This window comes from Homalodisca vitripennis, chromosome 3, assembly GCF_021130785.1.
Source record: "Homalodisca vitripennis isolate AUS2020 chromosome 3, UT_GWSS_2.1, whole genome shotgun sequence".
NCBI lineage: Eukaryota > Metazoa > Arthropoda > Insecta > Hemiptera > Cicadellidae > Homalodisca > Homalodisca vitripennis.
The window spans coordinates 171,477,562-171,732,271 of NC_060209.1; the positions used below are offsets into that span (position 1 = coordinate 171,477,562).

The window sequence follows — 254,710 nt, forward strand, 5'->3', positions numbered from 1 at the left end:
ATTATTCAGTATTAGGCTATATATTCTATATTATTATATGGCGAACGGCAGAAGGGTGCGCGGCCTGTGCGAGTATTTGGTATTGCCGTTACACGAAGTGACGTATAACCTACATTGTTACTCTTCGCTAATCGCTACTGTGAGTTATTTATTTTCTTCAGTTTGTTAAGTGATAAGTGTTACCATTTTTACAAATTTTGAAGAGGCTAAAAATTATAAATTTTTTTAGTAGTAAAACTGTGAAAGTTCTAATGATATTGTGCAAAGTAGTAATAACTTTAGGCGTAACGACCCCGATCCAGCCTCGACATCAACGATTGAAAGAATGGAAGTTAGGTAACAAGCGATTTCAAACTTTAGGTTTTAAATACTCGATAAAGGTAATCAGTGGAGTAAATCGATTATCTAAACCGGAATGGTACAAAAAGAGGCCGTTTATTCTTGCATGCTGATTCTGAAACATTTAAATGCTCTGTTGCCTAAAATATAAAACTCTTAATCTAAAGGTTCTGTCCAAATAAAAAGTAGATCAAACATTTATTATTATTGGATTTTAAAAACTTCTGAGAAATTTTTTGCCTATTTCTTTATAAAAGCAGTGAATTCCATAAAGCCATCTGTTACAGCTTTATTACGGCTCAGTTATCTAGCCAAGCAAATTGTCAATTCCTGAGTGCACAATAAGCTCTTATCAACATTGTATCTTCGATTAAGTATTTAGCCACTCGCACGCTTGCACTGAGAGGCCACTCTGATAGTGAAGAAAACTTCAGGCAAATTGTATTTTCTTACTATCTCCATCCTGTCCTTTCAAGTTCGAGAACAAAACTTGTATGAAGTTTCACAGTCTTTGAACTAGAGGAGTTGCTACTAAGAAAAGGTCGTGGCTTTCCCAAATAGAGCCAAAATTCAATACTGGAGATCCCCACTTTTTTTAGATGAGGCGAAAAGTAAGGATTGAAATAAAACATAATGAATATTTTGTCTTAATAGTGGACAAGACAACAGACGGTTCGACAAAAGGACTAAAGGAAGTCCAAGCCTTACAGATGTTAATGAAGATTTTGATCGAGAACTGTTGTAGCCAGTGTTAGGGTGGGAGACTAGTAGTATGAGAGGGCATATGAGGAACTCAGGTCCGAATAAATGAACTGGAACTACGTGCAACTGTCATACACTGCTCTTTTAATCATTGGTTGAATTTAGTTGTTATTGATGTTACTGAGGCTGTACCTGAATCCCAACAATGTGAATGAAAAACTTATGCATGAATTTGCCCAGCATTTCGAAAACTCGGCCAAAAGAACTTATGCTTTATTATAAACCAGATGAGATGACTCACTAAAATCTTTATGCAACACAAGATAACTTGTGCCTCAAACACTTACGGGCCCTTGAAGATCCTAAAGTGAGTCTTGCTATATTTGTTTTATCTAGCATACTGTTTCACTTAGAACTCGCAGTATTGGTTTTTGAAGTCACTTACGAGCTTGCTAAAAAGCTGGTGATAAGTAACCATATTATATGCCCTGGCTCAAGTTAATCAAATGAAATATCGCATAACAGCCTTGAAGACAGATAAGCAATTTCACGAACTTTGGAGCAAAGTGAAATAAACGAACAGTGGATTTGGATTTACTTGTTTGAATAATGGATTACATAAATAAATAATTTAGATTTAAAATGTGTAGATCCCTACATGTTCTTCATTTACAACATTTTAGGTTGTGGTAAATTTTTATACTTGTAGGAAGAGTAAAGTAATTTCATAACATTAAAGTTTTTTGATTGTATTTTAATTGAACTAACGTTTATTCATTAAAAATTAATTAATTACAACTTGATAAAGTTAATATCGAGCATTTATAAACTATACCTTCAATTGTTATCAAATTATAATAGCTGACTGATGATAAGGATCTTTTTGTTTTTCGTATCTTTTTTAGGAAGGGCGCCAAAGTAAGTTCTTGCTCCGGGTGAAAAATAACATAGTTATGTCCCTGTTTATACAACAAAAAAGCTTTGAACTTTTTAAATCTCTTAACCTCATTCCTACACATAACGTAGCTATTGTGAAAGAGTTTATTCATTTCTTCAGACTGATGGGGACTCTAGGAATCAAATCTGTGGCAATGTCGGGTTTCAGACAACAACTCCACACACTTGGTGTGTTTCGTGGTCGAAAAAATAAAAACCTCAAATAGTGGGTAGCCAGCGGATTTTATTGCTTCAGGAAAGAACTCGGCACCATCTGACGATAAGCTTATAGGTCTATGCATGAGCGGAAGATACCTTTTTCGCTCTATGGAAGAGAACCTCCCAATTGAGATCTATTGAAGCGTAAAATGAATATAAAAGTGGCCATACTCTAAAAAGTAAAGATTGGTTTGCACAATCACAGTGGTACAAATGTGCAATAAAATGCTTTTCCTTGTATAAAAAATGTAGGTACTGAAAAGCTCGGTTTATAATATTTAGTATTACGCCACACACTACTACTGTATACCCATTCTTTAGAGTGTTATTACAGTATACTAAAAAATATTCTAATGTTAAGATGGCATTGCTGTGTGTATACATAGATACAGTTTCAACGGTTTGTCTACCAATTAGCTCACTATTTTCAACATTGAACGTTATATTATTTATTACACTGCAATGGGAGCGAGCCTTTATTTCTGTCTGTTGGGTCTAGATTGTTTTCAAAACGTTAAGCATAACTAAATACCGGTACTCTTAATGTGTTATTACAACAAATACATTTTTGCTTTGGTAAATGTTTTCAAGTCCCGCCTCATACGTTTCGTTTATTTTCCGAGTAAAAGTTCTTTTAAACTCGGTAGGATAACATTGTTAGCTAAAGAAAAATTAGGGAAGACGTAAAAACTAAAAGGGACTTTGTAATTCATCAACTATAGATCTAAAATACAAATTATATATTTCAACCAACAATTCATTAAACATGCCTAATCATCAACAGTCAAAATAACTGTTTTGTTAAAAACCAAAGAAATCTCCTACTCGAGGACCTATCATCTAATCTGAGGACATTAATCACTACCGCAGGGATATTTTCTCCATTTTGGCGATTTTATCTTATTTTTTACGTCTTTCCTCACTTTATATAATTAATATTATTGGTATTTTATTAAATTTTAAGTACTTTTCACTCGAAAGTTGAATTAAACACGTTAAATGAGACTTGTAGATAATAATCTTTGTTTTGGCGGATACAAACAGTATTTTCGTCCTCTAAACATGGAAAAATTTACCGACCAAACTCGGGAACAATGTCAAATCAAATTCGGGACGAGTGCCTCTACAATATATACCGTATGAATTACAATTCTTGAAGTCTTAACCATTTAATTATCGATCTGATGACGAACGACAAACATTCCTCGAGATAATACATATAATATATTAAAATTACAGAGGATTTAAACTCGAATGCGTCCAGTATTCGTACAAACTTCTGCACACCTTCATAAACTGACGGAAAACAACCGTCTACATAATATATTAGTAATACGTATATAAAACTTAAATAAACGTGCTTATGATAAAGGAAAAGGTTCCTCAATAATGGTATCAGGTTAATACTGTATATAAAGATTCTAGATGGCAAAATCGTTATGCTTAATACTTTGGGAATAAGAATGGTAACTATTGCAATTTTAAAGAAAACATTTAATTCTTGTTCTTTCCGTTTTCGACGGTAATTCCCCATATACTTGGAATAGGAGCCTTCTAATTGTTTGATGAAAAAACACTAAAAATACGCCTTTGCCGAAAACCAAAAATATTTATCCCTCAAATTTGTTGCAAAGTCCAATCGTAAGAATGTTCTGGTGGTAGACTAAATAATGTAATAACTAATATATTGAGAAAATGTTTGTTGATTCATAATTGATGATTACTAATTTATTTATCCATTTCACTTCCAAATAAAAGTTAATCTATTAATATATCTTGTAATAACTGATACATGATATGAACTAATACTATTTGTTACAAACAAGTCTCTAAATATCAATCACCAAGAGTATTATATATAGTATGTGTTATGGCCACATAAAATTGTACAGTGCTTGTTTCCGGTTTCATGTTGTTTATAGATGGCTTTAGTTCGGTGTTCGCCTGTGAGATGGTTTCCGTTTAACCTTCTTTTAGTCAATTGTGTGAGGTGAAAAATATTGCAAAAATGACGACGACAATGTCAAAGAAACGTAAAGTAAGCATTTATTTAATATTATTGTGTTAATATATACTATTTATATACAGCGATAACTTTTGCATCTTCTCATAGTGTTAGGAAACAAAAACATCTAAGCCGAGGCATGATTATAATGGATAACAATCAGTCCACATCATTTAGCTCTTTACCCAATATTTTCACTTAGTTATGAATTTTTAACTAAAAATAGCAAATAATGTTATTTTATTCCTTTTTATGAATTATTCATATAGGCCTAAGCACTTATTTTAGCCTAACATCAAACTTCCACAATGGGAGGTTATGTGTCTATAGATGGGCTATGGCCATTGTATTTTGTATCTGCATTACATTATTGTAGTAAATTGGAATTGGGTTGTGTTTCAATATCTGTACCCAAGAAAATTCTAAAGCCTATGGTCTATAACCTGTTCCTTGAAAACAAACTCAAGGGAGAAATTTGACTCCCCAATTTCTGTAATGGGCCTATTGCAACATAGCCTACCTTAATCAGTGGAATAAATAAGACGAGAAAGGTGATTAATTCTCCCTAGAGGTTTAAAATGTTATTTATATAACACTTGGTACTTATGGAAAAATCCGTATTAGTTGCAGCTGGTCGTGTATAAAATTAGGCTACTTCGTGAAAATTAATATAGTCCTGATAAGAAGTGGAAACCATGAAAAACATAGACATATGTTTAATGCTATTTCATGTAGTTTTATAGAGTTCTATTTAGATGGTCACTTCTAAAACCAATTATATTAATAATCTGAAATTTTGTTTTCCCATATCCAATTATTATTGATGATTTAATACAGGCTACAGTACGATTAGCACCCAAGACTCGAATTAAATCAAATACCGATTAGAGCGATTTAAATTAAAGAAATTGTAAGTACTGTGCTTTTCAAACTACTGTAAATAAAGTTTTATTATTTTATATAATCTAAAATACGTAGGCCTATATTTCTTTTACATAGTGAAACTAATCAAATATTTAAATTCAATAATGTAATTCAGTTCGACATTATTGTTCAGGTATCTATAAGGTTAAAGGCCGACCTGGCAAATCAAAGGTTTCACGTTATTAAAGTTTTCTGCTCATGCTCCTAAACAAACAAACAAAACATGGTTTTAGAGTGGAAATCACAAATGACTTTTGTTTTTTAATAATTGAATTATAAATTTAAATTTGTGTACTGTGCCTCTATGATTTGTGTGTTATCTATGATTTTCAAAGTTATCTGCTCCCGGTAACTTATTAGAATGTTCTGTGGTCAGAACAGTTCAGTTATACACTCATCTACCAGTCTGTTCAGTCTATATGACAATGCCTTCTACTCGTATTACTCAATCGCTGCTTGTGAACTTTAATATAACTAATTAGTTTTGAAAGCTTTTAACCCTTTCAGGGCCAGGACCAAATATGAGATGTTGCAACATTTTTTCACATCTCATATCCCCTTGTGACTAGTCAAAAGTGTCAGGCTAAAATTGGTGATTTTGCACTCTCTTAGATTAAAATTAGAATTTTTCATAAAAATTAGAGAATTACCTAAAAGTTGCACCAAATTACTCGTATAGATATATATACTATCAACAAAAAAATATATAGATGTAGTTTTTAATAATTTAAAATTTAAAAAATAATGTTTTAATGGATTACATAAAATTTTTTTTAAATTTTGTTTGCAAAAAACTAAAAAAGGAAAAATAATAAAATGAAATATGTCGTCCGTTTAATTTACAATTACCTTGCTCTAAATTAATTCAAACAAAGTTTAGTTATGTGTATGGTATTTTTGTAATATCAAGGGGTTGTTCTTTTTCACCAGAAGTGAGGGGTGGGCACCGAAGGTATGGTGTATGTTATGTAGGCTATGTGCTCATTGCTTGCACGATCTCGCTTCGGCGGTTACTGTTACTGGTTAACAAGTAACCTAATACCAATCATTATGAGAACGCTAAATCATTCAGCCCAACTGTTACTGAAATAAAAGTATCACAGTAATAGGTTAACACTGATTAACCTGTTAAAGACACTAATACTACCATCTATAATGGCCACAATTACAATGGTGATGTAGATGTTTTATTTGTGTCACAAGGTATCAGACAAATTTTTCCTTTAAAATAGTAAAAGGAAGTCAGGATTACGCTTTGTTGTATATTGTATACAACACAAAAATACATAGGCTAGACCTATTTATTTTAAGTAACTTGAAATACCTATAACGTAATTTGGTTTAAGTAGTTGTTATATTGAGGACTTATTACTCATGAACATTGATATTCAATAATCATCAGTATCGATGATTCAAGTGTTGGACGCTTATTATACAGCAGCGGTTTTAATTTATTCAAAAAAATTAACCACTATCGTTATATTGGTGAATGTAATTATACTTTTCTGTATCGTTTGTTTATATCTGTATAAAAAAACATATATTAATGGCAGAGTACTAAAAAGACCCTTGTTTCTTAAGTAGCAGATAGTATTATCATACTGTTTTTGAATTATATGGTTTAACTTATTAAGGAATTGAATTAATCATCATGGTATATACAAGGTGTAGTGAAATAAAAACTGGGCTAAGGCTGAAAAAGGATACTTTGGTATTATTCGGAGGCCACGCTGTCCCTATCTACTTGTTATTATTCAATATAAGTAGGTCTAGATTGTGTTATCATAAATATGTTACTAGTAGTACCAAATTAAAGTTATCCCTTGTGAGCGCTTACATAATCTGAGTACCATCTTGAGGAGTGTTTTTTATCCAGATTGTCCAACGCTCTGACATCAGAAAAGTTGGACGATTTCGGACATGATCCGAAGTCGGGAAAGCTAGCCATCAGTGCAAGCTTTAGTGGTGTTATCAGCACCACCCTGCACTTCTGGCGAAAAAAAATCCCTTGAAATAGTACATACATTCATGCTTGTATGTGTGTATTTACCTACTTATATAGAACCTTATAACAAATAGATAGGGACAGAGTGGGCTCCAGATAACACCTAAGTACAAAAACATTACAAATATTTAAAACTTGATATAATACTTTCAATGTACTCCCTTCTTCAAAGGTCTCAAATCTCATTTGTTTAAAATTTGACAACTTACGAAATTAAAATAAAATCACTGGACTATGTCAGGTGAACAGCCCTGGACAGGAATTTTGTGTGTTTGCTGGGTTAATGTTCCTGGTGGAGGATCCCTGAGTTGTGTTTCCACAAATCATCCTAGTTTTACTGTACATGCTCAAGTAATGTAGTAAGAACACTAATTATGTAGTAATGCTGGTTCTCCGTTTGGCCTGCTGGTACCCAATTAATGTGTGTAATCCCTTTGATGTAAAGAAATCATTATTTCCTTGAATGTTATTATTGTCACTCATGTTTTTTGCCATGGAGAACAAGGTGATTTTCCAATGCATCAACTGATGTTTAATTTTGGGATCATAATTTAAAACCCATGTTTCATCTAAAGTAGTAACATTTTGTAAGAAAGTAGGATCATTTTATAGCATGTCAGAACATATCATTCTTCAACATTACTTCTGTGTAGGTGGAGTCACTTTGGGACTTTTTCAACTCACTTTTTTCATACTGAAACTGTCATGAATAGTCTATTTGTTTATTGTGCTCAGCATGTCAGCTACCAAATTTAAAAATATTGTCATTTTACAAAATTTTATGATCTTCTTTGAGAGACCATTATTCAAACTACTTTTTGCCTGTGTTTTAAAACAATGGTGTTTTTAGTTTGTAGGAGACGGCGTTTTCAAAGCCGAGCTCAACGAATTCCTCACCAGAGAATTAGCAGAAGATGGTTACTCTGGGGTGGAGGTACGAGTCACCCCCACCAAGACGGAAATCATCATCATGGCTACCAGGACACAGAACGTCTTGGGAGAGAAAGGAAGGCGCATCAGGGAATTGACGTCTGTTGTACAAAAAAGATTCAACTTTGCTAATGATTCAGTAGAACTGTACGCAGAGAAAGTAGCCACAAGAGGTTTATGCGCCATTGCACAAGCTGAATCTTTACGGTACAAGTTAATTGGAGGGTTAGCAGTCCGAAGGTAATATTGTGATTCTAAACTAAATTTTTTAACATAAACTTTAGTTTCTAACTTTGCAATCAAACTATGATTTTTGTAGTTAAAGTTGTTTAGTTTCTGCATTAGTTTGGTAAAAACATGAAATAGAAAATTATAAATACAAAAGTAGATTTTACTTCAACAAACCTAAGCAATTTTTTTTTCTAAAGTTTTCAGTTTTTTAAATTACAAAACATTTTAAGTTAAAATTATGACCCTTATTTCTTTTTAGTTTAGCTTATAAATCCAGGAAAATTATGAAAATAAGAGTTCTTATTCTTAGGATCTATGCTATAAGTATAATTTTAAATCATATGTTCACATGGAGTCTACTATTACTAACATTGAGTATTTAACCCTTGTTTTGATTTTATGAGTTATGATTTTAAGCAGCTATTTGAATAAAGAGTAAGTAGCCGTGTGCATACTGCTGGGACGTATTTATGTGGTGTATGTTTCGTAGTTTAAAAACCCCCCAAATTTTCAACTTTCTGTTTGAGTGGTCAACTCATTCCAGATCACGGAAAACTTATCTCATCACACAGTAACTGGGCTTAGTTGGGGTTACAAGCTCAGGTTGTAAAAGTGAGATTTTAATTTTACGTCTAACAGTTTTAATAATGTATGTCCCCAATGGGTTGATCTAAACTGATGAGTTCATACATCGTAACAAATTTACCTGCAGTTAATTTTGTATTACGTTTGGAAGGAATTATCTTCTAAGTTCTAAGTTGCTACCTATTAATCTTTCTACATGTAACAAATTTGAATTGTTTATTTAAAAGCATTAATTAGGAATGAAAAATTAGCCTGTTCATTGGACCCTGTACTGAAAATTGTTCACGATTTAAAATCAACATGTAAACTTTGGATAAAACTTGAGGTATAATATTTTATGAAAAATTCATATTGCTATAATTAATTTTTGTTGAATAAAGTTGTGTTCTTTTCAATAAGATATGCATGTATTTTCATTATTTAGACTTCTTTCATAGCCCTTTAGTAGTAAGGGTTGTGATCACTTTCACTATCACTACTGTCATTATTATAACATTAGACATTTCATAACTACCTGTTATTGTGTCTTCTAATTCGCTTTCACTTTGTTCACTACCATCATCCTCCACAACATTTTTAATAAATCCCATAAAATCATTTGTATTAATACGATACAGCCAGGGAAGCCTTCTTGACTACTATGTTAACAAATCAACAGCTGTTTTGTCATTTTTTAAATTTATATTTTGTTTTTTTATTCCCTTTTACGCCTTCTCTTAGGCTTCTTTTGGCTCTCATGTGGCTATTATTCGTATCATGATTGGACCTATCCGGGATTTGAACCGTGATCTCTCAGTTAGAGCCATGACTGTATCGACTAGTCTACGAAGGAGAACTGTCAATATGTTTAAAAGTAATTATAAGGGTTTTGCAGCAACAAAAAGGAATAAAAATATTAAATAGAGCATACAGAACACAAAATGCAAATAGCAGTCCTATCAGAAAAATTCAGTTATTTCAGGATTATCTTTTTAAAAATTGAACAAATCAGTCTTAAGCCTTTTCGTGATATAAACTGTAGAATGGCCATACCTTTTGTTAGCCTCAAATACGTTAATAAGAAACTATAATTTGGTAAAGAAGATATACTAGTATAAGAGCTAGCAACGAGAGAGAATTTTAGGTCGGCTGATTATTTGATATATCGTAGAGCTCGGTCTGTTAAGAGTTTGAGCCATCTGGCTGTCAGTAGCGGTTGTGTTTATTAGTGCGCATCTTATCTTACCTGTACAGATAATAATCCTAATTTTTTTAAACATTTCAAGAAGCCTGATTTTTTTATTTTTTGGCTTTAGATATATTTAACATACATACATTTTTTATTGCCAGACATTTTTATCACTGCTAACTGTGCCAGATGTGATCCTTATTTAATAAAACATTTAAAGTATTTTAGTATGTCTGTAATTATTATATGTTATTGAAGCATAAATAAGCCTAAAATTATTTTGCCAGACTCTAATTCGATTGTGTAACTCAATAACTGTGTCACAGAAAAAAGAGGCATCTTAATAATCATCATCACTCTCATTTTCAATATTATTTATATCATCATCTTGGGAATTGTCATGACTTGTCTTATCTTCATGAACGATATATTGAAAAAATCAGCTGATCTAAAATTCTTTTTTTCAAAATGTTGCTAGCATTTCATGGTTATCTTTTTAACATCGAACAAAACCAGTCTTAAGTCCTTTCATGATATAAACTGTAGGATGGCCATATCTTTCGTTAGCCTCAAATACGTTAATAAGACACTATAATTTGGTAAAGAATATATACACAGACAGTAATTTACACAATTTTGAATAACTATTATTTTCATTTTTAATATTATTGCTTAATTAACCCTTTTACTGCCGGCCATTTTTTTATTGTACCAGTCAAAATTGCCAAGGAGGAAAATCGCTGTTGTGCATTCATTTACAAAAAATGCTGTATCTTTTTTATTTTTCATTAGATTTGCATGAATTTTTATTTTATTTACTCGTATTTAAATGCTGTTTTTTAAATAATAAAAAGACATTTTAATTTGAAACAAACACATTATTTAATTTTAAAAATGATGTAAATAAAAAAAAAAAATTGTGTTTGGCATCTGATAATTTATTTTTAAAATTATACTAAAATTATGAGCATGATATCATTATAAACTAGAGCAATTGCTTAGAACATATACCAAATTTGAAGGTGCTACCTTGAAACATAGCTGCACTATGAGGATTTTCCCAAAACTGGTAGGCCTCCTCTAGGCCTACCAGTGGAAATTGAAGGTAAACTTATCTGTGCAACATCCCCCTCACTATCTAATAACTCCTCATTATCTGATGGTAAGATACAGTCAGGATCATCATCTGTGTCATCCACATCACTTTGATTGTCATCAATAGCCCTAACAATAATATCAGATTCGTTCTCTGCATCTGAATCTGACAAATTCTGAAGGAAATCGTCACTCAGTTCGTCTTGCACTTAATTATTGTTCCCTCACTCACAGGAGAGTTAGATGTAACTCTTTTACTCATTTTATCCTTGATCAACAAAAGTAACACTTCAAAAAACTTTCGATAACATTGTAAACAACAACAATGAACGAAGATTTCAGTAACATAACCCGATCAACTGGTTTTGACAGCTGTCTAGGTAGTTCGTCAATTCTAGTCAAAGACGACGAAAATAGAAATCCAAAGTTCTTCAAATGGCTTCTTTCATTATCCTTTGCTCCTAAACAACCAAAATACCGAATATTTTGGCATTTGAACATAACAGTAGCCAGTAATGATAAAAAAAACAGACGTCCGACATATCGGACGTCGGCAGTAAAAGGGTTAATGTAGCACCGTTTTCTTTTCTCCCTCATATTGTTTCCTTTTGTCCACTAATAATTACCTCCATCACTGCAAGTATTATTAGTAGTAAAGTGCTGGTTGCATTATATACTGGATATTAAATTGTGTAGGTTTAATTTTGTTTGCAGACAGTAAATAAATACCCTGCAGTAACAGTAATTTGGTAGTTATAAATTTTTCATTTTTTGTTATTTACTGTATATAGTAAAAATTTATTTAGTCATGTTTTACAATGTTTTTAAACTCCATCATCATGAGTTAAATATACATCTTTTGCAGGGCTTGCTACGGTGTTCTACGATTTATTATGGAGAGTGGAGCCAAGGGCTGTGAAGTGGTGGTTTCAGGAAAACTACGAGGTCAACGAGCAAAATCAATGAAGTTCGTTGATGGTTTAATGATTCACAGTGGTGAACCTTGCATAGACTATGTAGACACAGCCACAAGGCACGTGCTCTTGAGGCAAGGTACGTCTAATCTTCATTTACTTTACTTGTAATATCTACTGCGACGTTAACTATTACAAATATGTGCCAGCAAAGATGTCAAGGGGTTTAAACATCCACTTGGCAAACCATCTTCACACTTCTTACAGACTTAATGTCTTATTCTGTAAAATTAATTATTGAGCATAAACAAAGCTTTATACTCAAGTTTACTTGTGAAACTAATCTGTATAGTATGTACATATTTAAAAACTTGCCTTAATTGGAGAATGGCAAGTTTTTGTAATCAATAAGACATTATTGTTTAAAAAACTGTTTTGTTTGTTACTGGAAGAGATTACCAATATTTTATTGGAAAATCTCAAATATACTAAGTATTCAGAATTGTTTGTGCTGAAGACGGTAACCCTCTTTGTTTTGTAAATACCAATATATTAACCTAATTAAAATTAATTCCTTTCTATTCGATGCTTAACCCTTAGAACGCCGATTTAAATTTAGTATTTTTTTAGATTACACTCATTAAACATTAAGGTGAACAAATTAAAATGAAAATTCCTTAAAGCTAAATTTTTTAATCATTCCTAATGACTAATAACACACAAAAAAGTAAATTTTACAATAATGTAATACTTTCATTAAAATAACCACATTTTTGTAATAATAATGGAGTATTTCAATAAAAAAATCAAAATTTCAGGTTACAGAGTAATCAAATACATGTGATGAAAACTAGGCTATGTACAAGAATAAAAAACAAATAAAGTGTAATATGCTGAACTTGATTAGTTTATAAGTTCTGATGATATATTTAGTCAGTTGTATGGTAAACTTCGAAACACAAATCGGGATGAAGCCATGGGGTTCTCGGGACCATGACTTGCAGAAGTACATTGTCTCTTTTCGTAATCCATTTCTTGTAAAAAACAACCCACACCTCCTGGATCCTTGAGCTCTTTTCCCCATAAAATGTTGCTTGCTTTTTTTTGTTTTTTATGTAGATGTACTCTATCTGTTACCAAGTCGTTAACCAAACTTTTCCTAAAATCTTTATGGGTAAGTGGTTTTTTCCAGCTGCTTCTTGAACATTTTTTGTATAACAAGTAAGAGTTGACAGTGACCACTTCTAAAAGCAAAAAAAAAAACCTTATGGTACCATTTCTTCGTACGCCTCATGAAACTGATAAGACGCGATAAAATGGTCGCTTCTATCAACTGCTCCCATTCTTTTGGTATAGTCTGTTACTACATCTGGTTTAGGAGTTGGAGGATTATTTGGCCACTTACTTTGTACAAGGCTCATATTACGTCTGCTACCTTTGTCCTTTGTACTCAACATGTGCACGACCCTTTTATCCTTCAGGACACGACCAATAAATCTCCTTTTTCTTTTGAAGAGAACATCTCCTTTCTTGAGCTTTTTACTTATCAGCTTTCAAATTAGGAGGCTTACCAACTCGGTTCGGCATAACAGTACCAGTTAAAACAACACCCTAAATCAAGGACTTCTTTAGCAACTTCAGGGCTTGTGTGTAGTAACAGTCTGTATAAACTTGTAATCCTACATAAGGGTTTTTAGGATCTTTCTGCAAGATTAACTCACAAACCACTTTTACGATTTGTGTAGTCTTGAGAAGGGGTAGAATTAGGAATTAGGGTTTGCTTCCATAATAAGGTATAAAATTGTATAATATACCCATTTGTACTGTCTGAAATTACAAATATTTTTTATTCCAAATTTAAGTGGGTTTCTGTGGATTGTAGACTCTGAAAGATATTACTTTTCCCTTGAAAGAAATAGTACTTTCATTCCACAGCTACATATTTACTAGTATTATAAAATAGAGCACACTTTTCCCGTATGTGATCTACAAATGGCTGAATCAGGTATCCTTTGGGTTTTGCATCACCCTGACCTACTTCATGATAGAAATGAATGTTCCAAAATAGGTTCAAAAATTCATTTTTCAAAAAACCACTGAAAAATGGGATTCTACTAATCCCCATTTTGTAGAAAAATATGCCTCAATTGAAAGTCAGTGGCATCAAAACCATGTTTATTATAATGCCAATAAAAGCTTTGAAATCACAAGGATTTATATCTACCCATTTGTTTACTCGTGCATGAGGAGAGTGAGTGTTATCTTTTCGTTTGTTGGCATAAATATTGATTTCATTCACAAATAAATTGTACTATGTCATCATTCATAAATAATTCAAAATATTCTATGGGTTTGGTGTTGCTGTCAAAATGAGATGGTAAAACTGTGACCGTGGATTCACATTATAAATTGGTATACTTTTAGATGGCCCAGGATCATCATTTGTAACATTGATCCATGCAGATGTAGGCGTACAGGTTGAGCATTATTGTGCAAGGTAAGGACTTCTTACCTGTTGCTGAACATAGGTCTAGGCCTAATATTTGTGGTTGTTGAACATTCACATTATCATTATCGTCACTGTCAGTATAATTGTTTAAAAGAGTATCACTAATATCATCTTCATCCACATCATTATAAGCACTAGAAAAACGAAGCATTCAAAACGTTAGTAACAAAATCGTCATAATCAGAATCGTCAGGGTGATGAGCCATAATTACACAACAGACAAAATAATAAAAAACTGATTTTTAACACCTAAAACAGGGTAACAATAACTTTTTATAACTGTTTGTATAAGGAATAACAAAGAAGAACACTTTCCCAACGGCAAAATGCGTGCTCCACTGATAGTCGGTTAATGGCGGATAGTATCGTCATCAGCGTACAGACGGGAGAGGGAGGAGAACAGCTGCCAGCAACAAAAAAATGTATTATTTAGAAACAGCTGACAGCTGCAACTGGATTATTTGGTCAAGCCAGTACATTACTTAGTATTGTGGCTTATATATTGAGCTTATAAACTTCAAAAACAGTATAAAATATATTTATATCGATCAGCGGATTATTTCGTCTACGGCGTGCTAAGGGTTAAATTGATTATAACATAACCTCAAAAAACTACATTATTAAAAAGAACAGACTTTATTTGACTTGCTGTGAAAATTACATGTCATTATGACAATCGGTTCTTGTTTTCTGCCTCCCGAAAGGAAGCGGATGTCAGGAAGGAGGCCACTATATCCCTATCTACTATTTGTTATTAGGCTGTATAAGTAGGTAAATACACAAGTATATATTATAAAATACAAAAAAATTAACGAGAGCTCACATGATCTGAGCTTGAATTTGGATATTATCTAAAGGAATGATTTTTTGTTCTTTTTGCCAGAAGTGTGGGGTGGTGTCAGAGACGCTACCAAAACCCATACTGATGGCCAGAGGCATTTCTGATTGGTACTTTCACGACCTCAGATCACATTTGCCGAGAAAAATGTGATCTGATATTTGGAAAAAAAAACATATACTTTTTGCTTTTAGTTGTTCTTTTTCACTTTCGTCACAATTTTGCAAGAGCTTTTCTAAACAGCATCGCATTTTCTTAGGTCATTTCACAAAATAATCCATATGCGATTGTAGCTTAAACCCTGCAATTTGGACTGTTTGCATGTTAGTATTATTTGATTAAAATATTGAGATAAACAAGAATGTAACTATGGTGGTATGTGCTGGATTAATGGGAAATGTAGCCTAACTCAATATTCACAATAAACATGTACCTTTTCTTCTTTAAGAATATAATAATTTTTCTTTATATAATTGATTATATTGTAGCTAGATCTTTATATTTCCATTAACATTAGGTATACCTTCTTTGTTTAACATTTGTTATTGGTCTGAAATTTTTTTATCCAATTAATCTGCAACACGGTTGTTTAACCCCCGTAAAATCAGGATTTAACTGTACTATAAGTACTTATTTCCACTAAATCACACTTACATTAGTTTAGTACATTTTTAATATTTTCCTATAAACAGGCTTTGGTTATGTGTTCATTTTGCTTATAAGCTTAAATTTTACAGGAGTACTTGGAATCAAAGTCAAGATCATGTTACCCCATGATCCCAACGGCAAGATCGGCCCCAAGAAACCTCTGCCTGACAAGGTGTCAGTCAATGAACCCAAGGAGGAAGTGCTGCCAACAGGTCCTTCTAGTGACATTAAAGCTACAAAACCAGATGCAGCACCTGTATCTCTACAATAACACCAATAATAAATCCTGGTTTTGTTCTTACGCTGACAATTTATTTGAACCTTTGTCATAGTTATTTTTGAAGTTATATAAAACATTTCAATATTGGCATGTATTTTTTATTATTCAAGAATAATAAACAGCAAAATATTTAGAATAACTATAAATTGGACTTTAATTTTCGTACAAGCAGAGATGACATTTGACTTTGTTGTTGGCACAATTAAACAATGTAATGAGTAGTACACATTATTGAATACAATTTCCCTTTTAAACTTTTTTTGTTGCATCCTATTAATAAAATGTTAATCTAATTTTTAATTGTATTATAATATCTCTACCTTTTTTGAATCTTTGAGATCCATCATCCATTCCTTATAACCAGTTGATAATCTTGACAATCATTTCCAAAAGTCTACAGATCTTTTCAACAATTATTTCTGTAACTTAAAAAAGTATATTATTATAATAAATCTACATAAAAACTCACTCAAATCACATATATCTCAAATTATCTCTTTTGAGGATGAAATGTACTTTCCATCTTGCTGGGGTATAAAGGCAAAAAGGAGTTGCCTTGCTGGTCACGTATACCATTGTTGGACAAGTTTGCTATACATATAAAACTAGTTTATAAAATTGAGTATACCATTGTACTGTATACAATTCATACTTAGGACTTGCTTCTAATTATTTTTTTTTAATAATAGTAAGCAAAATAAATATCTTTCTTATTATAAAAGACCAATTTCCGGAAACCAGAGTTGATTGGTATTTTAGACTCTACATAAACATTTAATATAGCAATAACTTAAGTTATTATTAAATAGTAAAAAATTTGGCAGCTTTAAAATACCGGTGTACTTGACTCCACCATGGCATTTTCTGTACTAGTAGTGTGAAATGTGCACGATACCATCGTAGCAGCACTGGATTGAACGTGTCAAGAACATTTCTAAAACCCATTTCATGGAAAAGCTCACATGGTTAGTAGCAATATTACCAGGTAAATCATTTACATAAGTAATAAAAAATACTGGATCCAGGATTGAACTCTGTGGACACCAGTTCTTATTATAAAAGAAGAACTGGTGTCCACAGAGTTCAATCCTGGACCCAGTATTTTTTGTTACTTATGTAAATGATTTACCTGGTAATATTGCTACTAACCATGTGAGCTTTTCCATGTGTACAGATGACCTGGCTGTTTAAGTTATGTAATATTTTCTTTGCTAATGATGTTCTTTGTAATATTAGTGACATTATCTAGGACTGGTCAGTTGCCAATTCCCTCTATATTGATAAAGATAGAATCCAGACTAGAAATTCGTTCAGTCTAGCCAACAGATTGTTTGCTATGTTAAATTCTTAAGATGCAACATCAAATGGGATAAGCAGATGGAATGTTATGCAATTAAGTTTCTAAGGGTATTTTTATATTAATTAGGCTAAGATATATTGTAACTACAGACATCCTCATTACCATCTACTATGCCTACCTTCATAGTTTCTTATCTTGAGGAATTATTGTTTGGGACAATGATTGTAACACAAAAAATTATTAATTTTACAAAAACATGCAATCAAGATTATATAGCTAATGTAAACATAAGGACTCGCTGTAAACCTTTATTTAAAGAGTATGGTATTCTTACAGAACCTGCACAGTATATTTCAGATTGCCTCTTGTATACACAAAAGATATTTACATGCCATATCTACAAATTGATCTGTTCATAACCACATGACTAGAAACTCAAATTCTATTAGAATATCTCTATATAATGTAGTCTTAAAACCACTTTAAATTGTTTTACTGAAACAGGCATTAAACTCTACAACTCTCTTCCTTCTCATCTTAAATCTCTTGAAATTAATTGTTTCAAGAAAAGTGTAAAAAGGCTATTGATTAATACCAGCCCATATGACATCAGTGACCATTTTGCTATAATTGGATAGACACTTTTTATTAGGCCTAGGCAATGAATATCCCAGATAATTGTTTATGCTGAATTTGTTTCCGACATTGCTATACTAAATACACTACATGTCACTGTCTTATATTTACATCTACAGTTATTTTATCTAAATGGGTTTTAGAAATGTTCTTGACACGTTCAATCCCAGTGCTGCTACGATGGTATCGTGCACATTTCACACTACTAGTACAGAAAATGCCATGGTGGAGTTAAGTACACCAGTATTTTAAAGCTGCCAAATTTTTTACTATTTAATAATAACAAATTATTGCTATATTAAATGTTTGTGTAGAGTCTAAAATACCAATCAACTCTGGTTTCCGGAAATTGGTCTTCAGAGTGTTGATTATTTTGTTAATGTTACATTAACAACTTGAATCTCAGTGGTTTTGATTAGTTGACTAGATTGTTTCTACACTAGATTTACCAGCCTCTCACTTCTTTCTATTACTATTAGCTCCATCAGATTCCCACTATTTTCTCATAAGTTTCACTATTATTACTTTAGAGATGAGCAAGTTTGAGGTTAAATTATTTTTGTTAATATTTTTGTATCATTAACGAAGGTTACGTTTTCTGTAAACATGACCCTCACGGCGGCATGTATGATCTAAATGGAAAATCATTTTTGATACATTGCATTGTCATCAACTTTCTCGACGATTAGTTTTGTACTTCAACAACAGTTCCGGCTGAAGACAGTGGATCTGATTCTTCAAGGTCACACATGCTTTGACAAAGAAACACGTCAGTATTTAAATATTCTAAATTTGGCATTTTTTTACATTAAATTCAAAATATTAACCCTTTGAGGACTAAGGGCCCAATACATTGTCCTTAGTGTCATTTTTTTAAGTGCTGAGCCAATCGACCTAAATTGTTTTTTGTGACAAAGGCCACAGGCTGATCTGTCAGCCCATTGTAGTGTCGGTAATGTGGGCCTACAATTCATACAAATTTAACGAAACTCCAAAACTACCTAAGGTTGCGGATCATGTAATTTTGCAGAATGCAATAACTCCCGAAGAATGCAGATTATGTAATTTTTTTGGAATTGATATTGACATTTTAGCATATTATGCAATCACTAATTTATATTATAATCGTGTAATTTGACCTTTATTGTACTTTTAGTAACATTATTCTCCATTATAATGTATTACTTCAGCTCATTTATAGAGCAACATTTGTGTCACTCAAGATGCCAGGTTCAATTTTCTTCTATTTTAGCAATGTGTGAAAACATTGTTATCACAATAATTTTTTATTTTAGAACGTAACTTAATACAAATTTATAGTTTTGTCCAGAATAAAATTGATAAATTTTCCACATTTAGAATTTAAATTATTTTTTAATTTCCGTCATTAATGGTCAACTTTTATTTATTTTTTTATGTAAACGATATATTTAAATTTATTATTACCATTTATTCCCTATAAAGTATGTTTATTTCTATACATTTAAGTGAAAAAAAAACAAAGATACCACAAATATTACCAAAGTTATGATTTTTCATACGGTCTGGAAAAAGGCTATTTTAACAGCAGTCTTTTTCACACATCCTTTTATATGAAACAATAAATATTTTTGGTACTGTTCAAAAAAATAACTAAAATTTTAGACCTCAAAGGGTTAATGAAAACAAACAAAAAAGTTACTGTGTTATTTCATTTTCACATTGTACATCCTGGAGACAATAACCCCCATCCACTTTAAGGAAGTGGAAACAGCTAGAAGTGGATTGCAAATTTACCATTACAACACCAGTTACACAAACAACTACTGGCTTCCTGGGCATCAGGATAGAAATTAGCAGCTCTTTACCAAAGAATTGGCTACAAGATCAATCCTTTTATAACATAAATGTATTCTTTGATTTGTAAAACTTGGCTGCTTAACAATTAGTGTGAGAATACACTATAATTATCTTGATATATTAATTTCTTTTTTCTCCAACTGTTTAAACCGCTAGGAACCCGAAAGTTTCAGAAATACTCATTAAAGAGACATGTTGTACCACTTGAACAAAAATTGAACTCTTATGTTGTCCAATAAATTGTGGTCATCACAAGTAATTATTTTAAACAGCAATTTAAGAATTTTTGTATGCAATAAAGTATTTGTGAAATTGCAACAGCTTTCTATAACATTTTATTGAAAAATATTGCATTCTGACTTAAATTTGTTTGCAAATGGTAAAATGTGCCTTTTTAATTAATGTTGACGTAAGTTTTTGAAACTTTCAGTGCTCCTTGCAGCCAAATATACAGGTTATAAAAATAGCCCTGTATGGGCTTGAGAATTCCTGAAAGATTACAGGTAAAGCAATAAAACTTGGTACATCATTACTGCACCTATAAAGCTACTTTTTGAAGTAACTTAACATTTTTTGGTCATGTCAGGAGGATGGCCCGCAAGGAGTCATATGGAAATCCTAAATGAGAGCATAGGTCGAGTAGTACATAAAATTAAAGGTCTTTATTAGTAGAATTACACTGGTTTCAAGTTAGCTATGCTTACGTAAAATTTGTTTAAACTCCTTGTAGACCATCCTCCATTGTATTTGAAAAGACCTTAAAACTATTTAAGTCCAGTATTCATTTACTAAGATTAACTTGAGCCAAGACAAGAATTTTACATCATCTAGAATAGGACATACATTGTAAATATTTCAAATTTGTAACCAGCTTAATATTTAATGAGTGCACCTTTTCAAATCAGATTTGTGGCACTGTACTGTAATAATAGAGAACTTTAATTTTATGTACTATTCGACTTGTGCTCTAATTTAAGATTTCATTCTGATTCCTTGTGGGCCAACCCCCATGACATGACAAAAACAATTGTAGTTACTTCAAAAAGTAGATTTATAGGTGCAGCAATGATGTAACAAGTTTCATTGCTTTACCTGTAATTGTTTGGGAATTATATTTTACACCCTGTATAAAAATATCACCAATAATAAAAAGGTCTTAGAATTGCATGTCAAACACAAATCCGCAGTAAAAATCTAATTGTAAATTGAAATTGTGTCAGTAAGGAAATTTCAAAGTTGACAGTCATATTGGAAAATGATGACATAATTTTAAAATTGCAACTACGTTTTTAATAAGCATAAAAAATAAGATAAAGTTTGTAAAATTAATACTTCCTGAGATCTCAATGGTAGCCATTTATTTCCTCTACTCTACTGAAATTAGTTTTCTTTCTTCACTTAACTTGTGCTTAATTTTAACAGAAAACAAAAAAATTATTCAGCCTCCTTTTTTTTACAATGTTAATTCAATATTTCAGCTTATTTAGCTCAAAACAGGTGATGATTTAAAAACGAGGTAGCTCGGGCATGTCAGTTGTGCACAATACTGGTAATGCACGATATATCTCCAGTGTGGCAGTTAAATGGGTTAAATGGGGTTTAATTATACCAAAGAAGTGAGACATACAAAAGAAAGATACTTTTTATTTAAGCTACAATAGCAGCAGGCACCACAGTATCAGGTTTTGCTGATGCTTTGTGATCACTTGTGGGAATGGTAGGCAGTGTTTCTTCTTTAGGCTCAACCACAAAGATGTTATCAGGAAGGGGCTTCTTTGGACCAATCTTGCCATCAGGGTCAAAAGGCAACATAATCTTCACCTTGATACCCAATACCCCTGGAAACAAAATACATCACATATTTAAATATATTATTTTAATTATAAATTAAATCTGAAACATTTCGATGTAAGAGGGCTATTCTAAAACAAACCACCATTCATTTACAGTACTGGTAGTAATGGTGGCAGCATGCCCTCTTACAAACTGGTGCATGAGGCAGACCCATCCGCATCTAGCCATAGCAGTTAAAGGGTTGTACGAGCATTCATTAATTTTTTATGTATGTGCAGAATGTGTGCTGTGATTGAGTTTCCCGCTAAATGTGAAGTGTGTGCTGTAATTAGATTTTACATAGCAAAACAACATTCAGCGGCAATTATTCATAGGAAACTTTGTGCTGTTTATGGGTGAAGTGAGTGGGTTTGTTGATGAACAAACATTTACGAAGAAAGGAGTGACACAGTGATGAACTCAGTGGTGAGTGATGAACTTGTTGACAAGATCAACGAAGTTAGGGAATATCGATGTTTTACAATCTCTAAGCATCGAAATAAAAAAAATCCAGAACTAGTTTGTTTATGGTAACCATAGAAATGTTAGGTAATCATAAGTACTATGTACCTAAAGGTCTTTCTGAAGGTCACAAAGCACAGCGAATGGCATCTGATTTGTAGATGTTATGATAATGAGAGTAAGCTATTCGTTCACAAGATTATGATTATAAATGAGCCACTTTGAAAGCGACCTCCATGAAGGTTTCTTGCGTAAAGGGGGAAGGAGGAGCAGGAGCTTGACCACGCCTGCCGCCACCCCCCCTTTCACTGCTCGATCTATTTCCTTTACAAGACACAAGTGGGAACCGAGTGATTTGCTTCCCTGTATTGGTGTTATTGGAGAATCACATTATGTTTTGTTATTCTCGTTGTTAAGGAATAACGAATATTATTTATGTTAAGAATAGTGCATTGCATCTATTTTATATGTTAGTATAATAAATTAAGAAGTATTTTAACAAATGTTTATTGTTAACAGCTGTTATTATTATTGGGTTTGTAAACCAGCTGTTATGTAACTCTTTGTTCAGTACACGGTTTGAATAAAGTCAATGATTTTCTGTAGTACAAGCACTTGTGTCCATGTTATGTTTCCCGTTTTCCAAATATAGTGTCAATTTCAACAATTTTTAGTGTTTTATTTATCATATTGTGGTATTTATTTATCGATGCCTTTTTAACACAAATTATTACATTACAATGCTGATTTGGCTTTAATTCGACAAACTATGGCAACACCAAAAAAGTGCAGTTGTACTTCTGGCAGGCCTCTGAAGGGACAGGCTCGGGAAATAGTGTACAACTGACTGAATATTTAAAAGAAATGTCGGTTGAAAATAACTTAGAGTATACCCTGGCTGATGAAGCCAACAGGACCACTGGAGTTGGTCCAATGCTCATCAAACAGATTATAAGATAAGGAAAACAGACACTTGAAACTCGTGATGGGCTTTCCTTTTCAACTCCTATGGGAAAAATAGGAGAAAAAGAAAAAAATTGATGACTTTACAAGAACTTGTAAACATGGAAAAATTTACTACATGTATACAGTAAAAAAAGTGTTTCCTACATTGGCAAAAATAAAGAAAGAATTATAGGAGGCTGAAATTTTAAAATGCGGAAAAACACTTTTAAGAAAAACTATGTACAATCTTGGATTTTGTTGGAAAAAATGTCAAACCAATCGCAAAATACTGATCGAGAGGTCTGAAATTGTTGCCTGGCGTATTAAATACCTGAGACAAATTTAAAAGTACAGAGAAGAAGGCAAATGTATTGTTTATAACGATGAACTTACATTAATGGTAATCATGCTGGAACAGCCCACAGGAGATTGGAATAGCAGTGCCTGTAGGTAAGGGGGATAGGATTGTCATTGTTCATGGCACCACGAGGCACGTTTGGTACTGGTAAAAAGTTGGTACCAAACCTAACAGCCAACAGCATTGTAGTGATGGACAATGCAAAGTATCAGTGTGTTAAAGAGAACAGGAAAACAAGCAGCAGCACTTTAAAGAAAGAGATTCAGAATTGGTTGTTATGGAATAATATTGCATTTGGAGTCAACGACCAAAGCTGAATATCGTAAATGCATTGCTATTACTGATTGCCTTTAGGTAGATTAGTCTGTAAAGTGGTTCCATCTATCGGCAACATACTTAACTTCCATGTTTGTGCTCGCATTCACTTGTAATCTGATTTTACCACCAGATCGCAGTTGACACCCGGTAGAAGCCACCGACTCAAGGTCGCATCGCTTTGCTGTCAGAATATGCCACCACATTAGTGATGGGAGAATCGAATACAGAATCGAATAGTATTCGAATACAGCCAGAGTATTCACATATTCGAATACATCAAAATGGATTCGAATACTTTTGAAATGAATACAATTTCTTTGGAAGAATTGAATTCAAACCTGGAGTATTCGTTTATTCTGACAAATAGTATTCAAATAAAATATCCAAGAGCTGTATTCGTATTCATATGAGGTTTAAAATGAATACATATGTGGAGACTTTGAAATGAATAATTTAGGGGAGATTTATAATTTTAAAAAATAATTACAAATTTTAATACTAAAAAAAAAGTATAATTAATTGTATAATTATTAAATTTAAAAATAAATATTATATCATATATATATATATATATATATAATAACTGAGTTACAGTTCTAAGCAATAAAAACAAATATGAATATTTATTTTATATAGTTGTGTAAAAACAAAATATTATTGAGGTTTTCTTTCTTCAGTCTATTTCTACGGTAATTAGTGACAGGACCTGCTGTGGAAAATAGTCTTTCAGACGGAACTGAAGTAGCAGGTAAACAAAGATATTTCTTCTGAAGTTCGTATATCATGGCTATGACTTGTTTATACGAAGCACCAAAAGCCAAAGTATTCGAATACAGTGATGAATTCGTGACAAACAAGTAAGACAGGTCTAGACCTGTCTGTTAGAAACGCTCAGCTGAGCAAAAGTATTCGAATACAGGGGTGAATTCGAATTCACTGTATTCGATTCTTTAAAGTATTCGATTCTCCCATCACTACACCACATTATACTAGCCATTCCTTGTATACTACATACTGTGGCCATATTTATCTTGTGAGAGTGACATATTTGTTAAACAACCATCTAGTTTGTTACTGTTGTCCAAATAGCAGACAATACTGATGAGACTGCCATAGTGAGGAAATAGGACATTTGATTTTGAAAAAGTACTGAAATATTGACTTGTAGAACACATAGTCCTTTTTTATTAAGCTCTCAAATGTAAATAAACATTTTTTAAGAGATTTAAAAGATTTTAATTATTTACTCCTTTTGGTTTTTTTTTTTTTATTTCATCCATTAGGCTACTCATCTTAGACTATCAAAGGAAGACGTCATATGACGTCCATACTCCTTAAAGGGTTAAAATACCACTTTATGGTTAAAATAATAAAATGTGTCATACAAACCTTGTCTGAGCAGTACATGTCTAGTGGCAGTATCCACGTACTCTCTACAAGGCTCTCCACTGTGGATCATCAGGCCATCCACGAACTTCATAGACTTGGCCCTCTGACCTCTCAGCTTGCCAGACACCACGACCTCGCAGCCCTTGGCTCTGCTCTCCATGATGAACCGCAGAACACCATAGCAAGCCCTGGCAAACATTTATAATATTATATATATATATACACACAAACTTCATAGACTTGGCCCTCTGGCCTCTCAGCTTGCCAGACACCACGATCGCGCAGCCCTTGGCTCTGCTCTACATGATGAACCGCAGGACGCCATATCAAGCCCTGGCAAACATTGTAATATTATACATTCACACCCAAAATACATTCTGTAATATACACAAAATGATTGTTGTAATGTGTTACATGAGCCAAAAGTAACATTATTAATATTACAATTTAACCACTTACTCAACTCAAGTGACAATAATGCTCACTAAGCAGACCAAACTCCTTACCATTGAGCCCAATTATTTTTCTCCCCGTGGCATTGATAAAAATGTTATACATAAAGTCTGAAAAACAATTTTCCTATTGGAGTTTAAGGCAGACATCTTCAACAATCACAATAATGAGTTCATCAGTGTCACGTGAGAGTGCTGACATCCAACAGGAAAGCATTCATACCTGGACGATGACACTGATGTCAGTTCTGCTTAGCAAATTTTGACATCCTTAACCCATTGCGGATCGTATTGATTTGGTGCGCGGGCACGAATTAATTTATGGTCAGCGGCCTATCTACTACTTGTTATTACACAATATAAATAGATCATCATAAATATGTTACTAATAATACCAAAGTTCACCTTTACGAGTGCTCATAACTTATAACTTGCACTTCAATATCACAAATCACAGATCGTCTTATTAAAAGTTTTTTATAAGTAGTAATCACTGATTACTGTAGTCCCTATAATTAAAAACATTTAAGAGCCCTGTATGTTATGTCCGCTAGAAAAACATTTTTTCATTGGACAGACATCATTTAACACTTTCACTGCCGCCTCCTAATTTTTGACAACTTTCTTACACTGCCGCCCATTTTTAACGATTTTTAAATATATATAATTTTTTAACTAATTATAAGAAAACCATAGGACTTACATTTTTTTAAAGCTAAGTTCTTCCTCTTTCTACACAGATGCTTCATGCATAAATATTTTTCAAACAGAAAGTCTTGGTTGAAAACTTAAAACATAACGTTTTTGTAAAAAATAAAAAGTTGACCAAAAAACATCACCATGTACTAGTCTGTAGCATAATATATTTTTTATTATTTTTTTCTGTATTTAGAATTGTCATTACTAACACTATAGCTACAACATGTTTACAATTAAAATTTACTTATGCTGAATATTATTTTTTTTAGTGTGGAAAGTCTTGAAACATGGTTCTTTGCACATGGCAATTTTGCACTCGCTACACTGATATGAAGTGTCTCTTCTTGCAGCCTTGCCTGATTGTTTTTTAGTTATCAAAGAGCATACCTTGCACCTTTTTTGAGCTCTTTTCTTTCCTTCAGGCACTGGAATCTTTTCTAAGAAATGCTTCCCAGTTTGTAGTCTGCTTAGATGCCTACCGTTAGTATTTGGTGGAACATCTTCTTGAACAACCATCTCCCCACATAATTTTTTCATGAATTGTGTCATGGTAATTTTTTTTCTATTTACTTTATTGTAAATAATGTTACAATTAACTAGGCACATGAGTATTACATGAAAGAAAAGCTTTCTCCACCATTTTTATTGATTTATGATCAAAAGCTCCGTATGACATGCGCTGGTCAGACAAGTCGACACCATACTTGTTCTTGTTGTAGCCTACAACACAGGCTGTGGCTTGGTCATTTCTTTGCCTGTTTTGTTTGTGTAGGTTACCATTTCAGCTCTGTGTCTGGTGCTGAGCATATGGACATCTTTTTTTGTCCCTCCAACATATGGCTACAGAGGTTTCCATCCCTACGGACACACAACTGAGCACCTTTCTCTAATCGGGGTTTTTTTTCAGTTCTTGTGGCAGCCCAATTCTGTTTGGCATTACAGTTCCTACAATACCTGTATTTTAGCTGTTCTAATGCTGTAGCTAAAGTTGGACTTGTGTAATACCTATCTGTATAGAGTGTACGCCCTTCGCCAGCAAGATTACCCAGTAAGTTTATTACAATCTGTGTAACAACATTGCTTTGCCCACAATAAAAACCTGAAAATTCCAAATATATGCCAGAGGTACTCTCAGACACCATATATAATTTTATTCCATACTTGCTAGGCTTTTGGGGGCATGTACTGTTTGAAAACAAAGTCTTCTCCTCTGAACTTGCACATCCCCTCATCAATTGTTACATTTTCCCCTGGGCGGTAAGTTTCCTTGAAACGTTCAGCAACGTGATCAATCAGTGGGCCTAACTTTGTATAAGGGGTCATAACCGGGTTCTCCTTTTTTAGGCTGGACTGAGCTGTCACTCAAATGAAGGTTAGAGAGAATCAAAAGAAATCTGTTCCTTCCATAATATTAGGGCAATAATTGCACCGAGACAACAGGATCAGTGCTCCAGTGATCTTGGATCTGTGGTCTGCTGCTGAAGCTCATATGTATAATTATTGCTAGAAAACTTCTTTACTTCTAGTAGACTAACACTCTTCCACTCCAGACATCCTACAAGAAGGTGAAAGTGCCTGTTTTGCCCTCAATTGTCTTATTTTTTGAGAGGCGTATAGATTTGTTTGATGTTTCAATAGGGTTATTATATCATTGTCATGAAATGAGAAAATGTGTCACTTACTGAACATCCTTCTTCCAGAACTGTACCTGTCTGCAGTTTACCTTGCCCAACAAACACAGGAATGTTTGGAGTCACATCATTGTCAGTCCAGTTATATGTATTTGTAGGTCTAGCCTGAGTTCTTCGAACAGTTGGCCTAGCTGTACTGTGCCCCAATGGCCCTTCCACGGATGGCTCTAGGCCTAGGGCTTTCTTCCATGGCTTCATCTTCAGAGCCTACAATAAACAAACTAAATTACTCTACAATAGGCCCAGGACTATTATAAAGGATTGCAAAATAAACTTTATTGACAAAGGAAAACAAAATAGCCTACACTATCAAACAAATTTGTTGCAGTAGGCTATATTAGCCTAAAAGATTGTCTGCACTGCCTAACAAAACCATATCTACTTACTAGATTCATGATGAAGTATATTTTCATGACTACTAGTTTCAATTGTACTTGGTCTATTGGGAGTGTCTGATAGGCCTAGCCCACTTGTTCCAGGAACATCATCAAAATCTTCATCAGAAGCTGAAAATAAACAATAAACTGTAAAATTCTGTAATAAACCAATTATTTACAAAACACAAGAATAAATGTTTTTATTACTAATTTGCTTATATTTGTTATTTGAGTAAAAATTACAATGTCAACAAACTTACTTGCATCTCCAAGAAGTCCATCAGTAGTAAAATCGGGATCATTATCTGTGTCATCTTGGAATAAATCATCACTTTCACTGTCACTTGAACATCTGAGTAAACTCTTCTAGAACTTGATTGTCTTCAATACTGTTACGATTCATTGTATTTACTCACAAAAACAATCATAAACAAACGTAAATAGCAAGCAAAACAATAACGACGCAGACGACGAACTACGGTAGCAGAACGACAACAAATAGCCGACGCCCCCGACGCGAAGCGGTAATCAAACCAAACCACTTTTTTTCCGATGTTACAGATGACTGCCAACAACATTTCATAGATTATAATACATAGAGTAAGAAACAAAAACATCGAATTAGCGAATGACTATCAATGCCGAATTTCATAGTCGTTTAAATGAGTTTTTATTACTGTAAAAGTCGGCGCCGTCAAATGACGTTGTCGGCAGTCTATAGAACTCCTTGCGCGACGTCAAATTACGTTGTCGGCAGTGAAAGTGTTAATAGAAAACCATCAATACCTAAGTTAATTAATTAAACATTATTATAAGATATTATTATAAGATTTCCTCCATTTACAACAAAAAACCGTAACCATGTACTCACTTGTAACCATATGATCTGAGCTTGATTAATTTGTGTAATATCTGAAGGGTGGTTTTTCTTTTTACACCATTAATGCAGGGTTATTGAAGCCCGCCATTTATTCATGGCCAGGGGCATTTCTGATCGGTAATGCCCTTAGCCGTGCGGGCTTCGGTAGCACCTTCAGCATGAACAAAGAAGAAAAACCTTCAACAGTACCTAAACTGAATCTCAGATCACGTGAAGCACTCATAAAGGTTAACTTTAGCTTTATCTATTTGTAATACATAGGTTAACTTTAGCTTTGTCTATTTCTAATACATATGTATAAATTTATCTACTTATATCGCATAACAAATAGTAGATAGGAGCAGTGTGGTCTCCGTATAGTACCAAATTACCCAGAAGTGTAAATAGATGGTAACTATATGTCAACAAATATAGGATGCAACAGTTACAAACTGTTAAGGTCAGTCACTTCATTGAGAGACATAAAATTCATCTTGTTAAATTTAGAAGTTTTATGTAGGTAATGACCAGCAACCACTTGAAATTGGTAGTTGCTGTTGTACGTCTGAGACCTTAAAATTTGTTTATTTAAATTACAAATATCTGAAGACACCATCTTTGTATCAGGTTTTTGAATCGAAAAATGAGTGGAATGTATCAGTTTGTTGCAAATGGAGTATTTAAGGCGGAACTCACAAAATAATGACAAAAGTAGCGTCAACTATATTTACTTCGTGACTTCCAACAAGTTAACCTGTTTTTTTGCATGAATTATTTAAAATTATTTTAAAGTACAGTTCAAGTCATATCTAATGAGAATTACAATACAACACAATATTTCTTTATTTTTGAAGTTGCACACACTGTAGTGAAAGGTACAATGTCACAAACACAATGTAGTCCACTGTATATGAGCTTACATTAATATGTAGATAATTTCTACTGACAAACTTCTTTGTTTCCTGACACATAAATGGACTAAAACTTAATATAAGAGGCTACTTAAACAAATGGAGTTGTAAGGCTGAGAAATGTTGGCATCACAGACTTAGACAAGAAGGCGTATTAACATAACATTTAAAACTGGCATTAACATTATTATTGTCATTAACACTTACCTTCGGACTGCAAGTCCACCAATCAACTTGTAACGCAAAGATTCAGCCTGAGCTATGGCACAGAGTCCTCTAGTCGCCACTTTCTCAGCATATAGTTCAACAGAATCAGGGGGGAAGCCAAATCTCTTTTGGACAACAGACGTCAACTCCCTGATACGTCTCCCTTTCTCACCCAACACATTCTGTGTTCGGGTGGCCATGATGATGATCTCAGTTTTGGTGGGAGTGACTCGCACCTCCACCCCGGAGTAACCATCTTCGGCAAGTTCTCGAGTTAGAAACTCGTTGAGTTCCGCTTTAAATACTCCATCTGCAACAAACTGATACATTCCACTCATTTTTCAATTCAAAAACCTGATACAAAGATGGTGGCTTCATATTTTTGTAGTTTAAATAAACAATTTTAAGTTCTCAAAAGTACAACTTCAAAGTTTAAAAACTGAATTTTATTTTTATGTCTCTCAATGCAGTGACTGACCTTAAAAGTTTGTAACTGTTGACTCCTATATTTATTGACATATACTTGCCATCTATTTACACTTCAGCGTATTTTGGTACTATACACTGCCACTCTGTCCATATCTACTACTTATCACACAATAAAAGTAGGTTAGATTAGGTTATTATAATTAATAGCAGATAGGAACAGAGTAGTTTCCAGATAATACCAAATTACCTTATTATTGTATTTGAGTATTTCTTGTTTAATTTTTATTCGATAAACTATCACAATAAAAATGTTTACTTTCACAACAGCGGTATCAACATTTAACTCTCCCAGAATGTGATCGCGGACTGTGTTAGAGGATGTGATCGTGACATTGAGATATGAATCTGGGGTATCAGTAGTCACAATCATGATGGGTAGACATTGTTTACATTGACATCATTAGAACTACACAAGATGAATTGTCTAAGACAAAAAGTACAAAGAGAAGGATAAGTGTATAGCAAAATCATTAGTGAGCTATCTGCATATACACCAAGTCAGGATAGCTGTGTGATCTAAGGCACTACTCTCATACGCAGGTTTTGGTCTTGGTATCACAGGTTTGATTCCCGAACCTGATGTTAAGGATTCTTGCAGGCTGGTGTACCTTTGAGAGTCACTAGTCTGGGGTAAAGCTTGTGGGAGGGCTCACTTTAAATTAACCGTGGTTGACTTGGTTGGAAGTTGATGAGATTGATCAGTGTATTCCAGTATAACAGACCCAAAACATCTGTTATGCATCTTTTGTCCTTAGTGTTAAAAAGAAAAAACACTCGATTAATTTATGTTATTTTATGTTTTGCAAGGCATTTATTATTAAATTATGACCATAATGATAACTTTTAATAGTTAAAATATATCATAATAATATCAAAGAATGAAAAGGATTGTGCTAAAACTACCACAACAAACGGTAGTATTATAAAATGAAGTGATTGTCAATTATAATATGAATAAGTGTGTATATTTCCTTCAAGTTCACTAAATGGTATACAAAATGGTTATTTGAGACAAGAGTTATTGGGCGTTTTGGAGAGGAAATGTAAAGTTTTAAAAAAGAACAAATCTGCAACAGTTATTACATTTTCAAGAAGCAAACAATACACAATTAATACAAGTAAGACAAATAAATTATTTTTAATGTGATACCTTTATTTATTTTAAAGTAAAAATGGTAAATCTTAAGCTCAGCGACTACCGCTCCAATCGCCGTAATTTTTTGCATACTAACACAGGTTAACGTAATTTCACTGAAAAAAAAAAAAAATAGTCCCGATTATCGCTAACATATAAAAACCAGTTTTTCGGCAGTAAAATGTTGGCAATACAAAACACATAAATAACGAGATTTTCGACTATCAAACTAAAAACAATGGCCGACCATGGTAGTTTTGATGAGTTTACAATAGTCACGTGACAAACAGGAAAGTTTCCGATTGGCCGGGCGGGTCACGTGACCTATAGGACAGCTTCGATTGACCGCCAGACGTAAACAAACAAACCCACATGGACAAGGAATAATTAGTGAAGTTATTGACATGGCGTGCGATGGTTCTTGTCACACGCTAAAAAGACCCTAGCTTGCGTATTCAAAACTCAGATCACGTGATGCTTGCCCGCTGCGCAGCGCTGCTTGCTCTTTTAGAAAAAAAATTAACTCGAGCTTGCAAAGTCAAGCCCAGATCACGCCATGACTGCTTACACACACAAAACTCAGACAGAACTAACGCAGGTTTCATTACAAGCAAAAGGTAACCGGCACGCGTTTATCACTGATAAGATAAGACGAGTTTATACTAGAAGTAGTACCTGGACTACTGCCCTACGAACTAATAATACCAAAAAAACGAATAAATGCGATGTCAGTCAGGTTTTTTTAATTATATTTTTTCCGACATTTTTTTGGGGGGGGGGAGTAAACGGCTACGGCGATAATCGGGATTATTTTTTTCTGTGAAATTACGTTAACCTGTGTTAGTATGCAAAAAATCACGGCGATTGGAGCGGTAGTCGCTGAGCTTAAGATTTACCGTAAAAATATATAATATTAAGATGGTTTAATTAGTAAACATGAAAGCTATAATCTTAATTCAGGAACTGGTGACGACTGCTGCAGTGACGGTCTATCATTCTCAACAACTGGCGACAGTCGCCGCAGTGACGGTCAAACATCGCAGTGAAAAAGCCACTTTATAAAGTATCTATAATGTTTTTTGACGAAAGTAATGGTAGCATTCGATAGCAGATAAATAAATGTATCGATTAGTAAGAAGATCGGTACTTTTCGATCTTTGATACAAGTCGGAAAGACGAAGAATATCATATTTAGTTATCATTCTTGTTATATCTTTGCTGTTGTTATGTATTGGTTAGTTTTTTATTTACGTTTCTTGTTGCAAATATGTAATATTATTTAATCAAGTGGTATAAATGCTTTGAAATATATTTTCCTTGCACGGGAGTGATGTAGTAAAACAATTAGTGTTTTGTTTTCAAATAACTAAGTTACATAATCTATGTAGGCCTAGGTTAGTTGTGTCAAGTTTGTATTTTAGCAAGTTTTATTAATTTATATGTTGAATTTTACCAACATTATTTGCATTTGAAATGGATAGGAACTATTTAGATCAATCTAGTGATATGCGAGTTGTTAGAAAGTGAACCAGTAAATAAATAAATTTTATTTTCTCAAATGAAATATTTATAAATCCAGTTAAAAAGTGATAAACCATATTTGAACCACTAACCAAGTACTGATTTTAATCCATGTTCATCCATTCATTTCCCGAACTATTCCTGTAAATACAATACACAAATTAAAAATAAGGACTTAATAAATCAAATAAACCATTATAACATAGTAAATAAGCTCAAATTACCTTTCTTTTCTTTGAAATAGCTGTAGTCATTTTTACTAACTTACAACATAAACAGTTTCGTTGGATGTAAAGGATAACAGGAAAGAGAGGTTAGGCTAGGCGGTCAACCAAACAGGTGGACAAGAAGTCGGAAATGACCACCGACGAACAAAATAAATGGTGGGAAGTTATTCCTTTTTTTAAGCTAAACAGCACTGCGTATTACTGTTAGTACTTGCAACAAATATCATAAAAACAATACCACGGATTAGTTCGAATATGTACCCTAAAATCGAAAGAGTTAATAGTCTATGGAAACCACTTAACCATATAGAGCATAAAGGAGAACATACAGTAATAATTATTGCAACAATAATAAACCAATACGCAATAACCAGCGCAAATATTGAAAGCTATATTATTCAAGCAAACTGTAAAATATTTAATCGAAGCTCGTTAATTGCAGTTGCAGAAAAAATTAAATAGTTTAATCGTTTACACAATTTATATGCTAAGGAATAAATGGATTAATTATTTATGAGATACATCATTTGATATATATGTGATAATTATATTTGATAATTAATTTTATTGTTAAATATTTAAGAATCTGAATAGGAATTAGCCTACTTATTTGTGGCTAAAGAAACAGGCGAGACTAATTTTGTTCTCTTGTAAGAATCGGCTTTAGCTATACGTCTTTAGAATTTAACTGACTTGTTTTCGTAATTAGTATGACATCATGGATTGAATATAAGATTTTAGGTTTGATAGTTGTGACTTCATTCAGGGGTTCAACAGAGGAGGCCTATACAAATGCAAGTTAAAATGTAGTAATATAATATGAATACACGAAAGCGCTTGTATCAGATCTGCTCAATTATAATCTTTACTTAAGTTTAGTTTAAGAACTGTTTTACAATTTATCATAATTCCATTTCAGCCGTACAAAATATTCTCGCAGCATTTCTTGCAGTAACAGTACATGACTTTAAGAATTATACTGCCGGAAAGCAGTTATAAAAATGTTGTTATAATCTTCATAATGACTGGCAAGCTATAAAAAGATGGAAAAGATCCCAAATGGAATCTCGGTACTTTGGGATTATACCGACCACACCCAGACATGAATCGTTATTTCACATTTCGTTTCTACTGATTACTAGATTAGCGTAGAACAATATTTCGTCAATATAAAACAGGAATTGTCTTATCGCAAACACCTCCCCATCCTCAGACAGAGGTCAAAGTCGAGCGTCTAGTAGATAACGTGATTGCAGAGTCTCGCCGCCCGTTCAGCTGGTGCATCGCTTTGTTGTACTTCCGTGTTTTACCTCTACATTTCTCCAAACACAAAAATTCAACAAAAACAAACATTTACCAAACTAAACTTTTTATTAAAAAAACACTCAAAACTTGTTTTTATTCTTGATCACATTCCGCCACCCAAAATGCGAGTGCCTCCGGCCATCAGCGCGGGCTTCGGCAGCACCGAAGGTGCTGCCGAAGCCCGCGCTGATGTCGACGAAAGAAAAACATCCCTCGAGATAGTACCTATCAGTAAAATATCAAATTCTAGAGGGGCTAATCAGAAATATAAATTGAATTGTAATGGAAAGGCAATGATGTACCGTGCAAATCACGTGATGCCGCGCGGCCTGCCGTAATCAGGATTCTCGAGAAAGATAAGATAACAGCGACAACAATACCGATCACTATACCTGGAAATGCTTGTAAGTTTGTAATTTTGTAATTGAAGAGTTGTTTTTTCGTTCTATCATGTTTGTTTCTATAAATTTCTATTTTTGTGTTCTTCATACTGGTGTGGTCGGTATAATCCCAAAGTACCGGAATCTCGATCGGTTCAAAAGATTATGATGTTACTTATAGGTAATAAGTGATTACTTATTTGTATTCATGAATTTATCCTATATCAGCAACCGATGTTGATGAGGCTATATTGTCAAGTATTTGAGCACCAAGGAAGGGTCTGTTACAAATCCCAAAGTCATCAACTGGAATATAATATCTTCAAATTAAGATTTCAAAATTTTCACAGAACGATAAAACGCCGTTAAGGTAGTCCTGAGGAAATTTATCATCTTTGTCCGAAGTGCAAAGATAAAATGTAAAACGATCTATCACCAAAACAGCGTGTTGTAGTTTAATTTATCCCATTGCATAAATACAAAAGCATTAACTCTAAATATGCATATTCTGTGACTAGATTGGATGATCTGGCACGTAATTTAAGATTGGGAAAGTACCGATTAAAATACCCCTGGCCATCGGTGCGGGCTTCGGTAGGCTACACTTCTGAGGAATAAAGAGATAGTATCCAAATTACAGCTCAGATCACATGAACGCTCGTAAACGTCAGATATCTATCTATCTAGCAAATAGTAGGTAGGGACAGATCGCTAGATACCTCCTACCCACCAAGATCGCTTCCTTTTTGGATGCAGAAAACAAGAACCGATCGTCATAATGATTTGTAATTTTTACTGTAAGTCAAATATAGTCTGTTATTTCTAATAGTATAGTTTTTGTAGATTCCCAGTAAGAAAACTCATCTAAAATAGTGGCCTCCAGATGATAAAAAAATACCCAATTCCGTATAATAAGTTAGAATAAAACTCCTTATAGCTATTTCTATACAATCATTGTGCAATATTAACTTAGCTTTCTTAATATATATATATATATATATATATATATATATATATATGAGGCAGAAGAAACATTTGGCAAAGAATTGGTGCCATATTCTTTAAAACTATATAAATCATTCTGAGAACGATGAATTTTATGATAAGTTATAGCTTTTCAGATTCTATAGTTTACAATGGTGATAAACCTCTTATTGAATTCGTCACTGGCCATTTATCCTGACCTCCATTTGGCATGAAAATCACTCACAGCAGAGTACTGACCACCTTGTTGTGCTCGCCAGAAGGATTGAATGGGCGATCGGGTTATGTAGCCTTTATAACTCACTTCTGGGATTGGTTTGCTCTGTAAAAGAGTTCACTCGCCTTCTTTTCGCGACGATCAGTGCAAGGACGACCAGGAGCTGCCCCAGTGTGGAGTTCCATCTCATCTCATGTAGAATATAGTACAGATCATCTAATCAGGTACAAAATACCTGATTAGATGATCTGTTAAAATCAGTAATGGGGGCTGATTTTAAAAGTAGTAATGTCTTTACAGAAGATTATTCATGTAACATTGTAATTATTGTGAGTGGTAATTTTAACATCAAGATCACGAAATTAATAAATGGGCCTTTGAACATAGTGGAAACCGAATAGACTTAACGTGTACTAACTCGTTGCCACTATTATCTATTAACAGGTGTCTGTGGGTAAACATTGGTTGATTGGTTACATTTTGATTATGATTATGGAGATGGGTGTCAAGACTAAAGTGAGTCGTGAGGTGTCCGGGGATTATTCTGGGGAGAGAGCTCAACTGGAGAGCAAGTTAGGACAGGGTTTGCTAAAGATAAAGATAAGATCTTTGCCATAATACTTGTGATATGCATGACACGGAGTCTACAGCAAAACCCTGTTTAACTCAAATATGAGTTATAATCGTTTTCACTCAAACCAAGTTTACATGTAATTAACCATTATATATGTAATACATTCCTTTACATGTCTTTGTAGTTGCCTACTACAGTGATGAGAAAAAAGGATGTACAGACAGTATGGGGAGAGGATGTTTCATTTGGATTTTCGTAACCTATGTTGTTTGTGAGAAATTGAGGTTAATTTGCTAATTCTTTTATTTTTGTATGAAGTTTTAAACGGTGAATAATGTAAATCTACAACAGGCGTATATTAAATTATCCAAATAAGATTCGAATTCATCTAAAAGTGGTTTCAGTCGTGACCACAATGGTCAAAGAACAGTATAGAGAAACAGATTTAACTAGAAAAATGTAAGTAAACTCAACTCTAACACAATTTCACTAGGTAATGCAACAATGAATGAACAGTATCTATGTCTTAGATTACTAGTTTAAGATGTTACTTTTAGATGTTTAGTGTAAGTGGCATAGAAATGGATGCTATGAATTTAACTACAAAAGTAAAGGGGTAGGGTATGATAAGAGGACCTAGTTTTTTTATAAATCGAAGAATATAATCATCGATACCTAGTATTCGCATCTCGAATCTTAGACTAACAATAAATATAAAAATATCTATAGTCCTACATAACAATATTATGTGTTTTAAATAAAATAAGAGTTTAAAGGAATATAGGAAAACTCGTAAATAATTAAGAAATGACATAAATAATAAATTAAGCCGAACAAGATCGATCAAACAGGAAAACTCATAAATAATTATGAATCACAATTCGTATGGTTTATGTCGTAATAATTATTGAATTGGTTAATAATTATACACACGTAATTATATATTACGTGTGTGTATAATAATTATTATTATTGTTATATATACACAGTCGTATATATAGTAATAATAATAATACGATTATGCGTATTATTTGAAAATGTTTATAGCTGTTGATATAGATTAAGTAAATTGTTCAAAATAATTAATCAGTATCGATTGGTGATATCGATAGTTATGATTAAATAATATCGTTTGCCAATTTCGATATAAAAACCGGGTCCGCTTATCATACCCTAGACCCAAGTAAAGATCAGGATTTAATAGCTTTAGTCTGAGATCAAATCTGAATTATAAAATGATTGAATAGTTAATTTGGACATTAAAGTTATCAGGCAAATGTGAAACTAACGGATGGATCTGGCAAAAGATGAGTTTTGAGTTATTAAACTATTTGTATTATTTTCATAAACAAAAAAAAGGGGGAGACTTTAGTAAGTCGCCTACACCGTTATTCGGTGGTTTTTATCGAACAATTCGACATATTATCCAACTTTGATATGTAAAATCGTACACAATAAGAGTAACATTAAATAGAGTAATGAGTATAATAAATTACGTAACAAGAAGAATCTCATACATTACAGTTTAAAAGCGTAAATTTAACACTAACATTACAAAACCAACTATGGCCTAGACTTAGGCACCAATGAAACCTTACATTTATATATATACCTTATATTTATTACTTGTACAGCTTGATATCAACGAGTAACGCTTTGTAAAATGGAGGAAAGAATTCTCCCCATAGGTTACCAGGAGCCAAACCCACATGTTGAAGCCACTTAAACAAATCTCGTCACGTGAGAAATATCTCACATATTTTCCTCATATTCATCTCCATTTTAAAAGTCTCAAAATATCAGTTACTTCTTGCTGTTTATTGTTTACATTAAATTGAATATATCTAATGAGTTGAAATCATATGCTAAGTTAAAACAAATAGTAATATCGAATCATTCCTTTGGATAGAAACAACCGAATAACGAGTGTAGGCCGCTTATCAAAGTCTACGCAAAAAAAAGGTTTCATGGGGAAATAATTACGAACAATGAAGTAATAGAACATTAAAAATGAAACTATTTTTCTCGCGCAGAGTAATATTTCATCTTTCTACGTCTCTGCTAGACGTCACATGGTGTTGTGACCGTGAGTCTACCTTTTATTGGTTGCTGCTGATGTTAGCCGTTGCACCATCTTTGGATACATTAAATAACAACAATTTTATTTCCAACGGCAATGCCAATATACATGTAACAAGTAGTTGCCAACAGTGGATGACTATATACAGGACCAAACTAATAATTTGACATATAACACTAACAAGTAATAAATAATAACATTAGTATACAATCATTAATACAGAGACAGCTAATTTTAATAAACAGAGAAAACAGGCATGCAACATAGGGGCTGTGTGGGCAACAAACAAGATTGTTTTATAGGGAGGCAAGCCATGACCGTCATCTTAAATATTTGGTAATTCTAAGCAATATATGGGTCAACCTCGATTTTTCTCATATTACAATATAATGTTCCAATAGTCAATTAGAAAAGGAAATGACTAGAATTTCTTGCCGGAAAGCAGTTATAAGGGAGCAGGCAACTCATATTGCAATATAATGTTCCAATAGTCAATTAGAAAAGGAAATGACTAGAATTTCTTGCTGGAAAGCAGTTATAGGGAGCAGGCAACCGCGAGAATTACCTATTAGTGATCAGGGGCACTGACGTGATCTGGGCTTCAAATTTGGAACTACTCGAGTTAATTTTTTTTTCTAAAAGAGCAAGCAGCGCGAAGCGCTGCGCAGCGGGCAAGCATCGTGCGTGATCTTCGTCTATACTGAATTGATTCAGGCCAAAGGAATGACACAGATTCCTTTACCAAATTTTTACGGAGATTTTGTATTGGGCGGATTATATTGGTTTACTTTGCTTTCCAGCATGTAATTATGTGTTTAAAATTGTTTTACATACATTACCTACATTATATTGTAATATGTAATAACAATTTATCAGAAATTTTTAATAAAAAAAGGATCACGCACGATGCCTGCCCGCTGCGCAGCGCTTCGCGCTGCTTGCTCTTTTACAAAAAAAAAATTAACTCGAGTAGTTCCAAATTTGAAGCCCAGATCACGTCAGTGCCCCTGATCACTAATAGGTAACTCTAAGCAATATATGACCGTCTGGCGGTTGCCTGCTCTCTATAACTGCTTTCCGGCAAGAAATTCTAGTCATTTCCTCTTCTAATTGACTATTGGAACATTATATTGTAATATGAGAAAAATCGAGGATGACCCATATATTGCTTAGAATTACCAAATATTTTGAATTTATCCTGGAAGAAGTCCGCTTCACTCAAATCTAAGCCTATGTAATCTATTGATAGTTCCAGCCTTCAGGTTATTTGTCCTGTGGTAGTTGTGAGCAAATAGTTCAGTGGATCTGGTGAACCCTGGAATCCTGGGTACCTATGCTCTATACGGAACCCACCTATTTTTTACAAATTGGGCACAGTTAGGAGGTAAAAAACATGTGTAACATGAATATGAACATATTTACAACAATGAACACAGATTGGTTACTGTGTATTGGCGTCATCCCAGAAGGCCACGATGCCCGCTAACAACGCATCAAACCTATCGCCTCCATTCTCCGCTACTGTCGACCGCCACATGTATTCCGCCAAGTAGGTATATAGATGATGCCGAGAGTTCTCCTTTGGACCTTATTGCGCCACTTCGCACTACCCCAGATTCTTTGTACACCTGCATGTTGGCCCCATTTTTGGGATCTACGAAGTTGTAGCTGTGGTTGACTGAAAAATGTTCAAATCCAGCACTTTTCAGCAGTCAGACATAATCGCACTACCTGGTTCAATATGCTCCAGAATAGCAGCCATAAGTGTAGCTGCACAACGGTTCGGTACCTTAACCAAAAATCTAGCATTAATTTTCCTGCAGAGTCCGCCTAACACCCATTGTTCAGGCAGAATAGGACCAACATTGTTCTTACGTCTGGTAAACCAGCTCTCGTCTATTTTATTGGTTCCACCAATTTTCCCAACATTCTTTTTTATAACAGATTCAACACATACCTCTCTCATGTAATTGTTCCAGTCCACTGTTTGTGAATAGACATTCCAAACTGTCGCCCACACCACTTAACTGAATTTAGTTCCTCGTACCAACAATACATAAAACGCAATGTTGTCACAAAAGGTAACCTACTGTGTTCAAACCACATACCGACACGAAACCCCACTTTCCTCTTCCAGGGTCTCACATTGCATTTTCAAAAAGGGTATTGTTCACCGGAATACAACTTCATAGCATGTCCTCCTCCGCATAATTTCGTCACGGGCAGCAGACCTCGCCATTGAACAAAAACCTACGGCTTTTTATGTAGCTCTCAAATCAGCATAGAGACGCCCATGGACTGACTGTACTGTCGCTGCGCGGTAGACGCCGGACAGTGGCTCTTATGTCCGCTTAGCATGTCCACTACTTAATCTCCTGACCTAGGTTAGGTTATGATAGTAATATAACATAAAATAACCTTACTCTACCCGATTTGTAAAAAATAGGTGGGGTCCGTATAGTGCATTAGTACCGAATCCTGAAGTAAATTCTGTCTATGAATCCGTTGAAAAATCGATGCAGAAAATGCAATCAGCCAGATCAAACCGATTTTATTTAAATGATACCAACTATTTTGGAATTTTTATAACATTTCCAACGATACTTTTTTCATTGAAATCCATCAATGGATAAGCCGGGAGTGCCAAACATGTCACAGTTGAGAGTTATCAGTTGTTTGTTGCTCCTGACTTCTACAAGAGTATCTTTAAAATCGCAATAAAATTCTCTAAACAGTCGGTGTCTGGTAAATTTTTTATAACTTTACTGGCTTTTTTGTTATTTGACTTTAAACATTTTTAACAAATGCCTTTTGTTAATATTAAATTAAATAACACATTTTTTTTAAATTTTCTCTTACCTAGTCAAACCTGTGCCAAATTTGGTTTCTGTAGCTGTACTAGTTTTAGAGATAACAATTTATATAAATTGTTATCTGTTAAATTTAAAATAAATGCCAACAAAGTACATATTATTTTTGTAATTAAAATTTTTTATGTTTATATAAAATTTGTTTCTCAATACTCTGCAAGTTATATATAGTATAAAATGCTAGCCAGCTGCCAGCTTAATGCTGTTAATGCTCAGCTTTTAACATGGTGCTATAGTTTAAAACTGTATTATGAATCTCAATTCATCTGAAATCTAAAAATAAAAGCTTAGATTTTAGTATCAATGCTATTAAATTGTTACAAATAATGTAATCTGTTAATACTAATTGTTTATTATTTTTATTCAGTATAGGGTTTCCCATAAGGAACTCTATAGAATTTAAGCTATTTCGTGAAGACAATATGATTTCAGACATTTGTCATCATTTAAAAATAATCCATCATCAATAATGTTTTATTTTTTGTAAACTTTTAATGAAAATAAAATTTGTCTGAGGTTGTACTTATCTGTAATAAATTGCAATATCAGAATCAAATGTTGTTTAAAGCATTTAAGGCATTTAAAGAATTGCTTAAGGTTTAGAAAATCTTTATAAACCACAATCAGTTGGCATAAAATACTCTGTCACTGTTGTTGTAAGAGTATATACTAACCAGCTTGAATGTTGGTTAGTATATACCAAAAATTAATATACCAATAAATAATACCAAAAATTATTTTTCAGATGCAAAGTCAGTTTTGGAGTCGATGGCCCCCATCAGATGCAACAGCAAGCTCATTTGCACGTTGTAGCTAAAAACTTGTACGCTCAAGATGCCACAAGAACTCCTGTTCCTTTTGGGGTTCTGGACAGAAGAATGGTAAGTCCAGACAGTTAACTTACAAATTGACCTTTAAATGAAGTTATGATCAGGCCTACTCTCCATAACCAACAATTGAAGAAAATAATCAAGTAAGCGGTTTTGGACTGTTCTCTGTCCGAGAGAAAATAAATTATAGTGATTTGGTTCTGACCCAATTCTACAAATTTAACACCATCCTATGTGAAAGGAAAGTTTTTATGGGAGAAAATTCAATGTTATTTTTACAGAAGTCTTCTTGATCTTAGAGACACATGATCAGAACACTAGTAATAATACAAATTTAAAATTTTGATTTTTAAAAGTGTTAGAATGCCTAAACAAAATAATTGTAATAGATAATGGTATGTAATAAGTGATTAAGAAAATTTTAGAATCCTCCAGAATGAGAATGGCTTATTTTACTTATATAAATATAAACTGACATGTAAGGTAACACAATACTTGTGACGCAGAAGACGTGTTCTCTGTAACATGAGAGCTCTACACCCCATCTCCTACTCCAGAATTGGCTGTACCATCACGTTTTTGGAGTATTAAGTGTTATAGTTATTTTAAACATACAGCTCAGAAACATTGGAAACCTAGATAACTTTATACATTGTAATATTGTTAACGGTCTTCAGAAACTAGTGTTTGAATTTATATAGGTTTGTTGCTGATTTTACTATTTGTCTGCTGTTATTTTTAAAATATATTAAGCATTGTTCAGAAAGTAAGTTACTTCAATACATAAAACATTCCATGCAATTTTACAGCATTTTTATTGTATACATTTGAAAGAACAACTATTTTTCAACATAGTTAACATATACATTTAAGCACTATTACCTAGTATTATATATTTTTAGTATCTTGTACAAACTTTTCAATACCTATTGAATAAAATTCTTCCACCTATGCATGTAACAGCGATTTTAGCCGCAATGAGCTGTGACTCAGCTCCATTGATTGTCATTTTTTTGATGTTTACATAAGAAACACATGTTTCATCACCAGTAATTATGTGGTTTAGACATTGTCACCTCTTTATGGTACAGAGTCAGAAACTTTAGAGCTGTTCCCATTCTCTTTGGTTTGTGTTCATCAGTCAAGAGCTTTGGTACCTATTGGACACACAATTTATGGTGTAGAAGTTTTACAGGCACAGTTTCAGTCAATATAGTTCTTGATATTTTTGTGAAAAGTGCTTTGAAAGATCTGTGATTGTTAACCTACAATTTTCTCTAACCATATGATTGGTTTGTTTTACGAGGTTATCGGTAGCCACAGACAGTTGGCCACTTTAGTTTATAATATTCACAATATCTTCCCCACATACAAAACACCATCACAGTGAATTTCCATTGGTTGGATGTTTTTACCAAAAGAAATGTAATAAAAATATTTACTTTATATAGTATGTGGGAGAGTTGACTGTGGTAGCCATTTGGGACACTAATTTAATGCGCTAAGAACAGCCTAGTCACCTTCACTGTGATACTGCCAGGTGCAAACTGAACCTAGCTACACACCGGCCACTCAGATCGCACCACTATCCCTATGTTCAAAAATTATATGCCTCAACAATTTATTTTCCAAGCAACCCTAGTAGTTTAGAATTTTTTATGGTATATTGGTATTTGAGACAACTGTTTCTGTGACATTAATCAGTATCTTACTGTATGAATATCAAACTGTTATAGGGAACAAATCAGAAGGATGCCAACTGCCAATCCTGTAACAAGGGTCTGAATGATTGCGTGGGACATTACGGCTATATAGATCTTGAATTGCCAGTCTTTCATATTGGTTATTTTCGTTCTGTCATCAACATACTACAGACAATATGCAAGGTAATATCATTAGGCTATATTTTTATTCTGTTAAAAGATACAGTTTTAATTGTTTAACTCAAGTTATTGTGGATTTAGATTTGGTGTTTTTACAAAAGAGCTCACATTATGAATGTTTTACAGAATCCTCTGTGTGCTCATGTGTTACTTAACGACAAGGAGAGGATGTCATATTATGCTAAAGTGCGGAATCCCAACTTGACTTATTTAGCGAGAAAAGCTATCCGCAAACAGATTCAAGACCGAGCGAAGAAAGTGAGCATCTGCCCTCATTGTGGTGATATCAATGGTACAATAAAAAAGTGCGGTCTTCTTAAAATAAGCCACGAGAAGTTTAGGACACGTCGACCAGAGACTGTCATGGCTGCTAAATTAGGTACAGTGTAGTAGATTTATATATTATATTAAATTTAAATTCTGCTTTCATACTAATCACATATATTACAATGTCTCATATATCTGACATAAATGAGAAGTTGTGTTATTGAGTGAGTGTCAAATAATAAGGGATATATCAGTTAAACATGAGAAAAAATATCTGTAAAGAAATAATAAAATATCCTTGGAAATGTAGAAATCTTTGTTTTTAAATCTACATCTTATCTGCAGAGTGAACAGTCCTGGCAATATTTCCAAGAGATATACATGGACATCTAGGTTACTGATACAACTGCATCTCTAATACCAGTACTTTGCTGAGCCTATAATTTCTATGAATATCAATGTCCTACATTGTCTCCTGGACTCGAAGATCAACTGAAACTTAGTATGCAGGGCACTGGTTAAAGCAAACTTCAGAACAGTCATAGCTGTTGATGGAGGAAACCATGGACAGACCACACATAGATGACAGTGTTGGAGTTGCAGCCCAAACGAGTTGTGCACTTTTTAATAGATATGCAGATACTTCACTGGTTTATCGTGCACTGAGAGGCAGTTCATCAGTTTGGGTCAGGAGCGAGGAGGTGGCGAGGGGTAGGGAGGGGTTTGACAATGTAAACATCTTTGTTTGTAATTGTACATGGTTTATTCACATAAATAAACTGATCACAAACATTATAAAAACTTTTGAGATGAAATGTTGACTAGCTTACTTTGAAATTTAAGTTAACTTACAGCTTAGTTTTTTGTTATGTATGTTGATTGGGTGCATTTTGCTGTTGGAAGCTAATTTACATTTAATGATTTAGATTTTATAAGCTTAACAAGTTTAGTTTTTTTTTTTCCTTCCTGAGGGAAAGGACAGTTTGTCCCCGCGCTTAGTTCTAAAAGGACCTTTGCGCCTCCCTTACTTTAATTTTGTGCCCTCAAAGTCCGAGGCTTTTGCAAAAACCAATCCTGTTCTCTAATGTCCTTGGGGCTGAGGAGATATGCTCCCAGGTATCTTTCCCGAGTTTCTACGATGGCAGGACAATCTAATCAAATGTGATCCGCTTACTCCTCCTCCTCTCCACAGAGTCTACATTCGTTACTCTGGCTAAGGCCTACCTTCATAAGGTGCTTCCTTAGAGGGCCATGTCCTGTCAACATTCCTAATATCAGTCTTATATCCTCCTTATTCTGGTCTAGGAGAGCTGTCCACCCTTTAACGTAAGGAGAGATAAACAATTTGGATAGTCTTAATCCTGAGGCTCTACTACAATTATTGTGTCTTGTCCTCTTTTCCCAATCTTTGACCAGAGCTTTGATGTTGGAGAAGGCTATCCCACAACCTGGCTCAGGCCCCACCAACAAGTTTAGTTACCCAACAGTGAAATATGTCTGTGATTTTATCACCAAAGCTGTGATACCTGTTAGTTGTTTGTTTTTAATAAATTGTAAACTAAAAAATGTCTGTTGGAATCAGACAATGATTTGTGTCTTGTGTCTGTCAGCAGGCTGTTAGCTAGGTCAGAATCGCGGCCATTCCAAGCGGATGAACCTGCTTGTTCCTTTGTTAAATCATGTTCGTCAGTGGGGCCTGGCCATCTCACCTACCCTCCTGCCCCCTCCTCGCACCTTTCTTTAACCAGTTCCCTGCATACTGATTTCCAACAGTTCCTGGTCTTCGAGGCCAGGAGACCATGTAGAAGAATGATAGGGATAGTATTCACAGAAATTATAGCCTCAGCAAAGTACTTATATGGTAGCTGCAGTTGTATCAGTGACCTAGGTGTCTATGTATATCTTTTGGAAATTCACTCATATGTATTTACTCAATACATACACACTCTTATACATATACCCACACAAAGTGAGAGCTGGTGTTCTCACAGTCTAAGATATCAAACTTTGGATATAAGTTAGAGATAGCACTCGAATCCTGTCTGTAATTGTTGTACTTTTTATCGGTACTCTCCACCTTGTACTGTACCATCTTTCTTCCTTATTCTGTTTGATAAGATCAAGCAACTGGCCCAATAGGATGGGTAGAATAATACTAAAAAGGGAGATCAGTCTCTCCTTAAAAAAATAAACATATCCTTCTTCACTTATGCAACTTATGCACTTATGATTTTATATATTTACATAGAAAAATGAAGTACACTGTTAAATATATATTGTACAGTAAATTCCAAGTAGAGTATAAATACACATTCTCTAATTGATGAATTATTTTTCTCTTTAAAATCAGTTTAAGAGACTCAATGTTTTCATCTTTAAAAGCCAGATAAAATGGAGTTCTGAATACTTTAAGACTACAGTATTGTGACTGTACTATAATCTGAAATATAATGATTTTCCCTCTCTTAACCCTTTTAACCCCGACGTCCGTACTATACGGACGTCGTAAAAATGGCGTCAACTCCCGACGTCCGTATAGTGCGGACGTGTACTTTTTATTACTTTACTGGCCACCTATTTCACCAAATGCTTTGAAATTTCACAGACTTGTGCACAAAGATATTTTGCATCGAAATATATTAGTTTGTAATGGTTTGACTTCGTATTTTGTCAGTCTGTGACTGAGCAATTGCAGTTCGTCTCGACTGACTGCTCACGCTTGTTGCAGACAGCTGTATATCACGTATATCAGCTGTTCTTCACAGTTTTAGGTTAAAGCAGTATAAAGTACGGCAGTTAAAGTTTAGTTTATTATTTGTTTGATTTCAAAATGAGTAAAAGACATCGTTCAAAGTCTCCTGTAAGTGAAAATACACTAATTAGTAACCTAGTTGCAAATGGTGTGGATGTGATTAGTGACGACGATTTGAATGATTTATATCTTGAAAATTTACATTTTGTAGTGATGTAAATATTGTTTTAAAACTTTTTTTAAATTTATATTATGAACAGTTTTAGTTATTTTGTCAGAAATAACTTTGGTTTTATGTTTGTTTTAAGTAAAGTGAATTTTAAATGTCTTGTTACGTTGCCTTGCCCAAAAATGGCAAAAAGAAAAATTTACACGGCTTTACAAAAATTGATGTTACTCCACTTGTAAATCAGGTAGGCATATAATTTTTGTTTCCTTTTATTAAGGATTAAATATATCATAAAGTAAATGGGTATTTTTGTGTCAAATACTTTTTTATCTATATGGTTTCCATGATCAAACTTGAAATTTTTTCATTTTTATTTATTTTTTATATATTCATATGTATTTAAAAAAAATTACTTTCAAAATAATAATTTTATTTGTATATTTCTGTAAGCTAAATGTATAAAGAAGTAAAACAAAAAAAGAATTACCTAAATATCTTAAAAAATAAATGAGTTATGAATTTTTTACAAAACCCTTACATTTTGTCTGAAAATGGCTTGGGATTTCTGGCACATCACTTGATTTAATGGCCGGGGTTAAAAGGGTTAAATATAAATTGTTTATTGCTTTTCCTGCAGCTGAGTATGATGAAGTAGTGGCATACAATGCAGAGTTGGAGTCAGCACGTAAACATGGACTGACACAAATCCTGAATCCCCAAGAGGTCCTGCGCCTCCTGGAAGCCATTCCGGAGCAGGACCTGTTTCTTCTGTTGATGAACCCCAATGTATCTTGCCCTGCTCACCTTATACTAACCAGGATCCCAGTTCCACCTATTTGTATCCGGCCGTCCGTCATATCTGACCTGAAGTCTGGCACGTGAGTACTACTTTGATCTTAAGTAATTTATTTCATTATAATGTGTATTTGTAATATAATATAATCTTTAGATCATATTGTTAAAAAGATAAAGATAAATATTTTTGGTACTTCTTTAAGTGTTTTAGGAACGGAAAAGGTGTTTTACTAAAATCGCAATGTATTTCACCATATAAAAACGTTAAAAGAAAAAATCTTTATCGTTCAATTGTGTTAAGTTTGGAAGTTTTAACAAAATTAAAGCCTAATAAAACAAGTAATACATTTAGTTAATTCAGATTAAAAGTTTAAGTACAACACTAACAGACATTTTAAACGATGCAGACATTTTAAATTATTATTAGTACCTAGGCCAAACACCTTTTGTTGTTCCGACTGGTTTAACTACCTAAATACAAAACTCCTGTATTTTCAAATTTAACTTGAAAAAAAAATCTAACATTCATTTACAACATGGTGGTTTTTTATGAAATCAAAAAAATAGTTACTCAATTTTTTAATAACAAATTTCACCAAATTGAAATTGTGCACTATGTTAATTGATATGGCGGCATGGTCATTCGGTAGCGAATAAGATAATTGTTGTTTGTTGACGTGAATTATTATTTAATAGAATTAAACTTAATAACACAAAGTGACAAAGACATGTATTGTGGTCATGTGGTACAGCAACGAGGATGACCTGACGATGAAACTGTCAGAGATAGTGTTTATAAACGATGTGATCGCCAAACACCGACTGTCCGGGGCCAAGGCTCAGATGATCAACGAGGACTGGGAGTTCCTGCAGCTTCACTGCGCCCTCTACATCAATAGCGAAACATCAGGCATCCCCATCAACATGCAGGTACGTACCTGTCTCTTTGTAAAATACTGGTAATTTTTAAACAAACGTTTTGGTATTTTTCTGTTGGATATAATTATTTTAATTTACATGATTCATTTTTATTTCAGCCAAAAAAATCAAGCAGAGGATTAGTGCAGAGGTTGAAAGGCAAGCAAGGTCGATTCCGTGGGAATCTTTCCGGAAAACGTGTGGACTTTTCCAGCCGGACTGTTATCTCTCCGGACCCAAACTTGAGAATAGAAGAGGTAAAAAAATTAAATTGATTCGGGGTTGAATGTTAAAACGTTAAGCTAAGATTTACAAAATTGATATCAAACTTAAATATGAAAATAAAATCAAGATTAACCAAGAATCAAGAATCAAGAAATTATTGCAACATAACATCCACAGTTATACAACTATACATGTTGTGTGAACAGGTTGCTTGTCAATAATACATACTATATGGTAAAAACAGTTTGTACAACATTTCATACATTAACAATGTATTTGTCAAATTCACTAAAACTACACAAGCTGCAGATTGTCCTGCAAGAATTCAGAAATATTATAATAGGCCTTATTAATTAGTAAGCTTTTCTATGATTTTTTAAAACTGAACACTGTTAGCTGCTTTACATGTAGAGGTAATTTGTTGTAAAATTTAATTCCCATATAATTTGGAGAGCTTTCAAATAATGTTAATTTGTGAAGAGGAAATTGCAGATTGTCTTTAAAACTGGTGCCATACTGATGTTCATGATGAATTATATTTTCTGAATTAGGCGATTATGAATAAATATTAAACAGCTATAGATATACAATGATGGAATGGTCAATATTTTCATATCTCTAAAAATATCTTTACATGAAGCTCTCTGATTCAAAAATAGCATGGTTCTAATATATCTCTTTTGAGCTTTAAAAACAGAGAAAATACTTGAACTACATCCCCACACTTGGATCCCATATTGTGCCAATGAACAAAAGCAAGCATAATAAACTATGAGCCTAGTCTTAATATCAACCAGCTCTCTCAATGTGTACATTTGGTAGCAAGCTGAGCTCAGTTTTTTATTTAGCAGTTCTATGTGTGGTCTCCAAGAAAGATTTTTATCAATAACTAGCCCCAAAAACTTAGTATTATTTACTGTAACAATCACTGAGTTCTTAAAATCTATATTAAAATTGGACATAGCCTTATTTTGTACAGTCTGAAATTTTACAATTTGTGTCTTATCACTGTTTAATGCGAGCCCATTACAAGTAAACCATTTTTCTAAGTCTATTAGGGAATTAATTATTTCTAATTTTAAATCTTGCTCCCTGTTACATCTTACCAGAGATGTTGTGTCATCAGCATACAAAATCAGGTCATTTCTAATATTATGTGGCATGTCATTTAAGATTCAAGATTCAAGGTTTTTATTGTCGTTAGGCAATCCATAGAAATGCAATTGACAAAGTCATAGCTAATTATCTACAATGATCATAGCATATAAACCTTAAAAAATACATATTAGGCACATATTTATCATGTAGGTCAATTGAATAAATATGACAGTCAATAAATAAACTAAACTAAGTACATAAATTATTTACTAAAGTTAATGTAGGGTTTAAAAGTTGAATCTACACACAGTTAAAAATACCATAAATAAATGAATAAATAATTTAAAATCTTAGGCTACTAATATCACAGTTCAAAAAATCATTCACTGAATAAAAAACATTTTGTTTAAACCACCTTTCTGTTATTTTTTTAAAACTTTGCAGGGGTACAGTCCATGCCTTTTCAGGTAATTTGTTAAAACATTTAAGTTTTATTTTAATGTGACTTCTATTGGTTTTCTCTAATTTTATTTGAGGCAATTCTAAAAAATAATTTGATCTAGTTGGATATCTATGTACTTCCTGCCGTACTTTAAACAACTCAAGACTCTCTTTAACACCAATTAAACAGCAATATATATATAAATTATAAAGGGTCATTACTTCTAGTTCTTTAAAAATTTCTACACACGACGCCCTAGGTTCAACATTTTTTATTATCCTAAGGGCTTTTTTTTGCCATACAAAAACTTTTTCGGAATTACAAGAGTTACCCCATAGGGTTATGCCATAACGCAAATGAGATTGAAAAAATGCATAGTAGGCCATAATTAGCATATTTCTTGATACACAGTTTTTTAACCTTCTCAAAAGATAGGTTACCCTTGCCAGTTTTTTACACAGTTCTTCAATGTGATAATCCCAGCTTAACCTACTATCTAGATACATTCCCAAAAGCTTTACAGGCTTAATGTCTTTATATATTGTGTGATTCAAAGAGAAAATTATGTTTTCAGTTTTGCTGTTGTTTACCATAAGTTTATTAGCCTCAAACCAATCTAATGCCCTTTTAACTGCCTGGTTTTCTAACTTAACAAGTTCATCAAGACTTTGATCAAAATTTAAGAGAGTGGTATCGTCAGCGTACAATATTGTTGTACACGGTGTATTAAAAGCTAAGTCATTGATGGCAATAACGAAGAGTAAAGGTCCTAACACTGAACCTTGCGGGACACCCACTTTTATTTCTCTAAAATTAGATTTGTCTTGCCCTTGTACAACCATTTGCTCTCTATAACTAAGGAATGATTTGAAAAGATTTAGTTCATTATTCTTAATACCATAACAAAACAATTTTCTCACTATTAATTCATGAGAAATACAGTCAAAGGCCTTTGACAAATCTATCAGTGTTGCAGACGTCAGAAACTTCCTTTCAAAATTTAAAAGAATTTTTTCCACTACTCTTTCTACAGCTTTTACAGTACTACGTCCAGAGATGAATCCAAATTGTTGATCGCAGAACAAATTATTTTGTACAAAGAAAAGATTTAGTTGCATTTTTATACACCCTTCTAAAATTTTACTAAATATTGGTATCAAGGAAATTGGGCGATAACTTGATGGATTAAGTTTATCTCCTTTTTTATAAATGGGTGTAACTTTACTTATCTTAAAAGCTTTTGGATATTTACCTTGTTCCAGAATCATATTAAAAATAAAGGTGAGAGGTCTTAAAATTATGTCTATGATGTCCTTTACCACTTTGTTAGATATCCCGTAATAGTCCTCGCTCCTTGATGAGCTCAGGTTTGATACCAATTTTAAAATGTCACTATCTACAATTTCTTTCCAACTAAAGATCTCTATTGCCCTATTAGAATTCAAGACATAATTATTTGTAAGTTCTATTGCATTGTTTTCCAATACACCAGTGTTTAAACCACTACCTATGTCTAGATTACTTACTAAATTAACAAAATAGTCATTAAATGTATCACATTGAATGCCTGCTGCCTGATCATATTTATTGTTATTGCCAGGGTTAGTTTCTGCTTTTATTACATTCCAGGCTGCTTTACATTTATTTGTGGCATTTTGTATATAGTTTTCATTTGACTTTATTTTTTCTTGCTTAATTTTGGACCTGTACTCTTTTAAAGCTCCTAAATATTCCTTCTTATGGTAATTTTCATTAAGTGTACCCTTGCTACTTTTGAACCTATCATAAAGGCCAACCACAAACTCTCTAAATTTTCTTAACTCTGATGTAAACCATTTATGGTGTGGGATTTTCAAAGCGTTAGTTTTAATCTGCTTCACTTTACAAAACTCATTGAGAGAGTTTGTCACATTAGCAATAAAGTAATCACAGGCTTGATCAACCTCTGAAAAATTGCCAATATGTGACCAGTCTACAGCTTTTAAATTTTCCCTAAGATTTAAAGTGGCATTATATGAAAGGTTTCTAACATATTTTACTTCCTTATTACCATTTAATTTTGGGTTAAAACAACCAAACTTTGCCAAAATCCCTGCGTGATCCGATAAGTGAGGTTCTACAACTATACAGTCAACATGTTCTCTAGATACATTTGTGGCAATATTGTCTATACATGCTTTACCTCTAGTTGCTTCTTGATTCAGACAGTACAGGTTACGAGATCTTAAAACATTTAAAAATGTATTTGTTTCATATGATTCCTTTACAATATTTATGTTAAAATCTGCTGTTAAAACAATTTTTGAATTTTTATATTTTTTGTACAGAAAAGTTAAAAGTGTGTCCAAAGAATTAAGAAAAATGTCTATATTAGAATCTGGTGGTCTGTAAGCTGTAACTATGGCAAGGTTTTCCCTAGACAGAATCACTGCTGTTGCTTCAAAGGTTCTTTCGATACAAAAACTATTCACATCAATAGTCTTGAAATCAACATCCTGCTTGACAAATATAACACTTCCTCCTCCTAGTGACATTTTCCTACAACTAATATTTCCTATCTTAAAACCATATGGAACATACATGGAGGCTTCCTCAGTATAAAGCCAGTGCTCACTTAGTGTTACAATATGACAATTCAAACTACTTAAAAATAAATCTAACAAATCTAACTTATTTCTAATGGATCGAATGTTTAAATGAAAAATATTTAAGGATTTATTGTCGCTGTAGTCCGACCTGGATGCTTGCCCAGCTGCAAGGGTTGGCAGTTTTCCGACGCAGTACTTCCTGAATAGGAAAGATCTTCTTCTACTTGCTGTCTTGACTGCTGAGTTGCTGGAACTGTCTCTGCCTCACTTGTTGTGATTTGTTGAATTTTTTCAGCTATCAGCTTTGCTAACCACTGTTTCCCTCGGGTGTTGAGATGTTGGCCGTGACGAGTATGGTAGTGTCTCTCTGCTTTACTCACATCAACCACTGTAGCGTGTGAGTATTTCTGGCCTAACTCCTTCAAGCGCAGATTAGTCCTTGATACAGCTCGATTCACACAAGACCAGTTTACCAAGTCGTATCGCGTCGGCAGATCAACTAGAACGACATTAGTGTTTTTTGTGTTGTCCAATGTGTCAGATATGTTTGACAGAGCCTCTTCAGCCTCATTTCCAGCAATGTCATTTGACCCACACATGAGTACCAAAATGTCTTTTTTGTTTAAATTTTCCCCTTCAATATTCTTTTTCTTCAAAATTTGCTTTGATCTCCCCCCGGGATTTATAAAACCCACCGCTTCATATTCCGTTAGGGAGTGTATGTTGTTCATATGCCAGGCTAAATTTCGACCATGACTATCAGCGCAGAGGAGAATCTTATTTTTGCCAGGTCTCTCATCATCAGAAGTGTTTTCTTTTAGTTCACCTTCTTTTTCATCCTCTTCTTGAGATAAAAGAACTTCAAAACGGTTTTGCGTTACTATATTAAAATTTGAATTTTGTGATTTATATAGCTCTTTTTCATATAATTTTGTACATTTCTTAGTGTCTGCAACTGATGGAGGAGCAACATTTTGGTTTTATAAAGATAATGAACAACAAAGGGCCCAGAATGGACCCCTGTGGTACACCAGTACATATATTCACCCATGATGATATACTTTTTATGCCATTATTGTTGATTAGCGTTCTTTGCTTTCTACCATGAAGAAAAGATTGAAACCATGCTAAAGAGTTGCCCAAAATCCCATAAAATTTTAGTTTACTAACAAGTAAGGAATGATTTACACAGCCAAAGGCCCTGGAGAGGTCACAGAATACACCAGCATTACTCTGTGACCCATCCAAAACCCCCAGGATCTGCTCAACCATATTAGAGGCAGCCTCAACTGTACTATGGCCAGAGCGAAAACCATACTGACTTTTACACAGAAAACTATTACTCTCTAGGTAGTTACATAACTGTTTGTGTGCTATTTTTTCAAAGACTTTGGAGATACTGGATAGGATGGAGACTGGTCTGTAATTGCTTGGATCCTGTTTTTCACCTTTTTTAAAAACTGGTTTTACATCTGCATATTTCAGTTGGATAGAAATTCACCAGACATGAATGATTGGTTAATAATCAAAGCCAGAGGATGTGAGATGTACATTGCAGTAGCTTTGAGCACTCCCACTGGGATCTCATCCCATGCTACAGACTTCGTGTCTCTCAGACTCATTATGACACTATGAACCTCTTGAGCACTAACACACTTAAATACAAATGAGGCTTGTTTATTACAAGAAACGTTACTTAGTAGCTGAACAGCTGAATTGATCTGTGGTTTGGCACCAATATTCTTAGTTATATTTACAAACATTGTATTGAAATAATGTGCAATATGCTTAGCATCTGTATACATTTCATCTTGTACCTTGAGATTCATGCAGTCAGATTTTTTAATTGTATGCATACCTAATTCAGTTTTTATCACATTCCACACAGCTTTGCTTTTATTTTCAGAATCTTTGATATATTTACAATTATACATTCTTTTAGCAGCAGCACAAACTTTAAAAAAAATATGTTTATAATCTTTTACATATTTCTTAAAATTTACATCATTGCTATATTTTGCCATTTTGTGAAGAGCCCTTTTTTTCTTACTTGACACAATTATCCCATTCGTAACCCATTTCTTATTTTTAAATGCACTTTGGGACCACATTTAAATTTGACAGATGTATAAGGAAAAGAAACTTCAAAACATGTTTTAAAACTATCGAGAAACCTATTAAAATTCTCTGGTGCTGTGCTAAACTCACAAAATTTCCATGAACTCTTACTAACAGAGTCTACCATATAAGCCATATTCTGAGTTGAAAAAATTCTTTTTCTTGTTGAAAAGTGTTGTGCTGACAAGTCATTTCTGTATTCAATAGACATCAACAAAGCCCTATGATCAGACAATCCTAGTTCAATATTTAACAACTTACTTTCATTAACTCTCTTATTAGTGGTAATGTTATCTATACAAGATCTAAATTCTTTCGTCACTCTGGTTGGCATTTTAAAATTATTTACAAAACCATATGCAGACAATAAATTAATAAACCTATTTCTTATATTGTAATTTCTACAGGACTCCAAAGTGTCAATATTAAAGTCTGACATAATATAGATCTTCTTCCTTTTAGATTCCTTTTTAAGTACCTTAAATAGCTTTTCAAGTTTTAAGAGAAACTGATCTACATTGGAAATATTTGTATTGTGGTAAATGGAAACAATTATTAAATTCTCATGACAGGATCCAGAAACTTCAATGCAACAGCTCTCAAAAACAAAATCTTCTTTTAGAGAGATTAACAGATCATCCCTAGCAGTGAAGTGCATACCTTTTCTAACTAAAATACAAGAACCTCCTCTGATACCATTCTCTCTAACATAATGAGAAGCCAATTCAAAACATTCCAAAGAATTTAATTTTGATATTTGAGTTTTGTTAAGCCAATATTTGTTGAGACTAATTATTCTTAGAGGTAATTTATTTACAAATATTTGTAATTCTGTTATTTTAGCCAAAAAAATAAGACCCTGTACATTATAATGCATTATCCAATTAGTTTTGTTCACAAAAGTATTTTCTAAAATTTCTAAATTATCAATATAGTTTTCGTAACCATCAGCATTGTAAATTTTGTCTACAGCATCCACTGATAATGTACAACATTCCGTTAATTTTTCCTTGTATACATAGTTACATCCTCCACTTATGTCATAACCATTGTTATTTGTCACTTTTGTATTAAAGGAGGCCAAACACTTGAGTTTAAAGTGTAGGTTTCTTGGTTATTGCTGACACTAGAGAATCTTCCTAAAGATGCCTCTTCCTCCTCTTCTTCCGCAACTAGTAGCTCTGAGCTTGATGTAAGGTCCGTGACACCAGCAGCAATGGTAGAGTTGATGGTCTCATTGTGCAGCCTACTGTGATCTTTGTTGCTGTGATCTTCTACTCGTGCTGAAGGTGGCAGTAATCCTGTCATCTGGTCATTGTCTGCTCTGGGACAAGGGCAGTTCCGGTTCAGTTATTTTGATCAGTGCCTATGGACGTTGACATGAAATAAGCCAAATAACATGTTGACTATGGATATCCACCCATACAAGTATTCTTAAATTTATTTATCAATGAATTGTTAATTATGTTTATAACTTTTTTTAAAATTAGGATTAGTATATTTTAAACTATATTGACGAGTCACCTGTTCATTGTAGATCTTATGTACTACAATTATGTAACGTTACGTGACAATAAATTTCTGATTTCTTAGAGCACTCAGGAGCAATTTCACAATATTATTTCTTTGGATTCATTGATTTGTAATAAATTACAAAGTAGTTTCTAAGATAAAGATAAGACTAAGAAACAATAACACTATAAAATATGGTAGTTATTATAAATGATCAAGGTTGTAAGGATATTACAGGTTTAGATCTCTCTGATAGTTTGAAACATGCATTTGATAATTTGAGATAAAGTCAGTAATGAACTGATGTGTACAGGTGGGTGTCCCGGTACATGTGGCCAAGATACTGACATTCCCTGAGCGAGTGCAGCCTGCCAATAAGGCTCTGATGAAACAGCTGGTGATCAACGGACCAGATGTCCACCCAGGAGCCAATTTTGTCGAGCATAAGGATTCTAAATACAAGAAGTTCCTTCGATACGGCAACAGATACAAGATCGCACAAGAGCTCAAGGCAAGCTCAATTAATCTGTCTACATTGCTTATTTTAAAACATTATTACTATCAAAGTACAATATTTAAAAATATACATTTTAATTTATTGAGAATTTTACTCTCTATCCCTGAATATTATTTCAATTGATTAATTCCGTGTTTTTTATTTTATTTTTTTATTCTGACCTAAACTTGGTATTACTATGTACATAATTTAATATATAAACAAATAAAAATAACATTTTGAAATTTGGTTGTTATGGTTTATTTATTGCGTTATTATGGTTAACATTTAATAAAAATTGTAGGCTATTCTTTTAGGTAAATTCCAGATTCTTATATGTATATATACATATGTGTGAACAGTTTTGTAAAATTATTACAAACCCTATTGTTTCTTTTTATGTGCATTTGAATAGATGTCAGTCTTCTCAGTATTTGGATTTATTTTGTTTTACATTTCAACTAATTTAGAGTAATAGGCTATTATTTTAGGTAAATTCCAGATTCTTAAATGTATATATTATTGGGATATCACAGTTATAATATATAAACACACAAAAAGCTTGTATATAAATAACCATAAAACTATCTGTGTGACTTAGTAAAAATTGGTGGCTGAAAGATATTAATGGCAATACACAGACAATACAATTTTCTGTTTACATTAACCTCAAAATTAACCTTTTTGTTTCTCCCATTTTTTGAATGTGAATATATGAGATGGTAAAATAATATGTGTGTTAAAGTTTAGCTCTCTATGAATGAGTATCTTCCGAGAATATTTCTCTCGATGGCTGATGAACTACACAAGAATTGATTGCTAGATATCAACTTTACTTGAGGTATTCTGATATCCATATTCTTTCAATGTTTCAGCAGTTACTTCAAGAATCATATTTAACAACTATGCCAAATTGAAAAATCTTTACAAATTGTTAATTATTAAGCTGACGCTTAGTAATTTTTTAGTTTAAAAAATATATTTTTTATTACAAAAAATGGTATTGTTTACAGGAAGGAGACATAGTAGAACGACATCTGCGAGATGGTGACATTGTGCTGTTTAACAGACAGCCGAGCTTGCATAAACTGAGTATCATGTGTCATCGTGCTAAAGTGTTACAACATCGCACATTTAGGTTCGTCACCTTTGTCATACACACTGTCATATAACAGTTATTTTATAACCTCAAGAACTTTAGACATCATTCAATGGGAATGATTTTTAGTTTATAATCATGTTTTTGTGAGCAATAATAATGTGAATGAAAATGCAGCAATAACTTTTGAAGAAGCAATTCATGTTAAAATTATTATTTCAGATTCAACGAGTGTGCCTGTACACCTTACAATGCTGATTTTGATGGTGATGAAATGAATCTCCATTTGCCCCAAACAGAGGAGGCACGTGCTGAGGCGCTTGTTTTGATGGGGGTGAGTAATATCAGTATTATAAATAATATCACTGTTTTAAGTTTTCTCTATTGGGATAATACTTTTTTGTTTAAATGTTTCATTGTATACCTATATGTGGTGTTGTAGAACAAGTCTAACTTAGTGACGCCTCGTAACGGGGAGCTTCTGATCGCTGCGACTCAAGACTTTATCACCGGAGCTTACTTATTGACTCAGAGGGACAACTTCCTGACAAAGGCTGAGGTTTGTCAGCTGGCGGCTACCCTGCTCGCAGGTAGTGACACGCACATGGATATAGATCTACCCCCACCTGCAATACGAAAGGTATGAACAACAATTCAACTTTCTAAGAGATAATTCTGACAATATATAACGAAAGCTGTTAACAAATCATTCAAATTTTGATTGCCCTCTTCCATTTCCTGCACACTATGCTGAAGATTTGAAAACAGCTTTTACTATACAAATCAAAATAGATTTTTCTTTATAGCGTAATAAGCATTAATGATACTACTGTGTTAAATTTTTCTCTTTTCTTATCTCATTACTTAGATGAATTTTTGGAAACGTGCAAGTTATAGACTTATGCTTTACTTTGTATAATCTTTATTCTATATTTGCATTAATTTAATCCATTATTAGGATTAATGTATGATTTGTGATGTAACATGAATGTATGAATGTAAGTAACAACACTATTACCAAATAAATAGTGGACTTTGGGTTTGTTAAAGTATTGTTTATGGCTTATATAAACCAGATGTGTTTAATAACATCCCGCTGGAAAGGAAACTCTAACTGTTTCATAATGCAAACATTTCTCAGACATTTAAATTGTATTATCAATACATTTTTATCGAATAATTTACCAAAATGTTGAGTTTTTGAAATTTTTAATTGTTTTATTCTAGGGAGGATGGGTACAGAAGGACCAATGGGTTGAAGATAACAAAGCACAGTAGAGGGTAAAAATCTGAACTAATTGGGACTGGGGAGGGAGGATTCAGATTTCTAATTTCTTCTGAAATAACTAGTTCTCCTACTGATCTCACAGCTAATATTGTTGGATTGTTATATCCTAAATAAGTTAAAAAAAATAATAAAAAAAACATTGTTCTACTTTAACTATCCTGCTACAAGTAAATCTTAAAATATTCAGTACTCTGATATCTTTTTATTTTTTATAAGTAAATACATTTTAAAGTAAATAATTCTTAGAGAATCTGAAAACCTGATTGTATTCTGTTTGAGTTTATAATGGATACATCTAGGATAAATGACTGTGGAGTATGTGGCAAAAATGCCAGGAGTGCAGCCATTTTTTGTACTGGTTTATGTAAGAAATGGATCCATTTTAAATGTGCTGGTTTGGCGTACTCAAATGTAAAAAATATGTCAGACAAAGAAATTCAAGTCTGGATTTGTCCGACTTGCAATGAAAAGTTAGATACGAGTTCGTTAAACTCTACTTCTGGTAATGAAGACAATGTCTGTAACCAGTCACTGGCGACAGAACTAGGCAGTGCCATTCTGCGAGAAAATGAAACCTTAAAGCAGGAGTTGTATGATATGAAAAACCAAAAGTCTGTACTTGAGCTAGAATTGGAGGACACAATTCAACAACAAAAAGAAGAGATGGAAATTATGGCCAGGACGCATAGCAACAAGGAAAGCCAACTTAATTCAATAATAACATCTCTTGAGAAAAAACTAAAAACTGAAAAACAACTAACAGACAAAATAGTAGCTCAAGTGGAACTAGAAAGTAACACTGACCTTGGGAATAATATGGACTGTGAGCAACAAATGATTTTTAACTCTAAACACAACACGAAAGTGCAAGACACCCTTAAGGCAGCCCCACATAGAGACTTTCAAACAACCATTATCCTTCAGGAGTTGAAGTCTTGTAAAGAAGAAATAAAGAACTTGAACACTGTCATAACAGTACTGGAACAAGATAAAGAAACTTTACAATACAAAGTAGCTGATTTACAAGCTCAAAGTTCCAGATGCTTAAACTGTTATCCAGTCTTAAAGAATACTACAGGTAAAAAATGGCAGCAGAAAGTGCATAAAACCCAACATTATAAGTCAAGCAACATACAAATATTAAACAAGGTAATAAGAGAGCCTGACTTCATCTCCGAGAATCGTTACAAGCTGTTGCAAAATGACTGTGCATCTGACGACTCTGAAATTGAGGATTTTACTGATAAACCTAGTACTCCACTTAACTCTAAATTGAGACAAGCTTCCAACTTAGAGAAGCAAGAAACTAAAGAATTCTCTGAAATAAAGGAAAAAACTCTCCATAGTCATAAAAGGACAGAAACTAAAAAAAAGCCTAAAATGCTCATATGTGCTGACAGTCATGGTCGTGACTTAGCTTTTCATTTGAACAAATGTCAAGATTCATTTGAAGCGGTTGGTTTTGTGAGGCCTGGAGGTTTGGCTGGGCAAGTATTAAACTACAAAAACATTGACGGAGAGGACCTGAGTTCTGAGGATGTTCTTGTTATTGCATGTGGGTCTAACGACATAGCTCATAATGAAGCTGAGAAATCAATAACTTTGATCAATGAATCTTTAAATAAATATAAAAAAAACAGAATAGTCTTAGTTGATTTTCCTGTTAGATATGACTTGAAAGATTGGTCCTGCATAAACCAAGAAATTAAATCATCTAACGAATCACTGGAGGCTTTGAGTAAAAAATATTCTAGTGTGTCTTTGGTGAAAATTAGTACAGCTAACAGACAATTACACACTCAGCACGGTTTACATTTAAATTACAGGGGGAAACAATGGCTAGCTAGAAGTATCTACAAAGTACTACATGAAAGCACTGAGCCTCAAGTCCCGTTGACCAGAAGTGCATGCAACACTCCGGTGACAGAGTTGAAATCACCTTCAACACAAAATGAAAGTAAAGGTTATGTAGAGCACCCACTGCTGCACGATGTATCTGACTCCATCGAGATGACCTGTGTCACTGTCCTTACTCCAAGCTCAGAGTCACTGGAAGGTGTAGTAATGAAACAGAAATCACAGAGTGAGTTTTCCAGTGTACTTATTGATGGTGAATCCAGTTCTTTAAACCGGGAGGTTTTGACCCCTTTAATACAGAAATGACTCAACGGCTTAGTTTTGTAGATGTTGATAACGTAGCTTCAGCCAGTGCAAACAAGTTCCGAAGTAAAATTCAACACAATCTACCGAGGTTACCTAGTAACGTTATAAATTACAGGCCTAATTTTAAACTATTATTTTGGAATGTTTGCAGTATTTCCAACAAGCTTCCTTTTATTGACATTCTAAATAACCAATACATGACTGATGTACTTTGTATTGCGGAACACTGGTTATCCTCATCGGACATGAAGAGCTTGGTGATACCTGGATATGAAGTTGCTGATTTCTTTGCAAGAGAGAAACATTCTCACGGTGGGATTTTTATTTGTGTTAAAAGTGGTACTGAAGTCATCAAATTTGACAAATTATCTTGTTTCTCGGAAGAACTTACCTGTGAGTTAGCAGCGATTGTATTGCCTACTTTCAACACAGTAGTGGTAGCTTTTTATAGATCTCCAGCAAGTAGCTTTTGTCTATTTTATGATAAACTCCATGATATTTTTTCCCTACTGAATGGCAAAAAAATGAACCTAATTATTGCTGGTGATTTTAATGTAAACTTTCTCAGTAACCATGTGGAAACAAAAGAACTCCTCAACTTGATCAATAGCTTTGGACTTAATATCACTGTCTCAGAAATAACTAGACCAGGGCTTGGTGATAGTGAAACCTTGGGTAGCTGTATTGACAATCTACTGACTACTGTTCACCCAGACAGAGTACACTCGTCAGTAATTCACACGGCTGCTTCCGATCATCTGGCCATCCTCTTCGAGGCGTTCTTGGAGTATAAAATGCCACAGACTGTTTCAGAAAAGTCAATAATTAGACCCATTTGTGCCATTGGTACCTCATTTTTGTTATCATATCTTAAGCTTATAAATTGGAATGATGTATACCGTTTGGAATCTGATATAAATTCTAAGTTCAAGCTCTTTCTAGATCTGTTTATGTGGGCACTAAACTGTTCTATGCCTCTTAAGACTAAAAAACTTAAAAGTAAGAATATTAATGTTTCCTGGTACCATGATAGCCTAGTTAAAATAAAATCTGAATTAGATAAGCTACATTATATAATTAATAACACCAACTCAGAGAGTAACATTGAATTCAAAACTAGGTACAAGAAACTTAAAACAGTGTATAAGAATGAAATCCGAAAGGCCAAACTTAATTATAATAATGGTGTAATTGACAAAGCTGTAAATAAGAGTAGAGCTGCTTGGGGTTTAATAAATCAAACAGCCAGACCTAATAGTAAATCAGTGAGTTCTTCTGTGACACTGGAACCCAATAGTTTTAATAATTATTTTGTTTGTTCAGTTGAAGATACATGTAATAATATCCCCACTAGTGATAATACATTTTCTTTTTATCTTAACAGGTATTCCAACTTGACCCTTCCATATGTTGATTTTAATTTTATTGAATTTAAAGTTGAAGATGTCTATGCAGCTATAATTAGTTTAAATAACAGTACATGCTTAGACTGTTTTGGTGTAAATGCTCCAATCTTGAAATTATGTGCTGCCTATATTTGTGAAGTATTAACTTACCTATTTAATGAATGTATTAAGTCTGGCATTTTTCCTGATGTATTGAAAGTTAATAAAGTTATTCCTGTACATAAGAAGGGGCCTAAAGATCAAATCTGTAACTATAGACCGATTTCGATAATTCCAGTTGTGTCAAAGGTTTTGGAACGCCTACTTCACAAGCAGGTAGTTTATTATCTGGAAACTAATGGGTTAATTAGTAACTGTCAGTTTGGGTTTCGGGCTAAACGGAGCACTACTGATGCAGTTCAGTCTTTTGTAAATGACTGTTTTGAGGGTTTGGAACTGAAAAATGCTGTTAATTTTAGATCTTATGACCTTTCCAAGGCCTTTGACACGGTCGACCATAGGATCCTAATAAGTAAGTTGAGCTACTATGGTTTCAGTCAACTTGCTGTAAATTTTTTCAAGTCATATCTCTCCAATAGGAGTCAATATGTTTACTTAAATGGTTCTATTTCTGAAACTCGCCCTGTTAATTATGGAGTTCCACAAGGCTCCATTTTAGGTCCAACTCTATTTATTGCATATATAAATGACTTGCCTTCTAATCTGGGCGAGAGCGGTGTAAGCACTTATTTATTTGCTGATGACCTGGGGCTTACAGTCAGCTCTAAATCAGACGTTGAATGTAAAAGTATCGTTGGTTCTAAGACTTCGATTATAAACGATTGGTGTGCAGCTAACAAGTTATGTGTTAATAACAAAAAAATCCAGGATTTACAAATAACACTAGCTCATAGGCCCAATGAAAATGATTTCAGTCTCAAGTTTCTTGGAGTACACATCCAGTCTAATCTTATATGGCAAACTCACATTGATTATGCTGCTTCAAAGATTGCTCGGGGCATTTTCTTAATTAGATCTCTAAAGGGTGTTATTTCCTCAGACCTTCAGCTGCAGATATACTATGCTTATGTCCACAGTTGTCTAACCTATGGGATTGTTTTGTGGGGTTACTCACAAGCTGCAAGCAAGCTATTTATTCTACAAAAAAGAGCTGTAAGGCTGCTATGTAATGTAGGAAACCGCGAACACTGTAAACCTCTTTTTATAAAACTTAATATTTTAACACTGCCTTCTATTTATATATTATATGTGCTCCTGTATGTAAAAGATAATTTTAACTACCTCTCTAACCATAGTAATATCCATAGTTACTATACACGTAATAGAAATAACCTAGTATTAACAAAATGTAATTTTTCAAGCACCCAATCCAGTTTTAAGTATCAAGGAATTAAGCTGTACAATGCATTGCCTTTAGTTATAAAAGACTTAAGTAGAACTAATTTTAAGAACTGTGTAAAAAAATTGTTACTCAAATCTTGCCTGTACAGTGTCAATGATTTTTATACTGTATTAAGAGAAAATTTAGAATAGACTATTTTAGCCTAATATTTGACGTTGTTATATGTATGTACATTACATCTTGACAATAAATGATTTGATTTGATTTGATTTTCAAACATAACCTAGAAATTCCTAGTTAGACAAAAAATGGTAGGACGAATAAAAGTAAACATTTTATGTATTATTTAATGAATGTTACTGAAAAATATTATGCACTTCAAACCGCAACTTCGACTATACTACTGAACAAGTGAAGAAACTGACTGGTAACAGTGACACAACGATGCTGATAGGGTTAAAAATAGACTCACCTGCTGTGGAGAGGGGGAATGGATGGTTCAAAACAAACAATCCCAAGGTCATTCTCCTCTCACAGCACCTTACAAAATACAGTTGACATGTTTAAAGCGGGCTTTTGGATTATTTACATTTGGATTATTGATGTTCCACTGTACTTGCTTTCCAGAACTCAATCTCAGTGGAGAATGGAGCATGAGTGAGAGTTGCTGAATTGATATATCAGTACAAAAATGTCTTTAAAATTATTATGTTGTGAAAATGTGTGCTAGTAATCGTCCTTGTATATCAGTTGGAACTATTGTGTGATTACAGCCTCACATGCTATGGACTGGCAAGCAGGTGTTTGGATTGCTGTTGAAACCTAACAAAGCTTGTCCAGTGAAGGCCAACCTCCGCACTAAGGGTAGAGCTTACACGTCCGATGAGGATCTGTGTGTGCGCGACTCCTGTAAGTCAGATGTTGCATTTATAGACTTGTGACAATTTTAAGTTAAACATTAGATACTTAATAAATTTAGCTTTGTTAATACAAGCAAAGGATTGTTGTGATTTCTGTACATGTTGAGCTTCTAATATTTATATAGAACACAAGTTTATTTAATAATAGGAAGAGACAATAAGTAGAACCCTTTTGTTTGAAAAAAGTGAAAATAAAGTTAAGATTGAGAAAATATTTGCTTGACTATTGAAGTGCAAGTCTATTAGGTAAATATAAAGTGTATAAATATGGTTTTGTTTTTGTTTTGTACAGTCATCAGAACAATAGAAAAACCTAAAATAAAGGTTTTGTATAAAGTGGATTAATTTATTTATAAACTTAAACATTTATAGCTATGGTATATTTTTGAATTAAAGAAATTAAACAAATATTTATTTTATTATATTTAGATTACATTTCAAATTAAATATTAGATTAAATTATATAAGTAAGTATTGAAGTATATACCTAATTTCATGTTGTCCATGATGTAGTTAACCTAATACATTCTTATGGATTCTTCTGTTTGAAATTCTAATTCTTTTTAACACTATAGCCAAACGTTTAACATCCATATTCATGAGGGAAGAGGTAGTGAAAACTTTGACATAGTAACTGCAGTTGTAAATTTTCTTTGTTTCCTTGTCATTGCTGTTTGGATCTTGAATGTAGATTTTGACTCTAAAAGCAATTAAAATTGGTAAAAATGTGTACTCAGCAGTGCTGCTATTTATTTTCTACACTTAAATTAATATGCAGTTAAATAGCACAATACTTGTGTTAATAAGACTTAGGGATTCTGGGTAGGATCCAATTATAAGCGAGACAATAAATGTGTGTACAATATAAAGCATGTTGTCTGCGCAGTTGTGGTGATCCGTAACTCTGAACTGTTGGCCGGGTCAATGGACAAGTCCACCTTGGGCTCTGGTGGCAAGAACAACATTTTCTACGTGTTGTTGCGAGACTGGGGCGAAGGTGTGGCTACCACAGCCATGTGGCGACTGGCTCGGCTCACTTCCAAATACCTGATGGATCGAGGATTCAGTATCGGCATCGGTGACGTCACTCCCGGAACAGGTCTGCTGAGGGCCAAACAGCGTCTGCTCAACGCCGGGTAGGTAGACTTACCCATGTGTTAGATCATGGTAAAGTTACACATTTCTGATTTTAGAGTTTTGAAATTTCGTTGATAAGCGACATTTTGTTTATACAGGAATTTTAACAGTTAACTGAGTTAGAGTCTCATTTCATGGCCTAAATAAGCATAAAAGATATCTAGTACTAGTAATATTTTTTTTTCATTTGTAAGTCAAATAAATATACACACACACATATATATTTCATATATAAAACAAGCAGAGAATAATAACACGTGACCATCTGTTCATTGATATTGGTTGAAAGTACACTTTATTTTCACAGTAAAACATAATTAAATGATTTACAGGTTATGTACACTATTGTTTTCAGTACTTAATTTAATATGGAAAATCTCAACAAAATTTTCAAGTGCATTCTTGGACTGGTATTTTCGCACTCCTTTTCTCCTGAGAAGCACACTTTACACTTCCTGGGTGGTCTTGCTTTTTGGTTAGAGGGATTTTTTCAACAAATGTCTCCAATATTTTGATTGAAGGCACAGAAATGACTGTTCAGACGTGAATGGCCTTCCAATTAATTGATCTTGATGGAAGCTGTATAGTGTCCAAGGTTTGTTCTGCCACGCACCCTAAATTCTGACAATGTTTGTTTCTTATTATGAATAACGTGTATGTTGAAACAACCTTTGGTCCTGCTTATCAACTTCACACATTGGTTTGTCTTAAGGGTTGTTCCATTTTAACCCTTTGAATGCCACAGGGACAAAAACTGGGTAAAAAAGAAATTTAAATGACGTGTATGAAAAATGCCAAACAATAATTAGCATTATTACAGGATTTTTAGAAAAAGATTACAATTTTTTTATGGGATTTTAATGAAAAAGGTGTCAGAATGTTTGTATTGATATGTATAACAAGAAAATAACATAAAACCATTAACTACAGAAAATATATGTGCTTGTGGCATGTAAACATTAAAAAAATGTATATTTCCATTCTTCTTTTACTACTTTTTGAACAAATTAAAAACAAAGAATTATATTAAGGGAACAACTTTTTTCATATTCGTTATAAAGCTGTAAATATGGATTATTATAAAAAAAACTATTGCAGAGTAGTCTTTCTTTCAAATTTTGAGCCCTACATTTTCTTTTTGGTTAGCTTTGTCCCATCCACCCCAAGCTCTGGCATGTTACTGACGAACATTGCTATCACAGGTATACCAAGTGTGACGAGTACATAGCACGCATGCGTGATGGCCAACTGCAGTGTCAGCCTGGTTGTTCGGCCGAAGAGACCCTGGAAGCTGTCATACTCAAGGAGTTATCTGTCATCCGAGACCATGCGGGCAAAGCCTGCCTCAAGGAGTTGCACCCCACCAACAGTCCATTGGTGATGGCTCTCAGTGGATCTAAAGGTAGTACCAGTTTTAACATTGTTTATAATTTTGTCTTTAATTAGTATTGTTCAGTTTGAATTAACATTATAAGATGTTATCTACTACAGTTGTATTACACTATATAGAATTTTCTGTGTAACAGGATCGTTCATCAATATCTCCCAGATGATCGCGTGTGTGGGCCAACAAGCCATCAGTGGCAAGCGAGCTCCAGACGGCTTCGAGGACAGAGCCCTTCCTCACTTTGAACGACACTGTAAGTTAGTCTGTATTGTTCAACAATAAGAGCACCCACACTAGTGGCTTTTGTCTGAGTATTTGGTACAGGAGGTTCTGAACCTAAGTCCTTTGCAAGCTCTTTGAAAATTATGTAACCGAACTTTAACGCTTCTAGCGTAGACATTACAGAATAATAGAATGTTGGGAGATTGAGTAAAATTGATGCTGTATAAGTGTTTTATACAGTTTAAAAGAATGTTAGAGAAACTATTTTTAAAGGAAGCTTTATCTCATAATATCAATACTCTACACCAGTATGATATCACTAACTAAGCAACACTCTAGCACAAATTTGAAAGAATAACTGGATTGTTATGAACGTACAAGATTTCTAAGTGCTTCAAAAATATTTGACTTTATTGTTCAAGTATTCAACATACGTAGTACACTATTATTGGCTGGGCGTTAGCAAAGCCTCTCATTCGGAGTGGTTAGAAAAACATCATTTCTATCTGTTAGCACTATATCTAGTTACGTAGTGTCTTGTATACTTAAAACTTTTCATGATACAATAATTTTTCTACTATAAGCAGCATTGAATTTGATAATAGTGAATGTCACTTCATGGGATTTGGCTGAGCATTAGCGAACATATTTTCATTGATCTTATTGGTGGGTAACCATGATAGCAATGATAAAATTGGAGAATAAATAAATTTGTAAATAAACTGAGTACAATCACACATGATTGCCCCAACATTGTCATAACGTGTTAACATGTGACATAATAACACATGTAGTCTAACTATCAGAATAAAATAAGCTGTAGGCTTAATATTTTGCATGTAACCTCAGCGAATCCCGTTATGTGACATGTGGTGAAATGTACCTCCTACCTTGTTCCTTGATAGATATTTGTGGATCGTTTTAATTTGTGTTATTGATGTTGCCAGCTAAGATTCCAGCAGCGAAGGGATTCGTAGAGAATAGTTTCTACTCCGGACTGACACCCACTGAGTTCTTCTTCCACACGATGGGAGGACGAGAAGGGTTGGTGGACACTGCTGTCAAAACTGCAGAGACTGGCTACATGCAGCGGCGACTTGTCAAGGTACACAGCGCAATCTCTAGTGCAGAAGAGTTCATCAACCTTTAAAGAGTTAAATGACCTTTTACAAAATTTGTTTTGAGTCTGTGTAATTTTTTATGTTAGAGCTGAGTTTGTGTTGAGTTCAACTGTAAAAAGGGATGGGCAAGGTTTTTTTTATGAAGTTAGAACGGGATTGGCAGTAATTTCTTTTTCTTAAAAATTTGGGAATAAAAGCAGGCGTGATTGGAACTTTTGTTTCCTCAATTAAATGGGGGTGATGGTAGAAAATTATAAATGAGTAAAATATGTAAATTTTTTGTTAGAAAATATATATATATATATATATATATAAACATTTCGCATTAATTTAATAGAAGACAGTATTTTGTTACAAAAAATATAAAACATAAAAAATGCACTTTTTTATGTTTTAATTATTATTTCTGGATAAACCATTTGATTTTAAAATGAAATAAAGTAATGCTCTTTTAATGATTTCAAAGTGTAATACTATTGGAAAGATTTTTTTTACCAAAACTTAGCCTTTTTTTATCAGTGATCTAAGCCTACTACTCAACTATTTTATTGTAATCTTTACTATGTCCCAAGGTGCATCAGCCATTACGGCTTTTCGTACTACCTATTAAAAAATGTTTAGACCACATAGTCTAGCAAGTTGGGTTGGCTTTCTAGAGCTCTCTTCTTTCTTCTTTCCACCTTTTGAAGCAGAAGAAGTGGTAAGTTTTGTTAGTGGTAATCCTTGTAAGGGAAATCAAAGTTTTTGAACATGTTCATTTTTTTATTTATAAGCTTTAAAATTGGTCAGTAAGGACCAAAGGTAAAATGACCTCCCCTCCCCCCATACTATTGCTCTATCCGCTCTCTTATGCCAATAGACAATAGACAATGTACTTTATTTGCAACAATCATAGAGAATGGCATTAGCGTCAAAAATATAACATCACATTATAAGAACAAATATTAGTTGTGTCAATATTATTACATGTTTATGTCAAAAGTTCTCCAAGATAAAAATTCATTTATGGAATAGAATGGGTGTTTCAACAGCCAGGTCTTTAATGTTTTCTTTATGTTTTCTTGGGACTTGATGTCAGCAGGCAGGCAGTTGAACAACTTCGCTCCCATATAGGATGGCTTTTCTTCAAATTGAGCAGAATGGTGTTGGGGAAGAGCGAAGTCTGCAGCATAGCGAGTGTTGTGTTGGTGTACGTCACGGCCACGGGTGAAGTTATTCTCATGGGCATAAATAATCCAATAATCCAATAAATAATGCCTCCAATAATCTGGCTGTCCACTGTTCAGTTGCATTTTACTTTTGCTTTTTTCCTCATAAAGCCACTTGCTCTGTAAAGTAAGCATATTGTTGGGGTAAGCTCTTTTAATCATGAGAACAGATGGCTCAAATACTGTCTGGTAAGGTTGTTTGAAGAATCTATCTCACACTTGTACCAAAGAATGGAGTGCACAAGTTAAGGGTTTAACATTCCCTTGAGAATTTAAATTGCCTTCAGTCAAGCTGTTGTCATATTCAACAGCAATTGGGCAGGACATGCTTGTACCACCTTAATTTTTTATAGTTACTTGGGTCAAATACTTTTAGTATAAGGTGAAATCATAAACTAAAATTTTTGAATGTTGAATAAATTCAGTTAAAATCACTAAATATTTTTTATAAATAAGGATATTTTATTTTGTTCATTTATTCTAGCTCTAAGTTGTTGATATGAATCTATGTGGTATCTAAGCTACTATTCTAAGTTATAGGTGAGGTTAAGTGGTAGAGAGGACTTTATAGTCCTAACTTCGCCTCTAATAAAGTAATTTTTCATTTCATTTCATTCTTGCTGCTTTGGAATTATATTTCTATATTTTTCATGAATTTATTATTGAACATTTAACCATTATAATGCAATGTAAGTGGTTTATTAGATGCATAAAAGATTTATAAAAAACATTTTGTTGTAGTCTCTAGAAGATCTGTGTCTGCATTACGATTTGACTGTCCGTAACTCATCTGGAGATATTATACAGTTCTTGTTTGGAGGAGATGGTCTAGACCCAACATATATGGAAGGTAATCAATGTCTTATTTTTTTATGATTAGTTTAATTCGATGACTCTATCAGTATTAATTTAACATTCAAGAAGATATTTATCTGTGTTATTTAGAAACAAGTATATAAAAATATAATTTAGTATATAGTCAAAATAGTGTTTGATTGAGGTGAAATACAACGTGTTAATGTGTGTAATTGGTGTGATGTCAGGTAACGGATGCCCGGTGGAGCTAGGACGAGTACTAGACCATGTGCGAGCTGTCTTCCCCAGTAGGGGAGAGGATGCACTCACTGCTACCCAGATCATACAAGCTACTGATGAGCTCATAAAGTCCCCTGATGATCTAGAAGGCTGTAGTGATGAGTTCAAAGCCGAACTCAGGTAACAGAAAACTTCAATTTTGTGTCATTGATATTTTTCTGTTTTAATACATTTAAAGTGTTGCATCATTACTTTAATGTCTGATGACAAATCAGGGCACATTAACAAATAGTAAGTTACATTAAGTATGTTTCTTTTAGGTTCAATTCTTTGAAAACTACCTACAGTTCTAATATAGTTCTTTGTGATATTTTTACTGCTCCCAAACTCGAAAACTCCTTAAAAGGAACAAGGTTTTTGTACTTGGAAAAGTAAAAGAAATTGTAGGAAATAACAAGTTAGCTATTTTGTAGGATGACTTCAAAGAATGATTGCAGAAGTGAAAACAGCTTTGAAAGATGGTGAAGATATTGTTTAAGTAAAATCTTATACAGTTGTAGGATTTTACATTTAGGTAAAAATCTGAACTGTGTAACGTACCTTGAGCTCAGTCTAATGATAATGTATTCAATTCAGTTAAGATAATACCCAAGTTCTGTTCAAACTTGTTATAATATGTTCAGTTCATAACTTATTAATTCTAGGTTAAGCTGTAAAAAAGAATTCCTTTAAATTCTTGTTTTGAAACTCTAAGATGAAAGAAAAAACAGTTTAATCTGTAGTAAAGAATATAGAGCTGTAGTGAAGATGCTAAAAAAAGAGTTGTTTTCTGGACTTGTACTCATACATACATATATATATATATATATATATATATATGTATGTATGTGAGGTCTTTTTCTTTTATATATATATATATATATATATATATATATATATATTCAGTCTTCTATTGTGAAGGATTATGTAGGATTTGGAGCAATTCACAATCAGATAACTTATAAAAAAATATTACCTAACATTTTGATGTCTCTTAGAAACTTTATTAATTTGTGGATTGCATGACATATTGCTAATGTGGACAGACAGGAGGGATATGAAAATGGAGGATGGATTAGAGGAAAATATAGTCTCTCAGGTCATATAAAGTGTTATGTGTTTCAGAGACTTCATGTACGGAGTGGCACGCCGCATGGCTCAACAGAGACAAGATAGAGAGGATATAAAAGTAGTGCAGGAATTAGAGCGCATCACAGTCTCGCAACTCATCCAATTCTTCCACACTTGTCAGACCAAATACATGAACGCTAAGATAGAGCCAGGTAATTCATAACATTTTGCTAACCATAACTTCCAACAACATAAAAGTGCCATTTTTTGTGTTAAAAATTATTTTCCCGAATTCTTTGGGATTGAAAATATGGGAGTGGATTTAAATTTCGTTAATAACTTTAAATAAAAATATGTATTATGAGCAACACAAGTAAAAAAGCGTGTATTCTGAAAGTTTTATATTGTATCATATTACTTCATCTTAACGTATAACCCATTCCAGCTGGATCAGAATTAGTATCATCATACTGCTGGTGAGAAGACTATCTCTGGCTAGAGTCAGGTTATACTCATCCCTATAGGTTAGAACTCCTCATGATATGGATGAGCAATATTTGTTTTAGCTTTAACTGTGCAAGTAATTACTTGATGGAAAATCAATAAGGTAGAACATGGTCCTAATTTTTGAGCTAAACTCGGGGAGTCAGTTGGTCTCGTGTAGGAAGCTAAGGTTAAGGTAAGTTGTCATGTCTTCTGGGTCATAACAAACGCAGGAAATATCTTAGTGTAATGAGGCTTGAGAGCGCGACTCAGTAAACACGAGATGTTGCACACATCTTTTTCACACTACAGACTGTGTTAATGTGATTTTGTAGTATTGCATCAGAAAAAAGTGCTTTAAGATATCCCCATCTGAAATGGTATCTCATATTTATTATGAGAGATGAAATTGTGGTTATGTATATCCTCGGAAACATGAGACACCGAATTTAGATACAGTGAGACAGTGCTGTTGGGACCACTGTAAGAATTAGCAACAATAATATAATAAGGTGCGTAAACAATGAGTATTACTCATTTTAACTATAAAAACACCTGTTTACTAAACGCAATGCCATTGTAAGCTGACAGATATTTAAAAATAAACAAGAGAAAACAATCATTTAAATTTTTTATATTTCTTTAGGAATGAAACCTTGGTTCATGTTGTTCTGGAACAATCTAGAGGTAGAAGCACTTGTATAAGATCAACACTAATGGACAACAAGGAACTAAACCTCTGAATACAATCACAGTGCAGTGAAGCGGCCAGTACAGGGTTAACTGGCATCAGACCTTGTTTGCCAATGTTGTGTATCAATGCTTCCCTGCAGCTTGAGTATAAACATTAAATGTTCTCTTTATCTCTTCCTTACTAACACTTCGCACGCCACTAATAAATCCATTAACTTTCCTATAACGCCAAGACAAGTAAACAAATTTTGTTTCTTTAAGTTCAAAGCTAATTTTTATTATTACTAAATTATAAAAGGTAATAGCAAAAAAAGTATAAAACAGAGCATTTTACTTAATTAATTACATTTTACTATAAAACAAGATAAATACTTCAAACTAATCACAACACTACTACACGATGAAGAATAATAACGAGATACATAGTAGACGCGCACTTGTGATAACCGAGAAAGCAGTAATACACGCCACGGATATGTTTCGTTATGACTCTGTAGGAGATGCAGAACTGATGGGGAGGTGGTCGAAGTTAGACAAAGGGTGCTCCCCTCCCACAGACGCAGAGTGAAGGTTGTTTATAAATACTTCCTTGGCAAACACGATAAGCACAGAGTGTGCACCAGGCATTTCGAAGGCCTTCTGTGAACTAAAAAACTCTCTAAAAGACATTATCTATAATATCGGATATAACTGTATTTTGCGTTTTGGTCAAAGTCTACCATTCAAATATATCCGTCTACGGCGTGAGAAGGGTTAATGGCCTGACAGATCCTTCTGAAAATCATGTTACATAGGTTTAAGAAAGAATTCTATTGATATTGGGATCAAAAGGTCAAAGAACTGCAAACTTAAAAAGGGAGAAATAGTCAGCCAGTTCAAGACTCATTACGTTCCGCCAGGTCCTTAGTATGTATTGTTAATGTGTTTGTTTCTATTAGTGTAAAAAATGAGCATAATGGATGGGTAAATGTAGCTAAATGAGGCTAAAGTCCATTTTTGATTAATAATAATCATTAATTGAATTATATCTTAAACACGTAATGTGAAGTATCCTTCTATCCCAGACTCTGCCCATAGGTACAGCAGTGGGAGCTCTGGCAGCTCAGAGTATTGGAGAGCCCGGAACTCAAATGACCTTGAAGACTTTTCACTTTGCTGGAGTGGCAAGCATGAACATTACTCAGGGTGTTCCTCGGTTCGTATACTGCTATATATCTTAAGTATAAACATTATTTAAAATTGTTTTATTCCATAATTTTTTTAACATATATTTTTCCTTAGACTTTGATCAGAAGTAATAATAATAGATTTTCATTATTGTGTCAATTTACAGTATTAGCAATTAAGCAAGGCAATCAAGTAGAGAATCGTACAACCAAAAAAGTACAATATCTAAAATATGTTCTTAAACAAATATTTTTATCAACTGCAAGTATGTTGCCTTGATGATATGTATTAATCTGTATGCTTTTTGGACAGTATAAAAGAAATCATCAATGCCAGCAAGAACATCAGTACTCCGATCATCACAGCCCACCTGGAGAACGACACTGATCCAGAGTTCGCTCGTAGAGTTAAAGGTCGAATTGAGAAGACAGTTTTGGGAGAGGTAATGTCTATAATTTTATGTTCATCAATTTGCCAATTGATAAGTTATAACTTGTTACCATATTTGTTTACTTTTGGTCATTATTTTTATTTAGTCAAACAATATTAATTTGCTAAGTTTAGTTATATAAGAGAAATAAGATGCATTGAGACTGACGACTAGGTGGGATTGTTGGTAATGCCAGGGAAGACACACTGAGCTAGTAGAATTGGGTTGCTGGGAAAGCCGATATTTAAAATACCATATTATGTTCAGTGTGAGTTATCTGGGAAACTAGTGTTATTTCAATGCTGCTATCAAACTGATAAACTGGAATGCCAATGTTGCTGAGATGCAATTCCAATTCCGCCTTGATGAGGATTACAAGAGAATGAGGATAGATTAATGATTTTAAGAGAGAGTCAATGAAGAAAATTAATGTAAATGTAATTTTGTTTTGCTTTTTATTTCATTTATATTAAAAATCTAAGAAACATATTTATTTTACTATGTTGTATATTATTCTTTTCTTTGGAAAATGTAGTTAAAGAGGATATACTGATACATTTTATTAGTGTTTAATTTTAATAATACTATGTAAGCCTTTCAAAGACTTGTACATGAATAAATCAGAATCAGAATCAGAATTTTTATTGCCGTTACAAATGTGGTATGCATGGCATCGTCATCTCATACAAAACAAATTGTATTATAAAAGTAAAATATTCATAACTAGACTATGTTAGCTTCAATATGATCTATAACTTCATCTAAACTGTATGCTGCTAGATTTACTAAGATATTTTTTAAGCATTTCTTAAACCTAATAAAATCTAGACATTTAATATGATTTGGTAACATGTTATAAATTTTAATACCTATCTCTACAAAACTATTTTTGGTACACTGGTAGGTACAGTAGTTTACTCTAAGATTAGAACAATTTCTAGTAAAGTAATTATGTATAGAGCTATTTACTGTTATTGTCTGCAAGTTATTTTTAACATACAGTAATACATCCAGAACAAATATAGAAGGCACAGTCAACACCTCTAATTGTCTAAACAAAGGTTTGCAATGGGTTCTATTGTTTACATTACACATTATCCTAATAGCTCTCTTCTGCAATATCAAAAGTCTTTTGGTGTTAGGATCATTGCCCCATACAATAACTCCATAGGACAAATGACTCTGGATGTGTGCATAGTATACTGCAGTTAATGTTTCAATATTTACAATTAATCTCAATCTTAACAACATAAAAATGCCTTTTGCTAATTTTTTACATAAAACTTCTATATGCCTGTTCCATTTCAGATTCTCTTGGAGGTGAACACCTAGAAACTTTACATTATCATGGTTAGGTTTATGTTGCAAACTAAAATTAATCTCCTGAGTTTTCTCATGGTTTACACAGAGGACGTTCGCCGCACACCAATCATTCACAATTGAGTTAGCGACTAATAGAGAATCATTTACTACATTAAGATTTTTACCATTCAGTAAGATTGCTAGGTCGTCTGCAAACATGTATGATCTTGTCACATTGTTATTTATGGAGGCTGGCAGGTCATTTACATAAATTATAAATAATACAGGTCCCAAAATGGATCCTTGTGGAACCCCTGCTGTAACTGCATTGTATTGAGAAGAGCTTCCATTAAAAGCAACCATTTGATATCTCTCTTTGAGATATGATTTAAAAAATTGTAAAGACAGATCATCAAAACCATAATACTTAAGTTTATCTAACAAAATTTCATGATTTACCGTGTCGAAGGCTTTAGACATGTCGAAGAACTTGCCTATGACCACTTTTTTATCATCTACACCATGAATACAGTTCTTCATAAATTTTACAATAGCATTTAGTGTTCCTCTCTTAGGCCTAAAACCAAACTGACTATCTGATAACAATAGGTTACTTTCAAAATACTGAATTACTTGCCTATTTATTATTACCTCAAACACTTTTGAAACAATTGGAATTATCGAGACAGGTCTAAAACTCTTATGTTCTTTCCGTGAACCTTTTTTATACAGTGGTATAACCTTTGCCAGCTTAAGGCACCTTGGAAATGTACCATTATTAATACAAAGATTCAAGAGATAGGCTAGAGCTTCGGCAATAAAAGGTGCAGCAAGTTTCAACAGCTCAGAATTAAAACCATACACATCCAGACATGAACTATTACTTAACAAATTAATAGCATCATACATCTGTTCAACCTTTACTTCAGTAATACTAAATTCACAGTTAGACACATTACAACTTAACTTACTTAAGGGGGGTCTGTTCGCCTATCTCCGTAATGTTAATTATATGTAATTTTTATAGAGTTGTGTTGAACCTACACTGAAATGTTTTATTTTATTTTATTAATCATGTAATACTCTAGTCACTGACACAAGGATTTTTGTTTATTTTGTATTTTAATTTTTCTACAAATTTTTTAAAAACTTGTGTTAAATTTCAAGTTTTTAATTCAGAAATTTAATTTTTATAAGCCCAAAAATTAAAATTTTACAAAATCCTTGTGTTAGTGACTATTAAATACTAAAACAAACACACAGTGAAAATTTCATAAAGATATCTTTAACAGGTCCTGAGAAAACTTACATCAAAGTTAGAAAATACAAATTTTGGGAAAACGCGATTGAAAAAATCGTTGTACTAACCTACAGTGAACTTGGTAACATCAGTAGCTGCCAGTGCTGTAGGCTGGTTTGTCTGCTTCATCCTGCTCAAATTGGTCCTCTAACTTTCTTTTCTTCAATGCCTTAGCCTTCCTGATTTTCTTCTCAAGCTCATTTGCAGCTAATTCGGCTTTCTTGAGTCGCTTATTCTCAAGGCTTTTCATTGCAGCAACCAAATTTTTACCAGGAGAAAGTTTAAGCTCATCCATTATTTGTACTCTACTTATCAGGCCATTATTAAATGTGCTTATAGCTAAATAAGTCCCATATTTTAGCACTGGTAGGCTAACAAAAACCCTTTTTGGTATTACAGACCAAATCACATTGTTCAATGATTCGTTTGGGTTTTGTGTTTTGCCCTTCACACATTTTTGCAAAAGCTCAGGATCAGCCAAATCCCTAAATATTGGCTTGATAGCAAGCATAACAGCTTTTGGCAAATGAAAGTGTTTGTTATGATCATACTCAGTATTATCAAGTAAGCTCTGGTTGAACTTACACCACGTTCCGTCTCCTTTTGGGCAAAGCTCGTGTTGGGGTTGTTCGTTAGTCGATAAGACGTGGAAAAATTCAGCCCAAACTGCTTGCTTCATTTCCCTTACACTTGATGTGTTCCGACGTATAGCCAGTCCATAATAACTTTGCAGTTGATGAACAGCAGCAGTAAAGTCGACCTTTTCCGGACATAGATTTGTTATCTTCAAGGAGGGTTTTACCCGACGTACTTTTTATTTTGAGTAAACGTGTTCCCATTCTCTTTTGCACGTGGCCTATGCATTCAAGTTTGTTTATTTTTATTTCTTCTCCATAAACTTGAGCTTCATTCACTGATGCATAGGCCTTTGAGTCTCCATCTCCCAAGTAGTTGAGGTAGCGAACATTATATTCCGGCTCTGACCTCCGAAAAACCTCTAAAGCGCCAGCGACCTCCATTCCTCCGCTGCTACCCTGATAGTTTGCTTTACATGAACATTTTCACACTTATTTGGGCATTTACAAAACTTTGAAAGGATAGATACATCTAGTACTTTCCCTGTATCTACTGATGTTAGAGAAAGAATGCCATTTTGAGAGACATGGCCTCTCTTTTGCCATGAACCGTCTAGTGCAACGCATAAGTTATGTCGGTCCCCATCATTACTGCTCACTGCTTCTTCTACGGCGTTTCTCATACTTTTTTTACACATATTTTCTGCTAATGTGCCTAAAACTTGTTCATGTTTTCTATAATGAACTGGAGGAGGAGGAAGATTTAGAGTGCCACACAAGATTTGGGCTGCTGTGTGGCCTTTGCCAATGCTGCGCATACTGTGCACAAGACGTAGGTTCAAGTCGTAAAGAGTTACAGATTTTCCATTGATATTTTCAGTGATTTTATTACAATTGTCAATAGACCTTTTTTTGTCTGTACAGTTTGGACAATACACTGAGAAATTTACTGCAAGTCTTTCAACAGACCGCCTTTCAAAAATCAATTTGTGCTTGCAACGACTGCATCCTGCGATTTCATTTATGGCTTCGGCAAGCGAATTCAAATCAAATATGTCATATGCTAAAACCTCATTCTTCTGATTATAGTATTCAAAATTACCTTGAACTTTCATTTTTCTAACAGAAGAACTAGGGGTGGTAGGATTATCAGAAGTGTCAGTGCTGGTGGTAGGCCTGGGCAAAGTTTCAGTATTGAGGTTATACATAGCCTCAGAAGATCTATCAAGGCTAGATTTAGTCTTTCCAACATGCTTTCTCTTGGAATAACACTTGAAACGATTCCCGATTTTCTGTTTATTTCCCATGTTAACTTTAAACAACACAAATTGAGAAACACTCTCACTGACATCACATAAACAAAGATCACATGACAAATAGTACACCTGACAGAGACAAAAATATACATCAAAAGCAGGGTAGCCAACATAACATAACAATAAGGAAACAAGAATAGTAGTAGTATGTATGACTATGATTAAAGCGGTGGGCCACCAGCGGGGCTGCCTCTTTCACCATAAATTGGTTGCAATGCTTTCGAAAAACTTTCTTTTCAATAACTTCTAATAAAGATAGAAAGAAAATAAGCACATCTTTGAAAAGGTGAGGTTCTGAAGAATATAAAACTAAAAAAAACCAAAAAACTCAAAAAAATGAAATTTTTGGTACGGACCCCCCTTAAATAGTATGACATAGACTGACTAGAAAAAGGCACATTAGCAATGATTCAAAGATTCAAAATTTCTTTATTTACATAATCGTTAAGATTAGTAATGGCGTCAAATACAAAGTTACTAACTATTACAGTGTAGAACATTAATTAACATATTATAAAACATGTAATGTTACATGATCAGTGATTATTACTTGACACAAATGTTAAAACTGTTAAACATTAAAAATAAAGCAGTGTTAAATGAATACAATCTGGCTGCATATGAAACTTCTACAGAGAAAAATGTACATATGAAATAGAATGAAAAAATCTAAAGTTAACATTGATGATACAAAACGAAACAAGTTGGAGTTAAAAATGGACATGTCAAAGTTTGTGTTAAAATGCTCTATCAAAGTGGTAAAATAATTTCAAGTTAGTGCTAGTTGAAATGTTGTTTCCAGTTATAGAACTCTGCTAGGCTGTAGAAGGGTCGGTCCTGAAGCCAACTCTTCAGGCGGCGTGGAAACTTTTGTACTTCTGTCTTCTTAAGGTCTTCTGGTAGAGAGTTCCACATTTTGGCGCCAGTGTAGCTGGGTTTCTTCTCAGTCCTACTAAGATGATGCACAGGAAGGCAGTAGTTGGTTGCGTGCCTGGTGTTATGGTGGTGGATCTGTGCTCCATTTCTTGCCGCGTCTGGCGCCTTGATGTGTATATAAGTCACAACTTCTAGAATGTAGATGCTTATGACTGTGAGGATCTTCAGGCTCTTGAAAGTGTCTCTGCATGTTTCTCTTGGTTGAAGGTTCCCTAGAATTCTGATTGCTCTTTTTTGTTTTAGGAAGACACGTTGTAGGTTAGTGTTAGTTGTTCCTCCCCATACAGCTATTCCATAGCGTATGTGTGACTCAAAGAGTGCATAGTATGCAGTCTTGGTAGTTGTGGTGTCACTTATACTTCTCACTCTTCTCAGCACATACAGTCCTGTGCTAAGTTTCTTGCAGAGTAAGTTGATGTGTTGTGTCCACGATAAGTCTTCGTCAATTGTAACTCCAAGGTATTTGGTGGAGCTAACTTCATCAAGTTCTGGTATTCGTGTGACAACTTCTCTGTTTCTTCCTAGTACTAGTTGTTTTGTTTTCTTTTCATTGAGGACAAGGTCATTATTGTGGCAGTATTGGATTGCCATATTTATGGCTGTGAAGGAATCAATTTCTAGTTGTTCTGTGTTTTCTCTGCCAAGTAATAACACTGTATCATCTGCGTACATTAAACAGTTGCAATAGAGCTCAAGGAGTTTAGGAAAGTCGTTTGTAAAGAGTATGTACAGAACAGGGCCTAGAACCGATCCTTGAGGGACTCCTCTTGTGATCTTCTTCGGATGTGATCTTACTAATTCTAGTTTTCCATTGTTATAGTGTTTTATCTCCAACAGTTGTTTTCGGTCTGTTAAATAGCTTTTAAACCACTCTTTTGTTGTTCCCCGAATTCCTAGTGATGACAGCTTTTTAAGGAGATGTTTGTGGTCAAGACAATCAAAAGCTTTACTATAGTCAAGCAGAATAGCAGTAGTTGTATTTCCTTCTTCCTGTTGGTCAATGATGAATTCCACCAGACTAATCAAAGCAGTGGTTGTGGATTTTCCAGGCATAAAACCATGTTGGTATTTTGTCAGAAGTTGATTGTTTGTTAGGTGTTTTAAAAGACGAGATAGAACTATTTTTTCAAAAACTTTTGATATGGTTGGAATTAAGGATATCGGTCTATAATTAGATGGTTGTGCTGTACATCCTTGTTTGTGTTTTGGATATACTTTTGAAAGTTTCAAAGCTAATGGAAAGGTTCCAGTAGAGAATGATTTGTTAGCAATATGAACTAAAGGCTCTATAAGGTCGTCTTTACACAATTTTAATAGCCTAGAGGAGACTTCATCATAACCTGAGGAAGTTTTTGGTTTAAGTTCATTGATAATTTTGGAAATTTCCTCTGGATCAGTTGGGCTTAGGATTAAGTTGGGAATATTTCCCTGTGGGATTGGTTCTGTTAAGTGGTTAGTATTTGAGATCATTTACACTATTCACAAAAAAGTTATTGAAATCACAAGCTGTTAGACTACTTCCAACTTCTGTACTTTTAGACCTATCACTATTACTTATATTTTCATTAATAATAGACCACATAATTTTAGGTTTATTTTTAGCAGATGACACCCTCTCACAATTAAAACGTAGCTTACAACTTCTAACATCGCTTTTATATTTCTTCTTTAATTTCATATAACATTCTTTAAAGTAGGTTATGCCTGTAGACTTATACTGAGCATACATATATAAACAACTTTCCTTAAGTTCTTTGAGGTCTGTATTATACCAAGAGGGAAGTTTACAATAATCCCTAACAGCTGGTACATACTTAATAGGAAAAGCAATATTCATAATGTTCATAAATTTATTTAAAAAATAGTCAAATTTATCATCTATGCTATTTAACTCATACAGAAGCAACCAGTTAATTTTACTAATTAGAGTAACAAAATACAATGAATTGATATAATCAATTGTTCTGACAATTTTAAAATCTTTTTGCTTAGAACTATTTACATTGGTTAGCCTACTATTTACATGACTGGTAACGTTATCTTTCCTTGGTAACAATTTGCATTTTAGAACAATTATGTAACAAATTATGTAACAGTAAACATGGCATATTTTTATGATACAAATGTAAAAATTAAAATTTTTACATTTCACATTGTCCCCATTGTTTCACATTGACATTTCTTCACATGTTCGATTATCCAAATGTTAGTACCAAAAGGGTTTAAAAAGCGGACCATGTTTAAAAAACACTTCTAATTGAAAATTTGTCAAACATGGAAATAGCCAACATTTGCAACTATACAAGCAAAACGACAAAACAGCTATATATTTTCACACAAGCGCTAATGATTATTATGCATTCATTGTTTTCATAATAATCAACTAGAATGAGATCGTATAGTGAAAGTGAAATGTAAACAAAGCCAAAACAGATGTGCAAAGGGCGCTACTATAAAATTAAACAAATGTCAGATCATAACATTGATTTTTGGAAAATTAATTGATTGTTTAAGTAATAGGCTTTTAATGTGATTTTTCAATAGTGATGTGTAAAATGTTACTGACAAACAATATTTTATAACACACAAAAACACCCCAATGCGTATAATGAATAAACATTGATTTTGATATTGGTTTTTTTAATATTTGTCACTTTATTAGCATACTTATAGAAAACTGTATAACAAATTGAAATAGTGCCAATTTTTTGTAATAGGGTCTAGATTTCTATCTAACAGTAGAAGCGGAGAGTGAACACATCTTTTGTTTAATCTGGAGCTTTAAAATCTGTTTACCAATGTTACGGTTAAAGAATATGAGAGGAACAGTTGCAGTTATTGGTACCCGTTTATTTAACTATTTGAAAATATTGTATATTTCATTAAATTGGCTACTTTTACTAGGTTACTACATTTATGTGTTATTTATTTGATGTCATATTTAATTAATCACATATCCTGATTTTTGTATTAAATTGTTAAGTAAGAATGAATATGTATCATTGAGTAATGCTGAATCATGTTGTAGGTTTGTGAGTACATGGAAGAAGTTTACTTGCCATACGACAGTTTTCTGTTAGTGAAACTGGACTTGGAGCGGATCCGCCTGCTAAAGCTGGAAGTGGACGCAGACTCCATAAGATACAGGTCTCACATCATCTATCTATACAAATACATGAAAAACATTTCAGATATTAATTGATAAGGTTTCTATATACTTTCTTACAATACAAATCTAAAACACACAATTTAACAGAAAAATATAGTAATTCTTTTATTTCCTCATCAGAGAATGTCATCTTGCATGTTTTTTTAAGTATCCACACATGTAAAGTCAAGATGTGCTAATTTTTTAATATCAGTATTATTATGCTCAACATTTAGGAAAACTCTTAGTACTTACACATTTATATTTCTAGAGTTACAGTAACCTTACTTTTATTCAGCAATCTCAGGACTGGAGGCCCGACTGGATAACGGGTGTGCTGGACAAACTGGTGTGCTCTAAAACTTATTAAATGGCTATTAAATAACGTGACTGACGCTACTGCAGATCAAGGAGTCATGCATCAACCTCCATTAATCAACAGCAGTTTAGTGTTAATCTTTCTCTTTAGTATGCAGCTATTCTCGGTTCGGTAAACAACACCACTTAATCCGAGCCTACATTCGCATTTTTTTTGGGCGGATAAAATGGTTAGTAGAGCAACGAATTATTGTGAAATTTCACTTTAAACTTGGCACTAAAAACTGTTACTGAAACTAATAATTTACTAAAGGAAGTGTAGGAGGGTAAATGTTTATAGTGGGCACGTGTTTTTGAATGGTTTAAAGCGTTTTTAAAGAAGGCAGAGAAGATGTTGAAGAAGATTTTGCGACCAGGTCACACTTTAAAGTAAAAAACGGATGACAATGTTGAAAAAGTTGGTAATTTGATTCGGTCTAACTGTTGGTTAAGTTTTCACGTAATTGATGAAACTGTAGCTAATGTATACAGCAAGACAATTTTAACATGTGAAAAGTGAGTGCTAAAATGGTGCCTAAAATTCTAACACATTTGAACCACAAGAAACTCGCAAAAATGTTTGTACTGACACTTTGTACATGAATTAAAATGGTAAACATTTTTGGAAATGATAATGAAATTTGGTTTTTTTTCTTATGATCCGGAAACAAAGAGCTAATCCAGCACTGGAAGAGCCCAACTTCACTGAGAGCCAAAAAAGCTCAAATGAGAAAGTTGCAATTTAAAGCAATGGTGATGATTTCTTTTTATATCCATGGAATTGTGTGCCTTCAATGGTTTCCTGAAGGTCAAACAAATAATCAATATTACTAACTTGAGTTTAAAACTACATCAAAGAGTAAGGAAAAGACGCTGAAATGTGGAAGAACAAATCATGGGTTCTCTATCAAGACAATGCGCCAGCTCATTTCCGGTTATCTGTCAAGAGGTTCCTAGCCAAGTACCAGAACATCCCTGTGTTAGAACATCACCTTATTCACTAGATCTTGCACCATGTGACTTCTACCTGTTCCCTAAGGTGAAATCTTCATAAAAGAGACAAATTTTGAATCTGGAAGCTATGTAAAAGTGAAAGTGGCACGTGTGCTGAAGGAGCTGACAGAAGATGACTTCCAGCACTGTTTCCAACAATGGAAAGTTCACATGGAGCATTGTAGGGATAGAGAATGAGTGTATATTGAAGATGACAAAAATATTTTTGTCAAAAAAATTCAGTCTCGTTATTTAATAGCCACACTCTGTATTACAATTTCCTGAACAGTAAATGTATAAGCTAATAATTAAAAAATACATTGATTCATTTTTTTGATGTACCATAGGTGTTTTATAAATAACAATATGAATGTCCTTAACAATAAGTTCCATGGTAAGAAATACATATCACGATATATGTATAGAGAAAACTGAACTAATAATATTTACATGTTGAAAAACTTGCATAACTTCCAATTGTATCGTAAAAACGGTGAATGTAAAGATATAATAAAATTCCTAGTCGAACCAGAAAAAGAAATTTAAAACATTAGTACAGGAATAGAGAAAAAGCATTCACATTGTAACAGGTCCCTATGACTCAGAATTTAGTTATTCATAATTTTAATAAGGGGTGTGGCTATTAAATAACGAGACTGAATTTTTTGGCAAAATTATTTTTGTCATCTTCAATATACACTATTTTTGACCAATAAAAACAATGTCATTAAAAAGTGGCCGTTTGAAAGGATATCATTTGTTGAAAACATGGACTGGTTATAGCATTGTTGGCAGTTAAGAGGCTACTGTTCTGAACTAAGAATTAGGTCATCCTCTCCTCGATTCATGGAAAATATTATGGTCTAAGCTACACCTGTGTTTGTGTATCTCTGTCTTGACCCCATGCTGTGTTACTTGAAGTTAAATCACAGTCTATACTAGACCTGACTGTGTTTGTTTGCAGCATCTGTACGTCCAGGTTACGTATCAAGCCACAGCAGGTACAAGTACAAGGACCATCCATCTTGACCGTGCAGGCCACATCTCAGAAGTCTCTTAGTCTCGATGCCATGCTGTGTTACTTGAAGTTAGATCACAGTCTATACTAGACCTCACAGTGTTGTTTGTTTGCAGCATCTGTACGTCCAGGTTACGTGTGAAGCCACAGCAGGTACAAGTACAAGGACCATCCATCTTGACCGTGCAGGCCACATCTCAGAAGTCTCTTAGTCTCGATGCCATGCTGTGTTACTTGAAGTTAGATCACAGTCTATACTAGACCTCACAGTGTTGTTTTGTTTGCAGCATCTGTACGTCCAGGTTACGTGTGAAGCCACAGCAGGTACAAGTACAAGGACCATCCATCTTGACCGTGCAAGCCACATCTCAGAAGTCTCTCAGTCTCGATGCCATGCTGTGTTACTTGAAGTTAGATCACAGTCTATACTAGACCTCACAGTGTTGTTTTGTTTGCAGCATCTGTACGTCCAGGTTACGTGTGAAGCCACAGCAGGTACAAGTACAAGGACCATCCATCTTGACCGTGCAGGCCACATCTCAGAAGTCTCTCAGTCTCGATGCCATGCTGTGTTACTTGAAGGAAAACATTCCAAAAGTTGTTATCAAGGTAAGAATGTAAAATGTGTAGCTTTAGCAAAGAAAATTGTACTTTATTGCCCATTTATCATGTTTAGTATGGTTTCCTTGCATGTTAACCCTTTGCACACTGCTAATGATTTCCATAATTTTTCTTTTACGCCAAAATATCTATAAAATACATTCCTCCCCCTGCTGCAGAATGTAAGTCGTCTAAAAATACTTCCTAGTCAACCATGATAAACACAGAGTGCCTGCCATCCGAGGCTTTTTGTGGAATGAAAAACTTTCCAAGAGGCACAATGTATAATTTTGTATATAATCGCGTTTGGCATTTAGGTCGTCTATCATTGAAATATTATCCGTCTACGGCGTGAATTATCAGCTACTTATTCATAGTTTTGTTTATAGTTTACTTGTCAAGAGAGTATTCTTCGTTGATATGTATGGTTTTCATAATTTTTGGCCTTTACTTCTTCAAGTTTTGTCAAGCTCAACACCCGGACTGCTTAACTTGGTGGTTACAAATTATTGTTTGTAGCTTAATATCTTGTCTCTATAAACAAGTTTCTCAATGCTATTCATGGTTAAAATTGTTTACACAACCATGTATCATTTAAAATTAACTTCTACATTATGAGACATACCACTCAATAATTGTGAAGTTGTATTTATTTTACGAGTACAAATAAATAATCCCACTCCAAATAGATCCTTATTTATGGTGTAGGGTGTGCCGTCTGTGAACCGAGCTGTGATACACGAAGATGACTCGGGCGGCCAGACTCGCTACAAGCTGCTGGTAGAGGGGGACAACCTGCGGGATGTCATGGCCACCCGAGGTGTCAAAGGCACACAGTGCTGGTCCAACAACACCTACCAGGTCTACCAGACTCTCGGCATCGAGGCAGCCAGGTAATCGCAGTGATTTGTAGTAATACAGAATCTAACACATGTTTAGCTGCAGACACCTAGATCAGATTATTGAGAAAAATTGTTAAACCATCTTAACAGCTTTATAAAAATAAAGATGTTTCTTAATTTTTTGTAAAACCTTTCAGAATAGTTTTCTCAAGGTTTTTTCCTATGAATTTTGATCTATAAATTGCTCCTCTTTTAGCTCTAAGCGTCTGAAGATAGTCCCAAAAATTATGACATCACCACAGCAACTGAATAAAATAAAATGCAAAAACATTGCAAACTTACATTCTACCCATAAATAAAATGTGATTCCCTCAAATTGGTTTTAGGAGCTGTAGTTATCCTAAAAAGGGGATTTCTATTATAATGAAAATGTCTATTTTGTATTAAAGAACTCATAAGTATATAAACTAAATGAATTATTTTGTACAAAGAACCGTTTTTAAGAGAACATACAGGTAGTTCGATGATGAAAGCTCCATTTCAGTAGACGGAGCATTAAGACAATGTTTGTGCACTAATTTTGGAATTCTAAAAGGATACATTTTGAAACCTTGTGAAAGAAACATATCTTACTTACCTCTAGATGTTTTATATGGGATAGAAATACTGTTTCATAATATTGCATAAGTTCACTGACTTATACTATCTGTAAGCACTTAATTTTTCACGTATACTAATATAGAAAACAGTGAATTGTGAGACTTCTTAAGATGAGTAGGGACATTGACTGTTTTACTGATTTGTTTCTATGTGTGTGTGAAAGAGAGAAATAAATATGTCATTACTGTAGGTTCAACTTGACTGAAAAGATTGTCAAAATATTTGTAGCACAAAAATTGAAAGAATGTCATTTTATTGTTTAAAAGGTGTTTGAGAAACTAATTTATAATACTATTTAATATTTGTAGTATCACATACTGAAAGTAGTATCTGTATTACTTTGTAGTATCACTTGGTACTGTATTCTTCACCCAGTTGAAAGGAGACTAATTGTGAGGTAAATGACAGGTCTACCATAATGTCGGAGATCAAGCTGGTGATGGAAAACCACGGGATGAGCATTGACCCAAGACATCCCATGCTTGTGGCTGATCTTATGACCTCCAGGGGGGAGGTGCTGGGCATCACTCGTCATGGGCTGGCCAAGATGAAAGAGTCCATTCTAAATCTAGCTTCTGTAAGTAGAACGCTTTTATTTTACTCATACAATGAATGTTACATAGTCTTTGTTTTAGTGTACTACTAACTACTCTTGACTTAGATTAAGTAAAAGACTGCAGCTCCAACCAGAGTCACTAGTTCAATTCTTAAGAATACCAATACAAATTTGAGAATAAGTTCTGTAAGTTCTGACTGTTTCCCATAAAAATGTTTAGTCTAATCATAATCAATTGATATGAAAAAATCCATTAAAAAATTTAAAAGTCGTAAATTAATATTTATTAATATTAAGATCTATTTCTTTTCACTTAGAATGGCTTCTTTAAACTAACTGATACATCTTAAAAATTTCCTTTCTTGAATTGTAAGAATAAAAATAAAGTTTATTACATTTGATATTTCATTCTACCATGTATTTTTTTCAGTCTTTATCTTTATGTTCAGTATTTGATTTTTAACTACAGCAAAATCCAGCTTCTTTACTCTGGAACTGTCCTATACCTGACAGTGGAATACCTATTTTAACATACAAAAAATAAATTTGCATAAAATGAAAAAAGTAATGTATTGTGTTGACATTGTAACAGCTGAATATTCTGCTTACAGTTTGAGAAGACAGCAGACCACTTGTTCGACGCAGCGTACTACGGTCAGACTGATGTAATTTCTGGAGTCTCAGAGTCCATAATTATGGGCATCCCCATGGCTGTTGGCACTGGCCTCTTCAAACTATGCCAAAAATATCCTTTTATAGCTTTAAACTTTAAACAATATGATTCTACTTTTAATTCTAAAATTTTCTTTTGCACCTCAACCTTTGCCCGAATGCCCTTACTTACGAGGGCTGTCCGGAAAGGATCCAAATTTGACGATTACTCGTTATCACCTACTGGTATCAAATTCAGCATCCACCATATCTGTACCCTCCTGCTTGCACCGAGAATAGGTCTCTTTCATACATGAAGTCAGCTGTTATTCAGTGATCAACGTGTGTGTTTCTCAAGGCTTAATTGAGTTTCTCTCCTAAAAAATGACAGAACATGAAGATCAGTAAATTTGCATCATGTGTTGTTTCAAACTCAGGAAACGTGTGCGGAGATATGTCTCAAATAATCCAGCAGAGGGATAGGCCATTTAGAGAGAAGCCATGTACCTGACTCATGAATTTATGGTTGTACCATTTTAAAAATGGCTGTGTTTAAAAGTGATCTGCGTACCGGTCGGCCTTTATCAATGCAAACTCCTGTAAACATAGATCATGTGAGTTAGCCATGATCAAATTGGATAGTCGCTTAACAAGCAAGTTAGAGTAAGATTTGGACATACCATAAACCATTGCTCTCAAAATTCTGATTTGGATCTGAAAAAAATAATTGTGAAGTTTGTCCCAAAATTGCTAAGTGATAAACAAAAGGAGCAGGGTTTTAAAGTTGTGCAAACTTGTATGAAATCATGACCACCAATCCCAACTTCTGACTGTTCCCGAAATTGAAATCCCCGCTCAAAAGGACCAGATTAAAAAAAATTGAAAATGTCAAACTGAATGCGTCGGCGGAGATAATGGTGATGCTGAAGGCTTACTGCCACTTGTTTTTTAAAATAGTTGGATTGTTTGGACAAGTGCATCTTGTCTAATGGAGAGTACTTCGAATGATATTAAAATTTCTTTGCAATCATTCAGGTAGTTTTTCAGTAAACATTATTTCTTTGCAGTAACCAGTCTCTAAACTAAGACTAGCAGCTTCAATTATTTCCATGTCTCTTGGCTAAAATTTATGGTGGAAAAATCTAATCCAAAGATTTAGCTGGGTGAATGTTTCTGTTTAGAGGTATACAAATTTGGGTTTACCTACATGATGCCAACTTTACTATAGAGCGTTTGTTGTCATTCTTAAGATTAATAATTATTTGAAATTTAATGTTTTGACTCAACCAATTTGCTAGCAAAACAGACATCAAAGTAAAACCAAGTTTTAAATGACAACTTGGCAATTTTTTATGAATTATGAAAAAGAACCAGAATAATGATTAAATACTATGCAGATTTACAAGAGTTTAACATTTGATAAAAACAACCAAAAATACAAATTAACAATAATAAAACCAACAAAAATGTTGGTGACTGAACTAATTATACTTATTTATTATTTAAATGCTGTTTGTTAATTGTATCCATTTAAAGTAACTTTTTTAATATGGCATGATTTACGAGTAACTTTATATTACAATTAAATATGATCAAGTAATAATTTAAATCTATATTGGCAATATTATCAGTCTTCTGATTATGTATTTATTCGGTTAGAGGAAGTTATTATAAAATTATGATGAGGAAATTAATTGGCAATCTGGAGTAAGATAGGTGTACGTGTCATAATTTATTCCAATTAACCCCTCTGATGAAATGAGTCAACCAATTATTTATTATAAAGAATCCTAGAATAGCTTAGCATGTAGATAAGAGTTGCTAGAAATCATTGTAAATGAAGCTGCAAGGTGCAGCAAGTTCAATATTGTGTTAAAGTAATTTTTTAGACTTTTCAAGAGATGTGTAGGGAACCAGTATATGGTATTCATAAGTATAATTTATTGTATTTATGTTTACTTTATTTGTGACTGAAAGAATCACAAATTGATGCATCATCTGTTTGGATGGGTTTCGATGGTTTCTATTCAATTCGTCTCTACCTCTTTCAAAGAAATTCTCACCTTTTTTTATTAAAATGGCAAAAAAATATGAAAGAATACTGTTTAGTTGCTAATCCTCTTGCCTATATACTTCACCAATATTGTTTTCTTAATCTGTAAGCTGTTCATTCGTTTTAAAACATAACATATGGTGTACTTGACTGTTTTTGTGTACACAATGTATCTGCAATTACTAAATATTTGTAGTAACTAACTGACACACTAAATCAGAGGAGTTTGATGTCATATAAACTATTTCAAAACTAATTAAGCAATTTTGTATAGCTGTGTATGGCATAAAACTGACTTTCCCTTAACCCGTTGTACGACTGACCGAGAGGATGTGCTGACTCAGAGGCCACTTTTGTTTGATAATCCAATCTACCATTCCGGCCCCGACAACGTCAGATGACATCAGTACCTATCAGATATGTATACTTGTCTGTGATCAAATATAAACTGTTTGTTTTCAATTCTGTGTTTTTATACCTTGTTTCATAGAATTTTACTACTCTCAGAAAATGTTGTATAACATTAACCCTTCCCTATCCATTTATTTCTATATAAAATTCTAGAGCGCTCTGAATAAAATTAGGTAAGAGATAAGATATTAGTATACAATTACGTACATAGTAATTTTTTGTAGTTCCAGTTACTTTTATATTGTAACTATTTTAAAAAATAAAACAAAAAATTGTTACCTGGGATTTTTTTAGGTATCTATGGTAGTTTTTTAATAAAGTGTAGGCTGTCGACCAAGTTTTCCCTTTGTTTCTGACTGAATTCCATACACAACCAAGTCTGATACGCAATTTGTGGAAAAAAATAACATGGTACCCCTGCCTCAAGCACCCTATTATTTGACCTAAAATTCACAATAATGTTGGGCAAACCCAAATTTTTCAAATCTGATTCCGAATCTTAAAAAATTGTTCCCGAATTTTAAATTGCAGTAGCTTAATTAGCCTAGGTATGATAAAAAGAAAACTATTGCAAATCCGGTTTTACCATTCAACCCAGTTTATAAAAAATAAATGAACACTCTGTGCGAGTACTCATTACGTCCTGTGTCCATAATATGGCCACACTAGACTGTTGTGGATTAAACCTTGAAAACTGTCCTAAAATATAAAAAATAATTTAAGAATACCACTCTATTTTTAAAGGATTTGTAGAGCACAAAATACAGATTGCAAGCAAAATATTATTTACAAAAGCAATATAATTTATTAATTAGGTTATCTATCTACAGTTTTTTATCAACAGAGAACAATAAAATCAAGTTTGCCATAGTTATATGTTACAAAATGTATACAGTCCTGCATGCAACATTTTATTTGTAAAATTACAAAGTACAACAAAAACATATTTTAGCGATGGGTAATTTGCACAATGCTGATCAGTTATTGTCCAAGAAAAAATGAAGCAAATTGCAGTGCTGTGGGAACGTAAATGTAGAAAATGCTAACTTCAATTAAAATATTATTTAAAGGCATATTTGTCAAGTAGGTTACATTTTTACAAACACAATAAAAGGTACAACCCTATTTAACTATCAGTAATTTGTGTACTGCTTATAAACAGTGATGTGGCAGATATCCCTAGATTCGACTGTCGATCAGAATCTTTGTCTAAGATTAGGTGGATTCAAGATTTGATTTCGACACATCATTAAATCCCATCTCCATGTGACTCTCATCTCTATGTATGAAGAGGGGTCTGATAGGATTCAAATTTAACAACATTGATGGTGTTAAGAAAAAAAAATACGGAAGGAGATGTCTTGACATTATTGAAGATAAATAAGAAAATATTTTGAACACAGATTTACTGTACAAAACATGTTTTATGTCCATTGATGTAGCAAGTGTAATGTAGAGTTTTATTTCATAAGAAAATGATAAGGGATGCTCAATAAATAAATAACCACAGTGTTCAACAATTTATATATTTTGCAGCATACTAATTACAACAAAGAATAATTAAAATAATAGTAATGTAATGAACATACATAGTGGAATTACTTTTTAATTTTATGTAACATTTTAAAATGATCATATTCATACATGCTTTATACAAAGTAGACATGAAAACTATTATATTTCTATAAAATGACATGAAAACTGCTGCTTTTAATGAATTGGCTAAGAATACATTAATTGGAATGGCAATAGCTAGAAATAAACCCCTCTAATTCATTTTTATAGAACAAACAAACATTTCATGTTTGCTAAACTAAATTTTGAGCTTTTGATCATTATTTATTTATTAGTTCCACAACATTTATTCATGTACAACACAACAAAAAATTGGGTTAAAACATTAACCCATTGGCCAAGTTGATTTTTACAATGGTGTGTGAACCATAACTAGGAATTAATTTAGCTGTTATAAATTAACTTTAAAAAAATAATAGTGAAATCTTTATTTCAGTAAATAAAAAATATATAAGTGTTAGTACAACAAACCAAGATTAATTATTACCCATTCTGTATGGGACACAGATTTTGTAGCATTCACACACAATTTTGGTAAAAACAAAAAAAAACTAAATATTTCACCTTTGAAACAATTTTTATAATGTAAAAAGGGAGTATACATACAAAGAATAAATACTTATTTCACAAAGTCATAAATCTATTTCGTTTGTCATTTTACAGACTAGCCTTTAGCCTTACAACAGAATAAAATAGCATGACAGTCAGAAAAACGTAATAAAATGGAAGTTTCGAAATTTGTAGTAATATTTGTAACTTCCATAGGCTGTAATTTTAGGTGTAACAAAAAAGCAAGTAACAAAAGAAAAACACTGATATAATCAATTACAACTACTTAATATAATATTCTTTAAAGTTGTACCAACTGTAAGCACAACAAATCTGTCTGACTCAAAAGTCAAATTAGAAAGCGTATTGAAACACAATTTTCCAATAAAACTCACAACTCTTTGCCAAATAGTACTCCAAATCTATACAAACCGAATACGGTCATGAATCTAGCTAGATCTGGTTCGCATTACAACTGCAATCCTGAATCTAGACCACGGGTGATACAAGATAACCAGTAGTAAACAATAGCTTGTTTTCAATAAAACAATGTATTTTATCTCAACCAAAATTACTTGTTTCAAAATCATTTATACAATTTGTTATTCACAATAACTGTATAATGTATATGTATAATTGTTTACTATTTTAAACTTGTTCTGTAACAGATAATTATGCCTATTTCAACCCTTTTATTTAATTTCCTAGCATATTGATATTGGTGTGCATTTGATTACATAAACCTGAATTCATAGCGTAAGATTTAGTTAATTTTATATTATCTAACATTAATTTGCCTCCAGAAATAATTCAAGCTTATTTTGTGAACTTCGGTAACTTCTTATTGCTACTGAACCTGATTTACAGTAGCCGCAGTACTTTATCCAGTCTCAATGTGACTTTGTTCCTATATTATTAGTTTTACAGTTAGGTTAGATTAAATTAGAATAATAATTAACTAACTATATGTATTATTTTATAATAGTAATTTACACATACACATATTTCCTAAAATAAATTAACGCTTTCAAAGCCATTTACCAAAATGTTGGATGTTGGTAAAACAAACAATTAAAAATATAGAAATACAAAAACAATAATTATTTACAAAGGTCACCATGAAAGTTTTGAGATACTTGCAGAATGTGGAATAATCTTATCATTCTTATCCAACTGTCTGAGTGCCAATCAGTACCTGAGAGCAATTTGGGTTCATTAGTGTATCTGAGTCAGCTGTTCAGACAGATCAATTTTGAGAACTCATGGACTTATAGAAAGAGCATTTTCCGGCTTTGATTTTGTATCATTTTATTGGTTTGTCTCAACAGGAGTGTTTTGAACATCTTAAAATTGCCTTTGGTGATGAATACTGTTCTAGAATTTTTAAAGAGCCAATAATTCAATTCACGACGACTAAAATTTGAGAAGACCGCATTACCGCGTTTTTAAGTGATGAAAATTGTTTCTGTGTGGATATCTCACAATGAGCAAAAAGTTCACCATGTGAGAATTAACCAACAGACCCTCCAACTGATTGATTAATTATGGTGATCATCAGATTATTTCCAATATTGTCACCGTTGATGAGACAATACATGTTATGCCTCAAGGAGAGAGTCGTATATGGATGTTTGAAGACAAGCCATCCCCCACAATTGTCAAAAACAAAAATTTGTGATGAACGTAATGTACACAGTGTTCTACGGTACGGTATGGGTGAAGGTTATTAATAAGCTGGAGAGAAAAAGGACTGTCACAGCAAGTTAATACACTGAACAATGCTTGCCAGAAGTTCTTCAGGAATTAAGAGTTTAATTTTGCACCACAACAATGCCTCTTCTCACATTACTGCAAAAACTGGAGTTTCTGGTCGAAAATGGCAACAGAAGAGCACTATCCTTATTTTGTACACCACCCATCTAGCTAAGTACGATTCCTGGTTACTCTTCAATCTGAGGAAACATGTGTGGTCATTGTCATTGTTTTACTTCAGAAGCCAAAATTGATAAGATTAGTAAATATTTTAATCCATTCAAAAAATTTAGTGGCTGTGTGCGTTCAACAAGTGTAAAATCAGACTTTCTAAAGTGCATTGACACTGTAAGGAATGAAAGAACAAACCTAATCTTTTGCACAAAAACTCTTCATAATATACCTCAAACTTTCAGTGACTGTCAAATGAGCATTGTGTTCAGAATAAAGTACAGTATGGTACAACAGAGTAAAGTACAACATTTATAGAGAAATATTTCTTAAAAGATAGTTTTATATTAATTAGTTGGTGCTTGAGTTGGGTTTGTATTAAATTCTGTGTTTGTTAATACATCATAAAATGTATACATTTTTTCATGATAACGACATGAGATTTTTTAATTTCTTCAAAGTACTATTGTGCATTACAACATAAACTCTTGTGTAAATAAGAGTTAAGGTAATATACTGTGTGACTAGCACCAATATCAGCTGCTGACTAATTAATTATATTTTTAATTAGCAAGTTAACCAAGGGAAAATCTGTTTAGTGAGGAATTACTTATTTATTGCATGGTTTTGAAATAAGTTTTGTATATCAATATAAACTCTTAGAATACATTAAAAAGCATATTAATAATTATACAAATCTTAAAAGTACATACATTATGTCAAATATGTACAACATATATTTATATTGTTAAATTCTTTTTAAAATAATAATTTTTATATTTCTGTGACCATAAATATCAAAGTTATGAATTGTAATGTAAAACACAGCAAAAGTCAAAAATGGGTTCTGAACACATGCCCAAGCTAAATGAACTGACAATGTCCATGAATGTGGTCTGCTGTAAAGTTAAGTCTGGCAGTGAAAGGGTTAACAAACTGATTTTTTAGATTATAAAAAAAACAAAAACTCATAAATTGGACAAAATGTCTTTTTTAGATTTTAAGTTACAACTATTTGCACATGAATATAACAATTACTGCACACATAATTTTACAAAATTACAATAAACAACGACAAAAAAAGCAAAATGGAATTATTCTTCTGCAAATTTTATAGCTCTCAAAATAACTGAAGCAGAGTTTGAGAGTAACTCCAAATTACTCCCCATGTACAACTGATTTATAATTTTCATGTCTGCCAATCTGATCAAACGCATTTTAAAATAGTGTTGCTGATTAAAACGTAAATATTTTCATAACTGCAACTCTTTCCCAATTCCATATTTATTTTTTAACAGATTACATATCATACAACTATCATTAAGTTCATTTTATAATTTTATGTATTTTGCCATTTTCAATTCGTACAGCAACATAATTCTAGAAAGAAGTAACTTTATCTTGCAATAAACATAATTTTAATTTGTCTGCACACAACCAAAACAAGATAAAGTGGAAATATTCAAAGTATTTACTTGCATAAGATGTAAAAATTCAATGACATTTAAGACAATTCAAAGTTTACATCATAAAAATTTAAGGGGATTTTAAAGCTTGAAGAAACGTATAAAATTTGAAATGTAAAATAATAAATATTACAATAGCAGATCGTCAATTATGACGCAAAGTACCTTTTGATTACCATACAATTGCAAAGAGCCTTGTGTAGAATGAAAACTGTATGCCAGTTAGAAAAATTGGGGGCACACACATCTTGTGGTGTCATTATTAAAGTCCAGCAAGCCCCATCTATTTGATCAAAAATTATCTTCAACTATTATGTTATGTATTGTATTTTTGCAGTGACAAAATAATGCATTTTTGGAAATTAGTTGAAAATAGAACTTGTTTAGTGAATATGTTTTATACTTACTGTGCATAGAACAAATGTCAAAAATAGTTATTAAAATAGTGTTTAATGACCAGTTCATTAAATAATGATGTTTTACATTTTAAAATAATATGTAGTATTTGAAAAATAATAAACATTTACTATTAAAATTGTTTACTGGTGGAAATTTTTTTACAAACATTCAAGATTTAAAGGTTTTATTACTTATGCAACATTTAAGATTTGTCTTCTTATCAGTCTGGATATGACTTGTTATAAAGTACATAATATATAATACAGTTTAGGATTACAATATATTCCTTATTATTTATATCACATTAACAACGTATTTAGTTTAGTTAGTGTGTCTTTCAATAATTTGGCTTGGAATGGCTGATTATTTAGTGTTTTCCCAAATAATAAAATTTCTTTTATATTATATTAAAATAAAGCATTTTAGAATAAGCTATGTATAAATTAAGATGGAGAGTGTGGTGAATATAACATTTTTATATAAAAAGAGCACTAATGCTTATGTATTATTTATATGTTACATTTATTTAAAAAAAAAACCTTGAGTTGACAACAAATGAGATGCAAGCACATAGTGAAGTGGTTGTCATTCCAATATATTTACTGAAATAAAGACAAGCAATAAACCTTAAAACTAGAAGAGTTCAATATACGTTCAAACTGAAACTCGTTATCACATTATACAAGACAAAAGTTGTCAAGTCAATTCAGAGTTTTGTAAACTTAAATTATTTAATTTAAACACTGTTATTTTTTACATAGAATGATAGGAGCACAGACATATATCATTTAATGCATCCTGTTAGTTCTTCATGGATATTATTGCAATGGAATGTTCAAAATAAAATTTAATGGCAAAATTTGAAAGTAGTGGAAAGCACATCAAGGTTAGGAAGTCACTACGAGTTTGTTATGGGATTATTACATGAAGGATAGTTTTTATTATTGAATAAGTTGTATATCTACAATAATAAAGGTAATTTTCAAATCTGTGAGCAAAAAAGAGATAATTTGAACACCAAACACATTCATACAAATTTGTAAAAATACTTCTAGAAGTTCAAATGGTAACATTCCATAATGTAGCTGCAAGTAGAAAAATCAGAATTATTGTATGTTCTTGTCTGAAAATAAACTGTACAACATAGGGGAAAATTAAAAGCAACGAATAAAAAAGTATAAAACAAACGATCTTTACAATAAGGTGGGATTTCCCACGTATCACAATTAACTATCTAGTGCAGGATGTGTCTGAGGCGGAGTGACCGCACACTGAAGGAGAAGCGCCTGCGCATACGCCGAGGGGAGGGAGGAGGAGGGGCCACGCGAGCCACAACAGGCCGCCATCGCCGCACTAGCTAAGGACTCTCGGCCGCCTCTGAAGGGTTTGTGACTCTCCGATAGCAGGGGGTGCAGACTGGTACTGCTCGCTGTGACAAGTGTCCAGGTAGCGCCACATGCATCTCTGTACAACGTTGGCAGAACAACTCCCCGCACTTCCAGCAGTGGTACTGCAACATCAACATGCATCTCTGTACAACATTGGCAGAACAACTCCCCGCACTTCCAGCAGTGGTACTGCAACATCAACATGCATCTCTGTACAACATTGGCAGAACAACTTCCCACACTTCCAGCAGTGGTACTGCAACATCAACATGCATCTCTGTACAACATTGGCAGAACAACTCCCCACACTTCCAGCAGTGGTACTGCAACATCAACATGCATCTCTGTACAAATTTTGCAGAATAATGCCCCGCACTTCCAGTAGTGGTACTGCAACATCATACACACCCGGTGATTGTGATGCATTCTACATTCATAGTTTTATCATGTGTGAAATTTTATGGTATTCAAAAGTACAAAACATGCCATGCACAACTTTCCAGAAATTCACAAGAAAACTAATTTTTAAATTTTTATTTAAGGTGCAAGTCTTGGATATACATACATTTTACACACATTAGTTTGTATTGAAATAAGTATGGGTATCAGTTTAAAGGAAGATTATCTTAAGATAAATGCAGCAGATAGTGTAAATGGAAACACTTGTTGGGCGAGGTGAAGGGTGGAAGGAATGTACATGGTGACCACAAACACTGACTCGGCAACTCCCATTCATTTGCAGTAAGTATGTCCGATCTGTTGAGTAGTGTGAGGACCCATTTCTAAAATTATTTAAAACATTTAAAGCTAAGATTGAGTGTTCAAATTTTGTGTTATTACATTCATTTATATCAAACTTTTATGTGGAAAGTTATATATTACAACAAAGCTGTAAGAACTCTTCTTTCATGACATCAAAAAGTAACTCACAGATATTTTATTTTAAAATTTGTTTGTTCAAGAACATTTTGAAAGTAAAAAAATAAGATGATAAACCAAAACAATTTTTAAATCTAAGTATTTTTTCTAGACAGTTTAGTTTTCAGGACGAGTTCTTGAAACACCCAAGACCATATCTGTACTGTTCTACTACAAGTTATTGACTTTATTCTATAAAGTATTTATTTCTTAAATTTAGACTGAACTTTTTAATTGCTAGTGAAGGGCTCTAAATGCTTCAAACAACTACTAGACCAATGTGTTGATTTTTAAGCATTACGTGGTTGAAAAGGCTTATCCAAATGTTAGTACAGTTTCTTTATCACTCCATTAGGTGCCTCCATTAATGTTGACTACTGTACTTATCTTCAACGGGATGTGGTAAGGAACATTGTAGCAAGGCCATTGTGGTTGGGGGAGATGCTCTTTGAACATGATCTCATGAATATTCTTGTTACATGTGCCAACTAGAGAGGCTTGGTTTTGCAGGTAAAAGATATAAAGACAGTTCATAACTCCCAGCTGATACAAATCAAATTTGTTTCTTGAGCTACAACCAGTGCTCTCCGGTTGGGTCCAAGCTGTATTAACTCAATTCGTATTTTAACACTCCAATGGTTAGCTTTAATTGAAGTTGCGTCGGCAGCAATCATGCTAATGAATAGACTTACTGTTGACGCATCGGCAATTTGAAATTGTTGTAGACATCAAGCTCTAGCTTTGAACAAATGCATTATACTAGGTAACAGTGAAAACGTTTCTCTTAATTCAATAACCAAATTATAATAAAAGACAACAATAGCAACAAAATATAACTGTTCAAAATACATCTCAGCTGATCGCCCACCATGTTTATTTATTTTTCTTCATGCAAATATTGTTTGTTGCCATATATTTATATACTATATTTATAAAATAGATCCTTTATGGTCAAGAGACTGTGACTGAGGCACGAACTGTCACGTATGCAAACTAGTAGTATTATTGTTTGGTATTTACTGTTCCTTATTTTTTTTGGGAACAGTAAATACCATGGGAAGAGGTAGTAGAGATGATGAAGAGAAGAAGAATAAACATAATGGGAATCAGTGAAACAAAGTGGAAAGGTGGTAGTGGAAGTAGAGAAGTGGGACAGGGATACAGGATTTGGTGGTCTGGAGGAGAAATTGGAAGAAGAAATGGAGTAGCTATAGTCATGGACAAAAAGATGACAAGCAGAGTGATGAAAGTGGATGTGGTAAGTGAAAGAATTTTAAGGTTACGGTCAGAATGGAGGGGGAGATAATGGACATAATACAGGTATACGCACCACAAACAGGATGCACGGACGATGAGAAGAGAGAGTTTGAAGAGGATCTGGAAAGACAAGTAAAAGAAGAGAGAACAATTAATAATTGGGGATTTTAACGCACAAGTGGGTAAGTTTTAGACAAAGGATATGAAGAGGTAATGGATGTTATGGAGTAGGAACAAGGAATTTAGAAGGAGAAAAATTTACTGGATTTTTGTTTAAGGAATGATATAGTGATAGGGAACACCTGGAACAAGAAAAGGGATAGCCACAAATACACAAGATACAATTGGAATGGTGAACAGCCAAGTTTAATAGATTATATATTAGTGAGGAAATGCCTGCAGCCATACATGGCAGATGTAAAAGTTATACCCAGTGAAAGTATGGGAGGAGATCACAGGCTGGTGGTAGCTGATTTTCAAAGAATGAGGTTTGGAAAGGATACATGCAAAAGACTAACAAGAATCAAGACATGGAAGTTAAAAAAGATACGAAAGTTAGAGAGGAGTTTGTAAATAACATTAGAGGAACGATACCCAAGGGGGAGGTCCAAAAAAACAGGAGAGGAGGAATGGACAAATTTCAAGAATGCTATAGTCAAAGCTGCAGAAGAAACATGTGGACGAACTTCAGGTAAAAGAAGGGATAAAGAGGACCCCTTGGTGGGAATGAAAGAATTGCTGAAGCAGTTAAAAACAAAATAGAGCTTGGCGAGAATGGTTTAAGGATAGGTCAAACGAAAAGAGGGATAAATGGAAGAGACTTGCAAGGGCATCAGCAAAGATGATGAAGGAGGCAAAGGAGAGGACATGGAAGGATTTTGAAGAAAAGCTGAAATCAAACTTCAAAGGAAATAAGAAGATTTTTTATGGGGTGATAAGGAACAAGACGAAACCTAAAGAAATGTTGGACTAAGGTGGTGGATGTTTCAGGGGAAATCAAATGGGAGGAGAAAGAGGTTTTGAAGACGTGGAAAGAGTATTTTAAGGAACTACTGGAAGGAACAGAAAATGAAGAGGAAAGAAGAGATATGACAGAGGAAACAGAAGATGAAGAGGATATTTTAGTATGTGCGAATTGGAAAAAAGCGGTTAAAGAGATGAAAGAGGGGAAATCTGCGGGAATAGACGAGCTGACGGCTGAGATGATAAAGGCGGCGGGCCCATTGGGAATTCAATGGTTGTACAGAGTGATGAGAGTGATTTGGAAGGAAAAGAAGATACCAGAAGACTGGAAAAATGGGAATAATAGTGCCGATTTTTAAGAAAGGCAATAAGCAAAAATGCGAGAATTACAGGGGAATAACTTTGTTGTGCCATACACAAAAAATTTTATGAAAAAAATACTGTTGCAGAAAATTAGACCAGTACTGGAAGAAACAGGAAGAGAGGAGCAATTGTGGTTTTAGGAAAGGGTAGGTCAACGGTGGATGCTATTTTTGTGATGAGACAAGTGTTAGAAAAGAGGTTGGGAATACGGAAAAAGATACAATGGTAGCGTTTATAGACCTACAGAAGGCATATGATAAGGTACTGAGAGAAAGGATATGGGGAGAGTATGAGAAAGAGAGGATTGCGTGAGGGAATAGTAGAAAGAATAAAGAACCTGTACGGCATATGTAAAAACAGGGTAAGAATTGAAAGAAAAATATACAGATACTTTTAAAACAGAGAGAGAGGAGTAAGGCAGGGAAGCATATTGTCACCTTTCCTTTTCAATATTATAATGGATGAAATTATTCTAGAAGTACAAGGAAACAGAGGAGCAGAAGAACTTAAGACAATAGCATATGCGGATGACATAATGATATGGGAAAATAGGGAAGAAGAGTTAGAACGAGAGTTAAACAAATGGGCAAAAGTGTGGCGAAGAAATATGGTTTAGAGATGGAACATAACAAAAATGTAAAGTAATGAAAGTAGAGAGAAGGGATGGAAATAACAAAGACGTGTTAGTTGAAGGAAAAAAGACTTGAAAAGGTGAAGGAATTCTGTTATTTAGGAAGTATCATAACAGATAGGGGCACAATAAGAGAAGAGATAGGAAACAGAATATGGAAGAGTGGAAAGTTTTTCTAAATATGGTAAAGAAGATTGTGTGGAGTTGGAACATTGGGGAAAGAATCAAAAGTATTGATGTATAAATCTTATTTCCAACCAATTTTATTATATGGAGCAGAGACGTGGACGTGGACTAAAAATGATTTAAGCAGATTGCAAGCTGCAGAAATGAGATTTTTAAGAGGGATAGAGAAGACTACAAGAAGAGATAGAATAAGGAACGAAATAACCAGAGAAAGATTGAAGGTAGTTTCACTGCAAGAGACAATGGAAGGAAGAAGAATACAGTGGATGGGGCATGTGAAGAGGATGGGAGATAATAGAATGCCTAGAATAAGCACTGGAGAAAGGAGGAAGGAGGAAGAAGACCAAGAGGAAGACCGAGAGGAAGATGGGGAGGACCAAGTGTGGAAAAGACATAGAGAGAAGGGGGGACTACAGAAAAATACAGGTGGATGAAGAGGAGACATGGAACGATAGACTAAAGTGGAGGAGGCTGTGTACGACGACCCGTGAGAACGGAAAACGTTCTAACGATGATGATGATGATGATGATGATGATGATTTACTGTTCCAATGTCTTAAGGTATGGAGACTTGCAGAAACAGACTTTTAATATGCAATGTTAACTATGATTCAATGATAATTCCATTATGAAAGACCTTATGAATATTATTAACTCCAAAAAAATACAATCATGTATATTACTAAAGACGAGCATGCTACCTTGGGCATGAAGTGGTCAAAATGTGTAGAACACTGGCACTCCTCCACATTGCGAAGTGGCTTCCAGTCCAGAGCCACAGATTCCAGCTCCAGCCTCAGGCTGTCTCCAGATACCCCCTTCAGCAGGTCATCTCCAGCAACCCCCACTGTAACATACACCAGTTACAAAGAAGTGTGTAGAGCAATATACACCAGTTATGATGTAATTTGGTTGACCATATAGACGGACTAGAAGAATTAAGATTAGCAAGGAGCAATTTATGTTATTATAAAGTGTTTGTCTGGAAACAGTATTAAGAATTATCATTATTCATCCATAGGTGATTCGAAGAACAATAAATATTTACGATACCGGTACAGATTTTTTAACAGGATAAAATGAGCTACTAAATGTATTGTTTTGTCAAAGAGATTTAATAAGAAGTATTAAAACAATCTAAATTGAAATAAATGATTAATTACATAATATTTGATATAAACTAGAATAATTAGATCATCCCAAAACGTTCATGATCTAAAATCGTATTATATATATATTATACTTTTAGCCCACGGCAGTGCAATACATTTATTATTGGTAATATTAGATACCATCAGAAATATCATTAGAAATATTCTCAATTTTTAAATAATACAAATATACTGTTAATATATTATTATAACATCAGCTGCACTGAAAATTAGCCAAGTTACATTGGTGCCAAAATATGGAACTGCCAGAGAAACTGAAAAATGTGGATCAACAACAATTCACACATCACTTTCTTCTCAATTCACCCTTCTACAGCATCGAAGAATTCATGAACTGGAGAACTCAACAGGGCTCTTGACAACTTACTGTATTTGTAATTGTATTTTTATGACGCTACACTACAAAGATATCTTTGTCTTTGAAAAAAAAAACAACAACAAATATTATTGTCAGTGAAGATGCATCAGCTGTTTTGACATGTTTGTTGCTCCTGGTTTGTGTAAGCATAACTTTATAATAGTCATGCTCACTTATGCGTTGACAGATTTCATTGAAAATTATACTGTTGGAATTGTAATAACAATTTCTAAATAGTAAATCTTTCAAATTGTTTATAACTATAATGGCTTTTTTATTGCTCCTTAAACATTTTCAATAGGAACCATTTTGTTAATATTAAGACAGATCACACAATTATATTTTTTAAGTTTTTCTATTATAAGTCACAGCCTATGTGCAAAGTTTGATATCTGTAGCTTTACTAGTACTAAATATAATAGTTTTAATACAAAATTAAAGGGGGTTGTGACACCTTTTTCTGAACACCCTGTATAAATATCACTAATATTATAGTGAGTAGTATGCACACGACACACAAGTACCACTACTGCACAGTAATAACTTACTTGGAAGAGGCAGCTCTTTATCACAGGAAAGCTTCATCTCGGTTGCACCAAGAGGATCTTCAAATCCGTTATTTGAGATCTTTGCTATTTCTTCTACCTGAAAATATGCACAATGTATGAGAGCTCTTAATTGAAAACAAATCCATATTTTTCCCTATATGTGTTTATTTCAGCCATGATTCTGTGATGTTCTCACTTCAGATGAGACCAACAAATTAATGTACTTACACAATTAATTTTTTCGATATAACTACTAATATTGTTTATGTCTTAAAAGAAAGTAGCCTTTATTCTACCAATAAACTGAATATCTTAAAGATTTAAATAAGTAATTATTTAAGATCTTGCTAGTTAACATTAAATTTAAATACTTGATAATGGGTGTTAACATTTTAGACATTACACTCTCCACATAATTTAATGAGGGAGAATATAATCCCTATTCTGATACGAAATGAAATTGATTTTTAAATATCATACAAACAATTTTTAACTATAGAGTTTTAGAAAACTGTCATTTAAATCCATGTTTAAATGAATGTTTCTTGAGTACTGTGTCTTAACTGTACTGATTTTATTAAATCATTTATTATGAAAAAACAAATTTTTTTATCTTCACTTTATACATTGTGATATATAAATTTGGTCTTCACCTAATTATTTAGCTTACAAAGTCCTTTAAAATGATCAACGCAATACATGTTTAAACATTCAAGAATTGGATCCCAGAAATTCTGATTTATATACATAATGTACTTTAAAATTCATTAAACAATTCAACACTATTTAAGCGTAACTATTCTAAAATAAATCAGTTTTTTCACAATTGATTTGAGACATCTTATAAATAAACACCCTATATAACAAATTTGGTGGTTTTTAAAGTTAAAATTTATTTATATTTCTTCTTAGATTTTACTAACTGTTACTACTTTTCTGGTGCACTTGAATATTATTACCAAATTTAATTCGAGGATCTGGCTTATGAAAGTGTTAAAATAAGAAATGTATAAGTATTCAATAATATGTAAATAACCAGAATCAATAGTGATGAATTTCCACTGCTACCTTTAGTGTAAAATAAACAAAAGTAAAAAATAAAATGTTGATACTGCGATTTAATATTTTGTGATTGTCAGATGTTATGCCTTTTAAAAAACATTAATTTAAGATAAATTACAATTTGTTTACCACACTACCAATCTCAACCTTAGCAATTACCTTTTATCAATATCGTTGTATTGGGTACAGGAGAAATTGTGTACTTCTTTTACAAATTATTCTTTCTTTATTAAAAAAATTAAAACTCTACAATTAAACCAATTTTAATGAGATATAAATACAATTAGGTTATGGTTTTAAAGACGAATACTATAGTTAGTTAAATGGTTTTCAAAAAGTACATTATACATACCTTATCATAGAGAAGTTTATTGTCTATTGTCTGTGGACTTTCTTTGGTAATTTCAGACTTAACTTTGTCACCCACACTGGCCAGCTTCAGTTTGATGGCTGTTACTCGCTGTGAACACGACACAAAGTTGTAAATCAAAGTATAACAAAAGCTCTATAGATTTTCAATACACCTAGAAACAACAAAGCAATTTGAAAAGCATGAAAATCTTTCATTTACAATTTAAAGATCACATTTGAATAAATTTACAGATTTTATAACTAGCTTATTGCTTATTAATGTTGTCATACATCTTTAAAAAACTGCACATCAGATTTTAACACTACCACTGCAAATTTTTTTACATTTTCTCACACTCATTTTTGGATTGTTCAAGAATGCAAAATGATTATTGTACAGCTAAAATTATATTGTTGATAGAGATATTTCGGTCTTAAATAAATAAATAGGAAATGTGTGCAATCATTCCACTGACTTGCTGAAAAGAGGACAGATTTCTTTTTAACAAATTACGTGTCAGAGTATCTCTGACCTTCTGCAGCAGGCGGATGTGGTCCTCCAATGAACTACTATGGTCGCAGCAGACCAGCAGCAACTCTTCTACGTTCTCTCTGGGGTGTATACCATTCTCAAACCTGCAGTACATCCCCCTCCAGAACCTGTGCATTTATACAAGATGTTTGTTTGGTTTCAAAAATTCTTTGCATAAAAAATGTTATTATGCCCTATATTGTATTCTATTACTCTTTTTGTATGTGTAGTTGAAAAACAGTATATTTGTAACTATTTTGAACAAACAATTTAGTATTGATCAGATTACAAGTTTCTGAGTTATGAATTTTCGAAGTTGTAGTTTGATTGAAAAGCGCTAAAAACCAGTACCTGTTTTTCAACATAAAAACTGAAAATATTTTTGTAAATTCTTAAGTTTAAACGCATAAACAAACAAAACTTTAATGTAACTCTTGTTATTATTGTAGCTCTACTGATTAGTTTGTGGTTAACTCTCAAACTTAGGTACCTAAACTTTTTGATCTGAGAGTAACTGGCCGAGGGCCAACTAGATCCGACTTTTCGAATACTTATATTCTGGTACAATGTTGACATATGGCATTGTAATTAGTCTCATTTTATACATAATAAATCAAATAAGAATATATTTGATATGTTACAGCTGGTAAAAGCTACTAGCCAAATATTAGAGACAAATTATATATGAGTGCAGCAGATTTTCAACATTTTGCACTAATATATCAGGAAAATCAAAACTCAAAAATACACACACTTACTTTTTTTAAACTTTTTAAATTATACTTGTTCCTATTTATATAGGAAACAGCACAAAATGTGCATACAACTGTGTTAAGATCATTAAATTAAATTTTTTTTCGTCAAAATGTTACAAAATTTACAACATAGTATTTTGTTTTAATTTCAACAGATTTTATCATTTAAATAAATATTATAAGTTATAGTCTATATATAGCTTATATAGTTTTGCCCCTTAATACTAAAACAAAAATCATCCCATTACGTTTATTATTTTTTTTAAGTTGTGAATTATTTTGTGGAACACTGCACAAATGCACACAAAAAATCAAACTCAACTATACAGATACTTACTTTTTTAACTTGGTATGTTTGTTCCTATTTACGTTATGAATAACAAAAAGATGCACAAAAATAATTTAAGATCATAAAACTGCATTTTTGTTATTTAAAAATTGTAAAAGGTTTCATTATTGAAATAAAAATCATATGTTATAGCCTACTTTTCATTCTACATAATAAAATAAAAATCATTTCATTACGTTTATACGTTTAGTTTAAAATAGTTATGAATTGTTTGGTGGAACCACCATACAGACACCAAAAGAGTGTTTGAGAAAGTGATTTATCATAAAGCTCTGGCAAAAGCACTTGCACTCAAAGGGTTAAACATAATTGGACTCAACAGTTAGCGCTGTTTATCCTTTGTAGTTTTTGTTTAATTCAAACATGCATGTGCCTATTTCAAGGTAATAAATAATATGTTTCTAATAAATGTTTGAAAAAGTGCTATAATTTCATAAAAAAAACCTGCTCACAAGCACTTTTATCTTTGCCTCTTGAAAAATAATGGGCATAAAATAACATATAGGCTTCCATCTCACACAAACAACAGCTCTTCTCAACTGCTACGTTGTGAAGCTAAGAATGGCTTATTTCAATGTTTACTGGCAGTGAAACAAGGATGTCATCCATCATCATCCATTGATCTACATTGATTTTCCTGAATAGTGAGTGTCCACATTATCATCATGAGTGTTTTCCTTCCTTCAATAAACATAGCTCACTAACATAACAATGAACCTACTTGTCCAATCATTCAAACCACAAAGACTAGATATCTCACAACAACACATTTTAACTGTTTCAACCCTATGCACTCAAATGCAGTATTTATAATTAGTCCTTGGAGTTTGTATGGCCAGCTCTATTGGCTACCGCCATTTTGTAGGAAGCACAGATTAATTTTGCCGTAATGTTGTCTCGGCTTGTACGTCCAGCTGTACTAGCTAAGATATAATACATCCATAACTCATAAGGCCAGCACCACTGGCCACTAAACATTGCAGTTATTTTCTAATATTCTCTTTGTATTATAATTAATGGTGAATGCTAAAACCTACAGAGTAGCCTTGTTTTAAAGCAATTTTAAGTCAAGCAATAAATTTTAAATTAGCCTATAATTCTTGTCTAAACATTGGCTGTGCAAATAAGATGAATAACGCATAGTGGGCCTATACACTGAAGTGATAGAAGGAAAGAAAACCTAACAAATTGTACTAGAAGTATTCTAACTATTCTTGATTACACATGTGTATTTTTTAAAGTTTTATTCCGTAAAAAATTTTAAAGACTGAGTAAAATGTGAAATGGTTCATGTCTGAGTATAACATAACTATAAAGGCCTACTTTTTAACATTTTATTTAAATATCTTTGTTAAAAATATACGTATAATGGTTAAATTTGCCAAATATATGTTTATCGTTGTATTAGAAAGATTCATTAAAAATAAATTTTTAATTAATTTTCATATCTTTTTTTTCAAAATTTTAAATTACTATGCAAATAACAACAGAGGAAATAGAAAAATAATTCCGATCTGGGGAGGCAAACAACAAATATGGCCGCCGAGCTGTCAATGAAAATAGCGTGGCCATCTGTACTGGCCATACGAGTTGTGAGGACAAACTACAGCAAAACTAACGCGAGCTGTCTGGAACCTTGGTGTCGCCAGTGCTGCTAACCTTTTGAGCACAAAGGGTTAATGTTTTTACAGTCAAGAAATAATGAGAATCTCACAAGTGGTGGCGACACAAAGTGGAGTATTTGGTTTGTTGCACAAAACAAGTGATTACTATTGACACTAGCAAGCCCATACTAAAATACTGCACCCTCTTAGGACAGACATTTCTGTTGCTTTAAATAAATGAGGAGGAAAATCATGAAAATCTACTTTTTCGACAATCCCCATAAATGAATAATAATTTGCAATGAATTTCACCTTATGTTTTGTGGTGCCAGATTTGGCCGCATCATGTCTGGCAGGGAAGCTGCAGTGTAAAGAGGGTTCAGGTACTCATGCATGTGGTTAGCCATGAAACCCCAGAGGGAATATGTACGTTCATGCAACCTGAAAAAACATTCAGAGTGAGTTATATCAATTAATAAACTAAGCAATGATTTATATTAAGGTTAAGAAAGCAGTTCCTTCACTGAATACACCTTGATCGTAATAGAACTGACAGTCAAATGTTTACTCTTACAAAAATACAACTTTAAAAACATCCTTAACCTTTTGTGTAATGAAATACATGTCAGTGGTAATGTTGATAAGCCCATGCATACTTTAGATAAGACTTTCCATAGATAATATATTATTATGTAATAAGTGACACAATTTATATCTATTTGAAATCTTATAGATGTGTCAATCTTATACAGGATGTCAAATAAGGTAGATTCAATATTATCCGACTGGTAGCACTGATTTTAAAATCCAGAGAACGTAAAACAATTGCTGGTAGCAGCCAGTTCTTACATATGTTGCACGGAATTTTTAATAAATTTTAACACGATTTAATTTATTTTAGATTAATTTTAACTTTTTTCTACATCTTTTTAAACAAATTATTACCTGGCTTCTCTAAATGTTACTTTTAAAATTGTAAAGTGTTTTCAAACATTATACATAACACTTTTTAATATAAAACACATGGCATTGAAAATGAAAGTTGATTTCAACAAATTACTTAATAGCATATTCAGCTTCTATCACAATAACACAAATTAGAGTTCATATTTGCTTCAGCTAGGACATCCTGGAGAGGGTATTCTTGCCAAGGGTCAGATACATATTAGTCTACAGATTCTACTGGCATCAATACAGGAATCTGTTATAAAAATGACTTAGATCTATGAATACTACCTTAATACCACCATCTACTAACTATCCCATACATGGTAGACCAGAACCAGGTCTTCTAATTGATGTCTTTTACAAGATCAACTCAGTATTTTTGTAAATATACATTTATTTGAAATAAGATATCAATTGTTTCTTATTATCAAATATTATATTCTTATAGAAAACCAAATAGTCTGGTTTTTACTACGTAGAAGGTAAAAATCTACTTTCTTTCAATTACGTAAAAAAATGAGTCGTTGCATTTCAAAAAGTTGACGAGATTTTTCATAGTAATATTTAAAAACTATAAGAAACATCATGCAGATTTCATGTCAAAAACGTTCCAATATGGGTACTAATAAGAGAGCTGTTACAGTTTGAAAATTTTGACTAACACCAGTTTTTTTAGTGCAGCGAGTGAATGACTCAACCAATAATTAACATAATCACGTTGATTTGTTGGTCTTGTTATAACGCAAAACTTTGTCCATTTAATCTTTACTGTATCTCTTATTGTTTGCAAGATCTCTTCATGTGCATACTATTTGAACCACTGTATGGATCTTATACACTAATACAGAATCTTATTTGACAAATACCAATGGATTGTGTGACTAATTCATACATTTTGACCATACTGAGTCAACCCTCACCTCAAGTCTAAGCGGTCCTTCTCGCAGTTGCCGATGAAAGTGCCGTACTGGCAGGAGGTAACATGGTCATGCAGCGCCAACAAAAACCTCTCATTGAACTGGAACGCAGCCGGGAACTGTGTATACAGCTGCCATGTGCAGTCGATGAACTGTGTGAACACCGGTGATATCTCCTTGGGGTCTCCCGCAATGTGTCCACACCTATCTGTGAACTTGTGGCCGAACGCCAGCCACTCCTTCTCTATCAATGCCTGCAGTAACAATAAACATGATTTAATTCATGAGCCAAAATAAGGTAGGACTAAAAAGCCCTCTCTCCTGCCTGTTTGATTACACAAACATTTTTTTTAAGATATAGTATTTATTTCTTCGTTTGCAGAAATTGCTCTATCCATTACACAAACAATTAAATCGTGTGTTTATACAATGCTAATTGCATCTTGCTTCTGAACTATTAATGAAAGGTTTTTTACAATAATAAATTACAGTTTGTATTTAATTTAACATACTGTTTAATTTTGTTTAAGAGGGAACAACAACTTACTGATATTGAAAAATTAAATTCAACAGAAATTTAAATCATGCCTGGAATATTTTGGAAAAATGAAATAATTTAGTGAAGTACAATAAGCTTAATATCTCAACACTGACGACAGTCCCTTAGAAGATACTCCTTGAGTTCAGTCCCAGAGAGATCTCAGTTCTCATCTAGTAGGTGCAGAATAGCAAAATATTAATTCAATAAGTTCTTTTTTATAATATTTTATACAAAATAATAAGGTGTTCCTTTTCAAAACTAAATCAAGTTGTCTACATACCTAAGCAAACAATTTTATGAAAAAATAATATAATTCAAAAAATACATAGGGACAGAATAATTTATAGCTTATAGCATAACTCACTATCAGGACTGAATCATGGATCATGAGACCCAAGCTTGTGACTGCCCCGATAAACAGAAGTAAAAGCTTTGCTGAGGCCATCAGTCAAGTAATTCCACATCAGTTACTGTTTATCTAATACAGTCACTGGGCAATGAAAAATGGTGTAGACATTCGTTAAACATTCCATGTCATTGAAATAGTTGCAATTTCAATCTTAGTCCATCATTCCATATAATAGTATGAAGAAATGAATTTCTTGCAGTATTTTTTAGATTTGTAGTTTCTTAGTTGCTATTAAATCAGTAAATATTTTCTACAATGTCAAGGGAATGATTCTCTGATCCTCAGGTATGTAACAAAATAATTAATGGATTTTAAAGAATACAATTTACAAAGGAAACAGTATCTTACTAAATAGTCAATAGTCAATAGTCAAATATTCTTTATTCAAAAACATATAGTACATTTCTTACATTAGAATAGTGTCAAGTTTCAATAATATAAAATAAAGACTACATCCAAAACTAAATCTAAAAATCAATTGTTATTATTAAAAAAATACCCTTTTCAAATTCCTCTATAGAGTACAAAGCTAAACCTGTCAAAAATGCTTTTAACTTTTTCTTAAATATATTACAATTGTCCTCTTTTTTTAATTTCTTCTGGTAACTTTTCCAAGAATTTATTTCCTGCAAATGTTGTTTTTTTTTTTTTGTAGAACTCCAGACGGTAACTTGGAAAATTAGACTCATTTTTGTGTCGTTGTATTGTACGAGTGAATAAAATAATGTTGATCCCTTAGTGGGTTGTATCTTAGGAACATTATGCACTCATAAATAAATAGCCCATAAACGGTCAATATTTTTTAGTTCTTTGGAACTTTTCTTTGACAGAATCATTAAAATTCAGATGTAACATGACTCTGACTGTCTCTTTTTTGGACTTTCAATATTTCCGTGAGGTTTTCCATTTTTGTTGTTCCATATACACAAATGCCATAGGCTATGTGAGACTGGATATGAGAATAATAAATCAATTTTAAAGTTTCGAAAAACTACACAAATTTAACATCTTTCGAATTGCAAATAGTCCTGAATTTATTTTGTTTAAAACCAATTTAGTATGTTCATCCCATGACAAATTACTATCAACCAATAATCCTAGAAATTTTTATCTGATCAACCCTTTCAATTACACTGTCATTTAATTTCAATATTTAAATCTAAAATTTGATTGGATTGTTTTGGTTTTTAAAATTTACAAGCTTGGTTTTATCAGAATTTAGAGTTAAATTGTGGTTTTGAAAAAATTGTTCAATACAGGCCAATTCGATTGAGGTCAGTAACTTTATCTCTTCTACTGTCTTCCCTGAAACTTTCAAGTTAGAGTCGTCAGCATAGAGACAAAGTCCTGAATAAGGCTCAAAATTTAAACATTTTGCTATGTTATTTAAATAACACAAAAAAAGGAGAGGTCCTAAAATGGAGCCTTGCGGTACCCCTACATTTATTGATTCAAGGTTGGATTGAAATTTAACTACATAATTTTTTTCAGTAATGTGGTTAATTTGAACAAATTGTTTTCTATTAGAAAGATATGATTCAAACCAACTTAATGCATTGTTTTTTTATACCCAACTCTTGCAGCTTCAGCAATAGCAGTGAATGATTCACACTGTCAAATGCTTTAGACAGGTCCATAAAAATTCCTATTACTTTTTCTCCTCTGTCTATTGCCTCTATAATTGATTCAATAAAAGCTTACCACTGCTGTGATTGTTGATTTTTGTTTTTTCTGAAGCCATGTTGAATAGTCTCCAGAATATCATTATTCTCTAAAAAATTGCATAAGTCTGCTATAAACTACTTTTTCATAAATTTTTGATAGTGATGGCAACAGTGATACTGGTCGATAATTTTTAATATCCAAGGGGTCATTTTTTTTGTAGATTGGGATAACTTTTGCAATTTTGAGTTGATCAGGGAAAAATACCACAAATAAATGATGAATTTATTAAATGTACTAATACTTTGCTCAGTTGTTTATTCACAGTTTTTATGATGTCATTGGGATGTCATCATGGCCACTTGAAAATTTGTTTTGAAAAGAGTTTATTATCTTTTGGATTTCCATCTCATCTGTTTGTGTTAAATAAAATATTTTTTTCAAAATTAGAACCAAATAAATTTTGCCCACTAATGACCGATAGATTATTGTTTATGCAGGTGCCATTGTCCGTATTTACATTGGCAGATATCATTCCTGTAAAGAATTCATTGAAAATTTTACTTATTTTCAGTGGATTCACAATTACTCGGTTATTATTTTTAATTTTGATGTTGTTTAAAGCTCTTTAAACTTGTCACCAATTTCTGAATTTATTATATTCCAAGTAGTTTTATTTTTATTTTTTGACTTTTTAATTTTTTGATCAAAGAAATCTTTTTTAGCTGTCAGTAAATTTGTTTTGTAGATTTTATTTTTGTGCTTACATAGTTTAGATAGATTTCAAATCATTTGTTACTCGAGCTTTCTTATTTAGTTGAATTATATTTTGTTTTTCCTCCTTTAACTCTTGGTTTATCCATTTATTCAGAACTTTTTTTGTTTTAAAACATTTCTTTGGAAAAGATATATTAAAAGTAGTTGATGAATGTACTGTAAAATATACCAAATTTTTCATGCACAGGTGAAAGAAAAACCGTCTGCCACGTTTCCCTCTCTAATAGTTCTTTGAACATTACCATATTTTCTTCTGAAAAAATCCCTCTTGATATTTATTAAACAATTATTTCTTACATTATTTCTACATGTATTCACTATTTCTAATACTTGACCATCATGGTCAGATAGCATAGTTATTACTCCAGTTACTAATATTTGATATTTTTTTAAACTAGTTAAGAAATTATCTATTGCTGATACAGACCCTTGGAATACTCTTGTTGGGAAAATTTACTGCATAATTCATATCAAAGCTTTTCAAGATATTTTTTAAGTTTTACATGTTCGCTACTATTTTTTAAAACATTTATATTTAAGTCCCCTGCTAAAATAATATATGGATACTTTTTAATAACTAAATCTATAAGACAACTTAATTTATCCAAAAATACATTAACATTTGAGCTGGGGGACCTGTAAAGACCAATTAAAACAAACTTAAAATTTTTTAAAGAATATGGAACTTAAAATGTGTTCAAAAATCAATCAGAAGATAAATTTCATTCAACACAAAATTACACACAAATCTTGGAAATATCAGAGAAACTTGGAACACCTAAGTTTGGATTTCAAGCCTAGTCAGAAATTACTTGTTTAAATACTATTATCTATTGAATTTGGGCATCACCGCACAACTGTCTTATATTACACAATGAGTTTTACCCTTCCCATTTGTCACAAATGGACTTGACAACTGACAGACCTGGAAACCCTGCACGGTCCGGTAGTAACTGTCGAGCAGCAGGGATGCCACTGCGCACACCTGGGCTGTCCGATCCCAGCCATCAGAACAGTGTACCACCACACTGACTCCTGCGTCTATCGCATTGGCGATGAAGAGAGACGTGTCCAGTATACTCTTGATGTGTCTCAGCCACCCACTGGACTCCAGCCCGTTGATGAAGCTGTTGGTGGTCGGTGACTTGAGCTCACACGCTGTCAGTAACATCATATCACTGGTTATAAACACAATTTGTTATAAACATAATCACTGAGTGTGTGTTGTCCAAAAAGTATCAGAATGGCAAATTTTTCGACTCATTACAGACTAAGCAATAAAACCTTACTCATCAATAATACACCTGGAGCAACAATCAGTGGTTTATCACATTATGGGGACAGCTCATAGGAAGTCAGAAGACAATTGTAAATGAGAACACAGGTGGCTTTTATCATATCTAAGGTCTCTAATAGGAAAAAACAATAACCTGAAAAGTTCCATCCCAAACAAAATGGCACAGGTTCAAAGTTAAAATTTTATAGTTTATTTGTTGAAAACTGTTTTGAGTTCCTTTTTAAAAGTTACAACAGTACAATCTCAATAATCAACATTGGAACTAATCAAAATTGGTACTTTCTGATTAGATGGAGCCATCCATTCAAAGCATGCTTCTGCGTTTATGGTTAAGCGAATTTAATGTAAACTTGTAGAATGTTTATTTTCTTTACTTTAGGATAGTTATCAATGTCGGAGAAGTTATGTTTGGCAGGGAACATGCCTTCAAGGTCAAGGTCACTCACCTGCATGCAGGGTACCAACCTGTCCGTGTGGCTTGTTAGTACTCGCTCTTACCTTGTATATTATCTTGTGATATTTGTAGCTCTCTCTCAAGTATTCATGATCACATCCTATAGAATTTGTATATTTTATTCTTGGGTAGTATCTCAAGCAATGTTTCTTTTTGTTATCATCACTGCGGAAAGCACTGTTGCCATAGCCTGTGCTTGCACTGATGGCTGGAGGTATTACTGTCAGGTCGTTCAACTACTGGTCCCTTTTACAAGTTTTTTAAATTGTTCGGGCTTTCCTAGTTAAAGGAACTAGTAGTTGAATGGGCTGTAATTACTGCCTATCAATCATCAATCTGTTTACTTTAAACAGCCAGAGAAATATAAGCTACTAACAGTTACCAGCACCTTTACACTCAATTTCATTTTAAAAAACAGGGACACCATAAGTATAATCTTTTTAAATGGCATTCCAAACAATCACAATCTCGAGATAAGTGATAATCTCTGAAAAATATTCCAATCCATTGATCCATTTTAGATTTATATTTAGAGATGGGGCTCTGAACACTGAGAGTGAAACTGTTTTTTATAAGTACCTCTGACATTTCTCGAGTTTCTCTACAATATTTCTTAATATTTTATTTTAATACCTCCAATGATTTCAGTAAAAATTGAACTATTTTAGTCTAGTGAGGACAAATCTTACGTCTAAAAGGAGACTTTGGTCGAAATCCTTAGCTTTTCAGTTACTTATGATGTAATAAATTATGGAATTTTACTATAGTTGATTAAAATCCCAATAAAAACAAACTCAGGCAAAGAAAAACTTCTGCACGCAACACGATATTTTTATAGTGTAACTGACTTTGACAGATTAATAACAACATACATATACTATCATCAGTATAAATTATTATACTTATTATCCTTTACAGGTTATTAAAACACACTTGCTATATGCTGATCGAGCCATAATTCCATTAAGTCCATAAATAAATTGTAATAATGGAGTGTTAAGAGAGTTTAAGCACGGAGGAATCTTTGAAATAGGAATAAGCCTGATTGTCGTCTGCTTGGAGGCTGGTTTGACATCCTGTGTGGTTGCTTGGTTTTTAGAGTTGTAATATAAATTAAATACAATTTCTTAACATATCAACTGTAATTTAAGTAAAAGTTAAAAGTGACTAGTTGTTAAATAAAAAATAGGTTTTGTTTAATTCAGTGTTTTGTTAACAAAAATTTAAACATCCTGGTGAGTCTTTATTTTGAACCTAACATGAATAAAGTAACTGAAAGTTACTAACTGAAAGACTTAGTGAAACCTTATTTTGTAAACAGTAAGTTAAAACAGACCATTTAGACTATCATAAAAGACATAAAATTCCAGTTTCATTTTCAAATAACTAAACTACAACAGGAATATAATATAAAACCTATACTTTGAGAAATACATTACTTTCATTATCCTAATAATATTTTTATTTAATCAGCAATAATCTAAAACAGTTAAATGTGTTTTACCTGTGTTTTAAAGTTTAATATATATATTACTTAAATTGAAATTGATAATTTGTCATCTTGGAAATAACAGTGACTGCATGTCTAAAACAGACACGTTTTAATAGTGACAGACAGGAACAGAACTACAGCTAGTGGGCCACTCTTATCTCAGAACTGATTAGCTCAGTGGTAAAGTCTGGCTTTAGTGAGTGAGTGGATCCGAGGTCAATTCCCAGCTAGACTCTTAACTTTTTGCAGCCAACATATTTATTCATTAAAGAATTACTTTTATTTTTAATAGAAAAAATTTTTTTTATTAATTTTTTATTATTTATTAATTTATTAATTTTTAACTAAGAACATTAAATTACATTAGATTACTCAGTGTCAGCACTACTACACCAGCCAGCTTATCTACTGTGTACTGCAGCTGTTTGACATATATCACAAACCCTACGATGTCTAAGTACCCCTGTGGCATCTGTAACATTGGAGTGAAATACCAAGCTATCCGCTGCTCTGGACTCTGCAATTTGTGGTATCACTCACGATGTCTAAATTGGCCGGATAAAAAACTAAAAAACCTGACCCCTGAAGAAACCATATCTTGGATATGTGAAAAGTGTAAACATAGCTCAGAATCTCCTAATATTAACATAGAAGAGCTTGAAACCAAAATTCAAGACCTCTCTGAAACTAATAATCTGGACCATGAAACGTCTCTATCTATTGCTGCAGAAGTTGGAAATGCCCTGTTATATGAAAATAAAATACTTAAAGAAAAACTTCATCAAGAAAAACTGAGAAAATCTGAGTATCAACTAGAACTGGAAGACAAACTAATAGCAGCAGAAGAAGTAACCCACGACCTCTCCGCTGAAAATATCAAATTACAAGAAGAAATAGATTTTCTGAAAAATAAGCTATACGCTGAACAAAATCATAAACAAGAACTGATTGAGCAAACTGAAATAGAAAAAACACAGTTCTGTGATCAAATAAATAACCTATCCTCACAGAACTTGAATCTCATTACTCAAAATAGCCAACTTGAAGAGCAAGTAAAACAAGAAAAATCTAACTTTATCTTACTAAAGGAACAAATATACGACCTTACAAATAACATGACAAACCTCAAAAAAGAACTTGAATTAAAATCCAATTTGTTAAACAACATGTCAGAAAACTGTGAAGAACTTGCAGAAAAACTTTCTGAACAAGCCAGAACGGCCCATGAACATCTAGAGTTTCCTAAAGGCTTCTAAGACAGCTCTTAATAGTACCAGACTTTATGCTACTAATAATGACATTCCAGATAAAACCCTACTTTTACACAGTCTGACGCCCAGTGTGACAGGGAGAACCAGTCAAACTCCGACACAAAAACTGACCCACGAACTGACCGAGAGAGACAGCCAAACTCTGACACAAAAACTGGGTTACGAAATGACCTGGAGAAACAGACAAACTCCAACCAAAAAACTGAGCCATGAATTGACTGAGAGAGACAGTCAAACTTTGACACACAAACTGAGTCATAGTATGACTGGATCCGTAGACAAGATGCCATTTAATAAAAGGAAACAGCCTTCTAAAAGAAGTGATAAGAGGAATTGTTTCAGCGTCTCCCTTCAGGTCGCAAAAAGTGCACGGATAACCAGCAAGAAACACTGCACTCTAACTGGCAAATCCAGCACAGATCAATCAGAAAACCCAAAATTTGAACTCAGTAAAACACCACCCCTACATGCAAAAATAAAACCTATAAATCAAAGTACTGAAGAATTTTTTGCACAAAATATTAACTTCTACTGCCAGGTTATGGGTAAAAATAATGACCTTGAACCAGTTATCAGCAGGACAAACACTCCAACTACATCACCTAATTCCTCAACACTTCAACTGCAGCCTTTTTTAGTAATAAATCCCACTATCGAACAAACAACCTAAATAAAAAATCTCTCTCTATACTCCATCAAAACACAGACCGGATTGCAAACAAAATTGACAGGATAAACGCTCTCCTATACACGCATAAGGCTGACGTAGTAATTCTAACTGAACATGGTCAAAAAAAAGAAACAATGCTCAACACAAGAATAATTGGTTACTCCTTGCTAACAGAATATAGCAGAGAAAATCACCTAAAGGGAGGAGTTGCAATCTTCATTAAAGATCACCTAAAAAACAATAGCACAGCTCTTAACATCCAGCACTTCTCGATTGAACTTACATGCGAAATGACTGCCATAAATCTTAAAATAGGTAAAAGTCTATTTATGATCATAGGGGTTTACAGGACAAAAAGTAATCTTGAGACCGGTCTTGAAGCAATATCTGATGCTTTGGAAACCATACAGACACACAGACATCAAGTCATCTTAATGGGGGACATAAATATTGACTCTCTTAACAGAAATCATGACTCTACTTTATTGACTGAAACCTTAACCAGCTACAACTTATATAGGCTAGACCTCCCACCTACCAGAATTACTCCAACATCAAGGACGTCAATTGACTGTGTATGCAGCAACATCCCAGAAGACAACCTAAAGGTAGAAGTAATTGAAACAGGAATTTCAGACCACACAGGGCAAATATGCACTATAAATCATACCTCACCCTCCCCTATGAACCACACTATAGCAGAAAGAAGAAATATGAGTGAAGAAAATCTGATGTCTCTAAAAGAACTCTTAAACCAGCAAAACTGGACAGAGGTCTATAATACCGACGAAGCTGATGAAGCCTACGCTAAATTTAGTAGCACCCTTCTTACCGCCCTTAACGAAGCATGTCCAAAAATAAAATCAAGACAAGGAAGAAGGAAAAAGAATTATGCTCTGTCTGACCCCACAGCATACCAGTTGAAAAAGGACTTCCTCAAAGCACAAAACATCTATAATACTACAGGTAGGGAGGAACATAGGCAAACTGCCATATTATTAAAGAAGGAATACGATCTCCAACTACGTCTCTTGAGGAAACAAAACACAATATCAACAATTGCAACGGCTGAAAACAAAACAAAATCAATATGGAATTTTATTAATCTAGAAAGAAAAGCAAAATCAGACAACAGTGCCTTAACACATCTCAACATAAATGGAAACATACTATCTGAACCATTGGAAATGGTAGACCACTTAAACACCTACTTTATTAATGCAGCCGATCAAACAATAGCAAGTAAAAACCCAAATACTAACCACTTAACAGAACCAATCCCACAGGGAAATATTCCCAACTTAATCCTAAGCCCAACTGATCCAGAGGAAATTTCCAAAATTATCAATGAACTTAAACCAAAAACTTCCTCAGGTTATGATGAAGTCTCCTCTAGGCTATTAAAATTGTGTAAAGACGACCTTATAGAGCCTTTAGTTCATATTGCTAACAAATCATTCTCTACTGGAACCTTTCCATCAGCTTTGAAACTTTCAAAAGTATATCCAAAACACAAACAAGGATGTACAGCACAACCATCTAATTATAGACCGATATCCTTAATTCCAACCATATCAAAAGTTTTTGAAAAAATAGTTCTATCTCGTCTTTTAAAACACCTAACAAACAATCAACTTCTGACAAAATACCAACATGGTTTTATGCCTGGAAAATCCACAACCACTGCTTTGATTAGTCTGGTGGAATTCACATTGACCAACAGGAAGAAGGAAATACAACTACTGCTATTCTGCTTGACTATAGTAAAGCTTTTGATTGTCTTGACCACAAACATCTCCTTAAAAAGCTGTCATCACTAGGAATTCGGGGAACAACAAAAGAGTGGTTTAAAAGCTATTTAACAGACCGAAAACAACTGGTGGAGATAAAACACTATAACAATGGAAAACTAGAATTAGTAAGATCACATCCGAAGAAGATCACAAGAGGAGTCCCTCAAGGATCGGTTCTAGGCCCTGTTCTGTACATACTCTTTACAAACGACTTTCCTAAACTCCTTGAGCTCTATTGCAACTGTTTAATGTACGCAGATGATACAGTGTTATTACTTGGCAGAGAAAACACAGAACAACTAGAAATTGATTCCTTCACAGCCATAAATATGGCAATCCAATACTGCCACAATAATGACCTTGTCCTCAATGAAAAGAAAACAAAACAACTAGTACTAGGAAGAAACAGAGAAGTTGTCACACGAATACCAGAACTTGATGAAGTTAGCTCCACCAAATACCTTGGAGTTACAATTGACGAAGACTTATCGTGGACACAACACATCAACTTACTCTGCAAGAAACTTAGCACAGGACTGTATGTGCTGAGAAGAGTGAGAAGTATAAGTGACACCACAACTACCAAGACTGCATACTATGCACTCTTTGAGTCACACATACGCTATGGAATAGCTGTATGGGGAGGAACAACTAACACTAACCTACAACGTGTCTTCCTAAAACAAAAAAGAGCAATCAGAATTCTAGGGAACCTTCAACCAAGAGAAACATGCAGAGACACTTTCAAGAGCCTGAAGATCCTCACAGTCATAAGCATCTACATTCTAGAAGTTGTGACTTATATACACATCAAGGCGCCAGACGCGGCAAGAAATGGAGCACAGATCCACCACCATAACACCAGGCACGCAACCAACTACTGCCTTCCTGTGCATCATCTTAGTAGGACTGAGAAGAAACCCAGCTACACTGGCGCCAAAATGTGGAACTCTCTACCAGAAGACCTTAAGAAGACAGAAGTACAAAAGTTTCCACGCCGCCTGAAGAGTTGGCTTCAGGACCGACCCTTCTACAGCCTAGCAGAGTTCTATAACTGGAAACAACATTTCAACTAGCACTAACTTGAAATTATTTTACCACTTTGATAGAGCATTTTAACACAATCTTTGACATGTCCATTTTTAACTCCAACTTGTTTCATTTTGTATCATCAATGTTAACTTTAGATTTTTTCATTCTATTTCATATGTACATTTTTCTCTGTAGAAGTTTCATATGCAGCCAGATTGTATTCATTTAACACTGCTTTATTTTTAATGTTTAACAGTTTTAACATTTGTGTCAAGTAATAATCACTGATCATGTAACATTACATGTTTTATAATACAGTAGAGTCCCGCCAATCCGAACTAATTGGGACCGAACCTTGTTCGGATTGACGGGAAATTCGGACTAGGCGGATTTTTGTTAAATAGTACCATTTATCAACTTTCAAGTGCAATTTACGTGGTTTTAAAACAATTAAAATGCATACAATAATCAAATGCAATAAACAATAGTAAGTACGTATTAAACGTAATAATAATATTACAGCTTCCTGTCTTTGTACGGTAAACATCGCGTGGTCGAAACTGAGTGCCATTGTTTGTGCGTAATGAATCTAGTAGAAGCCACCTGTCTGTGGTGGGCGGGGCGAGTTGGTCGGTGACCTTGAAACAGTGTGGCGCGCAAAACTATTGGACTGCCACTACCTCACCCCCTATCCCTCCACCACCCACCCCGGTGACGAGTGGCGAGACGACAGTTTAGTGCAATCTTCCATACGCGCAGCATGTGCTCTTACTGTGTATTCTGTAGTTTTTGGTTTGCAGTTTTGTTTGTTCTTTGCTCTGCTCTGTGCGTGTATCCGATATCATTATGGCTAGTAAACGTAAACACAACTCCGTGTTACGTTAAAAGAAAAACTCGAAGTTCTCAAAAGACTAGACAATGGTGAAAGTGCTACTCAACTTTCAATTGAATTTGGTGTCGGTAAAGCGGAACGATCAGTGACTGGAAAAAGAAGCGGGCAAAAATCGAACAATTTTGCTCTGTTACAAGTGAAAAACACTCTAGAAAAAACGTTAAACTACTTACTGTGTCATCGTATGACAAACTCGATGAAGCACTTTACTTGTGGTTTTCTCAAGAGAGACAAAAAGGCATTCCCATTACCGGCCCTCTTATTAAAGAAAAGGCGCTTCTACTAAACATCCTTATGGGAGGCGATCCGTCATTTTCGGCTAGTTGCGGTTTTTTTAGATCGGTGGAAAAAAAGGCACGGGTATCAGGCAACTGACTGTAACTGGCGAAAAGATGTCTGCAGACAGCAACGCAGCCGCAGAGTATCTTCAGGAGTTCAAAAGAAATTAAATCCTCCTACTCACCCCAGCAAGTGTACAACGCTGATGAAACGGGGCTAAATTTCAAAGCGTTGCCAACAAAGAGCCTAGCTTCAAGAGAAGAAAAGTCCGCTCCAGGATTTAAAATGGAATAAGCAACGACTAACCGTATTAGCATGCAGCAACGCTTCCGCCACCAATAAGATACCTTTGATGGTTATCGGTAAATCAAAAAACCTCGATGTTTTAAAAACATGAATATGAACGCTCTGCCGGTTTACTATAAAAACCAAAAGAAAGCTTGGATGGATCGTGCTTTGTTTCAAGAATGGTTTGAGAAACAATTTGTGCCCAACGTGAGAGCCTACAATGAAGAAAATGGACTGCCTGATAGAGCGTTACTCATAGATAACGCTCCGTCCCATCCGGATGACTTAGAGCTGGTTATTGGTGATATAAAAGCCATTTTTTCTACCACGAACGTTACTTCGATCATACAAACCAATGGACCAAGGAGTTCTACAAGCGTTGAAGCAAAATTATCGGAAAAAGCTGCTCCGAAGCCTGCTTGAGGAAAATGAAGACCTCACAATTCTCCAAAAAGCTTAAGAAAATCACGATCAAAGATGTAATTTTCTGGGTGGCAGAGGCTTGGGAGAAACAACAAGCGTAGGAGCTCTGCAGAAATCTTGGAAAAATCTTTGGCCTGATCTGCAGTTTGTTGAAGAGGTTGTTTCCACCGGTAAATGAATGCGAACTTCTTCCTCTTGTAAAAAAAAATACCGGGATGCGAAAATGTAGAGAAGGAGTGTGTTGATGGTGGACGGCTGTAGATGACAAAGGCTTCGAGGAGTACACAGACGAAGACATCGTGGCACAGGTGCAAGGAGTCCCAGCTGATGACTCATGTAGCAGTGAGGATGAGGGAGACGCCCAAAACTACCGATATTGTTCCACACAGCGCAGCTGCAAGTGCCTTTGGACCTCGCTCTACGCTACGTCGAGCAACATGCCGCTGCTAGTCCCAATGACGTAATGTTCATTCGGCGTTGGCGAAACATTGCATCGTCCAGTCGTTTTAGTGTGTTGCGTCAAAAGAAGATCACTGACTTTAGGTCTTAAGAAAGTGTTGGGTTTTGCAGTGTTTTGTTTTACGTTTTTATCCCTTATTGTGTCCAAGTTAAAGTACAAATTATTTGCTAAGCCTTGCGTAGGGGTTTGTACATTATAAATACAGTACAGTACAGTACTATGTTTAATTTATTAACATTATAAATTCCGTACAATGTATGAATCATCTAACGTTTTCAAATGTAATTTCAGTTTCTATATGTCAGTAAGTAAATGCTTTGAGAAATAAAACTTACGTTTTTACTATAATAACTGGTTTTAATTTATTTTCCTGCCTTTTTAGCAATTTTATATTTTCTCCTAGCCGTGTTCGGATTAGGCGGATTTTCGGATTGGCGGGGTTCGGATCGGCGGGACTCTACTGTATGTTAATTAATGTTCTACACTGTAATAGTTAGTAACTTTGTATTTGACGCCATTACTAATCTTAACGATTATGTAAATAAAGAAATTTTGAATCTTTTGAATCTTTTGTTAACCAGACCAACTAAGAATTTCCAAGCAAAATTTCAGTACAATCGGTCCAGAAGTTATTAAGTGATTGAATAACAAACACACAGACAGACACTATTATTAGATTATTATATAATAGTATAGAATCATTAATATACAATCTATTTTGGAAAAAACTAACTTACTCTCAATCAGCTTGGCTAGACTGTTCCTCATCACGTGGATGTTTTCAATGCCGAGAAAGTGGAACTTGATGTTCTCGTAGAAGTTCTCACTCTCGTAACCTTTACCGGCTGCTCTATTAGCCATGGCATTTATCTGGTTATCATGACAAAAATTGTTATTTATTCACTGAAAGTAAAACTTAACAATATTTACATATAAGTCAAGTAATAAGTAAGCAAAAACCAATTTTTAGTACATTTATGTTTTTTTAAAGGCCTTACTTCACAAGATAAAACACAAAATAAAAGTAACTAAAAATATCCCTTCTGGCTTGGTCAGAAGGAAGGAAGACTTCATACAAGTGAAGGTGAAGATAGTGGAGTGTCTGAGTTTAAGAATGATTAGACTGGTTCTACAGTCACCTTCCCGTAGAATAACAATTGATCTGCTCAGGTTGTGGGTCTAATCATGGGACATGAGCATATGAGAAAACATCTTCATGCAGTGTGCATTTTTAGGGAGGATCTGTAGATTTTGTAATGAGGAAGATGAAACTGCTGAACATCTGATTTTTGACAGCCCTGCTATAGTAAGAGAATGTTCTGCCATCTTTGGCATTCTGTACATGGGCGATGAACTTCCACAGGAAAATTTGAGCGTTGTTTTCTGTAATTCATGGGACTCTTGAAACTGTAAGCTGTTAGTCTTCACAGTTAACTCCAGATGCACAAAAAGCCCTTGAGGCTCCAGTATAGGCACCTGGCCACCTCTTAGAAGAAGAAAAACTTTAAAAAGATATAAGAGTGCAACAGTAAAAATGTTAAAACATTAATATGTTTACAAAACATGTTATTTTGGGTCTTGCTAGAAAACCGTTGAGTTAGTAATTTTGCACAAATGAGAATGGCTACTTAGTTGTAGCTTTTTATCAGTTGATACTGAATTAGGAAAATTAACTGAGGTATAGACTTGAAATTTGCATGAACATTCACTTCTCCATAAGCAAAACCAAGTTCAATTATAGTGCATATCCCTTCATGGGATTTGGATGAGTGTTAGCAAAGCCTATTATAGGGGATATATTGAGAACAGATGAAACTATGGGCTTAAAGTTTGGATGAAACTTCATTTCTACGTATGCAAATCTGTCTCTTCAGTGGATGTTCCTCATCTGACAAGGATGATTAATCAAGGATATGTCTATTGTTTTGAAATGACGAGGGCAGAGTATGGAAGGAGAGCAGTCTTCCTAGCATGATTACAGGAAACTACTTTTTGGCAATAGGCACTTCAATCAAAGCTTGACTATAATACAGGCAGAGTTTGTAATGTTAAAATATTACAGAGTGATTTATTTTTAAAAAATAACAAGGTGATTTACATTACAAACCTTTGGTCTGGTGTCCACAACATACATGTACTTGGCGTTGGGGTTGGTCTGACGGATACAGTCCAACATTTGTTCATCCTCAAGACAGCGGGCACTGAATCCTGACAAAGGCTGACTGCATCGACATATAGCTGCCTGAAAGTATATACTCTACTTATTATGGTAAACCCAGGGCTGACAAATATAATAAACATAATTCTCACAATTTCCCATCTTTTGTAATCATGAAGGTTGTAAAGCACAATAATGATTCAGTTCAAATTATTATCTGACAAATTTACAACTAATCTATTTAGAGTAGATGTGCTAGATGTGCAGTAGTATGGCAGGCAATAAAACAACTCACAGAAGTGAGAAAACATAGTGCTGAAATATGTTAACAAAGATACCTGAAATTTAATCCCTTTATTGCTGCTCTACTGAATGACGATAAGTATTTTCATAAGACAACGAGTGCACTGGGGTGTCTGCCACAGTTAATGTGTTAAAGATAAAATTTTAATGTGCACATCAAGTATACTGCCAGTGAAAGTGTGAATAATATTATGCATTTTAGATTAATGTATCATTATTTTTTATTTCCTGAACTAAATCCTAATATGGTATCCTGGTACAATTTGAACACAAGAGTAATAGAAATAATCGTGTTTCTTATTTAAGATTTTAGATATTTTTTCCAATAATCTTGATGATTTGACACTTTTTAACTTACATGGAAAGAAGTAATTTAGCATTATGAAAATAAATTATTAAAAGTTGTAATGATAAATTTTTTCTACCCACAGAACAAATGCAAACCCACTCACTATTATATGAAGAAACTGTCAGTGAATGAAAACAGCTACTATGCACGCAACGATCAGCACTTCAGTTGTGCCATTACAAATGGAAAACCAAACTCGCATTAAAGTAGGGAAACACTTGAAGCAATTATTGAAAACATAGCTTGAGAACTATCCCATGGAACATCATGGGGACGGATAATCCCATACCTACCTTGTTGGTGTGGAGGTACGTGAGGACGGGCAGTCGACCTTTGCTGCGAAACTGACTGGAGCTGACCAGAATGTTAGAGGACGCAGACGACGGAACGTACAGGACTCGTGGATACGTATCACAAATCTGCAACATCACTAGTTAGAGAATCTGACATGGCATGGAGGGGGTAATTGTTTAATTGTGTATGATTTTATTACATTTAATTTGATCGCACAAGCAGACAACGGCAATTACAATGTTCTAAGATTGGTTGATCACATGGAATTATAAAAGAATTAAGATAAAAAAGTACAATTTATGTTACTAAAAAAGTATTTTCCATGAAATGGGGTTTAAAATTATTATTTATTTTTTAGCTGCTTATAAACAAGATCATTTTATAACAAAGAAAGTTTTAGAAGTTCAAACAAGCATCTAAATTAGATAAAATTGTTAATCAATCAACATTTTCAACACAATAAAGTAATTCAGATCATTACAACATATTCATAGTTTAAAATTACAAAATTTAGTTGTGCCTCCGGCAGTGATATCTATTAAAAAAGCTTTATTCTTTTGTAGTCGGTCAGTTGAAATTGAACCAACCAGAAAAATCTTGGACAAGACCACTTCACACACAACTCCCTTTCTTTCTTTTAATTACGCCTAAATGCTAATTTTCTAATCGTATACATTTTATATACAAACAACAACAACCTTTAACCCTTTTAGTGCTAGGCATGAAAAATTGTATATGCTGAGAAGTGTCACATTATTTTTGAAGTTAGTATGTGAGAAGTGCCAGAGGTTTTCAGCCAAAAATGCAAGGTTTTGGGAGAAAATGTATAAGAATATTATTTATGAAAATATCTGAAAACTTTTTGTCTTGTTTTAAACATTAATAAATTATGCATTCAAAAATATATTGAATCTAATAAAAAAAAAATTTTTAATTAAGGAAAGCAATGTACATTTAGTTTGAACTGGATTAACTATTTTAAAAAGTAGACAATGTAAGTTTTTAATGTTTTCATGCTATAAAGCATTAAAAGGCAATCCAAAGCCATATAAAAAATGTTTTTTTATTATAAAGTAAATACAAAATATTTGTTAAATTCTCTACGTGGCGTAGGATTTTGTAGTAAAATCATAAAGTGTTGTTAGTAAATATTTATGGTATTTTTGCTGATCAAAATAAATAGTCATTGTTTTATTGTGATGTATTCAAGATTGTGCACATGCATTTATATAAGGAAGTAGGAAACCATTCAAATTTACTATATGATAAAATCAAAACTGAAGTTTCAACAGAATAACTATGATAAAATGTAGTTTACTTTAATTTGTAATGCTTTCTTATCGCAGAGCAGAACATAACATTCAAAATGTATATACTAAACATGATATTTCCAAATTTTATAGCCTTAACAAATCTTAAAAATATAATGTTAGAAACATTTTGAGAAAGAAAAATTTAGTTCATTAAGTATAAACTTTATTTCAGAACCGTGCATGTATACTGACAATAGTAATTAAACTTGGCATCAGGTAGTAGTACTTATTATATTCAAAATTCTCTATATTGATTTATTATAAAAAAATAATATAAACATTTGTGTAAGTTACTGAAATTTTCATAGTTTTAGTAAACTTGTGCATTTTTCACTGTGCCCATACCACATACCAAATCGACCTGGAACTAACTGCTCTTTGGTGATCAATTATAAAACAATCTTTTGTAACGCAAGAACAAGTCAAAACACCTACACCACAACACACATTTTTATTACGCTGCACAACAAAAGCAACAGTGACCGCAGCAGGTCAATTGTACCAGTAGGAATTTAAAACATTGCATCATTAGACAGAAATGATCACAAGGCTTACATCGTAGAATTTGTTTAGAGGCATCAGGTTCCATTGGTCATTTGGAACACCCATTCGCTGGAACTCAGACTGAAGATCGAAGTAGCTCCAGCCGGCGGTTTTGGGGATGTCATCTCCGGGCGAAGTGTAGTAGAAACAGTACAGGTCTTCTATTTGAACTGTTAAACAATGATTCATATACAATTTTCTATTAATGTACATTGTAAGGAATAAAATATATTTAAACAAGCAGGCTTTGAGAAAATATATTTACTCCATTACATGATCAAAAAGTCTATTTTATTATACTTTAAAAATAGGGTTTACAAAAATATTTTACATTTTAAAGATTTGCAATTTTCCACCATTAAGAATTTGAATTGGATAATACATAATTTAATTTTAAATGCATTTACTATTTATTGACCTAGAATTAAATACAACTTAGGAAATCATGGTAACTAATCAAGGAAAACTTGTTTAAAAAAACAAATCCAGACTAAAATCCATAAACACCACTTACAAAGGTCTCGGTTCGGATAAATAATATTTTCTTAACTTCATTATCAGTATGAAATTTATGAAACATAGTCTATCTTCCTAACACCTACGATTAAAATAGACCACAAAAATTCTAAAAACTGCATGGATCTATTAAACATATACTAAAACCTATTATAATAAAATATTAAACTGATTTTAAAACTTTTAAAATACTATGCTCAACTGCAAATCAAAGCAGACTTGAATCTGTCTAAGGATGGAAATGGGTACTAACTGCCTAACTTGTATTAAAACAATATATTTTATTAAAAGTTCAATATTATACATTAAAACAATTCACTTAACTTCTTCTAGTGACTTATGTACACAAGTTACATTGCCCACTATTCTTGTTATGTAAAGGAATCATCTAAGAGAGGTGTGACAGGGGAGGGCTGGATACATTGAACCACTGTTGTAGTTTAAATTCACTCAAGTTCTAGTACAAATGCTTTTAAAAAAGGTACGAAATAGACCACACCACACCATTAAGCGTAACAGATTTCGCAGAGATTACATGAAAAATTTCAAGTCCATAGCTCGTTTCATTCTCAAGATGCCCTACGGACAGATGGACAGACATCATACAGATAAGAAATTTTTAGATCCCTATGAAGACAAAAGAGAAATTGTTTAAACTTTACTAAGTGATAGACTTCAATGATGTTCAAATTACATGATTAGACATGCACCATCATAGAACTCTTTCTTGCCAATTTAGAAATGTAGTTTAAAGCAAAATTAAAAGTTTACAGATGAAATCTTTCTTAGAGATCTCTTACCACATTAAATATTCAAATTTGTCTTCATTAAATTGTATTTCATAGCAGTCTTTAAATAATATAAGTTCTGGTGTTCTAGGAAGGGTACTACAACCCAAGAGTGCACTGAAATTAAATCTTGTCACGAACTTTTGACAGTGACTTTCCTTTCTATTTTGTTTTCTTCTTTTTGCGGTACGAATAAGCCATATGTGTTAATATGTTATGATCTTATATGATTGTACTCAGCTTGTTTAGAAATTTATTTATTCAGTTGCCATCCAGGTTACCCAAAAGACTACTGTAAAAATATTTGCTAACACTCAGTCAAATTCCACATAGTGACATGCACCATCATCAAAGTAAGTAATTCTTATATAGAAACAAAGTTTCGTACAAAATTTCAACCTTATAGGTCTGTTTTAAGATATTGTGCGGACAGACAGACAGAAATGAAATTTTTCTAGTCTTTCAAGTTTCTAAGCTTCACTAATTCTTAGCCAATTATTGTGTAATGATAATAAGTTTATATATGTTTTGGTTAGTAATACTTGAAAATATGTATTTATAAATAATTAAAATTCCATGTAAATCAAACATAAAAAATAAATTTCCAAACAATTTATTTTAAGTTTGTCGATACTGCAAGTAACTAGTCCATCTATATGTTAATTCCAGCCTGATTTAAGTTGACAGTTTAATTAAGTTTTCAAATTGAAAATGGCAAAAATATTAAAAGCCTTATTTCTAAACACCAGTACATAGACATCACAAAAGACCATAGGAGTGGAACATACCAGGCTGTGACAATTGCTGCAGTTTAGTGTAGATCTCGTGACAATCACGTTCCCGAGGTATAACAAAGGTGACTGAGAGGAACATCTTACAACGGATGTGGAGGGGGGAGCCAGTAGTCGTCAGAGGCAGCTTGTCCACACTGGCAATGTGCATGAAGAGCACCTGTCCGACAAAATTTAGTTTCATCACTAGTTTCTTTTATTTTAATATAAAGAGTCCTCATATAATTTCACCAGAAAAGATATGGTAACCAGCAGGAAATGGGAAGAATATACATAAAACATTATGAATTGAATCATACTTTTCTAAGGTCTGAAGTAAGAAACATGACATGTCAAAATCGAAAGGATCAGAGCAACAAAAGAACTCAAGAGGTTAAACCCAGCTTAATAAAAGCTACTACACTGGAAAGTACAGTAACGAACGTCTCAAGCGAGATTACATGTTTTACTGCCTTGGCAAATACTGTGTCTCCAGTGGAAATCCCAATGTGTATTTCAACTCTTGCAACTGAATTTTTACCTAACAACTTCTGACTCATATAAATACAAAACGTAAACATTAGAAACTGAGACATGAACACAAAACATTACCATCAAATGTACTTTTAACTAAACAATTTCAGAACAATTTAATATTTGAAACTGCCCATATTTGAATGTCAAATACACCATACAACACTTTTTTATACTTTTTCAAATCCTTCTAATGGGTCCATCTGGATGTTTTGCAAGCCACACTTAACACGTCAAAATTGAGATGAACAAAAGATATGGAAATGGCTTATAACTTATAAAAGTGAAACTTGCACACTGACTTATGACCTAAACTCCAACTATATCTTGCAGGTTATTTTTCATCTTTTCTGAGATATGGCTTGAGGAGTTTTTGAAAATTTAAATCTAAGCATGGATAGATATATAATTTGAAAAACAAGATATGTAATACAAGAAAAAAAATCACTATGAACCACAAAATACATTTTTATTGTTTGTTTAATGTTTTGCCTTACCAAAATACCGACTAAACATTACTTTAGAACAGAGTAAAAAATGAGAACTTACATTTGAGATTTCTCAAAAATAGTTTTAATCCTCACAACTTTAAACTATATTTACTGCTAAAGTATGAAACTTCTATTTTAGGAAAATAATTTGTGGTACTTTATGTTTATTCCGTCAGTAAATAAAATGGTGAGTGATTCCAATATGGATCAGTATTGGGTAAATTTTTTTCTATTAAACCTTCTTTTACTGGACTATTCTAACAAATTATCTATAAAGGGGGAGAATAGAAATACTGATGACAATTATGGTGGTATTTTAGGTATGATTTATTTACTGAGATGTAAGTACATTTTCATCCTAGCATCTGGAAATTTAAATCAATATATAGATGATATGACTCTGCTTTAGTGAAAATCGTTGAATGATTTATAACTGAACACTTTTATTTGCTTATACTCATGTGTACAATTTTTCTTCAACATTGATTTAAAAACTAACACCAACATATAATTTTATAAAACTTTCTAGTGGCTGTGTTCCTATTGGGAACACTAATATTAATGTTATGATTGATGAAATCATTCATGTATTTTACAAACAATATTGCATTCAAAATTTAAATTTTGTGATTACCACAATCACAACACACAATATAATAAAATACCTAGACCTCAGCACCACAGACTAAAAGAAACCTTCCGTCTCAATCAGGAATCAGATTTTATAACTATCAGAATATATTAAATTAGCAACCAATCACAAATCATTCAAAAGTAACCTGAAACTAACTTTGTTGTTTAGTGCATTCTACACAATGGACCAATTTAAGGAACATAACACTGTATAAATAACTAAATTCAAAATTTCAAACATTTTATAAATTTTTAAACTTTATATATGTAATTATTTGGATTCTCCAAGGTTATACTCATTTAATTTTAATTAATAGTAAGATTTAGTAGTAAACATGTTTAGTTAAATATATTGGAATTCAATTGACATTATTAACACAACTTATTATTGATAAATATCAATAAAATGTCTGTTATTGTTATTTCATTTGCGTCTTCAATCATATATTACATATAAATGTTATGATAAATATTATTACTTTTTGCAAATTTAATTATATAAACATTATTTTATGTAATATTATAAAATGACATACCCATATTTCCTTCTTGTTAACATGATCTGTAAAGATAAAGTGGGTGGGAGTGACATAGAGAATTCCTTGTGAAGGCTTCTTCTGGTTATACCTGTCAAGCATCCGTACATTTTCCACCTGAGAACAAAACAATAATGGAATAAACAATAAGGAAAAATAATGTTAGGTTTACAATAAAAATATATTTTTGTACTAAAACATGATGAAAATATAACTTAATAAATGTTGCTTAGCACTAAAAATGAATACGTTTTACTTTTTCTAGTGTGTTTCAACTTGAGTAAGATTTCAGAAAATTTTATTTGTAAAGATCAAGGCCAAAAAATGTACTATATTAACAATAGAAATACAGTATAACAACAAAATACATTATAACAACAATTCTTGTTGTGTGAGTGATTCAGGATGACATCAGGGCCAGATTGGAATACAGGAGGTGGCAATAACCAATGTGTAAGGCAAATACCTACTATTTATTCTTATATCTTAGGAGAATGTGTATGTACATTGATGTAAATCAACCCTTTTAAATGTTTTTAAATAATTCTTCCCCTGAAGAATTTTTCAAAACAATTCTTTAGTGTTGATTTAGTGGAAAATTTTATATGTGAGTAAGCCATTTGACCACTAGATATTTGAGAAAAGTGGTCTAAAACACCCTGTTTAAATTAAATGATAATACAATTGATCTGAAAAGTAATAATATACTAAACATATACTAATGCCTTAACATTTTCTAATTGAATGCATGTATAGAATTTGTTTATTATCATGGATATACAATGTATGCTTGCAGTGTAAAGTAGTGTAGAGAGCAACTGTATTGTTTATATACATAAAACGAGAATTGAAGTCTTCCAGTACTATTTAGGGATTTGCCTAAGTAAATTAAGCATATTACACAAAACATATCATTTGAACATGTTATATTTTCATAAGTAGGTGGTCTATACAAAAACATAAATATGTTTATGGAAAAATTACATTGCAAAGCTCACTTTTACTTCTCTTTTACAGCTGGATCATTCGCATTTCTTGTAGTGGTGTGATTTTGTAAAATTTGTTACACATTGAAATGGCCAATGATTTTATATTCTTTATTTAAAGTTTGTTATTGTGATGGATGGTTTGAAAGTATAAAAGAATTTTGGATTTGGCATAATTAAGTTAAATATTCTTTAGTAGCATCTCACTACCTTACATTATAGGTTTTAAGTACATATTTATGTATTAAGTTTTTTACACCTGAGAAGTTGGTAGATTTCAATGCTCAAAACTTCATATTATACATTGTACATACAAATGTCTAAAATCCTATCATCTTTTCATTTTATATTACTATATAATTCTTTTTATTTGTTATACCCGTTAAGGTTTTTAAATATAGAAATTTAAAAGTTGTAAATTTTGAGATTTAAACTGCTTAAAATAACGTTTACAATAACATGCAGACATGGAAAATTTAGCATTTAAAGATATTTTTATATAAAGCCTTTAATTTATTTCATTTTAAATCACTATCTCCTGACACTTTAAAATTGTTACCCAGTAGTAAAATAAAATTGTATTTCTTAATTAATTCCCTGGTACTTTCAGATTGGTAACTATAATTTAATGCTGTAATGATAATACTGAGTAGCATTCTGACCTGTACTGAAAGAGATAAGAATATAAGGAGAAAAACGTAATATGAGAGGAAAGCAAACACTGCTGGCAATAAGAAGGGTAGGATCACTTAAGTGGCTAGGGGGCGGGGTGGGGGGATGCAGGGATAAGTGGGGTAACAGCTCAAGGCAAATTGGACCCATTCCCTGTCCAAGACTGTGGACTACCACTTTCACCTCAACGTATTGTTGGTACCACAGAGCTACCATATTTGTACCACATATTCAACAAATAGATTCTAGCAGACAATTATGACTCTATTATATTGATTCTGTTACAAATTACCAATTATTAAAGTAAACACTTGAAGTTAAGTACCATTTTTCATCTGAGATCGCACAATACTATTAACTATCATTCCGTTTTTAATTTAACTGATATTTATTCACAACTAACCACTACTTATTCTACAAAGAAGATATTAAAAAAAATAATTGGGGGTAATGACAAAGCTGGGTAAAACTGTAATCATCTTTGAGTAATTTTATATTTTAGTAAAATACATTTTGATGTTTTAATTTTCTGTAATTAAGTTTTAATCTATTATATATTTTTATATTTAGAAGAGGTTCACTTTAGATTTGGAATACTTACATGGATCTTTGTTTAGGATTTTTATAGTGTTTTTACTATTTAATTATGAGTATTAACAATGAAAAGACATGTTGTTTTTAATAAACACCAGAAAATCTATTTTCATGTGTTCCAAATAAATAGAAGAGGCATGGTGCTCAAATGTCTTATATCTTTTTGTTTAAATTCCATTATACTTTTTAACTGGTATTACAAATATTATGTTTAAAACTTTATAATATTTTTTTGTTACATTTTTCTGTTATTCTCTAATGAAATGCAAATCATTTATTTTTGTCTTACATTACACGTGTTCATTCTAAATTTCCCACTATTAAATATATCTCACAACTCCAACTTTCATAGAAAAATAAATGTGAGTTGCTTTTTTTAAATATGTAATTTTTCATTTATCTGCCGGGGGATGAAAAATGTCTTTTCTGCATGACTGAGTGTCTGTATGTCTACAAAACATGTCGAAAATTAAATGAGGTATACAATTGAAATGTTACACGCAACCTCAACGAAGCCTGTTACGCAACACATGGTGTCACATACCATATCTTTATTGTTACAGGTGATTTCACTGTTTAATACATTAAAAAAATGTTGAAAAAGAAATTTACTCATACTCAAAGTTTAGTCCATTACAATTTTTTTATGGCTACAATACGAGTGATTAGTTTCTTCAAAATGTCAGAGAGGGCCATGGAGATTTCCCCTGAATCCACCACAGCTTATCCAAGGCATTTAGAAAGGAAAAATTGTGACAACTCTTAAGAATACATATTAAAAATATCTTCCACAGAGACATTGCACAGAAATCTTTATATGTGTACAATATCAATAAAGATTGGTTCATAAAAAGTACTTGTTCTACAGGGATGTAAACACAAATCTCTCTCTCACCACTTATACAACTACTTTAACTCCAACTGAAATTCACAAATAACATAAAACCTGAAAAGATATAAACATTTTTTTGTACAAATTGACGTCCATAATTGATTAAAGTGTGTCAGTTGGTGAATAAACACCGTCCATAAAACTAATTTAAACATATTCTCAAACATCCAGTCAAATTGATACTCATGAATGAATCTCCATGTAAAACTTCAAGTCTATAGGTCAGTTCATTTCCAATAAATACCGTTTGGATACACAGACAGACAGATTTGATACTCATGAATGAATCTCCATGTAAAACTTCAAGTCTATAAGTCAGTTCATTTCCAATAAATACCGTTTGGATACACAGACAGACAGATTTGATACTCATGAATGAATCTCCATGTAAAACTTCAAGTCTATAAGTCAGTTCATTTCCAATAAATACCGTTTGGATACACAGACAGACAGATTTGATACTCATGAATGAATCTCCATGTAAAACTTCAAGTCTATAAGTCAGTTCATTTCCAATAAATACCGTTTGGATACACAGACAGACAGATTTGATACTCATGAATGAATCTCCATGTAAAACTTCAAGTCTATAGGTCAGTTCATTTCCAATAAATACCGTTTGGATACACAGACAGACAGATTTGATACTCATGAATGAATCTCCATGTAAAACTTCAAGTCTATAAGTCAGTTCATTTCCAATAAATACCGTTTGGATACACAGACAGACAGATTTGATACTCATGAATGAATCTCCATGTAAAACTTCAAGTCTATAAGTCAGTTCATTTCCAATAAATACCGTTTGGATACACAGACAGACAGATTTGATACTCATGAATGAATCTCCATGTAAAACTTCAAGTCTATAAGTCAGTTCATTTCCAATAAATACCGTTTGGATACACAGACAGACAGATTTGATACTCATGAATGAATCTCCATGTAAAACTTCAAGTCTATAGGTCAGTTCATTTCCAATAAATACCGTTTGGATACACAGACAGACAGATTTGATACTCATGAATGAATCTCCATGTAAAACTTCAAGTCTATAAGTCAGTTCATTTCCAATAAATACCGTTTGGATACACAGACAGACAGATTTGAGATTTTCCAGCCCCTTAAGCTATAGGCTTTGCTATCGCTCAGCTAATAAAATACTTAAAATGATTTTAAAAATAAAATTATTTGTCTTAAGAATGTTAAATGTCTGGAGAGATTAATAACTGAAGGAAATTGGAAATGTTTTGCCGAACATCTACTAAGCTGTTAGTAGTCAAGTACATCAATACATCACAACAGAAGCTCAACTCATTATAACTTTGTGCAGCTCTTGTCTAGGTCAAGTTGTGCTTTGCTTGTTACAACCTAAATTTATAAATTTATTAACACAAACAGTGACACTTAGGTGAAAATAATTAGTTTGTTTAAGAATTAAAAGCTAGCCAATTAAAAATAAGGGAAGAAAAGACTGCTCCCTATTGTCCGACAAAATTAAAGTATTTCAACAAATTGCCTCAACAGAGACAATTAACTGCTGTATGGCAGTTCTTTATTATTCTTTTTTGTATTTTAAATCCAGCTTTTTCTTTATAATCCATTGCTTTGTTGTTTATGACCTATTATAACTGGTATATACCATATTTAAATTCAGTTATGAGATTGTAACATTCAGTAGTTTGTTGTTTTCATTCATACGTGATACAAACCAGTAGGCTACCAATATAGTTAAAATAGGTCAGAAATGTGACACACATTGGAGCAAAGCTAATTTCAGCTTGCTATTGGGAATCAATAACAGAACTATTGTTCAGAGAGCTGTCGCACACAGTGAGGTCTTGTGCTGTACTGTTGGATCCACTCACAATCACTGGAACCATTGTTCATCTTTACAATAGGCTTATTATTGATGACAATGGATTGATTGAAATAATAAAAATATACTCGCTGACATTTGTCATTTTCATATTACGTAGTATACAACTTTAAAACATTATTTTCTACAAATGTACATAAATTGTACACCAGTAGTAATATATGATACAGAGTAAAATCAATAATACAATATATAATAGGAATACAGGAAAGTAAGTAAAATAATACTGTACAAGGTAAAGTCTAAGGGTAACAAAATAAATGTTTTAGATTAAACATATCAACCACTTTCAAATAACAAGATAATATCAAAATAAAATGCACTAGTAATGCCACTACTGCAATAAGTAGCATATCACAAATGTGTGTGTGTGTGCGCACGCGCTTACATGTATGTGACCAGACTTTGCTGAGATTGGATACAAAATTTCAAATCTATATCTCATGTCATTCACGAGATGTCCTTTGGACAGATAGACAGACGACGACATATAAAAAAGAAATTGACACAAAAAATTACTAGAAATGAAATTTCATGCAAAATTTAAAGTCTACATGTGAAATCTTTCTTGACACAACTTGCCACTTGATACATTCAAATTGTTTTCATTTAAATGAGCTTCATATCAGTGTTTTAATAATAAAAATATACACCCTAAGTCACTATAAAATTATATAGATGTGCGATATATAACATGTTTGAAACTCTTGTGCATGTATTGAGTTTGTTTACAAATTTATCTACTCTGCTATTTTCTCATTACCCAAAGACCAATGTAAAAATATTTGCTAACGCTCAGCTAAATCCCATGGATTAACATTCACCATCATCGAACTCACAGTTCCTCTAAAGAAATGAAGTTTCATGCACAATTTCAAGTCTATAGGTTAGTTCACTTTCGAGATATCTTGTGAAAGACAGACAGACAGAAATTAAATTTTTCCAGCTCCACAAGTGATAGGCTTCCGTTAAAGCTCACCCAATTACATATAATACTAAGCAATAATTTTATCCAGTGTTATAGTAATATTATATTAAAATATAGTAGTGCAAGTCCTTTATTAGAATAATAAAACAAATACTTGTTCTCAAAATTATGTATGTACATTTTTTTAAATATCTAAATAGTTTTTATGTATTTTTAACAATAACAGTTTTTAAAGTATCAAACACTATCACAATTACCTGTGAAAAGGAGAGAAACAATGTCTTAAAATGGATGAAACTGACCAGTATATTGTTATTGATTAATGACCAGGCCGGCTCACTTTAGTAGATAGGCATTTATTAGGAATTTTAGTGGTTCAAAATTACATAAATATATTTTAGTTATTATTATTATACAAAATTATAAATGTAAATATAAATAAGCCATTCAATAAAACTAAAACAGTAGCATTAGGTTTTACATTGGAATGTGTAAATATGCATATGTAATCAATTCAATTTCATTAGATGTAAGAAATAACAGACTGCAGTCAGAACTTATAAATTGAATAACGACCACAAAGTAATGTTATTTACCTTTTTTCTGAGATTACTCCTCCTCATTGTGACCTAACCAAATGCCAGTTGTGTTTAATTGTTAAATTGAACTTTCACCTTTACTTATCACAGTATACACAGTGCAAGTCCATATTTTCAAATTTTGTAGCTGATTACTTTAGTTTATTTACAATTTGTACATGTGTCATACTCTAAAACGTTGTGTTATGTCTTTCAACTTCAAATTTCTGTATTTTGATTGAGAATTTACTGCCTGTAACTACAAAGGTTGTACTGCTCACATCATTTTGCTATTATATTAAGAACCAAGCATTGTATTGTTGCAAGACCAATAACACACCTGGCTGTTGCACTTGTACAGTGCTGGGTAGATGAAATCGGTAGGAAAGCAGACAGGAGAGAGGTGGAGTAGGAAGCTGACCACGCTTGGAGCAATATTTATTTTACTGAAGGGTGACCTTAGTCGAAAAAAAGGAGAGATATTCTTGGATATGGCTTTGTAATGATTGGTGTAACTATACGATCTTAGGGCCTACTGGTTTATTATTTGGACCTTTCAACAAGTTAATATGCTATGGTAGTGGTTAATGTGTCGGAAGTTAAGTAACTATTTTAACTATTACATTAAACGTAGGTGTTAGATTATTACTAACTAGTCTATAAGAGGTTAGAGCTAGAGTAATGATGGGATAATCCAATCCTGAAGGTAATATTAATATATAATTCAATTCCTTATGTCCATAACTTAACGTGTTCACACCAACAAGAATTTGCACCGACCATAGCAAAGTGGTAACAGCTGTTTACTAACTAGTCTATCAAAGCTGAGAGCTAGAGTAATGCAGGGATAATGCAATTCTGTAGGTAATATGGGTTCATCATGTCCTCCATTACTTGCTATGTTCACACCAACAAGAATTTGTACCGACCATAGCAAAGTTGTCACAGATGTTTACTAACTAGTCTATCAAAGCTGAGAGCTAGAGTAATGCAGGGATAATGCAATTCTGTAGGTAATATGGGTTCATCATGTCCTCCATTACTTGCTATGTTCACACCAACAAGAATTTGTACCGACCATAGCAAAGTGGTAACAGCTGTTTACTAACTAGTCTATCAAAGCTGAGAGCTAGAGTAATGCAGGGATAATGCAATTCTGTAGGTAATATGGGTTCATCATGTCCTCCATTACTTGCTATGTTCACACCAACAAGAATTTGTACCGACCATAGCAAAGTGGTAACAGCTGTTTACTAACTAGTCTATCAAAGCTGAGAGCTAGAGTAATGCAGGGATAATGCAATTCTGTAGGTAATATGGGTTCATCATGTCCTCCATTACTTGCTATGTTCACACCAACAAGAATTTGTACCGACCATAGCAAAGTTGTCACAGATGTTTACTAACTAGTCTATCAAAGCTGAGAGCTAGAGTAATGCAGGGATAATGCAATTCTGTAGGTAATATGGGTTCATCATGTCCTCCATTACTTGCTATGTTCACACCAACAAGAATTTGTACCGACCATAGCAAAGTGGTAACAGCTGTTTACTAACTAGTCTATCAAAGCTGAGAGCTAGAGTAATGCAGGGATAATGCAATTCTGTAGGTAATATGGGTTCATCATGTCCTCCATTACTTGCTATGTTCACACCAACAAGAATTTGTACCGACCATAGCAAAGTTGTCACAGATGTTTACTAACTAGTCTATCAAAGCTGAGAGCTAGAGTAATGCAGGGATAATGCAATTCTGTAGGTAATATGGGTTCATCATGTCCTCCATTACTTGCTATGTTCACACCAACTGGTATAAAAATTGCAAAAAATTAAAAAAAAAAATAATTTTTGGATTACACTAAGTTTTAAAAATCTTCCAAAAACCTAAGACAATACTGTAGATATTCATATATTATCGTCTATTAAATGATATTTTAAAGAATTTATTCTTTCAAATTGAGATGAAAAAGTAGTAATATGCGAGTTAAATAATCAACCAAATAAACGATCTGGTTGGACCTTCAGAAGATGTTTCCAAACAATGTTAAGAATAATAAAACATGATTCTTTAAATGCTGGATCATTTATAGAATGACCACAAGAGATTAAAGTTAAAGTCTGTATTAATGTTAAAAATAAAGATGACTTTTGTTTTATTTATGCTGTTTGATGTGTTATTGAAAGAATTGTGAAAATACATTTTAAATTATGGCGGGAATGCTTTTGTATTAAAAGACATTTATAGAATTACCACAAGAGATTAAAGTTAAAAAGTCTGTATTAATGTTAAAAATAAAGATGACTTTTGTTTTATTTATGCTGTTTGATGTGTTATTGAAAGAATTGTGAAAATACATTTTAAATTATGGCGGGATTGCTTTTTTATTAAAAGATATGTAAAGGATAAATAATAAATATTTAAAGTATTTTGATTAAACAAAACCAGAAAATGTCTTATTATATGTTGACACAAATAATCTTTATGGATGGGGTTTATCACAACATTTACTGTTTAGTGACAAAATGGATGAATCCTAAAACGTAAAATTTAGCAAACCAATTTATATAGGATTTTCAGTTTTAGACCTTTCAAAATTACTTATGTATGAGTTTTTGTTATGATAAATAAAAGAACTTTGATCCAGATTTGAATCTTTCTTGTATGGATGAAGATAGTTATTTTGTAGAAATAAAGAAAGATCCATATAAAACTATTAAAGAAAATTGAATGTATTTGATACTAAAGAGTATTCAAAATATCATTATGGTTTCAGTAGTAAATATAGAGAAATTAAAAGATGAATTTAATAGAAACATTTTAGAAGAATTTTGTGGATTTAAACAAAAATGTATTTAACATAAAAATCAAGTTAGATGTAAAGGAATTAAGAGAAGTGTTTTAACGAAAACAATATATATATATATATATATATATATATATATATATGTGTGTGTGTGTGTATAATTTTAAGAGTTGTTTATTCGAAAATAACAAATTTCCTGAGATGACATATCCAAAATTATAAACACAAATAATATACTAACATTATAAAAAAACTAACAAATTGGAATTGTGTCTAAAGACAAAAAAGGAATTGTCTTAGAAATTAAAGTAGGACAGTTCTATATTGCTATAAAAATAAAGTAAAATCTGATATTTTAGAAGATTTAAATCAAATGTGAATCTTTGAAAATTTTATACATATTTAGAAAATATTTTAAAGAATTTATGTAAATATTAAGGAAAAAATATTTCTGAATAAAAATGGATGATTTAATACACTGGCATAAATGTAAAAAGAAAACTAAAAATAGAAATTCTAAAATTGTTGAATGCTCAGATTATATAAATACATAAATTCTCACGTATAAACATGAAGTAGACTTCTTTGATTAATGTCCAACAAGTCACAAACACTAATGGACATGTTGGGGGGGGGGGGTTATTTCATCATTTCCCGTAATCAAAAAGGATTTACAAAAGATAATGGTACAACAACTTAAATTAAGAAAAATAATACAAATGAACAAAAATTTAAGAACGCAAGCTAAAAGAAATAACTATTCATGAACAGAGAAAGAATTTTAAAGTAGAGTTCAAGTAGATAAATATAATTTAGAAACAAAATTAATGCAATTCATCTTTTGTCCAGACTAAAGGGTACTTTGAATTTAATACTAACTGATGTGCCTATTATATATTTTGTTCGCATCCTCGGGTACGTTGCAAATATCTTCCAGTGAATAACATTGTTCAAAATTTTGATGATGGCCTAAAGTGTGTTGGGAAAGTTTTTGTTCTGTTTTTTTAGAAAAACAATGATTACTCATTCTTATGTGCAATGGGTTTGTTGTCAATCCAACATTATAATTCGTTGCAAAATTTGTTACATGTTAATTGATAAGCTACATTTTTAGTTTTACAGTGAATTTCTCCTATAGGTAGGTAAATATAATTTAGAAACAAAAATGAATAAAATGTATCTTTTGTGCAGACTAAAGTGTACTTTAGTAACGATTAAATCAATAAATAAAAATGTATTTATTTATTTACTCACACACATGGATATCATGTTATATCATGGTCATTTATGGCAAAAATTAAATTGCCTTAACTGAGAATTTCTCATTATTATTTTTTGTCTTGTTACAATATTGTTAAAAATAGCAAAATTTAAAATTCCAATAACTAACCTCTAAACTACCAGTAATTTTTTCAATATATTGGTTTGGAATGAATTACAAAGTTTGTATATATATACAATTTTTTCAGTTGGAATAAAAATATATTTCTAACATTTTTACATTGGGGTTTTTTATAGGTAAACCATGATAAAAATGAGAAAAACACAGAATTAACAAATTTTAACAAACTGAGTACATTGTGAAATTAATCATGTAACACTTTTTTTCAATTAGTTACCATATGACAGAAATACTTTATTGGATTGGTTTGATTTAATAAAAGGACGGAATATTTTAATGTTATTTGCAATATTATCTTCATATCGAGCTAAAAGGCTAAAGGTGCTTTATTACTGTGGATTATTATTCGCTGGGATACTTGGAGCACGATTCCATTTACGTAGATCTAAAGCAAAAGTTTTTTAATTCCCTTTCTTGTCTGTCTTTAAGAAACAACTTTTTATACTTCAGGTTTTGCAGAACCAAGTGAACTCGGTTTTGAAGTTTGTGTCTTTTTGTGTGTACGTGGAAATAATACAATAAATTTATTGAGTTCTAGAATTGCACCTTTACAACATAAAATGCAACTAGGTTCAATTTATTATGCCATTGAGTCTATTAATTTATTTTAATATTGGAGTAAATAACAATTTTATACAACTAATTTTATAGTATAAAATGTGTTTTTAAATGGACTAAAAGAGTACAATAACTACTCCTATATTAAAAAAATATGAATAATTTCATTCAGACTATGTAAAAAAATATTGTAATACTGATTTTAATATAGATAAATATGAAGATACTTTTAAAATTGAAAACATAACTTCCTATTTCATACGTCCATCCCTTTTCACTAACACACATTTAGTATCATCTAAATGGAATTATAAATTTAAAATCTTTAACGATTACTAAATTTAGTATAATGTCAAAGAAAATATTTTACTCTTTTCAGTCTGCTACTTATTAATTTAATTATTATATTGACTTTACTAATGTGTTAAACTATTGTTCAGATTGAGTACTATGTAAGCCTTCATGTGATCACTGTTAAACTATTGTTCAGATTGAGTACTATGCAAGCCTTCATGTGATCACTGTTAAACTATTGTTCAGATTGAGTACTATGTAAGCCTTCATGTGATCACAAGGTAGTAATAAAATATAATGGGGCTGCAGGCTGGCATCTTTCTCTTTCTCGTCAGCCACAAAGAGGCATTTGGTATACATCCCAGTGAAATCAACGTAAATTAACTTTATATTTAGTGTAAACTGTATTTCTGAACAACTACTGCACATGTAATTACTGCAATTTTTGGAGCAAAACTGCTATTCATGCAATGTGGCAATTTATTAAGTACAGTTTCAAAACCGTACAGTTTTTAAACCCAGGGAATCGTAATTAACGGAAAAACACGCCGTTTAGATTTAGGTTACTGCTTGTGAAGTGCACTCAGCGTACACTAATGTTCATAGCCTAGCGTGATGTGGGAGCGGGTCTCTCTGTTAGTAAGCTCGTTAGCTCGACTTAGACCGGCCTTTGATTTCACCCTACGTTCTATACTTAGAGCTCATGTTTTAATTATGGTTTTTTTTGCTGCTAATTACTGCAGTAATAAGATAAACATACAAAAATTTGAATTACTTCTCTTATTAAAGTAATTGCATCGCTATGTCGCTTGTAGTACTTTTAATTTTGATAAAACTGTTATGGATGAACACATACATTACTAATTCTAACATACAAAATATTCTTAAATTCACACAGTATGAACACAGCCATATTTTAGTGGTAAAATGAATGTATACCAGTATAATATCCATAAAGAGTATTTGGCTACCAATGTTTTGTAAAATTTTTCAACGCTCAAAATTTCTACTATTTCTTTAAGTAAACTTTTCTTTTATTAGGTAGACTTAATAAAGGACCTTAACTCATGAGAACCCATGAGCAGAATCCTTTCTTCTATTTCACAAAAGCGGGTGCTGATATCTGGGCAAGCTATAAATATTGTAAGGTATCTCTGATATGTAGACAATAGACAAATTTCTTTACTTACATATTCTTCAAGAATAGTAATCATAAATGTTTAAATTAATTGTTTCATTAATTTAAAAGAAATAAAGTGAAACAGTAAAAACCTTACACAGCCCAAACCCCTAAATCCCTCCAATTAACCCCTAAGCCCCCCTAATTAAATCCTAAGGACACCCTAATTAACTCCTAAGGACAACCCAATTAACCTTTAAGACTCCCTCTAATTAATCCCTAAGGCCCCCTTATTAACCCCTAAGAATTTTAAATGTACCTTACAATTTTGAGATTTAAATATAGGATTACACATTTTTTGTATAAGCATTTTGCAATAACAAACCAAAATCTAATTAAAAAATAGGCTTTCAGCTGGAAATATTCAAATTTACAAAATCCAGAAACCTGGAACATTCTAGTCACTATTTGTGTTTGGTTGTGAACGTATACGCATCAACCCATAGCTCATATTCATTGGTTCAAAATTAATATCCTGAAACTGCCAACATTTTTATTTTATAACATTTACAAAAGGATGTTATACGCTGAATATAATGTTAAACATTTAAGTAATGTAATGATATATTTGTGAATGCAAGAGTGTCAAATTTTGTCCTCCATCCTCAGTTACAAATTTTTGGATAAATCTTAGTTACAACTGTCAAACACCATTTTAAACATTGAACTAAAACCTTCTTCAGGCTAGCTAATTAAAAATAGTTTGCTGATTCAAATATTTGGATATGTCTACACTCCGTATATTTGTTTGGTGAAATGTTTATTAAAATAATAATATTTTAAACAGCATGCATGTGTAGGTTTTTATACCTCAGTAACTCTACAAACTAAATTTCAATTTTAACTACCAAAACGTCTGCAAAAATGTTACGGTAAATTTATTTACATTCTTATAAAGCCTATAGAGCACATCGTGTTACTGTGCAATAATTGTGGTTATGATACTCTACTGAAGCTGAACTATATTGTCTTTTTTATAAGGAATAAAATTACAAGTGTGAATTTGAAAATTTACACGTCAATAGTTATAATAAAAATGATACTACCTAAAATAGTTGCAAATATAAACAGACTGAAATCTGACAAGAAACTCAACAATTATTTTCCAACTATATGAACAGAGAATATCAAACGCAAAGGGCCAGTGTTGTGAGAGGTATGGTCACAGCTGCACAGCGATATATGTTCTACACAATGGCACAGCCACAGGGCTGTTAATACTGGATATATATTGCCCTCATGTGTGGAGATGTGTTTTGTACATTCCTCCAACTATTTTCACTGGAAACAATTTTAAAGAATAATAAATTTGAATTTATCTCTGCTCGAATGTTGTTACTCTCTTACTGTGTACTTGTAAATGTCCTGTAATACATAATGTTTGTACACACAATCATTAAATATCACTGAAATTGGAAATTCTTGTAGGATATTTGGAAACCTAGATCGACTAATTATGCAAAACATTTTTCTTTTACAATGTAATAAATTGTTACCAATTTTAAACTGCCTGAAGGTCATTCGTCTTTTGATGCAGGAAACTGAATTTTAACGAGTAACAGGTTAATGATATAGGCAAAAGGAGTTTTGAACACAATTATTGCAACAGAATGTAACAATTGCAAGAATTTTGAACAAGTTTGAAGTTCACAGAACAGTGCAAAATATGAACGAGAAAGTACTATGAATGAAGAAAAATGTCTATAGTTAATTAAACATTTCATTTTCAAAAATTGCTTTGGTGATACAGATGGCTTTCACATGATACCTTAAGAAATCTCTCAGACAATAATTTTGTGTGATAAGTATTAAAAATGGGAAATGTTCATGGAATTTTAAAAGCACTAAATTATTGAGTTTAGAACATACTTTTGTTACATCACACTGAAAAAGTATACTGTTTCTATAAAACAAACACCAAACATAGTTTAATTTCTTGCTCATACATTGTGCAGAAGTAAAATCTCATTATTCACATATATAAATTATAACTAATATAATCAAAGGTCGAATACTGTAATGGTTTTAAATTTTTATTTTCAGCAGAATATTTACTTTGAAACCTACTCCCACAAGACATAAAAATGATTTTTGAGAATGTCTATACATGTATGCTGTGTAATGAAACGACCTTTGAGTTTTTCCCCATCAGAACAGTATTAAACTTAATGCATTTTTACTCCCTATTTTTGATTGTAGCGTTATGGAGATATCTCATTTTGAAAACCTCATTAATAAATCTCCAAAACCTTTTTAGTTTTTCTTTAAAGTTTATACTTTTTTAATATTGAAATGATAAAGTACACAACAGTTTGACATTTTTTCAGAATTAATAATACATTTTGTGTGTGTCTGGATACATGTTAATTGTACCTTTAAAATGAGACATTTTCCACAGTTCTATAATTGCATGAGGTCTAACATTATACTTATAACGCTAAAATCAAGAGGCCACCACAACAGCCAGGTCTTAAGCTTCAACTGTGACCAAACGAATGAATAAACCTTTAAAAATTTGGAATGTGGGTGTAAGTAGTAAATACTAAATGGTCCATCTGTTTTCAACTTGCATTTCTTTAACATTTTCAACCTTGAAAACTAATTTTATTCCAAAACAGCTCAAAGATTTTAATTCGATTTTTATTACTTGAAGCTCATTTGAAACTTAGAAGTACTTTATAACAAATAATTTGAAATTTTTAACAATATGTGTAACTACTATCTGATATTAAACACTAGATAATCTTAAATTGTTCAAAATTATTCAACCATTGTTATAACTCAGTTCTGCAAGATTAAAATATACACGCCTTCTACCTTTTTCCCTTCATCTACTGACTCTATAATTGAATTAATTAAATCTATTACTTCTGTGATAAGTTGATTTTCTACGTTGTAAGCCATGTTGTTTATGGTCTATTAAATTGTTCTATTCTGAATATTCTCTCAACTTATTATAAACTACTCTTACCAAATTTGTTTTAACTGGAACAATTGTCGAGACAGGTCTATAATAAGAATGATTCCTTTTATTCCCCCTTTTTTAATTAGTATTACTTCAGCTATTTTTAAAATATCTGGAAAAATTTAATAATTAATGAGGAGTTTATAACATGAGTAAGTGGTTTTAATATAGTAACCAATGCTTTATTTATTATTATTATTATTGATATATTATCATGACCTACTGAGAATTTATATTTAAAACACAATATATTTTTTTAAGATCTTTTTCTGTTATAGTTTGTAGTCTAAAATTTTCCTGAGTTGTCATTTTTCTACCACAGAACATAAGTAATTACTAAAAATGTTACTCTAATAGGATCTGTAACTAATACACCTTGTTCTTTTATTTAAAAATCCACTTATGGATGTTGCACATGCTTATTTATGTTTTCAGAAAAAAAATGCTTTTTCTTACTTTGAATGAAATAATTTAATTCCTTATACAGCTGCTTTATTTCAACCTTCAACTTATTATTTTTAGACAATCTACACATTTCTTCTATATTATGTTAATTCATGTTTTCTATTTTTTATTTCCTCAGTTATCCAAGGGTTTTGATTGGTTTCACTAACTATTGTTGTGATTTTAGGGAAAAAAAATGTGAAAAAAAAGAGAAAATTATATTGTATTTGTATTCAAATGGTGTAAAAAAGACCTCCAACCAAGTTGATTCATGGGACATCTGTCTTAAAAATGAATTTATATTATTTTCTGTAAATGTTCTTTATGACAAGTTTATAAGCTTAGTCTACCATTAACTCTCAACCATCCAATCACTTCAAATCATCCTCATCTGCTATCATCACTTAATGCTTTGTGCTGCCATCATATGCCAGGTTTGTGAACTTCTAGTGAAATAAACTATTTACATTAATATTGTCCTTGTTTACTGAATGAGCTGTGTTGCTACCTAATAGTAATATAAGAAGTTTAATTACATTAAAACATAAAACCAATATGTAATACTTTTATTTTTTTGTGAGGCCCTTCAAAAATTTTGTGATGTGTTTGAAGAAGATAGCCTTGCTATCGAAAGGCCTCACAAACAATAAAAGTATTAAATATTGGTTTTATGTTTTAATGTAATTAAGTTAACAGTAACCAATATAAGCTCCATCTACAGCAATATAAGAAGTGTTTATTACATCACTTCATTGATAATGTGACACGCCTTTTGACAAATCCAATTATCTTTTTGGAATACCAATAGATAAAAGGAATAGAGATCTCACAATAACATTAAATTTAAGTCATTTTTATTTAATTCATACTACAATAATGTAAATATGTACTGACATAAAACATTTTATTTTTGTATAACATTAAAATCATTATTAAGTTTAATTTCTTAAGCTTAATAAGTTTAATGATACTTCCACTTTATAGAGAATTTAATAACCTTTACAACAATGTATAAAATATAAGTTTCTTCAAACAAAATTATTAAAATTACAATGCAGATATTTGTTCCCCCGAGGTAGAGTGTCCAAATTAATTCAGTCCAGTAGCGTCAAAAGCACATTGCATTAATTTGACTGGGAGGGGTTACACGAAAAATCAAATATTACAGTTAAAGCCTAAAAGATTTAGGAAATAAAAAGTTTACAGGACTTGCCACATTTTAATGGAAAATAATTACTTTAGAGTAAATAATGATGATTATTTATAGATAAAGATCTCTAACAGTAACTGTCGTTGAGATTGTACAATATTTCAAATAACACTTTAAAGGAAATTCTTGTGAGTCAATTAATTTTTGTTTCAAGTTTTATTAAAAGTACCTTTTTAAATCTATAGAAATTATTAAGAATTCATCCAATTTACAAAAAGGGGCCAACTTACCTTCCAGATAGCTATTGCTATAATATAAATTATTTAGAAAGTATTGAGATTGTAATAATATATGGCCAACTTTGTATTTATTCGAAAATAAAAATAAATATTAACTTAACTAATCTCAATTTGGATTTAGAAAGGCAGATCTGCAGGATTCCAAGGACATGTAATTAAAATTAGCCAAAGAACCTTCGTCATTTGAGAACACATACTATGCCCAGGTTACATTATACAATATTGGCCATTTGTGGCTAGACTTCTGACTATGTAAGTCGTCAAATTTAGCACTCATTATCTAGGAATCATGCTGGGTTGGTACAATGAGTCGCAAGGCTGCGTGCCTCAGTCTGAGAGCTACCCAAATTTTCAACAGTGTCATTATATACTCTTTAAACTAAAATACAAGAAATCAGTGGAATTACTGTTATGTTTCTCTGTTACATATCATCACACAAGAGGCCGGAAAACAGTTGGGTGTTCCACAAGGCCCTGTCATTTACCCTTTTTTGTTTTTAATTTGTACTAATATTCTTATAATCAGTAATGGTAATATCCTTTTTATATGCTGACAATACAACTTTTGTAAATATTAATCACAGTTTTAATTAGCAATAATTTGAACTGTAATTAAAATTTATAAAAGAATCTGAATACATATTTGATGTCATGATTGAAAATATAGTGGTTTAATTTACTACACTACAATACTGAGTGGTTCATCAAGAACACAAGGTTAATTGCGTTTTCCAGTTGAGTTTACAAACTACAATGTTAAATGACTGTTGTACCCATTTTCTCATAATAATTTTTACATTTTATTAGTTATGAACAAAACTGTTTAAGATGGATTTTATCATTTGTTGTTTAAGTTCTTAAAATAAAATAATATTTAACTTTGTAACAAAATTATTCTACTACCAATAACCAACCTCTATACCCAAGGTACATGGTGTGACCACCAAGCACCACAAATCATTTGCAAAGTAATTTATTAAAACTAAAGAATAAAAAATCAAAAGTGTTTTTTACTATAAAACACACATGTACAAATGTTCCCTAACATATTATTAATAAAATGTGATGGTTCTTTGAACACACAATTATACAAAAAAATTAAATATAATTCATAAATGTGATCTTTGGTACAACAACAACCCCTAAAACAACTACTTTCTTCCACCAGGAGTTTAGTAACTGATTCTCTAAGAGAGCGTCCAACCAAACATATTGATAGCACCTACGTCCTAATATCTGGAGAGGAGCTGGTGAACCAACAAATGAACACAAACAAAAGCTTGTGATTCCACAAGAGAGAATCCAGACAAAGGCTGAATGTTGATCGAATTTGCCATCACAAAGCCACCAGACCATTCACTCATCCTCTCTCTGACATGCTTTACTTAGCTGCATATTTATATATAATACATACCTATTCCAAATTATCTCTACATAAACCATAGCAGTCTTTACCTGCAACAAAAACAAATGATTAGTTAAAATAAATTTATTTTTCAATTTCTACTAAGAGTATGCAAACTATCTGTGCGCATATCACTATGATGCAAAAAAATTGCTCAAATTGAACCACTTTTTATTACTCGATTGAGCTAAAATTTTGCATATAAACTCAAATCCCATGACATATTTTTTTATTTAGAAGGATTACACCAGCTGTTATCTATTATTAGATGGACTGTTAATAGAAAACCTTAAATGTGAGAAGCTCACTGGAAAAGTTCCTTGCAATAATAAAGCGTTACAAGAAATCAATAGAATGAGAAATTACAGATCACCATCAGCTTCATAAATTCGAAAAAAGTTAAATGATAGTATCAGAGAGAAAAGTCATGATATGTATATATTTTTTTTTTATTTATTTTTTTTATTTAATATCTTTATTTATATTTTGCACATGAGTACAATAAATAGCGTCACTAAAAATAAGTTACTATAATAGTTATGAGTAAAATCATAATATTGTATAAAATTCTTCAAATGAATAAAATGCCTTTTGAATTAAATACTTTTTTAACATTGATTTGAACTTCTTTATGTCTCGAACACTTGATATTATTTTTGGAATTGATTTTAAAAATTTTATTCCAGCATAAGAAGTTTTTTTTTTATAATACTCCAAATTATGCTTAGGTAATACTAATTCCTTCTTATTTCTAGTGTTATATGTATGATTTTCACAGTGACTCTTGAAACTGGACTGATGAGTCCTTAACATACATCACACATTCTAAAATGTAAAGGCTATGCACTGTTAAAATATTTAGTTCAGTGAAATGATTTTTAACTGATTCTTCCTTATCAATTTTTAACATTATTCGCAGCGCTTTTTTTTGCAAGATAAGAATTTTATTAAAATTTTGATTTGTGGTTCCTCCATACACACCTATTCCATATGCAATATGGGATTGAATGTGGGCATGAAAGACCATCTTTAAAGCTGATAAGCTGCATAAATAAGACAGTCTTTTAATAGCATATATTCCAGAATTGATACGATTTATCACCTGTTCCATATGCAAATCCCAGCTAAGGTTGTTGTCTATGATTAGTCCTAGAAAGTTTGTATTGCGAACTTGACCCAAACAGGAATCATTTAATAAGATATTGGGACTTGAGTGTTTTCTACTTTGTTTGGTACTGAAAGAAATAAAGTTAGTTTTCTCCGTATTTAGAACTAATTTGTTGTCAATGAAAAATGTTTGTAATTTTGAAAGTTCCAAATACACAGTTATTTCTAATTCAGCTTCTGTTTTGGCAGAAACGATTAAGTTTGAGTCATCTGCAAATAAACAGAGCTGGTTTTTGTTATTTTCAAGAATACTAAGGCACTTTGGCATTTCCCTTATGTAACAAATAAATAATATAAGAATAACTATATTTGTTACAGAATTATAACTAAATAATATTTTTACTTTACTATATTATTTAAACACAAAGCAGTAATTGATTTTTTATATTAGTAATGGAAAAAAATAATAGTAACAAATTTGTTTTTTATTGGTTTTTTAAATAAAAATAAAAACTAAAAACACATAACTACATACAGTATATTAAGCATATATATATGGCCAGGTTTATGTAACATTGTATTTTTTTATTTACATGATTCCTATACATTTCCCTAGACTTCATAAATACCCTGTATTTGATTTTAATAGCACCAACGATTTCACACACTAATTTAGGCGTAACATTAACTAATTTAGGCCGGGTGTGGTGGAATCCCATAGTTAAGAGACTGTAGCTTTCTTAACCAAAGCACCTATGATGTAATGTGATGAAGCACTATGAAAATTTTAAAATGAAGTGTTCATGCAAAATTTCAACAGCATCATGACACCAGATTTCATGACAGAACCACAGACATCCATATATATATATATATATATATATATATATATATATATATATATATATATGGATGTCTGTGGTTCTGTCATGAAATCTGGTGTCATGATGTCTTAAAAAAAAAACACACATTTTGCTTCCACTCTATTTAAAAGATCCATTTAATGAAAAAAAAATCATTAATAATGCTCACCTACGACATTCAATCACAGATAACAAAAACAATGCAGCTGCAAAACAGTCTTTAGCAAAATGTATGCAAATATGAGCTAAATCCCACTCTTTGTGTAAAAAGAGTATAGGAGAGGAGATATTGCAAAGAACAAAAGAAAAATATTCAACATTGTCTCTATAGAAACTTTAATCCAGCATTAATTACCCTCAATTTTAAACATTGTTTGATTCACATGAGAGGACGGGTTTGTGGAAATCTGTGGAAAAACCAACAAGAAATACTTTTAACACGTATAACATAAATAACTTTAATAACAAAGAAATCTACAGTAAAGTTGACATATTTTTTATCATGAAGATAATATGAGATGTTTTGTATACCTTGTAATACTGTACAAAAGTTTTAGATTTAAGTTCTAATTACTTTTTTTAATGTAAGATTTATACAATGGCCAGTTATATTATACTATTATAGTATTATATCACAATAGCGTAATATAAATTATACTATAATAGTATAATGTAAATTATATTATTGTTATATAATTTTTTGTTTATTTTATAGTATTAAACAACCAAATTCCCTCCAGATACTTTTAACACTTTTTTATTGAATCAATTGAAAAGGATATAACATCATAAAAAAATATGATGCTTCAAATGATATTTATAGACTTAGTAAAACTTTAAATAGTCATATTGTCAAGTCAGTTAAAATCTACAATACAGTATTAACCTTAATAGCTCAATATCAATACTGTTAAAACTAAATTTACAACTGGCTTCTAGGTATGCCTTTATATTCATTGGATGAGTTTTTCAATGTATCTAACATAAAGTTTTAGCAACTTTAACCCATATTCTGTTTACATTTTAAAATTGTAAACGCATCACCCTTTAATTTATTTTACAATAGTATCTCGTATTTATGTGATGTACTAAAAGTAGGAATCATATTTTGGAAATAATTATATGAATCAACCACAATCTTTACATACATTTTCTAAAGGATAAGTAATGATGTCAATAATGTTTATTTAACACTACCAAAATATGTAAAAGCCTATTTTAAATGTTATATCTTAAAGTCTGTTTATTTTATTTAATGAATCTTGTATAGTCCCAAGAACTTTTTTGACTTAGTCTCAACCGGCTGTATTATCGACTTTCATAATAACTCGTAAGAGTCCATATAACAAATAAAGATTATTTATTATATTATAATAGTATAATATAAATTATACTGTAATAATAAAGTATATTATTATGTGTTTTCAAAACAATTATAGCATTATTTTAAAGATTGTATAGTTCAAGCAAAATTACATTTTTATTCTATTTTACATTATTTATTTTGTTACATAATTATATTTTGGTTTATAATATGTATATAATAATGTAGATTTGAAATTGGTATGCAAATGTTAACATTTTCCATTTTTGAATATTACAGAAAACTAAATATTTAACTTTGGTATTTTACTTTTCTATATGCTTAATTTCGAATCTTCAGTTTGACCATCTGAAGAAAAGAAATATATACCTTCTTGAACGTTGTATTTAGTTACTTTACAATGTTAACAAATGTCTATAGAACTCACACAATACTTTAATAACTGATTGGTTACAGTACTTTGTCTTTATGTTATCTAACATTTGCCGTAGAAGTTTTCTTCCAGTTTAATAATATAAAATATAATCTTCACATGTTTATACCCTGAAAAATCATAACTGACAATGTTGAAAAGACTGGCAACAAAGAGTACAATTTCTAGAACAATACACAAGATTTGAAAATAATAGACCAGGAGGACGTGATGTGGATTTACCATGACAGTAAATGATCAACAGCAGGGTGAGGAATCAATACCTGCCAGAGACTAACTGCCACCACTCACAATACATTTTGCTTACTCTTCACTCAAGAATCTTTATTGTGTGAGACAGTAAGTGATCAACAGCAGGGTGAGGAATCAATACCTACCGGAGTCTGTCACCACTTAAAATACATTTTACATACTCTTCACTCAAGAATCTGTATTGTGCGTGACAGTAAGTGATCAACAGCAGGGTGAGGAATCAATACCTGCCAGAGACTAACTGCCACCACTCACAATACATTTTGCTTACTCTTCACTCAAGAATCTTTATTGTGTGAGACAGTAAGTGATCAACAGAAGGGTGAGGAATCAATACCTACCGAAGTCTGTCACCACTTAAAATACATTTTACATACTCTTCACTCAAGAATCTGTATTGTGCGTGACAGTAAGTGATCAACAGCAGGGTGAGGAATCAATACCTGCCAGAGACTAACTGCCACCACTCACAATACATTTTGCTTACTCTTCACTCAAGAATCTTTATTGTGTGAGACAGTAAGTGATCAACAGCAGGGTGAGGAATCAATACCTACCGAAGTCTGTCACCACTTAAAATACATTTTACATACCGTACTCTTCACTCAAAAAACTGTATTGTGTGAGACAGTAAGTGATCAACAGCAGGCTGAGGAATCAATACCTATCAGAGACTGTCACCACTCACAATATATTTTGCTTACCCTTCACTCAAAAAACTGTATTGTGAGAGACATTAAGTGATCAACAGCAGGCGGAGGAATCAATACCTACCGGAGTCTAACTGCCACCACTTAAAATACATTTTGCTTACTCTTCGCCCACCAAACTATAGTGTGTGAGACAGTAGAGGGGACGGGTATCTAAAGTATATTGTTTTATTATATATTTTATAATCACTGAGTTTAATGAGTTGACTTGGTGAAACACAGTAATGAACCTACAAACTACATTGTGTATCATAAAATTTTATTTTAATTACACTTTTTTTAATTTTATTTAGTAGATTTTGTATACATAATCTACCTATTGGAATTGTCCTCAAAGTAGCAACTTCCAAAATTTTTGCTTAACTTCACCAATATGATTTTTAAATATTGGTCACATGTAAATTCAATGAGATTAAATTAATATTTCTGTTGTCACAAAATCTTCCTGCTTCTTCTAACTGAGCCAGAAGGAGTATTTTTTATTACGTAACAATGTGAGGGAAAGACTGTAATTTTTAGTGGCTACATGTGTTACTATGTCGCATGTTAAAATGTCATGGTTGTTCTCAGTGTTTTTACAAATTTACTTGCTGATTTATTCAGTGTAAATATATTCACTAACTTCAGCCAAATTCCGTTGAGTGCCATGAGCCAATATTGAGCTCAATGTTGCCTATACAGAAATGAAGCTTCATGAATAATTTCAAGTTTATATGTCAGTTCATTCTCGAGAAGACAGAGACAGAAATTAAATTTGTCCAATCCCTCGAGTGATAGGCTTCGCTAATGCTCAGCCATTTAAAATTTTAGTAACACTAACTACCAATAGAGTTATATTAACCTGAAGATCCCTTCTTGTACCACAAATTAAAATATTTAAAAAATAATCTAATTTAAAACTATTTTTGTTGTTTGACAAATTGCAGTTTAGAATATTTGAATAAAGTTTTTAATTTTTACAGTTAAATGTGGGTTTGCTAGAAAATTAAGTTCTGACTCTGATTTTGCTTTGCCAAGTGGATGATAGCATATAGACTTATACATGAACGATAGTTGTAGTTTAGGTTGAATACAGTGAAACTATCTTTCAAATAAATACTGGTATTTTCTTATTCTAAATTGAGATCACTTACAAAAAAGCTCTCATATTTCAAAATTAATATGATAATTGAGGTTTTTTTTACTAACACTTTATTATTTTATAGAAACATAATATAAAGTACAATTAAGCAATAACCATGTTTAATATGGTATGGATTCGTGAAACTTTACCTGTCCCAACAGAATGTATCCAACAATAAAATTATCAATTTGATTAGAGTACCATAATCTGTCGTGGTTATGGTTAGTTTAACACTCTGGTATAGAGATAAAGTCCAGCAACTCAGAGGTCAAGTGTTGGGAGATATGAGTTGCAGCAATGTGATAATATTAACATGTCCGTTAGAAGTATTTTTCCCTTTCGTGGTTGAATTAGTCTAGGAATATTTGGTGTGTCTGGGTTGCCTAAAGAGTTATTCAGGCCTCAGAGAGTGAAAATTGAGATTTGTCCGTATCAATCCCAATGCAATCAGATCAATAGTTATGTGGTTCAGAATCTACATTAAACTGCAACTACCTCGGTTTACCTTGTCAGTGTGATAATTAATGATATTATCCAAATACTTGATGACCTCAGATAACTCATTCATTCTACAGTGTTAACACATACAAAGACAGTGAAGCATTCACTTCCAAAATGTGTATATCTGCTGCTGGTCCTATAACAGATGTATATAATATAACAGGCTTTATCATAACCAAAAGAGCCACCTCCACACCAGTGGTTTTAATTATTCAAGCTGGAGTACCTCTTTGGTTTGGGTTTGTAATTTGTTACAGTGAATATTCATGAACTAATTTTATCAGTGAATGAATTAAGCTGAGTTTCCTTCAGTTTTAATTAGTTTTTTTGTTTTACTTATGTAACTTTAGAATGACATACGGTTAAGCGTTCATAAATAAATTCATGTAATTAAGAGCATATAATTAACTATCAATACACAAAGAACAATATTAATAGTGTTTATTTTACTACTACGAGTACTAACTTATAAAAATACAATAGTAAAAAAAACTCAATTAAATTTCTTATTTAAATTTATAATACTTATCATCTGAGGCTGACAACAGTGTACCGTATTTCTGATGCTTGGTTACAGTAAACTAAGATAAAAATAAACCAACACATCAAGAAAGTTAACTCTTAAGTTTCAAGTCTTAACTTGAATTACTTTTGTCACCTCCAAACTACCCAATTAGAAATGCTTAATTTCAACTTCATAACGTCATATCTTGTTAATTTACTTTTCTTTTACTTCATACTGCTCTTACCAAGGTATTTTATAATGAGCTTCTCCTATAAGTCTACAATTAAGTTTTAACGCTAATCATAGTATTTTACTTTATTGTATAACACACATTTCACTATGGCTAATTACTAGTAAAGCTATATTCTTTCGTGGAAAATTACATGTGACTCGTGAAAACGACTACAGTTTAAAGATAAGAAGAAATTCTAACAAACATTTAAATAAAACAAAGCCAGAGATTTGTAGTTAAATAATATATGACTCAGTCTCCAATCCAGTGATTCTGTCATAGCAGAAATGCTATGAAGTGGTTCTTTATACATATGTGGTTTTGTATATAATCTATAACAACTAATTGTTGAGTTATTTATATAAAAAGTGAGTTTTTAACAGTGCCACGATAGTACCATAGGTTTAATATTAATAGCAAATTAGTAGAAAACTTAATCTCATTTTTGGAACAGTTTAAAATACATAGTTGAAATTTTGATTTAAATTAAACACTGCATAGATATTCAAAAATACAAGGAGCTCTTTATTATTTGGGCTATACTTCAATACCAAACCAAATATTAGAGGTTAAAACACGAATATTAAAAATCAAGCAAATAAACATAATTATTAAGTGGGAGAAAAATAGGAACAGAATGATTTTGATTAAATTTGTTCTTATGTTACACGCGAACACATGTGCATATGAATTCTCATATACAAAAATTAATGTATACACACACAGTTCAGCTGTATTAGCAGTGACATAATCTATGATATCACACAGTATGATATTTTCAAGAACCTGTGAACCATTTATTTTGAAGAAACTACCAAACTGAATCCATTTGAATGTTAGAGTTCTTTTGAATTTATGAGACAACACTGTTATCTTAAAAACATATTATCTTATAATACCTATTCAGTAGAAAAATTTAATATGTCACTTTCTTTGTCATCATTGTCAATTTAATAATAATAATAAACACATATTAAAAAAATGTGTTTTATATACTCATTAGTTATTTATCAGTGGCTAGCAGTTACCCACAGCTTCATATGTAATTTCATTTTGAAAATCAGGGACACCATTAGCACTCCAAAAAATCCTAAGATAAGTGACCATTACTGAAAGGTATTCCAATCTCTTGATTCATTTTAGCTTTAAGTTTTAAGATGAGGCCTTGAAGTCTGATATTGAAACTCTTTTTTATAACTATATCTAAAATGTATTGAATTTATCTCCAATATTTCATGATAAATACCTTCATGATGAATTGAATACTTCCAACAATTTCATTAATTATTTAACTGTTTTAAACCAGTGTAGAAAAATCCTAAATCCAAAGGGAGACTAAAGTAGAAGTTCTTAAGTTTTCGGTTAACTCACTTATGGTGTAATAAATTATGGCATTTTACTTTAGTTGATTAAAATTCCAATAAAAACAATACCAGACAAAGAAAAATGTCTGCACGTCACATTACATTTGTAAAGTGTAACTGACTTTGACAGATGAATAACAACTAACATTTACTATCAACTGTTTAAATGTGTACAAATTATTATACTTATCATTCTTGACTCTGACAGGTGATTAAAAACACATTTACTATCTACTGGCCAAGTCCATAAATATGTCTTGTATAACGAACTGTATAATGGAATGACAAGAGAGTTTTCAAGACCAGTGGGGCTTAGCCCTGAGGAATTTTGGAATTAAGAATATGCTTATATGATTACCAAGGATACTAAGAATGTTCATGTAAAATTTCAGTACAGTCGGTCAGGTCGTCTTTACATGAGTTACGAATGAGTAACACAGACATACACACAGACAGACACCATTAGATTTTTATTTAATAGTATAGATAAAAAATCTCATTTAGCATAAGCCTGTTAGACATGACTTGTCAATACCAAACAGCAAAACCCACTACTACAATACCAAGTTGGTCAATTTTACAGGTATTTTCCAGTGTTGCTGTAATAATGAGGAACCATTTGCAATGTACAGCATAATTTTTGAAACAGAACGAATGAGTTTATCAATGCATAAAAGCTGACTCAAAGTACAATGTATCTGTGTGAGCACTTCAAGATGAGTAACAGTAATTGTGTTATCTTTAGAGTATAAGAGTGGAGCAAATTACAATTCAATGTGTTTCATCCGAAGATAGAAAATAGAGCTTTCAACATTAAAACCCCCAATTTAGAGACCAGGCAAGCACACTTAAAAGATCAAAGCTTTCTACTTTCTTGAATGGAAATTAATTGTATGTACAAGGCTTTCAAAGCTTTCAAACCTTCCATGATTATGTTTCTTGATGTTTTCATGGTAAATAAAGAACAAGCGTGCTCTCCGCTTTTGTATTAAACTTTCAATGCAATATATTTTGTAAAGATTCCTTTGACTTTTATTTATTTTGGTTTATTCTACACTATAACGATTCGGATACGTTGCTTGAAATTACAATTTAATATCTATTTCTCAATTTAATAATGAATAATTTTAAAACATTACGTTTTAATTATTTCTTAAGAAATCGTGGTGTAGTTTTGATAATTTAATTATTTATGAATTGGAGTGAATTACATAAATTTAATACAACCCATACGAATGAATTGGATAGTAAAAGAGAAGCAGCTGTGGAATGTTCACTCAAGTTCCAAGAATGTGGGTCAAACATTCACTTTAGGACCTCTGCTAACAGAGGGAAATGAATTTGGAAGCAAAGGATTTTACTTCTACAAATGTCAATGATCTATTCTGGTTTACTCTATTATAAATAAAAACAATAATATTTAAATATTCTATAAAAATCCAATTATTAATAATTTTGAAAAATTAATTATCTTCAAAATTTGCAAAAAAAAATAAAATTTTTGTTACACACTAAAAATATTATAATAACAATTTTGCTAGGCCTCTTTGGAAAATATATTTCCTTGTATGCTTTAAATATTTTATTATGTTATGTACAAATAAAAATCAAATTTAATGAATTTATTTTAACAAACCCAACCAATAGATATTTGAGTGAATCATTATTACCAAAGCAATGGTAAAAATTGATTAGATGAATGTAGTTCTAGTCAACAGCAATAAAAATTTATTTCATAAAATTTTCAAAAAATATAAACAAAAACTGGGAAATGATCTACGGACGAATGGCCACAACCTAACCAATAACCTCAGTTGATAACCCTGGGGTCAGAGGTGAGAGTGGGCGTTGGCAGTAAATAAATGTCAATACATTGCACCTCTGTTTCTCTCCTATATCACAATGCTTTACTTCAAGCTCACTGTAACAAAGTGAGATGAGTCACTATGGCTCCTGTTAGTATTACAATCCCTTAGTAGTATTATACTTAGTAGATATTTTGTGTTATTAAACAATTAGCTTGTGTCAAGAACAGCTTGATTAAATCTGTTTTTAAGTACTTTACAGTACAACATTTATGTAAATTATATCAGATTTGGTTATATTTTAATCTATTAATAGATGCATATTTAGAAAATATGTAGTTTTAATATACTTCTTGATCATTTAAAATTATTACATTTTATACTAATGGGTAATTAAAAATTTTTTTGCAAGAAAGAAAAGGAAATAATATTAGGATTGATTATATTATAAAAAAATGTGTACAAACACGAACTGTTGTCACCTTCACGCTTCTATTGGTTGATATTGGTAACGAACTTATCCAAATTTCTGCTTTGTTGAAGTCACCAGGTTTTAATATAAAAGACATTTTTATTTCTTTAACAATTTAATTTATTATTAAAAGCACTTATGCCGGTTAAAGCATCACAGAACTGATGATGATGCCTTAACCAGCGAAAGCGCTTTTAATCATAAATGAAATTGTGGAAAAAATGTCTTTTATATTAGAACTTATCCAAGCCAAGTTTAGTTTGAATCAGCTAGGAATTACAGCACTTATGTGTTTATTTAATTTCCTAATTTTTTGCAAATTTTCAGTTGTATTTTCAAGATATAAAAGATATGCATTGTTTTAAATCACCTGAGAATTCTAAAAACACTGTTTTGTTTTGCTCTATACGTAATTGCTGATTCAAAAAACTGATTTGTTTAGAAACTTTTGTTTTGGCTGTTCATATAATTTTTCAATGTTTTTCACAGTTTTTCAATGCATTGTAATATGTTATATTGAATAAAGGATGTTTTGATTTGATTTGATAGTACAAATGAAATAACAGCAGAGAAAAATGCAACCGTCCACCCAATTACAAGTTAAAGACAAGTAAAATACCACTAAATGTAAACTAACAGGCTTTCATTTGATATATTTAAAGGTCCTATGACTGGTAATAATGATGATATATTGCTTCTAACTGGTAAATACCAATCAACAATAAAATGGCAAATTGCACTTAAAGTGATTGGATTGACTGAAAAACGGTTGGTCAATAATCCTAGGGTTAAATCACCGAAAAGACCAAAAGTGACAGATTTTAAAAAATATCAAGCAATTTCAAAACTCAGTTCGTTTAGGGTTTCAGTTAGCCTTTCAAAGTTTAGAAAAAGAATGGTTATAGCTTAGTTATTAGGAATCATATAGAAAAAAATTAACAGTAAAATAATATTTAAAATACTTATGAATCTCAGAACTGATTGATGTATTTTATTTAGACAAAGAGTATTTGAAATTACAAACTGTGTTTATTTATATGTACTACTATTGTTCTTAAATGTTGAAAGTTACTTTGGATGTCTTATTTTATCACAAATAATTAAATCAACAATATTGAGAAAATATTTGGAATTTACTATAACTTATTTATAATGTATCTGTTATTTTATCTTAGAATAATTTTCTTTTTTTTCTGTTGCATAAATGCAATAAAAATCATCTTTAACATAATTATGTGTGATTTCAATGTTTTTGGTTAGAACAATAAACTGTTATAAGTTAAGAAACAAATTAATTAAATACTATGTTGTAATTTGGTCTAAAGTAAAACTCAATACACTGGTCAAAGAAAAAGCAGTCCAAGTAGAACGAATTAATAAGAAAAACATCACAGTTACAAGATTTACCAAGGGAGGAGATAACAGCCCTAAAGGGGTCTTCTAGGTAACTTCCTTAATATGATTTACAGAGTGCCTCCCCACCCACCCACACTATCAGAACCTTACTGAACTTCACTTTACTGCCAGAATTCACTATCGCTTTACCATCAATACACACATCTTGATGCTGCCAACTCTATAGATCTTAATAAAAGTAAAAAGTATTTTAAACCATTAGCCACATAATGTTCCTTCATCTAAGCTCCTTGTACAATCCAATTAAATATGCAAAAAATGCAAGGTTTCGTAAAACTCTACCAAAAATTCAATTTTATTGCTATATGGTTGAATTTGGTTTTATGAAACGAGCTATGTGTTTTTTGTGGATGGTTTTACTTAATTCATCTAGCTTTGTTTTTCAATTTCATGTAGATTTTTGTAAAACGTAACATTTGTATTCTTACACAAATACAAGCACAGATACAAAAAGCACAAGGGTTTATTTGATCCATAAAAACTTCAGTTATATTGTGATTTGGTTGACTGAGCTACTGTGTTTTAGCTAATGAAACAGGCTAAAATATAATCTCATTTTTGAGAAAACGTGATCAAACCCATTAGAAGGCTCTGCCATTTTCACAAACTTCAAACTACACCACCATAATAACAACAAAACAGAAATGATAACAACCAGTACAGTATTTGTTTACTCAAACCTGAAGAATGTTTACTCAATACTGAAGAAACAACGTGTGTCAGAGACATCCAAAAATAAAATACAGAGTTTTACGAAATAAGACACTGATCCATCATTTTACCGAAATACAACATTACCAATAATTCAATCACGTAACTGGTTAGAAAAAGTCCCAAAATATAGTACTATAGATTGATTCATGTTGTTTTTGAGGGGTTAATACATATTTATATGTATAGTACATGTTTTTTGTTTAATTTTAATACATAAACTTTATTATTTGAGCCCCTAATAATGTTTAAAACTATATTTTAATGTGTGTCATCATCACAGTAACGTCTCGTGATGGGTGTTTTCGTACAGTGCCATCACAAGATAAGTGGTTAATTTGTTAAAAATATAAAAATCTACTGTAGTGGAAGTTTATGAAAATCATTGTACTTTTATCAGTTACGGAAAACTACTGAAAGTAATAGGTTTATTACTTTAATAATTAATACTTTATTGTAGTATTGATATACTACAATTATTACAAATTTAATTTAAAACAATATTTATTACAAGGTAGAAATATGCACCACCACACGTCGTGTAACAGGTTTCCCTGAGGTTGTATACAAAATTTCAAGTCTGTAGCTCGTATCATTCTTGAGTTGTCCTGCGAATAGACAGACAGACAATCGTACAGAAAAGAAAGTTTTACATCTCCCCGGCTGACAAAAGGAAATTGTTTTCACTGAGTGATACGACTCAATGATGGGCACACACCACAATTCCATGGCTGGGCACACACCATTAGAGAAATTCACACCATTCTTGTCTATGTAGAAATGAAGTGTCATGTAAAATTTAATGCCTACAGATGAAATTTTCTTGAGATATCTTGAAACATGATACATTAACAGTTTTATTCATTAACTTTGGGTTTCATACCAATGTAAATGATAAAAGTCAGCACACTTTTCTTTTCACTCTATGCTACATACCAAGTCACCAAAAGATTATGTTGTAGTTTTTTGGGTAATTAGGCAGTATAATTGTCATAATACATCACATTTTAAAATCTCATATGATTATATAACATTTTTGTACAAAGTTACCCCCATGACACCAATGCAAAAATTTTCACTAACCCTCAGCCAAATCCCATTGAGAAACACACACTATCATCGAACTCAGTATTGCCTATATAGAAATGAAACTTTGTGCAAAATTTTCAAGTATTCAGATCAGTTTATTTTCTGGATATTGTGTAAACAGACAGACAGACAGAAATGAAACTTTCCCAGTCCCTCAAGCAATAGGCTTTGCAAACACTCAACCAATAAACAGATTTTTTAAATTGACTAAAAGTTGAGTACAGTCAAACACATAGCTTTCTTATATTAAAAAAATAAACTAAAAGACAAGAAATTAAAACATGATTTTAGAGTTTCTTTAATTTTTAAGATACATGCATTAAAGTTTTTTTGTATATTTTAATTGTACTTACAGTAATAGTTTACAAAAATAAGTATTGAAGTAAAATAAAAACAAATTCCTAACTAGAATATTTGTTTTATTTATTAACTTTTTAGTAACATAACGAGCAGTTTCATTACTGAATTGATTGTTGTTTTGGAAATTAAATTAAAAGAAAAGTAACAAGATCCTTTGTATTTTATAAAAATAAAAAAAATGTAAATAACATTACTCAATTATAAACTAGTTATACACATTTTATCTTAAAAGACAGTATTTTTGTCATGTATATTTATGATAATTTTTTTGTTTATTTTATAAAAAATAGTAGGTTGAATACTTCTTTTATTTTAGGAGAGAAATACCATGACAAAGTCAGAGCCAAGTTCAGAAGCTGATAGTCAAACAGGGATGAGTTTTTAGAACAGGCTGTACTATTATTACACTGAAAAAATTGTCACTTTACATACCTTCTGTTAATTTTTAAAATAAATACAAGCAACCAGTAAATATTACAACACAAAACAATTGTTAATTGTTAAGTTTACTTAATCATTGTAACTAATTAAGACAAACTAATGTCAATTTGTAATTTTTATCCCGGAAAACAGTAAGATTTGAAATCTGTTTAATTTATATGGATGTTTTATTAGTATTGTTGAATGTAACTAGCAGTTACCTGCAGCTTCACATGCAATTTTCGTGTAGAATTACAAGAACATTATAGGCATTCCGAACCTAATTAAATGGCATACAAAACATTCATAAGTAAAGTAAAGATGCTGTCTTATTTTACCAGGAGAAGTTAGGGCTAAGAAGCCCTCTCTAACACTTAACCTATCTTAAATAACTCTAGCTGCGCTTTCTTGTTTCCTGAAATTGTAGTCACGGAGCGAATGGTTCATACAGTCATGTTAGCACTCGATCTCTGCAGTTTTATTCCTTCAGCTATTCTACATTTGCTGTTCAAAAATGTCAAAGGAAGCCAAGACAGATTACTTTACGTGCACACATTCATAGTTTTTTTTTATGAAATTAAACTTTGTAACAACAATTAATTAAACTATCAGAAGAACACTGTTACAAAATAAAAAGACAATCACACAAAATTCTCACCGAATAACCTAAGTTTTTATGTTAGCTTATGCAATGTGCCTATACTTCATACTTCCTCTAAAAATTTTGTTATAACTAATCAGCTGGTATTAAGGTAATTAGTGGATGTTATAAACAATGAACAGATAGTATTTTTTAAGCCTCAGCATAGCTATTCTGGCTTCGAAGCACACTGTTTTATTTATTTGCAAAGTACACTGTTTATTCGTGTCTATTCATGATTGGCCTTTCCCGGGATTTGAACCTATGATCTCTCAGTTAGAGAGCCGAGACTATATTCATTAGTCTACAGAGGAGGATAACTGATAGTATAAAGTTTGTTCGTGGATTGACAATGACTGAGCAACAGATTTTGTTTTAGTTGTCACAGTATTTAATGTAAAAAAATACTCTTATATTAACATTGTAACTTTAAATTTGTAGGGCAGAGCCCTATCATTGGGTGTATTTAAAATTCACAAAAGGCACATCCAGAGAGTAAGAGCTTTCGATTAATACCAAATATGACTATAAAATATTAATTAAGTTATTAGTAAATTAAAATTGTACAAAAATTAAGAAACTTGTAATAATATAGATAATGATTAAATACTTTCACTTCTTTTGATATGTTTTTGTTGTTCTGCTCTCCAATGTCACTGATAAAAAAAAGATGTAAAAAATATGTTTAGGCCTAAACAGATTATTTGAATAAAACGTTAGTTTTATGTGGATGATATATGCTGGTCCAAGACATGCCAATGGACGTCCACTTTGTACTCTATTGCTGAATAGACTAAGTGAATCAAGTAAAGGTGATACTGAGCACATACAAAATGGCCTTTATTAACTCAACAACATCACGACAAATGACCAATGGCACACTATCAAAAACTACACTCAAAATTCTGTATTGCAATGATAAAGTACTGACCATTGGGAAGTTCACTGAGGTCTAGTTGCATATAAAAGTTAACGATGCCAAAATATACACGATAGTAAAGATGGGGGCCACCACGGAAAATCTCACAAAATTCAAAATCTTGGTAATAAGTCGTATATCCTACCCACAAGATGACAATTCTCATCTGGAATCCAGAAGCTGCCAAGCCAAATCTGACTGTACAATTCTTGTTATGGAAGATAATGAGTGAGTATAAAATAACACAGACTGTCCGGCTCTCCAGATATGGAAAAAGAAAACACATTGATGCTTAATCTTTGTGAACAATACACAACGCAGTAACCCCTTAAAGATACCTGGGATTGACATTATATGCTTTGCGATGACTGTAAGCTGTACATCTACATCAGTGTGACTCCCAAGCTACGATTGATAGCCTTCACACCGTTGGTCTAACTGATTCCCGTGATGTGCTCGAGGGTATACAACAGATAGAGCAGTTTCTTGGAGGTAAATGTAATACAGAAATTAAGTGGATGCCATCACATGTGGGAATCTGAGGTAATGAGCAAACTTATGCTCTTGCCAGTGGGTTCCCAGATAGACATGTCAAACACTTCAGTTTCCTAGCAGCAAAAAGCTTGATAAAAACCTTAATTGATAAAAAAATGGAAGAACAGAAAAATTCAGCAGAAGGGATACAATGGATTACAATTGTCAACCTTGAACGTGTTCCGCAGAACCTCTCACACCACAAATCAGTAGCTGCTTTTAGACCAATGACCGAGTACAACTACTTGAAATCAAATTTTCATGGGTTAAGATTAAACTCAGAGATGGCCTCACTGGACTGCAGTATGAACTCAGAAATGACACACAGACATCTTTTTGACTGTTCTTTGCGGTCAATTCCAGAACATTAAAACATTTGCTGTTTTGCAACAATATTTTGTCGTTGCATATTTATTTTTCTATAACATTCTTTTGTTAAACTAGCATATTTATATCAATCGTTTAAATTCCCTTCATAATAAAAACAACATTTCTGTACTGTTCTTTGCGTTTCCATAAAGAATTAAGTGTAAGGTCAAAGTCATTTGGATGGCACACACTCAGTTGCTATGGCAGTGGAGTAACTTTATTGTTTCTCCAAATTATTTCACATTTTCAGAATCTTTTAATAATTATATTTACTTTTTAGATTTTCAACTATCACCATTTAAAATAAATAATAAGAATTTGATATAACTACAAAAATACTATGAATATAAATAAATATAGGCTATATAGAAAATTTATACCTTTTATATGTTTGAAAATTTTTTCTGAAAGATTTATACTAGCTGAAAAATGAAACGAATTTCAAGCAAATATTATGTATAAAAAACACAAATTTTTAAGTAAAACACTACTTTAAAAAATCATTTGAACTGAACAGTTTTTTGTATTACATATGTTAAAAACGTTCAAAAACATTTTTGGGGAAAAGATTTTGTGAACAACCAAAAGGTTAATATTTAATACTGACAAGACTAAATTTGCCAAATTTTATTGTGTTGCAAAGAATTATAGTGGAAGAAGCTAACAATTCGTCCTAGAGAAAAAGTTTTAGTGCGTTTACTTTAGTAGATTTGATATATTAGTAATTTAAATTATATCTATTTAACATTGTTTTTGTGGCCCAATATGAAAACTACAGACATTTTTTTCTTTTTTTTCAATAAAACCTATGAATATTTTTACTTTTATAGCTTTTGAAAAATCTGTGGTGATAGAGCTTTTCAATTATATGCCAATTAATAAACTGTTTCGAGTAGAAATTGAGATTTAGTTATCTAAAGATACCTAAAACTACATTATTAAATACTAATAAAAACTAGATCCACACTTCAGGTTTCATTTAGTATAAATAGTAAAGAGTATTGTATTATAAAAATGTATCTGTATAGATACAGTATTGGTAACCTAATTTGTTTATTTGTAAGTATATATTTTGTGATCTATTTTTAGAAAGATATATAAGTTAAACATAATGTTGTTTAACTTAATCTTAAGAAAGATATTCAGGCAATTATCGATAGCTTTAGGACTAAAATTATCTTTTAAGAATTAGCCGAGAGAAAATACCATTTTATGAATATACTTGTGCAAATATAAACAGCCTGCTTGAGTGAGTCATTGACAACTGCAACATATTTCTAATGGCAACCTACCTTTTTTAAAATTTTTGCACCTCCACAATACTCCGAGTCATCTGATGAGGCGATTTCTTCATCTAACAACCAGTTCTTTAGTTTCCCATAAACTGAAGGAGGTCCTGTTAGTGCCGCTGCTTGATAGAGTCTAGTGGCGGAATTAATTAATGAACTACTAATAATTTCCTCAATATCACCTTCCATACAGCTCATTTTTATTTAAATTTAATTTAACAATGTAAAGAAATTTACTTCAATAAACTATTTTTTTAATTTAAATATAATACTTGTTAAACTTTAAAATGTTTAAACAAAAACGGCTAAAAATTTTACATCTGTCTGCTTTTTAAAATGTTATCTCAGTAGCAACTACCCAATGTTAGAAACCTGTATAGTTACAGTTTATTCAAAACTAATTTCACTGTTACAAGCAACTAATCTGAACCATCTGAGCAGTGGAGGGTAACTGGTACTATGACCTTGACATCGTACAGCTAAAATGGGGTGGTGAGGAGTAACACTACCCTACCCCACAGTTTTATGAGCCTTCCTACGCATGCCCAATAATCACTTGCAGAATAAGTTTTTTATCCTATACAATTCAATTTATTCGACATATTTATATTATGAATCTACTATTAAAACAAATCTATCCCAAACAATCCATTGATATCTGTGTTATCGTCTGCTATCCGATCGGAGACATCAATCAGTTGCTGGACATTTCAACTCACAGTTCTACAAATATTTTCAAACATTCAATATAAAACTTTATTATTCAATCTAAACTAGTTCACGAATACCAAATTATATATGCCTATGACTTAAAATCATATTTATTGAATCTTAGTTTACCTTATGTCTTGTACTACATCTTTAACCTTAAAAAGCCAATCAGGTTTCTACTTGCCTTTTTCGTGGCGGAATCCTCCTTACTGTCTACTTTTTGCTGAGCCATTTTTGTTAATAAATTATATTAAAAATCAACACCGAAACTCTAGAAAATTAACATAAATGCACGAATCAAAACAAAACCAATACGGGTAAAATGACATTTGCCAGTTGCCATCTGTTGTTACTTTTGTAATCATACGTATGGTTGTTACCAGTGCAGCCAACAACTCAAAATCGTTTTCCCTAATCATATCTGAAAACTAACCTTATAAATTACGTATTAATCTTTAACTACATCATACATACAAAAGTATGCCAAACAATATATAACGAATGAACGTTATCGCTTTAAACTTATTGTATGCACTAAAATAAATACAATGGAGTTAAATAGTACATATAAAAATTAATCAGTCAGAACCAGATTCTAACTTTGCTATTTCATATTCCTGCGCCAGTACCATGCGAAAACCAGCTCCACTATATGGGAAGTTTGAAACGATGAGTTTTGATGGCGCCATTCTATTGTTGACAAAACGTCCTCATGTCGTTATAACAATCAACTAGAATATGTTATGCGTTTTAGTTGTATAGGGAGCGAGTTGTCTCGGAAATTACGTCAGTATTATCAGACAAATAAAACAACTAAATTAATACCTAACTACTACTTTAAATTATAAATTTTTTGGATATTAGTTGAGGGCCCTCTTTAAGAGTATCTCAATAGCGAATGTTTCTTCGACTGTCCCCACAGTATCATTGTAAAGAACACTTCAAGAGCCGAGAATCCCTATAGTTGCCAAACCTTACGTTCTTAAAATCTCGTGTTACATAGAGATAAACCACATTTAACTCATAAATTAAACTCATATCTATAACATCATAAACAAACACCTTTTTTGGAGCAGCTTAAATTGAAAGTTTTTGAATCAAAGCCCAAATATCCAAAACTAAAATTGTATAAAAAACTGGCTCTTGTTATTAGGAGTATACGTTCTGTGAACAAACTCGAAGCATTACCGGATAACTGAATGACTTTACTCATGAACAGAATTCTACCTTTCATCTAACATAAATAAATACCTTACCTTCTTTCCCTTGAAGGTACATTGACTACTTCAACGCCCTTATAAACCATCTGGACGCTACAAGAACAAAGTAAGTATTATTGACTTAGTGTTAGCCTAGAACAGAGGGGTTTTCTCGAGAACTAATTGAGCTGTAAACTTGAAAATTTGTATATTTTATTTAACTATCACTAAGGGGTTTGCAAACTTTGTCTTCTGTCTATCTGCCTGTGTGTCTGTTTTCAAATGGATATCTCAAGAACGAATTGAGCTATGAACTTGAAATTTTGCATCTAATACGATTTCTACATATAGCCGTGTTAAATAATGAACATGTGGCTGAGCGTTTACATTGCCTAAATATCCGCTAAATGTTAAGATAAATATTTTCTCTATAGACTATAAATTGTGCATAAAGCTTCATTTTTATGTAGACAAGAATGAGTTTGGTGACAGTTGATGTCTATTCACGGGATTTGACTGAGCGATATTGAAGTTTCGCTCAGTAGGCCGGCAGATTTTTTCTTTTGTTAACCGGGGGGGCTGAGCAAATTTCTTTTCTATCTAAATGACTGTCTTTCTATCGGCCTGCAGGACATTTGAGAATGAATTGAGCTACAGATATGAACGAAGTCTGTTAAAGACGAAACGACGTGGAATATACTCCCCTTACCTTTTCAAGGCTACATAGAGCATCCACACCCATTCTAGGAGAGATTTTCTTATAAATGAAATTATTTAAAATACCACTAACATTGGTATGGAAAACAAAAATTGTTGTCCGCAAATAATGGCTGTTACGTTTTAGAAATATAAACATGCCAGTATACGGATCTATTAATATCAAACATGAAATAAATTCCTTAAGGTGATATAACGTAAAAAAGAGAATAATCTATTTATACCTTTTGATAATTTAGATTTAAAGTTGCTGTTTCCGGGAGTGGAGCACAAGTATATCGATACAAAAGAGTTATCTCGTGAAGTTGCTGAAAGGCATCGTTTGTTTCAGCGTTCAGTCTAGGCAATGTAGCACAGGGACAAAGAATGAAAAATAAAGTGAGAAGTATAAGTACATGTTAAACGTTGGATCATGTCCTTATCGGCAAAGATCCAAAATTCCGTTACCTATACATTCTGTTATATTTTCTGTTAAGGCTCCATTTTCAAATTGATAAATATTATATTGATTCTGCCAAAACAAATAATCCTGCTAACTAATAATATTTCATTCCTATTGGTGTTTTAGTTGAGTTCCTTTGATTTTCAAAATATAAATCGTGTAATTAGATAAAGGTTTGAAGCAGTAATTTGTTGCTCTAAATACTATAGCAGTATTTATAATATATGGTATTGTATTACTGTGCAGACTTTAGTATTACATTATGATTACGTCATGATTGTATGTACATGGCAGTGTCATCAGTCCTTTGCTGTTCCCTTTCTATACATTATATAGACATTTAATTTGCAGGTCACCTCTTTAAATTATGCTGATGACATACTCCTGTATGATATTACGAATAATATATATATATATATATATATATATATATATATATATATATATATATATATATATATATATATATATATATATATATATATGAAGGGGAGGGGGATTAGGTACACTTGTAGTGTAGCCACTGCTCAGTACATTTTTTAGTTTGTGTTTGAATCTTAAAAATGTAACCACAGTTTTTAAAGAAAATAAAATTTTAAATAATTTTGTTTCATTATACAAAGTTAAAACTTTATCTTGTTTGTACATAAACATTGTGAATAAAACATAACTTAGTATTGTGTTCAAAATCAAACACAATTTAATTTTTGTGTAAACAAAGTTTGTTTTTGCTATATATAATAGAGAAGATTTAGATAATATTAAATTAACAAGATAGATTAGATTAGATTTCTTTAATTAATTTGACACAAATAATACACATCCTAAGTAATTTTTATATTTTTTTCAAGACTAACCAACCCAACATTGGAATGTGTCCTTTTTATCTACAACATTACCATTACTGGTACTAATTTTTACAATAAAATAAGTTAACTACGAGTCCTGAAAACAAACAGAATTTTACAAGTTCAGAACCATGACATTATTGCATTTTTAAGTAAGAAGAGTGTAATCATCTGAAACAGTGGCTTTAAAGATTGTATCTGTTACTACTCTATCTTTCTGACATTGCTTGAACTCAGTATGCTAGTCATCTCTGCACTTTCTGCAGCAGCATTCTTTTTCCATAAGACGATGGAACCTAAATACACAGGTCTAAATCTTCTTCACAGTTCTTCAGTCTCAGTCCATACTGGTTCATATATATCAAATCAATTTGGTCACAATATGGAACACCATATTGTTTAGTTTCTTGCAAAAAGCTTATGTGAAATTGCAGTGGGATCACGCACATCTTCTAAAACGTAAGTTATGGGTCTGGGATTAATAATTGGTTCACTTTCACATATTACAATGTTTAATTCCTTTTGAATCAAATAATTATTTCCTAGTATCTTCCGAAGAATCTTCTTTAAGATTCTTATGAGCCTCTAGCAAAAACCACCGTACCAAGCTCAGTTGGGAAAATTAAAGCACCATTCTATATATTCAGCAGTAACATTTTTCTTGATTTTGTTCTAATTTATTTTCATGAGTGTATTGTACATTCTCTTACAACTTTTGCCATTATCAATGTACATTATGAAAGGTCTTTCTCTGCGAGTCTCACATTTTCCGAGAGCCATTGCAAAATCCTTATCAAAAAGTGAGGAAACAAAATCCAAATGTGCTGCCCTATAAACGACACAAGTGAGATGCAAACCCACACTTTTGCTCTTCCTTCAACATAAAGAGGGCAATAAAAATCTGTTCCATACACTTCAAATACTGTATAATTGAGAAAATGGTTTTCAAGTAAGAGAGGGTTTTCTACCTCAAAAGAATAATTTGCTATAAACCTTCTACATAGATCACAGGAACCAATGACTCGTCTAACAGTTTAATGGCTCTTGATAATCCAATAGGTTTTTCTCAAAACGTTCAAAAGACCTTGGTTCATTACGTGAATTGACTTTAGATGTTTCTCAGAAATGAATCTTTCCACCAATGAATGTTTAAATGGTAAAACAACTGTAAATTTAGCCTGTTCAGTGTTAATTTTTATTCAATATTGTGGTTTTCAATCACACAAGACCATTAGATCCATATATAGGTTTAAGTTTAATCTATCTCTTATTTTCCATACCTTCAAATGATTATTCTTGTACAAGTTTTAGTAGATTTATTTCTGCTTGATTTACATCATTGACACTCAGATTGCCAAATATCCAATCCATTTTACTTTTAAAATTGTTGTTAAAAATGTTTAATTGAACCTACAATTTTAATCTTTACATCTTTGGCATATCAATGACTTTTCTATCCTCAGTGACCAATGCGGTTGTAATAATCGTCATCTTCAGTTCCCTTTCTATTTCATCTTTATCAGACCCAACTTCCATTGTCAGCCATTCATTAACTGGTTATTTCAACAACTTAGAACTCTCCCACCATTTGGACTTAAATTGTTAACAGAACATCCTACACTAACTAAATCTGCAGGGTTTTGAAATACTAGGGAAATGATGCCACTAGTCATTATTAGTGGGCTGTTTTGTTTCTTGAACTCTGTTCCAAACAAAAACTCTGAATGGCTCTTCTCATTTTATCCAGGATAAAACAGTCCAGGAACCAAACCAAAAGTATACATCCTCTAAATGTAAGTTAATCACACATACAATGGAGTTAGCCATCCAATCTCCAATCGTACCTGCTAAAAGTTTGTCTGGAAATGGTAATTTGTTTTATACAAACGACATGACACTAAGCCTCAATGAAGCGATCAGTTACATTACAAAAGGGCTGCACCCTTAAAAAACAAACAGCTGCATAAGCCAATTGACTGGTGTTACAAAATGTATGTAGTAAAATTTTAGAGTTCTACAGAGTGTATTGAACACTTCTAGGAATTTAAATTTTCTTTCAAATATTATCTTCTTTAATCCAAGAAAAAACTAAACTATCCTTTTCATTTATTTCAGAATCCCATTATTTGACTTCCATGTTTGTTGAATGAGAATCTTGAGTACAATTGTAGTACAACACAATACTTATATTATATTAAACATTTTCTGAGTAGCAGAAAGATTTCTCTTAGTCGACTTGTTTCTGGTGGCTGGTCCTCAGTGTCACATTGCTTTTGGCGACTGGTCTTCACTGTTGCACTGGTTCAATTCAGTGTGGACAGGACGTTGTCTCTAAATTTCAAAATTGAATCAGACAAAGACTTTATTAATTGATATAACTTACAAGCATTTTATGTAACATAACTTCTGAACATTTTAGCTAGTTTCAAGTTTATTACACAAATTTCAAAGACTCATTTGATTTTTTCCTACAGTTACATGTACTAGAACTAAATTTAGAAATTCCCTCACATACGTATAGCTCGATCAGTATTTCATCCCTGCCAAACCATCTGTTAAGTTGCTCCAAAGTCTTACTATAATGTTTAGCTAAAGGAGGAAAACTCTCAACTTACCGACTGTTCTAATGATGACTGAATTAAATATTGAATTTTATTTCATCATCTATATTTATTATCTTATCAAATAGTGCCTGAAAGAAGTCCAGGTTTTAATAAAACCACTACATTTGTTATATTTTAATTTAGGTAGCGCGTAGTGTCTTAAGTGTTGGTTAGTAGATAACCCTTTACTTTCTAAAGAATAAATACTACCTTATTGGCTTTTTTGATTTAGTCAGTCTAACTTTAAAGCAACTGTTCAAATATCCATGTAACTTTCTATTGAGTTCAAAAAAACCTCTCATCAATCTTAAAACTGTCCACATGCTTTATCTTCCGCTTAAATATTCTTCTTTTATTTCACTAGAGGTATGTTTTCTTGAAATAGTTGTTCCCACTTGTTGAGGTTTTTCAGTTGATCTGCTTCTTAATTGTCATTTCAAACTTTAGTTTTCTTAAATGCAACACACTCATGATGAATTCTCAATTTCTCTCAAGGGGAAGCCATAAAATTTGAAATACGAGGATGGAATTACAAAATAAGTGACTAGACTTTCTAAACAAAAACTGATACTAATTATTACAGACTCGACTTTATTATACGCCAAACTACTACAATAAAAAGTTACAATGAATAATATAAAAATCATTATTTTTAATAAACATATGTGCAATAAGCTGACAGCTGTAACATGGCTTTAAATTAACTTTATATCATCTGTCATTGTGACAGCACTGGTTGTAAAACCAAGCTTTAAGAATATCATTAGGGGCATTTAAGACCACCCCAATCATTGCTCTACAAACTGAAGCTAACATACTACCATTAAATATCAGAAGATCAATACTTACAGATAAGTTAGTTTATAAAATATTATCAGAACAATGTCATCCTGCATACAGAAGTCTCATGTTTTCTCAACATGCTAACTGAATGTAGACCATATTGGAGAAGGAAGACTAAACCATTGTATTTACACTCCCTTACAAAAATCAATTCTTTTGACCCAAACTTATCACTTAAAGAAAGCTGTAAAACCTTCTGGGACTTTAAACAACCTATATTAACAATGGACAATGAAATAAAATTTGTCTTCACACTCGAATATCCAAAAAAGGTAAGCAACAACACTATTGTAAAACAACGTTTTCTTGAAGTAACCTCAGAGAAAATATACAAACAATCGCTAAAAATATATACAGATGGATCAAAAACCGAGAATGGTGCTGGTGCAGCGTTCTACATTCCAGAATTGGATATCAGAGGTAAATTCTCCCTGCAAGAAGGAATATCCAGCTACTCAGCTGAGCTTATAGCCATATTGCAAGCAACCTTCACACTCGCCACCATCAGACAAAAAGACATCATAATATTCTCCGATTCACAAGCAGCTATAACAGCACTGAGTAACGTATACAACTACTCCAAAGGGGAAGGTATTCCGGTGAGTATCATCCATAATGTAATAGACAGTGGCAAGAACGTCACTTTTCACTGGGTTCCAGCACACGTAGGTATTTATCATAACGAATATATAGATAACCTAGCAAAACAAGCCATAGCAGACGGCACAAAATTGTTCAATATTTACATCCCAACATCTGACTTCAAAGCCTATCAACAAAGGCAGTATGCAGTAGCATATAAGCAGGTATGCCAACGTACACCAAAAGCGGCATGGTACAAAGAAATAGAAAGTACGACAGGCCATAGCCCTTGGTTCATCATGACAAACTTCAAAAGGTGGGAGATAGTCAATGTAATTAGAATGAGATGAAAAAAAAAAAAAAAAAAAAACAATCAGCTGTTTTAATTTTAGATGCTCTAATCAGCTGATTATAACATTAACTTGTTGGATTGTGATCATAATATTCTTACCTGCTATAGGATTTAGCTTCTTTTGAAAAATACATATTCAAATTAAAAACATGTACAAACAACAAAAAAGTGTCTTTACATAGGACTTCTCATAAATTTTAAGTTTTTGAACAGAGTATAAAATAATTTGTTAGTAAAAAAGTAATCTCTGCTGCTGAACAGTTTCAGTCCAGTATTAAAGAAGGGATGTTCAATACTCCCATCACCACAGCCAATTAATTTGATTGCATATCTTAAACCATGTCAGTAGAATTAGCCCAACATTTCAAAGATCAATTTTGTCCTTTATTTTAAGAAAAAAACCTAAGGATTTAGTACCAATCCTAAATACAACTGTAATTTTTGTAGAAGATAAACATTTTTATTTTCTTGTTTTAATCAAAGGAAGCCTTAATTGTAGAATAAGTAGGATATTATGACCACAGTTCAACAATTTCCTGTTACAATCAGTTGATTAGAGGTGATAAAATTAAAACAGCTGATTGCTGTGACTCACAAGCAGTGCTGTCAATGACAGTTGATATTGTTTAGTATTCCAAAGCACATTATCTTTAATCTGTCCATTTTCAAAAACTTGGTATCGGAATTGTAAAAGCTGACATTTTAAAAATAAAGCTTGTACAAAATTATTTTGTTATATATATTTTTCTGTAATTAGACCTTTAATTTTAAAGATATACACTGAATTTCAACAAAAAGTTCTCAAATTAAAAATAGCCAAATAAAAAACAAAATAGAGGCTGTTTAGGTAATTATTGAATTTCAAAAGTTAGAATACGATACTTTAGTTTGCATTTGGTCCAGAAATAATGCCTGAAAAGGTTGTTAAAAGATTTCTGGGACAACCTGTGGATTAGGCATTATAATTTAACTGGGAGCACCTAAAATGTCACTGTTGTAAGATATCAGTTGTTTGTAGCTCCTGGCTTGTGCAAGCGTATCTTTAAAGTGGTCATGCTCGCTTGTAAGTTGGCGGATTTTTTTGGAATTGTTAAAAAAATTACAAAATGGTTAGTATTTTGTACAATTTTGATAATCTATGTAAAACAGCTGATGCCTAACAAAAGACAAAATATTTGCTGTTCCCGATTTGTAAAAGCCTACCTTTAAAATTATCGTTATCGCTTATGCATTGACGGATTTCATTGAAACAAGTACCGTTGCAATTGTAATGAAATTTTTCAAACAGTCGATATCTAGTAAATGTTTTATAACTATACTGTTTTTTTTTTGTTACTTAACTTGTAAATTTTGCAACAGACGCCATTTTGCATCAGCATTTTCATGGTCAAGTATCCAGTCTAATGTGTCAAAACTTGGAAGTAGTACTCCTTGGTAACAGCGCAGCCCTCTGGAGCATGATCGTGGTGCACTGGCGTTTGTGTCGAAGGCCAACCAGAACGTACATGACTTTCAACCAATCACGGCCATTTTTATAATGGCTGAACCAAAAATTGGGGACATAACTGCTCCCTGAAAGGTTTGCTTGATCATTTAAGCCATCTCTGTACGTTTCCCAAGTTTGAAATAAAACTTGACTCAAATTCTCTGATTTTTACGTTATATAATTTTGTTGGGAAAAATATTCAACAAAGGCTTGAGAAACACACACTGTACACTGACAGATAGAGGACTTATTAAAGATATGAATGAGAGCTTATCTTGGTGCAAGAAGGAGGGTATTAAGAGTGCTGAATTTGATAACAGTACCTTTCACACATAAAGAGATACTTTCAGGATAGACTTCACACATTTGTTATTAATCAAAATGTGTCTCTAACAGTAACAGCTGCTCGGCTTGTATCTTACATAGAATCGTTAACTTCCAATAAAGTTAATTTTATGTACATATATATATATAAATAAAATTTGAATAAACATTGAATCATAAAAAGTACTTGCTCTGCCGGGACTCAACCCAGATCTCTCACTTGCCCGGTGAGCGCACAAACACTACACCACACGTAATGTAAATATAAACAGAATTAAAAAAAAAAACAGACATGGCTTATCAAATAGTTATAATTAGTGCTGATTTTCTAGAACTAGAGGTGGCAGAATGCCCCCAGGAGGGTATGGAATATCTACTAGAAGAGGAGTCTGAAAGCTCTTCCTTATACAAAATTTTAAATATGAAGTCTCAAAACAGGGTTTTCTGTTTTGTGCAGGGGAAAGTTTTCCGAACATACCAAAAGTGTTTTTTTGGGACATGCCCCAAATCAAACTCTGGTAATAACAATCAACAACATAATCTGGTCAGAACCAATAATTAGTATAATACTAATTATTATTATTATTACTAAGTATAATAAAGGTAGGTAATAAATACAAATTTTAATAGGAAACAGTTTACTGTAATGATTTAATTATAATAAACAAATTACCTAAATAATAAGAATCTGTACATATATTACAAAAATATGATTAACACAAGACAACAATAATAAAATAAAATAATTTACACGCATTATTGTCATAAACCCCGACACAGAATAGCACCCCCCTTACTATACAACTAACAACAACTAAACAAAAATGTAATAGTTACAACTGGTTCAACACTAAAAAATTTTATTTACCAAAACAATTTGGTAACAAGATTAAGGCAACATGTGTAAAATTTTAACAACTGACCAAAAGCATAACAGTGTAGCGGGCCCTTTTCTATAAACTTTAAAAAACGTATAACAATGTTTTGAGCAACATTAACCTACTGAGGTGAGGCGAGCTGTGTGCGTTACCTAACTGCACTAAATGGTGTGACAAATTTTAAGCATTCAATAGTAGTACTCACTTATAAATTAAAACAATAGTTACATAGTTAAATAAATATTAGAACAATCTAATTATGTCAGTTATACACAATTTTTACAACAGCAAAATAGATCTGTACACTAATTTTTACAATTTCCAATATAACCTACAAATCCCACAAGAGTGTTTCCGACTTTTTAAAAGTGTTTAGAAGTGAGTAAAGGCTCGAACAAGGGAAAGGAAAGACACGGTTTCAACAAGAAATGAAATATCTAATCGGCTACAAGAAATACTTATTTCACAACTCGTTACATCGAAAACCCTAATGAAAAAGTGTACTACAAAATGTTAAAAAATACATTTCAACATGCGACATCAAGGCATGTAACAGGCACGTGAAGACATTGAAGGCAAAAGTCGAAGGCAATAAGGCCCTCACACAAAAGCTTACTGAGAATATTTTGGCAACAAATGACGTCAGATCTACACACGTATGGCCAATCGGAACACATAATGTATTTACAAAAATGCTACAAAACTAACGCTTGAACACAAGATTGACTCGGTGGAAGTGGCCTGGCAACTGACTAGCATCTATAGAGTGAGTAGGGCCCTACACCTCCACTCCGAGTGTCCTGTCCACAGTGTACTTGAACCTTTGGTTGTCTTCAGCCGGCTCCAGCGGCAGCACTGGCACACTCACGTTGGCCTTTGTAAAGAAAGCCATCTTCTCCCTGCAAACACAACACGATTCCCGTCAGTAATACGATTGACAAAAACAAAACAATGATTGAGCAGTCCACATAATCAGAGTTCAAAAAAGCAATTAAATATGCAAAATGAGGTTTTTTACTAAATAACTAAGCAAACTTATTCTCACACACTCAATTTTGCAAAAAAATTATTTATTTACAAGCAGTTTTATGACTAATTTCATAACTGAGCTATCAACATTATATTTATAAAGATAAATAGACTAATGAGTAGTTAAACTAATTAAAAACTTACTTGAATGAGATAAGGTCAGGTTTTCCTTTTCCAGCTTTACTTTTCCTAAGCTTGTATATTTCCCTGGAAGTTTTCTTCAACAGCTTTTCTACTTTCTTGTCGTCCGCACTCTTGCCATCAGCCTGTGAGCAATGAAACACATCCTGAGTTACATCATACTGATAATATTTAGTAGTTATTGTGTAAAACGATACTACATCTGAATTCCAGTACTATCTGACTGTAAAATAAAGTTATTTATTGCATTCAAAGCAAATTATTGGATTCCTTTTCTTTAGTAATCCAAATCTTCAGCCTCTCTTGACTGGAGTTAACTTATCTACATTCCCAAAATTGTTCTCTTACTTATTAGCGTCTAAGGATGGGCTGATAAAAAAACTTAAATCTAATACACAATTTTGGTCTTGAATTTGAATTCAAAACAGATTCCTATATTATTAAGTAACAATATACTACACTAAATCATTGTTTTGTTACCGTTAAAGCAAATCTGGACTTAAGGAGTGGCTAGCCAAAAATTTTAAACCACAATTAACGTAGACATGCAGTGATGCAAGAACATACACTGATAGTCTGGAAATAGGAGTTGTAAGCTAAATATTACTTACAAAATTACAATAATTTCTTACTTTGGTTATCTATCATGTATAGAGAACAATAAAGTACAACAGTAACATGTTTAACAATCAGTAATTTGTGAACTGCCAATCATGCGCATAAGAGTGTTTTGAAAATTCCTTGTTTCATTGAAAATACTTTGAAAATATTAGTAACCAAATCGAGTGAAAAGCTCCATCTTATTGATGCCGTCTAGATGCCACAATGTATTTAAGATATCATGTATTGGAAGCAATCCATCCCTATAGTGGCACAAGTTGAGTTGATCTATATTTAACTCTTTTATTAAAACAAAAATAGAAACCAGCAAAAACCAGAATAATAGTAACAAACAAGTAAGAGACTTACATTACAAAGGTGATTTTTATAACGCTGCAAGACAAATATAATTTGGTTATCTTTTTAAGTGTCGTTCTACTGAAATAATGTTACATAGTACTGTCAAGAGAGTCAGCTTAAGGAATATTTTGTTACATCATGAGCAGAATATGACAAAAACAGCACTTTACTACTCCGCAGCATCTTCTTTGTAAAACTACAACTTGGGTTTGCTGGGAGTTGGTAAAACTCTACAGAAAGACAAGTGATAAGTACCTGAGCAACCAGATTCTGGAACTGAGTATCCTCAAGGACCCAGGCGGCTATCTCAGTGTCTCCCTTCTCCTTGGCGGTCTCCAGGCGGGCTTTGAGTTCTCGCAGGCGGGTGAGCTCATCCTGCAGTGCCTGCTGCCGTGTCTGCTGAGCCCGCAGATCCAGCTCCAGGTCTAGCGAAGTGCGGGGACCGTGTGGTGCAGTTGCCCCACCCCTTGGTCGCCGTCCTGCCCATCGCAGTGATCGTCTCTCCACTGCCCCCCTTTGGAACGGTCCACCTCCACGGCGGTACAATGGCATCGAGCTATCACTGTCACTGCGGTTTAGCTGGAATCCACAAGCCAAGTCATTAACAGGCTGTCTTTTGTCTAATATTATACTCATATAGTCTTTATCAGAAGTTTGTAAAAGACATAGAAAATCCCAAGAACAACCAATCAGTGATTATCTCAAGGTACGCAACTCCTTAACTTTATATACAAGCTTCATTGTGTAATTCCTGTTAAAAATAATATACATCACCTTAATAAAATCATACAGATAAGTTATACGATCTGAAATACATATTGTGACTTGTTTAAAGCATTTACTTTTGTTTAAAGCAAACTTGCATACAATAGTAGTTTTAGGTCTATTTCTCAGCTACTTGATTTCTAAAGCACAGAAAAAATCTTAGTTAAAACCATTATTCCGGTGAAGCTTACAGATGTTGACAATTAAATGAAAAGCTTGAAATACATCTAAAAATATATCAGAAGTCTAAGATATATATATATATATATATATATATATATATATATATATATATTTCTTGCTTGTTCAGAAGAATGAAATAAAATTTGGAGAAGATGAAAGATAAGTAACATTATGATGACTTATGTAATACTATTTATTACATTCTAAGATCAGTTGATTTGTTGGGAAAATCACTCAATGTATAACACAATGAATCTGTGGATAACAGTTGAAACCATAAGATCTATCAGTCAATTTACTTGATATGATAGTATTATTGTTGAGTTTGAGAAAGATGTGCAGATTATATAGACACTTACTCTGCAGATGTACTGGTTCTTGGCCACAGGGGAGAAGGTCTGAGAGCGCTTGATGACGATGGTGGGCTGGGAATTGGATTTGACACCTCTCGGTAAGAAGACACACTCTGTGTTGGTCTCCTTATCCTCTGTATCAACTCCTTCCACCTCATTCTAGAATAGAACAGTAACTATTTACTTCTATTCGTTCACCACATTTATTTTATTTAGCCTATTTTGTGGTTTATTAAAAATCATGATAAATACATCTATTGTATAATCAAATATTACAAAACTGACTTAATATTTATAAAATATTTCACATAAACTATTTTAATAAAAACTGAAGGGAACAATATTTATGTGGAACAACTATTCAAGGCTAGAGAGGGCCAAGAAGACTAAAAGACAATCTTCGACCTGACAAAAGCATTTTAAGCAGGAGTTACAAGTGTCCTCAACCTGAACAAAGTATTTTGAGTGAGAGTTACAAGTGACCTCAACCTGAATAAGGTATTTTAAGCAGTAGTTAGTTACTAACCAATGTTTAACAAAACAGCACAATAGATATATCACATACCGGCAATTCTATAACCTGAGCTAGTTCTTCGGGGCAGCAAATTTCAATCCCTTCTTCAACATCCTCTTCCTCATAATCTTCATCTTCATCATCGTCTTCATCGTCATCTTCCTCATCCTCGCTTTCCAGTTCGTCTAGCCTGAGACCCAAATTTCCAGGGACTCCTTCACACCCTATAACATTGTTATAAATCTATATAGGTTGAGTTACTAGTATAAAATAATTCGCCTTAATTTACTTTAGCATATGTTTTGTTAAACTCATTAAAATACAGTTGACTAAGCTATTTAAAGTAAAAGTAGAATGTAAATCAAGAACCATTTTGTTATTTTTTTCATAAATTAAAATCCTTATTTACTGTTAACCGAAGACCTCCCTTCCTGAATATTAAACTTGTTTTAATAATAATTAAACATTTCTTAGAAAAATTTTAAAGAATATGTAAATCAAATGATTAACTTTAATTTTTGATAAGTCTTCAATGCTTGAGTTTCGTTATAAAAAGGATTATCCTTTGAATGGAAAACAACACATTACACAACACGACTTTTAAAACCATAAATGAATGTTATAACGTTATTGATTATGATTTATAATTAAGAAATATTATTGAAGTTTGGTACATATTTTTGTCCCACATTGATGACAAATTTAAGCATCAATCTGATCTGAGGAATTTTTAGGTAATTTATAAATACTAAATCTCTATATTGTTTGATGTGAGTAGAAGCACCTTGGTTGCGAGTGAGTGTGGAGGTCTGGGATGAGATGATTGTAGACTCGTCAGAACTCTCCTCACGGGGAGGCAACAGAGCAGGAATCTTGGTGGAGGCAGGTGTCTCCGCGGCGGACTGCATGAAGCGGAAACTGAGAATGTTGTACCAGCGCAGCCACGTAGCATCCAGACTGAAGTCTGCCAGGCTCACTTGCGCACAACCCTGTGTGCACAGTCAAGCATTAGCTTTACAAACTTCGCTTACGTGGACAAAGAATACGATTTATGAATTTTGTAGACCAGTAATTATGTTGTTCTAATACATCACGTACAAAATTTTAATAAGAGAAATTCACTAAGGGAGGAAAAGTATTTTATTCAGGAAAATTATATACAATTCATAGCCATTACCCTTGGTATTAAACATTTTATTAAATTATATAACATTTATTAACTCAATAAAATGTTAAAACAAAGCGTAATTGTTTACTTAAATCAATATAACAGTTGCCCTGAATTGAGAACTTAATAATAAAGTGATAAAACTTTTAATTCTCCATAAATACAGTTTTCAAAGTTAATCTATGGTATGTATCTATTGTATTAAGAAACTTTCTTGGTTTTTATACAGCGGGTTTCAATACCTAAGACTATTGTTTTTATATACATAATTGGTATCAATCCAAAGTTTCTACACCCTAGATGTGCCTTTTATTAATTTGAAATACATCAAACTATAGGGCTCTGCTCCATGAATTTACAAATCTCCAATGTTAAATCTTATGTAGAGTATATTTCTATAATTTAAAACAGCTGATTACTAAAATACACACATTGGTTAAACTGTTAATACAAACAACTAACCAAGTAATTATCTGCTGATTGATTATATCCACTTATATTAATATATTACTTTATGACGACTTTATATTAGGATAGAGAATCACTAATCCAAATATGTCGTTGATTTGAACATCTTCAACTACAAGATTACAGTTTCAAACTTTCCAATTTGAATTATGTAAGAAAAAATAAATCATTTTGATATATTTGTGGTTTACATAACAAAGTTAAATAACAAATTTGTAGTATATTATACTGTTTAAAGAAAGAGACGTGGTTGAGTTAAATGCTCTGAGAACTTACCAGACAGTCCGTCTCCTTGGTGGGCGAGAGAGACCACACGTTGATCTGCAAGGTCTTGGTACACAGCTTGTGTAGAGGCACATGCAGGGGGAAGCTCTGTCCAAACCTGGGTCGGTTCAGATCTGCAACGGGTTTGGTGCAGCAACACAGCAGGTTGTTGGGTCCATTGGGCAGGAGCACCGCTTTTATGTACCTGTACAACGTTCATACTTAGAGAACTTGCTCATACGCACTGGAGATATCAGTTTTGTTACTGACGGAAAACCTGAAGAAAGAATAATTATTTTCACTTACACTTGGCAAAGTTCAGGAATACACAAAGCTGAAAGATTCCTCGCACGCTCGATGCTAATGTGAAGCATGCTGTCGGCTATAGAGTACCTGCAAAGTGCCATATTTAAATTAGTGAATTCCATTAACAATGAATGGTATCAGTATTTCTGAGTTATACACACTTAATAAAAAAAACACATAACTCAATTATTCTAATTTTAGGATAATATTTTTAATTAACAACAGGTGACCTAAGAATAGTGGTGGACACATATAAGCTACTCCATTCATTATAAGTGGTTAAAATGGAAATGTGTAATTACTAAATGGTCTTTCTTCATATTTTACACACAAAAATTACTTATACGTGAATTGGCCTGGTTGATTTGGTGTAAAATCCATAGAATATACATTACATGTGGATTTAAATACAAGTGAACCTGTATATTTTTACCCATAAAACTTATCAATAATCTTCTACATATATAGTCTAAACAAAATAATTAAATATTACATAAATATTTCCTTTATAAGAATATACGTATATTTATGTTGTTATCAGAATCAAATTATTTTCCAATCCACCCATCATTAGAAATATGTTATGTGACAAATTAATTATTGGAAATGTTTTTACCTGAGTTTGATCTGAACTTGCGCAGTGTCAAGGTTCATATCGGAGAGGGTACGCTGGCTGCTCTTGTTGGAGGCCTCGAAGACCCCAGAGTCACCGGCGACTGACTCGTCACTGACGGAAGGCGGGGTGGTAGTTTCACAGATGGGTGAGAGTGGCGGGGAGCCTGGCCTGCCCAGTCCCGAACCTTGAGACATGTTGCCACCTCTTGCACACAACAGTTCTGGCATGGGCACGGTGGGTGGAGGAGCTTCATAGGCAGGGGGAGGTGGCACTGATTCTCCTCTCAATAGCCTTTCAACCCTGTCAACATCATTAGTATTCAAAACTGTGTCTTATGATAGTATACATGAAGAGGAGAAAATTTACTCATGAATCTGGCTCAGTTTCGTTTTTGTAGTTTTCAATGATAGACATTGCCATTTGCTTTACACAAAACATTATTTGAAGAACAAGTTGTGAATGAAATAAAATCTATCATGTCCCTCACACAAAAGATATTTTAGACACTCCCATATTGATTAAATCATGTGAAGACACGTTTTTATCTAAGTGGCAAAAAAGTGTGCACGTTTAATGTATTGGTGCTTCCATGTTCAAATAATGTTAGATGATTACCAAGTCCTATTTACCACATTGGTTACAGTACCTAATATTTTACAAACTAATTTTCTCCTCAAAAGAATAATTAAGACATTTCTTGTAACATTTTAAAAATTTGAATAATTCAAATATACCAAAAGTTGTAAATACAAGATTAGAAAAAGGAATACGAACACAAGGAAAGTGTATAGAGACTAAATAAGGATTGTACCTCCTGTGCAGATCCACCATGTCGACAGGCTTGTCCTGCGTAGAGGGCACACACTGAGGGCCACCATAGATGTCGGTAAAGCTGAGACCACTGCTGAGGCTACCCTTGCTGCTAGTGGTGCTGAGGCTGCCCAGACTGCTGCTGCTGCTGACTGATAGTGTGGAGGCAGAGAGTGTACGCAGCTGTGACTCCAAAGAGGTCATAGCCCGCAGAGCGTCCCTTAGCTGAGACAAGAGCAGCTGCTTTCCTTCGTGTAGCCTTAGCCTACAACAGATCATACAGTACTTATAATTGTATCCAGAAATAAGTTAAAAGGTACTTCGATAATTTAGAAGCTGTTTATGTTTGCAGCTGGTGCATACTGATCCCAACAGTCAACCAGATTTAACTTTGACATTATAGTAAATATAGAGCACACTATTTTCAAGTAATATAAGCAATGTGAATCACTTGATCTCCTACCTGTCGGCTATCGCCCTGTTGGACATCTCCAGGGCGTTATTGAGGTCCTGCTCGAGCCTCCGGATCTCCTCCTGAATATCACTCATCTCCCGGCTACTACGATTGCGAGGTGTGATACTCCGCAGTTCGCGCAGCAACTGCTCTTTTTCTTGGAACAGTAGCAGACGATCCTTGTCACTTTCTGCCTGGCCAGGTGCCATCGACTCCTCCAGGTCCGCCAACTGCTGCTGTATCACTTGCACTCGTTTTCGGGCCTCGTCGTACTCCAGCCGCATCCGTGCCATCTCTGCCAGCCTTGTTCCCATCGGCACCAACTATCACATACATAACAATTTACAACTACAATACTATGAATATCTCCAGAATATCTTTTCTAGCAAGTTTTCAAAAATTATACAAAGCGACTAAAATGCTAAAATTATGTCTTATAAGCGTTTATAACAGTTGTTTTTCTTACAAAAAACCTATACAAAGATTCAAACTGGCCTCTAAAATTTCTTCAAGTCTTGTATTGATTCTATTTTGAGCAAACTTTATACTTTAAATAATATAACCTGTATATTTAAGACAACTATGTCAAAAATTATCACTTTTGCAAGGGTAAATCTTTACGCTCTCTAGTAAGATACTAAATGTTACAGCAAAGACTTAACAGCCTTGCCTGTAGTTTGGAGACAAAAATTTGAGGTAATCTTAAATACACATGACTATATGTAACATATAAACAATGGTAGATATTTAAAAACTACAGCATTTACTAATAAACATTTACAGATAGATTATTTTGTAGGTTGTTACAATAAAATAAACTCATGTATAAAAAAAGTTAAGAGATCTCTCTTTTAAAACGGTTTCTCCTAACAAATGGCTTTGTGATTGGTTTGTAGAAGATTTAATGTCACTACCTCTCCAGAGAGATCAGTCTGGGAGGCTGTGCTGAGCTTGTCAGTGGCAGCCGGCAGACTGAGGGTGCTAACGTCGGGAGAGCTCTCACACAGCTGCAGCCTGGTCAAGTCATCCTTGAGTTTGGCGAGTGAGCGCATCAGCTCCACCTTCTCTTGTTCACCCGAGCTGAGCGAGCGCTGGATCTGCCGCAGTTCTGCCATGATAGCTTGGGCCTCCGTGATGTTGTAGCAACCACCCTGCGGCCCACTCAGCTTCTGTTCTACCCTGCAAACACACAATCGTGTAAAATTAAAAACTTGCAGTATAATTACCTTCCTTAGTGATACATTTCTCCATTTCTCAATGTAAATAACTATTGCGGTTTATATATTATTTCAAACAATGTTAAATTGCTGTAAGTCTCTTTTTTACAGTAGAGTCCAGTCACCAATACTACACTACGTTGAATGCTTCAGTGAGTTACAATCACTCAGAATGAACAAATACAAATGATCTATATTAGCTCGATAGCATTTGGAGATTACTGTATATTGCACAAAACTGTGCTGTACTAATACAAAGGACCAATAGACCAGTTATGAAACATACTCACTAACTTGCTTTGGTATTCACTGGTCCTTTAGAGTTAATAGATTATCCGCTGGTTGTAATTTGTGGTCTTTAGTAACAGAGCGATTTCCCTCGTCTTTTCGACAAAAAAAATTAACATTGCCATTTTGTGCTTCTGTTCCTAAACTAGTTTATATTGTAACTTCTGAAGTAGTAAAACTTTAGTCTATTCATTAAGTGTTGAGAGTAATATTCTGCCCACATCGAGAGGTGTGGCGTGCCTTTGAGGTTGTGACCAGATGGGAGGAGGGGGGAGAAACCTGTAAGTCCTTATAGACTGTGCGGATCCCCCAGAATTTCAATGTGCGACTTCACAGACTGTCACTTTGAAAAAATGTTTATGTTCAAAAATTTTAAAAATCGCTTTTGACTTTTGACAATTAATTAACTTTTGATGTAGTATACTAAATTTTCAATTCAATCCTAGCCAGTAAATGTTACCTGTGAAAATATCACATTGGCAAAAATATCACCTATTGACACTTGGAATGTTAAAGCTAAAATTTACTCAATTCTTGGAGTCCACTTTTAACTTATTAGATAATATGGATCATTCAAATTATGTAAAGGGATATCATTTGATACTGGGACCTTGATTTCAGCAGCAGTTTTATAAAGAGGACGACATCATTTTCAGGAATTTTTCAAACAAAAATTAAACCTGTGCATTGTATTAGCTGTTATTGTTCACTGAATATCAATTAATTACTTCCCATCAGGAAGCAACCAATCTTAGCTAATAACAATGATTCACCTTAACGCATTTATTTCTATCAACATCTCACACTAGTGATTGTACATTTTTTAACTCGACACTAGATGAAGTCTCCAAAAAGGTTAATGAAACTTCATGTTGTCTTCATTTAGTTCCAAAATGTTCATAAGATACAAACAAGTTCTTGTACATGTGTTACATAAATTTGTTTCATTATCTTTTTACTACATAGTAAGTGAGTTGTCACTTTGACATGACAAACAAAGATTTCTTTAAACTAACAGACAACTGTAAATGCAATATTGCAATAGGTAACTTCTGTTGTATAATCCAGTTGTATAGCGGAATGTCTCAGTAATCATGTCATCTTTTATGGTCTTTGTAAGATAAGTCTAAAGATTATAAAATTCATATCTTTAGCTGTTTTTGAGTGTTAAAATGCTTTTAAAGTTCTTAAACACGGAAATTTTACACATTTTCAAATCCTATATTACAACCGACACACTTCAATATATAACTAGAACTAAAGGTGAAGCAAATAATTGTTGAAATTCATCTAATGTGTATTTTATCTGCGATTATGTTCAATATAGATCTTTGAAAAGATTTTATTAGTTTACATTTTTAATGACACGTATCAGCTCACTTATTTTTAGGAATATGGTAAAACTTACGAAACTAGAGTTTCGACTCCTCTCTGCGTGCAGGACATCTCCGCTCTGATCTGCTCCAGTTCCCGTTTGAGCCTGGATACTCTGTTTCGGGCGTGCGCCACGTCGTTCTTGAGCAGGTCAGGGTCAAACTTGGTACTCACACTGCTTGAACTCGAACACACTACAACACGTCAGATAAGTGATTTCTACTGCACGAATATTCAAACACCACAGAGTAATGACATAATTTCAGTCCCCTACGTAGTCACATTTAATATTAAGATTAGATGTCATTTAAATTCTACGCAAATTATAAGCCATCAAGATTGTCATCTATTGGCTACTTTGCTGTGGAATACAGCATTAACAAGACATTGTGATAGGTGCTGATTTGAAGTCGTAACTCATCCGTAATAACTGAGCAGGATGCAAATTTCTTGACCTACAGTCCATGTAATAAGCCATTATCAACAGCATTCATTAGCTATACCTACGGCGACTCAGTTCATGAAACAAGTCGTTCCACCAGCTGTACTTTTATTTATGTCAATACCATCCAACACTCACTGACCGGAACTAAATAATTTCCTTAACTCTTCAGTAACGAGGGTATCTCAACTTGGAACAGCTGTTTCATTACACTTAGGAATGGAGTACATAATTGTGGAGTTTATTTACCATCCAATTAAAGGAATATAATAGTATGTAAACTAATTAACATAAAATTAAACTCTCTCTTTATGAGGAATCTTCTAAACATTAATAAAGAAATCAAATGATTCAACTACATAATGCATTAAAAAATATATATAATGTTAAACCTACTCTCTCCAGTTCTGGAATTTTTCAAACGCAAACAGTTATTCTAATACATCTTAAAGACCCCAAGCAGTGGTCTCGTGGACATCAAGAATTAATTACCTTTACTGTACAATTGTTTGTTTTTGTATCTAAACATTTATTCCTAAACTGAGGAAATATGCCCAAACTGAACATTAAAACCTCAGCAAAAACGGAAGGGAAAAACAAGAATTTATAATAATGACTACGAGTTTAACCTAGTTATTGCAACTCACAGCTAGTGCGGGAGGTGTTGAGTGTACTCAAAACGTTGTTGAGGTGGTTGTACTCGTCCTGTGCCAGGTATAACCTCTGCTGCTTCACATCGTAGATCTCTTTCTTGGCCTGCACATAACATCGTCACTCTAATTAAATTTCAAAACTGGACTCTTTTTAACATTTATTAAAAGTAAACAAGTACAATAATTGAACATTTCCAAAGAAGAGGTGGAAAATTAGGATCTGTGGCGGATAAAATTCAGTGAGGAATGTGATAGGCAACTACCACCAAATCCTGTTGTGGACTAATAACTAGTAATGAATGACATTTGGTGACCAATTTTTATAAGAGGTACAAAACTTCAAAAATTTATCAGCCAATTAGATTAAATAAAATCTGAGAGTTAGCCTCTGATGAAAACCGACACAAAGAAACTCTGGTTAGATGGTTATTTATTATTAATTGCATACGTAGTAACATGAAATATAAACTATCTCCACCAGTCTAAATAGTTCTACACGAAATAGTTCTAGTAGTAACAACGAGTTTAACCTAGTTATTGCAACTCACAGCTAGTGCGGAAGTTGTTGATTCAATGCAAATGTTGAGTTTGCATGATAAATTCATGTTGAGTTTGAATGTTAAATTCATGTTCGCACTAAGCGGAAGGTGAAATGGAGCTGAACTCCACATTCGCATACAATTTATTTTATTAATTCCTGAATACTCTTGCTTACAGTATCTAAATTGTGTACACATTATTCAAACTCATACATTGCAACAAAAAGATAATTTTTTATACATACTTTTGTCCTTGTATGAACCATACATTTTTTAACCTATGAGAAATTTTGTAACAATAACTCTTATTTTTAATTTTCACAGTCCAAAGGCGAATAAAACTATAATATAACAACAGTCAATTGCACTTAAGATATTTTGTGCATATTTTTTATAGAATATCCTGACCATGAACCATCAGTCAGTCAGTCAGTGATAAGGTGCCCAACAATGTTTGTTTACAAATGTAAGGGGGTGTGCTTTGCTGCATCAGTGCCTGTTCGGACCATTGCGCTGACACACAACACATCCACCATAAGAATGTATAATCTATTGTATACAGTAAACTCACAATATCGTAGTAGTAGAAGTAAGTGTAGAAGCCGGCGGGTACGATGACCACCGCCACCATGGCGGGCGGGTACGGGACACACACAACACAACACACTACAGACAGGTACGCTGCGACTGAGCCACCCCTGCCCTGACCTTGGGCGACCTTGTCGGCTCAGGAATGTGACCCCCCACCACCCGCCCGGCCAAAACACAATCCTTTCCGGGCTCTATTCGCACAACGCGGGGTCGGGGTGAGCCGGCAGCCAGCTGTCACGTGCCCGCCCGATAGCCCATCTCCTGACATTCCATTGTGCTGCTGCTGCTGCATACCTTTCCTCCGCTCTCCGCCACCCCTCCCCCCCCCACACACACACAGTGTACACTTCCTCGTTTACACGGGGCTCCACAAAACAATGATTTACTACAAGTAGGCCTACTTTATAATTGATATCATATCAAATCTACAAGTTGAGTAAAGAGATTAGGGAAAGGCGTGTGGACACGTGATCAAGGTGACGTAATCGGTTTCTGGTTGGTTTTAAACTCGCAACACTTTTAGCTCCAGTGATTTTTTTCTAGTGTAGCGAATAATGCCAGGCTATCATGCAGTAGATACTTCAAAAATACCAAGCCTATTTTGTCTAAAATGCAGACCATAGAATAAACTTCACAGAAGATAAAACCGTTTCTTTACGTTCCTTAGAGGCCTTAGAAGGAATGCATGAAGTACTACGAGATTTAATAGAAATGAAAGGGCTATAAGATACAAAATAAAGAACTATCGCTATATCGGTTATTAGCATTAAAAGGGTTAAGAAAAAATCTTCTTCAAAAGAAACATATAACAACGCGCTGTTCTGCTACGGCTGGACATTTAAAGTAAGACATTTGAGTAATTTTGTAACCAGCCCCAAATAAAACTTAACCCATCTTCAGGAGAGAAACGTTAAATCTGTGATTACAACGTTTAAATGTTTTTTAAAAATCCACCCTAACTGAATATGGGTGCACCGCCTTGAAATCTGTACCCTTGAAACCGCTATCAAAGGGGCTGCCCGCCCCGAAGTGGGAGTTATTCCAGGATTCACGTAAATCATAAATATCTAAATTATTCATCCTAATACTTCCTGGGTATTCGTACACATCCTCCCATACAAATTTAACGTAAAATGTTATATTTGAACTCACTGAGTTGGGCTGGCGCAGTCCTATCCTAGTGATATATTCATATTTTGAATTTAATCGAATCACTATATTGGGTATCTTAATGACAACAAAACCTTTACGAAACATCTATTTATGTGAAGAGGAAACAGAGAAGAGCTTAGTCGGATAAAGTGTACTCAGTTTCATGGAAGGTTACACTATATTTTACGTTCTTATAGGAACATTCCTGCTTTACTTTTGCGACCTATTTCTGATCAGAGGAAATAAGGGTCAGTCCATACATTGAGTGTCCTCATGATTATCCTAACATCACAGTTCAACAACATCCGCGACGTGTGCTCAAAACGAACGTATGATGCAATCTTGTAGTATTTTACTTTGGTCTCCAATCCCTTTATTTTGCCGTAAAAATACTAAGATTTGAAAATTACTAACGAAATTCTCGAATTCATTGACAAGAAATAGAGATAAAAAAATTAACGTTGCAGCCATTATTTACATTTTTTAATGTCATAGCTGGAGAATGTCACTGTACACTCAGAACCCCTGGTTATTATGATATTTAACTAAACACCGCACTGTATAAGCGAGTATGTGAAAGACACTTGATAACATCAGTCATTATTATTTTCGGTATGTTTGAAAGAACTAAGAGGTCGACAATGTTAAATATACAGGGTACTTACTATTCCATGCCGTTACTTTTCTATTACAACTCTTCAATACAAATGTTATCCTTTGGTAGTTACTTACAAGTGCAAATTTCTTTGCAATTATCTTTCAGATTTTATTTTGAAAACTTTGGACACAATTTACTCTTGTAAATCACAGAAAATTAATTAATGTTCGTCACTGATATACTGTACATAAGATTTCTAGAATATGCGTAGCCTAATATTATCATTTATAAGGTCTGTGTGAAGATGGGAAAGCCCCAGTCCACGGACCGGAGCGGCCGACCGAGTACGCAGGATTATTTATGACAATGTTGCCGGAGCCGTGCTGTAAAAAAGCTGTTACCAACCAACACGTATCTCGCTACTGGAATCCACCGACATTAAAAAGCAATCTTATGGTAATCGGCCGCCCCATCTCGCCACGGATATCTCTGCTACATTCCCTAATCTGCATTTTAATTTTATTGATCCTGTTTACTTTTATAACGCTAAGGAAAGATACACAGAGTTTATAAAGAGGTACGGCCAACAAAGATTGATAACACAGCTAAGGCGGTCGGTCATATTCAACCCGATCGCATTTGTTTTGCCTCAATTCACCCAAAAATTGTAAATTGTATACGAGCAAATTTTTAAAATCGGCTAGGAGCTGGTTTACTACGTCTCAAACTAATTTCTTCATGTACATTTTCAAACTTCTAAGAAGAATGGTTTCATCTCATAATCATGAAGAAAATGATATGGTCACCAAAAACTAAAATGAAAACAAAAAATACCAGGCAACCGAATTGGTACCAATGTAACCTACATATTAAAACACGTAGATTTACTAGTTTTGCAAAAAAGTATTGTTAAAAATAGCAAAAACAATATCAGATCAATTTTGTTTTGATAACAAAACAATAGTTGCTGTCGAGCCCAGTGTGTGTGGATTTCTACACGATACGAGTAATACCAGCTAAGTAAAATCTGTAACTACGAGTATTTTCTAATGATTTTTGTAATGAACGCCATTTATGGTATTCCCAACTACTTGCGCTTACTTATGTACAGAGGAACTAATACATTTATCGATATCTAAAAACTACCATTCACCAGAATTAATTGAAAAATTCCTTGAAAGTGAAAATTCCATGATTCTAACGTAACAAACTTTAAATAAATAAGATATAGTTTCCATTGAAATCACGATGCTTCTCCAAGTCGAATTAATTCTAACGTCTATATCATTACTTGGAATATTGCGCATCGTGTTGCCATAATAAATTGTAAACGAGATCGCGGAATGGAGTGGCTAGCCTAGGCGCGGCGCGGCAGAGGTATGCGGTGTTCAAGGCCAGCGGCAGCGTGGCGTGTACCGTGTATGTACGGAGGAATTCACCGAGTCAAGCAGTGGAACACCGTGATTCATACAGCAGCGGGCTGATCGGCAAACACTGATAAACCGATACCCTACTACAGTCTCGCTCCCCAACATACCACAATCAAGGCCAGCGGCAGCGTGGCGTGTACCGTGTATGTACGGAGGAATTCACCGAGTCAAGCAGTGATAACTTTTAACACCTGAAAAAGAGGGCACAGGTTTGTTCTCGAAACGTCGTATTTTTAGTAGAGTAGAAAATACTTCTTTATTGAGGTTAGTACCATGCGGCGACTTGTCTGTTGATGTAACACATGACGACATCCAATAAACACTATAACAATCCTCTTAAAAGAATTAATCAATTAGTTAATTAAAAGGTATAAAAATAAGACTCAACAGACTTGTTCATCATCGGTCTGGTGAGTTCAAAGTCACGTAATGTTTCTTCTTCCCACGTTCACCGGACTATTTTGTCAAAATACATGTATCCCTCATGTAATTAAACTGATAAAAATTTACACGATAACGATAGTTATTCAATATCGTGTTCAATAATATTCCTCATATATCCGAAAACGATTGACATTTTACTGTATCTCGCAAATTCAATACAACTCCATAAAACCAACGACTCAATCTGTACAACTTAAAAACTCAAATCCCTCCTCTTGTGTGATTGACTATGTGGAATACCGATTAATCGCTAACGTTTATTATTTTTAAGGTGTTAAGATATTGTCAAACGTTCGTAATAATCAAATCCATGACGAAATTAAACGAATTTAAGCTAATGAGTAAACCTCACCATGGAGTCAATTCAAGGCTTTCGTTCAATTGGCGGAATGGTGCGTTTTATAATATTGTATAAGCATCACATACCAACTCCTTATTAAATGGAACGCTGCTCATAATACTTTCTATTAAAGGTGGAAGTTACAACACATATTTGTAAACTATTGATATTACTTCAATACTTTGCTTATCCATGTTTCAGCCTTGAAGAACATCAATCAGCTGATCTTTAAATTAATAATTTACATTTTTGTCTAAGCGAATATAAATCTTACACGGAGCCTACACCAAGTAGGCTGTAATATTAAACGGATAATAAACTTGTAAATTAAATACGTTCAGCAGTGATATTTTCAAAGGTACTGTATTAATGATTCAAGAAAACGCAGAAGAAATGCGCGCGCAGAGGCTGGCGGACAACGCCGCGCGCCGTGGCGGGAAGGTACCAGCCAGCACCTGGAATGCGCGCCCCGCCGAGATATAGACTTAATAACCCTGTGAATAATTGAAACAATCCGGTATAATTAATGTGCTGGCTACCTGGCTTACCCTTCCCCCCTCTCACCGTCCTTTCAACTGACAGGTAGCGCGGGCGCAGGACACTCGCCTCTCTACTGGCCACATCTCCAAACATTCATATATAACACAAACATGTTACTCCTCCCTGCGCCTCTCTTCTACTGGCCACATCTCCAAACATTGATATATAACACAAACATGTTACTCCTCCCTGCGCCTCTCTCTACTCGCCACATCTCCAAACATTGATATATAACACAAACATGTTACTCCTCCCTGCGCCTCTCTTCTACTGGCCACATCTCCAAACATTGATATATAACACAAACATGTTACTCCTCCCTGCGCCTCTCTTCTACTGGCCACATCTCCAAACATTCATATATAACACAAACATGTTACTCCTCCCTGCGCCTCTCTACTGGCCACATCTCCAAACATTCATATACAATACAAATATGTTACTCCTTCCTGCGCCTTTCTACTTTCTACTAATCATATTAGCCTACTAGTCGCAAAATGACTTCAATGTATAGTTTTTTTTTTCATCCTTTAATCTAGTTTGGACGTTTTGAGAAATGTGACATTCCACCAGTTCCAGGATAGAGGAGGGTCGGGCCGACTGGTGCCATAAAGCGAGGTATGTGAGGTGAGGACAACCTGAGATGAATTTATCACAGCCAGTCGACGGGATACTTATTTGATAGGCCATAAGATCCACATCACGGCAGGAGCAGCAGGAGCAGGAGCAGGATATCGCCCCGCCCCATCTACCCACGGTCCATGTCCTCAGTAATAATGAAAAGCACCAAAATCTCTGTAACGTTATAAAGATTCAACAGTCAGTAGTCAGCAACGCTGGTAAGACAAAATAGTAATTTTGTGCTGTTATTTCCAGTATGGATTGTATCATTTGCAGTACTTTCGTTTCTGAAATTAAAAACTATGCAATTAAAAATAGGATTTGCTCGACCAAGAAAATAGCAGGCTAACTATAACGTTTTGCTTATAACCGTTTTATTTTGAAAACAATTTGAGACACATGTGAAGGGAAACCAAGTAGCCTGCAGTACACTAAAAGTGAATGTGGATTGGCAGTCCATGTAGGGGCTCGTGAGAACGGAGACTACTCCGCTCTGCATCGAGCTTTCTCGCCGTCTGCGGCCAGACTCATTGGTACACGTCCACGTGCATGTAAACTGTACACGGATTGTATAACTACGCCGCATTCCCGTCCAGGTTCTAGCGTGACTATAAAGAGCCAGGGTAGGACATGTTGAACAGAACCTCTTCCTCTCTGACCCGAGCTTTCTCGCCGTCTGCGGCCAGACTCATTGGTACACGTCCACGTGCATGTAAACTGTACACGGATTGTATAACTACGCCGCATTCCCGTCCAGGTTCTAGCGTGACTATAAAGAGCCAGGGTAGGACATGTTGAACAGAACCTCTTCCTCTCTGACCCGAGCTTTCTCGCCGTCTGCGGCCAGCCTCATTGGTACACGTCCACGTGCATGTAAACTGTACACGGATTGTATAACTACGCCGCATTCCCGTCCAGGTTCTAGCGTGACTATAAAGAGCCAGGGTAGGACATGTTGAACAGAACCTCTTCCTCTCTGACCCGAGCTTTCTCGCCGTCTGCGGCCAGCCTCATTGGTACACGTCCACGTGCATGTAAACTGTACACGGATTGTATAACTACGCCGCATTCCCGTCCAGGTTCTAGCGTGACTATAAAGAGCCAGGGTAGGACATGTTGAACAGAACCTCTTCCTCTCTGACCCGAGCTTTCTCGCCGTCTGCGGCCAGCCTCATTGGTACACGTCCACGTGCATGTAAACTGTACACGGATTGTATAACTACGCCGCATTCCCGTCCAGGTTCTAGCGTGACTATAAAGAGCCAGGGTAGGACATGTTGAACAGAACCTCTTCCTCTCTGACCCGAGCTTTCTCGCCGTCTGCGGCCAGCCTCATTGGTACACGTCCACGTGCATGTAAACTGTACACGGATTGTATAACTACGCCGCATTCCCGTCCAGGTTCTAGCGTTACTATAAAGAGCCATGGTAGGACATGTTGAACAGAACCTCTTCCTCTCTGACCCGAGCTTTCTCGCCGTCTGCGGCCAGCCTCATTGGTACACGTCCACGTGCATGTAAACTGTACACGGATTGTATAACTACGCCGCATTCCCGTCCAGGTTCTAGCGTTACTATAAAGAGCCATGGTAGGACATGTTGAACAGAACCTCTTCCTCTCTGACCCGAGCTTTCTCGCCGTCTGCGGCCAGACTCATTGGTACACGTCCACGTGCATGTAAACTGTACACGTATTGTATAACTACGCCGCATTCCCGTCCAGGTTCTAGCGTGACTATAAAGAGCCAGGGTAGGACATGTTGAACAGAACCTCTTCCTCTCTGACCCGAGCTTTCTCGCCGTCTGCGGCCAGACTCATTGGTACACGTCCACGTGCATGTAAACTGTACACGGATTGTATAACTACGCCGCATTCCCGTCCAGGTTCTAGCGTGACTATAAAGAGCCAGGGTAGGACATGTTGAACAGAACCTCTTCCTCTCTGACCCGAGCTTTCTCGCCGTCTGCGGCCAGCCTCATTGGTACACGTCCACGTGCATGTAAACTGTACACGGATTGTATAACTACGCCGCATTCCCGTCCAGGTTCTAGCGTTACTATAAAGAGCCATGGTAGGACATGTTGAATAGAACCTCCTCCTCTCTGTCCCGAGCTTTCTCGCCGTCCACGGATTGTATAACTACGCCGCATGTGAAAATGGATACTCCTCTTTGCGCTTCTTAAAAGTTCCTAGTAATCATGATATTACGATATAAATGATCCTCGGAAATAAAAGAAAAACAATTAATCCATTGCCACAAGTGAACTGGTAAGTGTTCCCACTCAATTACATTCTAAGCCTATTACAGAAGACCAATATTTATATATAATAACAGGTTATGTATAAATAATAAGTGGGTATCGTGGGCATGTGAAAAGTGAGGAGCGCCCCTCAGGCCACTAACACAGGTAGCAGAGGGTAACGCAACCCTAAATTGTGCCAGCTCTTGATGCCAGCAACTGTGATGGTGTCTCGGCTCGGGGCTCAGGACGTCACGTCGGTTCATTAAAACGTTTCTGTGGTACCAGCGTTCCTAAATTGTACATCGATTGTTCAATCCCAATTTTCACTGTGGCGCAGTAACAACGCATCTTCCTCTTTAGCAAAGAACTGGAAATTATCATACACATTTCTTGTGTGTACAAAATATGCCGAAATGTACTAATGAGATAGAAAACAACTAATTGCTTGTATATTTTTACTTTATCAAAGTTGTGTTCAAAGGGTTATTATTACTTATAGTATTGTCTGACATTCTGATTTAAATACAATTAAGTGACGAATTTAAATAGATAATATTGCTGGTTGGAGAAAAACATGTTTCGATTATTTTGTAGTCAATAAATGAAATTTTTCTCGATATTTCTTACAGATAGTTTAGACTAACGCGTTACTACTAGCAAGTTAAAAATGTCATAAGATTGTGCTCAGTTTATTTACAAATTTAACTATTTTGCAATTTTGTCATAAAACCCATTAGACCAATGCAACAATTTTCGCAAACATTAGGCCAAATTCTACCGAGTGACTCGACTATAAAGAAATGAAGCTGCAGACAAGAAGTCCATCTTATTGTCCATTTTCGAGATACCATGCGGAAATCCGACAGTAATGTATTTGACCTGCTCCTCGAGTGACTCCGATGCTCAGTAAAAATAATTTCTTATTCTAAAAATATAATATCGTTTGTCTGATCTGAATCCGTACGTGAGCAACTGAGTGTAGAAGGTGCCCGGTATTTTATTTCGTGTGAGAAGGGGATTATATGGAGCACACATACGTAATTAAACCGAATATACGACTGATGTTATTCTAAATACTGTAGGTTTTTATTGTTACAAAAATTTTGGTACAAATCAATATAAACATTACGGGGCCGTCCACCTAATTATTCCTTTACTACCAGTAGTGGTAGCCCCTGACATTCTCAAGCGTTACAAGAGACGTCAGAGTAGGAACTTGCGATTACCGCGGACGCAGAAAGGATGTAAAATCTCTAAGAAAATGCCAACCGCAGATTTCCAGGAAGGTGCTGACAAGTGACGCGATGTGAGTGACGGTGCGGGGGCGGCCAGAGACGCACATGAGTAATCTGCTGTCAGCTGTTGTCCCGTCGGCCGCAGCGCGCGGCGCGCACCACATCTGTAATTGGTTTATTGCCACTAAATTGATAACGACCCAAATTGTTTTCGCAGAAGTGACGCACTTGATACGCTGTACAACGCGACACGATACGATACAAAACGCTAGGACAAGAAATGCGCACGTTTCTAGTAAAAACATACTCCGAGACAATCGCGTAATAAAATTATCATATTGCGGTTCTTTACCGAGACTAGTAAAGAACATTGATGATGGATAATTCGATAATTTATGGCGAAAGGTGCCTAAGAAATAAACAACGTTCAGCAAACCGTAGACCATAACAAAAAAAATACTACAATTAAGCGTAACCGTTGGACCTCTCGTGAATTGGCGGGAGAGTCTGTTGGCTGTGCTCTCACAGCTGTCCGTGTGAGGAGAGGGGGGGGGGTGTTACCCCTTCACCAGTATTGCACAAGGGCAACGCACCGTCTGTCATTCAGCGGGAATCGAACGTTAGATGTGGACCGTTTATAATTTATTTGGAGCAAAGCATTTTCTCCGCTCTAGGAAACCGTTAATCATTTACTCACAACAACACCTCATGAGAATTATACAATTATACATTTAATAATAATGGCAACTTATTAAATAGTGAACCACAAAGAGAGCAACTAATGAGTATCAAATAATGCTTTATAATAGTCTACAAAATTCTGAACTTATTATATTAGTTCTGTATGTTTCATATAATTAATTCAATATCTGACTTGTAATATTTGTGATTCTTTAATAAATGCAATTTATATACAGTGTTATGGTTTGTTTTTTATATGGATATTTGTCTTATTACAAACTTATTATGAGCTAAAATATTTACAAATACTGTTTATGCTTCAAGCAATTCAGCAATTCTTATGCTTAATCAATGTGAATTGAGAGCAGTACATTGATCAAGTATGCATTGAAATAAAAAATGATTATAATTGACCATATAAAATTAAACACATTGCAGAATCTTCCAAAACATGTAGATTTGTAAACACTGGGTTGATATTTCAAGCTATAATTCTAGTGCTTTAATTTTGCTCTAGATATTTCTGATATTATGGTAAATATTTGTAGACAAAAAGTACATAATTGATGCAGACGCTATTTTAAACAGTTGTTTTTGTAGTTTTCAGTCGCTACGGCCAAATAAGACATAGCGGCATGAAACATTACAGGGATTATTTAAAACCGATAAAATCTAATGTAAACTACAGACAGAGTTATAACTGGGATAGATTCCCACACGACAATGATTAATTAAGCGTCTTGTTGTCCCCGTCAAATATTTCTGGATACACGCCTATGTACATGAAAACTAGTTTCATAACACTTTAAAATACGATTCATTTATTAAATAAATATTCGATTTAGTTTTGTTCAAATGAAGTAATAAAGTAAGCCTTAGATGAGCCGCCATTATGGAAGGCAAAGAATCTCTCACTGGTGACTGGGACATTACTGAACAACTCTTTCAGGAATCGCAAGCGATTTCACCTCACGTTGTGGACGTACAAATTTGCACTCCGCAATAAATACGAAAATAAGACCATTTTCGCACGAAACATAACTGGATTGAAATTCCCAGTGGCTCAATTATTTTGTTTTATAAAAAAAATGTCTTTTTTATTGTGGCCAACGCAATATAGCCTGAAATATATGTTTTATAGCACACGTTGTTCCATAATTAAATCAAACTACAGCGTATTCATGTATATCCTAGCACTCAAATACCAATCCACCACTTTATAATATCAATGACAAACGACAATACCGAAACCGAATACATTGTTTGTAAACACTGATTTCTATCATGTATCCTGTATGATACAGTTGACTCTTACAAAAACTTGATAATCTACAAAACTGGAACATCAAAAAGTTAATGAAATTAGTTTATAATCAATACTAGTAATACGAGGTTTTTATAAAAACCACCCACATATAGGAATTTCGAATCGAAAGTCATTTACTAACAGTACAGACGGAAGTATCGTATAACTGAATTGAATCCCTCGTTCTCGGTGAAGTTAGGAATACGATCCGGGGTTTAACGTGAATTAGAGTGATAAAAGCGATAAATAGCGAATAGCGCAACGGAAGGGAGCGGTGCGCGGGGCGGCCTGGCCGGGCGGAGCGGTGTTTAGCTTTCCACATTCCTGAGTCGCACGACCTGGCAACGTCGCAGCTCCGAACTGCATTCCATTCCCCCTCCCCTCCCCGCCGTGCCGGCCCGCCGAGATACGTTCAATTCATTAGAGTAGACTTTCCTCTCCGGCATACCAGTGCAGCCTGCCTGGCCCCCGTCCTCGTGCACTCCACACTCCGCACCACACTTACATCAATCTCGGTGCAGGGCCGCAACACACAATTGTAGCAAACACGACATAACTATAGTACTGTACTGTGTGACATACCTCCAGTACGTCCTGTGCCGTGTGCAAGTAGTCCCGCAGCATGGCCTCCTGGATCGCTCGCCATTCCAGTCGCGGGTCCTCCAGTTGGGTGCACTCTGGAACAACAACATCCATTAGTCACAATCATTTCCGGCATTAGCTTTATAACAATACAAATTATTACTTACAGATGATTATGTCATCTGAAAGGCGGATGTAATACCAAACGCACCTCAGAATTGCTTTGATACACCAAGTCACAACAGAACTACTGTACCACATTTTGTAAATACCAGTATGACAAGAGAAAGAAGGGTGCATAATGATTTTGGATATCCGTTTAGAGCCAGGCAATGGATAGTTCCGTGGTTGATATAAACTCAACGAAAGATTAGTCTGACGAAATATCACACAAACAGTTGAAATATATATATATTAAAACCGTTGAGAGTGGCTGGTTAACTACCCACGTGCCGACTCAGTTGCCCGCGAAGTATTTAAAAACTTCTATGCAGTGAAAGGGGTACGGTGGATCGGTCACTTAAAAATACATTAGTATGTTAATGGAGATATTAAAAAACGTTTTACAGAAAACTAGCGTATAACAGCCACAATTCACTTGCTCTACGTGCGGGCGGCGCAGCCTAGCGAGTAACGTTTCACATAAATCAGATCGCCATGTTAACACCGTGTCGGCATTAAACCTACTCATTAATACAGCTCTAACGTTTATTTATATTTATATCTCTCCAGCGTAGACACGGTCAGAGAACACGAAACCTTTAATGATCATTACGTAACCGCATAAACGCCAACAAAACATAAAAAAGTGTTATACTCAACTGTAACTAAGTGTACACTGAATGGACAATACAGCCTTCTTAAACTGTATGAATTAGCTAATGTAGACAGACGCCTCGTATTATATGGGAATATCTTTGATAATCAACTGTAACTAAGTGTACACTGGATGGACAATACAGCCTTCTTAAACTGTATAAATTAGCTAATGTAGACAGACGCCTCGTATTATATGGGAATATCTTTGATACTCAGCTGTAACTAAGTGTACACTGGATGGACAATACAGCCTTCTTAAACTGTATAAATTAGCTAATGTAGACAGACGCCTCGTATTATATGGGAATATCTTTGATACTCAGCTGTAACTAAGTGTACACTGGATGGACAATACAGCCTTCTTAAACTGTATAAATTAGCTAATGTAGACAGACGCCTCGTATTATATGGGAATATCTTTGATAATCAACTGTAACTAAGTGTACACTGGATGGACAATACAGCCTTCTTAAACTGTATAAATTAGCTAATGTAGACAGACGCCTCGTATTATATGGGAATATCTTTGATACTCAGCTGTAACTAAGTGTACACTGGATGGACAATACAGCCTTCTTAAACTGTATAAATTAGCTAATGTAGACAGACGCCTCGTATTATATGGGAATATCTTTGATACTCAGCTGTAACTAAGTGTACACTGGATGGACAATACAGCCTTCTTAAACTGTATAAATTAGCTAATGTAGACAGACGCCTCGTATTATATGGGAATATCTTTGATAATCAACTGTAACTAAGTGTACACTGGATGGACAATACAGCCTTCTTAAACTGTATAAATTAGCTAATGTAGACAGACGCCTCGTATTATGTGGGAATATCTTTGATACTCAGCTGTAACTAAGTGTACACTGGATGGACAATACAGCCTTCTTAAACTGTAATGTGAATTAATGTATGAATTAGCTAATGTAGACAGACGCCTCGTATTATATGGGAATATCTTTGATAATCAACTGTAAACTAAGTGAACATTGGATGGACAATACAGCCTTCTTCAACCGTATAAATGAGCTAATGTAGACAATCTTAAGAGCCATATGTTACAATATCAAAGTAATTTACTGTAACATTTCGATAAACGGCGGTTTAAAAGCATTCTGTGTTACGATTTGTTTACCTTCATATCCGCTTATGTAACTTAAATTATTTACATTTTCTTGAGAAAAGAATGATTAAATTCTTTATTTCTATCTAAACTGTTATTTTCGCCTAATCTCTATGTCTAGTTCAGCATCACATTTCAAGACAAAGATTGTCGTAAAGATATGCTATCCGAGATAAACTTTGGAAGGTTGTATAGGATCTATTACATTACGTTATGAATGTTAAATACTAGTTTTACTGAGAATGATCGATACTTATTTGAGAACTGTACCCCTCACTTAAGTTTAATGTGGCCAGAAAGAACTTCTTTGTTACACTTTGTGGACAGGAAGAATTATTGAAGAATTATATTAAATTACTACACTTTCCCATTACATCCAATAGTACGACAGAGCGGACGATGGCTCAATGCAACTCAACATTAACCCACCCGAAAAGTGCAATACCAAATGTGTACTTCCTGGATACATTTCTTATTTCGCGGAATAGATAGGACCCTCACTGCGGCTCTATTACTGAATGATTTTAACGAATGATTTTAACTTATCTCAAGATATGCCACTATGGCGTTTTGCCGCAGTCAACTTGTTAAATGTGGCGTATTTGGGTTTACCCATGCAGAAATATTTCGTTGTGGTTTGGAAAAATAATAATTATTAAACTGTAAAAATATACGAACTAGGTATAACTGCTTCCCAGGTGGTAACTGTTTCCCAGTGGGAACAAAAGGGTACAGCACAAATCTTAAACGCACCAGATATGGGTTGCAACGGGAATGCATTAAAAACGCAAGAGTACCTTGAGAGGAATCTGGCAGATACACTACTTATTTTGCTGGACTTCCAACTTCAGATTTAGAGAAATCAATAAACAGGGGGAGAATTAAATTTTCACTTCAGTACATTATGTCCAAGGGAATGCGAACATACATACTGTAGATAACATTGACAACGTCCAGCAGGAGGCAGGAGGTAGGAGGTAGGAGGCGAGGGCCGAGGCAGTGCTGTGACCTTTAGGTGGTATTTGGGCCGAGTCGGCGCCTAGCCGAAGGCCGATGGTCTACCCGCGTTACACAATGTGTGTCCCTTAGGCCCGGCCTCCACTTGCGATTTGTTGTCGCGCGATTGTTTTGTCGCAGTCGCAAAACTTAATTGAGGTGCATCCACTTGCGACAGAATCGTTGTAGATTTTGATCATGGATGACATCGAAGCAAGTGTTGTGATCGCGCTTTTACTTCGTGCTAGACGTAAACGGCGAAAACATAATTACTGGGTTCACCCAATAACAAGTCAGCGATTACTAAAAGGGCAGTTTCACAAGTTATTTGAAGATTTGAGTGAACATCCTATAAAATTCTTTCAGTATTACCGAATGACGAAAAATAGTTTTGATGAACTTTTGAGAATAATTGGTCCATCAATTACATATAAAAACACAAAATGGAGATTGTCTATACCACCAGAAGAGAACGTCTATCAGTGACTTTGAGGTGAGTAATAATTACAGAAAATCAATATTATCTTATTTGTTTATCTATTAAAAACTCTTTATTAAATCAAAACATTTTTAAAAAACACAAGTACAAATTAATAAAAATCAAATGTTATAGGAATAACTAAGGGTTAGTAGTTTACCCATTAAAAGAGTTACGATAAATCAAAAAGATCACTTCCACTTGCAGAGGGTGATGACAAAACACTTCCTGCAAAATCGTTGTAAAAATTCTGCCATTGGCCCAGTATTTTGTGGATACACAGTTGGTTAGAATTATGTCCGTAAGCCAGAAATGGCTATGCTGTGGCTGTTGTGTATGTTGGGAAGAGCTGAATGTAACCAGGGCGTGGATTAATGTTTCGAGCTTGCCTCATGACGTTTAAAATTTCTATCTTAGCATAATGCCTTTTGCTCTTCATTTAATTTTCCTAACATTGGAACCAACATTAAAGCGAAGTGTTTATCTTCATTACCCTCGTCACTTTGTCTTGCTTTCAAAATGTTCAATAAAGATGTCTCATATGAGTTTGCATTTTGTTTCTTACTATTTTTACCGCCTTTCACGCTCGGTCTGTGCATTAATGCCAAGTGAGCATCTTGCAGTAGAATTACCTTCTTGAATGTCATCAGATGTATCATGTGGTTGCTCTGGTTCATATCCATCCGTTTCATTGAGGGAGATATTACTAATAGTTTCTCTTCCTTTTACAAAGGGAACCAAAAACAGCAACGCATCAAAATGGATATACTTTCTTCTTTTTGTTGCTCCTTGGCCTGATGTGGTTTTTTCGTTGTGCTGCAATTTCCCTCAAAAAGCAGTCCTTTAAATTCTTCCACTTTTTTTGAACGTCTGTACCTGGAATACAAATTTAGTATTAACCCCCCTAGAATAATTAAAAATTATATTTTTATTGATTTCAAATGTAAAACCTATGCCATAACTTCATCATAACACTTTTGATATAGTACCTCCTCCTTAATTTTCAGAATTTATTATTTTCAGGTACCTTGCCACTGGGAACAGCTTCATTTCGTTACACTTTGAATATTTATGGGTGCCAGCACAATTGGTCACATCATTAAAGATACTTGCTCAAAATTGTGGACATGTTTACAACCAATACACATGCCTACCAAATCAGAGGAAGATTGGAAGGAGATAGCAAAACAATTTTACTTGCGAACGAACTTCCCAAATTGCATTGGTGCCATTGACGGCAAACATATAAGAATTCAGAAGCCAAATCACTCTGGATCTCTTTTTTACAATTATAAAATTACTTTTCGATTGTGTTACTTGCTGTAGTAGACGCAGACTATTGTTTTACAGCAATCGATGTAGGATCTTACGGTAGTAACAGTGATTCAAATATTCTGAAAAAACTCCGCACTAGGTGCAAAGTTGATTGATGGCAAACTGAACATCCCTCAAGCTCAAACTCTTCCTAATGACGAAAATGGAAAACCTATGCCATTTGTTATAGTTGGAGATGAAGCATTTGCTACATCAAGAAATATAGTGAGGCCTTATCCCAGGAAGAATTTATCCATGAAACAAAGAGTATACAACTACAGAATGTGCCGTGCTCGAAGAATGGTGGAATGCACGTTTGGTATTTTAGCCAACAAATGGCGAATTTTCCATCGTCCATTGAATGTCCAAACGAACTTAGCGGATGACATTATTAAATCATCCTGCGTTCTCAACAACTTTGTAAGAAGAAAAGATGGTATTCGAGTTGAAGAGAATGCTATGAGTGTCCGCTGGTATGTATACAAACAAGTCGGTGTACGGGGTACCTCTTCAGGTATCGAAGCAAGAGACTACTTGGCAGATTACTTCATTTCACCTCAAGGCTCATTACCTTGGCAATACGACCATGTTTAAATCAATAAGAAGAAGTTGGCATAATAATACATGGGAAGTGATTTACAGAAGAAACCTCTGTTTAAAAAATTGTTTAATACATGTTTAAGAGTAACTAAAGTTTAATAATTTCATTATTAATCATTTATACAACCATATCTTGTTAGCCAAAACTACATTTTGGTTTAAATAAATTGCTAATAAAACTATGAACGATGTTTTATTTACAGAAACCTATTAGGTAGACCCTATTAAAATGAAATATTGAAAAAATGTTTCTTGTGAAATAATAATAAAAAAAATAAACAAAACTGTTTGGGAATAAATTAAAAAAGCATACAATATTTTAATAGACGATAATATAATAGATTTATAAGATAATACAATATCAAAGACGAAAATAAATTGATAATCGGGAACATATAGAACTGCAATGAATCCGATAAGATATAAATTATAAGTTAGTGTAGGCTACATTTTTTAGATATCCTGTAGGTGGTATTTTTAGCCAAATTAATGCTATCATATTTAAATCACTCACCTTTATGTTTCTTTTCTTTTGATGTAAGGTCATTCCAGTTTTCTATCACTTTACCACACACTTCAGTCCACAGTTTTTCTTTTATATTTCGGTCACTGTACTCTTTTAATTGTTTTATTATAAAGAGCCGGTCTCTTTTCTACTTCACTAATTAGCAAATCAGTATCAATGACTGATAATACTAATTTTACTAGTAGAGGTTTCACTGTCAGACATATTTATTTAGTTAACAAACAGCCACCGCTCGACAGTACTCAGTCAAAAATGCGACTAAATAATCGCCAGTGGATGCATGTCGATGCCTGTTCCGTGTGACTCATTTTATTTCCGCGACAGTCGCGTCGCGGTCAAAATAGGTCCAGTTGCGTTTTTTAAATCGCAGTCGCATTTCTGTCGCATGTGGATGCGCCTGCATTTAAAACAATAGTTCTATTTTTGCGACTAAACAATCGCGCGACAACAAATCGCAAGTGGAGGCCGGGCCTTATGTAAACCCGTGCCGAGGAATGTGCCATGCGTGCTGAGCGGCGGAGTCACTTCCTGAGTCCCTGACTACACAGAGTGCTGAGTGCTGAGGCATCACCACCGCCTGCGCTCCGACCCACGCGTCAATCACTACATCGCTATGCCGAGAGGAAATTCCTTCACGATGCCGTGTCATATGATAACCTCGCTTTCAGAAAAACGTAGATACAGTAAAACGTTGCAACCAGGATGTGAACTCTGGTATTTCAACTGTAATGATGTGCACATTACCCTTACTAAAACGAATATAATAAAGAAAATGCAATGTTATTTCAGAAGTTGTTGAAGGATTTACACACCTAAACAGTGCAACAAATGTTCTGATCCAAAGTTGCAGAAATAGAAAAGAAATTAATACGTATTCAAAATTGTTTTTTTTTTTTTTTAATCAAACAAAATAAAACAATCTTAAGTGGAGTTGAACAATGCTTCAAATACGTAGACCCATATACAATGTACAAAGGGGAAAGGTTATTAGCTTCTGCAGCTTGTAAGACATGTAAATAGTGTGAACGGCCACCTTACAATAATGTTCCAGGTCACAAAAATACAAATACAACTCACCATACCAACGACACTTATGATATGACAGTTTGTTCAATACATGGGCGTTTATAAAAGGGCTCAAGCCCCATACCCCGAAATTTCAATGAAGAAACGATCACATTGCACACAATACTGTGCTGTAAGCTAAAAACACGTTCATGAGGTTTTAAATCTCATCCATTTTGCCGGGGAACAATTCCAGAGCCCCCGTGTTTAGAGGGTGTTTTATACCTATTACACCACCCCGTGTGTCAGCTCTCTCCTAAATAATTTTCTACATACGTCACTGATTCAACAAGCCGCTTTACCCAAGCTGACAAAACATATCATAATATGAACGATCGTAGTGTTTGATCTTGCCGATTCCTCGGGCACTGGCTATTCCATTCTTAAGACACGTAGGGACCTGCATAGTTGCCGATGCTGAAAACTTTCACGCCTACACCTGAATAGAAGCTGCTAATATCTACCTTCTCGTACTGCAGCGTATAACTGGGGTACCTTCTCCAGCACGACTGTCGACTGTCGACCGGGGTGCGAGGAGATGACATTCCACGATAACGAAGTTACGGGAAACCTCTGGAAATAATCCAGTTAGGAATGTACAAGAACGTTGTAATCGAATCGACTTATCACAAATAATACGATGAATGAGTGTGAGTGAGCTCTGCGGGATTCCCCGCACAGAGGCCGGGGTGCGAGAGATGACATTCCACGATAACGAAGTTACGGGAAACCTCTGGAAATAATCCAGTTAGGAATGTACAAGTGAACGTTGTAATCGAATCGACTTATCACAAATAATACGATGAATGAGTGTGAGTGAGCTCTGCGGGATTCCCCGCACAGAGGCCGGGGTGCGAGAGATGACATTCCACGATAACGAAGTTACGGGAAACCTCTGGAAATAATCCAGTTAGGAATGTACAAGTGAACGTTGTAATCGAATCGACTTATCACAAATAATACGATGAATGAGTGTGAGTGAGCTCTGCGGGATTCCCCGCACAGAGGCCGGGGTGCGAGAGATGACATTCCACGATAACGAAGTTACGGGAAACCTCTGGAAATAATCCAGTTAGGAATGTACAAGTGAACGTTGTAATCGAATCGACTTATCACAAATAATACGATGAATGAGTGTGAGTGAGCTCTGCGGGATTCCCCGCACAGAGGCCGGGGTGCCGGGGTGATGACGGATGCAGCGGGCAGAGGCAGGGCGAGAGGAATGTGACCCAGGCCGGCCCGAGACGTAATCATTTACGTGTACACTACGTCATGTTACGGTGAGCCGTGGCGTGCAGGGCCTACGCCCCCGCCCTACCCCCCCCCCCCCGGCCACAACATGCCGGCACCGTCCCATCGATATGGCCTTCATTGGTTTACTCTCTTCTCCTACAATCCAAAGCAAATAATCCCATTCCTTGTTGTACAACTCGCCAAAGGCGTGATTTCTTTTCTAATTCAACCATTGCGAAGTGCAAGGAATAGTTGTATTAAGCTATAAAATTTGTACAAAACAAGAAAAGAAGACAAATGTTATGCGGTTTGAGGAAGAGGAAAACTTGTGATGTACGAATGTTTAGGTGATATATCCAAACAAATAATTAAATAAACTAACGACATCCTAAACAACACATGACAGAAATCGCTGATATACAAGGTCAGTTGACACATAGCATGGTGCATATATGCACAAACAAAAGGTTCAGCACAAGTAATAGCTGTTTTATATATATATAAAGGGTAATCATTTGTGGAGAACTGTGTACCACCGAAAAATAACACACAAGATTTAGGACTAGTTACCACTGTTGTATTTGTGACCTACTTCGTATGACCAAGCAACACAAGATTTAGGACTAGTAGTAATTATTACAATGCATAAATTGATACAACAAATAAACAATGTCAATATATTCATTTGTTACCGCGTATAACTGTCAACAAAAAGTTCATGGCTAACAACCAAGGTCAATGGCTACTGTGTAAAACCAAACATGATTCAAGACTATTAGTCACTGTTATACAAGGTCTAGATCTTGTTTGTTATCTCACACCACACCACTCTAACTTGTCAATAGATTTGTATAAAATTTGGCATTTGATTGCTCTATCAGGCCCTTGTGATCAGACCCTCTAGAATGTTATTCTGTTATGGGTGGGCACTATCTCGAGGGATGTTTTTGTTTCGTCACCTTCCCGGAAGCATTAGTAAGATAAGGTAGATAAAATTACCTGACCCTGATTCTCGTAAAACAAAGTAAATATTGTACTTTCGTAGAATATAAAAACTCTTTAGTAAAGAAAACTCTGTGAAGGTTTTGTATGTTAGACTACAAAGTGGGGTATGTAAATGGGCTACCAACATATACCCCAAGGTATATTCATACACTACTGTGTATTACCAAACTACACAAGATCCAAGACTATTAGTCGCTGTTACACATTGCCGACTGCGTAAGACCAAACACAAGATTCAGCACTAAGCCAAGCTCAATACTGTGTATAACCAAACTACACAAGATTCAGAACTATTAGTCGCTGTTGTACATGGCCGGCTGCGTAAGACCAAACACAAGATTCAGCACTAAGCCAAGCTCAATACTGTGTATAACCAAACTACACAAGATTCAGAACTATTAGTCGCTGTTGTACATGGCCGGCTGCGTAAGACCAAACACAAGATTCAGCACTAAGCCAAGCTCAATACTGTGTATAACCAAACTACACAAGATTCAGAACTATTAGTCGCTGTTGTACATGGCCGGCTGCGTAAGACCAAACACAAGATTCAGCACTAAGCCAAGCTCAATACTGTGTATAACCAAACTACACAAGATTCAGAACTATTAGTCGCTGTTGTACATGGCCGGCTGCGTAAGACCAAACACAAGATTCAGCACTAAGGCAAGGTCAATACTGTGTATAACCCAACTACACAAGATTCAGAACTATTAGTCGCTGTTGTACATGGCCGGCTGCGTAAGACCAAACACAAGATTCAGCACTAAGCCAAGGTCAATACTGTGTATAACCAAACTACACAAGATTCAGAACTATTAGTCGCTGTTGTACATGGCCGGCTGCGTAAGACCAAACACAAGATTCAGCACTAAGGCAAGGTCAATACTGTGTATAACCCAACTACACAAGATTCAGAACTATTAGTCGCTGTTGTACATGGCCGGCTGCGTAATACCAAACACAAGATTCAGCACTAAGCCAAGGTCAATACTGTGTATAACCAAACTGGACAAGATTCAGAACTATTAGTCACTGTTATAAATGGCCAATATATTCATGGCCTACTGTGTAAGAACCAAACAAACGATTCCCGCACTAATTCAAGGTCAATAAATGCATCTCACATGTACTGCGGTGTACAAACCATACATTAATAACCTCGTGGTAAATATTGTGTCAATAATGGTAATAAAAACAATAGTAAACTTATTAGCTTGTTCTGAACAAACAAAGTACAACACATTACATTACATTTGTAAAAAGTAACTGCAAGTATAAAAATAACTAGAATTATATGCGATGATGTTCTATGTAGTGGTAGAATCTAGTTGAGGTACCAATTAGTTACTGCTTGCAAATCTAGGACATATAGTTTATGAAATTAAAGACGTTTTAACAAGTAACTATTTGAAGTTATTTAATATGAAAAAGACATGTACAAAAGTGTCTGTTTTATTTCGCCAAGTTATAATAACATCCGATCATTATGTAATAAAAACACTGCAAAAGAACCCAAGAAGGGGAAACTCGAAATTTTAGGATGAGATGTGGTAGCATGTACTGTCTGGCAAACCAATTAAGAGCCCTGAGTAACGACATTGCATCATCAATTTCGGGGAAAGCGAGTTACTTATCCGATACTAAGAAAACTCAGGTCTTCCTGATATTATTGAGACAAATTTGGTTTTTATTGGACTAAGTACTTTCATGTTTTAAATAATCAAGAATGTCTATTTAAAATAAACAAAATATATACGGACGAACTACGGATACAATTACAATTGTGTGACAAGACGTGTAATAATATGTTGGTGCTATAAATTTGGATTTTATTGAACTTGCATAACCATGTAATAAACAACACAACAATGACAAAAAGCGCATTTTGAGCCTCAAGTAAAATATTTCGAAATGTCTAGACCTGAGTATTGTGTTGCGAAATCAGCAGCAAATTAGAGGCTCTACGGACTCTGACAATTCAAATGAAAGGAGACTGGAATCAAACAAATACAGCCGCAATAAATGAATGGCGGAATCCTACTTGCACTAAATTAAAGAACGACATGTGAAGTAGTTAACATTTAGTTATATGATATACAATAATGTTAACTTAGACATGTATTGACTGACTTGTAGTAGTAACTCAGTTAAGATGTCAATAAGAGAAGGACGTACATGATTGTTGTGTTTTATCTTTCCTGATCAGAGATTAGAGCTGTTCATAGACTACCAATTCACTTTCTTTCCTATCACAAGACATTACATTAAAACAGTAAACAATGCACACTAAGCGGAATTCAGTGTGTTTTCACTTAGAATATGATATTTAAGTTTTTCCATAAAACGTATAAACTGGGCCGTCGACAACATGTGGGAAATTGGTGGTATCCCACGGGGAGGTGAGGGGGGCAAGCGCGATACGTCGTTAAAGAGGTCATTTTTATTTTATTTTTGTTTAGAAATTCTCACAGAAAGTAATGTATTGAATTCTTCATTTTGATTTAATCGGAAACAAGCGGCAGGAGAAAGGGGGCAGTGGAGGTAACTGAAGCCACATTGTACACTTAAACCTGAACATGATTCAACATAGGGTCCTAAGGGATAAAGATGACGGGATATAAAATAAAGGAAAGGATGAAACAGGGATTCCAAGACATTCTAAAGTCAATTTATTACACAACAGCAGTGTTCAACTTAGTCAGTAATCAGTGCAATGGGATAGATAGTGATGATGATGGTGAGAATGGAAGGGAAAGAAGGTAGGTAGGAATCCAAAAACCTCCATGTATTACTCTGGAATGCATTAACACAACAGTAAAGTGTTACAACCCACAGTTGATAGTCACGTTAGGGAGAATGCAAGGTTGGAAACGGAATACAAAAGCCTCCACAATACTTAGGAATGCATTGACACAATAGTAAAGTGTTAACAACCCACAGTTGATATTTACGTTAGGGAGAAGGGAAGGGTGAAATCTCGATTCCAAAAACGCCTCCACCTTACTCAGGAATGCATTACCACAATAGTAAAGTGTTACAACCCATAGTTGATAGTCACGTTAGGGTGAAGGCAAGGTTGGAAACGGATTACTACAGCCTCCACATTACTTAGGAATGCATTAACACAATAGTAAAGTGTAACAACCCACAGTTGATATTTACGTTAGGGGAAAAGGAAGGGTGGTAACTCGGATTCCAAAACCCTCCATTAGTGTGATTTAAGTGTTTGTCATAAAAGTCATATCAAAATCTTAAAGAGGGCCATGGCCGCTCTCCTGGATCCGCCACTGCTCTCCCCCCCCCCCCCAGAAGGGAGGAAACCCGGATTCCAGGAGACCCCACATTACTCTGGAATGCACCAACACAGTGGCAGTGATGCAATGTATAGTCCGGTAGCGGCGGCGGGCTTGAGGCTGGATTGCGACGGCGGGAGCGGGAAATGCCAGCCGTTGGCCACATCACTCGCCTGTCCACACATACGAGTGCACATACCCACACATACCTAGTGTGGTAGCCGCCACATTCACTGTCAAGTTGCGCTTGTTTGGGGTGACGATTAAACTGTTCTAACCACGAACGTTTATTGTTAACAAACCTACAATACCATGCGAGTTAAATATTAAACTAAATTACGTAATGTGTGGAATAGTGAAGGAAACAGGATTTGTTTCGGACATTTGCCATCGTTCAGTGAAACAAAAAATCAGTAACACTACGTTTCGAGACCTGCAATCTGATCTCTTCCTCAGGTAAATAACTGACTTAATACATAATTACAAACTAGGTTAAAATAAACAAATCATACCAAATCGTTGTGACATGCCTAAGTTAGAAATCACAACATGTTATGTGTAAACTTCAATAATTTTAAACCATGCTGGACAACATGGTCGTTGTGATTCCTGACTTAGGCGTGTCACAACGCTTTGGTATGATTTAATTATTTTAACCTAGTTTGTAATTATGTATTAAGTCAGTTATTTATCTGGAGAAGAGATCAGATTGCTGATCTCGAAACTAATGTTACTGATTTTTTGTTTCACTGAACGATGGCAAATGTCCGAAAAATCAAGTTTCCTCACAATCCTTCCATTGTCAAAAATAAAATAAAAAGTGTGGAATAGTTATAGCATATCATTACATGTGCCACGCATACAAAACTGTAAATACTCTGTTGATAAACATAACCATGCAGTAATCATTACATAAGACTATATTGTAATATGACTCTAGTACAAACACAAAACAAGATCTAACCAGAGGTGATAGTGTACAGTGAGCGGACTTACGGTTGACATGGTTGATGTAGTAGACGCCGATGTGGGGGTCGTAGGCCTCCTCCCAGCCCAGGGGCAGTTCGTTGCCGATACAATCCGCGAAAGACTGCGGCTTGGTGAACCTAGAACACGGGAGTACAGGGGCATTACATACACTCGTACTGAGGCTAACAAGAAGCCGAGTCTAGACTAAAACTGTTTACGAGTTTGGAACAAAGGGTTTAAATGTAGTTCAAAAACCTCATAAAACACAATTTGTTTTGTAAGATCTCTAATGTTAAACAGTTGGCACATAGCTTTACCAAAGTATTTATAGGATAATGCTTTTTCCTTCACACGCTCTTTCTTCTGCATTCTAATTTTTTCCATTCCATACAAAATAAATGCAGTCAATTTGACTTTTTTTAATCCTTCGAATTTAAACCTACAAATACAATTTACAAACTCTTAACGTTGAGTGACGCAAATTGTTCGCCAAATCTACAAGGACACACTAATTTAATTTTGTTTACAAACACGTATTGGATTTGCATACGTGACCTTGCATAGCTGCATATTAATATGTGACCTTCTAATTGTATCTGCACTGACCTTTTCACTACCACTTCCGGTAGTAAATACGGTGTTTACGTGTAGATTGGTTACCGGACACTGGTAGTGTTAGGGTACAAATACACAGAACAGAACACAACACAACGCGGTTTGTGTATTCTATTCGACATGTTCACTGTACTCAATATTTCGCGTTACATCGTGCAAAATTATAAAGCCCTAAAAAAAGACACTCCATATGATGACTTTTAATATTAAATCATAATGTAAATTTCTTAAAATATTTAGTTAATATTTATCTACGAGTAACAAATTTGCACCGGTTACTTCATCCGGAACCCAAAAAGGTTCAGGGGGAAATTCTCAATTTTTGGTACCATATAAGGATGGTAAAGTCCGAAACTCTGTTCGCTCTTACAATTAGGTATTAATTTAAATGCTCAAGTGTAGGAATTTTTACTAACGCAGAATTCCGCTCCGGAGAAATTCCCAGAGAGAAACGTTAAGATTAAAAAAAATAAACATGCAAATTTGATCAAGTCCAGCGCAACGAGGTAAATAGTGGCGAAGATTTACGTACTTTACTACGCAAAGATGACGACGATATAATGGCAGATTTCTTTCTTTTTGTTTTAATGAAATCCTTTTCAAGTTTAGTCTACATTTAAACAATGCTCCATTTATCACCACATAATAAAACGTGCCGAGTATGAAACCTTCTCCCTGCACAGGAAATATGATTTTTCTTTGTTTTGGGTCTTCAAATTCAAATGCTACATGCAACAACACTGCAGAGGGTTAAAGTAGCATCCAATGAATGTAATCTCCGTCTACCACTGTTCAGCCAACGTACGAGCAAAGCGCAGTACTGTGTGTGTGACGGCCGAACAAAGCGAAGAGGCGGTGTAATCTCCGCAATTGACATCCGCTACAGAGCGATAGCTGCCGATAGTGTATCCGTTCTAAATAACTTGTAGCGATAAAATAGTTCACAAGCGAGTCATACTCTTCTCGGCTTGGATTGTTATTCACGCCTTATTATGAAGGGCGACAAGAGTGACGGACAGCAATCACTTAAGTAAATACTAATGACAACGATAACTTCCGTGATTCCTAACCGAAACCTGCTACTTTAATACTTAACATGATCTCAACCCATCTAGACTGTACTACATAACTGATTGATTTAATTTGTAGGATTGTACAAGTAATGCCATTTTTATTTGACATATCATAAGCACATTATGTACATGTTTCTTTTTCCATTTTCCATTTTTCTATCAATCAATTAGATATAACGCGACGACAGCTGCACACGACATTTACTTTTCTCCACACCGCACCAGAAGATGTATTACTCTCCAGATCGTAGACTATAATGTAGCGGCAGAGGAAAGTTCGGAGTGAGATTACTTATTTAGGTGTGGAAAGTGATGCCATTAGATAAACATACAATCAGGTTTCAGTTTAAATAACAACAAGACATCTCAAACTCGGGTTACTGCCGCTGTGAATTAATAGGTGTTGAATACAAGATAGATACACAATACCAGTAAAGATCGCAAACGACGGAGCTGTATTCTACGAGTGTACCCAGAGCCAATAGATTTCATGAAACGAAATGGCCGGACATAATTAATTATTCTGTCGTCAGTGACGACATAACAAATGAATGAATATACCCGAGCAGGAGAGAAAAGATCTGCTTTCGATAAAGATGTTGTAGACAATTTGATGTGAAATTGTATATGTTGTATATTTAGTGTTTTATTTAGGTTAAGCCAACTCAATTAAAATTTGATCTAATTTTTGGCCACACTGGAACTTGGCAAGGTCTTCCCTCTACCACATCCGCATTAATAGTCATTAATGAAGTTTTATACTAAGCTAAATATACTTTCCCTCGTTTCACAAGAATGCGGGTCCTGGAACGTCTTATCTTATCTGCTAATGCCCTCGGTCATCAGCGGGGAATGCGGCAGCGGTAGCACTGCCCCGCGCTGATGGCGGTGAAAGAAAACATCCCTCCAGATAGCGCATATCACGTAACACAATAAAATACTACAAGGGATGACTGCATATGCCTGAGAGAGCGATTAAATAATAAATGTATACAACAGACCTATAGAAAAATTCGAGTGGTTTGTTGTGGGATAATCAAAAAGACCCATCATTTATTTACAAGCTTCAATTATAATAGACAATGACGAAACAATAACAATATCGTGGCAATTCGACCAAAAAATTACTAGAGTACAGTATTTACTGGTGTCTCTAACCGAAGCGATGGATCTCCTGTTTAACTTATAAAATATATATTTTGAACTTTTCTTACATTGAAACTGATTTAGTTTTCTAAAATACCCCACATAATACAATCCCCAGTTTCAAAAGTACAAAAACTCCGTTCTGTTTTCATTATTTAGAACACACACTACTTGTTTTAATTTAATCAAAGTCTCTTGAATTATATATATGTAGATGTTTTTATTTAGGCAGTTCTGTATTAAAATAACCGCATCTTTAAGAATTATATTAAACAAGATTTTTCTAAAAATATATAAGTAGAGAGTCGCAGTCTGTGAAGGATCAAATTGATATATTTTAGTAGAAACAATCTTGTGGACTGCTCCTTCTCTCAGTACAAAGAAGACTAGAGATAGGAGTTCCGGGTGTATTATAAATAAATTGGTCACAACCGACAAACATTCATTGTGGATAAATGTACTGTGTACACCTTGTATTTTTAACACGTAAATAAATACGTTTCATTTTAACACTTTGTATAGGGAAACGGTAGGGCCCTCTGGTCAATTATTCTCATTCATGTCGTGCGGTACACTAGCTCGGCACGCATTGTATTGTTTATACGGGAGAAGGGGTGAGAGGAGAAAGCATTGCGGCATACATCACGTACTGTCCTGTTACATGACAACACAACCTCGCCGGCATTATCCCTCACCCACTACTGATGGAGGGGTCACGTCACCTGACCTTACAGTCAAAGGTCACTGGATCGATGAACCACTTCTTGTAAGTATGGACAACTCCCGATTAGTTTGCTTCCCTACAAACAAGTTCTTTGTGATATGTCCAATAGACAATCAAATACTCGGATCGTTAATTTGGATTTTTCAGTTATGAGTAATGCTTGAAACTTTTACTCCCTGTCTTTTCACGTTTTTGGGACGTTTTGGTCGCGGAATTCCAATTCTTTAGTTCCATGGGTGTGGTTGGGATAGCGGTGTGGAAAACGATTGGGCAACATTCTGAAAATACTGTCTTGAATTATAACTCCGTACAGTTTTCCTTCTCGACTTTTATAATCAATCCCCTTTTAACTCCAAAATCTAATATTAGATCTGAAACACCCCCAAAAATCACGCTGAACATTTGGCCAAAGTGACTACATAAAGCTTTCGGCAAAAAAGAATTAGTAATAATCTACGCAAAATTACAAAGTTGACATGTGCATGAAAATGGTTATTGTACAACTGAAAAATGTGTTTTCGAACAACACATGACAACATCATGACTCACGGAGAGATCAATATTCATTTATAACGCGTTTGTTTTAAAACACCTGTGTTCGCAGAATGTTTTTGTTTTCCACGAATCGTAATCAGCTGAAAACAGGTGCCTGGTTGAAAATAACCACAAGACTCTATTGTGTTCAATGTTTGAATAAATTTGTGAATCAATACAGCAATGCCGAATCATTTTATAACGTTGTATTCGTTCATTTTATAAGTATGTCATACATATTACCGTACAATCATTATCATTGGATTTGTTTAAATTATGTGGTAAAATACAACACGCGATCACGATCTCTCGATGTAGCTTGTCCTGGAAACCCCTGGAAGTACGATAATTACAGAAAGAAATCCTATTTCTGGATCCTGGCGTGTTCCAGAAGTAATAATTTATGTCTGTAGTAATACATGTTTATCTCGCAATGACGACATTTTCGTGAGTTTCACTCTTTCGTACTTATTGCATGACGTCATTAATCGAGATAACTCATGCAGAGGGGTAGGTATTACTGAGGTTAGTGGCAAAGTGAGAAGCGTCAATAATATTGTGTTACATCTAGGTGTCAGGCAGAGCTGTCAGCTGTTCTTAGCTTTGGTATATATATGTAGGTCAAATTAAGCTGACTGTTACTGGAAGACATGCATAATCTTTTTGACAACACCAAAATTTCTGAATTAAGTAATTTTACAAAAGCGATTAACATCGAATCGTATTTTGTCCACGCTTTTAATATTGTGACCTTAACATACACCTAATAAATTATTTTGTTTGTCTTTTTAATTTTATTATATAGTGTGGAAAAACATTAAGTACTCTCAGCAACGTTAATATGCACTTCCGTCGAAAATTTGTGTACAAACTGATGTTAAACCAAAATGTAGATTTTAGTGGTTATGAACATTGGTTGTGTAGGTGAAGAGCGCTCAGTATGTTCACGTAGTGTGTAGCGGCAAGGCACGGTGCTCGGCGCGGCGCCGTCAAGGTATCGGCCGTCATAAAAGGCACAAGTATGCGCGCTGGAGGCCATTTCGCATTCCACGCATTCTAATTGAGGCCACTTCCTTGCATTGGCCGGCCCGTGGACCGTCCCTCCCCGGCAGCGCGCGGGCCCGCCGCCCGTCCATGTCTTCTCCGGTCACCAGCCGTCCGTAGGGTCCCACATAGAGTCGCCAGGCACACAACTTCTACCTTAACATTATCTGCGAGTGAACTGAATAAATACTGAAACTATGCTTGTTTATGCAGGAACCGGTGTAATCCGGTTCATTATCATTATTTTTACCATCTCCCCACATCATACGAGACAAACAATATCGAATACAAGAAAGCGTTGCAATAGTCATACAAATTGAATTATGATTCTCCGTGTGAATTTACTTTTGGGACTAGATAGTAAAAAAATAGGTTTCTAAGAAAATGTCAACCCACTCAGTCAGTGTTGTGACTATCATAGGCATACAAACGCACACAGCAGATTCAGATCAATTTCTGTATATGGTTCATACTCAAAATTAGTATGTTCACGTAAAATGATTTTGTTGTGGAGACTTATGCTCTCCTACAATTTATATTAATTAATTTTTCATCGCCCGCTATTTTTCATGTTAATAAAATATATGAAAGAACCTAGCAGTCGCAACTTACGTGGATAAATTTAGTTTATTTATCACAAACAATTTTACGGATATATTTATCCATTTAAAACAACTCAAGTGTATTCTGAGAGTCCCATGTTTACATTGCTCATCAAAGACTAAACATCGCAATCACGTCCAAGTAGTGTTCTGAGGGTCTAAGTTCAGATTACTTCATCAGGGAGTAAACATCGCAATTAGAACCAAGTAGATTATGGAGTGTTCTGGCAGTCCAACGTTCCAATCATGGTATCGAAGCGTAAACGAATATCGCGATAAGGTCCAAGTAGGAGTCGAGAAAATGAAGAGTGTCCTGGTAGCTCCACGGTTAACGTAACTCTATCAAAGAATAAACATCGTATTTGGTCCGAAGTCAGAGCCAAAAAACCCGACGGAGTGTTCTGCTAGCCCCTGGTTCATATTACTTTATCAAAGAGTAGCCTAAACATCGCAATCGGGTCTAAGTGGGAGCCGAATAGACGAATGGAGTGTTCTGAGAGTCCAAGTTCAGATTAATTTATCAGGGAGTAAACATCGCAATAAAATCCAAGTGTGAGCTAAGGAAATGAGAGGGGGGGGGGTGTTCTGACAGTCTAACGTTCAAATTACTCTTCAGGAAGTAAACAACGCAACCTGGTCCAAGTGGGAGTCGAAATGCCATCGTGTATACACTATGCGTTCGTTATCTGCAGATGTGTATTTTAGCTGAGGATTGTCGGCGTCTATATTTTACTTTCGGTGGTTGTCAGTTTGTACAAAAAAAACAGTTGAAGTAGTAAGACGCTTTCAGTGATAAACCTAGTGAGTGCTTTAAAAGCTGAAGAGTTGTTGAAGATAACGCAAGTCACCGGGTTGCGTACACCATGTTTGTATTGTAATTATTTTGAAGTCATTTTATGGGTTGGTGGAAATTTTGAAACGACATACAACTAAAACACACCATTATTAGAATTGCAGTAGATGTTGTAAATAACTTAAAAGATTTCAATACTACCGAAATAGTAAACACATTTAGAATTTAAAAAACTTTCCAAGTTACTGATAAAGTATAACTAATTTAATACCACGCAACAACTTATGTTCGGCTTCGGCAAAATGGTCGTCTTGTCGCAACATGCCGATTAACTAGCACTTGACAACTGCATGCTTACATGCAGATTCCCCGCAGTATAATGGTTTGTCTTTTGTACGCACATACAGGAACGCTCGAATACATGTCTTGTGGAATAACCTCAGAGTGAAGAGCCGCCCTAATTGTCTGACAGTCCAACGCTAACCTAACTCTGCCAGGGAGTAAACCATTCAATCAGTTCTCAGTGGGTGCCAAGTGAGTGAACGGGAGAACCATTACATCACAACCCTCATAAAATAGCAGGTATTAAACATTAAACCAAACAATGAGGTTCCAGTGGGAGCGAGGTGAGCGAAAAGAACGTTGACAACCGTATTCTCAGATTACTCCGCCGGGGCGTTTCCATCAGAAAGATTACTTAATAACGTAAACAAAGAAACGTTAATCTAAACATTCGTGCAGCAAATCCACAAATCCGTCGGAAACAATGTTAACAGGCTGGCGGGTCGCCCAGTGTGGATATATAGGGACAGGAGATTGAGGGGCTACGGCGGCCATAGGACATTCGAGTACATTCGGACATTAATCACGCTTTCTTTTTGGCCCACCAGATATATGGGCGAGATGCAATTTTTATTTCCCAGAAAACACGCCTTCCAATATGTTGAGTGGTGGGCAGCCATCCAACGCTTGACCTCCCCGAAATAACGGCAAGGGGGAGGGGGGAGGCACCAGGCCGTCTGCCACACCGCACCCTACGTCTGTCCCGACATCGCCGACATACTGGACTTCGGATTTCTTTATTGTTGCTGCAATCTATCATACAAATAACGTTTTAAGTTACTATCTGAACCGGTATCTCTATCTCTTAGTACTAGTAATCACCAGTACAAAAAATGTTTTACATGTTCTTTTTCAGTAACTTTAATTAAATCTTACAGTTACTGAAAAAGATAACATTTAAAACATTTTTTTAATGGAGGAGAGATAATTATGTTCACATGTTCATATTGTATCTACCATTAAAATCCTTACTGCATAGAATTCCTTATTTTAACGTTTTATTGCAACAGGAGGGTACACTAAAATAAAATCAATATATAATTATTTTTAACTGAAAAATTTCAACATTTTGAAATTGACATTTGACTTTTTCTGTTTCATTTTGTCACATACATGTAACATAAGTTTTCAAGTACATGTCCAATAAAGTGTATTTTCTGTAATTTAGTTTACAGGTTTCTATATAATTCAGCTTTGTTTAATTCTAATGTCCAGTTAAAAATGTGTATTATTATTTTTTACCCTTTAGATCTACTTGACTTCAATATCCATGGTTTGAAGTATGACAAATGATCAAACTTATATAGCAATGGAACCAAAATGTTTCAAACTAGTTTTTGTTTTAACTTAACCCTTTAAAAAAGTACACAATGAAATTAATCTCAGTATTTAAAACTGCTGTGTTGAAATTAATACAAATATACTACCATTTTTCTGCATTGTGAGATCATTTGGATTAGCAGTTATTAAGCATACCAAATATGTAAAGTTGGTACTTTTAAACATTGAATAATAATTTTAGTCTAAAAAATTAAAACCTTTACTGTTAAATAATAAAATGAATGCATGAACAATATTTATTTAAGATTTGAAATTACTTCTTTTTGTCCTTAGTTTTTTTTTTTGTTTGTTATTTTTTTGCAGATGGACTTGGCATATTCTCCCAACAAGAATATGCTAAGAGGAGTCTGACATTTGGATTTTTAGAGCTAAGTCTCTTGACATGAGTGTCCAAGAGTCTACAGCTCATATGATTAAAAGTTGCCACTAATCTTGGTAGTAGTAACATCAAATGCCATACTGTGGGATTCAAAATAGTGGCTGCCATTTTATTTGATGCTGATTGTACTGTACTGTACGGCTGACGTGGTATATAAAGTGCTATTGACACTGAAGAACCAAAGCTATCTCAGAAGCACAAAACTATCTCGGGGCAGGAAATTCTTGGTTAGTTTGGTCTAAAAGTCTCTGCTGCTAAGGAAAATCTTTTACGATTGATTCTAAAGCAGCCATACTGACTTCTGTAAGTAAAATAGGATGACTGACCACCAAAAGATTTCATTGTGGATACCGGTACTTAACCAATCGTTGTTGTCGTTTTCTATTAAAAAAGCCATCTGTTCAGTATCATTTTCAGGTTCTTCTCCAATTATCAGCTAGCAGTATTAGTATAGCTTCCTCCCATATAGTAAGATACGATTATGTGCTGGTATGATGTAGTTTCAGCATGAGGTGTGTTACTGTTTTATACACCCTAGATAATGTAGGCCAACAATCATCATGATATGGATATGATCAACCCTTTAAGTAGATTTCTGTTGGCATTAGGTCTTTGACTGCCCTTTCTAGTGGCTTTGCACGCTTTTCGTAAGCTTTGCTTGTGTATGTGCACTTCTGGTTCAAGTGAATTGAATTTCCAACGCTGATGTAGAGTTTGCCCTGTTGCCACGATCAAGAAAATATGTATATGTTTGTAGCCATTGTACATGTACATGTACTTTATTATAAAGTGGTCTAACATTCAAGCTTTAAGTTCAACCAGAAATTTATATTAAAGACAAATATACATCATAACTTAGCGCCTTCAAATAGTTTTTGGCTATTTAATATATGTAACTGTGTCATAATTGCAGGTTATAATGTGCAGGCGCTTTGAAAACTTTTATCTTTTGCAGCACCGCCTGGTGGCGAGTTACATCAATGGGAATAGCATATAAACCTTCTCCGTGGAAAAATACATATACATACAAGTTTTCATAATGATCGGTTAAATAGTTTACGATTCTATAAAGGATATACAGAGACAAACATTCATATATCTAGATATAGATTAGAAGGGTTCTTTGTAAGGTAGTAAATATGATATCTCTCTACACAGCAATACTATACTTGTGATGAGATTCAACTCAAGGTCATACTAAGTTCAAGGTTCATTATTTAAATCATTGATAACTGAATTCTTTTGATAACAATGAGATTTTAATATCACATTATTTAGCACTGGTTGCTATTTTCAACTTCCTCCCACATGTGTTTAGATAAATTACCTTTATGTCATTTTTTTTTTAATGAAATTGCAGTAAAATCAAAGTATACTCATTATACATTCTTTTAATTGGTTAAAAAAATTACTTATAAAGGCTGATACATTTCAAATGTTAATGATATTATATGATTGAAACTTAAGACATTACTAATATATCATGTTACATTTGAATACATTGTATTCAATGTGTAACAATCAGTAAGAATTCAGCTACATGAACATTGTTTATAAAACAGGAAGCAGTACACATCAACTCTGATATGACAAGAGTTATAACAAGCAATCTTCATCTGATTAAAATGCATGCACATGTCAATGTTATGAAACTCACTCCTAACTTGTACTGTATTGTGTATTGTTCAAATGAGCCTAGGCTTTATTAATAGCTTAAAAAAAGTAGGCCTACAACACGGTTTTTTTATTCTAATTATTTTAGTTTTTACAAACAAATAATATATGACTTCTAGTGGACTACTTCTCGCCAACATCGCTTCCTTTTGTGACGAAAAACAAGAATCGATTGCAATAATGACATGAAATTTAGTCAAATATTCTGTTCTTCTTAATAACGTAGTTTTTTAAGCCCCCAACAAGAAAAACTGTTCCTAAAATAGTGGTCTCCAGACAATACCAAAGTACATTTTATCATCAGTCATGAGTTGTTCAGACCATTAAAGCATGAAAATACATATATAAATATGAAAGCCTCTTTAGTCTGTTTCGATAATATTCTTGCATAGAAATGGACATGGAGAGAATATAACTATAAAAATTGGCTTTTCCCCTTAACGCCTCAGGTACTTTCGTATTATAATAACTTTTTAACTATATACAGGCATTCATGTATAACCTGCTCAGTGTCAGGATTATTGTGAGAAATTTCAGAAATCATATTATCACCCCATGATCTTAGCACCACATCGTACACAACTTTAAAAAGAAATACAAACTCTGCTCAATTATTTTATTTGAATTTATCCACATGTAATATACAAAATAATAGATACCACTCATTGGAACAAGGACATTAATTGTTCCATGGCTGTGGATTTTGGTCCATAAGAGAATCCAAGGATCAGAGAAATAGTATTACAAGAAGCTCTCAGGTACCATTTACATTACTGACAAGCCACAGCTTACATGACCCTAAGATGGTGTCAGTGTCCAGTTTCCACGTTACCCACCAATATAAAGAAATAACCACATGAAATTGTCAACTGTACATACAGTTCATCATTTCTACTCCCCATGCGGATCAGATGGAAGTAATCCCTGCCAAAATTTTCACCATCAGTACCAGCACCAAGTCATCTGAAGTAAATGAAGGAGCTCTAATACTATGGTATCCGTCTTTTAACCAGGACAAATCGCCAAGATATTTTAAAATACAATTCTGTAGATCCTGTTATATCTTGTCTTATAAAATCCTTGCCTTTAACATTTTACTTGGTTTATTACTGAATCACCATCAATCGGCACCTGTAGAAGTGTCTTTGTCTGTTCAGCTCTTTGTTTAATATCAAAACAATGGTTTGAATCAATAGCTAATTTAGGTTTTCAAACAATTCTTCTAAATTACAATTCTTTAAAAGCTCAAAGTGTGAACATTTAAAAAAATCCAATGTAAAAAGTTATATACAGTAATTGAGATTGTTCTAGTTAGTATTGCAATACAAAGGTCACAGAAATATATTTATCTAAATGGTTAATTTTATTTAACAATAGGACTGGCAACTGTGAGCATCTCACTGGCAAGGCTTGCCTGGTATTTTTGGACGATATATTTTTTTAATTCACAAAACCTACAGATTTCATACTTACCCCATCAAGTTACATACTGCTTCATTTACAAAGAAATACTTTTAAGGCACACATCTTAGGTGAAGAACAAAAACATATCGGAATTGAACGAAAACTCCAAGTTTAGCTCTTACTGAAAAAATAGTAAATAATATTGTACGAAAACAGAATTATATACAAAAAGATAACATAAGTGTACATTCACAAGCATCACAAATAAAATGTATGCTTCTTTATATAATACAATTAAAAAGTGTGAAACTTTATCCAAATTCAAAACATTAAATTTTATCACCATAATTTATTATTGTTTATACATTGCAGGAAGAAGAAAATTAATTGATCCAAGAAAAAACAACTTCCTAAGTGTAATTATATACAGTTTATATCATAAGCTGTATTCTACAGGAATAAATACGTTATTAGTAAAACCCAGTTCACAAGAATCACTGCAAGTCTTTTGCCAACGGGGAATACATACAAAGGACTTGCCATGAGTCTGTAGCCAGTTCTAGGGATAATCTAAAAGGAATTCCATTGTACCTATTGTTTTCATTGATATGCTCTTTGTTTGATTTTCAAACAATGTTTGCTATTTATTAACACCATGCTAACCAGTGTTCTCATCTAAATAATGAGTTGCCCTCTAAACCTCATGACGATAAAAGATAGGCCTTGACCTCATCCACTACCCTAGTGATTGTATCTACCATTTTCTGTTTACAATTACCTGCTGTTAGTTACTAAGTTTTTCAGTGTAAAAGAAATTCCTTTCTATGAATGTTAAATTATCATATTATTTGATCCACACAACTGATAATATAATAAAAAAATGTTACTACTGTTTAATACACAAACATGAGCTCAGATCATATACTCTTATATTTAGATTGGTATATAATGGTTTGTACGGATTAAAATTAATTTTATATATAAAAATTCTTGGTATCCCTGAGTTACACAAACAAAAAAATGCTCAATTGTCATTTAATAGGTATCCAGAAGATAGAAAATTTAAAAATTTAAGAAAGAACTTCTTAATATTAATATACTGGATTGGTTGCATAAAACTGAAGATTATTTTAAAGTATACTTTATGAACATTTTTAAAGTTAATCATACTGTTTTAACATTAAGTAAATTGGTACATCTCAAATCTATTTTTGGTGTTAAGAAAATATTTAGTCTGTGTAATAGGTTTTATTTAATTAATTGTAATATAGTTATTTACTTTAAGTTCTCTTAGATATTTAAAATCTGATATTTTTACCGTTGAACTAAATTTTTGATCCAAAAGTTATCAAGAACTTCAGATTTAATTAAACCAAATCTAAATTAGACAATAGCAACTGGTGTAGTCAATGACAAGGAAGTTGTTGATGGCATATTTTACTATTGACATAAAAAATACAAGTTAAACTTAGAGACGTCTTTGGAATTTGATAGTTTTAAAAAGGTAGTCTATACTAATGTTTTAAGGATATTAAACTCTTTACAGTTTATTGAGATTATGCAGATTTTAGGATTTGCTTATTTACGTACAAAACTACAGCCACTCTTAGCCCAGCACCAGGAGAAGATTACGTGTTATGTTATTTATTGGGTTATTATTAATTCCAAAATGTTGTGACTTTAAGAAACACTACTCAAAGCTTTTATATCGTTCAGCATTTAAGCATTAAGTCTCCAACTGTGGTTGAAGACAAGGATGACATTTTCTTTGTGCATACTGCATAAAACAAACCAAAACCATTTCTAAAAGTTTCTTATAGCAGTATAATTTCATTCCCACAATCGACTATTAGACGCTCACAACACATATATTGCAAATAAATCATTAATATGATATATTTTAAATGTAGTTTAGGACTATTTCCATAATAGTCCATCAATCAGGGATTCAAGTGTGTGATCTGTTCCTGTACAATATTGATATTTAACTCATCTTCAGTACTATCTCGGGGATGCTTCTCATTCACCGCCAAGGGTGTTAGGCTACTTATGGTCCATTATGACAACAAGTTCTAGTTCATACTAGTTCTTTTTCCAACGTTTTTTTAAATATAAAAGTAAACATTTACGGAAGACATCAACATTTGATGGGACAAAAGCTGATTCCTTTTACACACCACTAACTCTAACATTACGACTTGTAATTTTAAAAACCAATTCAGAACAATATAATTTTACGTAATTGTACTTTGAGAACTTTTTCCGATTTGTTTTAAATTTTAAGGAGGTCTATAGACTAATAGTTTTATATTTATAAGGTTGGCATTCTTTTGTACTATACAACGTAGAAGAATACCACACCACTTACCGTGTACCAGGTGTCACTGATTAAAAGCCAAAAGCGGAATTTTGCCAGAAACCTTATTGTTACCAGAGCAAAACATACAAATCTTTCAATTAATTTTCAAGTGATTATTCTTTTAGTCCTACACTTTGCTAACGCTAACCCAAATCTCTCATGGAGAGACACACATAATCAATGAACATTATCTTGTCTATATATAAACAAATAAACCAAAACAATGGAGTATAGAAAAATCAAACAAAATTTTAAAATGTCTTACCGATCAATTGAGCAAAGTAATTTCATTACACTTATCAGATTGACACATGTTAATATGTCAAGATGATTTTATTCAGATTTCTTACAAATATGTTTACTTTACAATCTTCTTATTCCCATCTTGGTTACCCACAAGACCAATGTAAAATGTTCGCTAATGCTAAGCCAAATCCAGTGACATGCACCATCATCAAACTCGATGTTGCCTTAGAAGTAAAGCTTCACCCAACATTTCAACTTCAGACAGAAATAACATTATTTTCAACATATTAAGTGATAGGCTTTACTAATATTCAGGTAATTAAAGTTTATTAAAAATGTTCAAATATAGCCTAATAAGTAACATGCACTAAAATTATTACCAAAAAAGTAGATTACAAAAATGTATGGGAAATTTAACAGCTTATTCGTTTTTACAGATAACAATAACATTTTATTCTCAACGTTTCTAGTTAACTATTATGTTAATACGATTGATTTCTTTTAATTATAAATATGGCCAAACAAATATAGATACTATGGTATTATACAGAGGTCACTATTTTTGGAAGTTTTCCTTAACGGAGACCTAAAAATACTGCATTATTAGAAAGAATAGACTTTATTTGACTTACTGTCAAAATTACATGTCATTATGACAGTGTATTCTGCCTCCCTTAAAGAACCAATGTCAGTGAGGAGGCCAATATACCCCTATCTACTATTTACTATAGGCTATTTAAGTAGGTAAGTACGTATGTAGGCCTACGTATTGTAAATATCAAAATTTAATGAGCGCTCTCGTGATCTGACCTTGAATTTAGGTACTATCTCGAAGGATGGTTTTCTTTTCTTACAAGAAGTGCGTGGTGGTGCCATAGAAGTCCGTACTGTGGCCAGGAGCATTTACAATTGGTACTTTCCCTCAGATCACATACCAGATCTTTGAAAAAGTTGGATAATCTGAAATGTGATCTGAGGTCGGCAAAGTATCTATCAGAAATGCCCAGATGACCATCAGAGCAGGCTACGGTGCAGCGCTTCTGCCGAAAGAAAAAAGACATCTTTCGAAACCATTCCCAAATTCAATCTCAGATAATTTTTTTAGGACTCGTAAAGCTTATATCTTTAACTTTGGTACTACTGGTAACATATTTATAATTATAACCTTTTTTTTACAATTTTTTGTCAGCTGTTCCTTTCACTTTCCAAATTGGGATCCATTTGTAATTTATACAGTGTTAGAAAAAATCAGATATTGAAATACAGCAAAATTACTTATTCGATGTTGGAATCAGTCTACAACAAACTGGAAACAAATTATATCAAGGGGGCAAGTTTCCTTATGTACCGTTAAGTATACTGCTCAATTGTTCTTCTAAAAGTAAAAAAAATGTATTTGGAACTCTTATTGAGACTGTGTAAATACATGGTATTAACAATTCAAGACCAAAACGTATAGGATAATAAAACAGTGTGCTGTTTAAATTATCAGAGAATATTTTTATACATAAGTTCGGACTTAATTATTATTATTTTTATCATTTCAGAAAAACATTCTGATAATATACCAGTAAAAAAATAGAAATCGTTGTTCTCAATAAAATATAAATAAGTCCAGAAAAAAATTACTGAATCCCTCTATGATACAAAGTTAATACATCTTAAAAATGTAATGTTTACTAATAATTAATTAATTTTTCTTCTATTTTCATTGATGTCTTAATGACTGTTAACAACTTAATACATAGTAACACAGAATCTTTGAATTTATATGTGATAATAGATGATAACATAATATATAAGAAATATTTCATTAGCCTAATGTAAGTAGAAATGCCATTCACAAAAATTCTGTGAAACCTCTATGCGGTATGATAAAAGTTTTCCATCAAACAAATATATGAGAGTTGTTCTCTATATTCTATTTCTATCTCAATACAATTGTGAGACACAATAACTCATTTTGACAAATTATAAATAAAACATTTTTTCCTAAAGTATGCAAATTTACTATATTTATAAAATGTTTATAGAGATAGGATACTGGTGAAAAATTGTTTTGTTACTGGTAGAAATAAACCGCTACGTTAATTTCTTTCGTCTAAAGTGTTTATAATTTAAGGATCTTTCTATGCCTTCCACATCAATTGAATCAACAATCCTAAATCTACAAAAAAAATTAGGGCCTAAAATTAATACATGTTTTATAAATCAATAAAAAACTAATTTAGAAACATCTGGCAACTATACCGTTTTTCAAAATAACTCGTTTAAAGTAGGTTATAAATTACTAATGAAAAACCTTACATGAGATATACAAATGATAAAAAAAAGAAAGGCAAACTAAAAGTCAATTGGTTATTGCCTACTATTGTGTTTTGTTATCTTGACTACTACGGATGCTTTAGTTCTAGTAAAAACAATTCAAGCACTCAAAAAACCTCATCAACTTTGTAAGCGTAACAAATCAATTTTATATGACTGGCCACGCTTTACAAGAACGTATCAAAAAAAATCTCTGACTTGTAATATACAGTTGTTGTCAAATTAAGAAACATGCAATGATGTAATAAATTGTAGGCTCTGAAAAATTACTGATAATGCTACACATGCTGTCTGGACTTATATTATTAGTTTCTCTGATGCTTTGCAGTGTACAATTATTAATTCACGGAGATAAAAGACGCTCAAATGCCCTTTTAGGCCTGATCAAATTATTCTTAGAAATTAAAGTTTCAAATCTACTCTTTACGGTAGGCCTACCTATTTAAAAAAAACTGTCAAATGAAAAAAAGACATGGTAGCTTAATCGCTGTTGTTTCAAGAAACAGTTAAACCTCCAAGATAGGCTTATCCAGCATAAAGGTCTAAAATTACCTAGAATGCTAATTTTATCGCTATTATTAATTTGCAGCCATTTAGTTAAAAAAACCTACTGATTTGTGGCTGCAGTATATTAAAGCCGCAACCATGACACAAAGTGAAAAAATTATCAATTAGAAATACATTAATCAAATACAAAAATATTCTAATTATTGTTATTTCCAATTAGTTATTCCTATATTTTGTAATGTTTAAAATTAATAAATTAAAATCATTTGTTTTGTATTTGAGTAGTAGCATAATAGCTACCTACATTACAATGATGACGAACATGCGTTATTTGTGTCTCAAGCTCTCAGACATGTTAATCCTTCAAAATCGTAAGAAGTTAAACACTGATTTGAATATTAGGCTACATTTAATAAATACGCAATACATGATTTTATTGATCGTTAAATTATTACTTTTTGTAGGTTTAAAGAAATAGCTGGCATAAACGAGTCTATAATTTGAAATACTTATAGGCTAACATAATTTTGTACAATATTTTTGTTTTTTAATGTTCAGTTGTTTCAGAAATCTCGATGATTTGACTGGAGTGGTGGCCGCTTATTACATTGCAGCTATGATTTTCTAACATGTTGGTGTTTGATATTGTGTACAAATAAAGGTAGGCTATCTGCAATATTTTATGAATAAGATGAAGTTTCTACTTTATACAGTCATATTAGTATAGAATTGAACCGAAGTTAAAAGAAAACTATTTCCTGACTAGACCTGACTGACTTTTTAATTTGATAATCTAGCCTAGAGCCAGGTCCTAATTAATGGAATCAAATTTATTGGGATATTATTATATCAAATAGGAATTATTATTGATTAAATATATTCTGTCTGTCATCTTTTTGAATTTATAGGCAGGGTTACAGCCTTGCACATAAGGTTATGTGCTAGTACATAACCTTATTTTGGATAGGTTAAGCAAATGATAATTTTTAACCACAGTTTTAAATGAACTTTAAAAATTCGATTAATATAATTATTTATATAGTTTAATAAATGGTATTCTATCCACTTTGCAAAATTTGTCGTATTTTTGAAAACTAAAATAATTTGTAGAGTATGTCACATGTTTTCTCAAAGAGAGCAGCACAAGCAACAAATATTTAGAGCAATTCAATTCTCGTTTATTTGACTGAAATCTTAAAAAGACCAGGAATAAAATTTTAAATCACACACAACATAATAAAATAACACTTCCAGGGCACTCGTCACTTGTCTTATATACGAATTAACTATAATAATTAACACTAACACTGAGGAATTCCACTGTTTGACGTGGGGCTCACTAGGGTGAATTTCTTACCTGTCTCTAGGATCAATCCAAGTCGTTTTCTTGCTGTTGTGGTCAATAAAATACACTTTTCCATCGTAATCCCGCGCGAAATCCCATCCTTCGGGTAAAGGTATCTCACCATTTCTCTTTCTGGGCATATTTCACTACTTAAATCCATCCAAAACTATAGCAACTGGCGCACAAACTAGCTTACTCCGCCATCTTGAATACCTCATTATCATGAGCGGCGTGACATCACCTTCAACTCATGTTCAGTAGCCAATCGCCGTCCAGATGCCTCGGGAAAGGAATGTGACCATTACCATATTATCATTGAAATTTTATTTCAATCACCCAGTTAGGAGATGCACTGATTTGTTCAATCCTCTCACGGATGGGAATCTAATAATTTTTTTTATTTAAATGTTTGAATAATTATAACATATTAGATGGATTGATTCTATTGCTATCCTGAATTCGTATACTTGAATTTATTATACAACTGTAAATAAATGGGCAGTGTTCTGACATACAAGAAAATAAAAATATAAAGAGGAAAATTTAAACTTTTCTTAATATTATTCACGACAATATTAGATAATCTCAATGATAAATTCCTTCCCAACAAAATGTCAAATCACACAATTATGAGGCATTATGAGTAAATCTAAAATAATCTGTAATAACCATAAAAATAACAGAAATTATAAAACAATATGAGCAGAACAATAACATGTAAATAAAGTATATTAAAAATTATTAAAATAGGTAAATTTAGAGTACTTATATGGTATTATTCATATAGGTACTCTAAATGTATAAAATTTTAAATTGTAAATAAAATGATGTTACAAGAAAAACTATAATCTCTTTAAGATGTAGAAAATGAATGAATCATAGTGAGGTCATGGTTTTTTAGTATAAAAGTGCAACATTTATTTATATAGTCCATCAAATTGTGAAATTTTAATCTGGGATACAATAAAGTTTTAACCACAATTTGTTCTACCCTAATAGAATGTACAGATATTGCATAGTCCTTTAATTTAAAAAATAATTTAACCATGCATATGAAGATCTTATCATGTATTTTTTATACCTCACCTCAGAAACTTGTATAATTACCCATAAAACATTGAAAATTTGAGGGCTATAATTTATATAATGGCCTGCTGCCATACATTAACAAATATCAATTACAAACTAATTACCACACTGATTGGTGTATATTGCAGAAGTTCGTTCATATAAAATACATTTGCAAATCAGAATTATGTTTGCACATCTCAGAAGTCTTTAACTCAGAAAAGAGTTTTCTTTCGTATTATAATATTTCTATGTTATAAACATTTTTTTACATACAAATGTACTGCACACACTTACTGAAATTATATAGATATCCTCTCACTTACAGCATCACACACTGAGATCTAGTTGGAATTGGAGCTGGAGATCTAGTGACGGCCAATATTAACAAGCACTTCACAGTATGGTTTGCAGCATACACTTACTCCAATGATATAGATATCCTCTCACTTACAGCATCACACACTTAGATCTAGTTGGAATTGGAGCTGTAGATCCGGTGACATCCAATATTACAAGCACTTCACAGTATGGTTTGAAGCATACATTTAATCAAATTATATAGATATCTTCTCTCTTACAGCGTGACACACTGAGGTCTAGTTGGAATTGGGAGCTGGAGATCCAGAGACAGCCAATATTAACAAGGAATTAACAATATGGTTTGCAACATACACTTACTAAAATTATTTAGATATCTTCTCTCTTACAGCGTCACACACTTAGATCTCGTTTGAATTGGGAGCTGGAGATCCAGAGACAGCCAATATTAACAAGCACTTCACAGTATGGTTAGAAGCTCACACGTACTCAAAATATATAGATATCTACTCACTTACAGCGTCGCACACTGATATCTCGTTTGAATTGGGAGCTAGAGATCCAGAGACGTCTAATAGTAACAAGCATTTCACAGTATGGTTTGCAGCATACACTTACTCAATTTATATAAATATCTTCTCACTTACAGCTTCACACACTTAGATCTAGTTGGAATTGGAGCCGTAGATCCGGAGAGAGCCAATGTAATAAGCACTTCACAGTACGGTTTGAAGCCCACATTTACTCAAATTATACAGATATCTTCTTTCTTACAGCATCACACACTGATGTCTAGTTGGAATAGGAGCTGGAGATCCAGTGACAGCCAGTGTTGAAAAGCATTTCACAGTATGGTTTGTAGCAAACACTTACTCAAATTATATAGATATCTTCTCTCTTACAGCATCACACACTGAGGTCTCATTGGAAATGGGAGCTGGAGATCCACAGACAGCTAATATTAACAAGCACTTAACACTTTGGTTTGCAGCTTACACCTACTAAAATTATTTAGATATCTTTCCTCTTACAGCGTGACACACTGAGGTCTAGTTGGAATTGGGAGCTGTAGATCCAGTGACAGCCAATATTAACAAGCACTTCACAGTATGGTTAGAAGCTCACACGTACTCAAAGTATATAGATATCTACTCACTTACAGCGTCGCACACTGATATCTCGTTTGAATTGGGAGCTGGAGATCCAGTGACGGCAAATATTGTCAAGCCATTAACAGTATGGTTTGCAGCATACACTTACTCCAATGATATAGATATCTTCTCACTTACAGCATCACACACTTAGATCGAGTTGGAATTGGAGCTATAGATCCAGTGACATCCAATATTACAAGCACTTCACACTACGGTTTGAAGCCCACTTTTACTTAAATTATATAGATAACTTCTCTCTTACAGCGTCACACACTGAGGTCTCATTGGAAATGGGAGCTGGAGATCCACAGACAGCTAATATTAACAAGCACTTCACACTTTGGTTTGCAGCTTACACCTACTAAAATTATTTAGATATCTTCTCTCTTACAGCGTGACACACTGAGGTCTAGTTGGAATTGGGAGCTGGAGATCCAGAGACAGCCAATATTAACAAGGAATTAACAATATGGTTTGCAGTATACACTTACTAAAATTATTTAGATATCTTCTCTCTTACAGCGTCACACACTTAGATCTCGTTTGAATTGGGAGCTGGAGATCCAGAGACGTCTAATAGTAACAAGCATTTCACAGTACGGTTTGAAGCCCACATTTACTCAAATTATACAGATATCTTCTTTCTTACAGCATCACACACTGATGTCTAGTTGGAATAGGAGCTGGAGATCCAGTGACAGCCAGTGTTGAAAAGCATTTCACAGTATGGTTTGTAGCAAACACTTACTCAAATTATATAGATATCTTCTCTCTTACAGCATCACACACTGAGGTCTCATTGGAAATGGGAGCTGGAGATCCACAGACAGCTAATATTAACAAGCACTTAACACTTTTGTTTGCAGCTTACACCTACTAAAATTATTTAGATATCTTCTCTCTTACAGCATCACACACTGAGGTCTAGTTGGAATGGGAGCTGTAGATCCAGTGACAGCCAATATTAACAAGCACTTCACAGTATGGTTAGAAGCTCACACGTACTCAAAGTATATAGATATCTACTCACTTACAGCGTCGCACACTGATATCTCGTTTGAATTGGGAGCTGGAGATCCAGAGACTTCTAATAGTAACAAGCACTTCACAGTACGGTTTGAAGCCCACATTTACTTAAATTATATAAATAACTTCTCATTTACAGCATCGCACACTGAGGTCTAGTTGGAATTAGGAGCTGGAGATCCAGAGACTTCTAATATTAACAAGCACTTAACAGTATTGTTTGCAGCATACATTTACTCAAATTAATTAGATATCTTCTCACTTACAGCATCACACACTGAGGTCTAGTTGGAATGGGAGCTGTAGATCCAGTGACAGCCAATATTAACAAGCACTTCACAGTATGGTTTAAAGCTCACACGTACTCAAAGTATATAGATATCTACTCACTTACAGCATCGCACACTGATATCTCGTTTGAATTGGGAGCTGGAGATCCAGAGACTTCTAATAGTAACAAGCACTTCACAGTACGGTTTGAAGCCCACATTTACTTAAATTATATAGATAACTTCTCACTTACAGCATCGCACACTGAGGTCTCATTGGAAATGGGAGCTGGTGATCCACAGACAGCTAATATTAACAAGCACTTAACACTTTGGTTTGCAGCATACACCTACTAAAATTATTTAGACATCTTTCCTCTTACAGCGTGACACACTGAGGTCTAGTTGGAATTGGGAGCTGGAGATCCAGAGACAGCCAATATTAACAAGCACTTCACAGTATGGTTAGAAGCTCACACGTACTCAAAATATATAGATATCTACTCACTTACAGCGTCGCACACTGATATCTCGTTTGAATTGGGAGCTAGAGATCCAGAGACTTCTAATAGTAACAAGCATTTCACAGTATGGTTTGCAGCATACACTTACTCAATTTATATAAATATCTTCTCACTTACAGCGTCACACACTTAGATCTAGTTGGAATTGGAGCCGTAGATCCGGAGAGAGCCAATGTAATAAGCACTTCACAGTACGGTTTGAAGCCCACATTTACTCAAATTATACAGATATCTTCTTTCTTACAGCATCACACACTGATGTCTAGTTGGAATAGGAGCTGAAGATCCAGTGACAGCCAGTGTTGACAAGCATTTCACAGTATGGTTTGTAGCAAAGACTTACTCAAATTATATAGATATCTTCTCTCTTACAGCATCACACACTGAGGTCTCATTGGAAATGGGAGTTGGAGATCCACAGACAGCTAATATTAACAAGCACTTAACACTTTGGTTTGCAGCTTACACCTACTAAAATTATTTAGATATCTTTTCTCTTACAGCATCTCACACTGAGGTCTAGTTGGAATGGGAGCTGTAGATCCAGTGACAGCCAATATTAACAAGCACTTCACAGTATTTTTATTTTTTATTTTTATTTAATATCTTTATTTATATTTTGCACATGAGTACAATAAATAGCGTCACTAAAAATAAGTTACTATAATAGTTATGAGTAAAATCATAATATTGTATAAAATTCTTCAAATGAATAAAATGCCTTTTGAATTAAATACTTTTTTAACATTGATTTGAACTTCTTTATGTCTCGGACACTTGATATTATTTTTGGAATTGATTTTAAAAATTTTATTCCAGCGTAAGAAGGTTTTTTTTATAATACTCCAAATTATGCTTAGGTAATACTAATTCCTTCTTATTTCTAGTGTTATATGTATGATTTTCACAGTGACTCTTGAAACTGGACTGATGAGTCTTAACATACATCACACATTCTAAAATGTAAAGGCTATGCACTGTTAAAATATTTAGTTCAGTAAAATGATTTTTAACTGATTCTTCCTTATCAATTTTTAACATTATTCGCAGCGCTTTTTTTTGCAAGGTAAGAATTTTATTAAAATTTTGATTTGTGGTTCCTCCATACACACCTATTCCATATGCAATATGGGATTGAATGTGGGCATGAAAGACCATCTTTAAAGCTGATAAGCTGCATAAATAAGACAGTCTTTTAATAGCATATATTCCAGAATTGATACGATTTGTCACCTGTTCAACATGCAAATCCCAGCTAAGGTTGTTGTCTATAGTCCTAGAAATTTTGTATTGCGAACTTGATCCAAACAGGAATCATTTAATAAGATATTGGGACTTGAGTGTTTTCTACTTTGTTTGGTACTGAAAGAAATAAAGTTAGTTTTCTCCGTATTTAGAACTAATTTGTTGTCAATGAAAAATGTTTGTAATTTTGAAAGTTCCAAATACACCGTTATTTCTAATTCAGCTTCTGTTTTGGCAGAAACGATTAAGTTTGAGTCATCTGCAAATAAACAGAGCTGGTTTTTGTTATTTTCAAGAATACTAAGGCACTTTGGCATTTCCCTTATGTAACAAATAAATAATATAGGACCCAAAATAGACCCTTGAGGTACTCCATTTCTTACTATTTGGATGTTAGATTGAAATTTTTGTAATTTGTTATTTTCTATGTGAGATATCTCAACATACTGTTTTCTATTGGAGAGATATGTTTCAAACCATCTTAGATGGATGTTATTGATTCCTAAATTTTTCAATTTCCCGAGTAAAATGTCATGAGATATGCTATCAAAAGCTTTTGACAGATCCATGAATATTCCTGTTACATTTTCGTTTTTGTCAACTGATTCTATTATAGATTCAGTGAACTCTACCAATGCTGTTATGGTAGATTTATTTTTTCGAAATCCATGTTGTGCCTTGTCATAAAGATCATTTACCTCTAGATGTTTGACTAACCTATGATACATGGTTCTTTCAAAAATTTTTGAGATTGATGGTAAGATTGAAATTGGACGATAATTTTGAATATCTGTTGCTGAGCCTTTTTTGAAGACTGGGATAACCTTTGAAACTTTTAATTTGTCAGGAAATATGCCTGTAATGAGAGAAGAATTTATTAAATGCAATAATGGTTTACTTAAGGAATGTTTGACAAATTTTATCAATTTCACTGGAACTCCATCATATCCACTAGACGATTTATTTTTGAGAGAGTCAAAAATTTGTATCAATTCTGTTTCAGTCAAGGGCGGGCATTGAAATTTTAATAAAGTGTTACCAGGTTTGTGATTGTCACATTTGTCATATTTTGGCTGTACTGAAGGAAGATCCTTTAACAGTGCATCTGTCACATTTATAAAATAATCATTAAAGGAGATTGCAATAAGAGATGGATCACTAATAGATGATTCTTTAGTTTTTAGTACAAGATAGCCTTCACATTTACTTTTATTCTTTTTTGTTTCTTTATTTATAATTTGCCATGTTGTTTTACTAATATTTTCTGTGTTTTTTATTTTGGTATCAAAATAATTTTTCTTACATTTAGTTAGTTTTGAATTGTATTGTTTAACTTTATTCTTAACTTCATTTTTTAAATTATCAGATTTTGTAAGCCTTGACAATTTACTAAGACAAATTATTTCATTTTTTTCATCCTTTAAATCTTGTGTAATCCAAGTGTGCTTTTTATTTTCTTTTTTAATTTGTGTAAGCGGAAAACAAAGCTCACACAAGCGGTTAGAAGCTCACACGTACTCAAAGTATATAGATATCTACTCACTTACAGCGTCGCACACTGATATCTCGTTTGAATTGGGAGCTGGAGATCCAGAGACTTCTAATAGTAACAAGCATTTCACAGTACGGTTTGAAGCCCACATTTACTTAAATTATATAAATAACTTCTCACTTACTGCATCGCACACTGAGGTCTAGTTGGAATTAGGAGCTGGAGATCCAGAGACTTCTAATATTAACAAGCACTTAACAGTATTGTTTGCAGCATACATTTACTCAAATTAATTAGATATATTCTCTCTTACAGCGTCACACACTGAGGTCTAGGTGGAATTGGAGCTGTAGATCCAGTGACATCCAATATTACAAGCACTTCACAGTATGGTTTAAAGCCCACATTTACTCAAATTATATAGATATCTTCTCACTTACAGCGTCACACACTAAGATCTAGTTGGAATGGGAGCTGTAGATCCAGTGACAGTCAATATTAACAAGCACTTTACAATATGGTTAGAAGCTCACACGTACTCAAAGTATATAGATATCTACTCACTTACAGCATCGCACAATGAGGTCTCATTGGAAATGGGAGCTGGTGATCCACAGACAGCTAATATTAACAAGCACTTAACACTTTGGTTTGCAGCATACACCTACTAAAATTATTTAGACATCTTTCCTCTTACAGCGTGACACACTGAGGTCTAGTTGGAATTGGGAGCTGGAGATCCAGAGACAGCCAATATTAACAAGCACTTCACAGTATGGTTAGAAGCTCACACGTACTCAAAATATATACTGTAGATATCTACTCACTTACAGCGTCACACACTGATATCTCGTTTGAATTGGGAGCTGGAGATCCAGAGACAGCCAATATTAACAAGCACTTCACAGTATGGTTAGAAGCTCACACGTACTCAAAATATATAGATATCTACTCACTTACAGCGTCGCACACTGATATCTCGTTTGAATTTGAGATCCAGAGACTTCTAATAGTAACAAGCATTTCACAGTATGGTTTGCAGCATACACTTACTCAATTTATATAAATATCTTCTCACTTACAGCTTCACACACTTAGATCTAGTTGGAATTGGAGCCGTAGATCCGGAGAGAGCCAATGTAATAAGCACTTCACAGTACGGTTTGAAGCCCACATTTACTCAAATTATACAGATATCTTCTTTCTTACAGCATCACACACTGATGTCTAGTTGGAATAGGAGCTGGAGATCCAGTGACAGCCAGTGTTGACAAGCATTTCACAGTATGGTTTGTAGCAAACACTTACTCAAATTATATAGATATCTTCTCTCTTACAGCTTCACACACTGAGGTCTCATTGGAAATGGGAGCTGGAGATCCACAGACAGCTAATATTAACAAGCACTTAACACTTTGGTTTGCAGCTTACACCTACTAAAATTATTTAGATATCTTCTCTCTTACAGCATCTCACACTGAGGTCTAGTTGGAATGGGAGCTGTAGATCCAGTGACAGCCAATATTAACAAGCACTTCACAGTATGGTTAGAAGCTCACACGTACTCAAAGTATATAGATATCTACTCACTTACAGCGTCGCACACTGATATCTCGTTTGAATTGGGAGCTGGAGATCCAGAGACTTCTAATAGTAACAAGCACTTCACAGTACGGTTTGAAGCCCACATTTACTTAAATTATATAAATAACTTCTCACTTACAGCATCGCACACTGAGGTCTAGTTGGAATTAGGAGCTGGAGATCCAGAGACTTCTAATATTAACAAGCACTTAACACTTTTGGTTTGCAGCATACACCTACTAAAATTATTTAGACATCTTCTCTCTTACAGCGTGACACACTGAGGTCTAGTTGGAATTGGGAGCTGTAGATCCAGTGACATCCAATATTACAAGCACTTCACAGTATGGTTTAAAGCCCACATTTACTCAAATTATATAGATATCTTCTCACTTACAGCGTCACATACTAAGATCTAGTTGGAATGGGAGCTGTAGATCCAGTGACAGTCAATATTAACAAGCACTTTACAATATGGTTAGAAGCTCACACGTACTCAAAGTATATAGATATCTACTCACTTACAGCATCGCACACTTATATCTCGTTTGAATTGGGAGCTGGAGATCCAGAGACTTCTAATAGTAACAAGCACTTCACAGTACGGTTTGAAGCCCACATTTACTTAAATTATATAGATAACTTCTCACTTACAGCATCGCACACTGAGGTCTCATTGGAAATGGGAGCTGGTGATCCACAGACAGCTAATATTAACAAGCACTTAACAGTATTGTTTGCAGCATACATTTACTCAAATTAATTAGATATATTCTCTCTTACAGCGTCACACACTGAGCTCTAGGTGGAATTGGAGCTGTAGATCCAGTGACATCCAATATTACAAGCACTTCACAGTATGGTTTAAAGCCCACATTTACTCAAATTATATAGATATCTTCTCACTTACAGCGTCACATACTAAGATCTAGTTGGAATGGGAGCTGTAGATCCAGTGACAGTCAATATTAACAAGCACTTTACAATATGGTTAGAAGCTCACACGTACTCAAAGTATATAGATATCTACTCACTTACAGCATCGCACACTTATATCTCGTTTGAATTGGGAGCTGGAGATCCAGAGACTTCTAATAGTAACAAGCACTTCACAGTACGGTTTGAAGCCCACATTTACTTAAATTATATAGATATCTTCTCTCTTACAGCATCGCACACTGAGGTCTCATTGGAAATGGGAGCTGGTGATCCACAGAAAGCTAATATTAACAAGCACTTAACACTTTTGGTTTGCAGCATACACCTACTAAAATTATTTAGACATCTTTCCTCTTACAGCGTGACACACTGAGGTCTAGTTGGAATTGGGAGCTGTAGATCCAGTGACAGCCAATATTAACAAGCACTTCACAGTATGGTTAGAAGCTCACACGTTCTCAAAGTATATAGATATCTACTCACTTACAGCGTCGCACACTGATATCTCGTTTGAATTGGGAGCTGGAGATCCAGAGACAGCCAATTTTAACAAGGAATTAACAATATGGTTTGCAGCATACACTTACTAAAATTATTTAGATATCTTCTCACTTACAGTGTCACACACTAAGATCTAGTTGGAATGGAAGCTGTAGATCCAGTGACAGCCAATGTGGACAAGCACTTCACAGTATTGTTTGCAGCATACACGTACACAAATTATATGGTTATCTTCTCACTTACAGCATCACACGCTGAGGTCTAGTTGGAGTGGGAGCTGGAGATCCAGTGACAGCCAATGTTGATAATGGCTTCATGGTGTGGTTTGCAGGACACACTCAAATTATATCTTCTCTCTTACAGCTTCACACACTTAGATCTAGTTGGAATTGGAGCCGTAGATCCGGAGAGAGCCAATATAACAAGCACTTTACAGTATGGTTTGAAGCACACACTTACTCAAATTATATAGATATCTTCTCTCTTACATGTCACACACTAAGATCTAGTTGGAGTGGGAGCTGGATATCCAATGACAGCCAATATATACAAGCAATTCACAGTATGGCCTGAAACACACACTTACTAAAATTATACAGACATCTTCTCACTTACAGCATCACACACTGATGTCTAGTTTTAATTATAGCTGGAGATCCAGTGACAGCCAATATTAACAAGGACTTCACAGTGTGGTTTGCAGGACACACTCAAATTATATTTTCTCTCTAACAGCTTCACACACTAAGATCTAGTTGGAATGGGAGCTGTAGATCCAGAGACATCCAATATAACAAGCACTTTACAGTATGGTTTGAAGCACACACTTACTTAAATTATATTGATATCTTCTCTCTTACAGCGTCATTTATAACTAACTCAAACTATACCTGGTACTGAGATAGAATTTAGTGGGACATCATGTGTCGCTTGGAACAGTTTATTAACAATAATATCTGTAATTTCTTACTAACTCAAACTATACTTCGTAATGAGTTAGTATTTAGTGGGATAATTTGTGTCCCATGAAACAGTTTATTAAAGATAATGGCTGTGATTCCTAACTAACTCAAACTATACTTTGTACTGAGTTAGTACTTAGTGGGACAGTATGTGTCGCTTTGAGCAGTTTATTAATGATAATGACTGTCATTCCTAACTAACTCAAACTATACCTTGTACTGAGTTAGTACTTAGTGGGACAGTATGTGTCGCTTTGAGCAGTTTATTAATGATAATAACTGTCATTCCTAACTAACTCACCTAACTAACTCAAACTATACTTTGTACTGAGTTAGTACTTAGTGGGACAGTATGTGTCGCTTTGTTTTTTTTATTAACAAAATTAAAAAAATAAAATGTTAAAAAGTGGCGATTGTTAAGAAGTGGTAAACTTAATTTTAAATTTCTCGTATGTCTCCAAATGTTTCTTAGAACCACATAGGCAAGATTAGCTAGTGCTGCATTTCATTCAGTGTAACGCTATGGAGCATTTTAATCTTTACATCAGTCATAGTAGTATGAGTAAAGAGTTTTGCATTATCTTCAGATTTTGAAACATGTACTGTTATTATGATATTTTTTGCATTATTGCTAAAATTTTACAACAAAGCATATCAAAAATTCTTAAATTATTTTGTGATGTTTTAATTAATAATTAATCAATTACCTTGTCCTTTTAAAAGACCAAAAATTGAAGAAATGAAATGAATGAAAAATGTCTTCATTAAAGAGGTGGAGTTAGGGCTATTAAGCTCTCTCTACCACTCAACCTCATATTGTATACAGAAAATTTACAATAGTTTATACAATTGTGGTAAATTATTAACTTATTCTTTAAATAGAAAAAACAAAACTGCTTAACCTGTACAAAATTAAATTTATCTTAAAGTAAACATCTATATATTTCAATGAATACTTAAAATACAAAAGAAATACTTTTTACATTTTTGATAAATACAAAATAATTTAAAATGAAGAGCAAGAAACATTCAATCACTCTAACACTCCGATTGACCACATGACCGCAACAAGCAGCACCACCCGTCACCTCCACAGGCCCCCTAGCAGTAAGCTCCTAACCCCCGCCCCAAAGCGAGCACGGTCCTCAATACATCCTTGGTCCTTCAAAATGTGGTGGTCCTTTGGTGGTTCAGAATTGGTCCTTTTAATTTGAAATTAATTTAGTTTGTGTTTTTTAGGTAAAGGATCTGTACTTTATCAGTAATATAAAAATGATTCTGTCTAGTCTGAGTCAAAGGTTTATGTTGTAGGGCAAGATCACTGTACATTCCATATTGAAGCATCTGGGCGCTCCTCACTACATTTTGTAGGGTACTACGAATGTCTACGTAATGTCTTTTGCTTGAGGTAATGAATTCCATGCTTTGTTTTTTGCATCACTTCTTCTGTTACTGTAGGATGTAATTAGTAGGATAGCTTGTATCAGCTACGAGCAGTTAACTATTGACCGTAGGAGATATCAAAGTGAATTGCAATTAGAGGCTAAATAATTAGAGTTATAGGAAGGATTGAAGTGAGAAATAAATGGTTTGAGTAGACCCGAGAGTATTGATTAAAATTTGGTAATTATGTAACAAAATATTTATATTAGTCTCGATCTAAAACGGTATGTCTCTGGTACTCCTGCTTAATAGTAAGTCAATGGTGATCATGTGCTTGTATATATTCTGAGAACTCACCTCTAGGAGTAAGTTCTTGGGAGAAGATAAGATAATTAAATTCAGTAAGAGACAAGATCCTCATTGTTCTCTCAGGCGTCTACACATACCACAGTAGGATGGTGATACTCCTTAAATAATTTAAAAGGAAATTCTCAAGCTTTAAGTATACAACAGTGGTAGTTATAGACTAATAGGCTATACATGTGTACATCATGATAGCTCTTGTGATGGTGATAAAAATTATTGTCTTCACTTTGAAAAGTAGGAATGCCTTCCAGATATTACATAGTGTCCGTATCAATTCCAAATTTTTCCTTGCCTTGTCAAAACTTTTTCTCTTTTATTTGTAAGGAAATTCTTTGTTGCTATTTAAGTTGACGTGAAATTCGATATAGTAACATCTTTACTGTAAGATAGTATGAACGACTGGTGAGAATGTTTTTTTTTTTCACCAAGATATCACGAAATAACTGAAAACACACAATTTTAAAGATTATAAACAATACAGATCATAATTACTGATATTTAAAAAAGACATTTTTATGTTTTTTAATTACCTCAATCCAATTCTTAAATATTGCACATTATTTGCAACACGCTCGGTTTACTAAAATATAATACAATATACCAGTATATACATTTGACCTTACTGTTTATTTGAAAACTA

At 33.5% G+C, this 254,710-nt stretch overlaps 5 protein-coding genes across 8 annotated transcripts; 2 read left to right on the top strand and 3 right to left on the bottom strand.

Annotated features, from left to right (window-relative positions):
- The first annotated feature begins 4,081 nt into the window (after positions 1–4,081).
- On the top strand, positions 4,082–16,349 carry LOC124357772 (40S ribosomal protein S3-A-like). The gene is made up of 4 exons (XM_046809813.1): positions 4,082–4,234; positions 7,981–8,300; positions 12,005–12,192; positions 16,138–16,349. Exons 1-4 carry the CDS (start codon positions 4,205–4,207, stop codon positions 16,317–16,319), a joined length of 720 nt encoding a protein of 239 aa, XP_046665769.1. The 5' UTR covers positions 4,082–4,204; the 3' UTR covers positions 16,320–16,349.
- Positions 16,350–21,720: 5,371 nt separating this feature from the next.
- Positions 21,721–34,131, bottom strand: LOC124357773 (40S ribosomal protein S3-A-like). The gene is made up of 4 exons (XM_046809815.1): positions 33,974–34,131; positions 30,605–30,924; positions 25,409–25,596; positions 21,721–21,941 (listed from the first exon to the last, which is right to left on the bottom strand). The coding sequence occupies exons 1-4, from the start codon at positions 34,001–34,003 to the stop codon at positions 21,751–21,753; spliced, it is 729 nt and encodes a 242-aa protein (XP_046665771.1). The 5' UTR covers positions 34,004–34,131; the 3' UTR covers positions 21,721–21,750.
- Positions 34,132–37,652: 3,521 nt separating this feature from the next.
- Positions 37,653–93,459, top strand: LOC124357774 (DNA-directed RNA polymerase III subunit RPC1). 3 transcript variants are annotated; one of them, XM_046809818.1, is made up of 27 exons: positions 37,656–37,895; positions 43,132–43,267; positions 44,953–45,102; positions 45,226–45,478; positions 48,925–49,165; positions 49,835–50,012; positions 50,120–50,257; positions 58,297–58,494; positions 59,493–59,617; positions 59,801–59,912; positions 60,021–60,218; positions 66,551–66,686; positions 67,584–67,833; positions 69,037–69,236; positions 69,361–69,474; positions 70,391–70,548; positions 72,514–72,622; positions 72,816–72,987; positions 73,972–74,129; positions 76,171–76,288; positions 76,573–76,702; positions 85,148–85,266; positions 88,094–88,244; positions 88,944–89,128; positions 90,146–90,314; positions 90,905–91,038; positions 93,314–93,459. In XM_046809818.1, the coding sequence occupies exons 1-27, from the start codon at positions 37,852–37,854 to the stop codon at positions 93,396–93,398; spliced, it is 4,161 nt and encodes a 1,386-aa protein (XP_046665774.1). In that variant the 5' UTR covers positions 37,656–37,851; the 3' UTR covers positions 93,399–93,459. The 3 variants fall into 3 exon arrangements, with proteins under 3 accessions (XP_046665772.1, XP_046665773.1, XP_046665774.1); XM_046809816.1 differs by lacking the exons at positions 88,094–88,244; positions 88,944–89,128; positions 90,146–90,314; positions 90,905–91,038; positions 93,314–93,459 and adding an exon at positions 87,582–87,727 and having other exon boundaries at positions 37,653–37,895; XM_046809817.1 differs by lacking the exons at positions 88,094–88,244; positions 88,944–89,128; positions 90,146–90,314; positions 90,905–91,038; positions 93,314–93,459 and adding an exon at positions 87,752–87,911 and having other exon boundaries at positions 37,654–37,895.
- Positions 93,460–94,918: 1,459 nt separating this feature from the next.
- LOC124357775 (myotubularin-related protein 6) lies at positions 94,919–175,137 on the bottom strand. 2 transcript variants are annotated; one of them, XM_046809820.1, is made up of 15 exons: positions 174,953–175,137; positions 136,591–136,707; positions 134,415–134,577; positions 132,335–132,492; positions 130,466–130,591; positions 129,470–129,604; positions 128,100–128,232; positions 117,937–118,169; positions 113,626–113,876; positions 112,070–112,198; positions 109,051–109,177; positions 108,519–108,626; positions 107,105–107,201; positions 105,728–105,873; positions 94,919–100,830 (listed from the first exon to the last, which is right to left on the bottom strand). In XM_046809820.1, exons 1-15 carry the CDS (start codon positions 174,998–175,000, stop codon positions 100,678–100,680), a joined length of 2,124 nt encoding a protein of 707 aa, XP_046665776.1. In that variant the 5' UTR covers positions 175,001–175,137; the 3' UTR covers positions 94,919–100,677. The 2 variants fall into 2 exon arrangements, with proteins under 2 accessions (XP_046665776.1, XP_046665775.1); XM_046809819.1 differs by lacking the exon at positions 174,953–175,137 and adding an exon at positions 174,061–174,496.
- Positions 175,138–184,796: 9,659 nt separating this feature from the next.
- Positions 184,797–241,464, bottom strand: LOC124357776 (protein kibra). Its single transcript, XM_046809821.1, has 17 exons — positions 241,249–241,464; positions 222,811–222,920; positions 209,351–209,445; positions 197,042–197,150; positions 195,987–196,146; positions 193,988–194,252; positions 193,083–193,396; positions 192,621–192,884; positions 191,810–192,109; positions 191,194–191,280; positions 190,900–191,092; positions 189,772–189,976; positions 189,039–189,211; positions 188,480–188,632; positions 187,428–187,751; positions 186,216–186,337; positions 184,797–185,941 (listed from the first exon to the last, which is right to left on the bottom strand). The coding sequence occupies exons 1-17, from the start codon at positions 241,374–241,376 to the stop codon at positions 185,821–185,823; spliced, it is 3,123 nt and encodes a 1,040-aa protein (XP_046665777.1). The 5' UTR covers positions 241,377–241,464; the 3' UTR covers positions 184,797–185,820.
- Between the last annotated feature and the right edge of the window lie 13,246 nt (positions 241,465–254,710).

Coding starts and splice junctions, on each gene's coding strand:
- LOC124357772 (XM_046809813.1), top strand. CDS start 4,205: ATGACGACGACAATGTCAAAGAAACGTAAA. Junction 4,235..7,980: donor CAATGTCAAAGAAACGTAAA/GTAAGCATTTAT, acceptor TGGTGTTTTTAG/TTTGTAGGAGACGGCGTTTT. Junction 8,301..12,004: donor GGAGGGTTAGCAGTCCGAAG/GTAATATTGTGA, acceptor CATCTTTTGCAG/GGCTTGCTACGGTGTTCTAC.
- LOC124357773 (XM_046809815.1), bottom strand. CDS start 34,003: ATGACTACAGCTATTTCAAAGAAAAGAAAG. Junction 25,597..30,604: donor GGTGGACTTGCAGTCCGAAG/GTAAGTGTTAAT, acceptor AATGTTTGCCAG/GGCTTGCTATGGTGTTCTGC. Junction 21,942..25,408: donor ACATGTACTGCTCAGACAAG/GTTTGTATGACA, acceptor TTTTGTTTCCAG/GGGTATTGGGTATCAAGGTG.
- LOC124357774 (XM_046809818.1), top strand. CDS start 37,852: ATGGTCAAAGAACAGTATAGAGAAACAGATTTAACTAGAAAAAT. Junction 70,549..72,513: donor TGCAGCGGCGACTTGTCAAG/GTACACAGCGCA, acceptor ATTTTGTTGTAG/TCTCTAGAAGATCTGTGTCT. Junction 74,130..76,170: donor GAACGCTAAGATAGAGCCAG/GTAATTCATAAC, acceptor CTCTGCCCATAG/GTACAGCAGTGGGAGCTCTG.
- LOC124357775 (XM_046809819.1), bottom strand. CDS start 174,255: ATGAGCTGTATGGAAGGTGATATTGAGGAAATTATTAGTAGTTCATTA. Junction 118,170..128,099: donor TCTAGCCAAGCTGATTGAGA/GTAAGTTAGTTT, acceptor TGTTACTGACAG/CGTGTGAGCTCAAGTCACCG. Junction 113,877..117,936: donor GGACCGTGCAGGGTTTCCAG/GTCTGTCAGTTG, acceptor TTGTTACTGCAG/GCATTGATAGAGAAGGAGTG.
- LOC124357776 (XM_046809821.1), bottom strand. CDS start 241,376: ATGCCCAGAAAGAGAAATGGTGAGATACCTTTACCCGAAGGATGGGAT. Junction 189,977..190,899: donor CCAAGGAGACGGACTGTCTG/GTAAGTTCTCAG, acceptor CTGTGCACACAG/GGTTGTGCGCAAGTGAGCCT. Junction 186,338..187,427: donor TCCAGAATCTGGTTGCTCAG/GTACTTATCACT, acceptor CATTGCTCACAG/GCTGATGGCAAGAGTGCGGA.